The following is a 285,283-nucleotide window of genomic DNA, read 5'->3' on the forward strand; positions in this document are numbered from 1 at the left end:
GCGCAATTCAGCCAATTGATCTGGGTAGTGAACGTTCACACCTCGTTGTCTCTTGTGGTCAAAGCTCCTTGGTCCTTGGAGGAGTCTTCCGGTTCACAAGACGTTGTTGTGGATGAGTCTTCCGGTTCACAAGACGTTGGGGTGGAGGAGTCTTCCGGTTCACAAGACGTTGTTGTGGAGGATTCTTCCGGTTCACAAGATGTTGTTGTGGAGGAGTCTTTCGGTTTACAAGACGTTGTTGTGGAGGAGTCTTCCAGTTCAAAATATGTTGTTGTGGAGAAGTCTTTTGGTTCACAAGACGTTGTTGTGGAGGAGTCTTCCGGTTCACAAGACGTTGTTGTGGGGGAGTCTTCCGGTTCACAAGACGTTGTTGTGGAGGAGTCTTCCGGTTCACAAGACATTGTTGTGGAGGAGTCTTCCTCTTCAAATGACGTTGTTGTGGAGGAGTCTTCCGGTTCACAAGACGTTGTTGTGGAGGAGTCCTCTGGTTCACAAGACATTGTTGTGGAGGAGTCTTCCTGTTCACAAGACGTTGTTGTGGAGGAGTCTTCCGGTTCACAAGACGTTGTTGTGGAGGAGTCCTCTGGTTCACAAGACATTGTTGTGGAGGAGTCTTCTGGTTCACAAGACGTTGTTGTGGATGAGAATTATGGTTCACAAGACGTTGTTTTGGAGGAGTCATTGGGTCAGCAAGACGTTGTTGTGGATGAGACTTATGGTTCACAAGACGTTGTTGTGGAACAGTCTTCCAGTTCACAAGACGTTGTTGTGGAGGAGTCTTCCGGTTCACAAGACGTTGTTGTGGAGGAGTCTTCCAGTTCACAAGACGTTGTTGATCTATGTAATACCGGCACCATCCGCACAATAGAGATTAGTGGTGGTGACTGCAGAAATCTGTTGTCGGATTGGCGCACACTCGCACCCCCTGTTAACCAATAAGAATGGACAGGATTCTAACATTTTCTCTTGTGACTATCCTGATCGATGACGAAACTGTAATCGATAGTAATTGATAGATTAAAAATTTGGAAATGCTCTGCGACCCTCCGCCAGATCTGCAGGTGTGTTCCATTGTCAATAAACTTGTGGAGTGCTCGCCTAATTTTAAACACTCAAGCAAGCACTCCAAAGAAACGGTTGAGAAGGAACGGCTGGCTTGGCAAGCGACAGCAAGCTGATTGATCATGGAAAATACATTGTGTTGCAAAGCCTGATTGTCGTTAAGGACGCGTAGACTGCCTGGAAACCGCGAAGCCACGCCCCTCGGTCAGTTGTATTTTTAATGAGTCGAAATCGATGAACTAGTGCAACTTATAAACGTCTAATTGCTTCACTGTGAGTTGTGTTGTCCTTTAAAAGCCTGATATATCATATGAAAACGAAGGTGGTTTCCTCGAGAAGAAGGAACGAGGTCTGAATACCTTCAAAGTATTAAATTGCTTATTTAAGTTGTGATTTTAACCGATTTTGAGGTTGTTTGAAGATGACTAAAGGAAAGTTATTCGAATATTCCCTTTTGGAGAATTTCTCAAAGAAATCCGCAATGAGGGAAACTCATGTGAGCTCCATCGGACGATGAACGGAGGAAAGGCGACGGTAAAGAGAGGGAAATAAAGCACAAACGTTTGGACGGATCAGGAGGGCGTGTCCTCGACGTAGTCCGACTTTCCGGCATATAAATCGCGCAATTCAGCCAATTGATCTGGGTAGTGAACGTTCACCACCTCGTTGTCTCTTGTGGTCAAAGCTCCTTGGTCCTTGGAGGAGTCTTCCGGTTCACAAGACGTTGTTGTGGATGAGTCTTCCGGTTCACAAGACGTTGGGGTGGAGGAGTCTTCCGGTTCACAAGATGTTGTTGTGGAGGAGTCTTTCGGTTTACAAGACGTTGTTGTGGAGGAGTCTTCCAGTTCAAAATATGTTGTTGTGGAGAAGTCTTTTGGTTCACAAGACGTTGTTGTGGAGGAGTCTTCCGGTTCACAAGACGTTGTTGTGGAGGAGTCTTCCGGTTCACAAGACGTTGTTGTGGAGGAGTCTTCCGGTTCACAAGACATTGTTGTGGAGGAGTCTTCCTGTTCACAAGACGTTGTTGTGGAGGAGTCTTCCGGTTCACAAGACGTTGTTGTGGAGGAGTCCTCTGGTTCACAAGACATTGTTGTGGAGGAGTCTTCTGGTTCACAAGACGTTGTTGTGGATGAGACTTATGATTCACAAGACGTTGTTTTGGAGGAGTCATTGGGTCAACAAGACGTTGTTGTGGATGAGACTTATGGTTCACAAGACATTGTTGTGGAGGAGTCTTCCGGTTCTCAAGACATTGTTGTGGAGGAGTCTTCCGGTTCACAAGACGTTGTTGCGGAGGAGTTTTCCGGTTCAAAAAACGTTGTTGTGGAGGAGTCTTCTGGTACACAAGACGTTGTTGTCGAGGAATCTTCCAGTTCACAAGACGTTGTTGTGGAATAGTCTTCCAGTTCACAAGACGTTGTTGTGGAGGAGTCTTCCGGTTCACAAGACGTTGTTGTGGAGGAGTATTCCGGTTCACAGGACGTTGTTGTGGATGAGTCTTCCGGTTCACAAGACGTTGGGGTGGAGGAGTCTTCCGGTTCACAAGACGTTGTTGTGGAGGATTCTTCCGGTTCACAAGATGTTGTTGTGGAGGAGTCTTTCGGTTTACAAGACGTTGTTGTGGAGGAGTCTTCCAGTTCAAAATATGTTGTTGTGGAGAAGTCTTTTGGTTCACAAGACGTTGTTGTGGAGGAGTCTTCCGGTTCACAAGACGTTGTTGTGGAGGAGTCTTCCGGTTCACAAGACGTTGTTGTGGAGGAGTCTTCCGGTTCACAAGACATTGTTGTGGAGGAGTCTTCCTGTTCACAAGACGTTGTTGTGGAGGAGTCTTCCGGTTCACAAGACGTTGTTGTGGAGGAGTCCTCTGGTTCACAAGACATTGTTGTGGAGGAGTCTTCCTGTTCACAAGACGTTGTTGTGGAGGAGTCTTCCGGTTCACAAGACGTTGTTGTGGAGGAGTCCTCTGGTTCACAAGACATTGTTGTGGAGGAGTCTTCTGGTTCACAAGACGTTGTTGTGGATGAGACTTATGGTTCACAAGACGTTGTTTTGGAGGAGTCATTGGGTCAGCAAGACGTTGTTGTGGATGAGACTTATGGTTCACAAGACGTTGTTGTGGAGGAGACTTATGGTTCATAAGACGTTGTTGTGGAGGAGTCTTCCGGTTCTCAAGACATTGTTGTGGAGGAGTCTTCCGGTTCACAAGACGTTGTTGCGGAGGAGTTTTCCGGTTCAAAAAACGTTGTTGTGGAGGAGTCTTCTGGTTCACAAGACGTTGTTGTAGAGGAGTCTTCCAGTTCACAAGACGTTGTTGTGGAATAGTCTTCCAGTTCACAAGACGTTGTTGTGGAGGAGTCTTCCGGTTCACAAGACGTTGTTGATCTATGTAATACCGGCACCATCCGCACAATAGAGATTAGTGGTGGTGACTGCAGAAATCTGTTGTCGGATTGGCGCACACTCGCACCCCCTGTTAACCAATAAGAATGGACAGGATTCTAACATTTTCTCCAGTGACCATCCTGATCGATGACGAAACTGTAATCGATAGTAATTGATAGATTAAAAATTTGGAAATGCTCTGCGACCCTCCGCTAGGTCTGCAGGTGTGTTCCATTGTCAATAAACTTGTGGAGTGCTCGCCTAATTTTAAACACTCAAGCAAGCACTCCAAAGAAACGGTTGAGAAGGAACGGTTGGCTTGGCAAGCGACAGCAAGCTGATTGCTCATGGAAAATACATTGTGTTGCAAAGCCTGATTGTCGTTAAGGACGCGTCGACTGCCTGGAAACCGCGAAGCCACGCCCCTCGGTCAGTTGTGTTTTTAATGAGTCGAAATCGATGAACTAGTGCAACTTATAAACGTCTAATTGCTTCACTGTGAGTTGTGTTGTCCTTTAAAAGCCTGAAATATCATATGAAAACGAAGGTGGTTTCCTCGAGAAGAAGGAACGAGGTCAGAATACCTTCAAAGTATTAAATTGCTTATTTAAGTTGTGATTTTAACAGATTTTGAGGTTGTTTGAAGATGACTAAAGGAAAGTTATTCGAATATTCCCTTTTGGAGAATTTCTCAAAGAAATCCGCAATGAGGGAAACTACTGTGAGCTCCATCGGACGATGAACGGAGGAAAGGCGACGGTAAAGAGAGGGAAATAAAGCACAAACGTTTGGACGGATCAGGAGGGCGTGTCCTCGACGAAGTCCGACTTTCCGGCATATAAATCGCGCAATTCAGCCAATTGATCTGGGTAGTGAACGTTCACACCTCGTTGTCTCTTGTGGTCAAAGCTCCTTGGTCCTTGGAGGAGTCTTCCGGTTCACAAGACGTTGTTGTGGATGAGTCTTCCGGTTCACAAGACGTTGGGGTGGAGGAGTCTTCCGGTTCACAAGACGTTGTTGTGGAGGATTCTTCCGGTTCACAAGATGTTGTTGTGGAGGAGTCTTTCGGTTTACAAGACGTTGTTGTGGAGGAGTCTTCCAGTTCAAAATATGTTGTTGTGGAGAAGTCTTTTGGTTCACAAGACGTTGTTGTGGAGGAGTCTTCCGGTTCACAAGACGTTGTTGTGGGGGAGTCTTCCGGTTCACAAGACGTTGTTGTGGAGGAGTCTTCCGGTTCACAAGACATTGTTGTGGAGGAGTCTTCCTCTTCAAATGACGTTGTTGTGGAGGAGTCTTCCGGTTCACAAGACGTTGTTGTGGAGGAGTCCTCTGGTTCACAAGACATTGTTGTGGAGGAGTCTTCCTGTTCACAAGACGTTGTTGTGGAGGAGTCTTCCGGTTCACAAGACGTTGTTGTGGAGGAGTCCTCTGGTTCACAAGACATTGTTGTGGAGGAGTCTTCTGGTTCACAAGACGTTGTTGTGGATGAGAATTATGGTTCACAAGACGTTGTTTTGGAGGAGTCATTGGGTCAGCAAGACGTTGTTGTGGATGAGACTTATGGTTCACAAGACGTTGTTGTGGAACAGTCTTCCAGTTCACAAGACGTTGTTGTGGAGGAGTCTTCCGGTTCACAAGACGTTGTTGTGGAGGAGTCTTCCAGTTCACAAGACGTTGTTGATCTATGTAATACCGGCACCATCCGCACAATAGAGATTAGTGGTGGTGACTGCAGAAATCTGTTGTCGGATTGGCGCACACTCGCACCCCCTGTTAACCAATAAGAATGGACAGGATTCTAACATTTTCTCTTGTGACTATCCTGATCGATGACGAAACTGTAATCGATAGTAATTGATAGATTAAAAATTTGGAAATGCTCTGCGACCCTCCGCCAGATCTGCAGGTGTGTTCCATTGTCAATAAACTTGTGGAGTGCTCGCCTAATTTTAAACACTCAAGCAAGCACTCCAAAGAAACGGTTGAGAAGGAACGGCTGGCTTGGCAAGCGACAGCAAGCTGATTGATCATGGAAAATACATTGTGTTGCAAAGCCTGATTGTCGTTAAGGACGCGTAGACTGCCTGGAAACCGCGAAGCCACGCCCCTCGGTCAGTTGTATTTTTAATGAGTCGAAATCGATGAACTAGTGCAACTTATAAACGTCTAATTGCTTCACTGTGAGTTGTGTTGTCCTTTAAAAGCCTGATATATCATATGAAAACGAAGGTGGTTTCCTCGAGAAGAAGGAACGAGGTCTGAATACCTTCAAAGTATTAAATTGCTTATTTAAGTTGTGATTTTAACCGATTTTGAGGTTGTTTGAAGATGACTAAAGGAAAGTTATTCGAATATTCCCTTTTGGAGAATTTCTCAAAGAAATCCGCAATGAGGGAAACTCATGTGAGCTCCATCGGACGATGAACGGAGGAAAGGCGACGGTAAAGAGAGGGAAATAAAGCACAAACGTTTGGACGGATCAGGAGGGCGTGTCCTCGACGTAGTCCGACTTTCCGGCATATAAATCGCGCAATTCAGCCAATTGATCTGGGTAGTGAACGTTCACCACCTCGTTGTCTCTTGTGGTCAAAGCTCCTTGGTCCTTGGAGGAGTCTTCCGGTTCACAAGACGTTGTTGTGGATGAGTCTTCCGGTTCACAAGACGTTGGGGTGGAGGAGTCTTCCGGTTCACAAGATGTTGTTGTGGAGGAGTCTTTCGGTTTACAAGACGTTGTTGTGGAGGAGTCTTCCAGTTCAAAATATGTTGTTGTGGAGAAGTCTTTTGGTTCACAAGACGTTGTTGTGGAGGAGTCTTCCGGTTCACAAGACGTTGTTGTGGAGGAGTCTTCCGGTTCACAAGACGTTGTTGTGGAGGAGTCTTCCGGTTCACAAGACATTGTTGTGGAGGAGTCTTCCTGTTCACAAGACGTTGTTGTGGAGGAGTCTTCCGGTTCACAAGACGTTGTTGTGGAGGAGTCCTCTGGTTCACAAGACATTGTTGTGGAGGAGTCTTCTGGTTCACAAGACGTTGTTGTGGATGAGACTTATGATTCACAAGACGTTGTTTTGGAGGAGTCATTGGGTCAACAAGACGTTGTTGTGGATGAGACTTATGGTTCACAAGACATTGTTGTGGAGGAGTCTTCCGGTTCTCAAGACATTGTTGTGGAGGAGTCTTCCGGTTCACAAGACGTTGTTGCGGAGGAGTTTTCCGGTTCAAAAAACGTTGTTGTGGAGGAGTCTTCTGGTACACAAGACGTTGTTGTCGAGGAATCTTCCAGTTCACAAGACGTTGTTGTGGAATAGTCTTCCAGTTCACAAGACGTTGTTGTGGAGGAGTCTTCCGGTTCACAAGACGTTGTTGTGGAGGAGTATTCCGGTTCACAGGACGTTGTTGTGGATGAGTCTTCCGGTTCACAAGACGTTGGGGTGGAGGAGTCTTCCGGTTCACAAGACGTTGTTGTGGAGGATTCTTCCGGTTCACAAGATGTTGTTGTGGAGGAGTCTTTCGGTTTACAAGACGTTGTTGTGGAGGAGTCTTCCAGTTCAAAATATGTTGTTGTGGAGAAGTCTTTTGGTTCACAAGACGTTGTTGTGGAGGAGTCTTCCGGTTCACAAGACGTTGTTGTGGAGGAGTCTTCCGGTTCACAAGACGTTGTTGTGGAGGAGTCTTCCGGTTCACAAGACATTGTTGTGGAGGAGTCTTCCTGTTCACAAGACGTTGTTGTGGAGGAGTCTTCCGGTTCACAAGACGTTGTTGTGGAGGAGTCCTCTGGTTCACAAGACATTGTTGTGGAGGAGTCTTCCTGTTCACAAGACGTTGTTGTGGAGGAGTCTTCCGGTTCACAAGACGTTGTTGTGGAGGAGTCCTCTGGTTCACAAGACATTGTTGTGGAGGAGTCTTCTGGTTCACAAGACGTTGTTGTGGATGAGACTTATGGTTCACAAGACGTTGTTTTGGAGGAGTCATTGGGTCAGCAAGACGTTGTTGTGGATGAGACTTATGGTTCACAAGACGTTGTTGTGGAGGAGACTTATGGTTCATAAGACGTTGTTGTGGAGGAGTCTTCCGGTTCTCAAGACATTGTTGTGGAGGAGTCTTCCGGTTCACAAGACGTTGTTGCGGAGGAGTTTTCCGGTTCAAAAAACGTTGTTGTGGAGGAGTCTTCTGGTTCACAAGACGTTGTTGTAGAGGAGTCTTCCAGTTCACAAGACGTTGTTGTGGAATAGTCTTCCAGTTCACAAGACGTTGTTGTGGAGGAGTCTTCCGGTTCACAAGACGTTGTTGATCTATGTAATACCGGCACCATCCGCACAATAGAGATTAGTGGTGGTGACTGCAGAAATCTGTTGTCGGATTGGCGCACACTCGCACCCCCTGTTAACCAATAAGAATGGACAGGATTCTAACATTTTCTCCAGTGACCATCCTGATCGATGACGAAACTGTAATCGATAGTAATTGATAGATTAAAAATTTGGAAATGCTCTGCGACCCTCCGCCAGATCTGCAGGTGTGTTCCATTGTCAATAAACTTGTGGAGTGCTCGCCTAATTTTAAACACTCAAGCAAGCACTCCAAAGAAACGGATGAGAAGGAACGGCTGGCTTGGCAAGCGACAGCAAGCTGATTGATCATGGAAAATACATTGTGTTGCAAAGCCTGATTGTCGTTAAGGACGCGTAGACTGCCTGGAAACCGCGAAGCCACGCCCCTCGGTCAGTTGTATTTTTAATGAGTCGAAATCGATGAACTAGTGCAACTTATAAACGTCTAATTGCTTCACTGTGAGTTGTGTTGTCCTTTAAAAGCCTGATATATCATATGAAAACGAAGGTGGTTTCCTCGAGAAGAAGGAACGAGGTCTGAATACCTTCAAAGTATTAAATTGCTTATTTAAGTTGTGATTTTAACCGATTTTGAGGTTGTTTGAAGATGACTAAAGGAAAGTTATTCGAATATTCCCTTTTGGAGAATTTCTCAAAGAAATCCGCAATGAGGGAAACTCATGTGAGCTCCATCGGACGAGGAACGGAGGAAAGGCGACGGTAAAGAGAGGGAAATAAAGCACAAACGTTTGGACGGATCAGGAGGGCGTGTCCTCGACGTAGTCCGACTTTCCGGCATATAAATCGCGCAATTCAGCCAATTGATCTGGGTAGTGAACGTTCACCACCTCGTTGTCTCTTGTGGTCAAAGCTCCTTGGTCCTTGGAGGAGTCTTCCGGTTCACAAGACGTTGTTGTGGATGAGTCTTCCGGTTCACAAGACGTTGGGGTGGAGGAGTCTTCCGGTTCACAAGACGTTGTTGTGGAGGATTCTTCCGGTTCACAAGATGTTGTTGTGGAGGAGTCTTTCGGTTTACAAGACGTTGTTGTGGAGGAGTCTTCCAGTTCAAAATATGTTGTTGTGGAGAAGTCTTTTGGTTCACAAGACGTTGTTGTGGAGGAGTCTTCCGGTTCACAAGACGTTGTTGTGGAGGAGTCTTCCGGTTCACAAGACGTTGTTGTGGAGGAGTCTTCCGGTTCACAAGACATTGTTGTGGAGGAGTCTTCCTGTTCACAAGACGTTGTTGTGGAGGAGTCTTCCGGTTCACAAGACGTTGTTGTGGAGGAGTCCTCTGGTTCACAAGACATTGTTGTGGAGGAGTCTTCTGGTTCACAAGACGTTGTTGTGGATGAGACTTGTGATTCACAAGACGTTGTTTTGGAGGAGTCATTGGGTCAGCAAGACGTTGTTGTGGATGAGACTTATGGTTCACAAGACATTGTTGTGGAGGAGTCTTCCGGTTCTCAAGACATTGTTGTGGAGGAGTCTTCCGGTTCACAAGACGTTGTTGCGGAGGAGTTTTCCGGTTCAAAAAACGTTGTTGTGGAGGAGTCTTCTGGTACACAAGACGTTGTTGTCGAGGAATCTTCCAGTTCACAAGACGTTGTTGTGGAATAGTCTTCCAGTTCACAAGACGTTGTTGTGGAGGAGTCTTCCGGTTCACAAGACGTTGTTGTGGAGGAGTATTCCGGTTCACAGGACGTTGTTGTGGATGAGTCTTCCGGTTCACAAGACGTTGGGATGGAGGAGTCTTCCGGTTCACAAGACGTTGTTGTGGAGGATTCTTCCGGTTCACAAGATGTTGTTGTGGAGGAGTCTTTCGGTTTACAAGACGTTGTTGTGGAGGAGTCTTCCAGTTCAAAATATGTTGTTGTGGAGAAGTCTTTTGGTTCACAAGACGTTGTTGTGGAGGAGTCTTCCGGTTCACAAGACGTTGTTGTGGAGGAGTCTTCCGGTTCACAAGACGTTGTTGTGGAGGAGTCTTCCGGTTCACAAGACATTGTTGTGGAGGAGTCTTCCTGTTCACAAGACGTTGTTGTGGAGGAGTCTTCCGGTTCACAAGACGTTGTTGTGGAGGAGTCCTCTGGTTCACAAGACATTGTTGTGGAGGAGTCTTCCTGTTCACAAGACGTTGTTGTGGAGGAGTCTTCCGGTTCACAAGACGTTGTTGTGGAGGAGTCCTCTGGTTCACAAGACATTGTTGTGGAGGAGTCTTCTGGTTCACAAGACGTTGTTGTGGATGAGACTTATGGTTCACAAGACGTTGTTTTGGAGGAGTCATTGGGTCAGCAAGACGTTGTTGTGGATGAGACTTATGGTTCACAAGACGTTGTTGTGGAGGAGACTTATGGTTCATAAGACGTTGTTGTGGAGGAGTCTTCCGGTTCTCAAGACATTGTTGTGGAGGAGTCTTCCGGTTCACAAGACGTTGTTGCGGAGGAGTTTTCCGGTTCAAAAAACGTTGTTGTGGAGGAGTCTTCTGGTTCACAAGACGTTGTTGTAGAGGAGTCTTCCAGTTCACAAGACGTTGTTGTGGAATAGTCTTCCAGTTCACAAGATGTTGTTGTGGAGGAGTCTTCCGGTTCACAAGACGTTGTTGTTGAGGAGTATTCCGGTTCACAAGACGTTGTTGTGGATGAGTCTTCTGGTTCACAAGACTTTGGGGTGGAGGAGTCTTCCGGTTCACAAGAAGTTGTTGTGGAGAATTCTTCCGGTTCACAAGATGTTGTTGTGGAGGAGTCTTTCGGTTTACAAGACGTTGTTGTGGAGGAGTCTTCCAGTTCAAAATATGTTGTTGTGGAGAAGTCTTTTGGTTCACAAGACGTTGTTGTGGAGGAGTCTTCCAGTTCACAAGACGTTGTTGTGGAGGAGTCTTCCGTTTCACAAGACGTTGTTGTGGAGGAGTCTTCCGGTTCACAAGACATTGTTGTGGAGGAGTCTTCCTGTTCACAAGACGTTGTTGTGGAGGAGTCTTCCGATTCACAAGACGTTGTTGTGGAGGAGTCCTCTGGTTCACAAGACATTGTTGTGGAGGAGTCTTCTGGTTCACAAGACGTTGTTGTGGATGAGACTTATGGTTCACAAGACATTGTTGTGGAGGAGTCATTGGGTCAGCAAGACGTTGTTGTGGATGAGACTTATGGTTCACAAGACGTTGTTGTGGAGGAGACTTATGGTTCATAAGACGTTGTTGTGGAGGAGTCTTCCGGTTCACAAGACGTTGTTGCGGAGGAGTTTTCCGGTTCAAAAAACGTTGTTGTGGAGGAGTCTTCTGGTACACAAGACGTTGTTGTCGAGGAATCTTCCAGTTCACAAGACGTTGTTGTGGAATAGTCTTCCAGTTCACAAGACGTTGTTGTGGAGGAGTCTTCCGGTTCACAAGACGTTGTTGTGGAGGAGTATTCCGGTTCACAGGACGTTGTTGTGGATGAGTCTTCCGGTTCACAAGACGTTGGGGTGGAGGAGTCTTCCGGTTCACAAGACGTTGTTGTGGAGGATTCTTCCGGTTCACAAGATGTTGTTGTGGAGGAGTCTTTCGGTTTACAAGACGTTGTTGTGGAGGAGTCTTCCAGTTCAAAATATGTTGTTGTGGAGAAGTCTTTTGGTTCACAAGACGTTGTTGTGGAGGAGTCTTCCGGTTCACAAGACGTTGTTGTGGAGGAGTCTTCCGGTTCACAAGACGTTGTTGTGGAGGAGTCTTCCGGTTCACAAGACATTGTTGTGGAGGAGTCTTCCTGTTCACAAGACGTTGTTGTGGAGGAGTCTTCCGGTTCACAAGACGTTGTTGTGGAGGAGTCCTCTGGTTCACAAGACATTGTTGTGGAGGAGTCTTCCTGTTCACAAGACGTTGTTGTGGAGGAGTCTTCCGGTTCACAAGACGTTGTTGTGGAGGAGTCCTCTGGTTCACAAGACATTGTTGTGGAGGAGTCTTCTGGTTCACAAGACGTTGTTGTGGATGAGACTTATGGTTCACAAGACGTTGTTTTGGAGGAGTCATTGGGTCAGCAAGACGTTGTTGTGGATGAGACTTATGGTTCACAAGACGTTGTTGTGGAGGAGACTTATGGTTCATAAGACGTTGTTGTGGAGGAGTCTTCCGGTTCTCAAGACATTGTTGTGGAGGAGTCTTCCGGTTCACAAGACGTTGTTGCGGAGGAGTTTTCCGGTTCAAAAAACGTTGTTGTGGAGGAGTCTTCTGGTTCACAAGACGTTGTTGTAGAGGAGTCTTCCAGTTCACAAGACGTTGTTGTGGAATAGTCTTCCAGTTCACAAGACGTTGTTGTGGAGGAGTCTTCCGGTTCACAAGACGTTGTTGATCTATGTAATACCGGCACCATCCGCACAATAGAGATTAGTGGTGGTGACTGCAGAAATCTGTTGTCGGATTGGCGCACACTCGCACCCCCTGTTAACCAATAAGAATGGACAGGATTCTAACATTTTCTCCAGTGACCATCCTGATCGATGACGAAACTGTAATCGATAGTAATTGATAGATTAAAAATTTGGAAATGCTCTGCGACCCTCCGCCAGATCTGCAGGTGTGTTCCATTGTCAATAAACTTGTGGAGTGCTCGCCTAATTTTAAACACTCAAGCAAGCACTCCAAAGAAACGGATGAGAAGGAACGGCTGGCTTGGCAAGCGACAGCAAGCTGATTGATCATGGAAAATACATTGTGTTGCAAAGCCTGATTGTCGTTAAGGACGCGTAGACTGCCTGGAAACCGCGAAGCCACGCCCCTCGGTCAGTTGTATTTTTAATGAGTCGAAATCGATGAACTAGTGCAACTTATAAACGTCTAATTGCTTCACTGTGAGTTGTGTTGTCCTTTAAAAGCCTGATATATCATATGAAAACGAAGGTGGTTTCCTCGAGAAGAAGGAACGAGGTCTGAATACCTTCAAAGTATTAAATTGCTTATTTAAGTTGTGATTTTAACCGATTTTGAGGTTGTTTGAAGATGACTAAAGGAAAGTTATTCGAATATTCCCTTTTGGAGAATTTCTCAAAGAAATCCGCAATGAGGGAAACTCATGTGAGCTCCATCGGACGAGGAACGGAGGAAAGGCGACGGTAAAGAGAGGGAAATAAAGCACAAACGTTTGGACGGATCAGGAGGGCGTGTCCTCGACGTAGTCCGACTTTCCGGCATATAAATCGCGCAATTCAGCCAATTGATCTGGGTAGTGAACGTTCACCACCTCGTTGTCTCTTGTGGTCAAAGCTCCTTGGTCCTTGGAGGAGTCTTCCGGTTCACAAGACGTTGTTGTGGATGAGTCTTCCGGTTCACAAGACGTTGGGGTGGAGGAGTCTTCCGGTTCACAAGACGTTGTTGTGGAGGATTCTTCCGGTTCACAAGATGTTGTTGTGGAGGAGTCTTTCGGTTTACAAGACGTTGTTGTGGAGGAGTCTTCCAGTTCAAAATATGTTGTTGTGGAGAAGTCTTTTGGTTCACAAGACGTTGTTGTGGAGGAGTCTTCCGGTTCACAAGACGTTGTTGTGGAGGAGTCTTCCGGTTCACAAGACGTTGTTGTGGAGGAGTCTTCCGGTTCACAAGACATTGTTGTGGAGGAGTCTTCCTGTTCACAAGACGTTGTTGTGGAGGAGTCTTCCGGTTCACAAGACGTTGTTGTGGAGGAGTCCTCTGGTTCACAAGACATTGTTGTGGAGGAGTCTTCTGGTTCACAAGACGTTGTTGTGGATGAGACTTGTGATTCACAAGACGTTGTTTTGGAGGAGTCATTGGGTCAGCAAGACGTTGTTGTGGATGAGACTTATGGTTCACAAGACATTGTTGTGGAGGAGTCTTCCGGTTCTCAAGACATTGTTGTGGAGGAGTCTTCCGGTTCACAAGACGTTGTTGCGGAGGAGTTTTCCGGTTCAAAAAACGTTGTTGTGGAGGAGTCTTCTGGTACACAAGACGTTGTTGTCGAGGAATCTTCCAGTTCACAAGACGTTGTTGTGGAATAGTCTTCCAGTTCACAAGACGTTGTTGTGGAGGAGTCTTCCGGTTCACAAGACGTTGTTGTGGAGGAGTATTCCGGTTCACAGGACGTTGTTGTGGATGAGTCTTCCGGTTCACAAGACGTTGGGATGGAGGAGTCTTCCGGTTCACAAGACGTTGTTGTGGAGGATTCTTCCGGTTCACAAGATGTTGTTGTGGAGGAGTCTTTCGGTTTACAAGACGTTGTTGTGGAGGAGTCTTCCAGTTCAAAATATGTTGTTGTGGAGAAGTCTTTTGGTTCACAAGACGTTGTTGTGGAGGAGTCTTCCGGTTCACAAGACGTTGTTGTGGAGGAGTCTTCCGGTTCACAAGACGTTGTTGTGGAGGAGTCTTCCGGTTCACAAGACATTGTTGTGGAGGAGTCTTCCTGTTCACAAGACGTTGTTGTGGAGGAGTCTTCCGGTTCACAAGACGTTGTTGTGGAGGAGTCCTCTGGTTCACAAGACATTGTTGTGGAGGAGTCTTCCTGTTCACAAGACGTTGTTGTGGAGGAGTCTTCCGGTTCACAAGACGTTGTTGTGGAGGAGTCCTCTGGTTCACAAGACATTGTTGTGGAGGAGTCTTCTGGTTCACAAGACGTTGTTGTGGATGAGACTTATGGTTCACAAGACGTTGTTTTGGAGGAGTCATTGGGTCAGCAAGACGTTGTTGTGGATGAGACTTATGGTTCACAAGACGTTGTTGTGGAGGAGACTTATGGTTCATAAGACGTTGTTGTGGAGGAGTCTTCCGGTTCTCAAGACATTGTTGTGGAGGAGTCTTCCGGTTCACAAGACGTTGTTGCGGAGGAGTTTTCCGGTTCAAAAAACGTTGTTGTGGAGGAGTCTTCTGGTTCACAAGACGTTGTTGTAGAGGAGTCTTCCAGTTCACAAGACGTTGTTGTGGAATAGTCTTCCAGTTCACAAGATGTTGTTGTGGAGGAGTCTTCCGGTTCACAAGACGTTGTTGTTGAGGAGTATTCCGGTTCACAAGACGTTGTTGTGGATGAGTCTTCTGGTTCACAAGACTTTGGGGTGGAGGAGTCTTCCGGTTCACAAGAAGTTGTTGTGGAGAATTCTTCCGGTTCACAAGATGTTGTTGTGGAGGAGTCTTTCGGTTTACAAGACGTTGTTGTGGAGGAGTCTTCCAGTTCAAAATATGTTGTTGTGGAGAAGTCTTTTGGTTCACAAGACGTTGTTGTGGAGGAGTCTTCCAGTTCACAAGACGTTGTTGTGGAGGAGTCTTCCGTTTCACAAGACGTTGTTGTGGAGGAGTCTTCCGGTTCACAAGACATTGTTGTGGAGGAGTCTTCCTGTTCACAAGACGTTGTTGTGGAGGAGTCTTCCGATTCACAAGACGTTGTTGTGGAGGAGTCCTCTGGTTCACAAGACATTGTTGTGGAGGAGTCTTCTGGTTCACAAGACGTTGTTGTGGATGAGACTTATGGTTCACAAGACATTGTTGTGGAGGAGTCATTGGGTCAGCAAGACGTTGTTGTGGATGAGACTTATGGTTCACAAGACGTTGTTGTGGAGGAGACTTATGGTTCATAAGACGTTGTTGTGGAGGAGTCTTCCGGTTCACAAGACATTGTTGTGGAGGAGTCTTCCGGTTCACAAGACGTTGTTGCGGAGGAGTTTTCCGGTTCAAAAAACGTTGTTGTGGAGGAGTCTTCTGGTTCACAAGACGTTGTTGTGGAACAGTCTTCCAGTTCACAAGACGTTGTTGTGGAGGAGTCTTCCGGTTCACAAGACGTTGTTGTGGAGGAGTCTTCCGGTTCACAAGACGTTGTTGATCTATGTAATACCGGCACCATCCGCACAATAGAGATTAGTGGTGGTGACTGCAGAAATCTGTTGTCGGATTGGCGCACACTCGCACCCCCTGTTAACCAATAAGAATGGACAGGATTCTAACATTTTCTCCAGTGACCATCCTGATCGATGACGAAACTGTAATCGATAGTAATTGATAGATTAAAAATTTGGAAATGCTCTGCGACCCTCCGCTAGGTCTGCAGGTGTGTTCCATTGTCAATAAACTTGTGGAGTGCTCGCCTAATTTTAAACACTCAAGCAAGCACTCCAAAGAAACGGTTGAGAAGGAACGGTTGGCTTGGCAAGCGACAGCAAGCTGATTGCTCATGGAAAATACATTGTGTTGCAAAGCCTAATTGTCGTTAAGGACGCGTCGACTGCCTGGAAACCGCGAAGCCACGCCCCTCGGTCAGTTGTGTTTTTAATGAGTCGAAATCGATGAACTAGTGCAACTTATAAACGTCTAATTGCTTCACTGTGAGTTGTGTTGTCCTTTAAAAGCCTGAAATATCATATGAAAACGAAGGTGGTTTCCTCGAGAAGAAGGAACGAGGTCAGAATACCTTCAAAGTATTAAATTGCTTATTTAAGTTGTGATTTTAACAGATTTTGAGGTTGTTTGAAGATGACTAAAGGAAAGTTATTCGAATATTCCCTTTTGGAGAATTTCTCAAAGAAATCCGCAATGAGGGAAACTACTGTGAGCTCCATCGGACGATGAACGGAGGAAAGGCGACGGTAAAGAGAGGGAAATAAAGCACAAACGTTTGGACGGATCAGGAGGGCGTGTCCTCGACGTAGTCCGACTTTCCGGCATATAAATCGCGCAATTCAGCCAATTGATCTGGGTAGTGAACGTTCACCACCTCGTTGTCTCTTGTGGTCAAAGCTCCTTGGTCCTTGGAGGAGTCTTCCGGTTCACAAGACGTTGTTGTGGATGAGTCTTCCGGTTCACAAGACGTTGGGGTGGAGGAGTCTTCCGGTTCACAAGACGTTGTTGTGGAGGATTCTTCCGGTTCACAAGATGTTGTTGTGGAGGAGTCTTTCGGTTTACAAGACGTTGTTGTGGAGGAGTCTTCCAGTTCAAAATATGTTGTTGTGGAGAAGTCTTTTGGTTCACAAGACGTTGTTGTGGAGGAGTCTTCCGGTTCACAAGACGTTGTTGTGGGGGAGTCTTCCGGTTCACAAGACGTTGTTGTGGAGGAGTCTTCCGGTTCACAAGACATTGTTGTGGAGGAGTCTTCCTCTTCAAATGACGTTGTTGTGGAGGAGTCTTCCGGTTCACAAGACGTTGTTGTGGAGGAGTCCTCTGGTTCACAAGACATTGTTGTGGAGGAGTCTTCCTGTTCACAAGACGTTGTTGTGGAGGAGTCTTCCGGTTCACAAGACGTTGTTGTGGAGGAGTCCTCTGGTTCACAAGACATTGTTGTGGAGGAGTCTTCTGGTTCACAAGACGTTGTTGTGGATGAGAATTATGGTTCACAAGACGTTGTTTTGGAGGAGTCATTGGGTCAGCAAGACGTTGTTGTGGATGAGACTTATGGTTCACAAGACGTTGTTGTGGAGGAGACTTATGGTTCATAAGACGTTGTTGTGGAGGAGTCTTCCGGTTCTCAAGACATTGTTGTGGAGGAGTCTTCCGGTTCACAAGACGTTGTTGCGGAGGAGTTTTCCGGTTCAAAAAACGTTGTTGTGGAGGTGTCTTCTGGTTCACAAGACGTTGTTGTAGAGGAGTCTTCCAGTTCACAAGACGTTGTTGTTGAGGAGTATTCCGGTTCACAAGACGTTGTTGTGGATGAGTCTTCTGGTTCACAAGACGTTGGGGTGGAGGAGTCTTCCGGTTCACAAGAAGTTGTTGTGGAGGATTCTTCCGGTTCACAAGATGTTGTTGTGGAGGAGTCTTTCGGTTTACAAGACGTTGTTGTGGAGGAGTCTTCCAGTTCAAAATATGTTGTTGTGGAGAAGTCTTTTGGTTCACAAGACGTTGTTGTGGAGGAGTCTTCCAGTTCACAAGACGTTGTTGTGGAGGAGTCTTCCGTTTCACAAGACGTTGTTGTGGAGGAGTCTTCCGGTTCACAAGACATTGTTGTGGAGGAGTCTTCCTGTTCACAAGACGTTGTTGTGGAGGAGTCTTCCGATTCACAAGACGTTGTTGTGGAGGAGTCCTCTGGTTCACAAGACATTGTTGTGGAGGAGTCTTCTGGTTCACAAGACGTTGTTGTGGATGAGACTTATGGTTCACAAGACATTGTTGTGGAGGAGTCATTGGGTCAGCAAGACGTTGTTGTGGATGAGACTTATGGTTCACAAGACGTTGTTGTGGAGGAGACTTATGGTTCATAAGACGTTGTTGTGGAGGAGTCTTCCGGTTCACAAGACATTGTTGTGGAGGAGTCTTCCGGTTCACAAGACGTTGTTGCGGAGGAGATTTCCGGTTCAAAAAACGTTGTTGTGGAGGAGTCTTCTGGTTCACAAGACGTTGTTGTGGAACAGTCTTCCAGTTCACAAGACGTTGTTGTGGAGGAGTCTTCCGGTTCACAAGACGTTGTTGTGGAGGAATCTTCCAGTTCACAAGACGTTGTTGATCTATGTAATACCGGCACCATCCGCACAATAGAGATTAGTGGTGGTGACTGCAGAAATCTGTTGTCGGATTGGCGCACACTCGCACCCCCTGTTAACCAATAAGAATGGACAGGATTCTAACATTTTCTCCAGTGACCATCCTGATCGATGACGAAACTGTAATCGATAGTAATTGATAGATTAAAAATTTGGAAATGCTCTGCGACCCTCCGCCAGGTCTGCAGGTGTGTTCCATTGTCAATAAACTTGTGGAGTGCTCGCCTAATTTTAAACACTCAAGCAAGCACTCCAAAGAAACGGTTGAGAAGGAACGGCTGGCTTGGCAAGCGACAGCAAGCTGATTGATCATGGAAAATACATTGTGTTGCAAAGCCTGATTGTCGTTAAGGACGCGTAGACTGCCTGGAAACCGCGAAGCCACGCCCCTCGGTCAGTTGTATTTTTAATGAGTCGAAATCGATGAACTAGTGCAACTTATAAACGTCTAATTGCTTCACTGTGAGTTGTGTTGTCCTTTAAAAGCCTGATATATCATATGAAAACGAAGGTGGTTTCCTCGAGAAGAAGGAACGAGGTCAGAATACCTTCAAAGTATTAAATTGCTTATTTAAGTTGTGATTTTAACAGATTTTGAGGTTGTTTGAAGATGACGAAAGGAAAGTTATTCGAATATTCCCTTTTGGAGAATTTATCAAAGAAATCCGCAATGAGGGAAACTCATGTGAGCTCCATCGGACGATGAACGGAGGAAAGGCGACGGTAAAGAGAGGGAAATAAAGCACAAATGTTTGGACGGATCAGGAGGGCGTGTCCTCGACGAAGTCCGACTTTCCGGCATATAAATCGCGCAATTCAGCCAATTGATCTGGGTAGTGAACGTTCACCACCTCGTTGTCTCTTGTGGTCAAAGCTCCTTGGTCCTTGGAGGAGTCTTCCGGTTCACAAGACGTTGTTGTGGAGGATTCTTCCGGTTCACAAGACATTGTTGTGGAGGAGTCTTCCGGTTCACAAGACGTTGGGGTGGAGGAGTCTTCCGGTTCACAAGACGTTGTTGTGGAGGATTCTTCCGGTTCACAAGATGTTGTTGTGGAGAAGTCTTTCGGTTTACAAGACGTTGTTGTGGAGGAGTCTTCCAGTTCAAAATATGTTGTTGTGGAGAAGTCTTTTGGTTCACAAGACGTTGTTGTGGAGGAGTCTTCCGGTTCACAAGACGTTGTTGTGGAGGAGTCTTCCGGTTCACAAGACGTTGTTGTGGAGGAGTCTTCCGGTTCACAAGACATTGTTGTGGAGGAGTCTTCCTGTTCACAAGACGTTGTTGTGGAGGAGTCTTCCGGTTCACAAGACGTTGTTGTGGAGGAGTCCTCTGGTTCACAAGACATTGTTGTGGAGGAGTCTTCTGGTTCACAAGACGTTGTTGTTGATGAGACTTATGGTTCACAAGACGTTGTTTTGGAGGAGTCATTGGGTCAGCAAGACGTTGTTGTGGATGAGACTTATGGTTCACAAGACGTTGTTGTGGAGGAGACTTATGGTTCATAAGACGTTGTTGTGGAGGAGTCTTCCGGTTCTCAAGACATTGTTGTGGAGGAGTCTTCCGGTTCACAAGACGTTGTTGCGGAGGAGTTTTCCGGTTCAAAAAACGTTGTTGTGGAGGAGTCTTCTGGTTCACAAGACGTTGTTGTAGAGGAGTCTTCCAGTTCACAAGACGTTGTTGTGGAATAGTCTTCCAGTTCACAAGACGTTGTTGTGGAGGAGTCTTCCGGTTCACAAGACGTTGTTGTGGAGGAGTATTCCGGTTCACAAGACGTTGTTGTGGATGAGTCTTCCGGTTCACAAGACGTTGGGGTGGAGTAGTCTTCCGGTTCACAAGACGTTGTTGTGGAGGATTCTTCCGGTTCACAAGATGTTGTTGTGGAGGAGTCTTTCGGTTTACAAGACGTTGTTGTGGAGGAGTCTTCAAGTTCAAAATATGTTGTTGTGGAGAAGTCTTTTGGTTCACAAGACGTTGTTGTGGAGGAGTCTTCCGGTTCACAAGACGTTGTTGTGGAGGAGTCTTCCGGTTCACAAGACGTTGTTGTGGAGGAGTCTTCCGGTTCACAAGACATTGTTGTGGAGGAGTCTTCCTCTTCACAAGACGTTGTTGTGGAGGAGTCTTCCGGTTCACAAGACGTTGTTGTGGAGGAGTCCTCTGGTTCACAAGACATTGTTGTGGAGGAGTCTTCCTGTTCACAAGACGTTGTTGTGGAGGAGTCTTCCGGTTCACAAGACGTTGTTGTGGAGGAGTCCTCTGGTTCACAAGACATTGTTGTGGAGGAGTCTTCTGGTTCACAAGACGTTGTTGTGGATGAGACTTATGGTTCACAAGACGTTGTTTTGGAGGAGTCATTGGGTCAGCAAGACGTTGTTGTGGATGAGACTTATGGTTCACAAGACGTTGTTGTGGAGGAGACTTATGGTTCATAAGACGTTGTTGTGGAGGAGTCTTCCGGTTCTCAAGACATTGTTGTGGAGGAGTCTTCCGGTTCACAAGACGTTGTTGCGGAGGAGTTTTCCGGTTCAAAAAACGTTGTTGTGGAGGAGTCTTCTGGTTCACAAGACGTTGTTGTTGAGGAGTCTTCCAGTTCACAAGACGTTGTTGTGGAGGAGTCTTCCGGTTCACAAGACGTTGTTGTGGAGGAGTATTCCGGTTCACAAGACGTTGTTGTGGATGAGTATTCCGGTTCACAAGACGTTGTTGTGGATGAGTCTTCTGGTTCACAAGAAGTTGTTGTGGAGGATTCTTCCGGTTCACAAGACGTTGTTGTGGATGAGACTTATGGTTCACAAGACGTTGTTTTGGAGGAGTCATTGGGTCAGCAAGACGTTGTTGTGGATGAGACTTATGGTTCACAATACGTTGTTGTGGAGGAGACTTATGGTTCATAAGACGTTGTTGTGGAGGAGTCTTCCGGTCTCAAGACATTGTTGTGGAGGAGTCTTCCGGTTCACAAGACGTTGTTGCGGAGGAGTTTTCCGGTTCAAAAAACGTTGTTGTGGAGGAGTCTTCTGGTTCACAAGACGTTGTTGTAGAGGAGTCTTCCAGTTCACAAGACGTTGTTGTGGAATAGTCTTCCAGTTCACAAGACGTTGTTGTGGAGGAGTCTTCCGGTTCACAAGACGTTGTTGTGGAGGAGTATTCCGGTTCACAAGAAGTTGTTGTGGATGAGTCTTCTGGTTCACAAGACGTTGGGGTGGAGGAGTCTTCCGGTTCACAAGAAGTTGTTGTGGAGGATTCTTCCGGTTCACAAGATGTTGTTGTGGAGGAGTCTTTCGGTTTACAAGACCTTGTTGTGGAGGAGTCTTCCAGTTCAAAATATGTTGTTGTGGAGAAGTCTTTTGGTTCACAAGACGTTGTTGTGGAGGAGTCTTCCAGTTCACAAGACGTTGTTGTGGAGGAGTCTTCCGTTTCACAAGACGTTGTTGTGGAGGAGTCTTCTGGTTCACAAGACATTGTTGTGGAGGAGTCTTCCTGTTCACAAGACGTTGTTGTGGAGGAGTCTTCCGATTCACAAGACGTTGTTGTGGAGGAGTCCTCTGGTTCACAAGACATTGTTGTGGAGGAGTCTTCTGGTTCACAAGACGTTGTTGTGGATGAGACTTATGGTTCACAAGACATTGTTGTGGAGGAGTCATTGGGTCAGCAAGACGTTGTTGTGGATGAGACTTATGGTTCACAAGACGTTGTTGTGGAGGAGACTTATGGTTCATAAGACGTTGTTATGGAGGAGTCTTCCGGTTCACAAGACATTGTGGTGGAGGAGTCTTCCGGTTCACAAGACGTTGTTGCGGAGGAGTTTTCCGGTTCAAAAAACGTTGTTGTGGAGGAGTCTTCTGGTTCACAAGACGTTGTTGTAGAGGAGTCTTCCAGTTCACAAGACGTTGTTGTGGAACAGTCTTCCAGTTCACAAGACGTTGTTGTGGAGGAGTCTTCCGGTTCACAAGACGTTGTTGTGGAGGAGTCTTCCAGTTCACAAGACGTTGTTGATCTATGTAATACCGGCACCATCCGCACAATAGAGATTAGTGGTGGTGACTGCAGAAATCTGTTGTCGGATTGGCGCACACTCGCACCCCCTGTTAACCAATAAGAATGGCCAGGATTCTAACATTTTCTCCAGTGACCATCCTGATCGATGACGAAACTGTAATCGATAGTAATTGATAGATTAAAAATTTGGAAATGCTCTGCGACCCTCCGCCAGGTCTGCAGGTGTGTTCCATTGTCAATAAACTTGTGGAGTGCTCGCCTAATTTTAAACACTCAAGCAAGCACTCCAAAGAAACGGTTGAGAAGGAACGGCTGGCTTGGCAAGCGACAGCAAGCTGATTGATCATGGAAAATACATTGTGTTGCAAAGCCTGATTGTCGTTAAGGACGCGTAGACTGCCTGGAAACCGCGAAGCCACGCCCCTCGGTCAGTTGTGTTTTTAATGAGTCGAAATCGATGAACTAGTGCAACTTATAAACGTCTAATTGCTTCACTGTGAGTTGTGTTGTCCTTTAAAAGCCTGATATATCATATGAAAACGAAGGTGGTTTCCTCGAGAAGAAGGAACGAGGTCAGAATACCTTCAAAGTATTAAATTGCTTATTTAAGTTGTGATTTTAACAGATTTTGAGGTTGTTTGAAGATGACGAAAGGAAAGTTATTCGAATATTCCCTTTTGGAGAATTTCTCAAAGAAATCCGCAATGAGGGAAACTCATGTGAGCTCCATCGGACGATGAACGGAGGAAAGGCGACGGTAAAGAGAGGGAAATAAAGCACAAACGTTTGGACGGATCAGGAGGGCGTGTCCTCGACGAAGTCCGACTTTCCGGCATATAAATCGCGCAATTCAGCCAATTGATCTGGGTAGTGAACGTTCACCACCTCGTTGTCTCTTGTGGTCAAAGCTCCTTGGTCCTTGGAGGAGTCTTCCGGTTCACAAGACGTTGTTGTGGAGGATTCTTCCGGTTCACAAGACATTGTTGTGGAGGAGTCTTCCGGTTCACAAGACGTTGGGGTGGAGGAGTCTTCCGGTTCACAAGACGTTGTTGTGGAGGATTCTTCCGGTTCACAAGATGTTGTTGTGGAGGAGTCTTTCGGCTTACAAGACGTTGTTGTGGAGGAGTCTTCCAGTTCAAAATATGTTGTTGTGGAGAAGTCTTTTGGTTCACAAGACGTTGTTGTGGAGGAGTCTTCCGTTTCACAAGACGTTGTTGTGGAGGAGTCTTCCGGTTCACAAGACGTTGTTGTGGAGGAGTCTTCCGGTTCACAAGACATTGTTGTGGAGGAGTCTTCCTGTTCACAAGACGTTGTTGTGGAGGAGTCTTCCGGTTCACAAGACGTTGTTGTGGAGGAGTCCTCTGGTTCACAAGACATTGTTGTGGAGGAGTCTTCTGGTTCACAAGACGTTGTTGTTGATGAGACTTATGGTTCACAAGACGTTGTTTTGGAGGAGTCATTGGGTCAGCAAGACGTTGTTGTGGATGAGACTTATGGTTCACAAGACGTTGTTGTGGAGGAGACTTATGGTTCATAAGACGTTGTTGTGGAGGAGTATTCCGGTTCACAAGACGTTGTTGTGGATGAGTCTTCCGGTTCACAAGACGTTGGGGTGGAGTAGTCTTCCGGTTCACAAGACGTTGTTGTGGAGGATTCTTACGGTTCACAAGATGTTGTTGTGGAGGAGTCTTTCGGTTTACAAGACGTTGTTGTGGAGGAGTCTTCAAGTTCAAAATATGTTGTTGTGGAGAAGTCTTTTGGTTCACAAGACGTTGTTGTGGAGGAGTCTTCCGGTTCACAAGACGTTGTTGTGGAGGAGTCTTCCGGTTCACAAGACGTTGTTGTGGAGGAGTCTTCCGGTTCACAAGACATTGTTGTGGAGGAGTCTTCCTCTTCACAAGACGTTGTTGTGGAGGAGTCTTCCGGTTCACAAGACGTTGTTGTGGAGGAGTCCTCTGGTTCACAAGACATTGTTGTGGAGGAGTCTTCCTGTTCACAAGACGTTGTTGTGGAGGAGTCTTCCGGTTCACAAGACGTTGTTGTGGAGGAGTCCTCTGGTTCACAAGACATTATTGTGGAGGAGTCTTCTGGTTCACAAGACGTTGTTGTGGATGAGACTTATGGTTCACAAGACGTTGTTTTGGAGGAGTCATTGGGTCAGCAAGACGTTGTTGTGGATGCGACTTATGGTTCACAAGACGTTGTTGTGGAGGAGACTTATGGTTCATAAGACGTTGTTGTGGAGGAGTCTTCCGGTTCACAAGACATTGTTGTGGAGGAGTCTTCCGGTTCACAAGACGTTGTTGCGGAGGAGTTTTCCGGTTCAAAAAACGTTGTTGTGGAGGAGTCTTCTGGTTCACAAGACGTTGTTGTGGAACAGTCTTCCAGTTCACAAGACGTTGTTGTGGAGGAGTCTTCCGGTTCACAAGACGTTGTTGTGGAGGAGTCTTCCGGTTCACAAGACGTTGTTGATCTATGTAATACCGGCACCATCCGCACAATCGAGATTAGTGGTGGTGACTGCAGAAATCTGTTGTCGGATTGGCGCACACTCGCACCCCCTCTTAACCAATAAGAATGGACAGGATTCTAACATTTTCTCCAGTGACCATCCTGATCGATGACGAAACTGTAATCGATAGTAATTGATAGATTAAAAATTTGGAAATGCTCTGCGACCCTCCGCCAGGTCTGCAGGTGTGTTCCATTGTCAATAAACTTGTGGAGTGCTCGCCTAATTTTAAACACTCAAGCAAGCACTCCAAAGAAACGGTTGAGAAGGAACGGCTGGCTTGGCAAGCGACAGCAAGCTGATTGATCATGGAAAATACATTGTGTTGCAAAGCCTGATTGTCGTTAAGGACGCGTAGACTGCCTGGAAACCGCGAAGCCACGCCCCTCGGTCAGTTGTGTTTTTAATGAGTCGAAATCGATGAACTAGTGCAACTTATAAACGTCTAATTGCTTCACTGTGAGTTGTGTTGTCCTTTAAAAGCCTGAAATATCATATGAAAACGAAGGTGGTTTCCTCGAGAAGAAGGAACGAGGTCAGAATACCTTCAAAGTATTAAATTGCTTATTTAAGTTGTGATTTTAACAGATTTTGAGGTTGTTTGAAGATGACGAAAGGAAAGTTATTCGAATATTCCCTTTTGGAGAATTTCTCAAAGAAATCCGCAATGAGGGAAACTCATGTGAGCTCCATCGGACGATGAACGGAGGAAAGGCGACGGTAAAGAGAGGGAAATAAAGCACAAACGTTTGGACGGATCAGGAGGGCGTGTCCTCGACGAAGTCCGACTTTCCGGCATATAAATCGCGCAATTCAGCCAATTGATCTGGGTAGTGAACGTTCACCACCTCGTTGTCTCTTGTGGTCAAAGCTCCTTGGTCCTTGGAGGAGTCTTCCGGTTCACAAGACGTTGTTGTGGATGAGTCTTCCGGTTCACAAGACGTTGGGGTGGAGGAGTCTTCCGGTTCACAAGACGTTGTTGTGGAGGATTCTTCCGGTTCACAAGATGTTGTTGTGGAGGAGTCTTTCGGTTTACAAGACGTTGTTGTGGAGGAGTCTTCCAGTTCAAAATATGTTGTTGTGGAGAAGTCTTTTGGTTCACAAGACGTTGTTGTGGAGGAGTCTTCCGGTTCACAAGACGTTGTTGTGGAGGAGTCTTCCGGTTCACAAGACGTTGTTGTGGAGGAGTCTTCCGGTTCACAAGACATTGTTGTGGAGGAGTCTTCCTGTTCACAAGACGTTGTTGTGGAGGAGTCCTCTGGTTCACAAGACATTGTTGTGGAGGAGTCTTCTGGTTCACAAGACGTTGTTGTGGATGAGACTTATGGTTCACAAGACGTTGTTTTGGAGGAGTCATTGGGTCAGCAAGACGTTGTTGTGGATGAGACTTATGGTTCACAAGACGTTGTTGTGGAGGAGACTTATGGTTCATAAGACGTTGTTGTGGAGGAGTCTTCCGGTTCTCAAGACATTGTTGTGGAGGAGTCTTCCGGTTCACAAGACGTTGTTGCGGAGGAATTTTCCGGTTCAAAAAACGTTGTTGTGGAGGAGTCTTCTGGTTCACAAGACGTTGTTGTAGAGGAGTCTTCCAGTTCACAAGACGTTGTTGTGGAATAGTCTTCCAGTTCACAAGACGTTGTTGTGGAGGAGTCTTCCGGTTCACAAGACGTTGTTGTGGAGGAGTATTCCGGTTCACAAGAAGTTGTTGTGGATGAGTCTTCTGGTTCACAAGACGTTGGGGTGGAGGAGTCTTCCGGTTCACAAGAAGTTGTTGTGGAGGATTCTTCCGGTTCACAAGATGTTGTTGTGGAGGAGTCTTTCGGTTTACAAGACGTTGTTGTGGAGGAGTCTTCCAGTTGAAAATATGTTGTTTTGGAGAAGTCTTTTGGTTCACAAGACGTTGTTGTGGAGGAGTCTTCCAGTTCACAAGACGTTGTTGTGGAGGAGTCTTCCGTTTCACAAGACGTTGTTGTGGAGGAGTCTTCCGGTTCACAAGACATTGTTGTGGAGGAGTCTTTCGGTTTACAAGACCTTGTTGTGGAGGAGTCTTCCAGTTCAAAATATGTTGTTGTGGAGAAGTCTTTTGGTTCACAAGACGTTGTTGTGGAGGAGTCTTCCAGTTCACAAGACGTTGTTGTGGAGGAGTCTTCCGTTTCACAAGACGTTGTTGTGGAGGAGTCTTCTGGTTCACAAGACATTGTTGTGGAGGAGTCTTCCTGTTCACAAGACGTTGTTGTGGAGGAGTCTTCCGATTCACAAGACGTTGTTGTGGAGGAGTCCTCTGGTTCACAAGACATTGTTGTGGAGGAGTCTTCTGGTTCACAAGACGTTGTTGTGGATGAGACTTATGGTTCACAAGACATTGTTGTGGAGGAGTCATTGGGTCAGCAAGACGTTGTTGTGGATGAGACTTATGGTTCACAAGACGTTGTTGTGGAGGAGACTTATGGTTCATAAGACGTTGTTATGGAGGAGTCTTCCGGTTCACAAGACATTGTGGTGGAGGAGTCTTCCGGTTCACAAGACGTTGTTGCGGAGGAGTTTTCCGGTTCAAAAAACGTTGTTGTGGAGGAGTCTTCTGGTTCACAAGACGTTGTTGTAGAGGAGTCTTCCAGTTCACAAGACGTTGTTGTGGAACAGTCTTCCAGTTCACAAGACGTTGTTGTGGAGGAGTCTTCCGGTTCACAAGACGTTGTTGTGGAGGAGTCTTCCAGTTCACAAGACGTTGTTGATCTATGTAATACCGGCACCATCCGCACAATAGAGATTAGTGGTGGTGACTGCAGAAATCTGTTGTCGGATTGGCGCACACTCGCACCCCCTGTTAACCAATAAGAATGGCCAGGATTCTAACATTTTCTCCAGTGACCATCCTGATCGATGACGAAACTGTAATCGATAGTAATTGATAGATTAAAAATTTGGAAATGCTCTGCGACCCTCCGCCAGGTCTGCAGGTGTGTTCCATTGTCAATAAACTTGTGGAGTGCTCGCCTAATTTTAAACACTCAAGCAAGCACTCCAAAGAAACGGTTGAGAAGGAACGGCTGGCTTGGCAAGCGACAGCAAGCTGATTGATCATGGAAAATACATTGTGTTGCAAAGCCTGATTGTCGTTAAGGACGCGTAGACTGCCTGGAAACCGCGAAGCCACGCCCCTCGGTCAGTTGTGTTTTTAATGAGTCGAAATCGATGAACTAGTGCAACTTATAAACGTCTAATTGCTTCACTGTGAGTTGTGTTGTCCTTTAAAAGCCTGATATATCATATGAAAACGAAGGTGGTTTCCTCGAGAAGAAGGAACGAGGTCAGAATACCTTCAAAGTATTAAATTGCTTATTTAAGTTGTGATTTTAACAGATTTTGAGGTTGTTTGAAGATGACGAAAGGAAAGTTATTCGAATATTCCCTTTTGGAGAATTTCTCAAAGAAATCCGCAATGAGGGAAACTCATGTGAGCTCCATCGGACGATGAACGGAGGAAAGGCGACGGTAAAGAGAGGGAAATAAAGCACAAACGTTTGGACGGATCAGGAGGGCGTGTCCTCGACGAAGTCCGACTTTCCGGCATATAAATCGCGCAATTCAGCCAATTGATCTGGGTAGTGAACGTTCACCACCTCGTTGTCTCTTGTGGTCAAAGCTCCTTGGTCCTTGGAGGAGTCTTCCGGTTCACAAGACGTTGTTGTGGAGGATTCTTCCGGTTCACAAGACATTGTTGTGGAGGAGTCTTCCGGTTCACAAGACGTTGGGGTGGAGGAGTCTTCCGGTTCACAAGACGTTGTTGTGGAGGATTCTTCCGGTTCACAAGATGTTGTTGTGGAGGAGTCTTTCGGTTTACAAGACGTTGTTGTGGAGGAGTCTTCCAGTTCAAAATATGTTGTTGTGGAGAAGTCTTTTGGTTCACAAGACGTTGTTGTGGAGGAGTCTTCCGTTTCACAAGACGTTGTTGTGGAGGAGTCTTCCGGTTCACAAGACGTTGTTGTGGAGGAGTCTTCCGGTTCACAAGACATTGTTGTGGAGGAGTCTTCCTGTTCACAAGACGTTGTTGTGGAGGAGTCTTCCGGTTCACAAGACGTTGTTGTGGAGGAGTCCTCTGGTTCACAAGACATTGTTGTGGAGGAGTCTTCTGGTTCACAAGACGTTGTTGTTGATGAGACTTATGGTTCACAAGACGTTGTTTTGGAGGAGTCATTGGGTCAGCAAGACGTTGTTGTGGATGAGACTTATGGTTCACAAGACGTTGTTGTGGAGGAGACTTATGGTTCATAAGACGTTGTTGTGGAGGAGTCTTCCGGTTCTCAAGACATTGTTGTGGAGGAGTCTTCCGGTTCACAAGACGTTGTTGCGGAGGAGTTTTCCGGTTCAAAAAACGTTGTTGTGGAGGAGTCTTCCGGTTCACAAGACGTTGTTGTAGAGGAGTCTTCCAGTTCACAAGACGTTGTTGTGGAATAGTCTTCCAGTTCACAAGACGTTGTTGTGGAGGAGTCTTCCGGTTCACAAGACGTTGTTGTGGAGGAGTATTCCGGTTCACAAGACGTTGTTGTGGATGAGTCTTCCGGTTCACAAGACGTTGGGGTGGAGTAGTCTTCCGGTTCACAAGACGTTGTTGTGGAGGATTCTTACGGTTCACAAGATGTTGTTGTGGAGGAGTCTTTCGGTTTACAAGACGTTGTTGTGGAGGAGTCTTCAAGTTCAAAATATGTTGTTGTGGAGAAGTCTTTTGGTTCACAAGACGTTGTTGTGGAGGAGTCTTCCGGTTCACAAGACGTTGTTGTGGAGGAGTCTTCCGGTTCACAAGACGTTGTTGTGGAGGAGTCTTCCGGTTCACAAGACATTGTTGTGGAGGAGTCTTCCTCTTCACAAGACGTTGTTGTGGAGGAGTCTTCCGGTTCACAAGACGTTGTTGTGGAGGAGTCCTCTGGTTCACAAGACATTGTTGTGGAGGAGTCTTCCTGTTCACAAGACGTTGTTGTGGAGGAGTCTTCCGGTTCACAAGACGTTGTTGTGGAGGAGTCCTCTGGTTCACAAGACATTATTGTGGAGGAGTCTTCTGGTTCACAAGACGTTGTTGTGGATGAGACTTATGGTTCACAAGACGTTGTTTTGGAGGAGTCATTGGGTCAGCAAGACGTTGTTGTGGATGCGACTTATGGTTCACAAGACGTTGTTGTGGAGGAGACTTATGGTTCATAAGACGTTGTTGTGGAGGAGTCTTCCGGTTCACAAGACATTGTTGTGGAGGAGTCTTCCGGTTCACAAGACGTTGTTGCGGAGGAGTTTTCCGGTTCAAAAAACGTTGTTGTGGAGGAGTCTTCTGGTTCACAAGACGTTGTTGTGGAACAGTCTTCCAGTTCACAAGACGTTGTTGTGGAGGAGTCTTCCGGTTCACAAGACGTTGTTGTGGAGGAGTCTTCCGGTTCACAAGACGTTGTTGATCTATGTAATACCGGCACCATCCGCACAATCGAGATTAGTGGTGGTGACTGCAGAAATCTGTTGTCGGATTGGCGCACACTCGCACCCCCTCTTAACCAATAAGAATGGACAGGATTCTAACATTTTCTCCAGTGACCATCCTGATCGATGACGAAACTGTAATCGATAGTAATTGATAGATTAAAAATTTGGAAATGCTCTGCGACCCTCCGCCAGGTCTGCAGGTGTGTTCCATTGTCAATAAACTTGTGGAGTGCTCGCCTAATTTTAAACACTCAAGCAAGCACTCCAAAGAAACGGTTGAGAAGGAACGGCTGGCTTGGCAAGCGACAGCAAGCTGATTGATCATGGAAAATACATTGTGTTGCAAAGCCTGATTGTCGTTAAGGACGCGTAGACTGCCTGGAAACCGCGAAGCCACGCCCCTCGGTCAGTTGTGTTTTTAATGAGTCGAAATCGATGAACTAGTGCAACTTATAAACGTCTAATTGCTTCACTGTGAGTTGTGTTGTCCTTTAAAAGCCTGAAATATCATATGAAAACGAAGGTGGTTTCCTCGAGAAGAAGGAACGAGGTCAGAATACCTTCAAAGTATTAAATTGCTTATTTAAGTTGTGATTTTAACAGATTTTGAGGTTGTTTGAAGATGACGAAAGGAAAGTTATTCGAATATTCCCTTTTGGAGAATTTCTCAAAGAAATCCGCAATGAGGGAAACTCATGTGAGCTCCATCGGACGATGAACGGAGGAAAGGCGACGGTAAAGAGAGGGAAATAAAGCACAAACGTTTGGACGGATCAGGAGGGCGTGTCCTCGACGAAGTCCGACTTTCCGGCATATAAATCGCGCAATTCAGCCAATTGATCTGGGTAGTGAACGTTCACCACCTCGTTGTCTCTTGTGGTCAAAGCTCCTTGGTCCTTGGAGGAGTCTTCCGGTTCACAAGACGTTGTTGTGGATGAGTCTTCCGGTTCACAAGACGTTGGGGTGGAGGAGTCTTCCGGTTCACAAGACGTTGTTGTGGAGGATTCTTCCGGTTCACAAGATGTTGTTGTGGAGGAGTCTTTCGGTTTACAAGACGTTGTTGTGGAGGAGTCTTCCAGTTCAAAATATGTTGTTGTGGAGAAGTCTTTTGGTTCACAAGACGTTGTTGTGGAGGAGTCTTCCGGTTCACAAGACGTTGTTGTGGAGGAGTCTTCCGGTTCACAAGACGTTGTTGTGGAGGAGTCTTCCGGTTCACAAGACATTGTTGTGGAGGAGTCTTCCTGTTCACAAGACGTTGTTGTGGAGGAGTCCTCTGGTTCACAAGACATTGTTGTGGAGGAGTCTTCTGGTTCACAAGACGTTGTTGTGGATGAGACTTATGGTTCACAAGACGTTGTTTTGGAGGAGTCATTGGGTCAGCAAGACGTTGTTGTGGATGAGACTTATGGTTCACAAGACGTTGTTGTGGAGGAGACTTATGGTTCATAAGACGTTGTTGTGGAGGAGTCTTCCGGTTCTCAAGACATTGTTGTGGAGGAGTCTTCCGGTTCACAAGACGTTGTTGCGGAGGAATTTTCCGGTTCAAAAAACGTTGTTGTGGAGGAGTCTTCTGGTTCACAAGACGTTGTTGTAGAGGAGTCTTCCAGTTCACAAGACGTTGTTGTGGAATAGTCTTCCAGTTCACAAGACGTTGTTGTGGAGGAGTCTTCCGGTTCACAAGACGTTGTTGTGGAGGAGTATTCCGGTTCACAAGAAGTTGTTGTGGATGAGTCTTCTGGTTCACAAGACGTTGGGGTGGAGGAGTCTTCCGGTTCACAAGAAGTTGTTGTGGAGGATTCTTCCGGTTCACAAGATGTTGTTGTGGAGGAGTCTTTCGGTTTACAAGACGTTGTTGTGGAGGAGTCTTCCAGTTGAAAATATGTTGTTTTGGAGAAGTCTTTTGGTTCACAAGACGTTGTTGTGGAGGAGTCTTCCAGTTCACAAGACGTTGTTGTGGAGGAGTCTTCCGTTTCACAAGACGTTGTTGTGGAGGAGTCTTCCGGTTCACAAGACATTGTTGTGGAGGAGTCTTCCTGTTCACAAGACGTTGTTGTGGAGGAGTCTTCCGATTCACAAGACGTTGTTGTGGAGGAGTCCTCTGGTTCACAAGACATTGTTGTGGAGGAGTCTTCCTGTTCACAAGACGTTGTTGTGGAGGAGTCTTCCGGTTCACAAGACGTTGTTGTGGAGGAGTCCTCTGGTTCACAAGACATTGTTGTGGAGGAGTCTTCTGGTTCACAAGACGTTGTTGTGGATGAGACTTATGGTTCACAAGACGTTGTTTTGGAGGAGTCATTGGGTCAGCAAGACGTTGTTGTGGATGAGACTTATGGTTCACAAGACGTTGTTGTGGAGGAGACTTATGGTTCATAAGACGTTGTTGTGGAGGAGTCTTCCGGTTCTCAAGACATTGTTGTGGAGGAGTCTTCCGGTTCACAAGACGTTGTTGCGGAGGAGTTTTCCGGTTCAAAAAACGTTGTTGTGGAGGAGTCTTCTGGTTCACAAGACGTTGTTGTTGAGGAGTCTTCCAGTTCACAAGACGTTGTTGTGGAGGAGTCTTCCGGTTCACAAGACGTTGTTGTGGAGGAGTATTCCGGTTCACAAGACGTTGTTGTGGATGAGTATTCCGGTTCACAAGACGTTGTTGTGGATGAGTCTTCTGGTTCACAAGAAGTTGTTGTGGAGGATTCTTCCGGTTCACAAGACGTTGTTGTGGATGAGACTTATGGTTCACAAGACGTTGTTTTGGAGGAGTCATTGGGTCAGCAAGACGTTGTTGTGGATGAGACTTATGGTTCACAATACGTTGTTGTGGAGGAGACTTATGGTTCATAAGACGTTGTTGTGGAGGAGTCTTCCGGTTCTCAAGACATTGTTGTGGAGGAGTCTTCCGGTTCACAAGACGTTGTTGCGGAGGAGTTTTCCGGTTCAAAAAACGTTGTTGTGGAGGAGTCTTCTGGTTCACAAGACGTTGTTGTAGAGGAGTCTTCCAGTTCACAAGACGTTGTTGTGGAATAGTCTTCCAGTTCACAAGACGTTGTTGTGGAGGAGTCTTCCGGTTCACAAGACGTTGTTGTGGAGGAGTATTCCGGTTCACAAGAAGTTGTTGTGGATGAGTCTTCTGGTTCACAAGACGTTGGGGTGGAGGAGTCTTCCGGTTCACAAGAAGTTGTTGTGGAGGATTCTTCCGGTTCACAAGATGTTGTTGTGGAGGAGTCTTTCGGTTTACAAGACCTTGTTGTGGAGGAGTCTTCCAGTTCAAAATATTGTTGCGAATATGGAATTTGGCCTCCATATCCGCTTGTAAATATTCCCCTATTTTCTCCAATACTCCCCAACTTTCCCCAATCCCCCATTCCCTAGTCCCATTGCATGTAAATAACAATCAGTAGAGCCGACCTTCCCCTTATTCCCCCATTAAATGTCGTGCCCAGGTCCACCGCACCGCACGTAGACAACTTTCGGACATCTTCCTAGTTATTCTTATTCTATGTCAGTTAAGGCCTCGTCTCCATTAATTATGACTCTTCGTTGCACCAGAATGTGATTATATGGCATCAGTAGTGAGTTTAGGACCTTTCCCATACCTCCTCCCATCTTCTTCCCCAAACAACAACAATAACAACAACTACAACAACAATTACAACTACAACTACGACTACAACAACAGAGGGGCGGGGAGTGTGCGTCCTCACACCGGCTCGGTTACCCGCCATGACCATACGCTCCACGGCGTTACCCCGAAGGGGCTGGCTGTCAGCTCCTCGTCAGGGGCGGAGCCAGTAACCCCCCCACGCACCCAATGAGAAGCAACGTGCCGATTCCACGAGGCGGAGCTAACGAGCCGAGGGCGTGTCACTCTCCGCCGGATATACGCGGCCCCGCGCCGGATGTGAGGTCAGATGCGCCTCAGCTTGGAGAAGGAAAGCCACCTGCGAGCGCTGAGTCAGATGCGCCCCCAGCTTGAGACGACAAGACGCCACCTCGAGCGCTGTGAAACCTCCTGCATCTACTGGACCGTACAGTACCCTGTCCTTGAGCCAAGAGTGCACCTTGAGCCATCGATTCTGCCTTTCCTAGCCATCAATCCCCGTGTGAGTCAGCCTTGTCCCGTTTATCTGTCGTCTGTTGGGAATAATATAAGATTGTGTCTAAGTGCTTGTCTTTCTATGCTGTCCCTCTTGTAGTTGTAATCTAACCTTCCGCCTTAATATAACCTCCTCCGGAGGTCTTGAGAACTGAACCCCTGGTGTCGTATTGTGTTATTGTGATCCAGCCGGGTGTCTTCTTTTTCTTATTGAGTCAGCATCGCGCGACTTCGTCAACGTCGAGTATAGTCGGGTAATTTGTGCGGACACGACGGCCATTCCGCTCGGCCCACTTTAACATCAAAGTCGTGTCTGTAACAATTGGTGTCGAGGAGTGGAATTCGAACCCGGGACTAAATTAGTTAGGCCCAAATTTTGGGAGGGAAAATCGAGCCGGAGCGCGTACGGCGCTCGACCAAATCGATTCGGAGCGCGTTTCCCGCGCGAAATTATAACGGCGAAATTTGAATTTGTTTTACGAAAATAAAATAAAAAACCGAATTTTGCAAGTCGCGCTATGGCGGATCAAGACGGCTGGGGTCCGGTAGGGGAGAGTGAAGCAGGGTCGGTCCAGGACCAAATTGAGACACGTGAGGAGAGCGAAACAGCGAGGGTAGCAAGCACGCAAAATGGCGCCTCGCTGGTCACCGCGCCGGCGACCGTGGCAGCGCCCCCGATGGATTGGAACTCGTTTTGTATACAAATGACGGCCCTTGTGGTCCAGTATAATGAAGACATGAAAAACAGGATGGAGCGATTGGGAAACCAGATGGGGGTAATGAGGGACGAAGCGAGGGGTACTGGTGAGAAGGTAGACAAAAATTTTGAGGGGTTAGACAATGGGATAAAAGAGGTGAGACATGGGTTAGAGGGGGTAGAAAATAGAATGGCTGCCCAGGAGAATCAGATAGAGGGAGTGAAAAATGGGTTAGAGGGGTTAGAAAACAGGATGGAAGGCAAATTGAGGGACATGAGGGACCAAGCGGAAAGGGAAGTTAACCAAATGGGGCAGCAGATAGAGGGGGTCAGAATGGGGGTAGAAACCAAACTGGATGCTCACAGGGAGGAAATGGAGCAGATGAGGGTGGCATCTGGGCAGGAGATGCAAGTGATGGGAGAGGAGATCAGAAGAGGAGTGAGTGAGGAGGTCGGAGGAGTGCGCGAGGAGGTGAGGCACTGTGAGGAGCACATGGAAAAGGAGGTGAGAAAGGGGACTGTAAAGTTACAAGGGGGCATAGAGGACCTGACGCAGGAGGTGGAGCAGCTGACGGTGGGACAGACGGAGTTAGTGGAGCAGGTTCAAAGGAACACTGCGGTATTAGGAGGTTTAAAGGCGACACAAAAAGAAATTAAAAACGACTTGATAGCGACACAGAGGCAATGTCAGATGGTACGTGAGGGACTGACAACGAGGTTGGACGAGGTGGTAGAGGTAATGGAGACGAAGGACCGGCAGGTGAGGACGCACATGGAAACGGTCAAGGTAGCCTTGGAGGACGAGCTTGAGGAGACGTACCGGGGAATAAAAGAGGTGAAGCACAAATTAGAAGAAGTGGAAGAAGGGATGAGCGAAATTAAGAAGCGACGGAGAGGGGATAACAAAGAGATAAAAGAGGAGATAAAAGAATTGGTCCAAAGTCTGTGTTTGGATCGTGATGTGCTCATTAACCGGATGAGGGATTCGCAGGTGATGGAGGAGAAGCGAAGAGGAAGAGGACCCGGTGTAAGTGGTGACCAATATGGTCGTGCGTATGATGCGCCAGGGGATTTAAGAAGCTTGGGGATTGGTTTGGATCCGGGTGTTCGTGAGAGGCCATTGGTGAAGTGTGCGACAGGTCTGGTGTGCGAAAAAGGAGGTGTGCGAGAAAGTCCGACTCTGGGGTGTGTGAGGAAAAAGTGCGTGCCAAGGAGTGAGGGTGCTGGCGAGAGTGAGTCGGTCGTAGCGCGTGTGCGAGGGGGCACATGGAAGCGCGGTGTGGTGAGTGTTACAGAGGGTGTAACGGGAGAGTGTGCGCGAGAAAGGTGTGTGACGGACAGGTGCATGAGGAAAGAGTGCGCTGTCAGAAGTAAGGAAGAGTGTCCACCTGTGGTGAGTGTTACAGAGGGTGTGACGGGAGAGTGTGCACAGGAGTGTGCGCGAGAAAGGTGTGTGACGGACAGGTGCATGAGGAAAGAGTGCGCTGTCAGAAGTAAGGAAGAGTGTCCACCTGTGGTGAGTGTTACAGAGGGTGTAACGGGAGAGTGTGCGCGAGAAAGGTGTGTGACGGACAGGTGCACGAGGAAAGAGTGCGCTGTCAAGAGTAAGGGTGAGTGCGTTGTCAAGAGTGGTGGTGAGAGTATTGAGAGTGACAAGGAGAGTGAGTTAGTTGTGACAGGTGAGCGAGGATGTACACCTGGGATGGAAGGATGCACACCTGGAATGGTAGAGCGTGAGTGGGAATGCACGCTGGAGTTGGTGGTGAGGCACGTGGTTGGGTGTGCGAATGAGGGCACACCTGTGATTGTCACAGAGGAGGTGACCGAGGAGGGGGTGCGAAGCGGTGTCTTGGTGAGGTGTGCGAGCAACGAATGTGTGCCAAAGTGTTCGGTGGTCAGGTGTGTGACCAAGGCTGTGAGTGGAATGAGGGTACCTGGGTGTGTAAGGAAAGGTACGAGGAGCATGGGCACGGCTGGATGTGTGAGCAAGGAACGGGCTGCGGGATGTAAGCATGCAGGTGAAGCATCGACGTTAGACGGGGTAGAGTTTAGAACGACTTATAGCCGAGTCAGGCCCTCGGTGCGTGCTGGGCCTCGCTTTGAACGGCCGCGTCCGTGCTCCACTAGGCGGAGCTGGCAGCCCGATAGGAAGGGTCGTTATGGCGACCGCGTTGTGTTGAGACGTGCCGGCAGGTCGAGATCGGGACATTGGATGGCTCCACGCCGAAGTGGTGCGTGGGATCTCGGCCCGGGTAAGCCCCCGTCCCTGCCCCGAATGCGGGACGTATCCAGCCGCTGGCACAAAACGACCCGCATTCATTGCTCGGCTGTACGAAGCCGGGCTGTAGATGTGAATTGGCGCACCGAGAGGATGTAATAAGTAGACGGGTAATGGTGATAGTGATAGTAGTGATTTGATACAAAATTTAGAAAAGTGAATAGAATTGGCAGTAAATAGAAAATTTTTGAATTGTTGGATTTGGACGAGCGAAATTGGTAGTGAGAGACCCCCGATGTGGTGGGATGGCAAATCCACCATCCCTCACAGAAAGCGGGGGGCAAAGGAGCAATAGATTATGGGGTGTATGGCAGTGAAAACTAGCCCGGGTGGGTTAGGTTATATTGATAGGGATCTAGCGAAGATGACAGTAGGTAACGTTAAGATTAGTTAGTGACTGATACCTGTAGTGGGGACGCAGGTAGATTAGTGTGGATGATAATGACGAGGGAGCGCAATAGTTTAAAGGGACGACTGGGAAGCGCAAGTTTCAGAAGGGAGTAGTTAGCTGAGATGATGCCGTGTGTGTGTGAGAATTGAACAGGTGTGATTGCACAGGTGTGCAACTGGACAGGTGTGTGGAGCAGTGTATGAGTAGTGAGTGTTGTGGATCAGCGCGAATGCGCTTGGGGAGAGAAGGGTGCAGGTGGCACCAGGTGTGAGAGCACAGGTGTGCAAGTACAGGTGTGTGGAGAGAGTTGGAGTAAGTGGTACGGAGTGGTGTGCATGGTGCGAAGGTGTGGATGGGGGAAGAGTGGACCCCTTTCACGAGTACCCGGGGCGGGTAGTGTAAGTGTTAGGTAGAGGGTATAGGTAAATTGTGGTTAGATATTGGCATCTGTGGTGCGGTTGCAGAATGGTGTTGTGGATGGGTGCATTAGTGTTGTGGAAATGGCTGGGCGTGTAGCCTGTTAGTGTGTGTAGTTGGTTGGGCACTCCACCACTGTGAGGATGTCGGCCAGGTGAGGCCGCAGGTGGGCTCTGGGAGCCGGTAGAGTTGTGGATGGGGCCCGAGGATCCGGAGGACGGACCCGGGTAGCCCAGTGCCAGAGAGGGCACCGAGTGGGGAGAGTGCGAGAGGGCCTTCCCCAGGTAGTTAGGTTAGGGTAAGGAGCAGGTAAGCTCGGAGGCAACTGCAGTGGTGGAGGTGTGCAGGTGGGTAGACCCGCTGGGAGAGGTACACGCCACAGCCCAGAAATTGTGCGAGGGCACCGGGAGATGAATCGGGGGAGTGAGACCCCAAATTGAAAAGCACCACAGTTTGGCCAATGGGAATTGGTTTTTAGAACCCATAGTGTAGAGGGCCAATGGTTTGGCCGGAGAGAGACCCCGGGTAGTGTAAAGTTGTTAAAGTCATTTAGGAAATAGTTAGGATTGATGAACCTGTCGCACCATACGCAGCCACTTACCTGTGGTGATGATGATGACTCCACACCTGTGTTTTCTTTGTTTGTGTTGCAGGAGATGAATCGCTGTGTGGATTTGTGAGACGCATCACGACGTGGATGAGACATTGGGGTGATTCCATCTCTCCCTCCCTAGGAGGGACTGATGATGAATTGGTGATGGCAAATTTTGATGTTGAGTTGGAGATGGCAAATTTTGATGAGAGTTGAAAATGGCAAATTTGATTGGTTAGGAGGGAGAGAAGACGAATTTGGTTTATGGGAGGAACGGGGAAGACAGTAGGGATGTTTGTCGATTTGTAAAGTAGATGTTTATGGGTAGTGTTGTGTTTTGTGGATGCAGTAAGGGGTAAGGGAGGGGCCATGTAGGTTACCTGGTGGGGGGGGGGGGGCGTACGATAGGAACGTACCTGTCTCACCTGGTTCCCATGTGCCCCCAGTGTGCATCACCTTACATTGCGTGCACTTTTGCGCCCTTACCACCTTACTCACTTGTTTCTTCTTTTGTCTCCCACCTCCGAGGATCTGGCTTTGGGGTAGAGAGAGAGGAGAGAGAGGTGCTGGCTGCGCAGTTGTGGGCCTGCACTTTCGCTGTTTGCTGCCGGGATCGATACACCATATGGACCGCAATGTTTGTGGCCACCCACAATGGACCGCAGTTCGTTTGCGGCCAAGCACCACCCGGGGATGGACCTCTGGGTCAACGTGGCACCTATGCCATACAGGTGAACCACTTTTAGTTAACACCAAGTGCACCACAAGAAGAGCAAGAGACACCTGCAGGGTTAGGGGTTGTCGAATTTATTTTTAATCATTGAACAATGGTGACTGCACCGATTGGTGGTGGGGTGGTGCTTTTGATGCTGGGAAAGGGTGCTCTGCACGTTATTAAAGGCCGTCGGCCACAGAGCACTCGTGGGTTGGTGTATCGATGTTGGCAAGCGCGCTCTCTCTCTATGCATAACATCTGCATGTGTTCCTCCAAAAACAGGTCCTGGATCGTAGTGTAAATAGCAGCGTAGTCTTGTAAATAATGCTCCCTACCGGCTGTATGTTTAGTTTGAGAATTCTTTCCGGATTCGGTTATCCTGTGGGTGTGTTTCTGTGAGGAGAAGGGTGCAACGTCGCAGGGGGACATATTTACTCATTTGTGAATATCTGTAAAACTGTCGCACTCAGGGTAGAGTTAATAGTAGAGGGAACTACATTGCGTGCCACACTAAAGTAGGTAAAAATTTATCGGGTCGGGACGCCCCGAGGGTAGAGAAGGGTGCAATGTTGCGAATATGGAATTTGGCCTCCATATCCGCTTGTAAATATTCCCCTATTTTCTCCAATACTCCCCAACTTTCCCCAATCCCCCATTCCCTAGTCCCATTGCATGTAAATAACAATCAGTAGAGCCGACCTTCCCCTTATTCCCCCATTAAATGTCGTGCCCAGGTCCACCGCACCGCACGTAGACAACTTTCGGACATCTTCCTAGTTATTCTTATTCTATGTCAGTTAAGGCCTCGTCTCCATTAATTATGACTCTTCGTTGCACCAGAATGTGATTATATGGCATCAGTAGTGAGTTTAGGACCTTTCCCATACCTCCTCCCATCTTCTTCCCCAAACAACAACAATAACAACAACTACAACAACAATTACAACTACAACTACGACTACAACAACAGAGGGGCGGGGAGTGTGCGTCCTCACACCGGCTCGGTTACCCGCCATGACCATACGCTCCACGGCGTTACCCCGAAGGGGCTGGCTGTCAGCTCCTCGTCAGGGGCGGAGCCAGTAACCCCCCCACGCACCCAATGAGAAGCAACGTGCCGATTCCACGAGGCGGAGCTAACGAGCCGAGGGCGTGTCACTCCCCGCCGGATATACGCGGCCCCGCGCCGGATGTGAGGTCAGATGCGCCTCAGCTTGGAGAAGGAAAGCCACCTGCGAGCGCTGAGTCAGATGCGGCCCCAGCTTGAGACGACAAGACGCCACCTCGAGCGCTGTGAAACCTCCTGCATCTACTGGACCGTACAGTACCCTGTCCTTGAGCCAAGAGTGCACCTTGAGCCATCGATTCTGCCTTTCCTAGCCATCAATCCCCGTGTGAGTCAGCCTTGTCCCGTTTATCTGTCGTCTGTTGGGAATAATATAAGATTGTGTCTAAGTGCTTGTCTTTCTATGCTGTCCCTCTTGTAGTTGTAATCTAACCTTCCGCCTTAATATAACCTCCTCCGGAGGTCTTGAGAACTGAACCCCTGGTGTCGTATTGTGTTATTGTGATCCAGCCGGGTGTCTTCTTTTTCTTATTGAGTCAGCATCGCGCGACTTCGTCAACGTCGAGTATAGTCGGGTAATTTGTGCGGACACGACGGCCATTCCGCTCGGCCCACTTTAACATCAAAGTCGTGTCTGTAACAATATGTTGTTGTGGAGAAGTCTTTTGGTTCACAAGACGTTGTTGTGGAGGAGTCTTCCAGTTCACAAGACGTTGTTGTGGAGGAGTCTTCCGTTTCACAAGACGTTGTTGTGGAGGAGTCTTCTGGTTCACAAGACATTGTTGTGGAGGAGTCTTCCTGTTCACAAGACGTTGTTGTGGAGGAGTCTTCCGATTCACAAGACGTTGTTGTGGAGGAGTCCTCTGGTTCACAAGACATTGTTGTGGAGGAGTCTTCTGGTTCACAAGACGTTGTTGTGGATGAGACTTATGGTTCACAAGACATTGTTGTGGAGGAGTCATTGGGTCAGCAAGACGTTGTTGTGGATGAGACTTATGGTTCACAAGACGTTGTTGTGGAGGAGACTTATGGTTCATAAGACGTTGTTATGGAGGAGTCTTCCGGTTCACAAGACATTGTGGTGGAGGAGTCTTCCGGTTCACAAGACGTTGTTGCGGAGGAGTTTTCCGGTTCAAAAAACGTTGTTGTGGAGGAGTCTTCTGGTTCACAAGACGTTGTTGTAGAGGAGTCTTCCAGTTCACAAGACGTTGTTGTGGAACAGTCTTCCAGTTCACAAGACGTTGTTGTGGAGGAGTCTTCCGGTTCACAAGACGTTGTTGTGGAGGAGTCTTCCAGTTCACAAGACGTTGTTGATCTATGTAATACCGGCACCATCCGCACAATAGAGATTAGTGGTGGTGACTGCAGAAATCTGTTGTCGGATTGGCGCACACTCGCACCCCCTGTTAACCAATAAGAATGGCCAGGATTCTAACATTTTCTCCAGTGACCATCCTGATCGATGACGAAACTGTAATCGATAGTAATTGATAGATTAAAAATTTGGAAATGCTCTGCGACCCTCCGCCAGGTCTGCAGGTGTGTTCCATTGTCAATAAACTTGTGGAGTGCTCGCCTAATTTTAAACACTCAAGCAAGCACTCCAAAGAAACGGTTGAGAAGGAACGGCTGGCTTGGCAAGCGACAGCAAGCTGATTGATCATGGAAAATACATTGTGTTGCAAAGCCTGATTGTCGTTAAGGACGCGTAGACTGCCTGGAAACCGCGAAGCCACGCCCCTCGGTCAGTTGTGTTTTTAATGAGTCGAAATCGATGAACTAGTGCAACTTAAAAACGTCTAATTGCTTCACTGTGAGTTGTGTTGTCCTTTAAAAGCCTGATATATCATATGAAAACGAAGGTGGTTTCCTCGAGAAGAAGGAACGAGGTCAGAATACCTTCAAAGTATTAAATTGCTTATTTAAGTTGTGATTTTAACAGATTTTGAGGTTGTTTGAAGATGACGAAAGGAAAGTTATTCGAATATTCCCTTTTGGAGAATTTATCAAAGAAATCCGCAATGAGGGAAACTCATGTGAGCTCCATCGGACGATGAACGGAGGAAAGGCGACGGTAAAGAGAGGGAAATAAAGCACAAACGTTTGGACGGATCAGGAGGGCGTGTCCTCGACGAAGTCCGACTTTCCGGCATATAAATCGCGCAATTCAGCCAATTGATCTGGGTAGTGAACGTTCACCACCTCGTTGTCTCTTGTGGTCAAAGCTCCTTGGTCCTTGGAGGAGTCTTCCGGTTCACAAGACGTTGTTGTGGAGGATTCTTCCGGTTCACAAGACATTGTTGTGGAGGAGTCTTCCGGTTCACAAGACGTTGGGGTGGAGGAGTCTTCCGGTTCACAAGACGTTGTTGTGGAGGATTCTTCCGGTTCACAAGATGTTGTTGTGGAGGAGTCTTTCGGTTTACAAGACGTTGTTGTGGAGGAGTCTTCCAGTTCAAAATATGTTGTTGTGGAGAAGTCTTTTGGTTCACAAGACGTTGTTGTGGAGGAGTCTTCCGGTTCACAAGACGTTGTTGTGGAGGAGTCTTCCGGTTCACAAGACGTTGTTGTGGAGGAGTCTTCCGGTTCACAAGACATTGTTGTGGAGGAGTCTTCCTGTTCACAAGACGTTGTTGTGGAGGAGTCTTCCGGTTCACAAGACGTTGTTGTGGAGGAGTCCTCTGGTTCACAAGACATTGTTGTGGAGGAGTCTTCTGGTTCACAAGACGTTGTTGTTGATGAGACTTATGGTTCACAAGACGTTGTTTTTGAGGAGTCATTGGGTCAGCAAGACGTTGTTGTGGATGAGACTTATGGTTCAGAAGACGTTGTTGTGGAGGAGACTTATGGTGTATAAGACGTTGTTGTGGAGGAGTCTTCCGGTTCTCAAGACATTGTTGTGGAGGAGTCTTCCGGTTCACAAGACGTTGTTGCGGAGGAGTTTTCCGGTTCAAAAAACGTTGTTGTGGAGGAGTCTTCCGGTTCACAAGACGTTGTTGTAGAGGAGTCTTCCAGTTCACAAGACGTTGTTGTGGAATAGTCTTCCAGTTCACAAGACGTTGTTGTGGAGGAGTCTTCCGGTTCACAAGAAGTTGTTGTGGAGGAGTATTCCGGTTCACAAGACGTTGTTGTGGATGAGTCTTCCGGTTCACAAGACGTTGGGGTGGAGTAGTCTTCCGGTTCACAAGACGTTGTTGTGGAGGATTCTTACGGTTCACAAGACGTTGTTGTGGAGGAGTCTTCAAGTTCAAAATATGTTGTTGTGGAGAAGTCTTTTGGTTCACAAGACGTTGTTGTGGAGGAGTCTTCTGGTTCACAAGACGTTGTTGTGGAGGAGTCTTCCGGTTCACAAGACGTTGTTGTGGAGGAGTCTTCCGGTTCACAAGACATTGTTGTGGAGGAGTCTTCCTCTTCACAAGACGTTGTTGTGGAGGAGTCTTCCGGTTCACAAGACGTTGTTGTGGAGGAGTCCTCTGGTTCACAAGACATTGTTGTGGAGGAGTCTTCCTGTTCACAAGACGTTGTTGTGGAGGAGTCTTCCGGTTCACAAGACGTTGTTGTGGAGGAGTCCTCTGGTTCACAAGACATTATTGTGGAGGAGTCTTCTGGTTCACAAGACGTTGTTGTGGATGAGACTTATGGTTCACAAGACGTTGTTTTGGAGGAGTCATTGGGTCAGCAAGACGTTGTTGTGGATGCGACTTATGGTTCACAAGACGTTGTTGTGGAGGAGACTTATGGTTCATAAGACGTTGTTGTGGAGGAGTCTTCCGGTTCACAAGACATTGTTGTGGAGGAGTCTTCCGGTTCACAAGACGTTGTTGCGGAGGAGTTTTCCGGTTCAAAAAACGTTGTTGTGGAGGAGTCTTCTGGTTCACAAGACGTTGTTGTGGAACAGTCTTCCAGTTCACAAGACGTTGTTGTGGAGGAGTCTTCCGGTTCACAAGACGTTGTTGTGGAGGAGTCTTCCGGTTCACAAGACGTTGTTGATCTATGTAATACCGGCACCATCCGCACAATAGAGATTAGTGGTGGTGACTGCAGAAATCTGTTGTCGGATTGGCGCACACTCGCACCCCCTGTTAACCAATAAGAATGGACAGGATTCTAACATTTTCTCCAGTGACCATCCTGATCGATGACGAAACTGTAATCGATAGTAATTGATAGATTAAAAATTTGGAAATGCTCTGCGACCCTCCGCCAGGTCTGCAGGTGTGTTCCATTGTCAATAAACTTGTGGAGTGCTCGCCTAATTTTAAACACTCAAGCAAGCACTCCAAAGAAACGGTTGAGAAAGAACGGCTGGCTTGGCAAGCGACAGCAAGCTGATTGATCATGGAAAATACATTGTGTTGCAAAGCCTGATTGTCGTTAAGGACGCGTAGACTGCCTGGAAACCGCGAAGCCACGCCCCTCGGTCAGTTGTGTTTTTAATGAGTCGAAATCGATGAACTAGTGCAACTTATAAACGTCTAATTGCTTCACTGTGAGTTGTGTTGTCCTTTAAAAGCCTGAAATATCATATGAAAACGAAGGTGGTTTCCTCGAGAAGAAGGAACGAGGTCAGAATACCTTCAAAGTATTAAATTGCTTATTTAAGTTGTGATTTTAACAGATTTTGAGGTTGTTTGAAGATGACGAAAGGAAAGTTATTCGAATATTCCCTTTTGGAGAATTTCTCAAAGAAATCCGCAATGAGGGAAACTCATGTGAGCTCCATCGGACGATGAACGGAGGAAAGGCGACGGTAAAGAGAGGGAAATAAAGCACAAACGTTTGGACGGATCAGGAGGGCGTGTCCTCGACGAAGTCCGACTTTCCGGCATATAAATCGCGCAATTCAGCCAATTGATCTGGGTAGTGAACGTTCACCACCTCGTTGTCTCTTGTGGTCAAAGCTCCTTGGTCCTTGGAGGAGTCTTCCGGTTCACAAGACGTTGTTGTGGATGAGTCTTCCGGTTCACAAGACGTTGGGGTGGAGGAGTCTTCCGGTTCACAAGACGTTGTTGTGGAGGATTCTTCCGGTTCACAAGATGTTGTTGTGGAGGAGTCTTTCGGTTTACAAGACGTTGTTGTGGAGGAGTCTTCCAGTTCAAAATATGTTGTTGTGGAGAAGTCTTTTGGTTCACAAGACGTTGTTGTGGAGGAGTCTTCCGGTTCACAAGACGTTGTTGTGGAGGAGTCTTCCGGTTCACAAGACGTTGTTGTGGAGGAGTCTTCCGGTTCACAAGACATTGTTGTGGAGGAGTCTTCCTGTTCACAAGACGTTGTTGTGGAGGAGTCTTCCGGTTCACAAGACGTTGTTGTGGAGGAGTCCTCTGGTTCACAAGACATTGTTGTGGAGGAGTCTTCTGGTTCACAAGACGTTGTTGTGGATGAGACTTATGGTTCACAAGACGTTGTTGTGGAGGAGTCTTCCGGTTCACAAGACATTGTTGTGGAGGAGTCTTCCTGTTCACAAGACGTTGTTGTGGAGGAGTCTTCCGGTTCACAAGACGTTGTTGTGGAGGAGTCTTCCGGTTCTCAAGACATTGTTGTGGAGGAGTCTTCCGGTTCACAAGACGTTGTTGCGGAGGAATTTTCCGGTTCAAAAATCGTTGTTGTGGAGGAGTCTTCTGGTTCACAAGACGTTGTTGTAGAGGAGTCTTCCAGTTCACAAGACGTTGTTGTGGAATAGTCTTCCAGTTCACAAGACGTTGTTGTGGAGGAGTCTTCCGGTTCACAAGACGTTGTTGTGGAGGAGTATTCCGGTTCACAAGAAGTTGTTGTGGATGAGTCTTCTGGTTCACAAGACGTTGGGGTGGAGGAGTCTTCCGGTTCACAAGAAGTTGTTGTGGAGGATTCTTCCGGTTCACAAGATGTTGTTGTGGAGGAGTCTTTCGGTTTACAAGACGTTGTTGTGGAGGAGTCTTCCAGTTGAAAATATGTTGTTGTGGAGAAGTCTTTTGGTTCACAAGACGTTGTTGTGGAGGAGTCTTCCAGTTCACAAGACGTTGTTGTGGAGGAGTCTTCCGTTTCACAAGACGTTGTTGTGGAGGAGTCTTCCGGTTCACAAGACATTGTTGTGGAGGAGTCTTCCTGTTCACAAGACGTTGTTGTGGAGGAGTCTTCCGATTCACAAGACGTTGTTGTGGAGGAGTCCTCTGGTTCACAAGACATTGTTGTGGAGGAGTCTTCCTGTTCACAAGACGTTGTTGTGGAGGAGTCTTCCGGTTCACAAGACGTTGTTGTGGAGGAGTCCTCTGGTTCACAAGACATTGTTGTGGAGGAGTCTTCTGGTTCACAAGACGTTGTTGTGGATGAGACTTATGGTTCACAAGACGTTGTTGTGGATGAGACTTATGGTTCACAAGACATTGTTGTGGAGGAGTCATTGGGTCAGCAAGACGTTGTTGTGGATGAGACTTATGGTTCACAAGACGTTGTTGTGGAGGAGTATTCCGGTTCACAAGACGTTGTTGTGGATGAGTATTCTGGTTCACAAGACGTTGGGGTGGAGGAGTCTTCCGGTTCACAATAAGTTGTTGTGGAGGATTCTGCCAGTTCACAAGATGTTGTTGTGGAGGAGTCTTTCGGTTTACAAGACGTTGTTGTGGAGGAGTCTTCCAGTTCAAAATATGTTGTTGTGGAGAAGTCTTTTGGTTCACAAGACGTTGTTGTGGAGGAGTCTTCCAGTTCACAAGACGTTGTTGTGGAGGAGTCTTCCGTTTCACAAGACGTTGTTGTGGAGGAGACTTATGGTTCATAAGACGTTGTTGTGGAGGAGTCTTCCGGTTCTCAAGACATTGTTGTGGAGGAGTCTTCCGGTTCACAAGACGTTGTTGTGGAGGAGTTTTCCGGTTCAAAAAACGTTGTTGTGGAGGAGTCTTCTGGTTCACAAGACGTTGTTGTAGAGGAGTCTTCCAGTTCACAAGACGTTGTTGTGGAGGAGTCTTCCGGTTCACAAGACGTTGTTGTGGAGGAGTATTCCGGTTCACAAGACGTTGTTGTGGATGAGTATTCCGGTTCACAAGACGTTGTTGTGGATGAGTCTTCTGGTTCACAAGAAGTTGTTGTGGAGGATTCTTCCGGTTCACAAGATGTTGTTGTGGAGGAGTCTTCCGGTTCACAAGATGTTGTTGTGGAGGAGTCTTTCGGTTTACAAGACGTTGTTGTGGAGGAGTCTTCCAGTTCACAAGACGTTGTTGTGGAGGAGTCTTCCAGTTCACAAGACGTTGTTGTGGAGGAGTCTTCCAGTTCACAAGACGTTGTTGTGGAGGAGTCTTCCGGTTCACAAGACATTGTTGTGGAGGAGTCTTCCTGTTCACAAGACGTTGTTGTGGAGGAGTCTTCCGATTCACAAGACGTTGTTGTGGAGGAGTCTTCCGATTCACAAGACGTTGTTGTGGAGGAGTCCTCTGGTTCACAAGACATTGTTGTGGATGAGACTTATGGTTCACAAGACATTGTTGTGGATGAGACTTATGGTTCACAAGACATTGTTGTGGAGGAGTCATTGGGTCAGCAAGACGTTGTTGTGGATGAGACTTATGGTTCACAAGACGTTGTTGTGGAGGAGACTTATGGTTCATAAGACGTTGTTGTGGAGGAGTCTTCCGGTTCACAAGACATTGTTGTGGAGGAGTCTTCCGGTTCACAAGACGTTGTTGCGGAGGAGTTTTCTGGTTCACAAGACGTTGTTGTAGAGGAGTCTTCCAGTTCACAAGACGTTGTTGTGGAACAGTCTTCCAGTTCACAAGACGTTGTTGTGGAGGAGTCTTCCGGTTCACAAGACGTTGTTGTGGAGGAGTCTTCCGGTTCACAAGACGTTGTTGATCTATGTAATACCGGCACCATCCGCACAATAGAGATTAGTGGTGGTGACTGCAGAAATCTGTTGTCGGATTGGCGCACACTCGCACCCCCTGTTAACCAATAAGAATGGACAGGATTCTAACATTTTCTCCAGTGACCATCCTGATCGATGACGAAACTGTAATCGATAGTAATTGATAGATTAAAAATTTGGAAATGCTCTGCGACCCTCCGCCAGGTCTGCAGGTGTGTTCCATTGTCAATAAACTTGTGGAGTGCTCGCCTAATTTTAAACACTCAAGCAAGCACTCCAAAGAAACGGTTGAGAAGGAACGGCTGGCTTGGCAAGCGACAGCAAGCTGATTGATCATGGAAAATACATTGTGTTGCAAAGCCTGATTGTCGTTAAGGACGCGTAGACTGCCTGGAAACCGCGAAGCCACGCCCCTCGGTCAGTTGTGTTTTTAATGAGTCGAAATCGATGAACTAGTGCAACTTATAAACGTCTAATTGCTTCACTGTGAGTTGTGTTGTCCTTTAAAAGCCTGAAATATCATATGAAAACGAAGGTGGTTTCCTCGAGAAGAAGGAACGAGGTCAGAATACCTTCAAAGTATTAAATTGCTTATTTAAGTTGTGATTTTAACAGATTTTGAGGTTGTTTGAAGATGACGAAAGGAAAGTTATTCGAATATTCCCTTTTGGAGAATTTCTCAAAGAAATCCGCAATGAGGGAAACTCATGTGAGCTCCATCGGACGATGAACGGAGGAAAGGCGACGGTAAAGAGAGGGATATAAAGCACAAACGTTTGGACGGATCAGGAGGGCGTGTCCTCGACGAAGTCCGACTTTCCGGCATATAAATCGCGCAATTCAGCCAATTGATCTGGGTAGTGAACGTTCACCACCTCGTTGTCTCTTGTGGTCAAAGCTCCTTGGTCCTTGGAGGAGTCTTCCGGTTCACAAGACGTTGTTGTGGATGAGTCTTCCGGTTCACAAGACGTTGGGGTGGAGGAGTCTTCCGGTTCACAAGACGTTGTTGTGGAGGATTCTTCCGGTTCACAAGATGTTGTTGTGGAGGAGTCTTTCGGTTTACAAGACGTTGTTGTGGAGGAGTCTTCCAGTTCAAAATATGTTGTTGTGGAGAAGTCTTTTGGTTCACAAGACGTTGTTGTGGAGGAGTCTTCCGGTTCACAAGACGTTGTTGTGGAGGAGTCTTCCGGTTCACAAGACGTTGTTGTGGAGGAGTCTTCCGGTTCACAAGACATTGTTGTGGAGGAGTCTTCCTGTTCACAAGACGTTGTTGTGGAGTTGTCTTCCGGTTCACAAGACGTTGTTGTGGAGGAGTCCTCTGGTTCACAAGACATTGTTGTGGAGGAGTCTTCTGGTTCACAAGACGTTGTTGTGGATGAGACTTATGGTTCACAAGACGTTGTTTTGGAGGAGTCATTGGGTCAGCAAGACGTTGTTGTGGATGAGACTTATGGTTCACAAGACGTTGTTGTGGAGGAGACTTATGGTTCATAAGACGTTGTTGTGGAGGAGTCTTCCGGTTCTCAAGACATTGTTGTGGAGGAGTCTTCCGGTTCACAAGACGTTGTTGCGGAGGAGTTTTCCGGTTCAAAAAACGTTGTTGTGGAGGAGTCTTCTGGTTCACAAGACGTTGTTGTAGAGGAGTCTTCCAGTTCACAAGACGTTGTTGTGGAATAGTCTTCCAGTTCACAAGACGTTGTTGTGGAGGAGTCTTCCGGTTCACAAGAAGTTGTTGTGGATGAGTCTTCTGGTTCACAAGACGTTGGGGTGGAGGAGTCTTCCGGTTCACAAGAAGTTGTTGTGGAGGATTCTTCCGGTTCACAAGATGTTGTTGTGGAGGAGTCTTTCGGTTTACAAGACCTTGTTGTGGAGGAGTCTTCCAGTTCAAAATATGTTGTTGTGGAGAAGTCTTTTGGTTCACAGGACGTTGTTGTGGAGGAGTCTTCCAGTTCACAAGACGTTGTTGTGGAGGAGTCTTCCGTTTCACAAGACGTTGTTGTGGAGGAGTCTTCCGGTTCACAAGATATTGTTGTGGAGGAGTCTTCCTGTTCACAAGACGTTGTTGTGGAGGAGTCTTCCGATTCACAAGACGTTGTTGTGGAGGAGTCCTCTGGTTCACAAGACATTGTTGTGGAGGAGTCTTCTGGTTCACAAGACGTTGTTGTGGATGAGACTTATGGTTCACAAGACATTGTTGTGGAGGAGTCATTGGGTCAGCAAGACGTTGTTGTGGATGAGACTTATGGTTCACAAGACGTTGTTGTGGAGGAGACTTATGGTTCATAAGACGTTGTTATGGGGGAGTCTTCCGGTTCACAAGACATTGTGGTGGAGGAGTCTTACGGTTCACAAGACGTTGTTGCGGAGGAGTTTTCCGGTTCAAAAAACGTTGTTGTGGAGGAGTCTTCTGGTTCACAAGACGTTGTTGTAGAGGAGTCTTCCAGTTCACAAGACGTTGTTGTGGAACAGTCTTCCAGTTCACAAGACGTTGTTGTGGAGGAGTCTTCCGGTTCACAAGACGTTGTTGTGGAGGAGTCTTCCGGTTCACAAGACGTTGTTGATCTATGTAATACCGGCACCATCCGCACAATAGAGATTAGTGGTGGTGACTGCAGAAATCTGTTGTCGGATTGGCGCACACTCGCACCCCCTGTTAACCAATAAGAATGGACAGGATTCTAACATTTTCTCCAGTGATCATCCTGATCGATGACGAAACTGTAATCGATAGTAATTGATAGATTAAAAATTTGGAAATGCTCTGCGACCCTCCGCCAGGTCTGCAGGTGTGTTCCATTGTCAATAAACTTTTGGAGTGCTCGCCTAATTTTAAACACTCAAGCAAGCACTCCAAAGAAACGGTTGAGAAGGAACGGCTGGCTTGGCAAGCGACAGCAAGCTGATTGCTCATGGAAAATACATTGTGTTGCAAAGCCTGATTGTCGTTAAGGACGCGTAGACTGCCTGGAAACCGCGAAGCCACGCCCCTCGGTCAGTTGTGTTTTTAATGAGTCGAAATCGATGAACTAGTGCAACTTATAAACGTCTAATTGCTTCACTGTGAGTTGTGTTGTCCTTTAAAAGCCTGAAATATCATATGAAAACGAAGGTGGTTTCCTCGAGAAGAAGGAACGAGGTCAGAATACCTTCAAAGTATTAAATTGCTTATTTAAGTTGTGATTTTAACAGATTTTGAGGTTGTTTGAAGATGACTAAAGGAAAGTTATTCGAATATTCCCTTTTGGAGAATTTCTCAAAGAAATCCGCAATGAGGGAAACTCATGTGAGCTCCATCGGACGATGAACGGAGGAAAGGCGACGGTAAAAAGAGGGAAATAAAGCACAAACGTTTGGACGGATCAGGAGGGCGTGTCCTCGACGAAGTCCGACTTTCCGGCATATAAATCGCGCAATTCAGCCAATTGATCTGGGTAGTGAACGTTCACCACCTCGTTGTCTCTTGTGGTCAAAGCTCCTTGGTCCTTGGAGGAGTCTTCCGGTTCACAAGACGTTGTTGTGGATGAGTCTTCCGGTTCACAAGACGTTGGGGTGGAGGAGTCTTCCGGTTCACAAGACGTTGTTGTGGAGGATTCTTCCGGTTCACAAGATGTTGTTGTGGAGGAGTCTTTCGGTTTACAAGACGTTGTTGTGGAGGAGTCTTCCAGTTCAAAATATGTTGTTGTGGAGAAGTCTTTTGGTTCACAAGACGTTGTTGTGGAGGAGTCTTCCGGTTCACAAGACGTTGTTGTGGAGGAGTCTTCCGGTTCACAAGACGTTGTTGTGGAGGAGTCTTCCAGTTCACAAGACATTGTTGTGGAGGAGTCTTCCTGTTCACAAGACGTTGTTGTGGAGGAGTCTTCCGGTTCACAAGACGTTGTTGTGGAGGAGTCCTCTGGTTCACAAGACATTGTTGTGGAGGAGTCTTCTGGTTCACAAGACGTTGTTGTGGATGAGACTTATGGTTCACAAGACGTTGTTTTGGAGGAGTCATTGGGTCAGCAAGACGTTGTTGTGGATGAGACTTATGGTTCACAAGACGTTGTCGTGGAGGAGACTTATGGTTCATAAGACGTTGTTGTGGAGGAGTCTTCCGGTTCTCAAGACATTGTTGTGGAGGAGTCTTCCGGTTCACAAGACGTTGTTGCGGAGGAGTTTTCCAGTTCAAAAAACGTTGTTGTGGAGGAGTCTTCTGGTTCACAAGAGGTTGTTGTAGAGGAGTCTTCCAGTTCACAAGACGTTGTTGTGGAATAGTCTTCCAGTTCACAAGACGTTGTTGTGGAGGAGTCTTCCGGTTCACAAGACGTTGTTGTGGAGGAGTATTCCGGTTCACAAGACGTTGTTGTGGATGAGTATTCTGGTTCACAAGACGTTGGGGTGGAGGAGTCTTCCGGTTCACAAGAAGTTGTTGTGGAGGATTCTTCCAGTTCACAAGATGTTGTTGTGGAGGAGTCTTTCGGTTTACAAGACGTTGTTGTGGAGGAGTCTTCCAGTTCAAAATATGTTGTTGTGGAGAAGTCTTTTGGTTCACAAGACGTTGTTGTGGAGGAGTCTTCCAGTTCACAAGACGTTGTTGTGGAGGAGTCTTCCGTTTCACAAGACGTTGTTGTGGAGGAGACTTATGGTTCATAAGACGTTGTTGTGGAGGAGTCTTCCGGTTCTCAAGACATTGTTGTGGAGGAGTCTTCCGGTTCACAAGACGTTGTTGCGGATGAGTTTTCCGGTTCAAAAAACGTTGTTGTGGAGGAGTCTTCTGGTTCACAAGACGTTGTTGTAGAGGAGTCTTCCAGTCCACAAGACGTTGTTGTGGAGGAGTCTTCCGGTTCACAAGACGTTGTTGTGGGGGAGTATTCCGGTTCACAAGACGTTGTTGTGGATGAGTATTCCGGTTCACAAGACGTTGTTGTGGATGAGTCTTCTGGTTCACAAGAAGTTGTTGTGGAGGATTCTTCCGGTTCACAAGATGTTGTTGTGGAGGAGTCTTCCGGTTCACAAGATGTTGTTGTGGAGGAGTCTTTCGGTTTACAAGACGTTGTTGTGGAGGAGTCTTCCAGTTCACAAGACGTTGTTGTGGAGGAGTCTTCCAGTTCACAAGACGTTGTTGTGGAGGAGTCTTCCAGTTCACAAGACGTTGTTGTGGAGGAGTCTTCCGGTTCACAAGACATTGTTGTGGAGGAGTCTTCCTGTTCACAAGACGTTGTTGTGGAGGAGTCTTCCGATTCACAAGACGTTGTTGTGGAGGAGTCTTCCGATTCACAAGACGTTGTTGTGGAGGAGTCCTCTGGTTCACAAGACATTGTTGTGGATGAGACTTATGGTTCACAAGACATTGTTGTGGATGAGACTTATGGTTCACAAGACATTGTTGTGGAGGAGTCATTGGGTCAGCAAGACGTTGTTGTGGATGAGACTTATGGTTCACAAGACGTTGTTGTGGAGGAGACTTATGGTTCATAAGACGTTGTTGTGGAGGAGTCTTCCGGTTCACAAGACATTGTTGTGGAGGAGTCTTCCGGTTCACAAGACGTTGTTGCGGAGGAGTTTTCCAGTTCAAAAAACGTTGTTGTGGAGGAGTCTTCTGGTTCACAAGACGTTATTGTAGAGGAGTCTTCCGTTTCACAAGACGTTGTTGTGGAGGAGTCTTCCGGTTCACAAGATATTGTTGTGGAGGAGTCTTCCTGTTCACAAGACGTTGTTGTGGAGGAGTCTTCCGATTCACAAGACGTTGTTGTGGAGGAGTCCTCTGGTTCACAAGACATTGTTGTGGAGGAGTCTTCTGGTTCACAAGACGTTGTTGTGGATGAGACTTATGGTTCACAAGACATTGTTGTGGAGGAGTCATTGGGTCAGCAAGACGTTGTTGTGGATGAGACTTATGGTTCACAAGACGTTGTTGTGGAGGAGACTTATGGTTCATAAGACGTTGTTATGGGGGAGTCTTCCGGTTCACAAGACATTGTGGTGGAGGAGTCTTACGGTTCACAAGACGTTGTTGCGGAGGAGTTTTCCGGTTCAAAAAACGTTGTTGTGGAGGAGTCTTCTGGTTCACAAGACGTTGTTGTAGAGGAGTCTTCCAGTTCACAAGACGTTGTTGTGGAACAGTCTTCCAGTTCACAAGACGTTGTTGTGGAGGAGTCTTCCGGTTCACAAGACGTTGTTGTGGAGGAGTCTTCCGGTTCACAAGACGTTGTTGATCTATGTAATACCGGCACCATCCGCACAATAGAGATTAGTGGTGGTGACTGCAGAAATCTGTTGTCGGATTGGCGCACACTCGCACCCCCTGTTAACCAATAAGAATGGACAGGATTCTAACATTTTCTCCAGTGATCATCCTGATCGATGACGAAACTGTAATCGATAGTAATTGATAGATTAAAAATTTGGAAATGCTCTGCGACCCTCCGCCAGGTCTGCAGGTGTGTTCCATTGTCAATAAACTTTTGGAGTGCTCGCCTAATTTTAAACACTCAAGCAAGCACTCCAAAGAAACGGTTGAGAAGGAACGGCTGGCTTGGCAAGCGACAGCAAGCTGATTGCTCATGGAAAATACATTGTGTTGCAAAGCCTGATTGTCGTTAAGGACGCGTAGACTGCCTGGAAACCGCGAAGCCACGCCCCTCGGTCAGTTGTGTTTTTAATGAGTCGAAATCGATGAACTAGTGCAACTTATAAACGTCTAATTGCTTCACTGTGAGTTGTGTTGTCCTTTAAAAGCCTGAAATATCATATGAAAACGAAGGTGGTTTCCTCGAGAAGAAGGAACGAGGTCAGAATACCTTCAAAGTATTAAATTGCTTATTTAAGTTGTGATTTTAACAGATTTTGAGGTTGTTTGAAGATGACTAAAGGAAAGTTATTCGAATATTCCCTTTTGGAGAATTTCTCAAAGAAATCCGCAATGAGGGAAACTCATGTGAGCTCCATCGGACGATGAACGGAGGAAAGGCGACGGTAAAAAGAGGGAAATAAAGCACAAACGTTTGGACGGATCAGGAGGGCGTGTCCTCGACGAAGTCCGACTTTCCGGCATATAAATCGCGCAATTCAGCCAATTGATCTGGGTAGTGAACGTTCACCACCTCGTTGTCTCTTGTGGTCAAAGCTCCTTGGTCCTTGGAGGAGTCTTCCGGTTCACAAGACGTTGTTGTGGATGAGTCTTCCGGTTCACAAGACGTTGGGGTGGAGGAGTCTTCCGGTTCACAAGACGTTGTTGTGGAGGATTCTTCCGGTTCACAAGATGTTGTTGTGGAGGAGTCTTTCGGTTTACAAGACGTTGTTGTGGAGGAGTCTTCCAGTTCAAAATATGTTGTTGTGGAGAAGTCTTTTGGTTCACAAGACGTTGTTGTGGAGGAGTCTTCCGGTTCACAAGACGTTGTTGTGGAGGAGTCTTCCGGTTCACAAGACGTTGTTGTGGAGGAGTCTTCCAGTTCACAAGACATTGTTGTGGAGGAGTCTTCCTGTTCACAAGACGTTGTTGTGGAGGAGTCTTCCGGTTCACAAGACGTTGTTGTGGAGGAGTCCTCTGGTTCACAAGACATTGTTGTGGAGGAGTCTTCTGGTTCACAAGACGTTGTTGTGGATGAGACTTATGGTTCACAAGACGTTGTTTTGGAGGAGTCATTGGGTCAGCAAGACGTTGTTGTGGATGAGACTTATGGTTCACAAGACGTTGTCGTGGAGGAGACTTATGGTTCATAAGACGTTGTTGTGGAGGAGTCTTCCGGTTCTCAAGACATTGTTGTGGAGGAGTCTTCCGGTTCACAAGACGTTGTTGCGGAGGAGTTTTCCAGTTCAAAAAACGTTGTTGTGGAGGAGTCTTCTGGTTCACAAGAGGTTGTTGTAGAGGAGTCTTCCAGTTCACAAGACGTTGTTGTGGAATAGTCTTCCAGTTCACAAGACGTTGTTGTGGAGGAGTCTTCCGGTTCACAAGACGTTGTTGTGGAGGAGTATTCCGGTTCACAAGACGTTGTTGTGGATGAGTATTCTGGTTCACAAGACGTTGGGGTGGAGGAGTCTTCCGGTTCACAAGAAGTTGTTGTGGAGGATTCTTCCAGTTCACAAGATGTTGTTGTGGAGGAGTCTTTCGGTTTACAAGACGTTGTTGTGGAGGAGTCTTCCAGTTCAAAATATGTTGTTGTGGAGAAGTCTTTTGGTTCACAAGACGTTGTTGTGGAGGAGTCTTCCAGTTCACAAGACGTTGTTGTGGAGGAGTCTTCCGTTTCACAAGACGTTGTTGTGGAGGAGACTTATGGTTCATAAGACGTTGTTGTGGAGGAGTCTTCCGGTTCTCAAGACATTGTTGTGGAGGAGTCTTCCGGTTCACAAGACGTTGTTGCGGATGAGTTTTCCGGTTCAAAAAACGTTGTTGTGGAGGAGTCTTCTGGTTCACAAGACGTTGTTGTAGAGGAGTCTTCCAGTCCACAAGACGTTGTTGTGGAGGAGTCTTCCGGTTCACAAGACGTTGTTGTGGGGGAGTATTCCGGTTCACAAGACGTTGTTGTGGATGAGTATTCCGGTTCACAAGACGTTGTTGTGGATGAGTCTTCTGGTTCACAAGAAGTTGTTGTGGAGGATTCTTCCGGTTCACAAGATGTTGTTGTGGAGGAGTCTTCCGGTTCACAAGATGTTGTTGTGGAGGAGTCTTTCGGTTTACAAGACGTTGTTGTGGAGGAGTCTTCCAGTTCACAAGACGTTGTTGTGGAGGAGTCTTCCAGTTCACAAGACGTTGTTGTGGAGGAGTCTTCCAGTTCACAAGACGTTGTTGTGGAGGAGTCTTCCGGTTCACAAGACATTGTTGTGGAGGAGTCTTCCTGTTCACAAGACGTTGTTGTGGAGGAGTCTTCCGATTCACAAGACGTTGTTGTGGAGGAGTCTTCCGATTCACAAGACGTTGTTGTGGAGGAGTCCTCTGGTTCACAAGACATTGTTGTGGATGAGACTTATGGTTCACAAGACATTGTTGTGGATGAGACTTATGGTTCACAAGACATTGTTGTGGAGGAGTCATTGGGTCAGCAAGACGTTGTTGTGGATGAGACTTATGGTTCACAAGACGTTGTTGTGGAGGAGACTTATGGTTCATAAGACGTTGTTGTGGAGGAGTCTTCCGGTTCACAAGACATTGTTGTGGAGGAGTCTTCCGGTTCACAAGACGTTGTTGCGGAGGAGTTTTCCAGTTCAAAAAACGTTGTTGTGGAGGAGTCTTCTGGTTCACAAGACGTTATTGTAGAGGAGTCTTCCGTTTCACAAGACGTTGTTGTGGAGGAGTCTTCCGGTTCACAAGATATTGTTGTGGAGGAGTCTTCCTGTTCACAAGACGTTGTTGTGGAGGAGTCTTCCGATTCACAAGACGTTGTTGTGGAGGAGTCCTCTGGTTCACAAGACATTGTTGTGGAGGAGTCTTCTGGTTCACAAGACGTTGTTGTGGATGAGACTTATGGTTCACAAGACATTGTTGTGGAGGAGTCATTGGGTCAGCAAGACGTTGTTGTGGATGAGACTTATGGTTCACAAGACGTTGTTGTGGAGGAGACTTATGGTTCATAAGACGTTGTTATGGGGGAGTCTTCCGGTTCACAAGACATTGTGGTGGAGGAGTCTTACGGTTCACAAGACGTTGTTGCGGAGGAGTTTTCCGGTTCAAAAAACGTTGTTGTGGAGGAGTCTTCTGGTTCACAAGACGTTGTTGTAGAGGAGTCTTCCAGTTCACAAGACGTTGTTGTGGAACAGTCTTCCAGTTCACAAGACGTTGTTGTGGAGGAGTCTTCCGGTTCACAAGACGTTGTTGTGGAGGAGTCTTCCGGTTCACAAGACGTTGTTGATCTATGTAATACCGGCACCATCCGCACAATAGAGATTAGTGGTGGTGACTGCAGAAATCTGTTGTCGGATTGGCGCACACTCGCACCCCCTGTTAACCAATAAGAATGGACAGGATTCTAACATTTTCTCCAGTGATCATCCTGATCGATGACGAAACTGTAATCGATAGTAATTGATAGATTAAAAATTTGGAAATGCTCTGCGACCCTCCGCCAGGTCTGCAGGTGTGTTCCATTGTCAATAAACTTTTGGAGTGCTCGCCTAATTTTAAACACTCAAGCAAGCACTCCAAAGAAACGGTTGAGAAGGAACGGCTGGCTTGGCAAGCGACAGCAAGCTGATTGCTCATGGAAAATACATTGTGTTGCAAAGCCTGATTGTCGTTAAGGACGCGTAGACTGCCTGGAAACCGCGAAGCCACGCCCCTCGGTCAGTTGTGTTTTTAATGAGTCGAAATCGATGAACTAGTGCAACTTATAAACGTCTAATTGCTTCACTGTGAGTTGTGTTGTCCTTTAAAAGCCTGAAATATCATATGAAAACGAAGGTGGTTTCCTCGAGAAGAAGGAACGAGGTCAGAATACCTTCAAAGTATTAAATTGCTTATTTAAGTTGTGATTTTAACAGATTTTGAGGTTGTTTGAAGATGACTAAAGGAAAGTTATTCGAATATTCCCTTTTGGAGAATTTCTCAAAGAAATCCGCAATGAGGGAAACTCATGTGAGCTCCATCGGACGATGAACGGAGGAAAGGCGACGGTAAAAAGAGGGAAATAAAGCACAAACGTTTGGACGGATCAGGAGGGCGTGTCCTCGACGAAGTCCGACTTTCCGGCATATAAATCGCGCAATTCAGCCAATTGATCTGGGTAGTGAACGTTCACCACCTCGTTGTCTCTTGTGGTCAAAGCTCCTTGGTCCTTGGAGGAGTCTTCCGGTTCACAAGACGTTGTTGTGGATGAGTCTTCCGGTTCACAAGACGTTGGGGTGGAGGAGTCTTCCGGTTCACAAGACGTTGTTGTGGAGGATTCTTCCGGTTCACAAGATGTTGTTGTGGAGGAGTCTTTCGGTTTACAAGACGTTGTTGTGGAGGAGTCTTCCAGTTCAAAATATGTTGTTGTGGAGAAGTCTTTTGGTTCACAAGACGTTGTTGTGGAGGAGTCTTCCGGTTCACAAGACGTTGTTGTGGAGGAGTCTTCCGGTTCACAAGACGTTGTTGTGGAGGAGTCTTCCAGTTCACAAGACATTGTTGTGGAGGAGTCTTCCTGTTCACAAGACGTTGTTGTGGAGGAGTCTTCCGGTTCACAAGACGTTGTTGTGGAGGAGTCCTCTGGTTCACAAGACATTGTTGTGGAGGAGTCTTCTGGTTCACAAGACGTTGTTGTGGATGAGACTTATGGTTCACAAGACGTTGTTTTGGAGGAGTCATTGGGTCAGCAAGACGTTGTTGTGGATGAGACTTATGGTTCACAAGACGTTGTCGTGGAGGAGACTTATGGTTCATAAGACGTTGTTGTGGAGGAGTCTTCCGGTTCTCAAGACATTGTTGTGGAGGAGTCTTCCGGTTCACAAGACGTTGTTGCGGAGGAGTTTTCCAGTTCAAAAAACGTTGTTGTGGAGGAGTCTTCTGGTTCACAAGAGGTTGTTGTAGAGGAGTCTTCCAGTTCACAAGACGTTGTTGTGGAATAGTCTTCCAGTTCACAAGACGTTGTTGTGGAGGAGTCTTCCGGTTCACAAGACGTTGTTGTGGAGGAGTATTCCGGTTCACAAGACGTTGTTGTGGATGAGTATTCTGGTTCACAAGACGTTGGGGTGGAGGAGTCTTCCGGTTCACAAGAAGTTGTTGTGGAGGATTCTTCCAGTTCACAAGATGTTGTTGTGGAGGAGTCTTTCGGTTTACAAGACGTTGTTGTGGAGGAGTCTTCCAGTTCAAAATATGTTGTTGTGGAGAAGTCTTTTGGTTCACAAGACGTTGTTGTGGAGGAGTCTTCCAGTTCACAAGACGTTGTTGTGGAGGAGTCTTCCGTTTCACAAGACGTTGTTGTGGAGGAGACTTATGGTTCATAAGACGTTGTTGTGGAGGAGTCTTCCGGTTCTCAAGACATTGTTGTGGAGGAGTCTTCCGGTTCACAAGACGTTGTTGCGGATGAGTTTTCCGGTTCAAAAAACGTTGTTGTGGAGGAGTCTTCTGGTTCACAAGACGTTGTTGTAGAGGAGTCTTCCAGTCCACAAGACGTTGTTGTGGAGGAGTCTTCCGGTTCACAAGACGTTGTTGTGGGGGAGTATTCCGGTTCACAAGACGTTGTTGTGGATGAGTATTCCGGTTCACAAGACGTTGTTGTGGATGAGTCTTCTGGTTCACAAGAAGTTGTTGTGGAGGATTCTTCCGGTTCACAAGATGTTGTTGTGGAGGAGTCTTCCGGTTCACAAGATGTTGTTGTGGAGGAGTCTTTCGGTTTACAAGACGTTGTTGTGGAGGAGTCTTCCAGTTCACAAGACGTTGTTGTGGAGGAGTCTTCCAGTTCACAAGACGTTGTTGTGGAGGAGTCTTCCAGTTCACAAGACGTTGTTGTGGAGGAGTCTTCCGGTTCACAAGACATTGTTGTGGAGGAGTCTTCCTGTTCACAAGACGTTGTTGTGGAGGAGTCTTCCGATTCACAAGACGTTGTTGTGGAGGAGTCTTCCGATTCACAAGACGTTGTTGTGGAGGAGTCCTCTGGTTCACAAGACATTGTTGTGGATGAGACTTATGGTTCACAAGACATTGTTGTGGATGAGACTTATGGTTCACAAGACATTGTTGTGGAGGAGTCATTGGGTCAGCAAGACGTTGTTGTGGATGAGACTTATGGTTCACAAGACGTTGTTGTGGAGGAGACTTATGGTTCATAAGACGTTGTTGTGGAGGAGTCTTCCGGTTCACAAGACATTGTTGTGGAGGAGTCTTCCGGTTCACAAGACGTTGTTGCGGAGGAGTTTTCCAGTTCAAAAAACGTTGTTGTGGAGGAGTCTTCTGGTTCACAAGACGTTATTGTAGAGGAGTCTTCCAGTTCACAAGACGTTGTTGTGGAACAGTCTTCCAGTTCACAAGACGTTGTTGTGGAGGAGTCTTCCGGTTCACAAGACGTTGTTGTGGAGGAGTCTTCCGGTTCACAAGACGTTGTTGATCTATGTAATACCGGCACCATCCGCACAATAGAGATTAGTGGTGGTGACTGCAGAAATCTGTTGTCGGATTGGCGCACACTCGCACCCCCTGTTAACCAATAAGAATGGACAGGATTCTAACATTTTCTCCAGTGACCATCCTGATCGATGACGAAACTGTAATCGATAGTAATTGATAGATTAAAAATTTGGAAATGCTCTGCGACCCTCCGCCAGGTCTGCAGGTGTGTTCCATTGTCAATAAACTTGTGGAGTGCTCGCCTAATTTTAAACACTCAAGCAAGCACTCCAAAGAAACGGTTGAGAAGGAACGGCTGGCTTGGCAAGCGACAGCAAGCTGATTGATCATGGAAAATACATTGTGTTGCAAAGCCTGATTGTCGTTAAGGACGCGTAGACTGCCTGGAAACCGCGAAGCCACGCCCCTCGGTCAGTTGTGTTTTTAATGAGTCGAAATCGATGAACTAGTGCAACTTATAAACGTCTAATTGCTTCACTGTGAGTTGTGTTGTCCTTTAAAAGCCTGAAATATCTTATGAAAACGAAGGTGGTTTCCTCGAGAAGAAGGAACGAGGTCAGAATACCTTCAAAGTATTAAATTGCTTATTTAAGTTGTGATTTTAACAGATTTTGAGGTTGTTTGAAGATGACGAAAGGAAAGTTATTCGAATATTCCCTTTTGGAGAATTTCTCAAAGAAATCCGCAATGAGGGAAACTCATGTGAGCTCCATCGGACGATGAACGGAGGAAAGGCGACGGTAAAGAGAGGGAAATAAAGCACAAACGTTTGGACGGATCAGGAGGGCGTGTCCTCGACGAAGTCCGACTTTCCGGCATATAAATCGCGCAATTCAGCCAATTGATCTGGGTAGTGAACGTTCACCACCTCGTTGTCTCTTGTGGTCAAAGCTCCTTGGTCCTTGGAGGAGTCTTCCGGTTCACAAGAGGTTGTTGTAGAGGAGTCTTCCAGTTCACAAGACGTTGTTGTGGAATAGTCTTCCAGTTCACAAGACGTTGTTGTGGAGGAGTCTTCCGGTTCACAAGACGTTGTTGTGGAGGAGTATTCCGGTTCACAAGACGTTGTTGTGGATGAGTATTCTGGTTCACAAGACGTTGGGGTGGAGGAGTCTTCCGGTTCACAAGAAGTTGTTGTGGAGGATTCTTCCAGTTCACAAGATGTTGTTGTGGAGGAGTCTTTCGGTTTACAAGACGTTGTTGTGGAGGAGTCTTCCAGTTCAAAATATGTTGTTGTGGAGAAGTCTTTTGGTTCACAAGACGTTGTTGTGGAGGAGTCTTCCAGTTCACAAGACGTTGTTGTGGAGGAGTCTTCCGTTTCACAAGACGTTGTTGTGGAGGAGACTTATGGTTCATAAGACGTTGTTGTGGAGGAGTCTTCCGGTTCTCAAGACATTGTTGTGGAGGAGTCTTCCGGTTCACAAGACGTTGTTGCGGATGAGTTTTCCGGTTCAAAAAACGTTGTTGTGGAGGAGTCTTCTGGTTCACAAGACGTTGTTGTAGAGGAGTCTTCCAGTCCACAAGACGTTGTTGTGGAGGAGTCTTCCGGTTCACAAGACGTTGTTGTGGAGGAGTATTCCGGTTCACAAGACGTTGTTGTGGATGAGTATTCCGGTTCACAAGACGTTGTTGTGGATGAGTCTTCTGGTTCACAAGAAGTTGTTGTGTAGGATTCTTCCGGTTCACAAGATGTTGTTGTGGAGGAGTCTTCCGGTTCACAAGATGTTGTTGTGGAGGAGTCTTTCGGTTTACAAGACGTTGTTGTGGAGGAGTCTTCCAGTTCACAAGACGTTGTTGTGGAGGAGTCTTCCAGTTCACAAGACGTTGTTGTGGAGGAGTCTTCCAGTTCACAAGACGTTGTTGTGGAGGAGTCTTCCGGTTCACAAGACATTGTTGTGGAGGAGTCTTCCTGTTCACAAGACGTTGTTGTGGAGGAGTCTTCCGATTCACAAGACGTTGTTGTGGAGGAGTCTTCCGATTCACAAGACGTTGTTGTGGAGGAGTCCTCTGGTTCACAAGACATTGTTGTGGATGAGACTTATGGTTCACAAGACATTGTTGTGGATGAGACTTATGGTTCACAAGACATTGTTGTGGAGGAGTCATTGGGTCAGCAAGACGTTGTTGTGGATGAGACTTATGGTTCACAAGACGTTGTTGTGGAGGAGACTTATGGTTCATAAGACGTTGTTGTGGAGGAGTCTTCCGGTTCACAAGACATTGTTGTGGAGGAGTCTTCCGGTTCACAAGACGTTGTTGCGGAGGAGTTTTCCGGTTCAAAAACGTTGTTGTGGAGGAGTCTTCTGGTTCACAAGACGTTATTGTAGAGGAGTCTTCCAGTTCACAAGACGTTGTTGTGGAACAGTCTTCCAGTTCACAAGACGTTGTTGTGGAGGAGTCTTCCGGTTCACAAGACGTTGTTGTGGAGGAGTCTTCCAGTTCAAAATATGTTGTTGTGGAGAAGTCTTTTGGTTCACAAGACGTTGTTGTGGAGGAGTCTTCCAGTTCACAAGACGTTGTTGTGGAGGAGTCTTCCGTTTCACAAGACGTTGTTGTGGAGGAGACTTATGGTTCATAAGACGTTGTTGTGGAGGAGTCTTCCGGTTCTCAAGACATTGTTGTGGAGGAGTCTTCCGGTTCACAAGACGTTGTTGCGGATGAGTTTTCCGGTTCAAAAAACGTTGTTGTGGAGGAGTCTTCTGGTTCACAAGACGTTGTTGTAGAGGAGTCTTCCAGTCCACAAGACGTTGTTGTGGAGGAGTCTTCCGGTTCACAAGACGTTGTTGTGGAGGAGTATTCCGGTTCACAAGACGTTGTTGTGGATGAGTATTCCGGTTCACAAGACGTTGTTGTGGATGAGTCTTCTGGTTCACAAGAAGTTGTTGTGGAGGATTCTTCCGGTTCACAAGATGTTGTTGTGGAGGAGTCTTCCGGTTCACAAGATGTTGTTGTGGAGGAGTCTTTCGGTTTACAAGACGTTGTTGTGGAGGAGTCTTCCAGTTCACAAGACGTTGTTGTGGAGGAGTCTTCCAGTTCACAAGACGTTGTTGTGGAGGAGTCTTCCAGTTCACAAGACGTTGTTGTGGAGGAGTCTTCCGGTTCACAAGACATTGTTGTGGAGGAGTCTTCCTGTTCACAAGACGTTGTTGTGGAGGAGTCTTCCGATTCACAAGACGTTGTTGTGGAGGAGTCTTCCGATTCACAAGACGTTGTTGTGGAGGAGTCCTCTGGTTCACAAGACATTGTTGTGGATGAGACTTATGGTTCACAAGACATTGTTGTGGATGAGACTTATGGTTCACAAGACATTGTTGTGGAGGAGTCATTGGGTCAGCAAGACGTTGTTGTGGATGAGACTTATGGTTCACAAGACGTTGTTGTGGAGGAGACTTATGGTTCATAAGACGTTGTTGTGGAGGAGTCTTCCGGTTCACAAGACATTGTTGTGGAGGAGTCTTCCGGTTCACAAGACGTTGTTGCGGAGGAGTTTTCCAGTTCAAAAAACGTTGTTGTGGAGGAGTCTTCTGGTTCACAAGACGTTATTGTAGAGGAGTCTTCCAGTTCACAAGACGTTGTTGTGGAACAGTCTTCCAGTTCACAAGACGTTGTTGTGGAGGAGTCTTCCGGTTCACAAGACGTTGTTGTGGAGGAGTCTTCCGGTTCACAAGACGTTGTTGATCTATGTAATACCGGCACCATCCGCACAATAGAGATTAGTGGTGGTGACTGCAGAAATCTGTTGTCGGATTGGCGCACACTCGCACCCCCTGTTAACCAATAAGAATGGACAGGATTCTAACATTTTCTCCAGTGACCATCCTGATCGATGACGAAACTGTAATCGATAGTAATTGATAGATTAAAAATTTGGAAATGCTCTGCGACCCTCCGCCAGGTCTGCAGGTGTGTTCCATTGTCAATAAACTTGTGGAGTGCTCGCCTAATTTTAAACACTCAAGCAAGCACTCCAAAGAAACGGTTGAGAAGGAACGGCTGGCTTGGCAAGCGACAGCAAGCTGATTGATCATGGAAAATACATTGTGTTGCAAAGCCTGATTGTCGTTAAGGACGCGTAGACTGCCTGGAAACCGCGAAGCCACGCCCCTCGGTCAGTTGTGTTTTTAATGAGTCGAAATCGATGAACTAGTGCAACTTATAAACGTCTAATTGCTTCACTGTGAGTTGTGTTGTCCTTTAAAAGCCTGAAATATCTTATGAAAACGAAGGTGGTTTCCTCGAGAAGAAGGAACGAGGTCAGAATACCTTCAAAGTATTAAATTGCTTATTTAAGTTGTGATTTTAACAGATTTTGAGGTTGTTTGAAGATGACGAAAGGAAAGTTATTCGAATATTCCCTTTTGGAGAATTTCTCAAAGAAATCCGCAATGAGGGAAACTCATGTGAGCTCCATCGGACGATGAACGGAGGAAAGGCGACGGTAAAGAGAGGGAAATAAAGCACAAACGTTTGGACGGATCAGGAGGGCGTGTCCTCGACGAAGTCCGACTTTCCGGCATATAAATCGCGCAATTCAGCCAATTGATCTGGGTAGTGAACGTTCACCACCTCGTTGTCTCTTGTGGTCAAAGCTCCTTGGTCCTTGGAGGAGTCTTCCGGTTCACAAGAGGTTGTTGTAGAGGAGTCTTCCAGTTCACAAGACGTTGTTGTGGAATAGTCTTCCAGTTCACAAGACGTTGTTGTGGAGGAGTCTTCCGGTTCACAAGACGTTGTTGTGGAGGAGTATTCCGGTTCACAAGACGTTGTTGTGGATGAGTATTCTGGTTCACAAGACGTTGGGGTGGAGGAGTCTTCCGGTTCACAAGAAGTTGTTGTGGAGGATTCTTCCAGTTCACAAGATGTTGTTGTGGAGGAGTCTTTCGGTTTACAAGACGTTGTTGTGGAGGAGTCTTCCAGTTCAAAATATGTTGTTGTGGAGAAGTCTTTTGGTTCACAAGACGTTGTTGTGGAGGAGTCTTCCAGTTCACAAGACGTTGTTGTGGAGGAGTCTTCCGTTTCACAAGACGTTGTTGTGGAGGAGACTTATGGTTCATAAGACGTTGTTGTGGAGGAGTCTTCCGGTTCTCAAGACATTGTTGTGGAGGAGTCTTCCGGTTCACAAGACGTTGTTGCGGATGAGTTTTCCGGTTCAAAAAACGTTGTTGTGGAGGAGTCTTCTGGTTCACAAGACGTTGTTGTAGAGGAGTCTTCCAGTCCACAAGACGTTGTTGTGGAGGAGTCTTCCGGTTCACAAGACGTTGTTGTGGAGGAGTATTCCGGTTCACAAGACGTTGTTGTGGATGAGTATTCCGGTTCACAAGACGTTGTTGTGGATGAGTCTTCTGGTTCACAAGAAGTTGTTGTGGAGGATTCTTCCGGTTCACAAGATGTTGTTGTGGAGGAGTCTTCCGGTTCACAAGACGTTGTTGTGGAGGAGTCTTTCGGTTTACAAGACGTTGTTGTGGAGGAGTCTTCCAGTTCACAAGACGTTGTTGTGGAGGAGTCTTCCAGTTCACAAGACGTTGTTGTGGAGGTGTCTTCCAGTTCACAAGACGTTGTTGTGGAGGAGTCTTCCGGTTCACAAGACATTGTTGTGGAGGAGTCTTCCTGTTCACAAGACGTTGTTGTGGAGGAGTCTTCCGATTCACAAGACGTTGTTGTGGAGGAGTCTTCCGATTCACAAGACGTTGTTGTGGAGGAGTCCTCTGGTTCACAAGACATTGTTGTGGATGAGACTTATGGTTCACAAGACATTGTTGTGGATGAGACTTATGGTTCACAAGACATTGTTGTGGAGGAGTCATTGGGTCAGCAAGACGTTGTTGTGGATGAGACTTATGGTTCACAAGACGTTGTTGTGGAGGAGACTTATGGTTCATAAGACGTTGTTGTGGAGGAGTCTTCCGGTTCACAAGACATTGTTGTGGAGGAGTCTTCCGGTTCACAAGACGTTGTTGCGGAGGAGTTTTCCGGTTCAAAAAACGTTGTTGTGGAGGAGTCTTCTGGTTCACAAGACGTTATTGTAGAGGAGTCTTCCAGTTCACAAGACGTTGTTGTGGAACAGTCTTCCAGTTCACAAGACGTTGTTGTGGAGGAGTCTTCCGGTTCACAAGACGTTGTTGTGGAGGAGTCTTCCGGTTCACAAGACGTTGTTGATCTATGTAATACCGGCACCATCCGCACAATAGAGATTAGTGGTGGTGACTGCAGAAATCTGTTGTCGGATTGGCGCACACTCGCACCCCCTGTTAACCAATAAGAATGGACAGGATTCTAACATTTTCTCCAGTGACCATCCTGATCGATGACGAAACTGTAATCGATAGTAATTGATATATTAAAAATTTGGAAATGCTCTGCGACCCTCCGCCAGGTCTGCAGGTGTGTTCCATTGTCAATAAACTTGTGGAGTGCTCGCCTAATTTTAAACACTCAAGCAAGCACTCCAAAGAAACGGTTGAGAAGGAACGGCTGGCTTGGCAAGCGACAGCAAGCTGATTGATCATGGAAAATACATTGTGTTGCAAAGCCTGATTGTCGTTAAGGACGCGTAGACTGCCTGGAAACCGCGAAGCCACGCCCCTCCGTCAGTTGTGTTTTTAATGAGTCGAAATCGATGAACTAGTGCAACTTATAAACGTCTAATTGCTTCACTGTGAGTTGTGTTGTCCTTTAAAAGCCTGAAATATCTTATGAAAACGAAGGTGGTTTCCTCGAGAAGAAGGAACGAGGTCAGAATACCTTCAAAGTATTAAATTGCTTATTTAAGTTGTGATTTTAACAGATTTTGAGGTTGTTTGAAGATGACGAAAGGAAAGTTATTCGAATATTCCCTTTTGGAGAATTTCTCAAAGAAATCCGCAATGAGGGAAACTCATGTGAGCTCCATCGGACGATGAACGGAGGAAAGGCGACGGTAAAGAGAGGGAAATAAAGCACAAACGTTTGGACGGATCAGGAGGGCGTGTCCTCGACGAAGTCCGACTTTCCGGCATATAAATCGCGCAATTCAGCCAATTGATCTGGGTAGTGAACGTTCACCACCTCGTTGTCTCTTGTGGTCAAAACTCCTTGGTCCTTGGAGGAGTCTTCCGGTTCACAAGAGGTTGTTGTAGAGGAGTCTTCCAGTTCACAAGACGTTGTTGTGGAATAGTCTTCCAGTTCACAAGACGTTGTTGTGGAGGAGTCTTCCGGTTCACAAGACGTTGTTGTGGAGGAGTATTCCGGTTCACAAGACGTTGTTGTGGATGAGTATTCTGGTTCACAAGACGTTGGGGTGGAGGAGTCTTCCGGTTCACAAGAAGTTGTTGTGGAGGATTCTTCCAGTTCACAAGATGTTGTTGTGGAGGAGTCTTTCGGTTTACAAGACGTTTTTGTGGAGGAGTATTCCGGTTCACAAGACGTTGTTGTGGATGAGTATTCCGGTTCACAAGACGTTGTTGTGGATGAGTCTTCTGGTTCACAAGAAGTTGTTGTGGAGGATTCTTCCGGTTCACAAGATGTTGTTGTGGAGGAGTCTTCCGGTTCACAAGATGTTGTTGTGGAGGAGTCTTTCGGTTTACAAGACGTTGTTGTGGAGGAGTCTTCCAGTTCACAAGACGTTGTTGTGGAGGAGTCTTCCAGTTCACAAGACGTTGTTGTGGAGGAGTCTTCCAGTTCACAAGACGTTGTTGTGGAGGAGTCTTCCGGTTCACAAGACATTGTTGTGGAGGAGTCTTCCTGTTCACAAGACGTTGTTGTGGAGGAGTCTTCCGATTCACAAGACGTTGTTGTGGAGGAGTCTTCCGATTCACAAGACGTTGTTGTGGAGGAGTCCTCTGGTTCACAAGACATTGTTGTGGATGAGACTTATGGTTCACAAGACATTGTTGTGGATGAGACTTATGGTTCACAAGACATTGTTGTGGAGGAGTCATTGGGTCAGCAAGACGTTGTTGTGGATGAGACTTATGGTTCACAAGACGTTGTTGTGGAGGAGACTTATGGTTCATAAGACGTTGTTGTGGAGGAGTCTTCCGGTTCACAAGACATTGTTGTGGAGGAGTCTTCCGGTTCACAAGACGTTGTTGCGGAGGAGTTTTCCAGTTCAAAAAACGTTGTTGTGGAGGAGTCTTCTGGTTCACAAGACGTTATTGTAGAGGAGTCTTCCAGTTCACAAGACGTTGTTGTGGAACAGTCTTCCAGTTCACAAGACGTTGTTGTGGAGGAGTCTTCCGGTTCACAAGACGTTGTTGTGGAGGAGTCTTCCGGTTCACAAGACGTTGTTGATCTATGTAATACCGGCACCATCCGCACAATAGAGATTAGTGGTGGTGACTGCAGAAATCTGTTGTCGGATTGGCGCACACTCGCACCCCCTGTTAACCAATAAGAATGGACAGGATTCTAACATTTTCTCCAGTGACCATCCTGATCGATGACGAAACTGTAATCGATAGTAATTGATAGATTAAAAATTTGGAAATGCTCTGCGACCCTCCGCCAGGTCTGCAGGTGTGTTCCATTGTCAATAAACTTGTGGAGTGCTCGCCTAATTTTAAACACTCAAGCAAGCACTCCAAAGAAACGGTTGAGAAGGAACGGCTGGCTTGGCAAGCGACAGCAAGCTGATTGATCATGGAAAATACATTGTGTTGCAAAGCCTGATTGTCGTTAAGGACGCGTAGACTGCCTGGAAACCGCGAAGCCACGCCCCTCGGTCAGTTGTGTTTTTAATGAGTCGAAATCGATGAACTAGTGCAACTTATAAACGTCTAATTGCTTCACTGTGAGTTGTGTTGTCCTTTAAAAGCCTGAAATATCTTATGAAAACGAAGGTGGTTTCCTCGAGAAGAAGGAACGAGGTCAGAATACCTTCAAAGTATTAAATTGCTTATTTAAGTTGTGATTTTAACAGATTTTGAGGTTGTTTGAAGATGACGAAAGGAAAGTTATTCGAATATTCCCTTTTGGAGAATTTCTCAAAGAAATCCGCAATGAGGGAAACTCATGTGAGCTCCATCGGACGATGAACGGAGGAAAGGCGACGGTAAAGAGAGGGAAATAAAGCACAAACGTTTGGACGGATCAGGAGGGCGTGTCCTCGACGAAGTCCGACTTTCCGGCATATAAATCGCGCAATTCAGCCAATTGATCTGGGTAGTGAACGTTCACCACCTCGTTGTCTCTTGTGGTCAAAACTCCTTGGTCCTTGGAGGAGTCTTCCGGTTCACAAGAGGTTGTTGTAGAGGAGTCTTCCAGTTCACAAGACGTTGTTGTGGAATAGTCTTCCAGTTCACAAGACGTTGTTGTGGAGGAGTCTTCCGGTTCACAAGACGTTGTTGTGGAGGAGTATTCCGGTTCACAAGACGTTGTTGTGGATGAGTATTCTGGTTCACAAGACGTTGGGGTGGAGGAGTCTTCCGGTTCACAAGAAGTTGTTGTGGAGGATTCTTCCAGTTCACAAGATGTTGTTGTGGAGGAGTCTTTCGGTTTACAAGACGTTTTTGTGGAGGAGTATTCCGGTTCACAAGACGTTGTTGTGGATGAGTATTCCGGTTCACAAGACGTTGTTGTGGATGAGTCTTCTGGTTCACAAGAAGTTGTTGTGGAGGATTCTTCCGGTTCACAAGATGTTGTTGTGGAGGAGTCTTCCGGTTCACAAGATGTTGTTGTGGAGGAGTCTTTCGGTTTACAAGACGTTGTTGTGGAGGAGTCTTCCAGTTCACAAGACGTTGTTGTGGAGGAGTCTTCCAGTTCACAAGACGTTGTTGTGGAGGAGTCTTCCAGTTCACAAGACGTTGTTGTGGAGGAGTCTTCCGGTTCACAAGACATTGTTGTGGAGGAGTCTTCCTGTTCACAAGACGTTGTTGTGGAGGAGTCTTCCGATTCACAAGACGTTGTTGTGGAGGAGTCTTCCGATTCACAAGACGTTGTTGTGGAGGAGTCCTCTGGTTCACAAGACATTGTTGTGGATGAGACTTATGGTTCACAAGACATTGTTGTGGATGAGACTTATGGTTCACAAGACATTGTTGTGGAGGAGTCATTGGGTCAGCAAGACGTTGTTGTGGATGAGACTTATGGTTCACAAGACGTTGTTGTGGAGGAGACTTATGGTTCATAAGACGTTGTTGTGGAGGAGTCTTCCGGTTCACAAGACATTGTTGTGGAGGAGTCTTCCGGTTCACAAGACGTTGTTGCGGAGGAGTTTTCCAGTTCAAAAAACGTTGTTGTGGAGGAGTCTTCTGGTTCACAAGACGTTATTGTAGAGGAGTCTTCCAGTTCACAAGACGTTGTTGTGGAACAGTCTTCCAGTTCACAAGACGTTGTTGTGGAGGAGTCTTCCGGTTCACAAGACGTTGTTGTGGAGGAGTCTTCCGGTTCACAAGACGTTGTTGATCTATGTAATACCGGCACCATCCGCACAATAGAGATTAGTGGTGGTGACTGCAGAAATCTGTTGTCGGATTGGCGCACACTCGCACCCCCTGTTAACCAATAAGAATGGACAGGATTCTAACATTTTCTCCAGTGACCATCCTGATCGATGACGAAACTGTAATCGATAGTAATTGATAGATTAAAAATTTGGAAATGCTCTGCGACCCTCCGCCAGGTCTGCAGGTGTGTTCCATTGTCAATAAACTTGTGGAGTGCTCGCCTAATTTTAAACACTCAAGCAAGCACTCCAAAGAAACGGTTGAGAAGGAACGGCTGGCTTGGCAAGCGACAGCAAGCTGATTGATCATGGAAAATACATTGTGTTGCAAAGCCTGATTGTCGTTAAGGACGCGTAGACTGCCTGGAAACCGCGAAGCCACGCCCCTCGGTCAGTTGTGTTTTTAATGAGTCGAAATCGATGAACTAGTGCAACTTATAAACGTCTAATTGCTTCACTGTGAGTTGTGTTGTCCTTTAAAAGCCTGAAATATCTTATGAAAACGAAGGTGGTTTCCTCGAGAAGAAGGAACGAGGTCAGAATACCTTCAAAGTATTAAATTGCTTATTTAAGTTGTGATTTTAACAGATTTTGAGGTTGTTTGAAGATGACGAAAGGAAAGTTATTCGAATATTCCCTTTTGGAGAATTTCTCAAAGAAATCCGCAATGAGGGAAACTCATGTGAGCTCCATCGGACGATGAACGGAGGAAAGGCGACGGTAAAGAGAGGGAAATAAAGCACAAACGTTTGGACGGATCAGGAGGGCGTGTCCTCGACGAAGTCCGACTTTCCGGCATATAAATCGCGCAATTCAGCCAATTGATCTGGGTAGTGAACGTTCACCACCTCGTTGTCTCTTGTGGTCAAAACTCCTTGGTCCTTGGAGGAGTCTTCCGGTTCACAAGAGGTTGTTGTAGAGGAGTCTTCCAGTTCACAAGACGTTGTTGTGGAATAGTCTTCCAGTTCACAAGACGTTGTTGTGGAGGAGTCTTCCGGTTCACAAGACGTTGTTGTGGAGGAGTATTCCGGTTCACAAGACGTTGTTGTGGATGAGTATTCTGGTTCACAAGACGTTGGGGTGGAGGAGTCTTCCGGTTCACAAGAAGTTGTTGTGGAGGATTCTTCCAGTTCACAAGATGTTGTTGTGGAGGAGTCTTTCGGTTTACAAGACGTTTTTGTGGAGGAGTATTCCGGTTCACAAGACGTTGTTGTGGATGAGTATTCCGGTTCACAAGACGTTGTTGTGGATGAGTCTTCTGGTTCACAAGAAGTTGTTGTGGAGGATTCTTCCGGTTCACAAGATGTTGTTGTGGAGGAGTCTTCCGGTTCACAAGATGTTGTTGTGGAGGAGTCTTTCGGTTTACAAGACGTTGTTGTGGAGGAGTCTTCCAGTTCACAAGACGTTGTTGTGGAGGAGTCTTCCAGTTCACAAGACGTTGTTGTGGAGGAGTCTTCCAGTTCACAAGACGTTGTTGTGGAGGAGTCTTCCGGTTCACAAGACATTGTTGTGGAGGAGTCTTCCTGTTCACAAGACGTTGTTGTGGAGGAGTCTTCCGATTCACAAGACGTTGTTGTGGAGGAGTCTTCCGATTCACAAGACGTTGTTGTGGAGGAGTCCTCTGGTTCACAAGACATTGTTGTGGATGAGACTTATGGTTCACAAGACATTGTTGTGGATGAGACTTATGGTTCACAAGACATTGTTGTGGAGGAGTCATTGGGTCAGCAAGACGTTGTTGTGGATGAGACTTATGGTTCACAAGACGTTGTTGTGGAGGAGACTTATGGTTCATAAGACGTTGTTGTGGAGGAGTCTTCCGGTTCACAAGACATTGTTGTGGAGGAGTCTTCCGGTTCACAAGACGTTGTTGCGGAGGAGTTTTCCAGTTCAAAAAACGTTGTTGTGGAGGAGTCTTCTGGTTCACAAGACGTTATTGTAGAGGAGTCTTCCAGTTCACAAGACGTTGTTGTGGAACAGTCTTCCAGTTCACAAGACGTTGTTGTGGAGGAGTCTTCCGGTTCACAAGACGTTGTTGTGGAGGAGTCTTCCGGTTCACAAGACGTTGTTGATCTATGTAATACCGGCACCATCCGCACAATAGAGATTAGTGGTGGTGACTGCAGAAATCTGTTGTCGGATTGGCGCACACTCGCACCCCCTGTTAACCAATAAGAATGGACAGGATTCTAACATTTTCTCCAGTGACCATCCTGATCGATGACGAAACTGTAATCGATAGTAATTGATAGATTAAAAATTTGGAAATGCTCTGCGACCCTCCGCCAGGTCTGCAGGTGTGTTCCATTGTCAATAAACTTGTGGAGTGCTCGCCTAATTTTAAACACTCAAGCAAGCACTCCAAAGAAACGGTTGAGAAGGAACGGCTGGCTTGGCAAGCGACAGCAAGCTGATTGATCATGGAAAATACATTGTGTTGCAAAGCCTGATTGTCGTTAAGGACGCGTAGACTGCCTGGAAACCGCGAAGCCACGCCCCTCGGTCAGTTGTGTTTTTAATGAGTCGAAATCGATGAACTAGTGCAACTTATAAACGTCTAATTGCTTCACTGTGAGTTGTGTTGTCCTTTAAAAGCCTGAAATATCTTATGAAAACGAAGGTGGTTTCCTCGAGAAGAAGGAACGAGGTCAGAATACCTTCAAAGTATTAAATTGCTTATTTAAGTTGTGATTTTAACAGATTTTGAGGTTGTTTGAAGATGACGAAAGGAAAGTTATTCGAATATTCCCTTTTGGAGAATTTCTCAAAGAAATCCGCAATGAGGGAAACTCATGTGAGCTCCATCGGACGATGAACGGAGGAAAGGCGACGGTAAAGAGAGGGAAATAAAGCACAAACGTTTGGACGGATCAGGAGGGCGTGTCCTCGACGAAGTCCGACTTTCCGGCATATAAATCGCGCAATTCAGCCAATTGATCTGGGTAGTGAACGTTCACCACCTCGTTGTCTCTTGTGGTCAAAGCTCCTTGGTCCTTGGAGGAGTCTTCCGGTTCACAAGAGGTTGTTGTAGAGGAGTCTTCCAGTTCACAAGACGTTGTTGTGGAATAGTCTTCCAGTTCACAAGACGTTGTTGTGGAGGAGTCTTCCGGTTCACAAGACGTTGTTGTGGAGGAGTATTCCGGTTCACAAGACGTTGTTGTGGATGAGTATTCTGGTTCACAAGACGTTGGGGTGGAGGAGTCTTCCGGTTCACAAGAAGTTGTTGTGGAGGATTCTTCCAGTTCACAAGATGTTGTTGTGGAGGAGTCTTTCGGTTTACAAGACGTTGTTGTGGAGGAGTCTTCCAGTTCAAAATATGTTGTTGTGGAGAAGTCTTTTGGTTCACAAGACGTTGTTGTGGAGGAGTCTTCCAGTTCACAAGACGTTGTTGTGGAGGAGTCTTCCGTTTCACAAGACGTTGTTGTGGAGGAGACTTATGGTTCATAAGACGTTGTTGTGGAGGAGTCTTCCGGTTCTCAAGACATTGTTGTGGAGGAGTCTTCCGGTTCACAAGACGTTGTTGCGGATGAGTTTTCCGGTTCAAAAAACGTTGTTGTGGAGGAGTCTTCTGGTTCACAAGACGTTGTTGTAGAGGAGTCTTCCAGTCCACAAGACGTTGTTGTGGAGGAGTCTTCCGGTTCACAAGACGTTGTTGTGGAGGAGTATTCCGGTTCACAAGACGTTGTTGTGGATGAGTATTCCGGTTCACAAGACGTTGTTGTGGATGAGTCTTCTGGTTCACAAGAAGTTGTTGTGGAGGATTCTTCCGGTTCACAAGATGTTGTTGTGGAGGAGTCTTCCGGTTCACAAGATGTTGTTGTGGAGGAGTCTTTCGGTTTACAAGACGTTGTTGTGGAGGAGTCTTCCAGTTCACAAGACGTTGTTGTGGAGGAGTCTTCCAGTTCACAAGACGTTGTTGTGGAGGTGTCTTCCAGTTCACAAGACGTTGTTGTGGAGGAGTCTTCCGGTTCACAAGACATTGTTGTGGAGGAGTCTTCCTGTTCACAAGACGTTGTTGTGGAGGAGTCTTCCGATTCACAAGACGTTGTTGTGGAGGAGTCTTCCGATTCACAAGACGTTGTTGTGGAGGAGTCCTCTGGTTCACAAGACATTGTTGTGGATGAGACTTATGGTTCACAAGACATTGTTGTGGATGAGACTTATGGTTCACAAGACATTGTTGTGGAGGAGTCATTGGGTCAGCAAGACGTTGTTGTGGATGAGACTTAAGGTTCACAAGACGTTGTTGTGGAGGAGACTTATGGTTCATAAGACGTTGTTGTGGAGGAGTCTTCCGGTTCACAAGACATTGTTGTGGAGGAGTCTTCCGGTTCACAAGACGTTGTTGCGGAGGAGTTTTCCGGTTCAAAAAACGTTGTTGTGGAGGAGTCTTCTGGTTCACAAGACGTTATTGTAGAGGAGTCTTCCAGTTCACAAGACGTTGTTGTGGAACAGTCTTCCAGTTCACAAGACGTTGTTGTGGAGGAGTCTTCCGGTTCACAAGACGTTGTTGTGGAGGAGTCTTCCGGTTCACAAGACGTTGTTGATCTATGTAATACCGGCACCATCCGCACAATAGAGATTAGTGGTGGTGACTGCAGAAATCTGTTGTCGGATTGGCGCACACTCGCACCCCCTGTTAACCAATAAGAATGGACAGGATTCTAACATTTTCTCCAGTGACCATCCTGATCGATGACGAAACTGTAATCGATAGTAATTGATAGATTAAAAATTTGGAAATGCTCTGCGACCCTCCGCCAGGTCTGCAGGTGTGTTCCATTGTCAATAAACTTGTGGAGTGCTCGCCTAATTTTAAACACTCAAGCAAGCACTCCAAAGAAACGGTTGAGAAGGAACGGCTGGCTTGGCAAGCGACAGCAAGCTGATTGATCATGGAAAATACATTGTGTTGCAAAGCCTGATTGTCGTTAAGGACGCGTAGACTGCCTGGAAACCGCGAAGCCACGCCCCTCGGTCAGTTGTGTTTTTAATGAGTCGAAATCGATGAACTAGTGCAACTTATAAACGTCTAATTGCTTCACTGTGAGTTGTGTTGTCCTTTAAAAGCCTGAAATATCTTATGAAAACGAAGGTGGTTTCCTCGAGAAGAAGGAACGAGGTCAGAATACCTTCAAAGTATTAAATTGCTTATTTAAGTTGTGATTTTAACAGATTTTGAGGTTGTTTGAAGATGACGAAAGGAAAGTTATTCGAATATTCCCTTTTGGAGAATTTCTCAAAGAAATCCGCAATGAGGGAAACTCATGTGAGCTCCATCGGACGATGAACGGAGGAAAGGCGACGGTAAAGAGAGGGAAATAAAGCACAAACGTTTGGACGGATCAGGAGGGCGTGTCCTCGACGAAGTCCGACTTTCCGGCATATAAATCGCGCAATTCAGCCAATTGATCTGGGTAGTGAACGTTCACCACCTCGTTGTCTCTTGTGGTCAAAACTCCTTGGTCCTTGGAGGAGTCTTCCGGTTCACAAGACGTTGTTGTGGATGAGTCTTCCGGTTCACAAGACGTTGGGGTGGAGGAGTCTTCCGGTTCACAAGACGTTGTTGTGGAGGATTCTTCCGGTTCACAAGATGTTGTTGTGGAGGAGTCTTTCGGTTTACAAGACGTTGTTGTGGAGGAGTCTTCCAGTTCAAAATATGTTGTTGTGGAGAAGTCTTTTGGTTCACAAGACGTTGTTGTGGAGGAGTCTTCCTGTTCACAAGACATTGTTGTGGAGGAGTCTTCCGGTTCACAAGATGTTGTTGTGGAGGAGTCTTCCGGTTCACAAGATGTTGTTGTGGAGGAGTCTTTCGGTTTACAAGACGTTGTTGTGGAGGAGTCTTCCAGTTCACAAGACGTTGTTGTGGAGGAGTCTTCCAGTTCACAAGACGTTGTTGTGGAGGAGTCTTCCAGTTCACAAGACGTTGTTGTGGAGGAGTCTTCCGGTTCACAAGACATTGTTGTGGAGGAGTCTTCCTGTTCACAAGACGTTGTTGTGGAGGAGTCTTCCGATTCACAAGACGTTGTTGTGGAGGAGTCTTCCGATTCACAAGACGTTGTTGTGGAGGAGTCCTCTGGTTCACAAGACATTGTTGTGGATGAGACTTATGGTTCACAAGACATTGTTGTGGATGAGACTTATGGTTCACAAGACATTGTTGTGGAGGAGTCATTGGGTCAGCAAGACGTTGTTGTGGATGAGACTTATGGTTCACAAGACGTTGTTGTGGAGGAGACTTATGGTTCATAAGACGTTGTTGTGGAGGAGTCTTCCGGTTCACAAGACATTGTTGTGGAGGAGTCTTCCGGTTCACAAGACGTTGTTGCGGAGGAGTTTTCCGGTTCAAAAAACGTTGTTGTGGAGGAGTCTTCTGGTTCACAAGACGTTATTGTAGAGGAGTCTTCCAGTTCACAAGACGTTGTTGTGGAACAGTCTTCCAGTTCACAAGACGTTGTTGTGGAGGAGTCTTCCGGTTCACAAGACGTTGTTGTGGAGGAGTCCTCTGGTTCACAAGACATTGTTGTGGAGGAGTCTTCTGGTTCACAAGACGTTGTTGTGGATGAGACTTATGGTTCACAAGACGTTGTTTTGGAGGAGTCATTGGGTCAGCAAGACGTTGTTGTGGATGAGACTTATGGTTCACAAGACGTTGTTGTGGAGGAGACTTATGGTTCATAAGACGTTGTTGTGGAGGAGTCTTCCGGTTCTCAAGACATTGTTGTGGAGGAGTCTTCCGGTTCACAAGACGTTGTTGCGGAGGAGTTTTCCGGTTCAAAAAACGTTGTTGTGGAGGAGTCTTCTGGTTCACAAGACGTTGTTGTAGAGGAGTCTTCCAGTTCACAAGACGTTGTTGTGGAATAGTCTTCCAGTTCACAAGACGTTGTTGTGGAGGAGTCTTCCGGTTCACAAGAAGTTGTTGTGGATGAGTCTTCTGGTTCACAAGACGTTGGGGTGGAGGAGTCTTCCGGTTCACAAGAAGTTGTTGTGGAGGATTCTTCCGGTTCACAAGATGTTGTTGTGGAGGAGTCTTTCGGTTTACAAGACCTTGTTGTGGAGGAGTCTTCCAGTTCAAAATATGTTGTTGTGGAGAAGTCTTTTGGTTCACAGGACGTTGTTGTGGAGGAGTCTTCCAGTTCACAAGACGTTGTTGTGGAGGAGTCTTCCGTTTCACAAGACGTTGTTGTGGAGGAGTCTTCCGGTTCACAAGATATTGTTGTGGAGGAGTCTTCCTGTTCACAAGACGTTGTTGTGGAGGAGTCTTCCGATTCACAAGACGTTGTTGTGGAGGAGTCCTCTGGTTCACAAGACATTGTTGTGGAGGAGTCTTCTGGTTCACAAGACGTTGTTGTGGATGAGACTTATGGTTCACAAGACATTGTTGTGGAGGAGTCATTGGGTCAGCAAGACGTTGTTGTGGATGAGACTTATGGTTCACAAGACGTTGTTGTGGAGGAGACTTATGGTTCATAAGACGTTGTTATGGGGGAGTCTTCCGGTTCACAAGACATTGTGGTGGAGGAGTCTTACGGTTCACAAGACGTTGTTGCGGAGGAGTTTTCCGGTTCAAAAAACGTTGTTGTGGAGGAGTCTTCTGGTTCACAAGACGTTGTTGTAGAGGAGTCTTCCAGTTCACAAGACGTTGTTGTGGAACAGTCTTCCAGTTCACAAGACGTTGTTGTGGAGGAGTCTTCCGGTTCACAAGACGTTGTTGTGGAGGAGTCTTCCGGTTCACAAGACGTTGTTGATCTATGTAATACCGGCACCATCCGCACAATAGAGATTAGTGGTGGTGACTGCAGAAATCTGTTGTCGGATTGGCGCACACTCGCACCCCCTGTTAACCAATAAGAATGGACAGGATTCTAACATTTTCTCCAGTGATCATCCTGATCGATGACGAAACTGTAATCGATAGTAATTGATAGATTAAAAATTTGGAAATGCTCTGCGACCCTCCGCCAGGTCTGCAGGTGTGTTCCATTGTCAATAAACTTTTGGAGTGCTCGCCTAATTTTAAACACTCAAGCAAGCACTCCAAAGAAACGGTTGAGAAGGAACGGCTGGCTTGGCAAGCGACAGCAAGCTGATTGCTCATGGAAAATACATTGTGTTGCAAAGCCTGATTGTCGTTAAGGACGCGTAGACTGCCTGGAAACCGCGAAGCCACGCCCCTCGGTCAGTTGTGTTTTTAATGAGTCGAAATCGATGAACTAGTGCAACTTATAAACGTCTAATTGCTTCACTGTGAGTTGTGTTGTCCTTTAAAAGCCTGAAATATCATATGAAAACGAAGGTGGTTTCCTCGAGAAGAAGGAACGAGGTCAGAATACCTTCAAAGTATTAAATTGCTTATTTAAGTTGTGATTTTAACAGATTTTGAGGTTGTTTGAAGATGACTAAAGGAAAGTTATTCGAATATTCCCTTTTGGAGAATTTCTCAAAGAAATCCGCAATGAGGGAAACTCATGTGAGCTCCATCGGACGATGAACGGAGGAAAGGCGACGGTAAAAAGAGGGAAATAAAGCACAAACGTTTGGACGGATCAGGAGGGCGTGTCCTCGACGAAGTCCGACTTTCCGGCATATAAATCGCGCAATTCAGCCAATTGATCTGGGTAGTGAACGTTCACCACCTCGTTGTCTCTTGTGGTCAAAGCTCCTTGGTCCTTGGAGGAGTCTTCCGGTTCACAAGACGTTGTTGTGGATGAGTCTTCCGGTTCACAAGACGTTGGGGTGGAGGAGTCTTCCGGTTCACAAGACGTTGTTGTGGAGGATTCTTCCGGTTCACAAGATGTTGTTGTGGAGGAGTCTTTCGGTTTACAAGACGTTGTTGTGGAGGAGTCTTCCAGTTCAAAATATGTTGTTGTGGAGAAGTCTTTTGGTTCACAAGACGTTGTTGTGGAGGAGTCTTCCGGTTCACAAGACGTTGTTGTGGAGGAGTCTTCCGGTTCACAAGACGTTGTTGTGGAGGAGTCTTCCAGTTCACAAGACATTGTTGTGGAGGAGTCTTCCTGTTCACAAGACGTTGTTGTGGAGGAGTCTTCCGGTTCACAAGACGTTGTTGTGGAGGAGTCCTCTGGTTCACAAGACATTGTTGTGGAGGAGTCTTCTGGTTCACAAGACGTTGTTGTGGATGAGACTTATGGTTCACAAGACGTTGTTTTGGAGGAGTCATTGGGTCAGCAAGACGTTGTTGTGGATGAGACTTATGGTTCACAAGACGTTGTCGTGGAGGAGACTTATGGTTCATAAGACGTTGTTGTGGAGGAGTCTTCCGGTTCTCAAGACATTGTTGTGGAGGAGTCTTCCGGTTCACAAGACGTTGTTGCGGAGGAGTTTTCCAGTTCAAAAAACGTTGTTGTGGAGGAGTCTTCTGGTTCACAAGAGGTTGTTGTAGAGGAGTCTTCCAGTTCACAAGACGTTGTTGTGGAATAGTCTTCCAGTTCACAAGACGTTGTTGTGGAGGAGTCTTCCGGTTCACAAGACGTTGTTGTGGAGGAGTATTCCGGTTCACAAGACGTTGTTGTGGATGAGTATTCTGGTTCACAAGACGTTGGGGTGGAGGAGTCTTCCGGTTCACAAGAAGTTGTTGTGGAGGATTCTTCCAGTTCACAAGATGTTGTTGTGGAGGAGTCTTTCGGTTTACAAGACGTTGTTGTGGAGGAGTCTTCCAGTTCAAAATATGTTGTTGTGGAGAAGTCTTTTGGTTCACAAGACGTTGTTGTGGAGGAGTCTTCCAGTTCACAAGACGTTGTTGTGGAGGAGTCTTCCGTTTCACAAGACGTTGTTGTGGAGGAGACTTATGGTTCATAAGACGTTGTTGTGGAGGAGTCTTCCGGTTCTCAAGACATTGTTGTGGAGGAGTCTTCCGGTTCACAAGACGTTGTTGCGGATGAGTTTTCCGGTTCAAAAAACGTTGTTGTGGAGGAGTCTTCTGGTTCACAAGACGTTGTTGTAGAGGAGTCTTCCAGTCCACAAGACGTTGTTGTGGAGGAGTCTTCCGGTTCACAAGACGTTGTTGTGGAGGAGTATTCCGGTTCACAAGACGTTGTTGTGGATGAGTATTCCGGTTCACAAGACGTTGTTGTGGATGAGTCTTCTGGTTCACAAGAAGTTGTTGTGGAGGATTCTTCCGGTTCACAAGATGTTGTTGTGGAGGAGTCTTCCGGTTCACAAGATGTTGTTGTGGAGGAGTCTTTCGGTTTACAAGACGTTGTTGTGGAGGAGTCTTCCAGTTCACAAGACGTTGTTGTGGAGGAGTCTTCCAGTTTACAAGACGTTGTTGTGGAGGAGTCTTCCAGTTCACAAGACGTTGTTGTGGAGGAGTCTTCCGGTTCACAAGACATTGTTGTGGAGGAGTCTTCCTGTTCACAAGACGTTGTTGTGGAGGAGTCTTCCGATTCACAAGACGTTGTTGTGGAGGAGTCTTCCGATTCACAAGACGTTGTTGTGGAGGAGTCCTCTGGTTCACAAGACATTGTTGTGGATGAGACTTATGGTTCACAAGACATTGTTGTGGATGAGACTTATGGTTCACAAGACATTGTTGTGGAGGAGTCATTGGGTCAGCAAGACGTTGTTGTGGATGAGACTTATGGTTCACAAGACGTTGTTGTGGAGGAGACTTATGGTTCATAAGACGTTGTTGTGGAGGAGTCTTCCGGTTCACAAGACATTGTTGTGGAGGAGTCTTCCGGTTCACAAGACGTTGTTGCGGAGGAGTTTTCCAGTTCAAAAAACGTTGTTGTGGAGGAGTCTTCTGGTTCACAAGACGTTATTGTAGAGGAGTCTTCCAGTTCACAAGACGTTGTTGTGGAACAGTCTTCCAGTTCACAAGACGTTGTTGTGGAGGAGTCTTCCGGTTCACAAGACGTTGTTGTGGAGGAGTCTTCCGGTTCACAAGACGTTGTTGATCTATGTAATACCGGCACCATCCGCACAATAGAGATTAGTGGTGGTGACTGCAGAAATCTGTTGTCGGATTGGCGCACACTCGCACCCCCTGTTAACCAATAAGAATGGACAGGATTCTAACATTTTCTCCAGTGACCATCCTGATCGATGACGAAACTGTAATCGATAGTAATTGATAGATTAAAAATTTGGAAATGCTCTGCGACCCTCCGCCAGGTCTGCAGGTGTGTTCCATTGTCAATAAACTTGTGGAGTGCTCGCCTAATTTTAAACACTCAAGCAAGCACTCCAAAGAAACGGTTGAGAAGGAACGGCTGGCTTGGCAAGCGACAGCAAGCTGATTGATCATGGAAAATACATTGTGTTGCAAAGCCTGATTGTCGTTAAGGACGCGTAGACTGCCTGGAAACCGCGAAGCCACGCCCCTCGGTCAGTTGTGTTTTTAATGAGTCGAAATCGATGAACTAGTGCAACTTATAAACGTCTAATTGCTTCACTGTGAGTTGTGTTGTCCTTTAAAAGCCTGAAATATCTTATGAAAACGAAGGTGGTTTCCTCGAGAAGAAGGAACGAGGTCAGAATACCTTCAAAGTATTAAATTGCTTATTTAAGTTGTGATTTTAACAGATTTTGAGGTTGTTTGAAGATGACGAAAGGAAAGTTATTCGAATATTCCCTTTTGGAGAATTTCTCAAAGAAATCCGCAATGAGGGAAACTCATGTGAGCTCCATCGGACGATGAACGGAGGAAAGGCGACGGTAAAGAGAGGGAAATAAAGCACAAACGTTTGGACGGATCAGGAGGGCGTGTCCTCGACGAAGTCCGACTTTCCGGCATATAAATCGCGCAATTCAGCCAATTGATCTGGGTAGTGAACGTTCACCACCTCGTTGTCTCTTGTGGTCAAAGCTCCTTGGTCCTTGGAGGAGTCTTCCGGTTCACAAGAGGTTGTTGTAGAGGAGTCTTCCAGTTCACAAGACGTTGTTGTGGAATAGTCTTCCAGTTCACAAGACGTTGTTGTGGAGGAGTCTTCCGGTTCACAAGACGTTGTTGTGGAGGAGTATTCCGGTTCACAAGACGTTGTTGTGGATGAGTATTCTGGTTCACAAGACGTTGGGGTGGAGGAGTCTTCCGGTTCACAAGAAGTTGTTGTGGAGGATTCTTCCAGTTCACAAGATGTTGTTGTGGAGGAGTCTTTCGGTTTACAAGACGTTGTTGTGGAGGAGTCTTCCAGTTCAAAATATGTTGTTGTGGAGAAGTCTTTTGGTTCACAAGACGTTGTTGTGGAGGAGTCTTCCAGTTCACAAGACGTTGTTGTGGAGGAGTCTTCCGTTTCACAAGACGTTGTTGTGGAGGAGACTTATGGTTCATAAGACGTTGTTGTGGAGGAGTCTTCCGGTTCTCAAGACATTGTTGTGGAGGAGTCTTCCGGTTCACAAGACGTTGTTGCGGATGAGTTTTCCGGTTCAAAAAACGTTGTTGTGGAGGAGTCTTCTGGTTCACAAGACGTTGTTGTAGAGGAGTCTTCCAGTCCACAAGACGTTGTTGTGGAGGAGTCTTCCGGTTCACAAGACGTTGTTGTGGAGGAGTATTCCGGTTCACAAGACGTTGTTGTGGATGAGTATTCCGGTTCACAAGACGTTGTTGTGGATGAGTCTTCTGGTTCACAAGAAGTTGTTGTGTAGGATTCTTCCGGTTCACAAGATGTTGTTGTGGAGGAGTCTTCCGGTTCACAAGATGTTGTTGTGGAGGAGTCTTTCGGTTTACAAGACGTTGTTGTGGAGGAGTCTTCCAGTTCACAAGACGTTGTTGTGGAGGAGTCTTCCAGTTCACAAGACGTTGTTGTGGAGGAGTCTTCCAGTTCACAAGACGTTGTTGTGGAGGAGTCTTCCGGTTCACAAGACATTGTTGTGGAGGAGTCTTCCTGTTCACAAGACGTTGTTGTGGAGGAGTCTTCCGATTCACAAGACGTTGTTGTGGAGGAGTCTTCCGATTCACAAGACGTTGTTGTGGAGGAGTCCTCTGGTTCACAAGACATTGTTGTGGATGAGACTTATGGTTCACAAGACATTGTTGTGGATGAGACTTATGGTTCACAAGACATTGTTGTGGAGGAGTCATTGGGTCAGCAAGACGTTGTTGTGGATGAGACTTATGGTTCACAAGACGTTGTTGTGGAGGAGACTTATGGTTCATAAGACGTTGTTGTGGAGGAGTCTTCCGGTTCACAAGACATTGTTGTGGAGGAGTCTTCCGGTTCACAAGACGTTGTTGCGGAGGAGTTTTCCGGTTCAAAAACGTTGTTGTGGAGGAGTCTTCTGGTTCACAAGACGTTATTGTAGAGGAGTCTTCCAGTTCACAAGACGTTGTTGTGGAACAGTCTTCCAGTTCACAAGACGTTGTTGTGGAGGAGTCTTCCGGTTCACAAGACGTTGTTGTGGAGGAGTCTTCCAGTTCAAAATATGTTGTTGTGGAGAAGTCTTTTGGTTCACAAGACGTTGTTGTGGAGGAGTCTTCCAGTTCACAAGACGTTGTTGTGGAGGAGTCTTCCGTTTCACAAGACGTTGTTGTGGAGGAGACTTATGGTTCATAAGACGTTGTTGTGGAGGAGTCTTCCGGTTCTCAAGACATTGTTGTGGAGGAGTCTTCCGGTTCACAAGACGTTGTTGCGGATGAGTTTTCCGGTTCAAAAAACGTTGTTGTGGAGGAGTCTTCTGGTTCACAAGACGTTGTTGTAGAGGAGTCTTCCAGTCCACAAGACGTTGTTGTGGAGGAGTCTTCCGGTTCACAAGACGTTGTTGTGGAGGAGTATTCCGGTTCACAAGACGTTGTTGTGGATGAGTATTCCGGTTCACAAGACGTTGTTGTGGATGAGTCTTCTGGTTCACAAGAAGTTGTTGTGGAGGATTCTTCCGGTTCACAAGATGTTGTTGTGGAGGAGTCTTCCGGTTCACAAGATGTTGTTGTGGAGGAGTCTTTCGGTTTACAAGACGTTGTTGTGGAGGAGTCTTCCAGTTCACAAGACGTTGTTGTGGAGGAGTCTTCCAGTTCACAAGACGTTGTTGTGGAGGAGTCTTCCAGTTCACAAGACGTTGTTGTGGAGGAGTCTTCCGGTTCACAAGACATTGTTGTGGAGGAGTCTTCCTGTTCACAAGACGTTGTTGTGGAGGAGTCTTCCGATTCACAAGACGTTGTTGTGGAGGAGTCTTCCGATTCACAAGACGTTGTTGTGGAGGAGTCCTCTGGTTCACAAGACATTGTTGTGGATGAGACTTATGGTTCACAAGACATTGTTGTGGATGAGACTTATGGTTCACAAGACATTGTTGTGGAGGAGTCATTGGGTCAGCAAGACGTTGTTGTGGATGAGACTTATGGTTCACAAGACGTTGTTGTGGAGGAGACTTATGGTTCATAAGACGTTGTTGTGGAGGAGTCTTCCGGTTCACAAGACATTGTTGTGGAGGAGTCTTCCGGTTCACAAGACGTTGTTGCGGAGGAGTTTTCCAGTTCAAAAAACGTTGTTGTGGAGGAGTCTTCTGGTTCACAAGACGTTATTGTAGAGGAGTCTTCCAGTTCACAAGACGTTGTTGTGGAACAGTCTTCCAGTTCACAAGACGTTGTTGTGGAGGAGTCTTCCGGTTCACAAGACGTTGTTGTGGAGGAGTCTTCCGGTTCACAAGACGTTGTTGATCTATGTAATACCGGCACCATCCGCACAATAGAGATTAGTGGTGGTGACTGCAGAAATCTGTTGTCGGATTGGCGCACACTCGCACCCCCTGTTAACCAATAAGAATGGACAGGATTCTAACATTTTCTCCAGTGACCATCCTGATCGATGACGAAACTGTAATCGATAGTAATTGATAGATTAAAAATTTGGAAATGCTCTGCGACCCTCCGCCAGGTCTGCAGGTGTGTTCCATTGTCAATAAACTTGTGGAGTGCTCGCCTAATTTTAAACACTCAAGCAAGCACTCCAAAGAAACGGTTGAGAAGGAACGGCTGGCTTGGCAAGCGACAGCAAGCTGATTGATCATGGAAAATACATTGTGTTGCAAAGCCTGATTGTCGTTAAGGACGCGTAGACTGCCTGGAAACCGCGAAGCCACGCCCCTCGGTCAGTTGTGTTTTTAATGAGTCGAAATCGATGAACTAGTGCAACTTATAAACGTCTAATTGCTTCACTGTGAGTTGTGTTGTCCTTTAAAAGCCTGAAATATCTTATGAAAACGAAGGTGGTTTCCTCGAGAAGAAGGAACGAGGTCAGAATACCTTCAAAGTATTAAATTGCTTATTTAAGTTGTGATTTTAACAGATTTTGAGGTTGTTTGAAGATGACGAAAGGAAAGTTATTCGAATATTCCCTTTTGGAGAATTTCTCAAAGAAATCCGCAATGAGGGAAACTCATGTGAGCTCCATCGGACGATGAACGGAGGAAAGGCGACGGTAAAGAGAGGGAAATAAAGCACAAACGTTTGGACGGATCAGGAGGGCGTGTCCTCGACGAAGTCCGACTTTCCGGCATATAAATCGCGCAATTCAGCCAATTGATCTGGGTAGTGAACGTTCACCACCTCGTTGTCTCTTGTGGTCAAAGCTCCTTGGTCCTTGGAGGAGTCTTCCGGTTCACAAGAGGTTGTTGTAGAGGAGTCTTCCAGTTCACAAGACGTTGTTGTGGAATAGTCTTCCAGTTCACAAGACGTTGTTGTGGAGGAGTCTTCCGGTTCACAAGACGTTGTTGTGGAGGAGTATTCCGGTTCACAAGACGTTGTTGTGGATGAGTATTCTGGTTCACAAGACGTTGGGGTGGAGGAGTCTTCCGGTTCACAAGAAGTTGTTGTGGAGGATTCTTCCAGTTCACAAGATGTTGTTGTGGAGGAGTCTTTCGGTTTACAAGACGTTGTTGTGGAGGAGTCTTCCAGTTCAAAATATGTTGTTGTGGAGAAGTCTTTTGGTTCACAAGACGTTGTTGTGGAGGAGTCTTCCAGTTCACAAGACGTTGTTGTGGAGGAGTCTTCCGTTTCACAAGACGTTGTTGTGGAGGAGACTTATGGTTCATAAGACGTTGTTGTGGAGGAGTCTTCCGGTTCTCAAGACATTGTTGTGGAGGAGTCTTCCGGTTCACAAGACGTTGTTGCGGATGAGTTTTCCGGTTCAAAAAACGTTGTTGTGGAGGAGTCTTCTGGTTCACAAGACGTTGTTGTAGAGGAGTCTTCCAGTCCACAAGACGTTGTTGTGGAGGAGTCTTCCGGTTCACAAGACGTTGTTGTGGAGGAGTATTCCGGTTCACAAGACGTTGTTGTGGATGAGTATTCCGGTTCACAAGACGTTGTTGTGGATGAGTCTTCTGGTTCACAAGAAGTTGTTGTGGAGGATTCTTCCGGTTCACAAGATGTTGTTGTGGAGGAGTCTTCCGGTTCACAAGATGTTGTTGTGGAGGAGTCTTTCGGTTTACAAGACGTTGTTGTGGAGGAGTCTTCCAGTTCACAAGACGTTGTTGTGGAGGAGTCTTCCAGTTCACAAGACGTTGTTGTGGAGGAGTCTTCCAGTTCACAAGACGTTGTTGTGGAGGAGTCTTCCGGTTCACAAGACATTGTTGTGGAGGAGTCTTCCTGTTCACAAGACGTTGTTGTGGAGGAGTCTTCCGATTCACAAGACGTTGTTGTGGAGGAGTCTTCCGATTCACAAGACGTTGTTGTGGAGGAGTCCTCTGGTTCACAAGACATTGTTGTGGATGAGACTTATGGTTCACAAGACATTGTTGTGGATGAGACTTATGGTTCACAAGACATTGTTGTGGAGGAGTCATTGGGTCAGCAAGACGTTGTTGTGGATGAGACTTATGGTTCACAAGACGTTGTTGTGGAGGAGACTTATGGTTCATAAGACGTTGTTGTGGAGGAGTCTTCCGGTTCACAAGACATTGTTGTGGAGGAGTCTTCCGGTTCACAAGACGTTGTTGCGGAGGAGTTTTCCGGTTCAAAAAACGTTGTTGTGGAGGAGTCTTCTGGTTCACAAGACGTTATTGTAGAGGAGTCTTCCAGTTCACAAGACGTTGTTGTGGAACAGTCTTCCAGTTCACAAGACGTTGTTGTGGAGGAGTCTTCCGGTTCACAAGACGTTGTTGTGGAGGAGTCTTCCGGTTCACAAGACGTTGTTGATCTATGTAATACCGGCACCATCCGCACAATAGAGATTAGTGGTGGTGACTGCAGAAATCTGTTGTCGGATTGGCGCACACTCGCACCCCCTGTTAACCAATAAGAATGGACAGGATTCTAACATTTTCTCCAGTGACCATCCTGATCGATGACGAAACTGTAATCGATAGTAATTGATAGATTAAAAATTTGGAAATGCTCTGCGACCCTCCGCCAGGTCTGCAGGTGTGTTCCATTGTCAATAAACTTGTGGAGTGCTCGCCTAATTTTAAACACTCAAGCAAGCACTCCAAAGAAACGGTTGAGAAGGAACGGCTGGCTTGGCAAGCGACAGCAAGCTGATTGATCATGGAAAATACATTGTGTTGCAAAGCCTGATTGTCGTTAAGGACGCGTAGACTGCCTGGAAACCGCGAAGCCACGCCCCTCGGTCAGTTGTGTTTTTAATGAGTCGAAATCGATGAACTAGTGCAACTTATAAACGTCTAATTGCTTCACTGTGAGTTGTGTTGTCCTTTAAAAGCCTGAAATATCTTATGAAAACGAAGGTGGTTTCCTCGAGAAGAAGGAACGAGGTCAGAATACCTTCAAAGTATTAAATTGCTTATTTAAGTTGTGATTTTAACAGATTTTGAGGTTGTTTGAAGATGACGAAAGGAAAGTTATTCGAATATTCCCTTTTGGAGAATTTCTCAAAGAAATCCGCAATGAGGGAAACTCATGTGAGCTCCATCGGACGATGAACGGAGGAAAGGCGACGGTAAAGAGAGGGAAATAAAGCACAAACGTTTGGACGGATCAGGAGGGCGTGTCCTCGACGAAGTCCGACTTTCCGGCATATAAATCGCGCAATTCAGCCAATTGATCTGGGTAGTGAACGTTCACCACCTCGTTGTCTCTTGTGGTCAAAGCTCCTTGGTCCTTGGAGGAGTCTTCCAGTTCACAAGAGGTTGTTGTAGAGGAGTCTTCCAGTTCACAAGACGTTGTTGTGGAATAGTCTTCCAGTTCACAAGACGTTGTTGTGGAGGAGTCTTCCGGTTCACAAGACGTTGTTGTGGAGGAGTATTCCGGTTCACAAGACGTTGTTGTGGATGAGTATTCTGGTTCACAAGACGTTGGGGTGGAGGAGTCTTCCGGTTCACAAGAAGTTGTTGTGGAGGATTCTTCCAGTTCACAAGATGTTGTTGTGGAGGAGTCTTTCGGTTTACAAGACGTTTTTGTGGAGGAGTCTTCCAGTTCAAAATATGTTGTTGTGGAGAAGTCTTTTGGTTCACAAGACGTTGTTGTGGAGGAGTCTTCCAGTTCACAAGACGTTGTTGTGGAGGAGTCTTCCGTTTCACAAGACGTTGTTGTGGAGGAGACTTATGGTTCATAAGACGTTGTTGTGGAGGAGTCTTCCGGTTCTCAAGACATTGTTGTGGAGGAGTCTTCCGGTTCACAAGACGTTGTTGCGGAGGAGTTTTCCGGTTCAAAAAACGTTGTTGTGGAGGAGTCTTCTGGTTCACAAGACGTTGTTGTAGAGGAGTCTTCCAGTTCACAGACGTTGTTGTGGAGGAGTCTTCCGGTTCACAAGACGTTGTTGTGGAGGAGTATTCCGGTTCACAAGACGTTGTTGTGGATGAGTATTCCGGTTCACAAGACGTTGTTGTGGATGAGTCTTCTGGTTCACAAGAAGTTGTTGTGGAGGATTCTTCCGGTTCACAAGATGTTGTTGTGGAGGAGTCTTCCGGTTCACAAGATGTTGTTGTGGAGGAGTCTTTCGGTTTACAAGACGTTGTTGTGGAGGAGTCTTCCAGTTCACAAGACGTTGTTGTGGAGGAGTCTTCCAGTTCACAAGACGTTGTTGTGGAGGAGTCTTCCAGTTCACAAGACGTTGTTGTGGAGGAGTCTTCCTGTTCACAAGACGTTGTTGTGGAGGAGTCTTCCGATTCACAAGACGTTGTTGTGGAGGAGTCTTCCGATTCACAAGACGTTGTTGTGGAGGAGTCCTCTGGTTCACAAGACATTGTTGTGGATGAGACTTATGGTTCACAAGACATTGTTGTGGATGAGACTTATGGTTCACAAGACATTGTTGTGGAGGAGTCATTGGGTCAGCAAGACGTTGTTGTGGATGAGACTTATGGTTCACAAGACGTTGTTGTGGAGGAGACTTATGGTTCATAAGACGTTGTTGTGGAGGAGTCTTCCGGTTCACAAGACATTGTTGTGGAGGAGTCTTCCGGTTCACAAGACGTTGTTGCGGAGGAGTTTTCCGGTTCAAAAAACGTTGTTGTGGAGGAGTCTTCTGGTTCACAAGACGTTGTTGTAGAGGAGTCTTCCAGTTCACAAGACGTTGTTGTGGAACAGTCTTCCAGTTCACAAGACGTTGTTGTGGAGGAGTCTTCCGGTTCACAAGACGTTGTTGTGGAGGAGTCTTCCGGTTCACAAGACGTTGTTGATCTATGTAATACCGGCACCATCCGCACAATAGAGATTAGTGGTGGTGACTGCAGAAATCTGTTGTCGGATTGGCGCACACTCGCACCCCCTGTTAACCAATAAGAATGGACAGGATTCTAACATTTTCTCCAGTGACCATCCTGATCGATGACGAAACTGTAATCGATAGTAATTGATAGATTAAAAATTTGGAAATGCTCTGCGACCCTCCGCTAGGTCTGCAGGTGTGTTCCATTGTCAATAAACTTGTGGAGTGCTCGCCTAATTTTAAACACTCAAGCAAGCACTCCAAAGAAACGGTTGAGAAGGAACGGCTGGCTTGGCAAGCGACAGCAAGCTGATTGATCATGGAAAATACATTGTGTTGCAAAGCCTGATTGTCGTTAAGGACGCGTAGACTGCCTGGAAACCGCGAAGCCACGCCCCTCGGTCAGTTGTGTTTTTAATGAGTCGAAATCGATGAACTAGTGCAACTTATAAACGTCTAATTGCTTCACTGTGAGTTGTGTTGTCCTTTAAAAGCCTGAAATATCATATGAAAACGAAGGTGGTTTCCTCGAGAAGAAGGAACGAGGTCAGAATACCTTCAAAGTATTAAATTGCTTATTTAAGTTGTGATTTTAACAGATTTTGAGGTTGTTTGAAGATGACGAAAGGAAAGTTATTCGAATATTCCCTTTTGGAGAATTTCTCAAAGAAATCCGCAATGAGGGAAACTCATGTGAGATCCATCGGACGATGAACGGAGGAAAGGCGACGGTAAAGAGAGGGAAATAAAGCACAAACGTTTGGACGGATCAGGAGGGCGTGTCCTCGACGAAGTCCGACTTTCCGGCATATAAATCGCGCAATTCAGCCAATTGATCTGGGTTGTGAACGTTCACCACCTCGTTGTCTCTTGTGGTCAAAGCTCCTTGGTCCTTGGAGGAGTCTTCCGGTTCACAAGACGTTGTTGTGGATGAGTCTTCCGGTTCACAAGACGTTGGGGTGGAGGAGTCTTCCGGTTCACAAGACGTTGTTGTGGAGGATTCTTCCGGTTCACAAGATGTTGTTGTGGAGGAGTCTTTCGGTTTACAAGACGTTGTTGTGGAGGAGTCTTCCAGTTCAAAATATGTTGTTGTGGAGAAGTCTTTTGGTTCACAAGACGTTGTTGTGGAGGAGTCTTCCTGTTCACAAGACATTGTTGTGGAGGAGTCTTCCGGTTCACAAGATGTTGTTGTGGAGGAGTCTTCCGGTTCACAAGATGTTGTTGTGGAGGAGTCTTTCGGTTTACAAGACGTTGTTGTGGAGGAGTCTTCCAGTTCACAAGACGTTGTTGTGGAGGAGTCTTCCAGTTCACAAGACGTTGTTGTGGAGGAGTCTTCCAGTTCACAAGACGTTGTTGTGGAGGAGTCTTCCGGTTCACAAGACATTGTTGTGGAGGAGTCTTCCTGTTCACAAGACGTTGTTGTGGAGGAGTCTTCCGATTCACAAGACGTTGTTGTGGAGGAGTCTTCCGATTCACAAGACGTTGTTGTGGAGGAGACCTCTGGTTCACAAGACATTGTTGTGGATGAGACTTATGGTTCACAAGACATTGTTGTGGATGAGACTTATGGTTCACAAGACATTGTTGTGGAGGAGTCATTGGGTCAGCAAGACGCTGTTGTGGATGAGACTTATGGTTCACAAGACGTTGTTGTGGAGTAGACTTATGGTTCATAAGACGTTGTTGTGGAGGAGTCTTCCGGTTCACAAGACATTGTTGTGGAGGAGTCTTCCGGTTCACAAGACGTTGTTGCGGAGGAGTTTTCCGGTTCAAAAAACGTTGTTGTGGAGGAGTCTTCTGGTTCACAAGACGTTATTGTAGAGGAGTCTTCCAGTTCACAAGACGTTGTTGTGGAACAGTCTTCCAGTTCACAAGACGTTGTTGTGGAGGAGTCTTCCGGTTCACAAGACGTTGTTGTGGAGGAGTCCTCTGGTTCACAAGACATTGTTGTGGAGGAGTCTTCTGGTTCACAAGACGTTGTTGTGGATGAGACTTATGGTTCACAAGACGTTGTTTTGGAGGAGTCATTGGGTCAGCAAGACGTTGTTGTGGATGAGACTTATGGTTCACAAGACGTTGTCGTGGAGGAGACTTATGGTTCATAAGACGTTGTTGTGGAGGAGTCTTCCGGTTCTCAAGACATTGTTGTGGAGGAGTCTTCCGGTTCACAAGACGTTGTTGCGGAGGAGTTTTCCAGTTCAAAAAACGTTGTTGTGGAGGAGTCTTCTGGTTCACAAGAGGTTGTTGTAGAGGAGTCTTCCAGTTCACAAGACGTTGTTGTGGAATAGTCTTCCAGTTCACAAGACGTTGTTGTGGAGGAGTCTTCCGGTTCACAAGACGTTGTTGTGGAGGAGTATTCCGGTTCACAAGACGTTGTTGTGGATGAGTATTCTGGTTCACAAGACGTTGGGGTGGAGGAGTCTTCCGGTTCACAAGAAGTTGTTGTGGAGGATTCTTCCAGTTCACAAGATGTTGTTGTGGAGGAGTCTTTCGGTTTACAAGACGTTGTTGTGGAGGAGTCTTCCAGTTCAAAATATGTTGTTGTGGAGAAGTCTTTTGGTTCACAAGACGTTGTTGTGGAGGAGTCTTCCAGTTCACAAGACGTTGTTGTGGAGGAGTCTTCCGTTTCACAAGACGTTGTTGTGGAGGAGACTTATGGTTCATAAGACGTTGTTGTGGAGGAGTCTTCCGGTTCTCAAGACATTGTTGTGGAGGAGTCTTCCGGTTCACAAGACGTTGTTGCGGAGGAGTTTTCCGGTTCAAAAAACGTTGTTGTGGAGGAGTCTTCTGGTTCACAAGACGTTGTTGTAGAGGAGTCTTCCAGTTCACAGACGTTGTTGTGGAGGAGTCTTCCGGTTCACAGAACGTTGTTGTGGAGGAGTATTCCGGTTCACAAGACGTTGTTGTGGATGAGTATTCCGGTTCACAAGACGTTGTTGTGGATGAGTCTTCTGGTTCACAAGAAGTTGTTGTGGAGGATTCTTCCGGTTCACAAGATGTTGTTGTGGAGGAGTCTTCCGGTTCACAAGATGTTGTTGTGGAGGAGTCTTTCGGTTTACAAGACGTTGTTGTGGAGGAGTCTTCCAGTTCACAAGACGTTGTTGTGGAGGAGTCTTCCAGTTCACAAGACGTTGTTGTGGAGGAGTCTTCCAGTTCACAAGACGTTGTTGTGGAGGAGTCTTCCTGTTCACAAGACATTGTTGTGGAGGAGTCTTCCTGTTCACAAGACGTTGTTGTGGAGGAGTCTTCCGATTCACAAGACGTTGTTGTGGAGGAGTCTTCCGATTCACAAGACGTTGTTGTGGAGGAGTCCTCTGGTTCACAAGACATTGTTGTGGATGAGACTTATGGTTCACAAGACATTGTTGTGGATGAGACTTATGGTTCACAAGACATTGTTGTGGAGGAGTCATTGGGTCAGCAAGACGTTGTTGTGGATGAGACTTATGGTTCACAAGACGTTGTTGTGGAGGAGACTTATGGTTCATAAGACGTTGTTGTGGAGGAGTCTTCCGGTTCACAAGACATTGTTGTGGAGGAGTCTTCCGGTTCACAAGACGTTGTTGCGGAGGAGTTTTCCGGTTCAAAAAACGTTGTTGTGGAGGAGTCTTCTGGTTCACAAGGCGTTGTTGTAGAGGAGTCTTCCAGTTCACAAGACGTTGTTGTGGAACAGTCTTCCAGTTCACAAGACGTTGTTGTGGAGGAGTCTTCCGGTTCACAAGACGTTGTTGTGGAGGAGTCTTCCGGTTCACAAGACGTTGTTGTGGAGGAGTCTTCCGGTTCACAAGACGTTGTTGATCTATGTAATACCGGCACCATCCGCACAATAGAGATTAGTGGTGGTGACTGCAGAAATCTGTTGTCGGATTGGCGCACACTCGCACCCCCTGTTAACCAATAAGAATGGACAGGATTCTAACATTTTCTCCAGTGACCATCCTGATCGATGACGAAACTGTAATCGATAGTAATTGATAGATTAAAAATTTGGAAATGCTCTGCGACCCTCCGCCAGGTCTGCAGGTGTGTTCCATTGTCAATAAACTTGTGGAGTGCTCGCCTAATTTTAAACACTCAAGCAAGCACTCCAAAGAAACGGTTGAGAAGGAACGGCTGGCTTGGCAAGCGACAGCAAGCTGATTGATCATGGAAAATACATTGTGTTGCAAAGCCTGATTGTCGTTAAGGACGCGTAGACTGCCTGGAAACCGCGAAGCCACGCCCCTCGGTCAGTTGTGTTTTTAATGAGTCGAAATCGATGAACTAGTGCAACTTATAAACGTCTAATTGCTTCACTGTGAGTTGTGTTGTCCTTTAAAAGCCTGAAATATCATATGAAAACGAAGGTGGTTTCCTCGAGAAGAAGGAACGAGGTCAGAATACCTTCAAAGTATTAAATTGCTTATTTAAGTTGTGATTTTAACAGATTTTGAGGTTGTTTGAAGATGACGAAAGGAAAGTTATTCGAATATTCCCTTTTGGAGAATTTCTCAAAGAAATCCGCAATGAGGGAAACTCATGTGAGATCCATCGGACGATGAACGGAGGAAAGGCGACGGTAAAGAGAGGGAAATAAAGCACAAACGTTTGGACGGATCAGGAGGGCGTGTCCTCGACGAAGTCCGACTTTCCGGCATATAAATCGCGCAATTCAGCCAATTGATCTGGGTAGTGAACGTTCACCACCTCGTTGTCTCTTGTGGTCAAAGCTCCTTGGTCCTTGGAGGAGTCTTCCGGTTCACAAGACGTTGTTGTGGATGAGTCTTCCGGTTCACAAGACGTTGGGGTGGAGGAGTCTTCCGGTTCACAAGACGTTGTTGTGGAGGATTCTTCCGGTTCACAAGATGTTGTTGTGGAGGAGTCTTTCGGTTTACAAGACGTTGTTGTGGAGGAGTCTTCCAGTTCAAAATATGTTGTTGTGGAGAAGTCTTTTGGTTCACAAGACGTTGTTGTGGAGGAGTCTTCCTGTTCACAAGACGTTGTTGTGGAGGAGTCTTCCGGTTCACAAGACATTGTTGTGGAGGAGTCTTCCTGTTCACAAGACGTTGTTGTGGAGGAGTCTTCCGGTTCACAAGACGTTGTTGTGGAGGAGTCCTCTGGTTCACAAGACATTGTTGTGTAGGAGTCTTCTGGTTCACAAGACGTTGTTGTGGATGAGACTTATGGTTCACAAGACGTTGTTTTGGAGGAGTCATTGGGTCAGCAAGACGTTGTTGTGGATGAGACTTATGGTTCACAAGACGTTGTCGTGGAGGAGACTTATGGTTCATAAGACGTTGTTGTGGAGGAGTCTTCCGGTTCTCAAGACATTGTTGTGGAGGAGTCTTCCGGTTCACAAGACGTTGTTGCGGAGGAGTTTTCCAGTTCAAAAAACGTTGTTGTGGAGGAGTCTTCTGGTTCACAAGAGGTTGTTGTCGAGGAGTCTTCCAGTTCACAAGACGTTGTTGTGGAATAGTCTTCCAGTTCACAAGACGTTGTTGTGGAGGAGTCTTCCGGTTCACAAGACGTTGTTGTGGAGGAGTATTCCGGTTCACAAGACGTTGTTGTGGATGAGTATTCTGGTTCACAAGACGTTGGGGTGGAGGAGTCTTCCGGTTCACAAGAAGTTGTTGTGGAGGATTCTTCCAGTTCACAAGATGTTGTTGTGGAGGAGTCTTTCGGTTTACAAGACGTTGTTGTGGAGGAGTCTTCCAGTTCAAAATATGTTGTTGTGGAGAAGTCTTTTGGTTCACAAGACGTTGTTGTGGAGGAGTCTTCCAGTTCACAAGACGTTGTTGTGGAGGAGTCTTCCGTTTCACAAGACGTTGTTGTGGAGGAGACTTATGGTTCATAAGACGTTGTTGTGGAGGAGTCTTCCGGTTCTCAAGACATTGTTGTGGAGGAGTCTTCCGGTTCACAAGACGTTGTTGCGGAGGAGTTTTCCGGTTCAAAAAACGTTGTTGTGGAGGAGTCTTCTGGTTCACAAGACGTTGTTGTAGAGGAGTCTTCCAGTTCACAGACGTTGTTGTGGAGGAGTCTTCCGGTTCACAGGACGTTGTTGTGGAGGAGTATTCCGGTTCACAAGACGTTGTTGTGGATGAGTATTCCGGTTCACAAGACGTTGTTGTGGATGAGTCTGCTGGTTCACAAGAAGTTGTTGTGGAGGATTCTTCCGGTTCACAAGATGTTGTTGTGGAGGAGTCTTCCGGTTCACAAGATGTTGTTGTGGAGGAGTCTTTCGGTTTACAAGACGTTGTTGTGGAGGAGTCTTCCAGTTCACAAGACGTTGTTGTGGAGGAGTCTTCCAGTTCACAAGACGTTGTTGTGGAGGAGTCTTCCAGTTCACAAGACGTTGTTGTGGAGGAGTCTTCCTGTTCACAAGACATTGTTGTGGAGGAGTCTTCCTGTTCACAAGACGTTGTTGTGGAGGAGTCTTCCGATTCACAAGACGTTGTTGTGGAGGAGTCTTCCGATTCACAAGACGTTGTTGTGGAGGAGTCCTCTGGTTCACAAGACATTGTTGTGGATGAGACTTATGGTTCACAAGACATTGTTGTGGATGAGACTTATGGTTCACAAGACATTGTTGTGGAGGAGTCATTGGGTCAGCAAGACGTTGTTGTGGATGAGACTTATGGTTCACAAGACGTTGTTGTGGAGGAGACTTATGGTTCATAAGACGTTGTTGTGGAGGAGTCTTCCGGTTCACAAGACATTGTTGTGGAGGAGTCTTCCGGTTCACAAGACGTTGTTGCGGAGGAGTTTTCCGGTTCAAAAAACGTTGTTGTGGAGGAGTCTTCTGGTTCACAAGACGTTGTTGTAGAGGAGTCTTCCAGTTCACAAGACGTTGTTGTGGAACAGTCTTCCAGTTCACAAGACGTTGTTGTGGAGGAGTCTTCCTGTTCACAAGACGTTGTTGTGGAGGAGTCTTCCGGTTCACAAGACGTTGTTGTGGAGGAGTCCTCTGGTTCACAAGACATTGTTGTGGAGGAGTCTTCTGGTTCACAAGACGTTGTTGTGGATGAGACTTATGGTTCACAAGACGTTGTTTTGGAGGAGTCATTGGGTCAGCAAGACGTTGTTGTGGATGAGACTTATGGTTCACAAGACGTTGTTGTGGAGGAGACTTATGGTTCATAAGACGTTGTTGTGGAGGAGTCTTCCGGTTCTCAAGACATTGTTGTGGAGGAGTCTTCCGGTTCACAAGACGTTGTTGCGGAGGAGTTTTCCGGTTCAAAAAACGTTGTTGTGGAGGAGTCTTCTGGTTCACAAGACGTTGTTGTAGAGGAGTCTTCCAGTTCACAAGACGTTGTTGTGGAATAGTCTTCCAGTTCACAAGACGTTGTTGTGGAGGAGTCTTCCGGTTCACAAGACGTTGTTGTGGAGGAGTATTCCGGTTCACAAGAAGTTGTTGTGGATGAGTCTTCTGGTTCACAAGACGTTGGGGTGGAGGAGTCTTCCGGTTCACAAGAAGTTGTTGTGGAGGATTCTTCCGGTTCACAAGATGTTGTTGTGGAGGAGTCTTTCGGTTTACAAGACGTTGTTGTGGAGGAGTCTTCCAGTTCAAAATATGTTGTTGTGGAGAAGTCTTTTGGTTCACAAGACGTTGTTGTGGAGGAGTCTTCCAGTTAACAAGACGTTGTTGTGGAGGAGTCTTCCGTTTCACAAGACGTTGTTGTGGAGCAGTCTTCCGGTTCACAAGACATTGTTGTGGAGGAGTCTTCCTGTTCACAAGACGTTGTTGTGGAGGAGTCTTCCGATTCACAAGACGTTGTTGTGGAGGAGTCCTCTGGTTCACAAGACATTGTTGTGGAGGAGTCTTCTGGTTCACAAGACGTTGTTGTAGAGGAGTCTTCCAGTTCACAAGACGTTGTTGTGGAACAGTCTTCCGGTTCACAAGACGTTGTTGATCTATGTAATACCGGCACCATCCGCACAATAGAGATTAGTGGTGGTGACTGCAGAAATCTGTTGTCGGATTGGCGCACACTCGCACCCCCTGTTAACCAATAAGAATGGACAGGATTCTAACATTTTCTCCAGTGACCATCCTGATCGATGACGAAACTGTAATCGATAGTAATTGATAGATTAAAAATTTGGAAATGCTCTGCGACCCTCCGCCAGGTCTGCAGGTGTGTTCCATTGTCAATAAACTTGTGGAGTGCTCGCCTAATTTTAAACACTCAAGCAAGCACTCCAAAGAAACGGTTGAGAAGGAACGGCTGGCTTGGCAAGCGACAGCAAGCTGATTGCTCATGGAAGATACATTGTGTTGCAAAGCCTGATTGTCGTTAAGGACGCGTAGACTGCCTGGAAACCGCGAAGCCACGCCCCTCGGTCAGTTGTGTTTTTAATGAGTCGAAATCGATGAACTAGTGCAACTTATAAACGTCTAATTGCTTCACTGTGAGTTGTGTTGTCCTTTAAAAGCCTGAAATATCATATGAAAACGAAGGTGGTTTCCTCGAGAAGAAGGAACGAGGTCAGAATACCTTCAAAGTATTAAATTGCTTATTTAAGTTGTGATTTTAACAGATTTTGAGGTTGTTTGAAGATGACTAAAGGAAAGTTATTCGAATATTCCCTTTTGGAGAATTTCTCAAAGAAATCCGCAATGAGGGAAACTCATGTGAGCTCCATCGGACGATGAACGGAGGAAAGGCGACGGTAAAGAGAGGGAAATAAAGCACAAACGTTTGGACGGATCAGGAGGGCGTGTCCTCGACGAAGTCCGACTTTCCGGCATATAAATCGCGCAATTCAGCCAATTGATCTGGGTAGTGAACGTTCACCACCTCGTTGTCTCTTGTGGTCAAAGCTCCTTGGTCCTTGGAGGAGTCTTCCGGTTCACAAGACGTTGTTGTGGATGAGTCTTCCGGTTCACAAGACGTTGGGGTGGAGGAGTCTTCCGGTTCACAAGACGTTGTTGTGGAGGATTCTTCCGGTTCACAAGATGTTGTTGTGGAGGAGTCTTTCGGTTTACAAGACGTTGTTGTGGAGGAGTCTTCCAGTTCAAAATATGTTGTTGTGAAGAAGTCTTTTGGTTCACAAGACGTTGTTGTGGAGGAGTCTTCCGGTTCACAAGACGTTGTTGTGGAGGAGTCTTCCGGTTCACAAGACGTTGTTGTGGAGGAGTCTTCCGGTTCACAAGACATTGTTGTGGAGGAGTCTTCCTGTTCACAAGACGTTGTTGTGGAGGAGTCTTCCGGTTCACAAGACGTTGTTGTGGAGGAGTCCTCTGGTTCACAAGACATTGTTGTGGAGGAGTCTTCTGGTTCACAAGACGTTGTTGTAGAGGAGTCTTCCAGTTCACAAGACGTTGTTGTGGAGGAGTCTTCCTGTTCACAAGACGTTGTTGTGGAGGAGTATTCCGGTTCACAAGACGTTGTTGTGGATGAGTATTCCGGTTCACAAGACGTTGTTGTGGATGAGTCTTCTGGTTCACAAGAAGTTGTTGTGGAGGATTCTTCCGGTTCACAAGATGTTGTTGTGGAGGAGTCTTCCGGTTCACAAGATGTTGTTGTGGAGGAGTCTTTCGGTTTACAAGACGTTGTTGTGGAGGAGTCTTCCAGTTCACAAGACGTTGTTGTGGAGGAGTCTTCCAGTTCACAAGACGTTGTTGTGGAGGAGTCTTCCAGTTCACAAGACGTTGTTGTGGAGGAGTCTTCCGGTTCACAAGACATTGTTGTGGAGGAGTCTTCCTTTTCACAAGACGTTGTTGTGGAGGAGTCTTCCGATTCACAAGACGTTGTTGTGGAGGAGTCTTCCGATTCACAAGACGTTGTTGTGGAGGAGTCCTCTGGTTCACAAGACATTGTTGTGGATGAGACTTCTGGTTCACAAGACATTGTTGTGGATGAGACTTATGGTTCACAAGACATTGTTGTGGAGGAGTCATTGGGTCAGCAAGACGTTGTTGTGGATGAGACTTATGGTTCACAAGACGTTGTTGTGGAGGAGACTTATGGTTCATAAGACGTTGTTGTGGAGGAGTCTTCCGGTTCACAAGACATTGTTGTGGAGGAGTCTTCCGGTTCACAAGACGTTGTTGCGGAGGAGTTTTCCGGTTCAAAAAACGTTGTTGTGGAGGAGTCTTCTGGTTCACAAGACGTTGTTGTAGAGGAGTCTTCCAGTTCACAAGACGTTGTTGTGGAACAGTCTTCCAGTTCACAAGACGTTGTTGTGGAGGAGTCTTCCGGTTCAGAAGACGTTGTTGTGGAGGAGTCTTCCGGTTCACAAGACGTTGTTGTGGAGGAGTCTTCCGGTTCACAAGACGTTGTTGATCTATGTAATACCGGCACCATCCGCACAATAGAGATTAGTGGTGGTGACTGCAGAAATCTGTTGTCGGATTGGCGCACACTCGCACCCCCTGTTAACCAATAAGAATGGACAGGATTCTAACATTTTCTCCAGTGACCATCCTGATCGATGACGAAACTGTAATCGATAGTAATTGATAGATTAAAAATTTGGAAATGCTCTGCGACCCTCCGCCAGATCTGCAGGTGTGTTCCATTGTCAATAAACTTGTGGAGTGCTCGCCTAATTTTAAACACTCAAGCAAGCACTCCAAAGAAACGGTTGAGAAGGAACGGCTGGCTTGGCAAGCGACAGCAAGCTGATTGCTCATGGAAGATACATTGTGTTGCAAAGCCTGATTGTCGTTAAGGACGCGTAGACTGCCTGGAAACCGCGAAGCCACGCCCCTCGGTCAGTTGTGTTTTTAATGAGTCGAAATCGATGAACTAGTGCAACTTATAAACGTCTAATTGCTTCACTGTGAGTTGTGTTGTCCTTTAAAAGCCTGAAATATCATATGAAAACGAAGGTGGTTTCCTCGAGAAGAAGGAACGAGGTCAGAATACCTTCAAAGTATTAAATTGCTTATTTAAGTTGTGATTTTAACAGATTTTGAGGTTGTTTGAAGATGACTAAAGGAAAGTTATTCGAATATTCCCTTTTGGAGAATTTCTCAAAGAAATCCGCAATGAGGGAAACTCATGTGAGCTCCATCGGACGATGAACGGAGGAAAGGCGACGGTAAAGAGAGGGAAATAAAGCACAAACGTTTGGACGGATCAGGAGGGCGTGTCCTCGACGAAGTCCGACTTTCCGGCATATAAATCGCGCAATTCAGCCAATTGATCTGGGTAGTGAACGTTCACCACCTCGTTGTCTCTTGTGGTCAAAGCTCCTTGGTCCTTGGAGGAGTCTTCCGGTTCACAAGACGTTGTTGTGGATGAGTCTTCCGGTTCACAAGACGTTGGGGTGGAGGAGTCTTCCGGTTCACAAGACGTTGTTGTGGAGGATTCTTCCGGTTCACAAGATGTTGTTGTGGAGGAGTCTTTCGGTTTACAAGACGTTGTTGTGGAGGAGTCTTCCAGTTCAAAATATGTTGTTGTGGAGAAGTCTTTTGGTTCACAAGACGTTGTTGTGGAGGAGTCTTCCGGTTCACAAGACGTTGTTGTGGAGGAGTCTTCCGGTTCACAAGACGTTGTTGTGGAGGAGTCTTCCGGTTCACAAGACATTGTTGTGGAGGAGTCTTCCTGTTCACAAGACGTTGTTGTGGAGGAGTCTTCCGGTTCACAAGACGTTGTTGTGGAGGAGTCCTCTGGTTCACAAGACATTGTTGTGGAGGAGTCTTCTGGTTCACAAGACGTTGTTGTAGAGGAGTCTTCCAGTTCACAAGACGTTGTTGTGGAGGAGTCTTCCGGTTCACAAGACGTTGTTGTGGAGGAGTATTCCGGTTCACAAGACGTTGTTGTGGATGAGTATTCCGGTTCACAAGACGTTGTTGTGGATGAGTCTTCTGGTTCACAAGAAGTTGTTGTGGAGGATTCTTCCGGTTCACAAGATGTTGTTGTGGAGGAGTCTTCCGGTTCACAAGATGTTGTTGTGGAGGAGTCTTTCAGTTTACAAGACGTTGTTGTGGAGGGGTCTTCCAGTTCACAAGACGTTGTTGTGGAGGAGTCTTCCCGTTCACAAGACGTTGTTGTGGAGGAGTCTTCCAGTTCACAAGACGTTGTTGTGGAGGAGTCTTCCGGTTCACAAGACATTGTTGTGGAGGAGTCTTCCTGTTCACAAGACGTTGTTGTGGAGGAGTCTTCCGATTCACAAGACGTTGTTGTGGAGGAGTCTTCCGATTCACAAGACGTTGTTGTGGAGGAGTCCTCTGGTTCACAAGACATTGTTGTGGATGAGACTTATGGTTCACAAGACATTGTTGTGGATGAGACTTATGGTTCACAAGACATTGTTGTGGAGGAGTCATTGGGTCAGCAAGACGTTGTTGTGGATGAGACTTATGGTTCACAAGACGTTGTTGTGGAGGAGACTTATGGTTCATAAGACGTTGTTGTGGAGGAGTCTTCCGGTTCACAAGACATTGTTGTGGAGGAGTCTTCCGGTTCACAAGACGTTGTTGCGGAGGAGTTTTCCGGTTCAAAAAACGTTGTTGTGGAGGAGTCTTCTGGTTCACAAGACGTTATTGTAGAGGAGTCTTCCAGTTCACAAGACGTTGTTGTGGAACAGTCTTCCAGTTCACAAGACGTTGTTGTGGAGGAGTCTTCCGGTTCACAAGACGTTGTTGTGGAGGAGTCTTCCGGTTCACAAGACGTTGTTGATCTATGTAATACCGGCACCATCCGCACAATAGAGATTAGTGGTGGTGACTGCAGAAATCTGTTGTCGGATTGGCGCACACTCGCACCCCCTGTTAACCAATAAGAATGGACAGGATTCTAACATTTTCTCCAGTGACCATCCTGATCGATGACGAAACTGTAATCGATAGTAATTGATAGATTAAAAATTTGGAAATGCTCTGCGACCCTCCGCCAGATCTGCAGGTGTGTTCCATTGTCAATAAACTTGTGGAGTGCTCGCCTAATTTTAAACACTCAAGCAAGCACTCCAAAGAAACGGTTGAGAAGGAACGGCTGGCTTGGCAAGCGACAGCAAGCTGATTGATCATGGAAAATACATTGTGTTGCAAAGCCTGATTGTCGTTAAGGACGCGTAGACTGCCTGGAAACCGCGAAGCCACGCCCCTCGGTCAGTTGTGTTTTTAATGAGTCGAAATCGATGAACTAGTGCAACTTATAAACGTCTAATTGCTTCACTGTGAGTTGTGTTGTCCTTTAAAAGCCTGAAATATCATATGAAAACGAAGGTGGTTTCCTCGAGAAGAAGGAACGAGGTCAGAATACCTTCAAAGTATTAAATTGCTTATTTAAGTTGTGATTTTAACAGATTTTGAGGTTGTTTGAAGATGACGAAAGGAAAGTTATTCGAATATTCCCTTTTGGAGAATTTCTCAAAGAAATCCGCAATGAGGGAAACTCATGTGAGCTCCATCGGACGATGAACGGAGGAAAGGCGACGGTAAAGAGAGGGAAATAAAGCACAAACGTTTGGACGGATCAGGAGGGCGTGTCCTCGACGAAGTCCGACTTTCCGGCATATAAATCGCGCAATTCAGCCAATTGATCTGGGTAGTGAACGTTCACCACCTCGTTGTCTCTTGTGGTCAAAGCTCCTTGGTCCTTGGAGGAGTCTTCCGGTTCACAAGACGTTGTTTTTTTTTTTTTTTTTTTTTTTTTTTTTTTGTATACAAGATCGAGGCTCGTGAAAGAGCGAACATTAATCACACAGAAAGACAAACAGACACATAAAACAAATAACATCGGGAGCGGTAGACAAGATGGGGAGAGAGGGGGAAGGACACAAACACAACATTTGAGAGCAGGGACCGAGAGACATGGAGACATCGAGAGATCTGTGGGAGGGAGAGGGCTTTGGGGGGGAGGCATGTGAAGGGGGGGAGGCATGTGAAGGGGGGGGGGGGTGGGAGAGGTATAAACATATGGACACTGCCAGGATTTCCAGGAAATAAGTTGGAATTTCAAACAAGGTGGATCTGGGGTGAATTAGTGGGGGTAGAAAAGATCAAGGTTATGGATGGGGGAAGATAAGAGATGGTGGTGAACAGCTGTTTTAAAGACCTGGAGGGAGGAGAGGGATTGAAGGGAGTGTGGGAGTTTGTTCCACAGGCGGGAGAAAAGAGGAATGAAAGAGTGAAGGTGAGCAGAGAGCCGAGATTTCGGCAGTTTAACCATCAGAGGGTTGCTGGCAGATCTTGTGCGACCTGTAGGAATATTTGGGGGACAGAGCACAGAGAGAGCTGGGGGAGCAAGGCCGGAGAGGAGTCGGTAGAAGACAGAAAGACCACCTACCTGCCTGCGGTGAGTGAGTGAAAGGCCCTCAGAGATAGCTTCATCGCGGGAGATTCCAATGATTTTGAAAGCTTTGGATTCAACAGCGTGAAGCCGAGCCAGGTGTGAGGCAGGAGCACCAGCCCATAGGGGAGAACAGTATTCCATAGAGCTGCGGATGAAAGCCTTGTATGTGGTGAGGAGCTCAGGTGTGCCGAGGAAGGACTTCGCACGACGGAGGATGCCCAGTCGGCGACTGGCTTTGGAGGCCAGCTTGGAAATGTGGTTTTCCCAAGAAAGATCATGGCAGATAGTGAGACCCAAAAGCTTGAGTGACAGAACTTCTTGGAGAGGATTGTTGAGAAAGTAGATGGGAGGGTTGTCCAGTCGATCTTTTCGGAGAGACATAGTAAGAGAGTGAGATTTGGCAGGATTGAAAGACATGTTCCACTTGTTTGACCAGTCTGTGATTTTGTCCAGGTCTTCAGAGAGTGAGGAGGCTGCAGACTGCCGATCTGAGGGAAGAGGAATGGAGCGGCAGAGAGTGGAGTCATCAGCAAAGAGATAGAGAGGATTTTCCAGAGAGTCAGAGAGATCATTGATAAAGACCAGAAAAAGCACAGGGCCCAGCACACTTCCTTGGGGAACTCCAGCCTGAACAGGAAGGGGAGATGAGAGAAATCCATTCAGGGCCACACGTTGACTACGACCAGAGAGGAAGTCCGCAAGCCATGCATGGAGATTTCCATGGATACCATAGGAGGAGAGTTTGGTGAGCAGAGCTGGGTGCCAGACTGTATCAAAGGCTCTTGATATGTCAAGGGAGACAGCTCTGATTTCCTGTTTGGCATTGAGGACCTCCATCCATTGTTGAGACAGCAGAAGCAGCATGTCCAGAGTAGAGTGACCTGGTCTGAAACCAAATTGATGATCAGAGATCAAGCCATTGGAGAAGAGGAAAGATTTCATATCCGAAGCAATGATGGATTCCATGACTTTGCTGATAATTGGGAGCAGGCTGATTGGTCTGTAGTTGCAAGGATCTGTTTTTGCACCTTTTTTGTGTAAAGCGGTAATGTTAGCTGATTTCCAGGATGCTGGCAGATGACCTTGAGCAAAAGATAGGGTGAAAAGAACAGAGAGAGGGTGAGATAGAGCGGCAGAGCAGGATTTTAGGACCCGTGGGCTGATGCCGTCTGGTCCAGTTGCAGAATCAGAGTCGAGGTTTGACAAAAACTCCTCCACCTTGTCAGGAGAGAAGGACACAGAGTCCAGGAGTCTTGTTGTTGTTGTGGATGAGTCTTCCGGTTCACAAGACGTTGGGGTGGAGGAGTCTTCCGGTTCACAAGACGTTGTTGTGGAGGATTCTTCCGGTTCACAAGATGTTGTTGTGGAGGAGTCTTTCGGTTTACAAGACGTTGTTGTGGAGGAGTCTTCCAGTTCAAAATATGTTGTTGTGGAGAAGTCTTTTGGTTCACAAGACGTTGTTGTGGAGGAGTCTTCCGGTTCACAAGACGTTGTTGTGGAGGAGTCTTCCGGTTCACAAGACGTTGTTGTGGAGGAGTCTTCCGGTTCACAAGACATTGTTGTGGAGGAGTCTTCCTGTTCACAAGACGTTGTTGTGGAGGAGTCTTCCGGTTCACAAGACGTTGTTGTGGAGGAGTCCTCTGGTTCACAAGACATTGTTGTGGAGGAGTCTTCTGGTTCACAAGACGTTGTTGTGGATGAGACTTATGGTTCACAAGACGTTGTTTTGGAGGAGTCATTGGGTCAGCAAGACGTTGTTGTGGATGAGACTTATGGTTCACAAGACGTTGTTGTGGAGGAGACTTATGGTTCATAAGACGTTGTTGTGGAGGAGTCTTCCGGTTCTCAAGACATTGTTGTGGAGGAGTCTTCCGGTTCACAAGACGTTGTTGCGGAGGAGTTTTCCGGTTCAAAAAACGTTGTTGTGGAGGAGTCTTCTGGTTCACAAGACGTTGTTGTAGAGGAGTCTTCCAGTTCACAAGACGTTGTTGTGGAATAGTCTTCCAGTTCACAAGACGTTGTTGTGGAGGAGTCTTCCGGTTCACAAGACGTTGTTGTGGAGGAGTATTCCGGTTCACAAGAAGTTGTTGTGGATGAGTCTTCTGGTTCACAAGACGTTGGGGTGGAGGAGTCTTCCGGTTCACAAGAAGTTGTTGTGGAGGATTCTTCCGGTTCACAAGATGTTGTTGTGGAGGAGTCTTTCGGTTTACAAGACCTTGTTGTGGAGGAGTCTTCCAGTTCAAAATATGTTGTTGTGGAGAAGTCTTTTGGTTCACAGGACGTTGTTGTGGAGGAGTCTTCCAGTTCACAAGACGTTGTTGTGGAGGAGTCTTCCGTTTCACAAGACGTTGTTGTGGAGGAGTCTTCCGGTTCACAAGACATTGTTGTGGAGGAGTCTTCCTGTTCACAAGACGTTGTTGTGGAGGAGTCTTCCGATTCACAAGACGTTGTTGTGGAGGAGTCCTCTGGTTCACAAGACATTGTTGTGGAGGAGTCTTCTGGTTCACAAGACGTTGTTGTGGATGAGACTTATGGTTCACAAGACATTGTTGTGGAGGAGTCATTGGGTCAGCAAGACGTTGTTGTGGATGAGACTTATGGTTCACAAGACGTTGTTGTGGAGGAGACTTATGGTTCATAAGACGTTGTTATGGAGGAGTCTTCCGGTTCACAAGACATTGTGGTGGAGGAGTCTTCCGGTTCACAAGACGTTGTTGCGGAGGAGTTTTCCGGTTCAAAAAACGTTGTTGTGGAGGAGTCTTCTGGTTCACAAGACGTTGTTGTAGAGGAGTCTTCCAGTTCACAAGACGTTGTTGTGGAACAGTCTTCCAGTTCACAAGACGTTGTTGTGGAGGAGTCTTCCGGTTCACAAGACGTTGTTGTGGAGGAGTCTTCCGGTTCACAAGACGTTGTTGATCTATGTAATACCGGCACCATCCGCACAATAGAGATTAGTGGTGGTGACTGCAGAAATCTGTTGTCGGATTGGCGCACACTCGCACCCCCTGTTAACCAATAAGAATGGACAGGATTCTAACATTTTCTCCAGTGATCATCCTGATCGATGACGAAACTGTAATCGATAGTAATTGATAGATTAAAAATTTGGAAATGCTCTGCGACCCTCCGCCAGGTCTGCAGGTGTGTTCCATTGTCAATAAACTTTTGGAGTGCTCGCCTAATTTTAAACACTCAAGCAAGCACTCCAAAGAAACGGTTGAGAAGGAACGGCTGGCTTGGCAAGCGACAGCAAGCTGATTGCTCATGGAAAATACATTGTGTTGCAAAGCCTGATTGTCGTTAAGGACGCGTAAACTGCCTGGAAACCGCGAAGCCACGCCCCTCGGTCAGTTGTGTTTTTAATGAGTCGAAATCGATGAACTAGTGCAACTTATAAACGTCTAATTGCTTCACTGTGAGTTGTGTTGTCCTTTAAAAGCCTGAAATATCATATGAAAACGAAGGTGGTTTCCTCGAGAAGAAGGAACGAGGTCAGAATACCTTCAAAGTATTAAATTGCTTATTTAAGTTGTGATTTTAACAGATTTTGAGGTTGTTTGAAGATGATTAAAGGAAAGTTATTCGAATATTCCCTTTTGGAGAATTTCTCAAAGAAATCCGCAATGAGGGAAACTCATGTGAGCTCCATCGGACGATGAACGGAGGAAAGGCGACGGTAAAAAGAGGGAAATAAAGCACATACGTTTGGACGGATCAGGAGGGCGTGTCCTCGACGAAGTCCGACTTTCCGGCATATAAATCGCGCAATTCAGCCAATTGATCTGGGTAGTGAACGTTCACCACCTCGTTGTCTCTTGTGGTCAAAGCTCCTTGGTCCTTGGAGGAGTCTTCCGGTTCACAAGACGTTGTTGTGGATGAGTCTTCCGGTTCACAAGACGTTGGGGTGGAGGAGTCTTCCAGTTCACAAGACGTTGTTGTGGAGGAGTCTTCCGGTTCACAAGACGTTGTTGTGGAGGAGTATTCCGGTTCACAAGACGTTGTTGTGGATGAGTATTCTGGTTCACAAGACGTTGGGGTGGAGGAGTCTTCCGGTTCACAAGAAGTTGTTGTGGAGGATTCTTCCAGTTCACAAGATGTTGTTGTGGAGGAGTCTTTCGGTTTACAAGACGTTGTTGTGGAGGAGTCTTCCAGTTCAAAATATGTTGTTGTGGAGAAGTCTTTTGGTTCACAAGACGTTGTTGTGGAGGAGTCTTCCAGTTCACAAGACGTTGTTGTGGAGGAGTCTTCCGTTTCACAAGACGTTGTTGTGGAGGAGACTTATGGTTCATAAGACGTTGTTGTGGAGGAGTCTTCCGGTTCTCAAGACATTGTTGTGGAGGAGTCTTCCGGTTCACAAGACGTTGTTGCGGATGAGTTTTCCGGTTCAAAAAACGTTGTTGTGGAGGAGTCTTCTGGTTCACAAGACGTTGTTGTAGAGGAGTCTTCCAGTCCACAAGACGTTGTTGTGGAGGAGTCTTCCGGTTCACAAGACGTTGTTGTGGAGGAGTATTCCGGTTCACAAGACGTTGTTGTGGATGAGTATTCCGGTTCACAAGACGTTGTTGTGGATGAGTCTTCTGGTTCACAAGAAGTTGTTGTGTAGGATTCTTCCGGTTCACAAGATGTTGTTGTGGAGGAGTCTTCCGGTTCACAAGATGTTGTTGTGGAGGAGTCTTTCGGTTTACAAGACGTTGTTGTGGAGGAGTCTTCCAGTTCACAAGACGTTGTTGTGGAGGAGTCTTCCAGTTCACAAGACGTTGTTGTGGAGGAGTCTTCCAGTTCACAAGACGTTGTTGTGGAGGAGTCTTCCGGTTCACAAGACATTGTTGTGGAGGAGTCTTCCTGTTCACAAGACGTTGTTGTGGAGGAGTCTTCCGATTCACAAGACGTTGTTGTGGAGGAGTCTTCCGATTCACAAGACGTTGTTGTGGAGGAGTCCTCTGGTTCACAAGACATTGTTGTGGATGAGACTTATGGTTCACAAGACATTGTTGTGGATGAGACTTATGGTTCACAAGACATTGTTGTGGAGGAGTCATTGGGTCAGCAAGACGTTGTTGTGGATGAGACTTATGGTTCACAAGACGTTGTTGTGGAGGAGACTTATGGTTCATAAGACGTTGTTGTGGAGGAGTCTTCCGGTTCACAAGACATTGTTGTGGAGGAGTCTTCCGGTTCACAAGACGTTGTTGCGGAGGAGTTTTCCGGTTCAAAAAACGTTGTTGTGGAGGAGTCTTCTGGTTCACAAGACGTTATTGTAGAGGAGTCTTCCAGTTCACAAGACGTTGTTGTGGAACAGTCTTCCAGTTCACAAGACGTTGTTGTGGAGGAGTCTTCCGGTTCACAAGACGTTGTTGTGGAGGAGTCTTCCAGTTCAAAATATGTTGTTGTGGAGAAGTCTTTTGGTTCACAAGACGTTGTTGTGGAGGAGTCTTCCAGTTCACAAGACGTTGTTGTGGAGGAGACTTATGGTTCATAAGACGTTGTTGTGGAGGAGTCTTCCGGTTCTCAAGACATTGTTGTGGAGGAGTCTTCCGGTTCACAAGACGTTGTTGCGGATGAGTTTTCCGGTTCAAAAAACGTTGTTGTGGAGGAGTCTTCTGGTTCACAAGACGTTGTTGTAGAGGAGTCTTCCAGTCCACAAGACGTTGTTGTGGAGGAGTCTTCCGGTTCACAAGACGTTGTTGTGGAGGAGTATTCCGGTTCACAAGACGTTGTTGTGGATGAGTATTCCGGTTCACAAGACGTTGTTGTGGATGAGTCTTCTGGTTCACAAGAAGTTGTTGTGGAGGATTCTTCCGGTTCACAAGATGTTGTTGTGGAGGAGTCTTCCGGTTCACAAGATGTTGTTGTGGAGGAGTCTTTCGGTTTACAAGACGTTGTTGTGGAGGAGTCTTCCAGTTCACAAGACGTTGTTGTGGAGGAGTCTTCCAGTTCACAAGACGTTGTTGTGGAGGAGTCTTCCAGTTCACAAGACGTTGTTGTGGAGGAGTCTTCCGGTTCACAAGACATTGTTGTGGAGGAGTCTTCCTGTTCACAAGACGTTGTTGTGGAGGAGTCTTCCGATTCACAAGACGTTGTTGTGGAGGAGTCTTCCGATTCACAAGACGTTGTTGTGGAGGAGTCCTCTGGTTCACAAGACATTGTTGTGGATGAGACTTATGGTTCACAAGACATTGTTGTGGATGAGACTTATGGTTCACAAGACATTGTTGTGGAGGAGTCATTGGGTCAGCAAGACGTTGTTGTGGATGAGACTTATGGTTCACAAGACGTTGTTGTGGAGGAGACTTATGGTTCATAAGACGTTGTTGTGGAGGAGTCTTCCGGTTCACAAGACATTGTTGTGGAGGAGTCTTCCGGTTCACAAGACGTTGTTGCGGAGGAGTTTTCCAGTTCAAAAAACGTTGTTGTGGAGGAGTCTTCTGGTTCACAAGACGTTATTGTAGAGGAGTCTTCCAGTTCACAAGACGTTGTTGTGGAACAGTCTTCCAGTTCACAAGACGTTGTTGTGGAGGAGTCTTCCGGTTCACAAGACGTTGTTGTGGAGGAGTCTTCCGGTTCACAAGACGTTGTTGATCTATGTAATACCGGCACCATCCGCACAATAGAGATTAGTGGTGGTGACTGCAGAAATCTGTTGTCGGATTGGCGCACACTCGCACCCCCTGTTAACCAATAAGAATGGACAGGATTCTAACATTTTCTCCAGTGACCATCCTGATCGATGACGAAACTGTAATCGATAGTAATTGATAGATTAAAAATTTGGAAATGCTCTGCGACCCTCCGCCAGGTCTGCAGGTGTGTTCCATTGTCAATAAACTTGTGGAGTGCTCGCCTAATTTTAAACACTCAAGCAAGCACTCCAAAGAAACGGTTGAGAAGGAACGGCTGGCTTGGCAAGCGACAGCAAGCTGATTGATCATGGAAAATACATTGTGTTGCAAAGCCTGATTGTCGTTAAGGACGCGTAGACTGCCTGGAAACCGCGAAGCCACGCCCCTCGGTCAGTTGTGTTTTTAATGAGTCGAAATCGATGAACTAGTGCAACTTATAAACGTCTAATTGCTTCACTGTGAGTTGTGTTGTCCTTTAAAAGCCTGAAATATCTTATGAAAACGAAGGTGGTTTCCTCGAGAAGAAGGAACGAGGTCAGAATACCTTCAAAGTATTAAATTGCTTATTTAAGTTGTGATTTTAACAGATTTTGAGGTTGTTTGAAGATGACGAAAGGAAAGTTATTCGAATATTCCCTTTTGGAGAATTTCTCAAAGAAATCCGCAATGAGGGAAACTCATGTGAGCTCCATCGGACGATGAACGGAGGAAAGGCGACGGTAAAGAGAGGGAAATAAAGCACAAACGTTTGGACGGATCAGGAGGGCGTGTCCTCGACGAAGTCCGACTTTCCGGCATATAAATCGCGCAATTCAGCCAATTGATCTGGGTAGTGAACGTTCACCACCTCGTTGTCTCTTGTGGTCAAAGCTCCTTGGTCCTTGGAGGAGTCTTCCGGTTCACAAGAGGTTGTTGTAGAGGAGTCTTCCAGTTCACAAGACGTTGTTGTGGAATAGTCTTCCAGTTCACAAGACGTTGTTGTGGAGGAGTCTTCCGGTTCACAAGACGTTGTTGTGGAGGAGTATTCCGGTTCACAAGACGTTGTTGTGGATGAGTATTCTGGTTCACAAGACGTTGGGGTGGAGGAGTCTTCCGGTTCACAAGAAGTTGTTGTGGAGGATTCTTCCAGTTCACAAGATGTTGTTGTGGAGGAGTCTTTCGGTTTACAAGACGTTGTTGTGGAGGAGTCTTCCAGTTCAAAATATGTTGTTGTGGAGAAGTCTTTTGGTTCACAAGACGTTGTTGTGGAGGAGTCTTCCAGTTCACAAGACGTTGTTGTGGAGGAGTCTTCCGTTTCACAAGACGTTGTTGTGGAGGAGACTTATGGTTCATAAGACGTTGTTGTGGAGGAGTCTTCCGGTTCTCAAGACATTGTTGTGGAGGAGTCTTCCGGTTCACAAGACGTTGTTGCGGATGAGTTTTCCGGTTCAAAAAACGTTGTTGTGGAGGAGTCTTCTGGTTCACAAGACGTTGTTGTAGAGGAGTCTTCCAGTCCACAAGACGTTGTTGTGGAGGAGTCTTCCGGTTCACAAGACGTTGTTGTGGAGGAGTATTCCGGTTCACAAGACGTTGTTGTGGATGAGTATTCCGGTTCACAAGACGTTGTTGTGGATGAGTCTTCTGGTTCACAAGAAGTTGTTGTGGAGGATTCTTCCGGTTCACAAGATGTTGTTGTGGAGGAGTCTTCCGGTTCACAAGATGTTGTTGTGGAGGAGTCTTTCGGTTTACAAGACGTTGTTGTGGAGGAGTCTTCCAGTTCACAAGACGTTGTTGTGGAGGAGTCTTCCAGTTCACAAGACGTTGTTGTGGAGGAGTCTTCCAGTTCACAAGACGTTGTTGTGGAGGAGTCTTCCGGTTCACAAGACATTGTTGTGGAGGAGTCTTCCTGTTCACAAGACGTTGTTGTGGAGGAGTCTTCCGATTCACAAGACGTTGTTGTGGAGGAGTCTTCCGATTCACAAGACGTTGTTGTGGAGGAGTCCTCTGGTTCACAAGACATTGTTGTGGATGAGACTTATGGTTCACAAGACATTGTTGTGGATGAGACTTATGGTTCACAAGACATTGTTGTGGAGGAGTCATTGGGTCAGCAAGACGTTGTTGTGGATGAGACTTATGGTTCACAAGACGTTGTTGTGGAGGAGACTTATGGTTCATAAGACGTTGTTGTGGAGGAGTCTTCCGGTTCACAAGACATTGTTGTGGAGGAGTCTTCCGGTTCACAAGACGTTGTTGCGGAGGAGTTTTCCGGTTCAAAAAACGTTGTTGTGGAGGAGTCTTCTGGTTCACAAGACGTTATTGTAGAGGAGTCTTCCAGTTCACAAGACGTTGTTGTGGAACAGTCTTCCAGTTCACAAGACGTTGTTGTGGAGGAGTCTTCCGGTTCACAAGACGTTGTTGTGGAGGAGTCTTCCGGTTCACAAGACGTTGTTGATCTATGTAATACCGGCACCATCCGCACAATAGAGATTAGTGGTGGTGACTGCAGAAATCTGTTGTCGGATTGGCGCACACTCGCACCCCTTGTTAACCAATAAGAATGGACAGGATTCTAACATTTTCTCCAGTGACCATCCTGATCGATGACGAAACTGTAATCGAAAGTAATTGATAGATTAAAAATTTGGAAATGCTCTGCGACCCTCCGCCAGGTCTGCAGGTGTGTTCCATTGTCAATAAACTTGTGGAGTGCTCGCCTAATTTTAAACACTCAAGCAAGCACTCCAAAGAAACGGTTGAGAAGGAACGGCTGGCTTGGCAAGCGACAGCAAGCTGATTGATCATGGAAAATACATTGTGTTGCAAAGCCTGATTGTCGTTAAGGACGCGTAGACTGCCTGGAAACCGCGAAGCCACGCCCCTCGGTCAGTTGTGTTTTTAATGAGTCGAAATCGATGAACTAGTGCAACTTATAAACGTCTAATTGCTTCACTGTGAGTTGTGTTGTCCTTTAAAAGCCTGAAATATCTTATGAAAACGAAGGTGGTTTCCTCGAGAAGAAGGAACGAGGTCAGAATACCTTCAAAGTATTAAATTGCTTATTTAAGTTGTGATTTTAACAGATTTTGAGGTTGTTTGAAGATGACGAAAGGAAAGTTATTCGAATATTCCCTTTTGGAGAATTTCTCAAAGAAATCCGCAATGAGGGAAACTCATGTGAGCTCCATCGGACGATGAACGGAGGAAAGGCGACGGTAAAGAGAGGGAAATAAAGCACAAACGTTTGGACGGATCAGGAGGGCGTGTCCTCGACGAAGTCCGACTTTCCGGCATATAAATCGCGCAATTCAGCCAATTGATCTGGGTAGTGAACGTTCACCACCTCGTTGTCTCTTGTGGTCAAAGCTCCTTGGTCCTTGGAGGAGTCTTCCGGTTCACAAGAGGTTGTTGTAGAGGAGTCTTCCAGTTCACAAGACGTTGTTGTGGAATAGTCTTCCAGTTCACAAGACGTTGTTGTGGAGGAGTCTTCCGGTTCACAAGACGTTGTTGTGGAGGAGTATTCCGGTTCACAAGACGTTGTTGTGGATGAGTATTCTGGTTCACAAGACGTTGGGGTGGAGGAGTCTTCCGGTTCACAAGAAGTTGTTGTGGAGGATTCTTCCAGTTCACAAGATGTTGTTGTGGAGGAGTCTTTCGGTTTACAAGACGTTTTTGTGGAGGAGTCTTCCAGTTCAAAATATGTTGTTGTGGAGAAGTCTTTTGGTTCACAAGACGTTGTTGTGGAGGAGTCTTCCAGTTCACAAGACGTTGTTGTGGAGGAGTCTTCCGTTTCACAAGACGTTGTTGTGGAGGAGACTTATGGTTCATAAGACGTTGTTGTGGAGGAGTCTTCCGGTTCTCAAGACATTGTTGTGGAGGAGTCTTCCGGTTCACAAGACGTTGTTGCGGAGGAGTTTTCCGGTTCAAAAAACGTTGTTGTGGAGGAGTCTTCTGGTTCACAAGACGTTGTTGTAGAGGAGTCTTCCAGTTCACAGACGTTGTTGTGGAGGAGTCTTCCGGTTCACAAGACGTTGTTGTGGAGGAGTATTCCGGTTCACAAGACGTTGTTGTGGATGAGTATTCCGGTTCACAAGACGTTGTTGTGGATGAGTCTTCTGGTTCACAAGAAGTTGTTGTGGAGGATTCTTCCGGTTCACAAGATGTTGTTGTGGAGGAGTCTTCCGGTTCACAAGATGTTGTTGTGGAGGAGTCTTTCGGTTTACAAGACGTTGTTGTGGAGGAGTCTTCCAGTTCACAAGACGTTGTTGTGGAGGAGTCTTCCAGTTCACAAGACGTTGTTGTGGAGGAGTCTTCCAGTTCACAAGACGTTGTTGTGGAGGAGTCTTCCTGTTCACAAGACATTGTTGTGGAGGAGTCTTCCTGTTCACAAGACGTTGTTGTGGAGGAGTCTTCCGATTCACAAGACGTTGTTGTGGAGGAGTCTTCCGATTCACAAGACGTTGTTGTGGAGGAGTCCTCTGGTTCACAAGACATTGTTGTGGATGAGACTTATGGTTCACAAGACATTGTTGTGGATGAGACTTATGGTTCACAAGACATTGTTGTGGAGGAGTCATTGGGTCAGCAAGACGTTGTTGTGGATGAGACTTATGGTTCACAAGACGTTGTTGTGGAGGAGACTTATGGTTCATAAGACGTTGTTGTGGAGGAGTCTTCCGGTTCACAAGACATTGTTGTGGAGGAGTCTTCCGGTTCACAAGACGTTGTTGCGGAGGAGTTTTCCGGTTCAAAAAACGTTGTTGTGGAGGAGTCTTCTGGTTCACAAGACGTTGTTGTAGAGGAGTCTTCCAGTTCACAAGACGTTGTTGTGGAACAGTCTTCCAGTTCACAAGACGTTGTTGTGGAGGAGTCTTCCGGTTCACAAGACGTTGTTGTGGAGGAGTCTTCCGGTTCACAAGACGTTGTTGATCTATGTAATACCGGCACCATCCGCACAATAGAGATTAGTGGTGGTGACTGCAGAAATCTGTTGTCGGATTGGCGCACACTCGCACCCCCTGTTAACCAATAAGAATGGACAGGATTCTAACATTTTCTCCAGTGACCATCCTGATCGATGACGAAACTGTAATCGATAGTAATTGATAGATTAAAAATTTGGAAATGCTCTGCGACCCTCCGCCAGGTCTGCAGGTGTGTTCCATTGTCAATAAACTTGTGGAGTGCTCGCCTAATTTTAAACACTCAAGCAAGCACTCCAAAGAAACGGTTGAGAAGGAACGGCTGGCTTGGCAAGCGACAGCAAGCTGATTGATCATGGAAAATACATTGTGTTGCAAAGCCTGATTGTCGTTAAGGACGCGTAGACTGCCTGGAAACCGCGAAGCCACGCCCCTCGGTCAGTTGTGTTTTTAATGAGTCGAAATCGATGAACTAGTGCAACTTATAAACGTCTAATTGCTTCACTGTGAGTTGTGTTGTCCTTTAAAAGCCTGAAATATCATATGAAAACGAAGGTGGTTTCCTCGAGAAGAAGGAACGAGGTCAGAATACCTTCAAAGTATTAAATTGCTTATTTAAGTTGTGATTTTAACAGATTTTGAGGTTGTTTGAAGATGACGAAAGGAAAGTTATTCGAATATTCCCTTTTGGAGAATTTCTCAAAGAAATCCGCAATGAGGGAAACTCATGTGAGATCCATCGGACGATGAACGGAGGAAAGGCGACGGTAAAGAGAGGGAAATAAAGCACAAACGTTTGGACGGATCAGGAGGGCGTGTCCTCGACGAAGTCCGACTTTCCGGCATATAAATCGCGCAATTCAGCCAATTGATCTGGGTAGTGAACGTTCACCACCTCGTTGTCTCTTGTGGTCAAAGCTCCTTGGTCCTTGGAGGAGTCTTCCGGTTCACAAGACGTTGTTGTGGATGAGTCTTCCGGTTCACAAGACGTTGGGGTGGAGGAGTCTTCCGGTTCACAAGACGTTGTTGTGGAGGATTCTTCCGGTTCACAAGATGTTGTTGTGGAGGAGTCTTTCGGTTTACAAGACGTTGTTGTGGAGGAGTCTTCCAGTTCAAAATATGTTGTTGTGGAGAAGTCTTTTGGTTCACAAGACGTTGTTGTGGAGGAGTCTTCCTGTTCACAAGACATTGTTGTGGAGGAGTCTTCCGGTTCACAAGATGTTGTTGTGGAGGAGTCTTCCGGTTCACAAGATGTTGTTGTGGAGGAGTCTTTCGGTTTACAAGACGTTGTTGTGGAGGAGTCTTCCAGTTCACAAGACGTTGTTGTGGAGGAGTCTTCCAGTTCACAAGACGTTGTTGTGGAGGAGTCTTCCAGTTCACAAGACGTTGTTGTGGAGGAGTCTTCCGGTTCACAAGACATTGTTGTGGAGGAGTCTTCCTGTTCACAAGACGTTGTTGTGGAGGAGTCTTCCGATTCACAAGACGTTGTTGTGGAGGAGTCTTCCGATTCACAAGACGTTGTTGTGGAGGAGTCCTCTGGTTCACAAGACATTGTTGTGGATGAGACTTATGGTTCACAAGACATTGTTGTGGATGAGACTTATGGTTCACAAGACATTGTTGTGGAGGAGTCATTGGGTCAGCAAGACGTTGTTGTGGATGAGACTTATGGTTCACAAGACGTTGTTGTGGAGGAGACTTATGGTTCATAAGACGTTGTTGTGGAGGAGTCTTCCGGTTCACAAGACATTGTTGTGGAGGAGTCTTCCGGTTCACAAGACGTTGTTGCGGAGGAGTTTTCCGGTTCAAAAAACGTTGTTGTGGAGGAGTCTTCTGGTTCACAAGACGTTATTGTAGAGGAGTCTTCCAGTTCACAAGACGTTGTTGTGGAACAGTCTTCCAGTTCACAAGACGTTGTTGTGGAGGAGTCTTCCGGTTCACAAGACGTTGTTGTGGAGGAGTCCTCTGGTTCACAAGACATTGTTGTGGAGGAGTCTTCTGGTTCACAAGACGTTGTTGTGGATGAGACTTATGGTTCACAAGACGTTGTTTTGGAGGAGTCATTGGGTCAGCAAGACGTTGTTGTGGATGAGACTTATGGTTCACAAGACGTTGTCGTGGAGGAGACTTATGGTTCATAAGACGTTGTTGTGGAGGAGTCTTCCGGTTCTCAAGACATTGTTGTGGAGGAGTCTTCCGGTTCACAAGACGTTGTTGCGGAGGAGTTTTCCAGTTCAAAAAACGTTGTTGTGGAGGAGTCTTCTGGTTCACAAGAGGTTGTTGTAGAGGAGTCTTCCAGTTCACAAGACGTTGTTGTGGAATAGTCTTCCAGTTCACAAGACGTTGTTGTGGAGGAGTCTTCCGGTTCACAAGACGTTGTTGTGGAGGAGTATTCCGGTTCACAAGACGTTGTTGTGGATGAGTATTCTGGTTCACAAGACGTTGGGGTGGAGGAGTCTTCCGGTTCACAAGAAGTTGTTGTGGAGGATTCTTCCAGTTCACAAGATGTTGTTGTGGAGGAGTCTTTCGGTTTACAAGACGTTGTTGTGGAGGAGTCTTCCAGTTCAAAATATGTTGTTGTGGAGAAGTCTTTTGGTTCACAAGACGTTGTTGTGGAGGAGTCTTCCAGTTCACAAGACGTTGTTGTGGAGGAGTCTTCCGTTTCACAAGACGTTGTTGTGGAGGAGACTTATGGTTCATAAGACGTTGTTGTGGAGGAGTCTTCCGGTTCTCAAGACATTGTTGTGGAGGAGTCTTCCGGTTCACAAGACGTTGTTGCGGAGGAGTTTTCCGGTTCAAAAAACGTTGTTGTGGAGGAGTCTTCTGGTTCACAAGACGTTGTTGTAGAGGAGTCTTCCAGTTCACAGACGTTGTTGTGGAGGAGTCTTCCGGTTCACAGAACGTTGTTGTGGAGGAGTATTCCGGTTCACAAGACGTTGTTGTGGATGAGTATTCCGGTTCACAAGACGTTGTTGTGGATGAGTCTTCTGGTTCACAAGAAGTTGTTGTGGAGGATTCTTCCGGTTCACAAGATGTTGTTGTGGAGGAGTCTTCCGGTTCACAAGATGTTGTTGTGGAGGAGTCTTTCGGTTTACAAGACGTTGTTGTGGAGGAGTCTTCCAGTTCACAAGACGTTGTTGTGGAGGAGTCTTCCAGTTCACAAGACGTTGTTGTGGAGGAGTCTTCCAGTTCACAAGACGTTGTTGTGGAGGAGTCTTCCTGTTCACAAGACATTGTTGTGGAGGAGTCTTCCTGTTCACAAGACGTTGTTGTGGAGGAGTCTTCCGATTCACAAGACGTTGTTGTGGAGGAGTCTTCCGATTCACAAGACGTTGTTGTGGAGGAGTCCTCTGGTTCACAAGACATTGTTGTGGATGAGACTTATGGTTCACAAGACATTGTTGTGGATGAGACTTATGGTTCACAAGACATTGTTGTGGAGGAGTCATTGGGTCAGCAAGACGTTGTTGTGGATGAGACTTATGGTTCACAAGACGTTGTTGTGGAGGAGACTTATGGTTCATAAGACGTTGTTGTGGAGGAGTCTTCCGGTTCACAAGACATTGTTGTGGAGGAGTCTTCCGGTTCACAAGACGTTGTTGCGGAGGAGTTTTCCGGTTCAAAAAACGTTGTTGTGGAGGAGTCTTCTGGTTCACAAGGCGTTGTTGTAGAGGAGTCTTCCAGTTCACAAGACGTTGTTGTGGAGGAGTCTTCCGGTTCACAAGACGTTGTTGTGGAGGAGTCTTCCGGTTCACAAGACGTTGTTGATCTATGTAATACCGGCACCATCCGCACAATAGAGATTAGTGGTGGTGACTGCAGAAATCTGTTGTCGGATTGGCGCACACTCGCACCCCCTGTTAACCAATAAGAATGGACAGGATTCTAACATTTTCTCCAGTGACCATCCTGATCGATGACGAAACTGTAATCGATAGTAATTGATAGATTAAAAATTTGGAAATGCTCTGCGACCCTCCGCCAGGTCTGCAGGTGTGTTCCATTGTCAATAAACTTGTGGAGTGCTCGCCTAATTTTAAACACTCAAGCAAGCACTCCAAAGAAACGGTTGAGAAGGAACGGCTGGCTTGGCAAGCGACAGCAAGCTGATTGATCATGGAAAATACATTGTGTTGCAAAGCCTGATTGTCGTTAAGGACGCGTAGACTGCCTGGAAACCGCGAAGCCACGCCCCTCGGTCAGTTGTGTTTTTAATGAGTCGAAATCGATGAACTAGTGCAACTTATAAACGTCTAATTGCTTCACTGTGAGTTGTGTTGTCCTTTAAAAGCCTGAAATATCATATGAAAACGAAGGTGGTTTCCTCGAGAAGAAGGAACGAGGTCAGAATACCTTCAAAGTATTAAATTGCTTATTTAAGTTGTGATTTTAACAGATTTTGAGGTTGTTTGAAGATGACGAAAGGAAAGTTATTCGAATATTCCCTTTTGGAGAATTTCTCAAAGAAATCCGCAATGAGGGAAACTCATGTGAGATCCATCGGACGATGAACGGAGGAAAGGCGACGGTAAAGAGAGGGAAATAAAGCACAAACGTTTGGACGGATCAGGAGGGCGTGTCCTCGACGAAGTCCGACTTTCCGGCATATAAATCGCGCAATTCAGCCAATTGATCTGGGTAGTGAACGTTCACCACCTCGTTGTCTCTTGTGGTCAAAGCTCCTTGGTCCTTGGAGGAGTCTTCCGGTTCACAAGACGTTGTTGTGGATGAGTCTTCCGGTTCACAAGACGTTGGGGTGGAGGAGTCTTCCGGTTCACAAGACGTTGTTGTGGAGGATTCTTCCGGTTCACAAGATGTTGTTGTGGAGGAGTCTTTCGGTTTACAAGACGTTGTTGTGGAGGAGTCTTCCAGTTCAAAATATGTTGTTGTGGAGAAGTCTTTTGGTTCACAAGACGTTGTTGTGGAGGAGTCTTCCTGTTCACAAGACGTTGTTGTGGAGGAGTCTTCCGGTTCACAAGACATTGTTGTGGAGGAGTCTTCCTGTTCACAAGACGTTGTTGTGGAGGAGTCTTCCGGTTCACAAGACGTTGTTGTGGAGGAGTCCTCTGGTTCACAAGACATTGTTGTGTAGGAGTCTTCTGGTTCACAAGACGTTGTTGTGGATGAGACTTATGGTTCACAAGACGTTGTTTTGGAGGAGTCATTGGGTCAGCAAGACGTTGTTGTGGATGAGACTTATGGTTCACAAGACGTTGTCGTGGAGGAGACTTATGGTTCATAAGACGTTGTTGTGGAGGAGTCTTCCGGTTCTCAAGACATTGTTGTGGAGGAGTCTTCCGGTTCACAAGACGTTGTTGCGGAGGAGTTTTCCAGTTCAAAAAACGTTGTTGTGGAGGAGTCTTCTGGTTCACAAGAGGTTGTTGTCGAGGAGTCTTCCAGTTCACAAGACGTTGTTGTGGAATAGTCTTCCAGTTCACAACACGTTGTTGTGGAGGAGTCTTCCGGTTCACAAGACGTTGTTGTGGAGGAGTATTCTGGTTCACAAGACGTTGTTGTGGATGAGTATTCTGGTTCACAAGACGTTGGGGTGGAGGAGTCTTCCGGTTCACAAGAAGTTGTTGTGGAGGATTCTTCCAGTTCACAAGATGTTGTTGTGGAGGAGTCTTTCGGTTTACAAGACGTTGTTGTGGAGGAGTCTTCCAGTTCAAAATATGTTGTTGTGGAGAAGTCTTTTGGTTCACAAGACGTTGTTGTGGAGGAGTCTTCCAGTTCACAAGACGTTGTTGTGGAGGAGTCTTCCGTTTCACAAGACGTTGTTGTGGAGGAGACTTATGGTTCATAAGACGTTGTTGTGGAGGAGTCTTCCGGTTCTCAAGACATTGTTGTGGAGGAGTCTTCCGGTTCACAAGACGTTGTTGCGGAGGAGTTTTCCGGTTCAAAAAACGTTGTTGTGGAGGAGTCTTCTGGTTCACAAGACGTTGTTGTAGAGGAGTCTTCCAGTTCACAGACGTTGTTGTGGAGGAGTCTTCCGGTTCACAGGACGTTGTTGTGGAGGAGTATTCCGGTTCACAAGACGTTGTTGTGGATGAGTATTCCGGTTCACAAGACGTTGTTGTGGATGAGTCTGCTGGTTCACAAGAAGTTGTTGTGGAGGATTCTTCCGGTTCACAAGATGTTGATGTGGAGGAGTCTTCCGGTTCACAAGATGTTGTTGTGGAGGAGTCTTTCGGTTTACAAGACGTTGTTGTGGAGGAGTCTTCCAGTTCACAAGACGTTGTTGTGGAGGAGTCTTCCAGTTCACAAGACGTTGTTGTGGAGGAGTCTTCCAGTTCACAAGACGTTGTTGTGGAGGAGTCTTCCTGTTCACAAGACGTTGTTGTGGAGGAGTCTTCCGATTCACAAGACGTTGTTGTGGAGGAGTCTTCCGATTCACAAGACGTTGTTGTGGAGGAGTCCTCTGGTTCACAAGACATTGTTGTGGATGAGACTTATGGTTCACAAGACATTGTTGTGGATGAGACTTATGGTTCACAAGACATTGTTGTGGAGGAGTCATTGGGTCAGCAAGACGTTGTTGTGGATGAGACTTATGGTTCACAAGACGTTGTTGTGGAGGAGACTTATGGTTCATAAGACGTTGTTGTGGAGGAGTCTTCCGGTTCACAAGACATTGTTGTGGAGGAGTCTTCCGGTTCACAAGACGTTGTTGCGGAGGAGTTTTCCGGTTCAAAAAACGTTGTTGTGGAGGAGTCTTCTGGTTCACAAGACGTTGTTGTAGAGGAGTCTTCCAGTTCACAAGACGTTGTTGTGGAACAGTCTTCCAGTTCACAAGACGTTGTTGTGGAGGAGTCTTCCTGTTCACAAGACGTTGTTGTGGAGGAGTCTTCCGGTTCACAAGACGTTGTTGTGGAGGAGTCCTCTGGTTCACAAGACATTGTTGTGGAGGAGTCTTCTGGTTCACAAGACGTTGTTGTGGATGAGACTTATGGTTCACAAGACGTTGTTTTGGAGGAGTCATTGGGTCAGCAAGACGTTGTTGTGGATGAGACTTATGGTTCACAAGACGTTGTTGTGGAGGAGACTTATGGTTCATAAGACGTTGTTGTGGAGGAGTCTTCCGGTTCTCAAGACATTGTTGTGGAGGAGTCTTCCGGTTCACAAGACGTTGTTGCGGAGGAGTTTTCCGGTTCAAAAAACGTTGTTGTGGAGGAGTCTTCTGGTTCACAAGACGTTGTTGTAGAGGAGTCTTCCAGTTCACAAGACGATGTTGTGGAATAGTCTTCCAGTTCACAAGACGTTGTTGTGGAGGAGTCTTCCGGTTCACAAGACGTTGTTGTGGAGGAGTATTCCGGTTCACAAGAAGTTGTTGTGGATGAGTCTTCTGGTTCACAAGACGTTGGGGTGGAGGAGTCTTCCGGTTCACAAGAAGTTGTTGTGGAGGATTCTTCCGGTTCACAAGATGTTGTTGTGGAGGAGTCTTTCGGTTTACAAGACGTTGTTGTGGAGGAGTCTTCCAGTTCAAAATATGTTGTTGTGGAGAAGTCTTTTGGTTCACAAGACGTTGTTGTGGAGGAGTCTTCCAGTTAACAAGACGTTATTGTGGAGGAGTCTTCCGTTTCACAAGACGTTGTTGTGGAGCAGTCTTCCGGTTCACAAGACATTGTTGTGGAGGAGTCTTCCTGTTCACAAGACGTTGTTGTGGAGGAGTCTTCCGATTCACAAGACGTTGTTGTGGAGGAGTCCTCTGGTTCACAAGACATTGTTGTGGAGGAGTCTTCTGGTTCACAAGACGTTGTTGTAGAGGAGTCTTCCAGTTCACAAGACGTTGTTGTGGAACAGTCTTCCAGTTCACAAGACGTTGTTGTGGAGGAGTCTTCCGGTTCACAAGACGTTGTTGATCTATGTAATACCGGCACCATCCGCACAATAGAGATTAGTGGTGGTGACTGCAGAAATCTGTTGTCGGATTGGCGCACACTCGCACCCCCTGTTAACCAATAAGAATGGACAGGATTCTAACATTTTCTCCAGTGACCATCCTGATCGATGACGAAACTGTAATCGATAGTAATTGATAGATTAAAAATTTGGAAATGCTCTGCGACCCTCCGCCAGGTCTGCAGGTGTGTTCCATTGTCAATAAACTTGTGGAGTGCTCGCCTAATTTTAAACACTCAAGCAAGCACTCCAAAGAAACGGTTGAGAAGGAACGGCTGGCTTGGCAAGCGACAGCAAGCTGATTGCTCATGGAAGATACATTGTGTTGCAAAGCCTGATTGTCGTTAAGGACGCGTAGACTGCCTGGAAACCGCGAAGCCACGCCCCTCGGTCAGTTGTGTTTTTAATGAGTCGAAATCGATGAACTAGTGCAACTTATAAACGTCTAATTGCTTCACTGTGAGTTGTGTTGTCCTTTAAAAGCCTGAAATATCATATGAAAACGAAGGTGGTTTCCTCGAGAAGAAGGAACGAGGTCAGAATACCTTCAAAGTATTAAATTGCTTATTTAAGTTGTGATTTTAACAGATTTTGAGGTTGTTTGAAGATGACTAAAGGAAAGTTATTCGAATATTCCCTTTTGGAGAATTTCTCAAAGAAATCCGCAATGAGGGAAACTCATGTGAGCTCCATCGGACGATGAACGGAGGAAAGGCGACGGTAAAGAGAGGGAAATAAAGCACAAACGTTTGGACGGATCAGGAGGGCGTGTCCTCGACGAAGTCCGACTTTCCGGCATATAAATCGCGCAATTCAGCCAATTGATCTGGGTAGTGAACGTTCACCACCTCGTTGTCTCTTGTGGTCAAAGCTCCTTGGTCCTTGGAGGAGTCTTCCGGTTCACAAGACGTTGTTGTGGATGAGTCTTCCGGTTCACAAGACGTTGGGGTGGAGGAGTCTTCCGGTTCACAAGACGTTGTTGTGGAGGATTCTTCTGGTTCACAAGATGTTGTTGTGGAGGAGTCTTTCGGTTTACAAGACGTTGTTGTGGAGGAGTCTTCCAGTTCAAAATATGTTGTTGTGGAGAAGTCTTTTGGTTCACAAGACGTTGTTGTGGAGGAGTCTTCCGGTTCACAAGACGTTGTTGTGGAGGAGTCTTCCGGTTCACAAGACGTTGTTGTGGAGGAGTCTTCCGGTTCACAAGACATTGTTGTGGAGGAGTCTTCCTGTTCACAAGACGTTGTTGTGGAGGAGTCTTCCGGTTCACAAGACGTTGTTGTGGAGGAGTCCTCTGGTTCACAAGACATTGTTGTGGAGGAGTCTTCTGGTTCACAAGACGTTGTTGTAGAGGAGTCTTCCAGTTCACAAGACGTTGTTGTGGAGGAGTCTTCCTGTTCACAAGACGTTGTTGTGGAGGAGTATTCCGGTTCACAAGACGTTGTTGTGGATGAGTATTCCGGTTCACAAGACGTTGTTGTGGATGAGTCTTCTGGTTCACAAGAAGTTGTTGTGGAGGATTCTTCCGGTTCACAAGATGTTGTTGTGGAGGAGTCTTCCGGTTCACAAGATGTTGTTGTGGAGGAGTCTTTCGGTTTACAAGACGTTGTTGTGGAGGAGTCTTCCAGTTCACAAGACGTTGTTGTGGAGGAGTCTTCCAGTTCACAAGACGTTGTTGTGGAGGAGTCTTCCAGTTCACAAGACGTTGTTGTGGAGGAGTCTTCCGGTTCACAAGACATTGTTGTGGAGGAGTCTTCCTTTTCACAAGACGTTGTTGTGGAGGAGTCTTCCGATTCACAAGACGTTGTTGTGGAGGAGTCTTCCGATTCACAAGACGTTGTTGTGGAGGAGTCCTCTGGTTCACAAGACATTGTTGTGGATGAGACTTCTGGTTCACAAGACATTGTTGTGGATGAGACTTATGGTTCACAAGACATTGTTGTGGAGGAGTCATTGGGTCAGCAAGACGTTGTTGTGGATGAGACTTATGGTTCACAAGACGTTGTTGTGGAGGAGACTTATGGTTCATAAGACGTTGTTGTGGAGGAGTCTTCCGGTTCACAAGACATTGTTGTGGAGGAGTCTTCCGGTTCACAAGACGTTGTTGCGGAGGAGTTTTCCGGTTCAAAAAACGTTGTTGTGGAGGAGTCTTCTGGTTCACAAGACGTTGTTGTAGAGGAGTCTTCCAGTTCACAAGACGTTGTTGTGGAACAGTCTTCCAGTTCACAAGACGTTGTTGTGGAGGAGTCTTCCGGTTCAGAAGACGTTGTTGTGGAGGAGTCTTCCGGTTCACAAGACGTTGTTGATCTATGTAATACCGGCACCATCCGCACAATAGAGATTAGTGGTGGTGACTGCAGAAATCTGTTGTCGGATTGGCGCACACTCGCACCCCCTGTTAACCAATAAGAATGGACAGGATTCTAACATTTTCTCCAGTGACCATCCTGATCGATGACGAAACTGTAATCGATAGTAATTGATAGATTAAAAATTTGGAAATGCTCTGCGACCCTCCGCCAGATCTGCAGGTGTGTTCCATTGTCAATAAACTTGTGGAGTGCTCGCCTAATTTTAAACACTCAAGCAAGCACTCCAAAGAAACGGTTGAGAAGGAACGGCTGGCTTGGCAAGCGACAGCAAGCTGATTGCTCATGGAAGATACATTGTGTTGCAAAGCCTGATTGTCGTTAAGGACGCGTAGACTGCCTGGAAACCGCGAAGCCACGCCCCTCGGTCAGTTGTGTTTTTAATGAGTCGAAATCGATGAACTAGTGCAACTTATAAACGTCTAATTGCTTCACTGTGAGTTGTGTTGTCCTTTAAAAGCCTGAAATATCATATGAAAACGAAGGTGGTTTCCTCGAGAAGAAGGAACGAGGTCAGAATACCTTCAAAGTATTAAATTGCTTATTTAAGTTGTGATTTTAACAGATTTTGAGGTTGTTTGAAGATGACTAAAGGAAAGTTATTCGAATATTCCCTTTTGGAGAATTTCTCAAAGAAATCCGCAATGAGGGAAACTCATGTGAGCTCCATCGGACGATGAACGGAGGAAAGGCGACGGTAAAGAGAGGGAAATAAAGCACAAACGTTTGGACGGATCAGGAGGGCGTGTCCTCGACGAAGTCCGACTTTCCGGCATATAAATCGCGCAATTCAGCCAATTGATCTGGGTAGTGAACGTTCACCACCTCGTTGTCTCTTGTGGTCAAAGCTCCTTGGTCCTTGGAGGAGTCTTCCGGTTCACAAGACGTTGTTGTGGATGAGTCTTCCGGTTCACAAGACGTTGGGGTGGAGGAGTCTTCCGGTTCACAAGACGTTGTTGTGGAGGATTCTTCCGGTTCACAAGATGTTGTTGTGGAGGAGTCTTTCGGTTTACAAGACGTTGTTGTGGAGGAGTCTTCCAGTTCAAAATATGTTGTTGTGGAGAAGTCTTTTGGTTCACAAGACGTTGTTGTGGAGGAGTCTTCCGGTTCACAAGACGTTGTTGTGGAGGAGTCTTCCGGTTCACAAGACGTTGTTGTGGAGGAGTCTTCCGGTTCACAAGACATTGTTGTGGAGGAGTCTTCCTGTTCACAAGACGTTGTTGTGGAGGAGTCTTCCGGTTCACAAGACGTTGTTGTGGAGGAGTCCTCTGGTTCACAAGACATTGTTGTGGAGGAGTCTTCTGGTTCACAAGACGTTGTTGTAGAGGAGTCTTCCAGTTCACAAGACGTTGTTGTGGAGGAGTCTTCCGGTTCACAAGACGTTGTTGTGGAGGAGTATTCCGGTTCACAAGACGTTGTTGTGGATGAGTATTCCGGTTCACAAGACGTTGTTGTGGATGAGTCTTCTGGTTCACAAGAAGTTGTTGTGGAGGATTCTTCCGGTTCACAAGATGTTGTTGTGGAGGAGTCTTCCGGTTCACAAGATGTTGTTGTGGAGGAGTCTTTCAGTTTACAAGACGTTGTTGTGGAGGGGTCTTCCAGTTCACAAGACGTTGTTGTGGAGGAGTCTTCCCGTTCACAAGACGTTGTTGTGGAGGAGTCTTCCAGTTCACAAGACGTTGTTGTGGAGGAGTCTTCCGGTTCACAAGACATTGTTGTGGAGGAGTCTTCCTGTTCACAAGACGTTGTTGTGGAGGAGTCTTCCGATTCACAAGACGTTGTTGTGGAGGAGTCTTCCGATTCACAAGACGTTGTTGTGGAGGAGTCCTCTGGTTCACAAGACATTGTTGTGGATGAGATTTATGGTTCACAAGACATTGTTGTGGATGAGACTTATGGTTCACAAGACATTGTTGTGGAGGAGTCATTGGGTCAGCAAGACGTTGTTGTGGATGAGACTTATGGTTCACAAGACGTTGTTGTGGAGGAGACTTATGGTTCATAAGACGTTGTTGTGGAGGAGTCTTCCGGTTCACAAGACATTGTTGTGGAGGAGTCTTCCGGTTCACAAGACGTTGTTGCGGAGGAGTTTTCCGGTTCAAAAAACGTTGTTGTGGAGGAGTCTTCTGGTTCACAAGACGTTGTTGTAGAGGAGTCTTCCAGTTCACAAGACGTTGTTGTGGAACAGTCTTCCAGTTCACAAGACGTTGTTGTGGAGGAGTCTTCCGGTTCACAAGACGTTGTTGTGGAGGAGTCTTCCGGTTCACAAGACGTTGTTGATCTATGTAATACCGGCACCATCCGCACAATAGAGATTAGTGGTGGTGACTGCAGAAATCTGTTGTCGGATTGGCGCACACTCGCACCCCCTGTTAACCAATAAGAATGGACAGGATTCTAACATTTTCTCCAGTGACCATCCTGATCGATGACGAAACTGTAATCGATAGTAATTGATAGATTAAAAATTTGGAAATGCTCTGCGACCCTCCGCCAGATCTGCAGGTGTGTTCCATTGTCAATAAACTTGTGGAGTGCTCGCCTAATTTTAAACACTCAAGCAAGCACTCCAAAGAAACGGTTGAGAAGGAACGGCTGGCTTGGCAAGCGACAGCAAGCTGATTGATCATGGAAAATACATTGTGTTGCAAAGCCTGATTGTCGTTAAGGACGCGTAGACTGCCTGGAAACCGCGAAGCCACGCCCCTCGGTCAGTTGTGTTTTTAATGAGTCGAAATCGATGAACTAGTGCAACTTATAAACGTCTAATTGCTTCACTGTGAGTTGTGTTGTCCTTTAAAAGCCTGAAATATCATATGAAAACGAAGGTGGTTTCCTCGAGAAGAAGGAACGAGGTCAGAATACCTTCAAAGTATTAAATTGCTTATTTAAGTTGTGATTTTAACAGATTTTGAGGTTGTTTGAAGATGACGAAAGGAAAGTTATTCGAATATTCCCTTTTGGAGAATTTCTCAAAGAAATCCGCAATGAGGGAAACTCATGTGAGCTCCATCGGACGATGAACGGAGGAAAGGCGACGGTAAAGAGAGGGAAATAAAGCACAAACGTTTGGACGGATCAGGAGGGCGTGTCCTCGACGAAGTCCGACTTTCCGGCATATAAATCGCGCAATTCAGCCAATTGATCTGGGTAGTGAACGTTCACCACCTCGTTGTCTCTTGTGGTCAAAGCTCCTTGGTCCTTGGAGGAGTCTTCCGGTTCACAAGACGTTGTTTTTTTTTTTTTGTTTTTTTTTTTTTTTTGTATACAAGATCGAGGCTCGTGAAAGAGCGAACATTAATCACACAGAAAGACAAACAGACACATAAAACAAATAACATCGGGAGCGGTAGACAAGATGGGGAGAGAGGGGGAAGGACACAAACACAACATTTGAGAGCAGGGACCGAGAGACATGGAGACATCGAGAGATCTGTGGGAGGGAGAGGGCTTTGGGGGGGAGGCATGTGAAGGGGGGGAGGCATGTGAAGGGGGGGGGGGGGTGGGAGAGGTATAAACATATGGACACTGCCAGGATTTCCAGGAAATAAGTTGGAATTTCAAACAAGGTGGATCTGGGGTGAATTAGTGGGGGTAGAAAAGATCAAGGTTATGGATGGGGGAAGATAAGAGATGGTGGTGAACAGCTGTTTTAAAGACCTGGAGGGAGGAGAGGGATTGAAGGGAGTGTGGGAGTTTGTTCCACAGGCGGGAGAAAAGAGGAATGAAAGAGTGAAGGTGAGCAGAGAGCCGAGATTTCGGCAGTTTAACCATCAGAGGGTTGCTGGCAGATCTTGTGCGACCTGTAGGAATATTTGGGGGACAGAGCACAGAGAGAGCTGGGGGAGCAAGGCCGGAGAGGAGTCGGTAGAAGACAGAAAGACCACCTACCTGCCTGCGGTGAGTGAGTGAAAGGCCCTCAGAGATAGCTTCATCGCGGGAGATTCCAATGATTTTGAAAGCTTTGGATTCAACAGCGTGAAGCCGAGCCAGGTGTGAGGCAGGAGCACCAGCCCATAGGGGAGAACAGTATTCCATAGAGCTGCGGATGAAAGCCTTGTATGTGGTGAGGAGCTCAGGTGTGCCGAGGAAGGACTTCGCACGACGGAGGATGCCCAGTCGGCGACTGGCTTTGGAGGCCAGCTTGGAAATGTGGTTTTCCCAAGAAAGATCATGGCAGATAGTGAGACCCAAAAGCTTGAGTGACAGAACTTCTTGGAGAGGATTGTTGAGAAAGTAGATGGGAGGGTTGTCCAGTCGATCTTTTCGGAGAGACATAGTAAGAGAGTGAGATTTGGCAGGATTGAAAGACATGTTCCACTTGTTTGACCAGTCTGTGATTTTGTCCAGGTCTTCAGAGAGTGAGGAGGCTGCAGACTGCCGATCTGAGGGAAGAGGAATGGAGCGGCAGAGAGTGGAGTCATCAGCAAAGAGATAGAGAGGATTTTCCAGAGAGTCAGAGAGATCATTGATAAAGACCAGAAAAAGCACAGGGCCCAGCACACTTCCTTGGGGAACTCCAGCCTGAACAGGAAGGGGAGATGAGAGAAATCCATTCAGGGCCACACGTTGACTACGACCAGAGAGGAAGTCCGCAAGCCATGCATGGAGATTTCCATGGATACCATAGGAGGAGAGTTTGGTGAGCAGAGCTGGGTGCCAGACTGTATCAAAGGCTCTTGATATGTCAAGGGAGACAGCTCTGATTTCCTGTTTGGCATTGAGGACCTCCATCCATTGTTGAGACAGCAGAAGCAGCATGTCCAGAGTAGAGTGACCTGGTCTGAAACCAAATTGATGATCAGAGATCAAGCCATTGGAGAAGAGGAAAGATTTCATATCCGAAGCAATGATGGATTCCATGACTTTGCTGATAATTGGGAGCAGGCTGATTGGTCTGCAGTTGCAAGGATCTGTTTTTGCACCTTTTTTGTGTAAAGCGGTAATGTTAGCTGATTTCCAGGATGCTGGCAGATGACCTTGAGCAAAAGATAGGGTGAAAAGAACAGAGAGAGGGTGAGATAGAGCGGCAGAGCAGGATTTTAGGACCCGTGGGCTGATGCCGTCTGGTCCAGTTGCAGAATCAGAGTCGAGGTTTGACAAAAACTCCTCCACCTTGTCAGGAGAGAAGGACACAGAGTCCAGGAGTCTTGTTGTTGTTGTGGATGAGTCTTCCGGTTCACAAGACGTTGGGGTGGAGGAGTCTTCCGGTTCACAAGACGTTGTTGTGGAGGATTCTTCCGGTTCACAAGATGTTGTTGTGGAGGAGTCTTTCGGTTTACAAGACGTTGTTGTGGAGGAGTCTTCCAGTTCAAAATATGTTGTTGTGGAGAAGTCTTTTGGTTCACAAGACGTTGTTGTGGAGGAGTCTTCCGGTTCACAAGACGTTGTTGTGGAGGAGTCTTCCGGTTCACAAGACGTTGTTGTAGAGGAGTCTTCCGGTTCACAAGACATTGTTGTGGAGGAGTCTTCCTGTTCACAAGACGTTGTTGTGGAGGAGTCTTCCGGTTCACAAGACGTTGTTGTGGAGGAGTCCTCTGGTTCACAAGACATTGTTGTGGAGGAGTCTTCTGGTTCACAAGACGTTGTTGTGGATGAGACTTATGGTTCACAAGACGTTGTTTTGGAGGAGTCATTGGGTCAGCAAGACGTTGTTGTGGATGAGACTTATGGTTCACAAGACGTTGTTGTGGAGGAGACTTATGGTTCATAAGACGTTGTTGTGGAGGAGTCTTCCGGTTCTCAAGACATTGTTGTGGAGGAGTCTTCCGGTTCACAAGACGTTGTTGCGGAGGAGTTTTCCGGTTCAAAAAACGTTGTTGTGGAGGAGTCTTCTGGTTCACAAGACGTTGTTGTAGAGGAGTCTTCCAGTTCACAAGAGGTTGTTGTGGAATAGTCTTCCAGTTCACAAGACGTTGTTGTGGAGGAGTCTTCCGGTTCACAAGACGTTGTTGTGGAGGAGTATTCCGGTTCACAAGAAGTTGTTGTGGATGAGTCTTCTGGTTCACAAGACGTTGGGGTGGAGGAGTCTTCCGGTTCACAAGAAGTTGTTGTGGAGGATTCTTCCGGTTCACAAGATGTTGTTGTGGAGGAGTCTTTCGGTTTACAAGACCTTGTTGTGGAGGAGTCTTCCAGTTCAAAATATGTTGTTGTGGAGAAGTCTTTTGGTTCACAGGACGTTGTTGTGGAGGAGTCTTCCAGTTCACAAGACGTTGTTGTGGAGGAGTCTTCCGTTTCACAAGACGTTGTTGTGGAGGAGTCTTCCGGTTCACAAGACATTGTTGTGGAGGAGTCTTCCTGTTCACAAGACGTTGTTGTGGAGGAGTCTTCCGATTCACAAGACGTTGTTGTGGAGGAGTCCTCTGGTTCACAAGACATTGTTGTGGAGGAGTCTTCTGGTTCACAAGACGTTGTTGTGGATGAGACTTATGGTTCACAAGACATTGTTGTGGAGGAGTCATTGGGTCAGCAAGACGTTGTTGTGGATGAGACTTATGGTTCACAAGACGTTGTTGTGGAGGAGACTTATGGTTCATAAGACGTTGTTATGGAGGAGTCTTCCGGTTCACAAGACATTGTGGTGGAGGAGTCTTCCGGTTCACAAGACGTTGTTGCGGAGGAGTTTTCCGGTTCAAAAAACGTTGTTGTGGAGGAGTCTTCTGGTTCACAAGACGTTGTTGTAGAGGAGTCTTCCAGTTCACAAGACGTTGTTGTGGAACAGTCTTCCAGTTCACAAGACGTTGTTGTGGAGGAGTCTTCCGGTTCACAAGACGTTGTTGTGGAGGAGTCTTCCGGTTCACAAGACGTTGTTGATCTATGTAATACCGGCACCATCCGCACAATAGAGATTAGTGGTGGTGACTGCAGAAATCTGTTGTCGGATTGGCGCACACTCGCACCCCCTGTTAACCAATAAGAATGGACAGGATTCTAACATTTTCTCCAGTGATCATCCTGATCGATGACGAAACTGTAATCGATAGTAATTGATAGATTAAAAATTTGGAAATGCTCTGCGACCCTCCGCCAGGTCTGCAGGTGTGTTCCATTGTCAATAAACTTTTGGAGTGCTCGCCTAATTTTAAACACTCAAGCAAGCACTCCAAAGAAACGGTTGAGAAGGAACGGCTGGCTTGGCAAGCGACAGCAAGCTGATTGCTCATGGAAAATACATTGTGTTGCAAAGCCTGATTGTCGTTAAGGACGCGTAAACTGCCTGGAAACCGCGAAGCCACGCCCCTCGGTCAGTTGTGTTTTTAATGAGTCGAAATCGATGAACTAGTGCAACTTATAAACGTCTAATTGCTTCACTGTGAGTTGTGTTGTCCTTTAAAAGCCTGAAATATCATATGAAAACGAAGGTGGTTTCCTCGAGAAGAAGGAACGAGGTCAGAATACCTTCAAAGTATTAAATTGCTTATTTAAGTTGTGATTTTAACAGATTTTGAGGTTGTTTGAAGATGACTAAAGGAAAGTTATTCGAATATTCCCTTTTGGAGAATTTCTCAAAGAAATCCGCAATGAGGGAAACTCATGTGAGCTCCATCGGACGATGAACGGAGGAAAGGCGACGGTAAAAAGAGGGAAATAAAGCACATACGTTTGGACGGATCAGGAGGGCGTGTCCTCGACGAAGTCCGACTTTCCGGCATATAAATCGCGCAATTCAGCCAATTGATCTGGGTAGTGAACGTTCACCACCTCGTTGTCTCTTGTGGTCAAAGCTCCTTGGTCCTTGGAGGAGTCTTCCGGTTCACAAGACGTTGTTGTGGATGAGTCTTCCGGTTCACAAGACGTTGGGGTGGAGGAGTCTTCCGGTTCACAAGACGTTGTTGTGGAGGATTCTTCCGGTTCACAAGATGTTGTTGTGGAGGAGTCTTTCGGTTTACAAGACGTTGTTGTGGAGGAGTCTTCCAGTTCAAAATATGTTGTTGTGGAGAAGTCTTTTGGTTCACAAGACGTTGTTGTGGAGGAGTCTTCCGGTTCACAAGACGTTGTTGTGGAGGAGTCTTCCGGTTCACAAGACGTTGTTGTGGAGGAGTCTTCCAGTTCACAAGACATTGTTGTGGAGGAGTCTTCCTGTTCACAAGACGTTGTTGTGGAGGAGTCTTCCGGTTCACAAGACGTTGTTGTGGAGGAGTCCTCTGGTTCACAAGACATTGTTGTGGAGGAGTCTTCTGGTTCACAAGACGTTGTTGTGGATGAGACTTATGGTTCACAAGACGTTGTTTTGGAGGAGTCATTGGGTCAGCAAGACGTTGTTGTGGATGAGACTTATGGTTCACAAGACGTTGTCGTGGAGGAGACTTATGGTTCATAAGACGTTGTTGTGGAGGAGTCTTCCGGTTCTCAAGACATTGTTGTGGAGGAGTCTTCCGGTTCACAAGACGTTGTTGCGGAGGAGTTTTCCAGTTCAAAAAACGTTGTTGTGGAGGAGTCTTCTGGTTCACAAGAGGTTGTTGTAGAGGAGTCTTCCAGTTCACAAGACGTTGTTGTGGAATAGTCTTCCAGTTCACAAGACGTTGTTGTGGAGGAGTCTTCCGGTTCACAAGACGTTGTTGTGGAGGAGTATTCCGGTTCACAAGACGTTGTTGTGGATGAGTATTCTGGTTCACAAGACGTTGGGGTGGAGGAGTCTTCCGGTTCACAAGAAGTTGTTGTGGAGGATTCTTCCAGTTCACAAGATGTTGTTGTGGAGGAGTCTTTCGGTTTACAAGACGTTGTTGTGGAGGAGTCTTCCAGTTCAAAATATGTTGTTGTGGAGAAGTCTTTTGGTTCACAAGACGTTGTTGTGGAGGAGTCTTCCAGTTCACAAGACGTTGTTGTGGAGGAGTCTTCCGTTTCACAAGACGTTGTTGTGGAGGAGACTTATGGTTCATAAGACGTTGTTGTGGAGGAGTCTTCCGGTTCTCAAGACATTGTTGTGGAGGAGTCTTCCGGTTCACAAGACGTTGTTGCGGAGGAGTTTTCCGGTTCAAAAAACGTTGTTGTGGAGGAGTCTTCTGGTTCACAAGACGTTGTTGTAGAGGAGTCTTCCAGTTCACAGACGTTGTTGTGGAGGAGTCTTCCGGTTCACAAGACGTTGTTGTGGAGGAGTATTCCGGTTCACAAGACGTTGTTGTGGATGAGTATTCCGGTTCACAAGACGTTGTTGTGGATGAGTCTTCTGGTTCACAAGAAGTTGTTGTGGAGGATTCTTCCGGTTCACAAGATGTTGTTGTGGAGGAGTCTTCCGGTTCACAAGATGTTGTTGTGGAGGAGTCTTTCGGTTTACAAGACGTTGTTGTGGAGGAGTCTTCCAGTTCACAAGACGTTGTTGTGGAGGAGTCTTCCAGTTCACAAGACGTTGTTGTGGAGGAGTCTTCCAGTTCACAAGACGTTGTTGTGGAGGAGTCTTCCTGTTTACAAGACATTGTTGTGGAGGAGTCTTCCTGTTCACAAGACGTTGTTGTGGAGGAGTCTTCCGATTCACAAGACGTTGTTGTGGAGGAGTCTTCCGATTCACAAGACGTTGTTGTGGAGGAGTCCTCTGGTTCACAAGACATTGTTGTGGATGAGACTTATGGTTCACAAGACATTGTTGTGGATGAGACTTATGGTTCACAAGACATTGTTGTGGAGGAGTCATTGGGTCAGCAAGACGTTGTTGTGGATGAGACTTATGGTTCACAAGACGTTGTTGTGGAGGAGACTTATGGTTCATAAGACGTTGTTGTGGAGGAGTCTTCCGGTTCACAAGACATTGTTGTGCAGGAGTCTTCCGGTTCACAAGACGTTGTTGCGGAGGAGTTTTCCGGTTCAAAAAACGTTGTTGTGGAGGAGTCTTCTGGTTCACAAGACGTTGTTGTAGAGGAGTCTTCCAGTTCACAAGACGTTGTTGTGGAACAGTCTTCCAGTTCACAAGACGTTGTTGTGGAGGAGTCTTCCGGTTCACAAGACGTTGTTGTGGAGGAGTCTTCCGGTTCACAAGACGTTGTTGATCTATGTAATACCGGCACCATCCGCACAATAGAGATTAGTGGTGGTGACTGCAGAAATCTGTTGTCGGATTGGCGCACACTCGCACCCCCTGTTAACCAATAAGAATGGACAGGATTCTAACATTTTCTCCAGTGACCATCCTGATCGATGACGAAACTGCAATCGATAGTAATTGATAGATTAAAAATTTGGAAATGCTCTGCGACCCTCCGCCAGGTCTGCAGGTGTGTTCCATTGTCAATAAACTTGTGGAGTGCTCGCCTAATTTTAAACACTCAAGCAAGTACTCCAAAGAAACGGTTGAGAAGGAACGGCTGGCTTGGCAAGCGACAGCAAGCTGATTGATCATGGAAAATACATTGTGTTGTAAAGCCTGATTGTCGTTAAGGACGCGTAGACTGCCTGGAAACCGCGAAGCCACGCCCCTCGGTCAGTTGTGTTTTTAATGAGTCGAAATCGATGAACTAGTGCAACTTATAAACGTCTAATTGCTTCACTGTGAGTTGTGTTGTCCTTTAAAAGCCTGAAATATCATATGAAAACGAAGGTGGTTTCCTCGAGAAGAAGGAACGAGGTCAGAATACCTTCAAAGTATTAAATTGCTTATTTAAGTTGTGATTTTAACAGATTTTGAGGTTGTTTGAAGATGACTAAAGGAAAGTTATTCGAATATTCCCTTTTGGAGAATTTCTCAAAGAAATCCGCAATGAGGGAAACTCATGTGAGATCCATCGGACGATGAACGGAGGAAAGGCGACGGTAAAGAGAGGGAAATAAAGCACAAACGTTTGGACGGATCAGGAGGGCGTGTCCTCGACGAAGTCCGACTTTCCGGCATATAAATCGCGCAATTCAGCCAATTGATCTGGGTAGTGAACGTTCACCACCTCGTTGTCTCTTGTGGTCAAAGCTCCTTGGTCCTTGGAGGAGTCTTCCGGTTCACAAGACGTTGTTGTGGATGAGTCTTCCGGTTCACAAGACGTTGGGGTGGAGGAGTCTTCCGGTTCACAAGACGTTGTTGTGGAGGATTCTTCCGGTTCACAAGATGTTGTTGTGGAGGAGTCTTTCGGTTTACAAGACGTTGTTGTGGAGGAGTCTTCCAGTTCAAAATATGTTGTTGTGGAGAAGTCTTTTGGTTCACAAGACGTTGTTGTGGAGGAGTCTTCCTGTTCACAAGACGTTGTTGTGGAGGAGTCTTCCGGTTCACAAGACATTGTTGTGGAGGAGTCTTCCTGTTCACAAGACGTTGTTGTGGAGGTGTCTTCCGGTTCACAAGACGTTGTTGTGGAAGAGTCCTCTGGTTCACAAGACATTGTTGTGGAGGAGTCTTCTGGTTCACAAGACGTTGTTGTGGATGAGACTTATGGTTCACAAGACGTTGTTTTGGAGGAGTCATTGGGTCAGCAAGACGTTGTTGTGGATGAGACTTATGGTTCACAAGACGTTGTCGTGGAGGAGACTTATGGTTCATAAGACGTTGTTGTGGAGGAGTCTTCCGGTTCTCAAGACATTGTTGTGGAGGAGTCTTCCGGTTCACAAGACGTTGTTGCGGAGGAGTTTTCCAGTTCAAAAAACGTTGTTGTGGAGGAGTCTTCTGGTTCACAAGAGGTTGTTGTAGAGGAGTCTTCCAGTTCACAAGACGTTGTTGTGGAATAGTCTTCCAGTTCACAAGACGTTGTTGTGGAGGAGTATTCCGGTTCACAAGACGTTGTTGTGGATGAGTATTCTGGTTCACAAGACGTTGGGGTGGAGGAGTCTTCCGGTTCACAAGAAGTTGTTGTGGAGGATTCTTCCAGTTCACAAGATGTTGTTGTGGAGGAGTCTTTCGGTTTACAAGACGTTGTTGTGGAGGAGTCTTCCAGTTCAAAATATGTTGTTGTGGAGAAGTCTTTTGGTTCACAAGACGTTGTTGTGGAGGAGTCTTCCAGTTCACAAGACGTTGTTGTGGAGGAGTCTTCCGTTTCACAAGACGTTGTTGTGGAGGAGACTTATGGTTCATAAGACGTTGTTGTGGAGGAGTCTTCCGGTTCTCAAGACATTGTTGTGGAGGAGTCTTCCGGTTCACAAGACGTTGTTGCGGAGGAGTTTTCCGGTTCAAAAAACGTTGTTGTGGAGGAGTCTTCTGGTTCACAAGACGTTGTTGTAGAGGAGTCTTCCAGTTCACAGACGTTGTTGTGGAGGAGTCTTCCGGTTCACAGGACGTTGTTGTGGAGGAGTATTCCGGTTCACAAGACGTTGTTGTGGATGAGTATTCCGGTTCACAAGACGTTGTTGTGGATGAGTCTTCTGGTTCACAAGAAGTTGTTGTGGAGGATTCTTCCGGTTCACAAGATGTTGTTGTGGAGGAGTCTTCCGGTTCACAAGATGTTGTTGTGGAGGAGTCTTTCGGTTTACAAGACGTTGTTGTGGAGGAGTCTTCCAGTTCACAAGACGTTGTTGTGGAGGAGTCTTCCAGTTCACAAGACGTTGTTGTGGAGGAGTCTTCCAGTTCACAAGACGTTGTTGTGGAGGAGTCTTCCTGTTCACAAGACATTGTTGTGGAGGAGTCTTCCTGTTCACAAGACGTTGTTGTGGAGGAGTCTTCCGATTCACAAGACGTTGTTGTGGAGGAGTCTTCCGATTCACAAGACGTTGTTGTGGAGGAGTCCTCTGGTTCACAAGACATTGTTGTGGATGAGACTTATGGTTCACAAGACATTGTTGTGGATGAGACTTATGGTTCACAAGACATTGTTGTGGAGGAGTCATTGGGTCAGCAAGACGTTGTTGTGGATGAGACTTATGGTTCACAAGACGTTGTTGTGGAGGAGACTTATGGTTCATAAGACGTTGTTGTGGAGGAGTCTTCCGGTTCACAAGACATTGTTGTGGAGGAGTCTTCCGGTTCACAAGACGTTGTTGCGGAGGAGTTTTCCGGTTCAAAAAACGTTGTTGTGGAGGAGTCTTCTGGTTCACAAGACGTTGTTGTAGAGGAGTCTTCCAGTTCACAAGACATTGTTGTGGAACAGTCTTCCAGTTCACAAGACGTTGTTGTGGAGGAGTCTTCCGGTTCACAAGACGTTGTTGTGGAGGAGTCTTCCGGTTCACAAGACGTTGTTGATCTATGTAATACCGGCACCATCCGCACAATAGAGATTAGTGGTGGTGACTGCAGAAATCTGTTGTCGGATTGGCGCACACTCGCACCCCCTGTTAACCAATAAGAATGGACAGGATTCTAACATTTTCTCCAGTGACCATCCTGATCGATGACGAAACTGTAATCGATAGTAATTGATAGATTAAAAATTTGGAAATGCTCTGCGACCCTCCGCCAGGTCTGCAGGTGTGTTCCATTGTCAATAAACTTGTGGAGTGCTCGCCTAATTTTAAACACTCAAGCAAGCACTCCAAAGAAACGGTTGAGAAGGAACGGCTGGCTTGGCAAGCGACAGCAAGCTGATTGATCATGGAAAATACATTGTGTTGCAAAGCCTGATTGTCGTTAAGGACGCGTAGACTGCCTGGAAACCGCGAAGCCACGCCCCTCGGTCAGTTGTGTTTTTAATGAGTCGAAATCGATGAACTAGTGCAACTTATAAACGTCTAATTGCTTCACTGTGAGTTGTGTTGTCCTTTAAAAGCCTGAAATATCATATGAAAACGAAGGTGGTTTCCTCGAGAAGAAGGAACGAGGTCAGAATACCTTCAAAGTATTAAATTGCTTATTTAAGTTGTGATTTTAACAGATTTTGAGGTTGTTTGAAGATGACGAAAGGAAAGTTATTCGAATATTCCCTTTTGGAGAATTTCTCAAAGAAATCCGCAATGAGGGAAACTCATGTGAGCTCCATCGGACGATGAACGGAGGAAAGGCGACGGTAAAGAGAGGGAAATAAAGCACAAACGTTTGGACGGATCAGGAGGGCGTGTCCTCGACGAAGTCCGACTTTCCGGCATATAAATCGCGCAATTCAGCCAATTGATCTGGGTATTGAACGTTCACCACCTCGTTGTCTCTTGTGGTCAAAGCTCCTTGGTCCTTGGAGGAGTCTTCCGGTTCACAAGACGTTGTTGTGGATGAGTCTTCCGGTTCACAAGACGTTGGGGTGGAGGAGTCTTCCGGTTCACAAGACGTTGTTGTGGAGGATTCTTCCGGTTCACAAGATGTTGTTGTGGAGGAGTCTTTCGGTTTACAAGACGTTGTTGTGGAGGAGTCTTCCAGTTCAAAATATGTTGTTGTGGAGAAGTCTTTTGGTTCACAAGACGTTGTTGTGGAGGAGTCTTCCGGTTCACAAGACGTTGTTGTGGAGGAGTCTTCCGGTTCACAAGACGTTGTTGTGGAGGAGTCTTCCGGTTCACAAGACATTGTTGTGGAGGAGTCTTCCTGTTCACAAGACGTTGTTGTGGAGGAGTCTTCCGGTTCACAAGACGTTGTTGTGGAGGAGTCCTCTGGTTCACAAGACATTGTTGTGGAGGAGTCTTCTGGTTCACAAGACGTTGTTGTGGATGAGACTTATGGTTCACAAGACGTTGTTTTGGAGGAGTCATTGGGTCAGCAAGACGTTGTTGTGGATGAGACTTATGGTTCACAAGACGTTGTTGTGGAGGAGACTTATGGTTCATAAGACGTTGTTGTGGAGGAGTCTTCCGGTTCTCAAGACATTGTTGTGGAGGAGTCTTCCGGTTCACAAGACGTTGTTGCGGAGGAGTTTTCCGGTTCAAAAAACGTTGTTGTGGAGGAGTCTTCTGGTTCACAAGACGTTGTTGTAGAGGAGTCTTCCAGTTCACAAGACGTTGTTGTGGAATAGTCTTCCAGTTCACAAGACGTTGTTGTGGAGGAGTCTTCCGGTTCACAAGACGTTGTTGTGGAGGAGTATTCCGGTTCACAAGAAGTTGTTGTGGATGAGTCTTCTGGTTCACAAGACGTTGGGGTGGAGGAGTCTTCCGGTTCACAAGAAGTTGTTGTGGAGGATTCTTCCGGTTCACAAGATGTTGTTGTGGAGGAGTCTTTCGGTTTACAAGACGTTGTTGTGGAGGAGTCTTCCAGTTCAAAATATGTTGTTGTGGAGAAGTCTTTTGGTTCACAAGACGTTGTTGTGGAGGAGTCTTCCAGTTAACAAGACGTTGTTGTGGAGGAGTCTTCCGTTTCACAAGACGTTGTTGTGGAGCAGTCTTCCGGTTCACAAGACATTGTTGTGGAGGAGTCTTCCTGTTCACAAGACGTTGTTGTGGAGGAGTCTTCCGATTCACAAGACGTTGTTGTGGAGGAGTCCTCTGGTTCACAAGACATTGTTGTGGAGGAGTCTTCTGGTTCACAAGAGGTTGTTGTAGAGGAGTCTTCCAGTTCACAAGACGTTGTTGTGGAATAGTCTTCCAGTTCACAAGACGTTGTTGTGGAGGAGTCTTCCGGTTCACAAGACGTTGTTGTGGAGGAGTATTCCGGTTCACAAGACGTTGTTGTGGATGAGTATTCTGGTTCACAAGACGTTGGGGTGGAGGAGTCTTCCGGTTCACAAGAAGTTGTTGTGGAGGATTCTTCCAGTTCACAAGATGTTGTTGTGGAGGAGTCTTTCGGTTTACAAGACGTTGTTGTGGAGGAGTCTTCCAGTTCAAAATATGTTGTTGTGGAGAAGTCTTTTGGTTCACAAGACGTTGTTGTGGAGGAGTCTTCCAGTTCACAAGACGTTGTTGTGGAGGAGTCTTCCGTTTCACAAGACGTTGTTGTGGAGGAGACTTATGGTTCATAAGACGTTGTTGTGGAGGAGTCTTCCGGTTCTCAAGACATTGTTGTGGAGGAGTCTTCCGGTTCACAAGACGTTGTTGCGGAGGAGTTTTCCGGTTCAAAAAACGTTGTTGTGGAGGAGTCTTCTGGTTCACAAGACGTTGTTGTAGAGGAGTCTTCCAGTTCACAGACGTTGTTGTGGAGGAGTCTTCCGGTTCACAAGACGTTGTTGTGGAGGAGTATTCCGGTTCACAAGACGTTGTTGTGGATGAGTATTCCGGTTCACAAGACGTTGTTGTGGATGAGTCTTCTGGTTCACAAGAAGTTGTTGTGGAGGATTCTTCCGGTTCACAAGATGTTGTTGTGGAGGAGTCTTCCGGTTCACAAGATGTTGTTGTGGAGGAGTCTTTCGGTTTACAAGACGTTGTTGTGGAGGAGTCTTCCAGTTCAGAAGACGTTGTTGTGGAGGAGTCTTCCAGTTCACAAGACGTTGTTGTGGAGGAGTCTTCCAGTTCACAAGACGTTGTTGTGGAGGAGTCTTCCTGTTCACAAGACATTGTTGTGGAGGAGTCTTCCTGTTCACAAGACGTTGTTGTGGAGGAGTCTTCCGATTCACAAGACGTTGTTGTGGAGGAGTCTTCCGATTCACAAGACGTTGTTGTGGAGGAGTCCTCTGGTTCACAAGACATTGTTGTGGATGAGACTTATGGTTCACAAGACATTGTTGTGGATTAGACTTATGGTTCACAAGACATTGTTGTGGAGGAGTCATTGGGTCAGCAAGACGTTGTTGTGGATGAGACTTATGGTTCACAAGACGTTGTTGTGGAGGAGACTTATGGTTCATAAGACGTTGTTGTGGAGGAGTCTTCCGGTTCACAAGACATTGTTGTGGAGGAGTCTTCCGGTTCACAAGACGTTGTTGCGGAGGAGTTTTCCGGTTCAAAAAACGTTGTTGTGGAGGAGTCTTCTGGTTCACAAGACGTTGTTGTAGAGGAGTCTTCCAGTTCACAAGACGTTGTTGTGGAACAGTCTTCCAGTTCACAAGACGTTGTTGTGGAGGAGTCTTCCGGTTCACAAGACGTTGTTGTGGAGGAGTCTTCCGGTTCACAAGACGTTGTTGATCTATGTAATACCGGCACCATCCGCACAATAGAGATTAGTGGTGGTGACTGCAGAAATCTGTTGTCGGATTGGCGCACACTCGCACCCCCTGTTAACCAATAAGAATGGACAGGATTCTAACATTTTCTCCAGTGACCATCCTGATCGATGACGAAACTGTAATCGATAGTAATTGATAGATTAAAAATTTGGAAATGCTCTGCGACCCTCCGCCAGGTCTGCAGGTGTGTTCCATTGTCAATAAACTTGTGGAGTGCTCGCCTAATTTTAAACACTCAAGCAAGTACTCCAAAGAAACGGTTGAGAAGGAACGGCTGGCTTGGCAAGCGACAGCAAGCTGATTGATCATGGAAAATACATTGTGTTGCAAAGCCTGATTGTCGTTAAGGACGCGTAGACTGCCTGGAAACCGCGAAGCCACGCCCCTCGGTCAGTTGTGTTTTTAATGAGTCGAAATCGATGAACTAGTGCAACTTATAAACGTCTAATTGCTTCACTGTGAGTTGTGTTGTCCTTTAAAAGCCTGAAATATCATATGAAAACGAAGGTGGTTTCCTCGAGAAGAAGGAACGAGGTCAGAATACCTTCAAAGTATTAAATTGCTTATTTAAGTTGTGATTTTAACAGATTTTGAGGTTGTTTGAAGATGACTAAAGGAAAGTTATTCGAATATTCCCTTTTGGAGAATTTCTCAAAGAAATCCGCAATGAGGGAAACTCATGTGAGATCCATCGGACGATGAACGGAGGAAAGGCGACGGTAAAGAGAGGGAAATAAAGCACAAACGTTTGGACGGATCAGGAGGGCGTGTCCTCGACGAAGTCCGACTTTCCGGCATATAAATCGCGCAATTCAGCCAATTGATCTGGGTAGTGAACGTTCACCACCTCGTTGTCTCTTGTGGTCAAAGCTCCTTGGTCCTTGGAGGAGTCTTCCGGTTCACAAGACGTTGTTGTGGATGAGTCTTCCGGTTCACAAGACGTTGGGGTGGAGGAGTCTTCCGGTTCACAAGACGTTGTTGTGGAGGATTCTTCCGGTTCACAAGATGTTGTTGTGGAGGAGTCTTTCGGTTTACAAGACGTTGTTGTGGAGGAGTCTTCCAGTTCAAAATATGTTGTTGTGGAGAAGTCTTTTGGTTCACAAGACGTTGTTGTGGAGGAGTCTTCCTGTTCACAAGACGTTGTTGTGGAGGAGTCTTCCGGTTCACAAGACATTGTTGTGGAGGAGTCTTCCTGTTCACAAGACGTTGTTGTGGAGGTGTCTTCCGGTTCACAAGACGTTGTTGTGGAGGAGTCCTCTGGTTCACAAGACATTGTTGTGGAGGAGTCTTCTGGTTCACAAGACGTTGTTGTGGATGAGACTTATGGTTCACAAGACGTTGTTTTGGAGGAGTCATTGGGTCAGCAAGACGTTGTTGTGGATGAGACTTATGGTTCACAAGACGTTGTCGTGGAGGAGACTTATGGTTCATAAGACGTTGTTGTGGAGGAGTCTTCCGGTTCTCAAGACATTGTTGTGGAGGAGTCTTCCGGTTCACAAGACGTTGTTGCGGAGGAGTTTTCCAGTTCAAAAAACGTTGTTGTGGAGGAGTCTTCTGGTTCACAAGAGGTTGTTGTAGAGGAGTCTTCCAGTTCACAAGACGTTGTTGTGGAATAGTCTTCCAGTTCACAAGACGTTGTTGTGGAGGAGTCTTCCGGTTCACAAGACGTTGTTGTGGAGGAGTATTCCGGTTCACAAGACGTTGTTGTGGATGAGTATTCTGGTTCACAAGACGTTGGGGTGGAGGAGTCTTCCGGTTCACAAGAAGTTGTTGTGGAGGATTCTTCCAGTTCACAAGATGTTGTTGTGGAGGAGTCTTTCGGTTTACAAGACGTTGTTGTGGAGGAGTCTTCCAGTTCAAAATATGTTGTTGTGGAGAAGTCTTTTGGTTCACAAGACGTTGTTGTGGAGGAGTCTTCCAGTTCACAAGACGTTGTTGTGGAGGAGTCTTCCGTTTCACAAGACGTTGTTGTGGAGGAGACTTATGGTTCATAAGACGTTGTTGTGGAGGAGTCTTCCGGTTCTCAAGACATTGTTGTGGAGGAGTCTTCCGGTTCACAAGACGTTGTTGCGGAGGAGTTTTCCGGTTCAAAAAACGTTGTTGTGGAGGAGTCTTCTGGTTCACAAGACGTTGTTGTAGAGGAGTCTTCCAGTTCACAGACGTTGTTGTGGAGGAGTCTTCCGGTTCACAGGACGTTGTTGTGGAGGAGTATTCCGGTTCACAAGACGTTGTTGTGGATGAGTATTCCGGTTCACAAGACGTTGTTGTGGATGAGTCTTCTGGTTCACAAGAAGTTGTTGTGGAGGATTCTTCCGGTTCACAAGATGTTGTTGTGGAGGAGTCTTCCGGTTCACAAGATGTTGTTGTGGAGGAGTCTTTCGGTTTACAAGACGTTGTTGTGGAGGAGTCTTCCAGTTCACAAGACGTTGTTGTGGAGGAGTCTTCCAGTTCACAAGACGTTGTTGTGGAGGAGTCTTCCAGTTCACAAGACGTTGTTGTGGAGGAGTCTTCCTGTTCACAAGACATTGTTGTGGAGGAGTCTTTCGGTTTACAAGACGTTGTTGTGGAGGAGTCTTCCAGTTCAAAATATGTTGTTGTGGAGAAGTCTTTTGGTTCACAAGACGTTGTTGTGGAGGAGTCTTCCTGTTCACAAGACGTTGTTGTGGAGGAGTCTTCCGGTTCACAAGACATTGTTGTGGAGGAGTCTTCCTGTTCACAAGACGTTGTTGTGGAGGTGTCTTCCGGTTCACAAGACGTTGTTGTGGAGGAGTCCTCTGGTTCACAAGACATTGTTGTGGAGGAGTCTTCTGGTTCACAAGACGTTGTTGTGGATGAGACTTATGGTTCACAAGACGTTGTTTTGGAGGAGTCATTGGGTCAGCAAGACGTTGTTGTGGATGAGACTTATGGTTCACAAGACGTTGTCGTGGAGGAGACTTATGGTTCATAAGACGTTGTTGTGGAGGAGTCTTCCGGTTCTCAAGACATTGTTGTGGAGGAGTCTTCCGGTTCACAAGACGTTGTTGCGGAGGAGTTTTCCAGTTCAAAAAACGTTGTTGTGGAGGAGTCTTCTGGTTCACAAGAGGTTGTTGTAGAGGAGTCTTCCAGTTCACAAGACGTTGTTGTGGAATAGTCTTCCAGTTCACAAGACGTTGTTGTGGAGGAGTCTTCCGGTTCACAAGACGTTGTTGTGGAGGAGTATTCCGGTTCACAAGACGTTGTTGTGGATGAGTATTCTGGTTCACAAGACGTTGGGGTGGAGGAGTCTTCCGGTTCACAAGAAGTTATTGTGGAGGATTCTTCCAGTTCACAAGATGTTGTTGTGGAGGAGTCTTTCGGTTTACAAGACGTTGTTGTGGAGGAGTCTTCCAGTTCAAAATATGTTGTTGTGGAGAAGTCTTTTGGTTCACAAGACGTTGTTGTGGAGGAGTCTTCCAGTTAACAAGACGTTGTTGTGGAGGAGTCTTCCGTTTCACAAGACGTTGTTGTGGAGCAGTCTTCCGGTTCACAAGACATTGTTGTGGAGGAGTCTTCCTGTTCACAAGACGTTGTTGTGGAGGAGTCTTCCGATTCACAAGACGTTGTTGTGGAGGAGTCCTCTGGTTCACAAGACATTGTTGTGGAGGAGTCTTCTGGTTCACAAGAGGTTGTTGTAGAGGAGTCTTCCAGTTCACAAGACGTTGTTGTGGAATAGTCTTCCAGTTCACAAGACGTTGTTGTGGAGGAGTCTTCCGGTTCACAAGACGTTGTTGTGGAGGAGTATTCCGGTTCACAAGACGTTGTTGTGGATGAGTATTCTGGTTCACAAGACGTTGGGGTGGAGGAGTCTTCCGGTTCACAAGAAGTTGTTGTGGAGGATTCTTCCAGTTCACAAGATGTTGTTGTGGAGGAGTCTTTCGGTTTACAAGACGTTGTTGTGGAGGAGTCTTCCAGTTCAAAATATGTTGTTGTGGAGAAGTCTTTTGGTTCACAAGACGTTGTTGTGGAGGAGTCTTCCAGTTCACAAGACGTTGTTGTGGAGGAGTCTTCCGTTTCACAAGACGTTGTTGTGGAGGAGACTTATGGTTCATAAGACGTTGTTGTGGAGGAGTCTTCCGGTTCTCAAGACATTGTTGTGGAGGAGTCTTCCGGTTCACAAGACGTTGTTGCGGAGGAGTTTTCCGGTTCAAAAAACGTTGTTGTGGAGGAGTCTTCTGGTTCACAAGACGTTGTTGTAGAGGAGTCTTCCAGTTCACAGACGTTGTTGTGGAGGAGTCTTCCGGTTCACAAGACGTTGTTGTGGAGGAGTATTCCGGTTCACAAGACGTTGTTGTGGATGAGTATTCCGGTTCACAAGACGTTGTTGTGGATGAGTCTTCTGGTTCACAAGAAGTTGTTGTGGAGGATTCTTCCGGTTCACAAGATGTTGTTGTGGAGGAGTCTTCCGGTTCACAAGATGTTGTTGTGGAGGAGTCTTTCGGTTTACAAGACGTTGTTGTGGAGGAGTCTTCCAGTTCACAAGACGTTGTTGTGGAGGAGTCTTCCAGTTCACAAGACGTTGTTGTGGAGGAGTCTTCCAGTTCACAAGACGTTGTTGTGGAGGAGTCTTCCTGTTCACAAGACATTGTTGTGGAGGAGTCTTCCTGTTCACAAGACGTTGTTGTGGAGGAGTCTTCCGATTCACAAGACGTTGTTGTGGAGGAGTCTTCCGATTCACAAGACGTTGTTGTGGAGGAGTCCTCTGGTTCACAAGACATTGTTGTGGATGAGACTTATGGTTCACAAGACATTGTTGTGGATTAGACTTATGGTTCACAAGACATTGTTGTGGAGGAGTCATTGGGTCAGCAAGACGTTGTTGTGGATGAGACTTATGGTTCACAAGACGTTGTTGTGGAGGAGACTTATGGTTCATAAGACGTTGTTGTGGAGGAGTCTTCCGGTTCACAAGACATTGTTGTGGAGGAGTCTTCCGGTTCACAAGACGTTGTTGCGGAGGAGTTTTCCGGTTCAAAAAACGTTGTTGTGGAGGAGTCTTCTGGTTCACAAGACGTTGTTGTAGAGGAGTCTTCCAGTTCACAAGACGTTGTTGTGGAACAGTCTTCCAGTTCACAAGACGTTGTTGTGGAGGAGTCTTCCGGTTCACAAGACGTTGTTGTGGAGGAGTCTTCCGGTTCACAAGACGTTGTTGATCTATGTAATACCGGCACCATCCGCACAATAGAGATTAGTGGTGGTGACTGCAGAAATCTGTTGTCGGATTGGCGCACACTCGCACCCCCTGTTAACCAATAAGAATGGACAGGATTCTAACATTTTCTCCAGTGACCATCCTGATCGATGACGAAACTGTAATCGATAGTAATTGATAGATTAAAAATTTGGAAATGCTCTGCGACCCTCCGCCAGGTCTGCAGGTGTGTTCCATTGTCAATAAACTTGTGGAGTGCTCGCCTAATTTTAAACACTCAAGCAAGTACTCCAAAGAAACGGTTGAGAAGGAACGGCTGGCTTGGCAAGCGACAGCAAGCTGATTGATCATGGAAAATACATTGTGTTGCAAAGCCTGATTGTCGTTAAGGACGCGTAGACTGCCTGGAAACCGCGAAGCCACGCCCCTCGGTCAGTTGTGTTTTTAATGAGTCGAAATCGATGAACTAGTGCAACTTATAAACGTCTAATTGCTTCACTGTGAGTTGTGTTGTCCTTTAAAAGCCTGAAATATCATATGAAAACGAAGGTGGTTTCCTCGAGAAGAAGGAACGAGGTCAGAATACCTTCAAAGTATTAAATTGCTTATTTAAGTTGTGATTTTAACAGATTTTGAGGTTGTTTGAAGATGACTAAAGGAAAGTTATTCGAATATTCCCTTTTGGAGAATTTCTCAAAGAAATCCGCAATGAGGGAAACTCATGTGAGATCCATCGGACGATGAACGGAGGAAAGGCGACGGTAAAGAGAGGGAAATAAAGCACAAACGTTTGGACGGATCAGGAGGGCGTGTCCTCGACGAAGTCCGACTTTCCGGCATATAAATCGCGCAATTCAGCCAATTGATCTGGGTAGTGAACGTTCACCACCTCGTTGTCTCTTGTGGTCAAAGCTCCTTGGTCCTTGGAGGAGTCTTCCGGTTCACAAGACGTTGTTGTGGATGAGTCTTCCGGTTCACAAGACGTTGGGGTGGAGGAGTCTTCCGGTTCACAAGACGTTGTTGTGGAGGATTCTTCCGGTTCACAAGATGTTGTTGTGGAGGAGTCTTTCGGTTTACAAGACGTTGTTGTGGAGGAGTCTTCCAGTTCAAAATATGTTGTTGTGGAGAAGTCTTTTGGTTCACAAGACGTTGTTGTGGAGGAGTCTTCCTGTTCACAAGACGTTGTTGTGGAGGAGTCTTCCGGTTCACAAGACATTGTTGTGGAGGAGTCTTCCTGTTCACAAGACGTTGTTGTGGAGGTGTCTTCCGGTTCACAAGACGTTGTTGTGGAGGAGTCCTCTGGTTCACAAGACATTGTTGTGGAGGAGTCTTCTGGTTCACAAGACGTTGTTGTGGATGAGACTTATGGTTCACAAGACGTTGTTTTGGAGGAGTCATTGGGTCAGCAAGACGTTGTTGTGGATGAGACTTATGGTTCACAAGACGTTGTCGTGGAGGAGACTTATGGTTCATAAGACGTTGTTGTGGAGGAGTCTTCCGGTTCTCAAGACATTGTTGTGGAGGAGTCTTCCGGTTCACAAGACGTTGTTGCGGAGGAGTTTTCCAGTTCAAAAAACGTTGTTGTGGAGGAGTCTTCCAGTTCACAAGACGTTGTTGTGGAATAGTCTTCCAGTTCACAAGACGTTGTTGTGGAGGAGTCTTCCGGTTCACAAGACGTTGTTGTGGAGGAGTATTCCGGTTCACAAGACGTTGTTGTGGATGAGTATTCTGGTTCACAAGACGTTGGGGTGGAGGAGTCTTCCGGTTCACAAGAAGTTGTTGTGGAGGATTCTTCCAGTTCACAAGATGTTGTTGTGGAGGAGTCTTTCGGTTTACAAGACGTTGTTGTGGAGGAGTCTTCCAGTTCAAAATATGTTGTTGTGGAGAAGTCTTTTGGTTCACAAGACGTTGTTGTGGAGGAGTCTTCCAGTTCACAAGACGTTGTTGTGGAGGAGTCTTCCGTTTCACAAGACGTTGTTGTGGAGGAGACTTATGGTTCATAAGACGTTGTTGTGGAGGAGTCTTCCGGTTCTCAAGACATTGTTGTGGAGGAGTCTTCCGGTTCACAAGACGTTGTTGCGGAGGAGTTTTCCGGTTCAAAAAACGTTGTTGTGGAGGAGTCTTCTGGTTCACAAGACGTTGTTGTAGAGGAGTCTTCCAGTTCACAGACGTTGTTGTGGAGGAGTCTTCCGGTTCACAGGACGTTGTTGTGGAGGAGTATTCCGGTTCACAAGACGTTGTTGTGGATGAGTATTCCGGTTCACAAGACGTTGTTGTGGATGAGTCTTCTGGTTCACAAGAAGTTGTTGTGGAGGATTCTTCCGGTTCACAAGATGTTGTTGTGGAGGAGTCTTCCGGTTCACAAGATGTTGTTGTGGAGGAGTCTTTCGGTTTACAAGACGTTGTTGTGGAGGAGTCTTCCAGTTCACAAGACGTTGTTGTGGAGGAGTCTTCCAGTTCACAAGACGTTGTTGTGGAGGAGTCTTCCAGTTCACAAGACGTTGTTGTGGAGGAGTCTTCCTGTTCACAAGACATTGTTGTGGAGGAGTCTTCCTGTTCACAAGACGTTGTTGTGGAGGAGTCTTCCGATTCACAAGACGTTGTTGTGGAGGAGTCTTCCGATTCACAAGACGTTGTTGTGGAGGAGTCCTCTGGTTCACAAGACATTGTTGTGGATGAGACTTATGGTTCACAAGACATTGTTGTGGATGAGACTTATGGTTCACAAGACATTGTTGTGGAGGAGTCATTGGGTCAGCAAGACGTTGTTGTGGATGAGACTTATGGTTCACAAGACGTTGTTGTGGAGGAGACTTATGGTTCATAAGACGTTGTTGTGGAGGAGTCTTCCGGTTCACAAGACATTGTTGTGGAGGAGTCTTCCGGTTCACAAGACGTTGTTGCGGAGGAGTTTTCCGGTTCAAAAAACGTTGTTGTGGAGGAGTCTTCTGGTTCACAAGACGTTGTTGTAGAGGAGTCTTCCAGTTCACAAGACGTTGTTGTGGAACAGTCTTCCAGTTCACAAGACGTTGTTGTGGAGGAGTTTTCCGGTTCACAAGACGTTGTTGTGGAGGAGTCTTCCGGTTCACAAGACGTTGTTGATCTATGTAATACCGGCACCATCCGCACAATAGAGATTAGTGGTGGTGACTGCAGAAATCTGTTGTCGGATTGGCGCACACTCGCACCCCCTGTTAACCAATAAGAATGGACAGGATTCTAACATTTTCTCCAGTGACCATCCTGATCGATGACGAAACTGTAATCGATAGTAATTGATAGATTAAAAATTTGGAAATGCTCTGCGACCCTCCGCCAGGTCTGCAGGTGTGTTCCATTGTCAATAAACTTGTGGAGTGCTCGCCTAATTTTAAACACTCAAGCAAGCACTCCAAAGAAACGGTTGAGAAGGAACGGCTGGCTTGGCAAGCGACAGCAAGCTGATTGATCATGGAAAATACATTGTGTTGCAAAGCCTGGTTGTCGTTAAGGACGCGTAGACTGCCTGGAAACCGCGAAGCCACGCCCCTCGGTCAGTTGTGTTTTTAATGAGTCGAAATCGATGAACTAGTGCAACTTATAAACGTCTAATTGCTTCACTGTGAGTTGTGTTGTCCTTTAAAAGCCTGAAATATCATATGAAAACGAAGGTGGTTTCCTCGAGAAGAAGGAACGAGGTCAGAATACCTTCAAAGTATTAAATTGCTTATTTAAGTTGTGATTTTAACAGATTTTGAGGTTGTTTGAAGATGACGAAAAGAAAGTTATTCGAATATTCCCTTTTGGAGAATTTCTCAAAGAAATCCGCAATGAGGGAAACTCATGTGAGCTCCATCGGACGATGAACGGAGGAAAGGCGACGGTAAAGAGAGGGAAATAAAGCACAAACGTTTGGACGGATCAGGAGGGCGTGTCCTCGACGAAGTCCGACTTTCCGGCATATAAATCGCGCAATTCAGCCAATTGATCTGAGTATTGAACGTTCACCACCTCGTTGTCTCTTGTGGTCAAAGCTCCTTGGTCCTTGGAGGAGTCTTCCGGTTCACAAGACGTTGTTGTGGATGAGTCTTCCGGTTCACAAGACGTTGGGGTGGAGGAGTCTTCCGGTTCACAAGACGTTGTTGTGGAGGATTCTTCCGGTTCACAAGATGTTGTTGTGGAGGAGTCTTTCGGTTTACAAGACGTTGTTGTGGAGGAGTCTTCCAGTTCAAAATATGTTGTTGTGGAGAAGTCTTTTGGTTCACAAGACGTTGTTGTGGAGGAGTCTTCCGGTTCACAAGACGTTGTTGTGGAGGAGTCTTCCGGTTCACAAGACGTTGTTGTGGAGGAGTCTTCCGGTTCACAAGACATTGTTGTGGAGGAGTCTTCCTGTTCACAAGACGTTGTTGTGGAGGAGTCTTCCGGTTCACAAGACGTTGTTGTGGAGGAGTCCTCTGGTTCACAAGACATTGTTGTGGAGGAGTCTTCTGGTTCACAAGACGTTGTTGTGGATGAGACTTATGGTTCACAAGACGTTGTTTTGGAGGAGTCATTGGGTCAGCAAGACGTTGTTGTGGATGAGACTTATGGTTCACAAGACGTTGTTGTGGAGGAGACTTATGGTTCATAAGACGTTGTTGTGGAGGAGTCTTCCGGTTCTCAAGACATTGTTGTGGAGGAGTCTTCCGGTTCACAAGACGTTGTTGCGGAGGAGTTTTCCGGTTCAAAAAACGTTGTTGTGGAGGAGTCTTCTGGTTCACAAGACGTTGTTGTAGAGGAGTCTTCCAGTTCACAAGACGTTGTTGTTGAATAGTCTTCCAGTTCACAAGACGTTGTTGTGGAGGAGTCTTCCGGTTCACAAGACGTTGTTGTGGAGGAGTATTCCGGTTCACAAGAAGTTGTTGTGGATGAGTCTTCTGGTTCACAAGACGTTGGGGTGGAGGAGTCTTCCGGTTCACAAGAAGTTGTTGTGGAGGATTCTTCCGGTTCACAAGATGTTGTTGTGGAGGAGTCTTTCGGTTTACAAGACGTTGTTGTGGAGGAGTCTTCCAGTTCAAAATATGTTGTTGTGGAGAAGTCTTTTGGTTCACAAGACGTTGTTGTGGAGGAGTCTTCCAGTTAACAAGACGTTGTTGTGGAGGAGTCTTCCGTTTCACAAGACGTTGTTGTGGAGCAGTCTTCCGGTTCACAAGACATTGTTGTGGAGGAGTCTTCCTGTTCACAAGACGTTGTTGTGGAGGAGTCTTCCGATTCACAAGACGTTGTTGTGGAGGAGTCCTCTGGTTCACAAGACATTGTTGTGGAGGAGTCTTCTGGTTCACAAGACGTTGTTGTAGAGGAGTCTTCCAGTTCACAAGACGTTGTTGTGGAACAGTCTTCCAGTTCACAAGACGTTGTTGTGGAGGAGTCTTCCGGTTCACAAGACGTTGTTGATCTATGTAATACCGGCACCATCCGCACAATAGAGATTAGTGGTGGTGACTGCAGAAATCTGTTGTCGGATTGGCGCACACTCGCACCCCCTGTTAACCAATAAGAATGGACAGGATTCTAACATTTTCTCCAGTGACCATCCTGATCGATGACGAAACTGTAATCGATAGTAATTGATAGATTAAAAATTTGGAAATGCTCTGCGACCCTCCGCCAGGTCTGCAGGTGTGTTCCATTGTCAATAAACTTGTGGAGTGCTCGCCTAATTTTAAACACTCAAGCAAGCACTCCAAAGAAACGGTTGAGAAGGAACGGCTGGCTTGGCAAGCGACAGCAAGCTGATTGCTCATGGAAGATACATTGTGTTGCAAAGCCTGATTGTCGTTAAGGACGCGTAGACTGCCTGGAAACCGCGAAGCCACGCCCCTCGGTCAGTTGTGTTTTTAATGAGTCGAAATCGATGAACTAGTGCAACTTATAAACGTCTAATTGCTTCACTGTGAGTTGTGTTGTCCTTTAAAAGCCTGAAATATCATATGAAAACGAAGGTGGTTTCCTCGAGAAGAAGGAACGAGGTCAGAATACCTTCAAAGTATTAAATTGCTTATTTAAGTTGTGATTTTAACAGATTTTGAGGTTGTTTGAAGATGACTAAAGGAAAGTTATTCGAATATTCCCTTTTGGAGAATTTCTCAAAGAAATCCGCAATGAGGGAAACTCATGTGAGCTCCATCGGACGATGAACGGAGGAAAGGCGACGGTAAAGAGAGGGAAATAAAGCACAAACGTTTGGACGGATCAGGAGGGCGTGTCCTCGACGAAGTCCGACTTTCCGGCATATAAATCGCGCAATTCAGCCAATTGATCTGGGTAGTGAACGTTCACCACCTCGTTGTCTCTTGTGGTCAAAGCTCCTTGGTCCTTGGAGGAGTCGTCCGGTTCACAAGACGTTGTTGTGGATGAGTCTTCCGGTTCACAAGACGTTGGGGTGGAGGAGTCTTCCGGTTCACAAGACGTTGTTGTGGAGGATTCTTCCGGTTCACAAGATGTTGTTGTGGAGGAGTCTTTCGGTTTACAAGACGTTGTTGTGGAGGAGTCTTCCAGTTCAAAATATGTTGTTGTGGAGAAGTCTTTTGGTTCACAAGACGTTGTTGTGGAGGAGTCTTACGGTTCACAAGACGTTGTTGTGGAGGAGTCTTCCGGTTCACAAGACGTTGTTGTGGAGGAGTCTTCCGGTTCACAAGACATTGTTGTGGAGGAGTCTTCCTGTTCACAAGACGTTGTTGTGGAGGAGTCTTCCGGTTCACAAGACGTTGTTGTGGAGGAGTCCTCTGGTTCACAAGACATTGTTGTGGAGGAGTCTTCTGGTTCACAAGACGTTGTTGTAGAGGAGTCTTCCAGTTCACAAGACGTTGTTGTGGAGGAGTCTTCCTGTTCACAAGACGTTGTTGTGGAGGAGTATTCCGGTTCACAAGACGTTGTTGTGGATGAGTATTCCGGTTCACAAGACATTGTTGTGGATGAGTCTTCTGGTTCACAAGAAGTTGTTGTGGAGGATTCTTCCGGTTCACAAGATGTTGTTGTGGAGGAGTCTTCCGGTTCACAAGATGTTGTTGTGGAGGAGTCTTTCGGTTTACAAGACGTTGTTGTGGAGGAGTCTTCCAGTTCACAAGACGTTGTTGTGGAGGAGTCTTCCAGTTCACAAGACGTTGTTGTGGAGGAGTCTTCCAGTTCACAAGACGTTGTTGTGGAGGAGTCTTCCGGTTCACAAGACATTGTTGTGGAGGAGTCTTCCTGTTCACAAGACGTTGTTGTGGAGGAGTCTTCCGATTCACAAGACGTTGTTGTGGAGGAGTCTTCCGATTCACAAGACGTTGTTGTGGAGGAGTCCTCTGGTTCACAAGACATTGTTGTGGATGAGACTTATGGTTCACAAGACATTGTTGTGGATGAGACTTATGGTTCACAAGACATTGTTGTGGAGGAGTCATTGGGTCAGCAAGACGTTGTTGTGGATGAGACTTATGGTTCACAAGACGTTGTTGTGGAGGAGACTTATGGTTCATAAGACGTTGTTGTGGAGGAGTCTTCCGGTTCACAAGACATTGTTGTGGAGGAGTCTTCCGGTTCACAAGACGTTGTTGCGGAGGAGTTTTCCGGTTCAAAAAACGTTGTTGTGGAGGAGTCTTCTGGTTCACAAGACGTTGTTGTAGAGGAGTCTTCCAGTTCACAAGACGTTGTTGTGGAACAGTCTTCCAGTTCACAAGACGTTGTTGTGGAGGAGTCTTCCGGTTCAGAAGACGTTGTTGTGGAGGAGTCTTCCGGTTCACAAGACGTTGTTGATCTATGTAATACCGGCACCATCCGCACAATAGAGATTAGTGGTGGTGACTGCAGAAATCTGTTGTCCGATTGGCGCACACTCGCACCCCCTGTTAACCAATAAGAATGGACAGGATTCTAACATTTTCTCCAGTGACCATCCTGATCGATGACGAAACTGTAATCGATAGTAATTGATAGATTAAAAATTTGGAAATGCTCTGCGACCCTCCGCCAGGTCTGCAGGTGTGTTCCATTGTCAATAAACTTGTGGAGTGCTCGCCTAATTTTAAACACTCAAGCAAGCACTCCAAAGAAACGGTTGAGAAGGAACGGCTGGCTTGCCAAGCGACAGCAAGCTGATTGCTCATGGAAGATACATTGTGTTGCAAAGCCTGATTGTCGTTAAGGACGCGTAGACTACCTGGAAACCGCGAAGCCACGCCCCTCGGTCAGTTGTGTTTTTAATGAGTCGAAATCGATGAACTAGTGCAACTTATAAACGTCTAATTGCTTCACTGTGAGTTGTGTTGTCCTTTAAAAGCCTGAAATATCATATGAAAACGAAGGTGGTTTCCTCGAGAAGAAGGAACGAGGTCAGAATACCTTCAAAGTATTAAATTGCTTATTTAAGTTGTGATTTTAACAGATTTTGAGGTTGTTTGAAGATGACTAAAGGAAAGTTATTCGAATATTCCCTTTTGGAGAATTTCTCAAAGAAATCCGCAATGAGGGAAACTCATGTGAGCTCCATCGGACGATGAACGGAGGAAATGCGACGGTAAAGAGAGGGAAATAAAGCACAAACGTTAGGACGGATCAGGAGGGCGTGTCCTCGACGAAGTCCGACTTTCCGGCATATAAATCGCGCAATTCAGCCAATTGATCTGGGTAGTGAACGTTCACCACCTCGTTGTCTCTTGTGGTCAAAGCTCCTTGGTCCTTGGAGGAGTCTTCCGGTTCACAAGACGTTGTTGTGGATGAGTCTTCCGGTTCACAAGACGTTGGGGTGGAGGAGTCTTCCGGTTCACAAGACGTTGTTGTGGAGGATTCTTCCGGTTCACAAGATGTTGTTGTGGAGGAGTCTTTCGGTTCACAAGACGTTGTTGTGGATGAGTATTCTGGTTCACAAGACGTTGGGGTGGAGGAGTCTTCCGGTTCACAAGAAGTTGTTGTGGAGGATTCTTCCAGTTCACAAGATGTTGTTGTGGAGGAGTCTTTCGGTTTACAAGACGTTGTTGTGGAGGAGTCTTCCAGTTCAAAATATGTTGTTGTGGAGAAGTCTTTTGGTTCACAAGACGTTGTTGTGGAGGAGTCTTCCAGTTCACAAGACGTTGTTGTGGAGGAGTCTTCCGTTTCACAAGACGTTGTTGTGGAGGAGACTTATGGTTCATAAGACGTTGTTGTGGAGGAGTCTTCCGGTTCTCAAGACATTGTTGTGGAGGAGTCTTCCGGTTCACAAGACGTTGTTGCGGAGGAGTTTTCCGGTTCAAAAAACGTTGTTGTGGAGGAGTCTTCTGGTTCACAAGACGTTGTTGTAGAGGAGTCTTCCAGTTCACAGACGTTGTTGTGGAGGAGTCTTCCGGTTCACAAGACGTTGTTGTGGAGGAGTATTCCGGTTCACAAGACGTTGTTGTGGATGAGTATTCCGGTTCACAAGAAGTTGTTGTGGAGGATTCTTCCGGTTCACAAGATGTTGTTGTGGAGGAGTCTTCCGGTTCACAAGATGTTGTTGTGGAGGAGTCTTTCGGTTTACAAGACGTTGTTGTGGAGGAGTCTTCCAGTTCACAAGACGTTGTTGTGGAGGAGTCTTCCAGTTCACAAGACGTTGTTGTGGAGGAGTCTTCCAGTTCACAAGACGTTGTTGTGGATGAGTCTTCCTGTTCACAAGACATTGTTGTGGAGGAGTCTTCCTGTTCACAAGACGTTGTTGTGGAGGAGTCTTCCGATTCACAAGACGTTGTTGTGGAGGAGTCTTCCGATTCACAAGACGTTGTTGTGGAGGAGTCCTCTGGTTCACAAGACATTGTTGTGGATGAGACTTATGGTTCACAAGACATTGTTGTGGATGAGACTTATGGTTCACAAGACATTGTTGTGGAGGAGTCATTGGGTCAGCAAGACGTTGTTGTGGATGAGACTTATGGTTCACAAGACGTTGTTGTGGAGGAGACTTATGGTTCATAAGACGTTGTTGTGGAGGAGTCTTCCGGTTCACAAGACATTGTTGTGGAGGAGTCTTCCGGTTCACAAGACGTTGTTGCGGAGGAGTTTTCCGGTTCAAAAAACGTTGTTGTGGAGGAGTCTTCTGGTTCACAAGACGTTGTTGTAGAGGAGTCTTCCAGTTCACAAGACGTTGTTGTGGAACAGTCTTCCAGTTCACAAGACGTTGTTGTGGAGGAGTTTTCCGGTTCACAAGACGTTGTTGTGGAGGAGTCTTCCGGTTCACAAGACGTTGTTGATCTATGTAATACCGGCACCATCCGCACAATAGAGATTAGTGGTGGTGACTGCAGAAATCTGTTGTCGGATTGGCGCACACTCGCACCCCCTGTTAACCAATAAGAATGGACAGGATTCTAACATTTTCTCCAGTGACCATCCTGATCGATGACGAAACTGTAATCGATAGTAATTGATAGATTAAAAATTTGGAAATGCTCTGCGACCCTCCGCCAGGTCTGCAGGTGTGTTCCATTGTCAATAAACTTGTGGAGTGCTCGCCTAATTTTAAACACTCAAGCAAGCACTCCAAAGAAACGGTTGAGAAGGAACGGCTGGCTTGGCAAGCGACAGCAAGCTGATTGATCATGGAAAATACATTGTGTTGCAAAGCCTGATTGTCGTTAAGGACGCGTAGACTGCCTGGAAACCGCGAAGCCACGCCCCTCGGTCAGTTGTGTTTTTAATGAGTCGAAATCGATGAACTAGTGCAACTTATAAACGTCTAATTGCTTCACTGTGAGTTGTGTTGTCCTTTAAAAGCCTGAAATATCATATGAAAACGAAGGTGGTTTCCTCGAGAAGAAGGAACGAGGTCAGAATACCTTCAAAGTATTAAATTGCTTATTTAAGTTGTGATTTTAACAGATTTTGAGGTTGTTTGAAGATGACTAAAGGAAAGTTATTCGAATATTCCCTTTTGGAGAATTTCTCAAAGAAATCCGCAATGAGGGAAACTCATGTGAGATCCATCGGACGATGAACGGAGGAAAGGCGACGGTAAAGAGAGGGAAATAAAGCACAAACGTTTGGACGGATCAGGAGGGCGTGTCCTCGACGAAGTCCGACTTTCCGGCATATAAATCGCGCAATTCAGCCAATTGATCTGGGTAGTGAACGTTCACCACCTCGTTGTCTCTTGTGGTCAAAGCTCCTTGGTCCTTGGAGGAGTCTTCCGGTTCACAAGACGTTGTTGTGGATGAGTCTTCCGGTTCACAAGACGTTGGGGTGGAGGAGTCTTCCGGTTCACAAGACGTTGTTGTGGAGGATTCTTCCGGTTCACAAGATGTTGTTGTGGAGGAGTCTTTCGGTTTACAAGACGTTGTTGTGGAGGAGTCTTCCAGTTCAAAATATGTTGTTGTGGAGAAGTCTTTTGGTTCACAAGACGTTGTTGTGGAGGAGTCTTCCGGTTCACAAGACGTTGTTGTGGAGGAGTCTTCCGGTTCACAAGACGTTGTTGTGGAGGAGTCTTCCGGTTCACAAGACATTGTTGTGGAGGAGTCTTCCTGTTCACAAGACGTTGTTGTGGAGGAGTCTTCCGGTTCACAAGACGTTGTTGTGGAGGAGTCCTCTGGTTCACAAGACATTGTTGTGGAGGAGTCTTCTGGTTCACAAGACGTTGTTGTGGATGAGACTTATGGTTCACAAGACGTTGTTTTGGAGGAGTCATTGGGTCAGCAAGACGTTGTTGTGGATGAGACTTATGGTTCACAAGACGTTGTTGTGGAGGAGACTTATGGTTCATAAGACGTTGTTGTGGAGGAGTCTTCCGGTTCTCAAGACATTGTTGTGGAGGAGTCTTCCGGTTCACAAGACGTTGTTGCGGAGGAATTTTCCGGTTCAAAAAACGTTGTTGTGGAGGAGTCTTCTGGTTCACAAGACGTTGTTGTAGAGGAGTCTTCCAGTTCACAAGACGTTGTTGTGGAATAGTCTTCCAGTTCACAAGACGTTGTTGTGGAGGAGTCTTCCGGTTCACAAGACGTTGTTGTGGAGGAGTATTCCGGTTCACAAGAAGTTGTTGTGGATGAGTCTTCTGGTTCACAAGACGTTGGGGTGGAGGAGTCTTCCGGTTCACAAGAAGTTGTTGTGGAGGATTCTTCCGGTTCACAAGATGTTGTTGTGGAGGAGTCTTTCGGTTTACAAGACGTTGTTGTGGAGGAGTCTTCCAGTTGAAAATATGTTGTTGTGGAGAAGTCTTTTGGTTCACAAGACGTTGTTGTGGAGGAGTCTTCCAGTTCACAAGACGTTGTTGTGGAGGAGTCTTCCGTTTCACAAGACGTTGTTGTGGAGGAGTCTTCCGGTTCACAAGACATTGTTGTGGAGGAGTCTTCCTGTTCACAAGACGTTGTTGTGGAGGAGTCTTCCGATTCACAAGACGTTGTTGTGGAGGAGTCCTCTGGTTCACAAGACATTGTTGTGGAGGAGTCTTCCTGTTCACAAGACGTTGTTGTGGAGGAGTCTTCCGGTTCACAAGACGTTGTTGTGGAGGAGTCCTCTGGTTCACAAGACATTGTTGTGGAGGAGTCTTCTGGTTCACAAGACGTTGTTGTGGATGAGACTTATGGTTCACAAGACGTTGTTTTGGAGGAGTCATTGGGTCAGCAAGACGTTGTTGTGGATGAGACTTATGGTTCACAAGACGTTGTTGTGGAGGAGACTTATGGTTCATAAGACGTTGTTGTGGAGGAGTCTTCCGGTTCTCAAGACATTGTTGTGGAGGAGTCTTCCGGTTCACAAGACGTTGTTGCGGAGGAGTTTTCCGGTTCAAAAAACGTTGTTGTGGAGGAGTCTTCTGGTTCACAAGACGTTGTTGTTGAGGAGTCTTCCAGTTCACAAGACGTTGTTGTGGAGGAGTCTTCCGGTTCACAAGACGTTGTTGTGGAGGAGTATTCCGGTTCACAAGACGTTGTTGTGGATGAGTATTCCGGTTCACAAGACGTTGTTGTGGATGAGTCTTCTGGTTCACAAGAAGTTGTTGTGGAGGATTCTTCCGGTTCACAAGACGTTGTTGTGGATGAGACTTATGGTTCACAAGACGTTGTTTTGGAGGAGTCATTGGGTCAGCAAGACGTTGTTGTGGATGAGACTTATGGTTCACAATACGTTGTTGTGGAGGAGACTTATGGTTCATAAGACGTTGTTGTGGAGGAGTCTTCCGGTTCTCAAGACATTGTTGTGGAGGAGTCTTCCGGTTCACAAGACGTTGTTGCGGAGGAGTTTTCCGGTTCAAAAAACGTTGTTGTGGAGGAGTCTTCTGGTTCACAAGACGTTGTTGTAGAGGAGTCTTCCAGTTCACAAGACGTTGTTGTGGAATAGTCTTCCAGTTCACAAGACGTTGTTGTGGAGGAGTCTTCCGGTTCACAAGACGTTGTTGTGGAGGAGTATTCCGGTTCACAAGAAGTTGTTGTGGATGAGTCTTCTGGTTCACAAGACGTTGGGGTGGAGGAGTCTTCCGGTTCACAAGAAGTTGTTGTGGAGGATTCTTCCGGTTCACAAGATGTTGTTGTGGAGGAGTCTTTCGGTTTACAAGACCTTGTTGTGGAGGAGTCTTCCAGTTCAAAATATGTTGTTGTGGAGAAGTCTTTTGGTTCACAAGACGTTGTTGTGGAGGAGTCTTCCAGTTCACAAGACGTTGTTGTGGAGGAGTCTTCCGTTTCACAAGACGTTGTTGTGGAGGAGTCTTCTGGTTCACAAGACATTGTTGTGGAGGAGTCTTCCTGTTCACAAGACGTTGTTGTGGAGGAGTCTTCCGATTCACAAGACGTTGTTGTGGAGGAGTCCTCTGGTTCACAAGACATTGTTGTGGAGGAGTCTTCTGGTTCACAAGACGTTGTTGTGGATGAGACTTATGGTTCACAAGACATTGTTGTGGAGGAGTCATTGGGTCAGCAAGACGTTGTTGTGGATGAGACTTATGGTTCACAAGACGTTGTTGTGGAGGAGACTTATGGTTCATAAGACGTTGTTATGGAGGAGTCTTCCGGTTCACAAGACATTGTGGTGGAGGAGTCTTCCGGTTCACAAGACGTTGTTGCGGAGGAGTTTTCCGGTTCAAAAAACGTTGTTGTGGAGGAGTCTTCTGGTTCACAAGACGTTGTTGTAGAGGAGTCTTCCGGTTCACAAGATGTTGTTGTGGAGGAGTCTTCCGGTTCACAAGATGTTGTTGTGGAGGAGTCTTTCGGTTTACAAGACGTTGTTGTGGAGGAGTCTTCCAGTTCACAAGACGTTGTTGTGGAGGAGTCTTCCAGTTCACAAGACGTTGTTGTGGAGGAGTCTTCCAGTTCACAAGACGTTGTTGTGGATGAGTCTTCCTGTTCACAAGACATTGTTGTGGAGGAGTCTTCCTGTTCACAAGACGTTGTTGTGGAGGAGTCTTCCGATTCACAAGACGTTGTTGTGGAGGAGTCTTCCGATTCACAAGACGTTGTTGTGGAGGAGTCCTCTGGTTCACAAGACATTGTTGTGGATGAGACTTATGGTTCACAAGACATTGTTGTGGATGAGACTTATGGTTCACAAGACATTGTTGTGGAGGAGTCATTGGGTCAGCAAGACGTTGTTGTGGATGAGACTTATGGTTCACAAGACGTTGTTGTGGAGGAGACTTATGGTTCATAAGACGTTGTTGTGGAGGAGTCTTCCGGTTCACAAGACATTGTTGTGGAGGAGTCTTCCGGTTCACAAGACGTTGTTGCGGAGGAGTTTTCCGGTTCAAAAAACGTTGTTGTGGAGGAGTCTTCTGGTTCACAAGACGTTGTTGTAGAGGAGTCTTCCAGTTCACAAGACGTTGTTGTGGAACAGTCTTCCAGTTCACAAGACGTTGTTGTGGAGGAGTTTTCCGGTTCACAAGACGTTGTTGTGGAGGAGTCTTCCGGTTCACAAGACGTTGTTGATCTATGTAATACCGGCACCATCCGCACAATAGAGATTAGTGGTGGTGACTGCAGAAATCTGTTGTCGGATTGGCGCACACTCGCACCCCCTGTTAACCAATAAGAATGGACAGGATTCTAACATTTTCTCCAGTGACCATCCTGATCGATGACGAAACTGTAATCGATAGTAATTGATAGATTAAAAATTTGGAAATGCTCTGCGACCCTCCGCCAGGTCTGCAGGTGTGTTCCATTGTCAATAAACTTGTGGAGTGCTCGCCTAATTTTAAACACTCAAGCAAGCACTCCAAAGAAACGGTTGAGAAGGAACGGCTGGCTTGGCAAGCGACAGCAAGCTGATTGATCATGGAAAATACATTGTGTTGCAAAGCCTGATTGTCGTTAAGGACGCGTAGACTGCCTGGAAACCGCGAAGCCACGCCCCTCGGTCAGTTGTGTTTTTAATGAGTCGAAATCGATGAACTAGTGCAACTTATAAACGTCTAATTGCTTCACTGTGAGTTGTGTTGTCCTTTAAAAGCCTGAAATATCATATGAAAACGAAGGTGGTTTCCTCGAGAAGAAGGAACGAGGTCAGAATACCTTCAAAGTATTAAATTGCTTATTTAAGTTGTGATTTTAACAGATTTTGAGGTTGTTTGAAGATGACTAAAGGAAAGTTATTCGAATATTCCCTTTTGGAGAATTTCTCAAAGAAATCCGCAATGAGGGAAACTCATGTGAGATCCATCGGACGATGAACGGAGGAAAGGCGACGGTAAAGAGAGGGAAATAAAGCACAAACGTTTGGACGGATCAGGAGGGCGTGTCCTCGACGAAGTCCGACTTTCCGGCATATAAATCGCGCAATTCAGCCAATTGATCTGGGTAGTGAACGTTCACCACCTCGTTGTCTCTTGTGGTCAAAGCTCCTTGGTCCTTGGAGGAGTCTTCCGGTTCACAAGACGTTGTTGTGGATGAGTCTTCCGGTTCACAAGACGTTGGGGTGGAGGAGTCTTCCGGTTCACAAGACGTTGTTGTGGAGGATTCTTCCGGTTCACAAGATGTTGTTGTGGAGGAGTCTTTCGGTTTACAAGACGTTGTTGTGGAGGAGTCTTCCAGTTCAAAATATGTTGTTGTGGAGAAGTCTTTTGGTTCACAAGACGTTGTTGTGGAGGAGTCTTCCGGTTCACAAGACGTTGTTGTGGAGGAGTCTTCCGGTTCACAAGACGTTGTTGTGGAGGAGTCTTCCGGTTCACAAGACATTGTTGTGGAGGAGTCTTCCTGTTCACAAGACGTTGTTGTGGAGGAGTCTTCCGGTTCACAAGACGTTGTTGTGGAGGAGTCCTCTGGTTCACAAGACATTGTTGTGGAGGAGTCTTCTGGTTCACAAGACGTTGTTGTGGATGAGACTTATGGTTCACAAGACGTTGTTTTGGAGGAGTCATTGGGTCAGCAAGACGTTGTTGTGGATGAGACTTATGGTTCACAAGACGTTGTTGTGGAGGAGACTTATGGTTCATAAGACGTTGTTGTGGAGGAGTCTTCCGGTTCTCAAGACATTGTTGTGGAGGAGTCTTCCGGTTCACAAGACGTTGTTGCGGAGGAATTTTCCGGTTCAAAAAACGTTGTTGTGGAGGAGTCTTCTGGTTCACAAGACGTTGTTGTAGAGGAGTCTTCCAGTTCACAAGACGTTGTTGTGGAATAGTCTTCCAGTTCACAAGACGTTGTTGTGGAGGAGTCTTCCGGTTCACAAGACGTTGTTGTGGAGGAGTATTCCGGTTCACAAGAAGTTGTTGTGGATGAGTCTTCTGGTTCACAAGACGTTGGGGTGGAGGAGTCTTCCGGTTCACAAGAAGTTGTTGTGGAGGATTCTTCCGGTTCACAAGATGTTGTTGTGGAGGAGTCTTTCGGTTTACAAGACGTTGTTGTGGAGGAGTCTTCCAGTTGAAAATATGTTGTTGTGGAGAAGTCTTTTGGTTCACAAGACGTTGTTGTGGAGGAGTCTTCCAGTTCACAAGACGTTGTTGTGGAGGAGTCTTCCGTTTCACAAGACGTTGTTGTGGAGGAGTCTTCCGGTTCACAAGACATTGTTGTGGAGGAGTCTTCCTGTTCACAAGACGTTGTTGTGGAGGAGTCTTCCGATTCACAAGACGTTGTTGTGGAGGAGTCCTCTGGTTCACAAGACATTGTTGTGGAGGAGTCTTCCTGTTCACAAGACGTTGTTGTGGAGGAGTCTTCCGGTTCACAAGACGTTGTTGTGGAGGAGTCCTCTGGTTCACAAGACATTGTTGTGGAGGAGTCTTCTGGTTCACAAGACGTTGTTGTGGATGAGACTTATGGTTCACAAGACGTTGTTTTGGAGGAGTCATTGGGTCAGCAAGACGTTGTTGTGGATGAGACTTATGGTTCACAAGACGTTGTTGTGGAGGAGACTTATGGTTCATAAGACGTTGTTGTGGAGGAGTCTTCCGGTTCTCAAGACATTGTTGTGGAGGAGTCTTCCGGTTCACAAGACGTTGTTGCGGAGGAGTTTTCCGGTTCAAAAAACGTTGTTGTGGAGGAGTCTTCTGGTTCACAAGACGTTGTTGTTGAGGAGTCTTCCAGTTCACAAGACGTTGTTGTGGAGGAGTCTTCCGGTTCACAAGACGTTGTTGTGGAGGAGTATTCCGGTTCACAAGACGTTGTTGTGGATGAGTATTCCGGTTCACAAGACGTTGTTGTGGATGAGTCTTCTGGTTCACAAGAAGTTGTTGTGGAGGATTCTTCCGGTTCACAAGACGTTGTTGTGGATGAGACTTATGGTTCACAAGACGTTGTTTTGGAGGAGTCATTGGGTCAGCAAGACGTTGTTGTGGATGAGACTTATGGTTCACAATACGTTGTTGTGGAGGAGACTTATGGTTCATAAGACGTTGTTGTGGAGGAGTCTTCCGGTTCTCAAGACATTGTTGTGGAGGAGTCTTCCGGTTCACAAGACGTTGTTGCGGAGGAGTTTTCCGGTTCAAAAAACGTTGTTGTGGAGGAGTCTTCTGGTTCACAAGACGTTGTTGTAGAGGAGTCTTCCAGTTCACAAGACGTTGTTGTGGAATAGTCTTCCAGTTCACAAGACGTTGTTGTGGAGGAGTCTTCCGGTTCACAAGACGTTGTTGTGGAGGAGTATTCCGGTTCACAAGAAGTTGTTGTGGATGAGTCTTCTGGTTCACAAGACGTTGGGGTGGAGGAGTCTTCCGGTTCACAAGAAGTTGTTGTGGAGGATTCTTCCGGTTCACAAGATGTTGTTGTGGAGGAGTCTTTCGGTTTACAAGACCTTGTTGTGGAGGAGTCTTCCAGTTCAAAATATGTTGTTGTGGAGAAGTCTTTTGGTTCACAAGACGTTGTTGTGGAGGAGTCTTCCAGTTCACAAGACGTTGTTGTGGAGGAGTCTTCCGTTTCACAAGACGTTGTTGTGGAGGAGTCTTCTGGTTCACAAGACATTGTTGTGGAGGAGTCTTCCTGTTCACAAGACGTTGTTGTGGAGGAGTCTTCCGATTCACAAGACGTTGTTGTGGAGGAGTCCTCTGGTTCACAAGACATTGTTGTGGAGGAGTCTTCTGGTTCACAAGACGTTGTTGTGGATGAGACTTATGGTTCACAAGACATTGTTGTGGAGGAGTCATTGGGTCAGCAAGACGTTGTTGTGGATGAGACTTATGGTTCACAAGACGTTGTTGTGGAGGAGACTTATGGTTCATAAGACGTTGTTATGGAGGAGTCTTCCGGTTCACAAGACATTGTGGTGGAGGAGTCTTCCGGTTCACAAGACGTTGTTGCGGAGGAGTTTTCCGGTTCAAAAAACGTTGTTGTGGAGGAGTCTTCTGGTTCACAAGACGTTGTTGTAGAGGAGTCTTCCAGTTCACAAGACGTTGTTGTGGAACAGTCTTCCAGTTCACAAGACGTTGTTGTGGAGGAGTCTTCCGGTTCACAAGACGTTGTTGTGGAGGAGTCTTCCAGTTCACAAGACGTTGTTGATCTATGTAATACCGGCACCATCCGCACAATAGAGATTAGTGGTGGTGACTGCAGAAATCTGTTGTCGGATTGGCGCACACTCGCACCCCCTGTTAACCAATAAGAATGGCCAGGATTCTAACATTTTCTCCAGTGACCATCCTGATCGATGACGAAACTGTAATCGATAGTAATTGATAGATTAAAAATTTGGAAATGCTCTGCGACCCTCCGCCAGGTCTGCAGGTGTGTTCCATTGTCAATAAACTTGTGGAGTGCTCGCCTAATTTTAAACACTCAAGCAAGCACTCCAAAGAAACGGTTGAGAAGGAACGGCTGGCTTGGCAAGCGACAGCAAGCTGATTGATCATGGAAAATACATTGTGTTGCAAAGCCTGATTGTCGTTAAGGACGCGTAGACTGCCTGGAATCCGCGAAGCCACGCCCCTCGGTCAGTTGTGTTTTTAATGAGTCGAAATCGATGAACTAGTGCAACTTATAAACGTCTAATTGCTTCACTGTGAGTTGTGTTGTCCTTTAAAAGCCTGATATATCATATGAAAACGAAGGTGGTTTCCTCGAGAAGAAGGAACGAGGTCAGAATACCTTCAAAGTATTAAATTGCTTTTTTAAGTTGTGATTTTAACAGATTTTGAGGTTGTTTGAAGATGACGAAAGGAAAGTTATTCGAATATTCCCTTTTGGAGAATTTATCAAAGAAATCCGCAATGAGGGAAACTCATGTGAGCTCCATCGGACGATGAACGGAGGAAAGGCGACGGTAAAGAGAGGGAAATAAAGCACAAACGTTTGGACGGATCAGGAGGGCGTGTCCTCGACGAAGTCCGACTTTCCGGCATATAAACCGCGCAATTCAGCCAATTGATCTGGGTAGTGAACGTTCACCACCTCGTTGTCTCTTGTGGTCAAAGCTCCTTGGTCCTTGGAGGAGTCTTCCGGTTCACAAGACGTTGTTGTGGAGGATTCTTCCGGTTCACAAGACATTGTTGTGGAGGAGTCTTCCGGTTCACAAGACGTTGGGGTGGAGGAGTCTTCCGGTTCACAAGACGTTGTTGTGGAGGATTCTTCCGGTTCACAAGATGTTGTTGTGGAGGAGTCTTTCGGTTTACAAGACGTTGTTGTGGAGGAGTCTTCCAGTTCAAAATATGTTGTTGTGGAGAAGTCTTTTGGTTCACAAGACGTTGTTGTGGAGGAGTCTTCCGGTTCACAAGACGTTGTTGTGGAGGAGTCTTCCGGTTCACAAGACGTTGTTGTGGAGGAGTCTTCCGGTTCACAAGACATTGTTGTGGAGGAGTCTTCCTGTTCACAAGACGTTGTTGTGGAGGAGTCTTCCGGTTCACAAGACGTTGTTGTGGAGGAGTCCTCTGGTTCACAAGACATTGTTGTGGAGGAGTCTTCTGGTTCACAAGACGTTGTTGTTGATGAGACTTATGGTTCACAAGACGTTGTTTTGGAGGAGTCATTGGGTCAGCAAGACGTTGTTGTGGATGAGACTTATGGTTCACAAGACGTTGTTGTGGAGGAGACTTATGGTTCATAAGACGTTGTTGTGGAGGAGTCTTCCGGTTCTCAAGACATTGTTGTGGAGGAGTCTTCCGGTTCACAAGACGTTGTTGCGGAGGAGTTTTCCGGTTCAAAAAACGTTGTTGTGGAGGAGTCTTCCGGTTCACAAGACGTTGTTGTAGAGGAGTCTTCCAGTTCACAAGACGTTGTTGTGGAATAGTCTTCCAGTTCACAAGACGTTGTTGTGGAGGAGTCTTCCGGTTCACAAGACGTTGTTGTGGAGGAGTATTCCGGTTCACAAGACGTTGTTGTGGATGAGTCTTCCGGTTCACAAGACGTTGGGGTGGAGTAGTCTTCCGGTTCACAAGACGTTGTTGTGGAGGATTCTTACGGTTCACAAGATGTTGTTGTGGAGGAGTCTTTCGGTTTACAAGACGTTGTTGTGGAGGAGTCTTCAAGTTCAAAATATGTTGTTGTGGAGAAGTCTTTTGGTTCACAAGACGTTGTTGTGGAGGAGTCTTCCGGTTCACAAGACGTTGTTGTGGAGGAGTCTTCCGGTTCACAAGACGTTGTTGTGGAGGAGTCTTCCGGTTCACAAGACATTGTTGTGGAGGAGTCTTCCTCTTCACAAGACGTTGTTGTGGAGGAGTCTTCCGGTTCACAAGACGTTGTTGTGGAGGAGTCCTCTGGTTCACAAGACATTGTTGTGGAGGAGTCTTCCTGTTCACAAGACGTTGTTGTGGAGGAGTCTTCCGGTTCACAAGACGTTGTTGTGGAGGAGTCCTCTGGTTCACAAGACATTATTGTGGAGGAGTCTTCTGGTTCACAAGACGTTGTTGTGGATGAGACTTATGGTTCACAAGACGTTGTTTTGGAGGAGTCATTGGGTCAGCAAGACGTTGTTGTGGATGCGACTTATGGTTCACAAGACGTTGTTGTGGAGGAGACTTATGGTTCATAAGACGTTGTTGTGGAGGAGTCTTCCGGTTCACAAGACATTGTTGTGGAGGAGTCTTCCGGTTCACAAGACGTTGTTGCGGAGGAGTTTTCCGGTTCAAAAAACGTTGTTGTGGAGGAGTCTTCTGGTTCACAAGACGTTGTTGTGGAACAGTCTTCCAGTTCACAAGACGTTGTTGTGGAGGAGTCTTCCGGTTCACAAGACGTTGTTGTGGAGGAGTCTTCCGGTTCACAAGACGTTGTTGATCTATGTAATACCGGCACCATCCGCACAATAGAGATTAGTGGTGGTGACTGCAGAAATCTGTTGTCGGATTGGCGCACACTCGCACCCCCTGTTAACCAATAAGAATGGACAGGATTCTAACATTTTCTCCAGTGACCATCCTGATCGATGACGAAACTGTAATCGATAGTAATTGATAGATTAAAAATTTGGAAATGCTCTGCGACCCTCCGCCAGGTCTGCAGGTGTGTTCCATTGTCAATAAACTTGTGGAGTGCTCGCCTAATTTTAAACACTCAAGCAAGCACTCCAAAGAAACGGTTGAGAAGGAACGGCTGGCTTGGCAAGCGACAGCAAGCTGATTGATCATGGAAAATACATTGTGTTGCAAAGCCTGATTGTCGTTAAGGACGCGTAGATTGCCTGGAAACCGCGAAGCCACGCCCCTCGGTCAGTTGTGTTTTTAATGAGTCGAAATCGATGAACTAGTGCAACTTATAAACGTCTAATTGCTTCACTGTGAGTTGTGTTGTCCTTTAAAAGCCTGAAATATCATATGAAAACGAAGGTGGTTTCCTCGAGAAGAAGGAACGAGGTCAGAATACCTTCAAAGTATTAAATTGCTTATTTAAGTTGTGATTTTAACAGATTTTGAGGTTGTTTGAAGATGACGAAAGGAAAGTTATTCGAATATTCCCTTTTGGAGAATTTCTCAAAGAAATCCGCAAGACGTTGTTCGCAACAGGGAAACTCATGTGAGCTCCATCGGACGATGAACGGAGGAAAGGCGACGGTAAAGAGAGGGAAATAAAGCACAAACGTTTGGACGGATCAGGAGGGCGTGTCCTCGACGAAGTCCGACTTTCCGGCATATAAATCGCGCAATTCAGCCAATTGATCTGGGTAGTGAACGTTCACCACCTCGTTGTCTCTTGTGGTCAAAGCTCCTTGGTCCTTGGAGGAGTCTTCCGGTTCACAAGACGTTGTTGTGGATGAGTCTTCCGGTTCACAAGACGTTGGGGTGGAGGAGTCTTCCGGTTCACAAGACGTTGTTGTGGAGGATTCTTCCGGTTCACAAGATGTTGTTGTGGAGGAGTCTTTCGGTTTACAAGACGTTGTTGTGGAGGAGTCTTCCAGTTCAAAATATGTTGTTGTGGAGAAGTCTTTTGGTTCACAAGACGTTGTTGTGGAGGAGTCTTCCGGTTCACAAGACGTTGTTGTGGAGGAGTCTTCCGGTTCACAAGACGTTGTTGTGGAGGAGTCTTCCGGTTCTCAAGACGTTGTTGTGGAGGAGTCTTCCGGTTCACAAGACGTTGTTGTGGAGGAGTATTCCGGTTCAAAAAACGTTGTTGTGGAGGAGTCTTCTGGTTCACAAGACGTTGTTGTTGAGGAGTCTTCCAGTTCACAAGACGTTGTTGTGGAGGAGTCTTCCGGTTCACAAGACGTTGTTGTGGAGGAGTATTCCGGTTCACAAGACGTTGTTGTGGATGAGTATTCCGGTTCACAAGACGTTGTTGTGGATGAGTCTTCTGGTTCACAAGAAGTTGTTGTGGAGGATTCTTCCGGTTCACAAGACGTTGTTGTGGATGAGACTTATGGTTCACAAGACGTTGTTTTGGAGGAGTCATTGGGTCAGCAAGACGTTGTTGTGGATGAGACTTATGGTTCACAATACGTTGTTGTGGAGGAGACTTATGGTTCATAAGACGTTGTTGTGGAGGAGTCTTCCGGTTCTCAAGACATTGTTGTGGAGGAGTCTTCCGGTTCACAAGACGTTGTTGCGGAGGAGTTTTCCGGTTCAAAAAACGTTGTTGTGGAGGAGTCTTCTGGTTCACAAGACGTTGTTGTAGAGGAGTCTTCCAGTTCACAAGACGTTGTTGTGGAATAGTCTTCCAGTTCACAAGACGTTGTTGTGGAGGAGTCTTCCGGTTCACAAGACGTTGTTGTGGAGGAGTATTCCGGTTCACAAGAAGTTGTTGTGGATGAGTCTTCTGGTTCACAAGACGTTGGGGTGGAGGAGTCTTCCGGTTCACAAGAAGTTGTTGTGGAGGATTCTTCCGGTTCACAAGATGTTGTTGTGGAGGAGTCTTTCGGTTTACAAGACCTTGTTGTGGAGGAGTCTTCCAGTTCAAAATATGTTGTTGTGGAGAAGTCTTTTGGTTCACAAGACGTTGTTGTGGAGGAGTCTTCCAGTTCACAAGACGTTGTTGTGGAGGAGTCTTCCGTTTCACAAGACGTTGTTGTGGAGGAGTCTTCTGGTTCACAAGACATTGTTGTGGAGGAGTCTTCCTGTTCACAAGACGTTGTTGTGGAGGAGTCTTCCGATTCACAAGACGTTGTTGTGGAGGAGTCCTCTGGTTCACAAGACATTGTTGTGGAGGAGTCTTCTGGTTCACAAGACGTTGTTGTGGATGAGACTTATGGTTCACAAGACATTGTTGTGGAGGAGTCATTGGGTCAGCAAGACGTTGTTGTGGATGAGACTTATGGTTCACAAGACGTTGTTGTGGAGGAGACTTATGGTTCATAAGACGTTGTTATGGAGGAGTCTTCCGGTTCACAAGACATTGTGGTGGAGGAGTCTTCCGGTTCACAAGACGTTGTTGCGGAGGAGTTTTCCGGTTCAAAAAACGTTGTTGTGGAGGAGTCTTCTGGTTCACAAGACGTTGTTGTAGAGGAGTCTTCCAGTTCACAAGACGTTGTTGTGGAACAGTCTTCCAGTTCACAAGACGTTGTTGTGGAGGAGTCTTCCGGTTCACAAGACGTTGTTGTGGAGGAGTCTTCCAGTTCACAAGACGTTGTTGATCTATGTAATACCGGCACCATCCGCACAATAGAGATTAGTGGTGGTGACTGCAGAAATCTGTTGTCGGATTGGCGCACACTCGCACCCCCTGTTAACCAATAAGAATGGCCAGGATTCTAACATTTTCTCCAGTGACCATCCTGATCGATGACGAAACTGTAATCGATAGTAATTGATAGATTAAAAATTTGGAAATGCTCTGCGACCCTCCGCCAGGTCTGCAGGTGTGTTCCATTGTCAATAAACTTGTGGAGTGCTCGCCTAATTTTAAACACTCAAGCAAGCACTCCAAAGAAACGGTTGAGAAGGAACGGCTGGCTTGGCAAGCGACAGCAAGCTGATTGATCATGGAAAATACATTGTGTTGCAAAGCCTGATTGTCGTTAAGGACGCGTAGACTGCCTGGAATCCGCGAAGCCACGCCCCTCGGTCAGTTGTGTTTTTAATGAGTCGAAATCGATGAACTAGTGCAACTTATAAACGTCTAATTGCTTCACTGTGAGTTGTGTTGTCCTTTAAAAGCCTGATATATCATATGAAAACGAAGGTGGTTTCCTCGAGAAGAAGGAACGAGGTCAGAATACCTTCAAAGTATTAAATTGCTTTTTTAAGTTGTGATTTTAACAGATTTTGAGGTTGTTTGAAGATGACGAAAGGAAAGTTATTCGAATATTCCCTTTTGGAGAATTTATCAAAGAAATCCGCAATGAGGGAAACTCATGTGAGCTCCATCGGACGATGAACGGAGGAAAGGCGACGGTAAAGAGAGGGAAATAAAGCACAAACGTTTGGACGGATCAGGAGGGCGTGTCCTCGACGAAGTCCGACTTTCCGGCATATAAACCGCGCAATTCAGCCAATTGATCTGGGTAGTGAACGTTCACCACCTCGTTGTCTCTTGTGGTCAAAGCTCCTTGGTCCTTGGAGGAGTCTTCCGGTTCACAAGACGTTGTTGTGGAGGATTCTTCCGGTTCACAAGACATTGTTGTGGAGGAGTCTTCCGGTTCACAAGACGTTGGGGTGGAGGAGTCTTCCGGTTCACAAGACGTTGTTGTGGAGGATTCTTCCGGTTCACAAGATGTTGTTGTGGAGGAGTCTTTCGGTTTACAAGACGTTGTTGTGGAGGAGTCTTCCAGTTCAAAATATGTTGTTGTGGAGAAGTCTTTTGGTTCACAAGACGTTGTTGTGGAGGAGTCTTCCGGTTCACAAGACGTTGTTGTGGAGGAGTCTTCCGGTTCACAAGACGTTGTTGTGGAGGAGTCTTCCGGTTCACAAGACATTGTTGTGGAGGAGTCTTCCTGTTCACAAGACGTTGTTGTGGAGGAGTCTTCCGGTTCACAAGACGTTGTTGTGGAGGAGTCCTCTGGTTCACAAGACATTGTTGTGGAGGAGTCTTCTGGTTCACAAGACGTTGTTGTTGATGAGACTTATGGTTCACAAGACGTTGTTTTGGAGGAGTCATTGGGTCAGCAAGACGTTGTTGTGGATGAGACTTATGGTTCACAAGACGTTGTTGTGGAGGAGACTTATGGTTCATAAGACGTTGTTGTGGAGGAGTCTTCCGGTTCTCAAGACATTGTTGTGGAGGAGTCTTCCGGTTCACAAGACGTTGTTGCGGAGGAGTTTTCCGGTTCAAAAAACGTTGTTGTGGAGGAGTCTTCCGGTTCACAAGACGTTGTTGTAGAGGAGTCTTCCAGTTCACAAGACGTTGTTGTGGAATAGTCTTCCAGTTCACAAGACGTTGTTGTGGAGGAGTCTTCCGGTTCACAAGACGTTGTTGTGGAGGAGTATTCCGGTTCACAAGACGTTGTTGTGGATGAGTCTTCCGGTTCACAAGACGTTGGGGTGGAGTAGTCTTCCGGTTCACAAGACGTTGTTGTGGAGGATTCTTACGGTTCACAAGATGTTGTTGTGGAGGAGTCTTTCGGTTTACAAGACGTTGTTGTGGAGGAGTCTTCAAGTTCAAAATATGTTGTTGTGGAGAAGTCTTTTGGTTCACAAGACGTTGTTGTGGAGGAGTCTTCCGGTTCACAAGACGTTGTTGTGGAGGAGTCTTCCGGTTCACAAGACGTTGTTGTGGAGGAGTCTTCCGGTTCACAAGACATTGTTGTGGAGGAGTCTTCCTCTTCACAAGACGTTGTTGTGGAGGAGTCTTCCGGTTCACAAGACGTTGTTGTGGAGGAGTCCTCTGGTTCACAAGACATTGTTGTGGAGGAGTCTTCCTGTTCACAAGACGTTGTTGTGGAGGAGTCTTCCGGTTCACAAGACGTTGTTGTGGAGGAGTCCTCTGGTTCACAAGACATTATTGTGGAGGAGTCTTCTGGTTCACAAGACGTTGTTGTGGATGAGACTTATGGTTCACAAGACGTTGTTTTGGAGGAGTCATTGGGTCAGCAAGACGTTGTTGTGGATGCGACTTATGGTTCACAAGACGTTGTTGTGGAGGAGACTTATGGTTCATAAGACGTTGTTGTGGAGGAGTCTTCCGGTTCACAAGACATTGTTGTGGAGGAGTCTTCCGGTTCACAAGACGTTGTTGCGGAGGAGTTTTCCGGTTCAAAAAACGTTGTTGTGGAGGAGTCTTCTGGTTCACAAGACGTTGTTGTGGAACAGTCTTCCAGTTCACAAGACGTTGTTGTGGAGGAGTCTTCCGGTTCACAAGACGTTGTTGTGGAGGAGTCTTCCGGTTCACAAGACGTTGTTGATCTATGTAATACCGGCACCATCCGCACAATAGAGATTAGTGGTGGTGACTGCAGAAATCTGTTGTCGGATTGGCGCACACTCGCACCCCCTGTTAACCAATAAGAATGGACAGGATTCTAACATTTTCTCCAGTGACCATCCTGATCGATGACGAAACTGTAATCGATAGTAATTGATAGATTAAAAATTTGGAAATGCTCTGCGACCCTCCGCCAGGTCTGCAGGTGTGTTCCATTGTCAATAAACTTGTGGAGTGCTCGCCTAATTTTAAACACTCAAGCAAGCACTCCAAAGAAACGGTTGAGAAGGAACGGCTGGCTTGGCAAGCGACAGCAAGCTGATTGATCATGGAAAATACATTGTGTTGCAAAGCCTGATTGTCGTTAAGGACGCGTAGATTGCCTGGAAACCGCGAAGCCACGCCCCTCGGTCAGTTGTGTTTTTAATGAGTCGAAATCGATGAACTAGTGCAACTTATAAACGTCTAATTGCTTCACTGTGAGTTGTGTTGTCCTTTAAAAGCCTGAAATATCATATGAAAACGAAGGTGGTTTCCTCGAGAAGAAGGAACGAGGTCAGAATACCTTCAAAGTATTAAATTGCTTATTTAAGTTGTGATTTTAACAGATTTTGAGGTTGTTTGAAGATGACGAAAGGAAAGTTATTCGAATATTCCCTTTTGGAGAATTTCTCAAAGAAATCCGCAAGACGTTGTTCGCAACAGGGAAACTCATGTGAGCTCCATCGGACGATGAACGGAGGAAAGGCGACGGTAAAGAGAGGGAAATAAAGCACAAACGTTTGGACGGATCAGGAGGGCGTGTCCTCGACGAAGTCCGACTTTCCGGCATATAAATCGCGCAATTCAGCCAATTGATCTGGGTAGTGAACGTTCACCACCTCGTTGTCTCTTGTGGTCAAAGCTCCTTGGTCCTTGGAGGAGTCTTCCGGTTCACAAGACGTTGTTGTGGATGAGTCTTCCGGTTCACAAGACGTTGGGGTGGAGGAGTCTTCCGGTTCACAAGACGTTGTTGTGGAGGATTCTTCCGGTTCACAAGATGTTGTTGTGGAGGAGTCTTTCGGTTTACAAGACGTTGTTGTGGAGGAGTCTTCCAGTTCAAAATATGTTGTTGTGGAGAAGTCTTTTGGTTCACAAGACGTTGTTGTGGAGGAGTCTTCCGGTTCACAAGACGTTGTTGTGGAGGAGTCTTCCGGTTCACAAGACGTTGTTGTGGAGGAGTCTTCCGGTTCACAAGACATTGTTGTGGAGGAGTCTTCCTGTTCACAAGACGTTGTTGTGGAGGAGTCTTCCGGTTCACAAGACGTTGTTGTGGAGGAGTCCTCTGGTTCACAAGACATTGTTGTGGAGGAGTCTTCTGGTTCACAAGACGTTGTTGTGGATGAGACTTATGGTTCACAAGACGTTGTTTTGGAGGAGTCATTGGGTCAGCAAGACGTTGTTGTGGATGAGACTTATGGTTCACAAGACGTTGTTGTGGAGGAGACTTATGGTTCATAAGACGTTGTTGTGGAGGAGTCTTCCGGTTCTCAAGACATTGTTGTGGAGGAGTCTTCCGGTTCACAAGACGTTGTTGCGGAGGAATTTTCCGGTTCAAAAAACGTTGTTGTGGAGGAGTCTTCTGGTTCACAAGACGTTGTTGTAGAGGAGTCTTCCAGTTCACAAGACGTTGTTGTGGAATAGTCTTCCAGTTCACAAGACGTTGTTGTGGAGGAGTCTTCCGGTTCACAAGACGTTGTTGTGGAGGAGTATTCCGGTTCACAAGAAGTTGTTGTGGATGAGTCTTCTGGTTCACAAGACGTTGGGGTGGAGGAGTCTTCCGGTTCACAAGAAGTTGTTGTGGAGGATTCTTCCGGTTCACAAGATGTTGTTGTGGAGGAGTCTTTCGGTTTACAAGACGTTGTTGTGGAGGAGTCTTCCAATTGAAAATATGTTGTTGTGGAGAAGTCTTTTGGTTCACAAGACGTTGTTGTGGAGGAGTCTTCCAGTTCACAAGACGTTGTTGTGGAGGAGTCTTCCGTTTCACAAGACGTTGTTGTGGAGGAGTCTTCCGGTTCACAAGACATTGTTGTGGAGGAGTCTTCCTGTTCACAAGACGTTGTTGTGGAGGAGTCTTCCGATTCACAAGACGTTGTTGTGGAGGAGTCCTCTGGTTCACAAGACATTGTTGTGGAGGAGTCTTCCTGTTCACAAGACGTTGTTGTGGAGGAGTCTTCCGGTTCACAAGACGTTGTTGTGGAGGAGTCCTCTGGTTCACAAGACATTGTTGTGGAGGAGTCTTCTGGTTCACAAGACGTTGTTGTGGATGAGACTTATGGTTCACAAGACGTTGTTTTGGAGGAGTCATTGGGTCAGCAAGACGTTGTTGTGGATGAGACTTATGGTTCACAAGACGTTGTTGTGGAGGAGACTTATGGTTCATAAGACGTTGTTGTGGAGGAGTCTTCCGGTTCTCAAGACATTGTTGTGGAGGAGTCTTACGGTTCACAAGACGTTGTTGCGGAGGAGTTTTCCGATTCAAAAAACGTTGTTGTGGAGGAGTCTTCTGGTTCACAAGACGTTGTTGTTGAGGAGTCTTCCAGTTCACAAGACGTTGTTGTGGAGGAGTCTTCCGGTTCACAAGACGTTGTTGTGGAGGAGTATTCCGGTTCACAAGACGTTGTTGTGGATGAGTATTCCGGTTCACAAGACGTTGTTGTGGATGAGTCTTCTGGTTCACAAGAAGTTGTTGTGGAGGATTCTTCCGGTTCACAAGACGTTGTTGTGGATGAGACTTATGGTTCACAAGACGTTGTTTTGGAGGAGTCATTGGGTCAGCAAGACGTTGTTGTGGATGAGACTTATGGTTCACAATACGTTGTTGTGGAGGAGACTTATGGTTCATAAGACGTTGTTGTGGAGGAGTCTTCCGGTTCTCAAGACATTGTTGTGGAGGAGTCTTCCGGTTCACAAGACGTTGTTGCGGAGGAGTTTTCCGGTTCAAAAAACGTTGTTGTGGAGGAGTCTTCTGGTTCACAAGACGTTGTTGTAGAGGAGTCTTCCAGTTCACAAGACGTTGTTGTGGAATAGTCTTCCAGTTCACAAGACGTTGTTGTGGAGGAGTCTTCCGGTTCACAAGACGTTGTTGTGGAGGAGTATTCCGGTTCACAAGAAGTTGTTGTGGATGAGACTTATGGTTCACAAGACGTTGTTGTGGAGGAGACTTATGGTTCATAAGACGTTGTTATGGAGGAGTCTTCCGGTTCACAAGACATTGTGGTGGAGGAGTCTTCCGGTTCACAAGACGTTGTTGCGGAGGAGTTTTCCGGTTCAAAAAACGTTGTTGTGGAGGAGTCTTCTGGTTCACAAGACGTTGTTGTAGAGGAGTCTTCCAGTTCACAAGACGTTGTTGTGGAACAGTCTTCCAGTTCACAAGACGTTGTTGTGGAGGAGTCTTCCGGTTCACAAGACGTTGTTGTGGAGGAGTCTTCCGGTTCACAAGACGTTGTTGATCTATGTAATACCGGCACCATCCGCACAATAGAGATTAGTGATGGTGACTGCAGAAATCTGTTGTCGGATTGGCGCACACTCGCACCCCCTGTTAACCAATAAGAATGGACAGGATTCTAACATTTTCTCCAGTGATCATCCTGATCGATGACGAAACTGTAATCGATAGTAATTGATAGATTAAAAATTTGGAAATGCTCTGCGACCCTCCGCCAGGTCTGCAGGTGTGTTCCATTGTCAATAAACTTGTGGAGTGCTCGCCTAATTTTAAACACTCAAGCAAGCACTCCAAAGAAACGGTTGAGAAGGAACGGCTGGCTTGGCAAGCGACAGCAAGCTGATTGCTCATGGAAAATACATTGTGTTGCAAAGCCTGATTGTCGTTAAGGACGCGTAGACTGCCTGGAAACCGCGAAGCCACGCCCCTCGGTCAGTTGTGTTTTTAATGAGTCGAAATCGATGAACTAGTGCAACTTATAAACGTCTAATTGCTTCACTGTGAGTTGTGTTGTCCTTTAAAAGCCTGAAATATCATATGAAAACGAAGGTGGTTTCCTCGAGAAGAAGGAACGAGGTCAGAATACCTTCAAAGTATTAAATTGCTTATTTAAGTTGTGATTTTAACAGATTTTGAGGTTGTTTGAAGATGACTAAAGGAAAGTTATTCGAATATTCCCTTTTGGAGAATTTCTCAAAGAAATCCGCAATGAGGGAAACTCATGTGAGCTCCATCGGACGATGAACGGAGGAAAGGCGACGGTAAAGAGAGGAAAATAAAGCACAAACGTTTGGACGGATCAGGAGGGCGTGTCCTCAACGAAGTCCGACTTTCCGGCATATAAATCGCGCAATTCAGCCAATTGATCTGGGTAGTGAACGTTCACCACCTCGTGTCTCTTGTGGTCAAAGCTCCTTGGAGGAGTCTTCCGGTTCACAAGACGTTGTTGTGGATGAGTCTTCCGGTTCACAAGACGTTGGGGTGGAGGAGTCTTCCGGTTCACAAGACGTTGTTGTGGAGGATTCTTCCGGTTCACAAGATGTTGTTGTGGAGGAGTCTTTCGGTTTACAAGACGTTGTTGTGGAGGAGTCTTCCAGTTCAAAATATGTTGTTGTGGAGAAGTCTTTTGGTTCACAAGACGTTGTTGTGGAGGAGTCTTCCGGTTCACAAGACATTGTTGTGGATGAGACTTATGGTTCACAAGACGTTGTTTTGGAGGAGTCATTGGGTCAGCAAGACGTTGTTGTGGATGAGACTTATGGTTCACAAGACGTTGTCGTGGAGGAGACTTATGGTTCATAAGACGTTGTTGTGGAGGAGTCTTCCGGTTCTCAAGACATTGTTGTGGAGGAGTCTTCCGGTTCACAAGACGTTGTTGCAGAGGAGTTTTCCGGTTCAAAAAACGTTGTTGTGGAGGAGTCTTCTGGTTCACAAGAGGTTGTTGTAGAGGAGTCTTCCAGTTCACAAGACGTTGTTGTGGAATAGTCTTCCAGTTCACAAGACGTTGTTGTGGAGGAGTCTTCCGGTTCACAAGACGTTGTTGTGGAGGAGTATTCCGGTTCACAAGACGTTGTTGTGGATGAGTATTCTGGTTCACAAGACGTTGGGGTGGAGGAGTCTTCCGCTTCACAAGAAGTTGTTGTGGAGGATTCTTCCGGTTCACAAGATGTTGTTGTGGAGGAGTCTTTCGGTTTACAAGACGTTGTTGTGGAGGAGTCTTCCAGTTCAAAATATGTTGTTGTGGAGAAGTCTTTTGGTTCACAAGACGTTGTTGTGGAGGAGTCTTCCAGTTCACAAGACGTTGTTGTGGAGGAGTCTTCCGTTTCACAAGACGTTGTTGTGGAGGAGACTTATGGTTCATAAGACGTTGTTGTGGAGGAGTCTTCCGGTTCTCAAGACATTGTTGTGGAGGAGTCTTCCGGTTCACAAGACGTTGTTGCGGAGGAGTTTTCCAGTTCAAAAAACGTTGTTGTGGAGGAGTCTTCTGGTTCACAAGACGTTGTTGTAGAGGAGTCTTCCAGTTCACAAGACGTTGTTGTGGAGGAGTCTTCCGGTTCACAAGACGTTGTTGTGGAGGAGTATTCCGGTTCAGAAGACGTTGTTGTGGATGAGTATTCCGGTTCACAAGACGTTGTTGTGGATGAGTCTTCTGGTTCACAAGAAGTTGTTGTGGAGGATTCTTCCGGTTCACAAGATGTTGTTGTGGAGGAGTCTTCCGGTTCACAAGATGTTGTTGTGGAGGAGTCTTTCGGTTTACAAGACGTTGTTGTGGAGGAGTCTTCCAGTTCACAAGACGTTGTTGTGGAGGAGTCTTCCAGTTCACAAGACGTTGTTGTGGAGGAGTCTTCCAGTTCACAAGACGTTGTTGTGGAGGAGTCTTCCGGTTCACAAGACATTGTTGTGGAGGAGTCTTCCTGTTCACAAGACGTTGTTGTGGAGGAGTCTTCCGATTCACAAGACGTTGTTGTGGAGGAGTCTTCCGATTCACAAGACGTTGTTGTGGAGGAGTCCTCTGGTTCACAAGACATTGTTGTGGATGAGACTTATGGTTCACAAGACATTGTTGTGGATGAGACTTATGGTTCACAAGACATTGTTGTGGAGGAGTCATTGGGTCAGCAAGACGTTGTTGTGGATGAGACTTATGGTTCACAAGACGTTGTTGTGGAGGAGACTTATGGTTCACAAGAAGTTGTTGTGGAGGATTCTTCCGGTTAACAAGATGTTGTTGTGGAGGAGTCTTCCGGTTCACAAGATGTTGTTGTGGAGGAGTCTTCCTGTTCACAAGACGTTGTTGTGGAGGAGTATTCCGGTTCACAAGACGTTGTTGTGGATGAGTATTCCGGTTCACAAGACGTTGTTGTGGATGAGTCTTCTGGTTCACAAGAAGTTGTTGTGGAGGATTCTTCCGGTTCACAAGATGTTGTTGTGGAGGAGTTTTCCGGTTCAAAAAACGTTGTTGTGGAGGAGTCTTCTGGTTCACAAGACGTTGTTGTAGAGGAGTCTTCCAGTTCACAAGACGTTGTTGTGGAACAGTCTTCCAGTTCACAAGACGTTGTTGTGGAGGAGTCTTCCGGTTCACAAGACGTTGTTGTGGAGGTGTCTTCCGGTTCACAAGACGTTGTTGATCTATGTAATACCGGCACCATCCGCACAATAGAGATTAGTGGTGGTGACTGCAGAAATCTGTTGTCGGATTGGCGCACACTCGCACCCCCTGTTAACCAATAAGAATGGACAGGATTCTAACATTTTCTCCAGTGACCATCCTGATCGATGACGAAACTGTTATCGATAGTAATTGATAGATTAAAAATTTGGAAATGCTCTGCGACCCTCCGCCAGGTCTGCAGGTGTGTTCCATTGTCAATAAACTTGTGGAGTGCTCGCCTAATTTTAAACACTCAAGCAAGCACTCCAAAGAAACGGTTGAGAAGGAACGGCTGGCTTGGCAAGCGACAGCAAGCTGATTGATCATGGAAAATACATTGTGTTGCAAAGCCTGATTGTCGTTAAGGACGCGTAGACTGCCTGGAAACCGCGAAGCCACGCCCCTCGGTCAGTTGTGTTTTTAATGAGTCGAAATCGATGAACTAGTGCAACTTATAAACGTCTAATTGCTTCACTGTGAGTTGTGTTGTCCTTTAAAAGCCTGAAATATCATATGAAAACGAAGGTGGTTTCCTCGAGAAGAAGGAACGAGGTCAGAATACCTTCAAAGTATTAAATTGCTTATTTAAGTTGTGATTTTAACAGATTTTGAGGTTGTTTGAAGATGACGAAAGGAAAGTTATTCGAATATTCCCTTTTGGAGAATTTCTCAAAGAAATCCGCAATGAGGGAAACTCATGTGAGCTCCATCGGACGATGAACGGAGGAAAGGCGACGGTAAAGAGAGGGAAATAAAGCACAAACGTTTGGACGGATCAGGAGGGCGTGTCCTCGACGAAGTCCGACTTTCCGGCATATAAATCGCGCAATTCAGCCAATTGATCTGGGTAGTGAACGTTCACCACATCGTTGTCTCTTGTGGTCAAAGCTCCTTTGTCCTTGGAGGAGTCTTCCGGTTCACAAGACGTTGTTGTGGATGAGTCTTCCGGTTCACAAGACGTTGGGGTGGAGGAGTCTTCCGGTTCACAAGACGTTGTTGTGGAGGATTCTTCCGGTTCACAAGATGTTGTTGTGGAGGAGTCTTTCGGTTTACAAGACGTTGTTGTGGAGGAGTCTTCCAGTTCAAAATATGTTGTTGTGGAGAAGTCTTTTGGTTCACAAGACGTTGTTGTGGAGGAGTCTTCCGGTTCACAAGACGTTGTTGTGGAGGAGTCTTCCGGTTCACAAGACGTTGTTGTGGAGGAGTCTTCCGGTTCACAAGACATTGTTGTGGAGGAGTCTTCCTGTTCACAAGACGTTGTTGTGGAGGAGTCTTCCGGTTCACAAGACATTGTTGTGGAGGAGTCCTCTGGTTCACAAGACATTGTTGTGGAGGAGTCTTCTGGTTCACAAGACGTTGTTGTGGATGAGACTTATGGTTCACAAGACGTTGTTTTGGAGGAGTCATTGGGTCAGCAAGACGTTGTTGTGGATGAGACTTATGGTTCACAAGACGTTTTTGTGGAGGAGACTTATGGTTCATAAGACGTTGTTGTGGAGGAGTCTTCCGGTTCTCAAGACATTGTTGTGGAGGAGTCTTCCGGTTCACAAGACGTTGTTGCGGAGGAGTTTTCCGGTTCAAAAAACGTTGTTGTGGAGGAGTCTTCTGGTTCACAAGACGTTGTTGTAGAGGAGTCTTCCAGTTCACAAGACGTTGTTGTGGAATAGTCTTCCAGTTCACAAGACGTTGTTGTGGAGGAGTCTTCCGGTTCACAAGACGTTGTTGTGGAGGAGTATTCCGGTTCACAAGAAGTTGTTGTGGATGAGTCTTCTGGTTCACAAGACGTTGGGGTGGAGGAGTCTTCCGGTTCACAAGAAGTTGTTGTGGAGGATTCTTCCGGTTCACAAGATGTTGTTGTGGAGGAGTCTTTCGGTTTACAAGACGTTGTTGTGGAGGAGTCTTCCAGTTCAAAATATGTTGTTGTGGAGAAGTCTTTTGGTTCACAAGACGTTGTTGTGGAGGAGTCTTCCAGTTAACAAGACGTTGTTGTGGAGGAGTCTTCCGTTTCACAAGACGTTGTTGTGGAGCAGTCTTCCGGTTCACAAGACATTGTTGTGGAGGAGTCTTCCTGTTCACAAGACGTTGTTGTGGAGGAGTCTTCCGATTCACAAGACGTTGTTGTGGAGGAGTCCTCTGGTTCACAAGACATTGTTGTGGAGGAGTCTTCTGGTTCACAAGACGTTGTTGTGGAGGAGTCTTCCAGTTAACAAGACGTTGTTGTGGAGGAGTCTTCCGTTTCACAAGACGTTGTTGTGGAGCAGTCTTCCGGTTCACAAGACGTTGTTGTGGAGGATTCTTCCGGTTCACAAGATGTTGTTGTGGAGGAGTCTTTCGGTTTACAAGACGTTGTTGTGGAGGAGTCTTCCAGTTCAAAATATGTTGTTGTGGAGAAGTCTTTTGGTTCACAAGACGTTGTTGTGGAGGAGTCTTCCGGTTCACAAGACATTGTTGTGGATGAGACTTATGGTTCACAAGACGTTGTTTTGGAGGAGTCATTGGGTCAGCAAGACGTTGTTGTGGATGAGACTTATGGTTCACAAGACGTTGTCGTGGAGGAGACTTATGGTTCATAAGACGTTGTTGTGGAGGAGTCTTCCGGTTCTCAAGACATTGTTGTGGAGGAGTCTTCCGGTTCACAAGACGTTGTTGCAGAGGAGTTTTCCGGTTCAAAAAACGTTGTTGTGGAGGAGTCTTCTGGTTCACAAGAGGTTGTTGTAGAGGAGTCTTCCAGTTCACAAGACGTTGTTGTGGAATAGTCTTCCAGTTCACAAGACGTTGTTGTGGAGGAGTCTTCCGGTTCACAAGACGTTGTTGTGGAGGAGTATTCCGGTTCACAAGACGTTGTTGTGGATGAGTATTCTGGTTCACAAGACGTTGGGGTGGAGGAGTCTTCCGCTTCACAAGAAGTTGTTGTGGAGGATTCTTCCGGTTCACAAGATGTTGTTGTGGAGGAGTCTTTCGGTTTACAAGACGTTGTTGTGGAGGAGTCTTCCAGTTCAAAATATGTTGTTGTGGAGAAGTCTTTTGGTTCACAAGACGTTGTTGTGGAGGAGTCTTCCAGTTCACAAGACGTTGTTGTGGAGGAGTCTTCCGTTTCACAAGACGTTGTTGTGGAGGAGACTTATGGTTCATAAGACGTTGTTGTGGAGGAGTCTTCCGGTTCTCAAGACATTGTTGTGGAGGAGTCTTCCGGTTCACAAGACGTTGTTGCGGAGGAGTTTTCCAGTTCAAAAAACGTTGTTGTGGAGGAGTCTTCTGGTTCACAAGACGTTGTTGTAGAGGAGTCTTCCAGTTCACAAGACGTTGTTGTGGAGGAGTCTTCCGGTTCACAAGACGTTGTTGTGGAGGAGTATTCCGGTTCAGAAGACGTTGCTGTGGATGAGTATTCCGGTTCACAAGACGTTGTTGTGGATGAGTCTTCTGGTTCACAAGAAGTTGTTGTGGAGGATTCTTCCGGTTCACAAGATGTTGTTGTGGAGGAGTCTTCCGGTTCACAAGATGTTGTTGTGGAGGAGTCTTTCGGTTTACAAGACGTTGTTGTGGAGGAGTCTTCCAGTTCACAAGACGTTGTTGTGGAGGAGTCTTCCAGTTCACAAGACGTTGTTGTGGAGGAGTCTTCCAGTTCAAAAGACGTTGTTGTGGAGGAGTCTTCCGGTTCACAAGACATTGTTGTGGAGGAGTCTTCCTGTTCACAAGACGTTGTTGTGGAGGAGTCTTCCGATTCACAAGACGTTGTTGTGGAGGAGTCTTCCGATTCACAAGACGTTGTTGTGGAGGAGTCCTCTGGTTCACAAGACATTGTTGTGGATGAGACTTATGGTTCACAAGACATTGTTGTGGATGAGACTTATGGTTCACAAGACATTGTTGTGGAGGAGTCATTGGGTCAGCAAGACGTTGTTGTGGATGAGACTTATGGTTCACAAGACGTTGTTGTGGAGGAGACTTATGGTTCACAAGAAGTTGTTGTGGAGGATTCTTCCGGTTAACAAGATGTTGTTGTGGAGGAGTCTTCCGGTTCACAAGATGTTGTTGTGGAGGAGTCTTCCTGTTCACAAGACGTTGTTGTGGAGGAGTATTCCGGTTCACAAGACGTTGTTGTGGATGAGTATTCCGGTTCACAAGACGTTGTTGTGGATGAGTCTTCTGGTTCACAAGAAGTTGTTGTGGAGGATTCTTCCGGTTCACAAGATGTTGTTGTGGAGGAGTTTTCCGGTTCAAAAAACGTTGTTGTGGAGGAGTCTTCTGGTTCACAAGACGTTGTTGTAGAGGAGTCTTCCAGTTCACAAGACGTTGTTGTGGAACAGTCTTCCAGTTCACAAGACGTTGTTGTGGAGGAGTCTTCCGGTTCACAAGACGTTGTTGTGGAGGTGTCTTCCGGTTCACAAGACGTTGTTGATCTATGTAATACCGGCACCATCCGCACAATAGAGATTAGTGGTGGTGACTGCAGAAATCTGTTGTCGGATTGGCGCACACTCGCACCCCCTGTTAACCAATAAGAATGGACAGGATTCTAACATTTTCTCCAGTGACCATCCTGATCGATGATGAAACTGTTATCGATAGCTAGTAATTGATAGATTAAAAATTTGGAAATGCTCTGCGACCCTCCGCCAGGTCTGCAGGTGTGTTCCATTGTCAATAAACTTGTGGAGTGCTCGCCTAATTTTAAACACTCAAGCAAGCACTCCAAAGAAACGGTTGAGAAGGAACGGCTGGCTTGGCAAGCGACAGCAAGCTGATTGATCATGGAAAATACATTGTGTTGCAAAGCCTGATTGTCGTTAAGGACGCGTAGACTGCCTGGAAACCGCGAAGCCACGCCCCTCGGTCAGTTGTGTTTTTAATGAGTCGAAATCGATGAACTAGTGCAACTTATAAACGTCTAATTGCTTCACTGTGAGTTGTGTTGTCCTTTAAAAGCCTGAAATATCATATGAAAACGAAGGTGGTTTCCTCGAGAAGAAGGAACGAGGTCAGAATACCTTCAAAGTATTAAATTGCTTATTTAAGTTGTGATTTTAACAGATTTTGAGGTTGTTTGAAGATGACGAAAGGAAAGTTATTCGAATATTCCCTTTTGGAGAATTTCTCAAAGAAATCCGCAATGAGGGAAACTCATGTGAGCTCCATCGGACGATGAACGGAGGAAAGGCGACGGTAAAGAGAGGGAAATAAAGCACAAACGTTTGGACGGATCAGGAGGGCGTGTCCTCGACGAAGTCCGACTTTCCGGCATATAAATCGCGCAATTCAGCCAATTGATCTGGGTAGTGAACGTTCACCACATCGTTGTCTCTTGTGGTCAAAGCTCCTTTGTCCTTGGAGGAGTCTTCCGGTTCACAAGACGTTGTTGTGGATGAGTCTTCCGGTTCACAAGACGTTGGGGTGGAGGAGTCTTCCGGTTCACAAGACGTTGTTGTGGAGGATTCTTCCGGTTCACAAGATGTTGTTGTGGAGGAGTCTTTCGGTTTACAAGACGTTGTTGTGGAGGAGTCTTCCAGTTCAAAATATGTTGTTGTGGAGAAGTCTTTTGGTTCACAAGACGTTGTTGTGGAGGAGTCTTCCGGTTCACAAGACGTTGTTGTGGAGGAGTCTTCCGGTTCACAAGACGTTGTTGTGGAGGAGTCTTCCGGTTCACAAGACATTGTTGTGGAGGAGTCTTCCTGTTCACAAGACGTTGTTGTGGAGGAGTCTTCCGGTTCACAAGACATTGTTGTGGAGGAGTCCTCTGGTTCACAAGACATTGTTGTGGAGGAGTCTTCTGGTTCACAAGACGTTGTTGTGGATGAGACTTATGGTTCACAAGACGTTGTTTTGGAGGAGTCATTGGGTCAGCAAGACGTTGTTGTGGATGAGACTTATGGTTCACAAGACGTTTTTGTGGAGGAGACTTATGGTTCATAAGACGTTGTTGTGGAGGAGTCTTCCGGTTCTCAAGACATTGTTGTGGAGGAGTCTTCCGGTTCACAAGACGTTGTTGCGGAGGAGTTTTCCGGTTCAAAAAACGTTGTTGTGGAGGAGTCTTCTGGTTCACAAGACGTTGTTGTAGAGGAGTCTTCCAGTTCACAAGACGTTGTTGTGGAATAGTCTTCCAGTTCACAAGACGTTGTTGTGGAGGAGTCTTCCGGTTCACAAGACGTTGTTGTGGAGGAGTATTCCGGTTCACAAGAAGTTGTTGTGGATGAGTCTTCTGGTTCACAAGACGTTGGGGTGGAGGAGTCTTCCGGTTCACAAGAAGTTGTTGTGGAGGATTCTTCCGGTTCACAAGATGTTGTTGTGGAGGAGTCTTTCGGTTTACAAGACGTTGTTGTGGAGGAGTCTTCCAGTTCAAAATATGTTGTTGTGGAGAAGTCTTTTGGTTCACAAGACGTTGTTGTGGAGGAGTCTTCCAGTTAACAAGACGTTGTTGTGGAGGAGTCTTCCGTTTCACAAGACGTTGTTGTGGAGCAGTCTTCCGGTTCACAAGACATTGTTGTGGAGGAGTCTTCCTGTTCACAAGACGTTGTTGTGGAGGAGTCTTCCGATTCACAAGACGTTGTTGTGGAGGAGTCCTCTGGTTCACAAGACATTGTTGTGGAGGAGTCTTCTGGTTCACAAGACGTTGTTGTAGAGGAGTCTTCCAGTTCACAAGACGTTGTTGTGGAACAGTCTTCCAGTTCACAAGACGTTGTTGTGGAGGAGTCTTCCGGTTCACAGGACGTTGTTGATCTATGTAATACCGGCACCATCCGCACAATAGAGATTAGTGGTGGTGATTGCAGAAATCTGTTGTCGGATTGGCGCACACTCGCACCCCCTGTTAACCAATAAGAATGGACAGGATTCTAACATTTTCTCCAGTGACCATCCTGATCGATGACGAAACTGTAATCGATAGTAATTGATAGATTAAAAATTTGGAAATGCTCTGCGACCCTCCGCCAGGTCTGCAGGTGTGTTCCATTGTCAATAAACTTGTGGAGTGCTCGCCTAATTTTAAACACTCAAGCAAGCACTCCAAAGAAACGGTTGAGAAGGAACGGCTGGCTTGGCAAGCGACAGCAAGCTGATTGCTCATGGAAGATACATTGTGTTGCAAAGCCTGATTGTCGTTAAGGACGCGTAGACTGCCTGGAAACCGCGAAGCCACGCCCCTCGGTCAGTTGTGTTTTTAATGAGTCGAAATCGATGAACTAGTGCAACTTATAAACGTCTAATTGCTTCACTGTGAGTTGTGTTGTCCTTTAAAAGCCTGAAATATCATATGAAAACGAAGGTGGTTTCCTCGAGAAGAAGGAACGAGGTCAGAATAACTTCAAAGTATTAAATTGCTTATTTAAGTTGTGATTTTAACAGATTTTGAGGTTGTTTGAAGATGACTAAAGGAAAGTTATTCGAATATTCCCTTTTGGAGAATTTCTCAAAGAAATCCGCAATGAGGGAAACTCATGTGAGCTCCATCGGACGATGAACGGAGGAAAGGCGACGGTAAAGAGAGGGAAATAAAGCACAAACGTTTGGACGGATCAGGAGGGCGTGTCCTCGACGAAGTCCGACTTTCCGGCATATAAATCGCGCAATTCAGCCAATTGATCTGGGTAGTGAACGTTCACCACCTCGTTGTCTCTTGTGGTCAAAGCTCCTTGGTCCTTGGAGGAGTCGTCCGGTTCACAAGACGTTGTTGTGGATGAGTCTTCCGGTTCACAAGACGTTGGGGTGGAGGAGTCTTCCGGTTCACAAGACGTTGTTGTGGAGGATTCTTCCGGTTCACAAGATGTTGTTGTGGAGGAGTCTTTCGGTTTACAAGACGTTGTTGTGGAGGAGTCTTCCAGTTCAAAATATGTTGTTGTGGAGAAGTCTTTTGGTTCACAAGACGTTGTTGTGGAGGAGTCTTCCGGTTCACAAGACGTTGTTGTGGAGGAGTCTTCCGGTTCACAAGACGTTGTTGTGGAGGAGTCTTCCGGTTCACAAGACATTGTTGTGGAGGAGTCTTCCTGTTCACAAGACGTTGTTGTGGAGGAGTCTTCCGGTTCACAAGACGTTGTTGTGGAGGAGTCCTCTGGTTCACAAGACATTGTTGTGGAGGAGTCTTCTGGTTCACAAGACGTTGTTGTAGAGGAGTCTTACAGTTCACAAGACGTTGTTGTGGAGGAGTCTTCCTGTTCACAAGACGTTGTTGTGGAGGAGTATTCCGGTTCACAAGACGTTGTTGTGGATGAGTATTCCGGTTCACAAGACGTTGTTGTGGATGAGTCTTCTGGTTCACAAGAAGTTGTTGTGGAGGATTCTTCCGGTTCACAAGATGTTGTTGTGGAGGAGTCTTCCGGTTCACAAGATGTTGTTGTGGAGGAGTCTTTCGGTTTACAAGACGTTGTTGTGGAGGAGTCTTCCAGTTCACAAGACGTTGTTGTGGAGGAGTCTTCCAGTTCACAAGACGTTGTTGTGGAGGAGTCTTCCAGTTCACAAGACGTTGTTGTGGAGGAGTCTTCCGGTTCACAAGACATTGTTGTGGAGGAGTCTTCCTGTTCACAAGACGTTGTTGTGGAGGAGTCTTCCGATTCACAAGACGTTGTTGTGGAGGAGTCTTCCGATTCACAAGACGTTGTTGTGGAGGAGTCCTCTGGTTCACAAGACATTGTTGTGGATGAGACTTATGGTTCACAAGACATTGTTGTGGATGAGACTTATGGTTCACAAGACATTGTTGTGGAGGAGTCATTGGGTCAGCAAGACGTTGTTGTGGATGAGACTTATGGTTCACAAGACGTTGTTGTGGAGGAGACTTATGGTTCATAAGACGTTGTTGTGGAGGAGTCTTCCGGTTCACAAGACATTGTTGTGGAGGAGTCTTCCGGTTCACAAGACGTTGTTGCGGAGGAGTTTTCCGGTTCAAAAAACGTTGTTGTGGAGGAGTCTTCTGGTTCACAAGACGTTGTTGTAGAGGAGTCTTCCAGTTCACAAGACGTTGTTGTGGAACAGTCTTCCAGTTCACAAGACGTTGTTGTGGAGGAGTCTTCCGGTTCAGAAGACGTTGTTGTGGAGGAGTCTTCCGGTTCACAAGACGTTGTTGATCTATGTAATACCGGCACCATCCGCACAATAGAGATTAGTGGTGGTGACTGCAGAAATCTGTTGTCGGATTGGCGCACACTCGCACCCCCTGTTAACCAATAAGAATGGACAGGATTCTAACATTTTCTCCAGTGACCATCCTGATCGATGACGAAACTGTAATCGATAGTAATTGATAGATTAAAAATTTGGAAATGCTCTGCGACCCTCCGCCAGGTCTGCAGGTGTGTTCCATTGTCAATAAACTTGTGGAGTGCTCGCCTAATTTTAAACACTCAAGCAAGCACTCCAAAGAAACGGTTGAGAAGGAACGGCTGGCTTGGCAAGCGACAGCAAGCTGATTGCTCATGGAAGATACATTGTGTTGCAAAGCCTGATTGTCGTTAAGGACGCGTAGACTGCCTGGAAACCGCGAAGCCACGCCCCTCGGTCAGTTGTGTTTTTAATGAGTCGAAATCGATGAACTAGTGCAACTTATAAACGTCTAATTGCTTCACTGTGAGTTGTGTTGTCCTTTAAAAGCCTGAAATATCATATGAAAACGAAGGTGGTTTCCTCGAGAAGAAGGAACGAGGTCAGAATACCTTCAAAGTATTAAATTGCTAATTTAAGTTGTGATTTTAACAGATTTTGAGGTTGTTTGAAGATGACTAAAGGAAAGTTATTCGAATATTCCCTTTTGGAGAATTTCTCAAAGAAATCCGCAATGAGGGAAACTCATGTGAGCTCCATCGGACGATGAACGGAGGTAAGGCGACGGTAAAGAGAGGGAAATAAAGCACAAACGTTTGGACGGATCAGGAGGGCGTGTCCTCGACGAAGTCCGACTTTCCGGCATATAAATCGCGCAATTCAGCCAATTGATCTGGGTAGTGAACGTTCACCACCTCGTTGTCTCTTGTGGTCAAAGCTCCTTGGTCCTTGGAGGAGTCTTCCGGTTCACAAGACGTTGTTGTGGATGAGTCTTCCGGTTCACAAGACGTTGGGGTGGAGGAGTCTTCCGGTTCACAAGACGTTGTTGTGGAGAAGTCTTTTGGTTCACAAGACGTTGTTGTGGAGGAGTCTTCCGGTTCACAAGACGTTGTAGTGGAGGAGTCTTCCGGTTCACAAGACGTTGTTGTGGAGGAGTCTTCCGGTTCACAAGACATTGTTGTGGAGGAGTCTTCCTGTTCACAAGACGTTGTTGTGGAGGAGTCTTCCGGTTCACAAGACGTTGTTGTGGAGGAGTCCTCTGGTTCACAAGACATTGTTGTGGAGGAGTCTTCTGGTTCACAAGACGTTGTTGTAGAGGAGTCTTCCAGTTCACAAGACGTTGTTGTGGAGGAGTCTTCCGGTTCACAAGACGTTGTTGTGGAGGAGTATTCCGGTTCACAAGACGTTGTTGTGGATGAGTATTCCGGTTCACAAGACGTTGTTGTGGATGAGTCTTCTGGTTCACAAGAAGTTGTTGTGGAGGATTCTTCCGGTTCACAAGATGTTGTTGTGGAGGAGTCTTCCGGTTCACAAGATGTTGTTGTGGAGGAGTCTTTCGGTTTACAAGACGTTGTTGTGGAGGAGTCTTCCAGTTCACAAGACGTTGTTGTGGAGGAGTCTTCCAGTTCACAAGACGTTGTTGTGGAGGAGTCTTCCAGTTCACAAGACGTTGTTGTGGAGGAGTCTTCCGGTTCACAAGACATTGTTGTGGAGGAGTCTTCCTGTTCACAAGACGTTGTTGTGGAGGAGTCTTCCGATTCACAAGACGTTGTTGTGGAGGAGTCTTCCGATTCACAAGAGGTTGTTGTGGAGGAGTCCTCTGGTTCACAAGACATTGTTGTGGATGAGACTTATGGTTCACAAGACATTGTTGTGGATGAGACTTATGGTTCACAAGACATTGTTGTGGAGGAGTCATTGGGTCAGCAAGACGTTGTTGTGGATGAGACTTATGGTTCACAAGACGTTGTTGTGGAGGAGACTTATGGTTCATAAGACGTTGTTGTGGAGGAGTCTTCCGGTTCACAAGACATTGTTGTGGAGGAGTCTTCCGGTTCACAAGACGTTGTTGCGGAGGAGTTTTCCGGTTCAAAAAACGTTGTTGTGGAGGAGTCTTCTGGTTCACAAGACGTTGTTGTAGAGGAGTCTTCCAGTTCACAAGACGTTGTTGTGGAACAGTCTTCCAGTTCACAAGACGTTGTTGTGGAGGAGTCTTCCGGTTCACAAGACGTTGTTGTGGAGGAGTCTTCCGGTTCACAAGACGTTGTTGATCTATGTAATACCGGCACCATCCGCACAATAGAGATTAGTGGTGGTGACTACAGAAATCTGTTGTCGGATTGGCGCACACTCGCACCCCCTGTTAACCAATAAGAATGGACAGGATTCTAACATTTTCTCCAGTGACCATCCTGATCGATGACGAAACTGTAATCGATAGTAATTGATAGATTAAAAATTTGGAAATGCTCTGCGACCCTCCGCCAGATCTGCAGGTGTGTTCCATTGTCAATAAACTTGTGGAGTGCTCGCCTAATTTTAAACACTCAAGCAAGCACTCCAAAGAAACGGTTGAGAAGGAACGGCTGGCTTGGCAAGCGACAGCAAGCTGATTGATCATGGAAAATACATTGTGTTGCAAAGCCTGATTGTCGTTAAGGACGCGTAGACTGCCTGGAAACCGCGAAGCCACGCCCCTCGGTCAGTTGTGTTTTTAATGAGTCGAAATCGATGAACTAGTGCAACTTATAAACGTCTAATTGCTTCACTGTGAGTTGTGTTGTCCTTTAAAAGCCTGAAATATCTTATGAAAACGAAGGTGGTTTCCTCGAGAAGAAGGAACGAGGTCAGAATACCTTCAAAGTATTAAATTGCTTATTTAAGTTGTGATTTTAACAGATTTTGAGGTTGTTTGAAGATGACGAAAGGAAAGTTATTCGAATATTCCCTTTTGGAGAATTTCTCAAAGAAATCCGCAATGAGGGAAACTCATGTGAGCTCCATCGGACGATGAACGGAGGAAAGGCGACGGTAAAGAGAGGGAAATAAAGCACAAACGTTTGGACGGATCAGGAGGGCGTGTCCTCGACGAAGTCCGACTTTCCGGCATATAAATCGCGCAATTCAGCCAATTGATCTGGGTAGTGAACGTTCACCACCTCGTTGTCTCTTGTGGTCAAAGCTCCTTGGTCCTTGGAGGAGTCTTCCGGTTCACAAGAGGTTGTTGTAGAGGAGTCTTCCAGTTCACAAGACGTTGTTGTGGAATAGTCTTCCAGTTCACAAGACGTTGTTGTGGAGGAGTCTTCCGGTTCACAAGACGTTGTTGTGGAGGAGTATTCCGGTTCACAAGACGTTGTTGTGGATGAGTATTCTGGTTCACAAGACGTTGGGGTGGAGGAGTCTTCCGGTTCACAAGAAGTTGTTGTGGAGGATTCTTCCAGTTCACAAGATGTTGTTGTGGAGGAGTCTTTCGGTTTACAAGACGTTGTTGTGGAGGAGTCTTCCAGTTCAAAATATGTTGTTGTGGAGAAGTCTTTTGGTTCACAAGACGTTGTTGTGGAGGAGTCTTCCAGTTCACAAGACGTTGTTGTGGAGGAGTCTTCCGTTTCACAAGACGTTGTTGTGGAGGAGACTTATGGTTCATAAGACGTTGTTGTGGAGGAGTCTTCCGGTTCACAAGACATTGTTGTGGAGGAGTCTTCCGGTTCACAAGACGTTGTTGCGGAGGAGTTTTCCGGTTCAAAAAACGTTGTTGTGGAGGAGTCTTCTGGTTCACAAGACGTTGTTGTAGAGGAGTCTTCCAGTTCACAGACGTTGTTGTGGAGGAGTCTTCCGGTTCACAAGACGTTGTTGTGGAGGAGTATTCCGGTTCACAAGACGTTGTTGTGGATGAGTATTCCGGTTCACAAGAAGTTGTTGTGGAGGATTCTTCCGGTTCACAAGATGTTGTTGTGGAGGAGTCTTCCGGTTCACAAGATGTTGTTGTGGAGGAGTCTTTCGGTTTACAAGACGTTGTTGTGGAGGAGTCTTCCAGTTCACAAGACGTTGTTGTGGAGGAGTCTTCCAGTTCACAAGACGTTGTTGTGGAGGAGTCTTCCAGTTCACAAGACGTTGTTGTGGAGGAGTCTTCCTGTTCACAAGACATTGTTGTGGAGGAGTCTTCCTGTTCACAAGACGTTGTTGTGGAGGAGTCTTCCGATTCACAAGACGTTGTTGTGGAGGAGTCTTCCGATTCACAAGACGTTGTTGTGGAGGAGTCCTCTGGTTCACAAGACATTGTTGTGGATGAGACTTATGGTTCACAAGACATTGTTGTGGATGAGACTTATGGTTCACAAGACATTGTTGTGGAGGAGTCATTGGGTCAGCAAGACGTTGTTGTGGATGAGACTTATGGTTCACAAGACGTTGTTGTGGAGGAGACTTATGGTTCATAAGACGTTGTTGTGGAGGAGTCTTCCGGTTCACAAGACATTGTTGTGGAGGAGTCTTCCGGTTCACAAGACGTTGTTGCGGAGGAGTTTTCCGGTTCAAAAAACGTTGTTGTGGAGGAGTCTTCTGGTTCACAAGACGTTGTTGTAGAGGAGTCTTCCAGTTCACAAGACGTTGTTGTGGAACAGTCTTCCAGTTCACAAGACGTTGTTGTGGAGGAGTCTTCCGGTTCACAAGACGTTGTTGTGGAGGAGTCTTCCGGTTCACAAGACGTTGTTGATCTATGTAATACCGGCACCATCCGCACAATAGAGATTAGTGGTGGTGACTGCAGAAATCTGTTGTCGGATTGGCGCACACTCGCACCCCCTGTTAACCAATAAGAATGGACAGGATTCTAACATTTTCTCCAGTGACCATCCTGATCGATGACGAAACTGTAATCGATAGTAATTGATAGATTAAAAATTTGGAAATGCTCTGCGACCCTCCGCCAGGTCTGCAGGTGTGTTCCATTGTCAATAAACTTGTGGAGTGCTCGCCTAATTTTAAACACTCAAGCAAGCACTCCAAAGAAACGGTTGAGAAGGAACGGCTGGCTTGGCAAGCGACAGCAAGCTGATTGATCATGGAAAATACATTGTGTTGCAAAGCCTGATTGTCGTTAAGGACGCGTAGACTGCCTGGAAACCGCGAAGCCACGCCCCTCGGTCAGTTGTGTTTTTAATGAGTCGAAATCGATGAACTAGTGCAACTTATAAACGTCTAATTGCTTCACTGTGAGTTGTGTTGTCCTTTAAAAGCCTGAAATATCATATGAAAACGAAGGTGGTTTCCTCGAGAAGAAGGAACGAGGTCAGAATACTTTCAAAGTATTAAATTGCTTATTTAAGTTGTGATTTTAACAGATTTTGAGGTTGTTTGAAGATGACTAAAGGAAAGTTATTCGAATATTCCCTTTTGGAGAATTTCTCAAAGAAATCCGCAATGAGGGAAACTCATGTGAGATCCATCGGACGATGAACGGAGGAAAGGCGACGGTAAAGAGAGGGAAATAAAGCACAAACGTTTGGACGGATCAGGAGGGCGTGTCCTCGACGAAGTCCGACTTTCCGGCATATAAATCGCGCAATTCAGCCAATTGATCTGGGTAGTGAACGTTCACCACCTCGTTGTCTCTTGTGGTCAAAGCTCCTTGGTCCTTGGAGGAGTCTTCCGGTTCACAAGACGTTGTTGTGGATGAGTCTTCCGGTTCACAAGACGTTGGGGTGGAGGAGTCTTCCGGTTCACAAGACGTTGTTGTGGAGGATTCTTCCGGTTCACAAGATGTTGTTGTGGAGGAGTCTTTCGGTTTACAAGACGTTGTTGTGGAGGAGTCTTCCAGTTCAAAATATGTTGTTGTGGAGAAGTCTTTTGGTTCACAAGACGTTGTTGTGGAGGAGTCTTCCGGTTCACAAGACGTTGTTGTGGAGGAGTCTTCCTGTTCACAAGACGTTGTTGTGGAGGAGTCTTCCGGTTCACAAGACATTGTTGTGGAGGAGTCTTCCTGTTCACAAGACGTTGTTGTGGAGGAGTCTTCCGGTTCACAAGACGTTGTTGTGGAGGAGTCCTCTGGTTCACAAGACATTGTTGTGGAGGAGTCTTCTGGTTCACAAGACGTTGTTGTGGATGAGACTTATGGTTCACAAGACGTTGTTTTGGAGGAGTCATTGGGTCAGCAAGACGTTGTTGTGGATGAGACTTATGGTTCACAAGACGTTGTCGTGGAGGAGACTTATGGTTCATAAGACGTTGTTGTGGAGGAGTCTTCCGGTTCTCAAGACATTGTTGTGGAGGAGTCTTCCGGTTCACAAGACGTTGTTGCGGAGGAGTTTTCCAGGTCAAAAAACGTTGTTGTGGAGGAGTCTTCTGGTTCACAAGAGGTTGTTGTAGAGGAGTCTTCCAGTTCACAAGACGTTGTTGTGGAATAGTCTTCCAGTTCACAAGACGTTGTTGTGGAGGAGTCTTCCGGTTCACAAGACGTTGTTGTGGAGGAGTAATCCGGTTCACAAGACGTTGTTGTGGATGAGTATTCTGGTTCACAAGACGTTGGGGTGGAGGAGTCTTCCGGTTCACAAGAAGTTGTTGTGGAGGATTCTTCCAGTTCACAAGATGTTGTTGTGGAGGAGTCTTTCGGTTTACAAGACGTTGTTGTGGATGAGTCTTCCAGTTCAAAATATGTTGTTGTGGAGAAGTCTTTTGGTTCACAAGACGTTGTTGTGGAGGAGTCTTCCAGTTCACAAGACGTTGTTGTGGAGGAGTCTTCCGTTTCACAAGACGTTGTTGTGGAGGAGACTTATGGTTCATAAGACGTTGTTGTGGAGGAGTCTTCCGGTTCTCAAGACATTGTTGTGGAGGAGTCTTCCGGTTCACAAGACGTTGTTGCGGAGGAGTTTTCCGGTTCAAAAAACGTTGTTGTGGAGGAGTCTTCTGGTTCACAAGACGTTGTTGTAGAGGAGTCTTCCAGTTCACAGACGTTGTTGTGGAGGAGTCTTCCGGTTCACAAGACGTTGTTGTGGAGGAGTATTCCGGTTCACAAGACGTTGTTGTGGATGAGTATTCCGGTTCACAAGACGTTGTTGTGGATGAGTCTTCTGGTTCACAAGAAGTTGTTGTGGAGGATTCTTCCGGTTCACAAGATGTTGTTGTGGAGGACTCTTCCGGTTCACAAGATGTTGTTGTGGAGGAGTCTTTCGGTTTACAAGACGTTGTTGTGGAGGAGTCTTCCAGTTCACAAGACGTTGTTGTGGAGGAGTCTTCCAGTTCACAAGACGTTGTTGTGGAGGAGTCTTCCAGTTCACAAGACGTTGTTGTGGAGGAGTCTTCCTGTTCACAAGACATTGTTGTGGAGGAGTCTTCCTGTTCACAAGACGTTGTTGTGGAGGAGTCTTCCGATTCACAAGACGTTGTTGTGGAGGAGTCTTCCGATTCACAAGACGTTGTTGTGGAGGAGTCCTCTGGTTCACAAGACATTGTTGTGGATGAGACTTATGGTTCACAAGACATTGTTGTGGATGAGACTTATGGTTCACAAGACATTGTTGTGGAGGAGTCATTGGGTCAGCAAGACGTTGTTGTGGATGAGACTTATGGTTCACAAGACGTTGTTGTGGAGGAGACTTATGGTTCATAAGACGTTGTTGTGGAGGAGTCTTCCGGTTCACAAGACATTGTTGTGGAGGAGTCTTCCGGTTCACAAGACGTTGTTGCGGAGGAGTTTTCCGGTTCAAAAAACGTTGTTGTGGAGGAGTCTTCTGGTTCACAAGACGTTGTTGTAGAGGAGTCTTCCAGTTCACAAGACGTTGTTGTGGAACAGTCTTCCAGTTCACAAGACGTTGTTGTGGAGGAGTCTTCCGGTTCACAAGACGTTGTTGTGGAGGAGTCTTCCGGTTCACAAGACGTTGTTGATCTATGTAATACCGGCACCATCCGCACAATAGAGATTAGTGGTGGTGACTGCAGAAATCTGTTGTCGGATTGGCGCACACTCGCACCCCCTGTTAACCAATAAGAATGGACAGGATTCTAACATTTTCTCCAGTGACCATCCTGATCGATGACGAAACTGTAATCGATAGTAATTGATAGATTAAAAATTTGGAAATGCTCTGCGACCCTCCGCCAGGTCTGCAGGTGTGTTCCATTGTCAATAAACTTGTGGAGTGCTCGCCTAATTTTAAACACTCAAGCAAGCACTCCAAAGAAACGGTTGAGAAGGAACGGCTGGCTTGGCAAGCGACAGCAAGCTGATTGATCATGGAAAATACATTGTGTTGCAAAGCCTGATTGTCGTTAAGGACGCGTAGACTGCCTGGAAACCGCGAAGCCACGCCCCTCGGTCAGTTGTGTTTTTAATGAGTCGAAATCGATGAACTAGTGCAACTTATAAACGTCTAATTGCTTCACTGTGAGTTGTGTTGTCCTTTAAAAGCCTGAAATATCATATGAAAACGAAGGTGGTTTCCTCGAGAAGAAGGAACGAGGTCAGAATACCTTCAAAGTATTAAATTGCTTATTTAAGTTGTGATTTTAACAGATTTTGAGGTTGTTTGAAGATGACGAAAGGAAAGTTATTCGAATATTCCCTTTTGGAGAATTTCTCAAAGAAATCCGCAATGAGGGAAACTCATGTGAGCTCCATCGGACGATGAACGGAGGAAAGGCGACGGTAAAGAGAGGGAAATAAAGCACAAACGTTTGGACGGATCAGGAGGGCGTGTCCTCGACGAAGTCCGACTTTCCGGCATATAAATCGCGCAATTCAGCCAATTGATCTGGGTAGTGAACGTTCACCACCTCGTTGTCTCTTGTGGTCAAAGCTCCTTGGTCCTTGGAGGAGTCTTCCGGTTCACAAGACGTTGTTGTGGATGAGTCTTCCGGTTCACAAGACGTTGGGGTGGAGGAGTCTTCCGGTTCACAAGACGTTGTTGTGGAGGATTCTTCCGGTTCACAAGATGTTGTTGTGGAGGAGTCTTTCGGTTTACAAGACGTTGTTGTGGAGGAGTCTTCCAGTTCAAAATATGTTGTTGTGGAGAAGTCTTTTGGTTCACAAGACGTTGTTGTGGAGGAGTCTTCCGGTTCACAAGACGTTGTTGTGGAGGAGTCTTCCGGTTCACAAGACGTTGTTGTGGAGGAGTCTTCCGGTTCACAAGACATTGTTGTGGAGGAGTCTTCCTGTTCACAAGACGTTGTTGTGGAGGAGTCTTCCGGTTCACAAGACGTTGTTGTGGAGGAGTCCTCTGGTTCACAAGACATTGTTGTGGAGGAGTCTTTTGGTTCACAAGACGTTGTTGTGGATGAGACTTATGGTTCACAAGACGTTGTTTTGGAGGAGTCATTGGGTCAGCAAGACGTTGTTGTGGATGAGACTTATGGTTCACAAGACGTTGTTGTGGAGGAGACTTATGGTTCATAAGACGTTGTTGTGGAGGAGTCTTCCGGTTCTCAAGACATTGTTGTGGAGGAGTCTTCCGGTTCACAAGACGTTGTTGCGGAGGAGTTTTCCGGTTCAAAAAACGTTGTTGTGGAGGAGTCTTCTGGTTCACAAGACGTTGTTGTAGAGGAGTCTTCCAGTTCACAAGACGTTGTTGTGGAATAGTCTTCCAGTTCACAAGACGTTGTTGTGGAGGAGTCTTCCGGTTCACAAGACGTTGTTGTGGAGGAGTATTCCGGTTCACAAGAAGTTGTTGTGGATGAGTCTTCTGGTTCACAAGACGTTGGGGTGGAGGAGTCTTCCGGTTCACAAGAAGTTGTTGTGGAGGATTCTTCCGGTTCACAAGATGTTGTTGTGGAGGAGTCTTTCGGTTTACAAGACGTTGTTGTGGAGGAGTCTTCCAGTTCAAAATATGTTGTTGTGGAGAAGTCTTTTGGTTCACAAGACGTTGTTGTGGAGGAGTCTTCCAGTTAACAAGACGTTGTTGTGGAGGAGTCTTCCGTTTCACAAGACGTTGTTGTGGAGCAGTCTTCCGGTTCACAAGACATTGTTGTGGAGGAGTCTTCCTGTTCACAAGACGTTGTTGTGGAGGAGTCTTCCGATTCACAAGACGTTGTTGTGGAGGAGTCCTCTGGTTCACAAGACATTGTTGTGGAGGAGTCTTCTGGTTCACAAGACGTTGTTGTAGTGGAGTCTTCCAGTTCACAAGACGTTGTTGTGGAACAGTCTTCCAGTTCACAAGACGTTGTTGTGGAGGAGTCTTTCGGTTTACAAGACGTTGTTGTGGAGGAGTCTTTCGGTTTACAAGACGTTGTTGTGGAGGAGTCTTCCAGTTCAAAATATGTTGTTGTGGAGAAGTCTTCCGGTTCACAAGACGTTGTTGTGGAGGAGTCATTGGGTTAGCAAGACGTTGTTGTGGATGAGACTTATCGTTTACAATACGTTGTTGTGGAGGAGTCTTCCGGTTCACAAGACGTTGTTGTGGAGAAGTCTTTTGGTTCACAAGACGTTGTTGTGGAGGAGTCTTCCGGTTCACAAGACGTTGTTGTGGAGGAGTCTTCCGGTTCACAAGACGTTGTTGTGGAGGATTCTTCCGGTTCACAAGATGTTGTTGTGGAGGAGTCTTTCGGTTTACAAGACGTTGTTGTGGAGGAGTCTTCCAGTTCAAAATATGTTGTTGTGGAGAAGTCTTTTGGTTCACAAGACGTTGTTGTGGAGGAGTCTTCCGGTTCACAAGACGTTGTTGTGGAGGAGTCTTCCGGTTCACAAGACGTTGTTGTGGAGGAGTCTTCCGGTTCACAAGACATTGTTGTGGAGGAGTCTTCCTGTTCACAAGACGTTGTTGTGGAGGAGTCTTCCGGTTCACAAGACGTTGTTGTGGAGGAGTCCTCTGGTTCACAAGACATTGTTGTGGAGGAGTCTTCTGGTTCACAAGACGTTGTTGTGGATGAGACTTATGGTTCACAAGACGTTGTTTTGGAGGAGTCATTGGGTCAGCAAGACGTTGTTGTGGATGAGACTTATGGTTCACAAGACGTTGTTGTGGAGGAGACTTATGGTTCATAAGACGTTGTTGTGGAGGAGTCTTCCGGTTCTCAAGACATTGTTGTGGAGGAGTCTTCCGGTTCACAAGACGTTGTTGCGGAGGAGTTTTCCGGTTCAAAAAACGTTGTTGTGGAGGAGTCTTCTGGTTCACAAGACGTTGTTGTAGAGGAGTCTTCCAGTTCACAAGACGTTGTTGTGGAATAGTCTTCCAGTTCACAAGACGTTGTTGTGGAGGAGTCTTCCGGTTCACAAGACGTTGTTGTGGAGGAGTATTCCGGTTCACAAGACGTTGTTGTGGATGAGTCTTCAGGTTCACAAGACGTTGGGGTGGAGGAGTCTTCCGGTTCACAAGACGTTGTTGTGGAGGATTCTTCCGGTTCACAAGATGTTGTTGTGGAGGAGTCTTTCGGTTTACAAGACGTTGTTGTGGAGGAGTCTTCCAGTTCAAAATATGTTGTTGTGGAGAAGTCTTTTGGTTCACAAGACGTTGTTGTGGAGGAGTCTTCCGGTTCACAAGACGTTGTTGTGGAGGAGTCTTCCGGTTCACAAGACGTTGTTGTGGAGGAGTCTTCCGGTTCACAAGACATTGTTGTGGAGGAGTCTTCCTGTTCACAAGACGTTGTTGTGGAGGAGTCTTCCGGTTCACAAGACGTTGTTGTGGAGGAGTCCTCTGGTTCACAAGACATTGTTGTGGAGGAGTCTTCCTGTTCACAAGACGTTGTTGTGGAGGAGTCTTCCGGTTCACAAGACGTTGTTGTGGAGGAGTCCTCTGGTTCACAAGACATTGTTGTGGAGGAGTCTTCTGGTTCACAAGACGTTGTTGTGGATGAGACTTATGGTTCACAAGACGTTGTTTTGGAGGAGTCATTGCTTCAGCAAGACGTTGTTGTGGATGAGACTTATGGTTCACAACACGTTGTTGTGGAGGAGACTTATGGTTCATAAGACGTTGTTGTGGAGGAGTCTTCCGGTTCTCAAGACATTGTTGTGGAGGAGTCTTCCGGTTCACAAGACGTTGTTGCGGAGGAGTTTTCCGGTTCAAAAAACGTTGTTGTGGAGGAGTCTTCTGGTTCACAAGACGTTGTTGTGGAGGAGTCATTGGGTCAGCAAGACGTTGTTGTGGATGAGACTTATGGTTCACAAGACGTTGTTGTGGAGGAGACTTATGGTTCATAAGACGTTGTTGTGGAGGAGTCTTCCGGTTCACAAGACATTGTTGTGGACGAGTCTTCCGGTTCACAAGACGTTGTTGCGGAGGAGTTTTCCGGTTCAAAAAACGTTGTCGTGGAGGAGTCTTCTGGTTCACAAGACGTTGTTGTGGAACAGTCTTCCAGTTCACAAGACGTTGTTGTGGAGGAGTCTTCCGGTTCACAAGACGTTGTTGTGGAGGAGTCTTCCGATTCACAAGACGTTGTTGATCTATGTAATACCGGCACCATCCGCACAATAGAGATTAGTGGTGGTGACTGCAGAAATCTGTTGTCGGATTGGCGCACACTCGCACCCCCTGTTAACCAATAAGAATGGACAGGATTCTAACATTTTCTCCAGTGACCATCCTGATCGATGACGAAACTGTAATCGATAGTAATTGATAGATTAAAAATTTGGAAATGCTCTGCGACCCTCCGCCAGGTCTGCAGGTGTGTTCCAATGTCAATAAACTTGTGGAGTGCTCGCCTAATTTTAAACACTCAAGCAAGCACTCCAAAGAAACGGTTGAGAAGGAACGGCTGGCTTGGCAAGCGACAGCAAGCTGATTGCTCATGGAAAATACATTGTGTTGCAAAGCCTGATTGTCGTTAAGGACGCGTAGACTGCCTGGAAACCGCGAAGCCACGCCCCTCGGTCAGTTGTGTTTTTAATGAGTCGAAATCGATGAACTAGTGCAACTTATAAACGTCTAATTGCTTCACTGTGAGTTGTGTTGTCCTTTAAAAGCCTGAAATATCATATGAAAACGAAGGTGGTTTCCTCGAGAAGAAGGAACGAGGTCAGAATACCTTCAAAGTATTAAATTGCTTATTTAAGTTGTGATTTTAACAGATTTTGAGGTTGTTTGAAGATGACTAAAGGAAAGTTATTCGAATATTCCCTTTTGGAGAATTTCTCAAAGAAATCCGTAATGAGGGAAACTACTGTGAGCTCCATCGGACGATGAACGGAGGAAAGGCGACGGTAAAGAGAGGGAAATAAAGCACAAACGTTTGGACGGATCAGGAGGGCGTGTCCTCGACGAAGTCCGACTTTCCGGCATATAAATCGCGCAATTCAGCCAATTGATCTGGGTAGTGAACGTTCACCACCTCGTTGTCTCTTGTGGTCAAAGCTCCTTGGTCCTTGGAGGAGTCTTCCGGTTCACAAGACGTTGTTGTGGATGAGTCTTCCGGTTCACAAGACGTTGGGGTGGAGGAGTCTTCCAGTTCACAAGACGTTGTTGTGGAGGATTCTTCCGGTTCACAAGATGTTGTTGTGGAGGACTCTTTCGGTTTACAAGACGTTGTTGTGGAGGAGTCTTCCAGTTCAAAATATGTTGTTGTGGAGAAGTCTTTTGGTTCACAAGACGTTGTTGTGGAGGAGTCTTCCGGTTCACAAGACGTTGTTGTGGAGGAGTCTTCCGGTTCACAAGACGTTGTTGTGGAGGAGTCTTCCGGTTCACAAGACATTGTTGTGGAGGAGTCTTCCAGTTCAAATGACGTTGTTGTGGAGGAGTCTTCTGGTTCACAAGACGTTGTTGTGGATGAGAATTATGGTTCACAAGACGTTGTTTTGGAGGAGTCATTGGGTCAGCAAGACGTTGTTGTGGATGAGACTTATGGTTCACAAGACGTTGTTGTGGAGGAGACTTATGGTTCATAAGACGTTGTTGTGGAGGAGTCTTCCGGTTCTCAAGACATTGTTGTGGAGGAGTCTTCCGGTTCACAAGACGTTGTTGTGGATGAGTCTTCCGGTTCACAAGACGTTGGGGTGGAGGAGTCTTCCGGTTCACAAGACGTTGTTGTGGAGGATTCTTCCGGTTCACAAGATGTTGTTGTGGAGGAGTCTTTCGGTTTACAAGACGTTGTTGTGGAGGAGTCTTCCAGTTCAAAATATGTTGTTGTGGAGAAGTCTTTTGGTTCACAAGACGTTGTTGTGGAGGAGTCTTCCGGTTCACAAGACGTTGTTGTGGAGGAGTCTTCCGGTTCACAAGACGTTGTTGTGGAGGAGTCTTCTGGTTCACAAGACATTGTTGTGGAGGAGTCTTCCTGTTCACAAGACGTTGTTGTGGAGGAGTCTTCCGGTTCACAAGACGTTGTTGTGGAGGAGTCCTCTGGTTCACAAGACATTGTTGTGGAGGAGTCTTCTGGTTCACAAGACGTTGTTGTGGATGAGACTTATGGTTCACAAGACGTTGTTTTGGAGGAGTCATTGGGTCAGCAAGACGTTGTTGTGGATGAGACTTATGGTTCACAAGACGTTGTTGTGGAGGAGACTTATGGTTCATAAGACGTTGTTGTGGAGGAGTCTTCCGGTTCTCAAGACATTGTTGTGGAGGAGTCTTCCGGTTCACAAGACGTTGTTGCGGAGGAGTTTTCCGGTTCAAAAAACGTTGTTGTGGAGGAGTCTTCTGGTTCACAAGACGTTGTTGTAGAGGAGTCTTCCAGTTCACAAGACGTTGTTGTGGAATAGTCTTCCAGTTCACAAGACGTTGTTGTGGAGGAGTCTTCCGGTTCACAAGACGTTGTTGTGGAGGAGTATTCCGGTTCACAAGAAGTTGTTGTGGATGAGTCTTCTGGTTCACAAGACGTTGGGGTGGAGGAGTCTTCCGGTTCACAAGAAGTTGTTGTGGAGGATTCTTCCGGTTCACAAGATGTTGTTGTGGAGGAGTCTTTCGGTTTACAAGACGTTGTTGTGGAGGAGTCTTCCAGTTCAAAATATGTTGTTGTGGAGAAGTCTTTTGGTTCACAAGACGTTGTTGTGGAGGAGTCTTCCAGTTAACAAGACGTTGTTGTGGAGGAGTCTTCCGTTTCACAAGACGTTGTTGTGGAGCAGTCTTCCGGTTCACAAGACATTGTTGTGGAGGAGTCTTCCTGTTCACAAGACGTTGTTGTGGAGGAGTCTTCCGATTCACAAGACGTTGTTGTGGAGGAGTCCTCTGGTTCACAAGACATTGTTGTGGAGGAGTCTTCTGGTTCACAAGACGTTGTTGTAGTGGAGTCTTCCAGTTCACAAGACGTTGTTGTGGAACAGTCTTCCAGTTCACAAGACGTTGTTGTGGAGGAGTCTTCCGGTTCACAAGACGTTGTTGATCTATGTAATACCGGCACCATCCGCACAATAGAGATTAGTGGTGGTGACTGCAGAAATCTGTTGTCGGATTGGCGCACACTCGCACCCCCTGTTAACCAATAAGAATGGACAGGATTCTAACATTTTCTCCAGTGACCATCCTGATCGATGACGAAACTGTAATCGATAGTAATTGATAGATTAAAAATTTGGAAATGCTCTGCGACCCTCCGCCAGGTCTGCAGGTGTGTTCCATTGTCAATAAACTTGTGGAGTGCTCGCCTAATTTTAAACACTCAAGCAAGCACTCCAAAGAAACGGTTGAGAAGGAACGGCTGGCTTGGCAAGCGACAGCAAGCTGATTGCTCATGGAAGATACATTGTGTTGCAAAGCCTGATTGTCGTTAAGGACGCGTAGACTGCCTGGAAACCGCGAAGCCACGCCCCTCGGTCAGTTGTGTTTTTAATGAGTCGAAATCGATGAACTAGTGCAACTTATAAACGTCTAATTGCTTCACTGTGAGTTGTGTTGTCCTTTAAAAGCCTGAAATATCATATGAAAACGAAGGTGGTTTCCTCGAGAAGAAGGAACGAGGTCAGAATACCTTCAAAGTATTAAATTGCTTATTTAAGTTGTGATTTTAACAGATTTTGAGGTTGTTTGAAGATGACGAAAGGAAAGTTATTCGAATATTCCCTTTTGGAGAATTTCTCAAAGAAATCCGCAATGAGGGAAACTCATGTGAGCTCCATCGGACGATGAACGGAGGAAAGGCGACGGTAAAGAGAGGGAAATAAAGCACAAACGTTTGGACGGATCAGGAGGGCGTGTCCTCGACGAAGTCCGACTTTCCGGCATATAAATCGCGCAATTCAGCCAATTGATCTGGGTAGTGAACGTTCACCACCTCGTTGTCTCTTGTGGTCAAAGCTCCTTGGTCCTTGGAGGAGTCTTCCGGTTCACAAGACGTTGTTGTGGATGAGTCTTCCGGTTCACAAGACGTTGGGGTGGAGGAGTCTTCCGGTTCACAAGACGTTGTTGTGGAGGATTCTTCCGGTTCACAAGATGTTGTTGTGGAGGAGTCTTTCGGTTTACAAGACGTTGTTGTGGAGGAGTCTTCCAGTTCAAAATATGTTGTTGTGGAGAAGTCTTTTGGTTCACAAGACGTTGTTGTGGAGGAGTCTTCCGGTTCACAAGACGTTGTTGTGGAGGAGTCTTCCGGTTCACAAGACGTTGTTGTGGAGGAGTCTTCCGGTTCACAAGACATTGTTGTGGAGGAGTCTTCCTGTTCACAAGACGTTGTTGTGGAGGAGTCTTCCGGTTCACAAGACGTTGTTGTGGAGGAGTCCTCTGGTTCACAAGACATTGTTGTGGAGGAGTCTTCTGGTTCACAAGACGTTGTTGTGGATGAGACTTATGGTTCACAAGACGTTGTTTTGGAGGAGTCATTGGGTCAGCAAGACGTTGTGTGGATGAGACTTATGGTTCACAAGACGTTGTTGTGGAGGAGACTTATGGTTCATAAGACGTTGTTGTGGAGGAGTCGTCCGGTTCTCAAGACATTGTTGTGGAGGAGTCTTCCGGTTCACAAGACGTTGTTGCGGAGGAGTTTTCCGGTTCAAAAAACGTTGTTGTGGAGGAGTCTTCTGGTTCACAAGACGTTGTTGTAGAGGAGTCTTCCAGTTCACAAGACGTTGTTGTGGAATAGTCTTCCAGTTCACAAGACGTTGTTGTGGAGGAGTCTTCCGGTTCACAAGACGTTGTTGTGGAGGAGTATTCCGGTTCACAAGAAGTTGTTGTGGATGAGTCTTCTGGTTCACAAGACGTTGGGGTGGAGGAGTCTTCCGGTTCACAAGAAGTTGTTGTGGAGGATTCTTCCGGTTCACAAGATGTTGTTGTGGAGGAGTCTTTCGGTTTACAAGACGTTGTTGTGGAGCAGTCTTCCAGTTCAAAATATGTTGTTGTGGAGAAGTCTTTTGGTTCACAAGACGTTGTTGTGGAGGAGTCTTCCAGTTAACAAGACGTTGTTGTGGAGGAGTCTTCCGTTTCACAAGACGTTGTTGTGGAGCAGTCTTCCGGTTCACAAGACATTGTTGTGGAGGAGTCTTCCTGTTCACAAGACGTTGTTGTGGAGGAGTCTTCCGATTCACAAGACGTTGTTGTGGAGGAGTCCTCTGGTTCACAAGACATTGTTGTGGAGGAGTCTTCTGGTTCACAAGACGTTGTTGTAGTGGAGTCTTCCAGTTCACAAGACGTTGTTGTGGAACAGTCTTCCAGTTCACAAGACGTTGTTGTGGAGGAGTCTTCCGGTTCACAAGACGTTGTTGATCTATGTAATACCGGCACCATCCGCACAATAGAGATTAGTGGTGGTGACTGCAGAAATCTGTTGTCGGATTGGCGCACACTCGCACCCCCTGTTAACCAATAAGAATGGACAGGATTCTAACATTTTCTCCAGTGACCATCCTGATCGATGACGAAACTGTAATCGATAGTAATTGATAGATTAAAAATTTGGAAATGCTCTGCGACCCTCCGCCAGGTCTGCAGGTGTGTTCCATTGTCAATAAACTTGTGGAGTGCTCGCCTAATTTTAAACACTCAAGCAAGCACTCCAAAGAAACGGTTGAGAAGGAACGGCTGGCTTGGCAAGCGACAGCAAGCTGATTGCTCATGGAAGATACATTGTGTTGCAAAGCCTGATTGTCGTTAAGGACGCGTAGACTGCCTGGAAACCGCGAAGCCACGCCCCTCGGTCAGTTGTGTTTTTAATGAGTCGAAATCGATGAACTAGTGCAACTTATAAACGTCTAATTGCTTCACTGTGAGTTGTGTTGTCCTTTAAAAGCCTGAAATATCATATGAAAACGAAGGTGGTTTCCTCGAGAAGAAGGAACGAGGTCAGAATACCTTCAAAGTATTAAATTGCTTATTTAAGTTGTGATTTTAACAGATTTTGAGGTTGTTTGAAGATGACTAAAGGAAAGTTATTCGAATATTCCCTTTTGGAGAATTTCTCAAAGAAATCCGCAATGAGGGAAACTCATGTGAGCTCCATCGGACGATGAACGGAGGAAAGGCGACGGTAAAGAGAGGGAAATAAAGCACAAACGTTTGGACGGATCAGGAGGGCGTGTCCTCGACGAAGTCCGACTTTCCGGCATATAAATCGCGCAATTCAGCCAATTGATCTGGGTAGTGAACGTTCACCACCTCGTTGTCTCTTGTGGTCAAAGCTCCTTGGTCCTTGGAGGAGTCTTCCGGTTCACAAGGCGTTGTTGTGGATGAGTCTTCCGGTTCACAAGACGTTGGGGTGGAGGAGTCTTCCGGTTCACAAGACGTTGTTGTGGAGGATTCTTCCGGTTCACAAGATGTTGTTGTGGAGGAGTCTTTCGGTTTACAAGACGTTGTTGTGGAGGAGTCTTCCAGTTCAAAATATGTTGTTGTGGAGAAGTCTTTTGGTTCACAAGACGGTGTTGTGTAGGAGTCTTCCGGTTCACAAGACGTTGTTGTGGAGGAGTCTTCCGGTTCACAAGACGTTGTTGTGGAGGAGTCTTCCGGTTCACAAGACATTGTTGTGGAGGAGTCTTCCTGTTCACAAGACGTTGTTGTGGAGGAGTCTTCCGGTTCACAAGACGTTGTTGTGGAGGAGTCCTCTGGTTCACAAGACATTGTTGTGGAGGAGTCTTCTGGTTCACAAGACGTTGTTGTGGATGAGACTTATGGTTCACAAGACGTTGTTTTGGAGGAGTCATTGGGTCAGCAAGACGTTGTTGTGGATGAGACTTATGGTTCACAAGACGTTGTTGTGGAGGAGACTTATGGTTCATAAGACGTTGTTGTGGAGGAGTCTTCCGGTTCTCAAGACATTGTTGTGGAGGAGTCTTCCGGTTCACAAGACGTTGTTGCGGAGGAGTTTTCCGGTTCAAAAAACGTTGTTGTGGAGGAGTCTTCTGGTTCACAAGACGTTGTTGTAGAGGAGTCTTCCAGTTCACAAGACGTTGTTGTGGAATAGTCTTCCAGTTCACAAGACGTTGTTGTGGAGGAGTCTTCCGGTTCACAAGACGTTGTTGTGGAGGAGTATTCCGGTTCACAAGACGTTGTTGTGGATGAGTCTTCAGGTTCACAAGACGTTGGGGTGGAGGAGTCTTCCGGTTCACAAGACGTTGTTGTGGAGGATTCTTCCGGTTCACAAGATGTTGTTGTGGAGGAGTCTTTCGGTTTACAAGACGTTGTTGTGGAGGAGTCTTCCAGTTCAAAATATGTTGTTGTGGAGAAGTCTTTTGGTTCACAAGACGTTGTTGTGGAGGAGTCTTCCGGTTCACAAGACGTTGTTGTGGAGGAGTCTTCCGGTTCACAAGACGTTGTTGTGGAGGAGTCTTCCGGTTCACAAGACATTGTTGTGGAGGAGTCTTCCTGTTCACAAGACGTTGTTGTGGAGGAGTCTTCCGGTTCACAAGACGTTGTTGTGGAGGAGTCCTCTGGTTCACAAGACATTGTTGTGGAGGAGTCTTCCTGTTCACAAGACGTTGTTGTGGAGGAGTCTTCCGGTTCACAAGACGTTGTTGTGGAGGAGTCCTCTGGTTCACAAGACATTGTTGTGGAGGAGTCTTCTGGTTCACAAGACGTTGTTGTGGATGAGACTTATGGTTCACAAGACGTTGTTTTGGAGGAGTCATTGGGTCAGCAAGACGTTGTTGTGGAGGAGACTTATGGTTCATAAGACGTTGTTGTGGAGGAGTCTTCCGGTTCTCAAGACATTGTTGTGGAGGAGTCTTCCGGTTCACAAGACGTTGTTGCGGAGGAGTTTTCCGGTTCAAAAAACGTTGTTGTGGAGGAGTCTTCTGGTTCACAAGACGTTGTTGTAGAGGAGTCTTCCAGTTCACAAGACGTTGTTGTGGAATAGTCTTCCAGTTCACAAGACGTTGTTGTGGAGGAGTCTTCCGGTTCACAAGACGTTGTTGTTGAGGAGTATTCTGGTTCACAAGACGTTGTTGTGGATGAGTCTTCTGGTTCACAAGACGTTGGGGTGGAGGAGTCTTCCGGTTCACAAGAAGTTGTTGTGGAGGATTCTTCCGGTTCACAAGATGTTGTTGTGGAGGAGTCTTTCGGTTTACAAGACGTTGTTGTGGAGGAGTCTTCCAGTTCAAAATATGTTGTTGTGGAGAAGTCTTTTGGTTCACAAGACGTTGTTGTGGAGGAGTCTTCCAGTTAACAAGACGTTGTTGTGGAGGAGTCTTCCGTTTCACAAGACGTTGTTGTGGAGCAGTCTTCCGGTTCACAAGACATTGTTGTGGAGGAGTCTTCCTGTTCACAAGACGTTGTTGTGGAGGAGTCTTCCGATTCACAAGACGTTGTTGTGGAGGAGTCCTCTGGTTCACAAGACATTGTTGTGGAGGAGTCTTCTGGTTCACAAGACGTTGTTGTAGAGGAGTCTTCCAGTTCACAAGACGTTGTTGTGGAACAGTCTTCCATTTCACAAGACGTTGTTGTGGAGGAGTTTTCCGGTTCAAAAAACGTTGTTGTGGAGGAGTCTTCTGGTTCACAAGACGTTGTTGTGGAGGAGTCATTGGGTCAGCAAGACGTTGTTGTGGATGAGACTTATGGTTCACAAGACGTTGTTGTGGAGGAGACTTATGGTTCATAAGACGTTGTTGTGGAGGAGTCTTCCGGTTCTCAAGACATTGTTGTGGAGGAGTCTTCCGGTTCACAAGACGTTGTTGCGGAGGAGTTTTCCGGTTCAAAAAACGTTGTTGTGGAGGAGTCTTCTGGTTCACAAGACGTTGTTGTAGAGGAGTCTTCCAGTTCACAAGACGTTGTTGTGGAATAGTCTTCCAGTTCACAAGACGTTGTTGTGGAGGAGTCTTCCGGTTCACAAGACGTTGTTGTGGAGGAGTATTCCGGTTCACAAGACGTTGTTGTGGATGAGTCTTCAGGTTCACAAGACGTTGGGGTGGAGGAGTCTTCCGGTTCACAAGACGTTGTTGTGGAGGATTCTTCCGGTTCACAAGATGTTGTTGTGGAGGAGTCTTTCGGTTTACAAGACGTTGTTGTGGAGGAGTCTTCCAGTTCAAAATATGTTGTTGTGGAGAAGTCTTTTGGTTCACAAGACGTTGTTGTGGAGGAGTCTTCCGGTTCACAAGACGTTGTTGTGGAGGAGTCTTCCGGTTCACAAGACGTTGTTGTGGAGGAGTCTTCCGGTTCACAAGACATTGTTGTGGAGGAGTCTTCCTGTTCACAAGACGTTGTTGTGGAGGAGTCTTCCGGTTCACAAGACGTTGTTGTGGAGGAGTCCTCTGGTTCACAAGACATTGTTGTGGAGGAGTCTTCCTGTTCACAAGACGTTGTTGTGGAGGAGTCTTCCGGTTCACAAGACGTTGTTGTGGAGGAGTCCTCTGGTTCACAAGACATTGTTGTGGAGGAGTCTTCTGGTTCACAAGACGTTGTTGTGGATGAGACTTATGGTTCACAAGACGTTGTTTTGGAGGAGTCATTGGGTCAGCAAGACGTTGTTGTGGAGGAGACTTATGGTTCATAAGACGTTGTTGTGGAGGAGTCTTCCGGTTCTCAAGACGTTGTTGTGGAGGAGTCTTCCGGTTCACAAGACGTTGTTGCGGAGGAGTTTTCCGGTTCAAAAAACGTTGTTGTGGAGGAGTCTTCTGGTTCACAAGACGTTGTTGTAGAGGAGTCTTCCAGTTCACAAGACGTTGTTGTGGAATAGTCTTCCAGTTCACAAGACGTTGTTGTGGAGGAGTCTTCCGGTTCACAAGACGTTGTTGTTGAGGAGTATTCTGGTTCACAAGACGTTGTTGTGGATGAGTCTTCTGGTTCACAAGACGTTGGGGTGGAGGAGTCTTCCGGTTCACAAGAAGTTGTTGTGGAGGATTCTTCCGGTTCACAAGATGTTGTTGTGGAGGAGTCTTTCGGTTTACAAGACGTTGTTGTGGAGGAGTCTTCCAGTTCAAAATATGTTGTTGTGGAGAAGTCTTTTGGTTCACAAGACGTTGTTGTGGAGGAGTCTTCCAGTTAACAAGACGTTGTTGTGGAGGAGTCTTCCGTTTCACAAGACGTTGTTGTGGAGCAGTCTTCCGGTTCACAAGACATTGTTGTGGAGGAGTCTTCCTGTTCACAAGACGTTGTTGTGGAGGAGTCTTCCGATTCACAAGACGTTGTTGTGGAGGACTCCTCTGGTTCACAAGACATTGTTGTGGAGGAGTCTTCTGGTTCACAAGACGTTGTTGTAGAGGAGTCTTCCAGTTCACAAGACGTTGTTGTGGAACAGTCTTCCATTTCACAAGACGTTGTTGTGGAGGAGTTTTCCGGTTCAAAAAACGTTGTTGTGGAGGAGTCTTCTGGTTCACAAGACGTTGTTGTGGAGGAGTCATTGGGTCAGCAAGACGTTGTTGTGGATGAGACTTATGGTTCACAAGACGTTGTTGTGGAGGAGACTTATGGTTCATAAGACGTTGTTGTGGAGGAGTCTTCCGGTTCACAAGACATTGTTGTGGAGGAGTCTTGCGGTTCACAAGACGTTGTTGCGGAGGAGTTTTCCGGTTCAAAAAACGTTGTTGTGGAGGAGTCTTCTGGTTCACAAGACGTTGTTGTGGAACAGTCTTCCAGTTCACAAGACGTTGTTGTGGAGGAGTCTTCCGGTTCACAAGACGTTGTTGTGGAGGAGTCTTCCGATTCACAAGACGTTGTTGATCTATGTAATACCGGCACCATCCGCACAATAGAGATTAGTGGTGGTGACTGCAGAAATCTGTTGTCGGATTGGCGCACACTCGCACCCCCTGTTAACCAATAAGAATGGACAGGATTCTAACATTTTCTCCAGTGACCATCCTGATCGATGACGAAACTGTAATCGATAGTAATTGATAGATTAAAAATTTGGAAATGCTCTGCGACCCTCCGCCAGATCTGCAGGTGTGTTCCAATGTCAATAAACTTGTGGAGTGCTCGCCTAATTTTAAACACTCAAGCAAGCACTCCAAAGAAACGGTTGAGAAGGAACGGCTGGCTTGGCAAGCGACAGCAAGCTGATTGCTCATGGAAAATACATTGTGTTGCAAAGCCTGATTGTCGTTAAGGACGCGTAGACTGCCTGGAAACCGCGAAGCCACGCCCCTCGGTCAGTTGTGTTTTTAATGAGTCGAAATCGATGAACTAGTGCAACTTATAAACGTCTAATTGCTTCACTGTGAGTTGTGTTGTCCTTTAAAAGCCTGAAATATCATATGAAAACGAAGGTGGTTTCCTCGAGAAGAAGGAACGAGGTCAGAATACCTTCAAAGTATTAAATTGCTAATTTAAGTTGTGATTTTAACAGATTTTGAGGTTGTTTGAAGATGACTAAAGGAAAGTTATTCGAATATTCCCTTTTGGAGAATTTCTCAAAGAAATCCGCAATGAGGGAAACTACTGTGAGCTCCATCGGACGATGAACGGAGGAAAGGCGACGGTAAAGAGAGGGAAATAAAGCACAAACGTTTGGACGGATCAGGAGGGCGTGTCCTCGACGAAGTCCGACTTTCCGGCATATAAATCGCGCAATTCAGCCAATTGATCTGGGTAGTGAACGTTCACCACCTCGTTGTCTCTTGTGGTCAAAGCTCCTTGGTCCTTGGAGGAGTCTTCCGGTTCACAAGACGTTGTTGTGGATGAGTCTTCCGGTTCACAAGACGTTGGGGTGGAGGAGTCTTCCAGTTCACAAGACGTTGTTGTGGAGGATTCTTCCGGTTCACAAGATGTTGTTGTGGAGGAGTCTTTCGGTTTACAAGACGTTGTTGTGGAGGAGTCTTCCAGTTCAAAATATGTTGTTGTGGAGAAGTCTTTTGGTTCACAAGACGTTGTTGTGGAGGAGTCTTCCGGTTCACAAGACGTTGTTGTGGAGGAGTCTTCCGGTTCACAAGACGTTGTTGTGGAGGAGTCTTCCGGTTCACAAGACATTGTTGTGGAGGAGTCTTCCAGTTCAAATGACGTTGTTGTGGAGGAGTCTTCCGGTTCACAAGACGTTGTTGTGGAGGAGTCCTCTGGTTCACAAGACATTGTTGTGGAGGAGTCTTGCTGTTCACAAGACGTTGTTGTGGAGGAGTCTTCCGGTTCACAAGACGTTGTTGTGGAGGAGTCCTCTGGTTCACAAGACATTGTTGTGGAGGAGTCTTCTGGTTCACAAGACGTTGTTGTGGATGAGAATTATGGTTCACAAGACGTTGTTTTGGAGGAGTCATTGGGTCAGCAAGACGTTGTTGTGGATGAGACTTATGGTTCACAAGACGTTGTTGTGGAGGAGACTTATGGTTCATAAGACGTTGTTGTGGAGGAGTCTTCCGGTTCTCAAGACATTGTTGTGGAGGAGTCTTCCGGTTCACAAGACGTTGTTGCGGAGGAGTTTTCCGGTTCAAAAAACGTTGTTGTGGAGGAGTCTTCTGGTTCACAAGACGTTGTTGTAGAGGAGTCTTCCAGTTCACACGACGTTGTTGTGGAGGAGTCTTCCGGTTCACAAGACGTTGTTGTGGAGGAGTATTCCGGTTCACAAGACGTTGTTGTGGATGAGTATTCCGGTTCACAAGACGTTATTGTGGATGAGTCTTCTGGTTCACAAGAAGTTGTTGTGGAGGATTCTTCCGGTTCACAAGATGTTGTTGTGGAGGAGTCTTCCGGTTCACAAGATGTTGTTGTGGAGGAGTCTTTCGGTTTACAAGACATTGTTGTGGAGGAGTCTTCCAGTTCACAAGACGTTGTTGTGGAGGAGTCTTCCAGTTCACAAGACGTTGTTGTGGAGGAGTCTTCCAGTTCACAAGACGTTGTTGTGGAGGAGTCTTCCGGTTCACAAGATATTGTTGTGGAGGAGTCTTCCTGTTCACAAGACGTTGTTGTGGAGGAGTCTTCCGATTCACAAGACGTTGTTGTGGAGGAGTCTTCCGATTCACAAGACGTTGTTGTGGAGGAGTCCTCTGGTTCACAAGACATTGTTGTGGATGAGACTTATGGTTCACAAGACATTGTTGTGGATGAGACTTATGGTTCACAAGACATTGTTGTGGAGGAGTCATTGGGTCAGCAAGACGTTGTTGTGGATGAGACTTATGGTTCACAAGACGTTGTTGTGGAGGAGACTTATGGTTCATAAGACGTTGTTGTGGAGGAGTCTTCCGGTTCACAAGACGTTGTTGTGGAGGAGTCTTCCGGTTCACAAGACGTTGTTGTGGAGGAGTCTTCCGGTTCACAGGACATTGTTGTGGAGGAGTCTTCCTGTTCACAAGACGTTGTTGTGGAGGAGTCTTCCGGTTCACAAGACGTTGTTGTGGAGGAGTCCTCTGGTTCACAAGACATTGTTGTGGAGGAGTCTTCTGGTTCACAAGACGTTGTTGTAGAGGAGTCTTCCAGTTCACAAGACGTTGTTGTGGAACAGTCTTCCAGTTCACAAGACGTTGTTGTGGAGGAGTCTTCCGGTTCACAAGACGTTGTTGATCTATGTAATACCGGCACCATCCGCACAATAGAGATTAGTGGTGGTGACTGCAGAAATCTGTTGTCGGATTGGCGCACACTCGCACCCCCTGTTAACCAATAAGAATGGACAGGAATCTAACATTTTCTCCAGTGACCATCCTGATCGATGACGAAACTGTAATCGATAGTAATTGATAGATTAAAAATTTGGAAATGCTCTGCGACCCTCCGCCAGGTCTGCAGGTGTGTTCCATTGTCAATAAACTTGTGGAGTGCTCGCCTAATTTTAAACACTCAAGCAAGCACTCCAAAGAAACGGTTGAGAAGGAACGGCTGGCTTGGCAAGCGACAGCAAGCTGATTGCTCATGGAAAATACATTGTGTTGCAAAGCCTGATTGTCGTTAAGGACGCGTAGACTGCCTGGAAACCGCGAAGCCACGCCCCTCGGTCAGTTGTGTTTTTAATGAGTCGAAATCGATGAACTAGTGCAACTTATAAACGTCTAATTGCTTCACTGTGAGTTGTGTTGTCCTTTAAAAGCCTGAAATATCATATGAAAACGAAGGTGGTTTCCTCGAGAAGAAGGAACGAGGTCAGAATACCTTCAAAGTATTAAATTGCTAATTTAAGTTGTGATTTTAACAGATTTTGAGGTTGTTTGAAGATGACTAAAGGAAAGTTATTCGAATATTCCCTTTTGGAGAATTTCTCAAAGAAATCCGCAATGAGGGAAACTACTGTGAGCTCCATCGGACGATGAACGGAGGAAAGGCGACGGTAAAGAGAGGGAAATAAAGCACAAACGTTTGGACGGATCAGGAGGGCGTGTCCTCGACGAAGTCCGACTTTCCGGCATATAAATCGCGCAATTCAGCCAATTGATCTGGGTAGTGAACGTTCACCACCTCGTTGTCTCTTGTGGTCAAAGCTCCTTGGTCCTTGGAGGAGTCTTCCGGTTCACAAGACGTTGTTGTGGATGAGTCTTCCGGTTCACAAGACGTTGGGGTGGAGGAGTCTTCCAGTTCACAAGACGTTGTTGTGGAGGATTCTTCCGGTTCACAAGATGTTGTTGTGGAGGAGTCTTTCGGTTTACAAGACGTTGTTGTGGAGGAGTCTTCCAGTTCAAAATATGTTGTTGTGGAGAAGTCTTTTGGTTCACAAGACGTTGTTGTGGAGGAGTCTTCCGGTTCACAAGACGTTGTTGTGGAGGAGTCTTCCGGTTCACAAGACGTTGTTGTGGAGGAGTCTTCCGGTTCACAAGACATTGTTGTGGAGGAGTCTTCCAGTTCAAATGACGTTGTTGTGGAGGAGTCTTCCGGTTCACAAGACGTTGTTGTGGAGGAGTCCTCTGGTTCACAAGACATTGTTGTGGAGGAGTCTTGCTGTTCACAAGACGTTGTTGTGGAGGAGTCTTCCGGTTCACAAGACGTTGTTGTGGAGGAGTCCTCTGGTTCACAAGACATTGTTGTGGAGGAGTCTTCTGGTTCACAAGACGTTGTTGTGGATGAGAATTATGGTTCACAAGACGTTGTTTTGGAGGAGTCATTGGGTCAGCAAGACGTTGTTGTGGATGAGACTTATGGTTCACAAGACGTTGTTGTGGAGGAGACTTATGGTTCATAAGACGTTGTTGTGGAGGAGTCTTCCGGTTCTCAAGACATTGTTGTGGAGGAGTCTTCCGGTTCACAAGACGTTGTTGCGGAGGAGTTTTCCGGTTCAAAAAACGTTGTTGTGGAGGAGTCTTCTGGTTCACAAGACGTTGTTGTAGAGGAGTCTTCCAGTTCACACGACGTTGTTGTGGAGGAGTCTTCCGGCTCACAAGACGTTGTTGTGGAGGAGTATTCCGGTTCACAAGACGTTGTTGTGGATGAGTCTTCTGGTTCACAAGAAGTTGTTGTGGAGGATTCTTCCGGTTCACAAGATGTTGTTGTGGAGGAGTCTTCCGGTTCACAAGATGTTGTTGTGGAGGAGTCTTTCGGTTTACAAGACATTGTTGTGGAGGAGTCTTCCAGTTCACAAGACGTTGTTGTGGAGGAGTCTTCCAGTTCACAAGACGTTGTTGTGGAGGAGTCTTCCAGTTCACAAGACGTTGTTGTGGAGGAGTCTTCCGGTTCACAAGATATTGTTGTGGAGTCTTCCTGTTCACAAGACGTTGTTGTGGAGGAGTCTTCCGATTCACAAGACGTTGTTGTGGAGGAGTCTTCCGATTCACAAGACGTTGTTGTGGAGGAGTCCTCTGGTTCACAAGACATTGTTGTGGATGAGACTTATGGTTCACAAGACATTGTTGTGGATGAGACTTATGGTTCACAAGACATTGTTGTGGAGGAGTCATTGGGTCAGCAAGACGTTGTTGTGGATGAGACTTATGGTTCACAAGACGTTGTTGTGGAGGAGACTTATGGTTCATAAGACGTTGTTGTGGAGGAGTCTTCCGGTTCACAAGACGTTGTTGTGGAGGAGTCTTCCGGTTCACAAGACGTTGTTGTGGAGGAGTCTTCCGGTTCACAGGACATTGTTGTGGAGGAGTCTTCCTGTTCACAAGACGTTGTTGTGGAGGAGTCTTCCGGTTCACAAGACGTTGTTGTGGAGGAGTCCTCTGGTTCACAAGACATTGTTGTGGAGGAGTCTTCTGGTTCACAAGACGTTGGGGTGGAGGAGTCTTCCGGTTCACAAGACGTTGTTGTGGAGGATTCTTCCGGTTCACAAGATGTTGTTGTGGAGGAGTCTTTCGGTTTACAAGACGTTGTTGTGGAGGAGTCTTCCAGTTCAAAATATGTTGTTGTGGAGAAGTCTTTTGGTTCACAAGACGTTGTTGTGGAGGAGTCTTCCGGTTCACAAGACGTTGTTGTAGAGGAGTCTTCCGGTTCACAAGACGTTGTTGTGGAGGAGTCTTCCGGTTCACAAGACATTGTTGTGGAGGAGTCTTCCTGTTCACAAGACGTTGTTGTGGAGGAGTCTTCCGGTTCACAAGACGTTGTTGTGGAGGAGTCCTCTGGTTCACAAGACATTGTTGTGGAGGAGTCTTCTGGTTCACAAGACGTTGTTGTGGATGAGACTTATGGTTCACAAGACGTTGTTTTGGATGAGTCATTGGGTCAGCAAGACGTTGTTGTGGATGAGACTTATGGTTCACAAGACGTTGTTGTGGAGGAGACTTATGGTTCATAAGACGTTGTTGTGGAGGAGTCTTCCGGTTCTCAAGACATTGTTGTGGAGGAGTCTTCCGGTTCACAAGACATTGTTGCGGAGGAGTTTTCCGGTTCAAAAAACGTTGTTGTGGAGGAGTCTTCCTGTTCACAAGACGTTGTTGTGGAGGAGTCTTCCGGTTCACAAGACGTTGTTGTGGAGGAGTCTTCCGGTTCACAGGACATTGTTGTGGAGGAGTCTTCCTGTTCACAAGACGTTGTTGTGGAGGAGTCTTCCGGTTCACAAGACGTTGTTGTGGAGGAGTCCTCTGGTTCACAAGACATTGTTGTGGAGGAGTCTTCTGGTTCACAAGACGTTGTTGTAGAGGAGTCTTCCAGTTCACAAGACGTTGTTGTGGAACAGTCTTCCAGTTCACAAGACGTTGTTGTGGAGGAGTCTTCCGGTTCACAAGACGTTGTTGATCTATGTAATACCGGCACCATCCGCACAATAGAGATTAGTGGTGGTGACTGCAGAAATCTGTTGTCGGATTGGCGCACACTCGCACCCCCTGTTAACCAATAAGAATGGACAGGAATCTAACATTTTCTCCAGTGACCATCCTGATCGATGACGAAACTGTAATCGATAGTAATTGATAGATTAAAAATTTGGAAATGCTCTGCGACCCTCCGCCAGGTCTGCAGGTGTGTTCCATTGTCAATAAACTTGTGGAGTGCTCGCCTAATTTTAAACACTCAAGCAAGCACTCCAAAGAAACGGTTGAGAAGGAACGGCTGGCTTGGCAAGCGACAGCAAGCTGATTGCTCATGGAAAATACATTGTGTTGCAAAGCCTGATTGTCGTTAAGGACGCGTAGACTGCCTGGAAACCGCGAAGCCACGCCCCTCGGTTAGTTGTGTTTTTAATGAGTCGAAATCGATGAACTAGTGCAACTTATAAACGTCTAATTGCTTCACTGTGAGTTGTGTTGTCTTTTAAAAGCCTGAAATATCATATGAAAACGAAGGTGGTTTCCTCGAGAAGAAGGAACGAGGTCAGAATACCTTCAAAGTATTAAATTGCTTATTTAAGTTGTGATTTTAACAGATTTTGAGGTTGTTTGAAGATGACTAAAGGAAAGTTATTCGAATATTCCCTTTTGGAGAATTTCTCAAAGAAATCCGCAATGAGGGAAACTAATGTGAGCTCCATCGGACGATGAACGGAGGAAAGGCGACGGTAAAGAGAGGGAAATAAAGCACAAACGTTTGGACGGATCAGGAGGGCGTGTCCTCGACGAAGTCCGACTTTCCGGCATATAAATCGCGCAATTCAGCCAATTGATCTGGGTAGTGAACGTTCACCACCTCGTTGTCTCTTGTGGTCAAAGCTCCTTGGTCCTTGGAGGAGTCTTCTGGTTCACAAGACGTTGTTGTGGATGAGTCTTCCGGTTCACAAGACGTTGGGGTGGAGGAGTCTTCCGGTTCACAAGACGTTGTTGTGGAGGATTCTTCCGGTTCACAAGATGTTGTTGTGGAGGAGTCTTTCGGTTTACAAGACGTTGTTGTGGAGGAGTCTTCCAGTTCAAAATATGTTGTTGTGGAGAAGTCTTTTGGTTCACAAGACGTTGTTGTGGAGGAGTCTTCCGGTTCACAAGACGTTGTTGTAGAGGAGTCTTCCGGTTCACAAGACGTTGTTGTGGAGGAGTCTTCCGGTTCACAAGACATTGTTGTGGAGGAGTCTTCCTGTTCACAAGACGTTGTTGTGGAGGGGTCTTCCGGTTCACAAGACGTTGTTGTGGAGGAGTCCTCTGGTTCACAAGACATTGTTGTGGAGGAGTCTTCTGGTTCACAAGACGTTGTTGTGGATGAGACTTATGGTTCACAAGACGTTGTTTTGGATGAGTCATTGGGTCAGCAAGACGTTGTTGTGGATGAGACTTATGGTTCACAAGACGTTGTTGTGGAGGAGACTTATGGTTCATAAGACGTTGTTGTGGAGGAGTCTTCCGGTTCTCAAGACATTGTTGTGGAGGAGTCTTCCGGTTCACAAGACGTTGTTGCGGAGGAGTTTTCCGGTTCAAAAAACGTTGTTGTGGAGGAGTCTTCTGGTTCACAAGAGGTTGTTGTAGAGGAGTCTTCCAGTTCACAAGACGTTGTTGTGGAATAGTCTTCCAGTTCACAAGACGTTGTTGTGGAGGAGTCTTCCGGTTCACAAGACGTTGTTGTGGAGGAGTATTCCGGTTCACAAGACGTTGTTGTGGATGAGTCTTCTGGTTCACAAGACGTTGGGGTGGAGGAGTCTTCCGGTTCACAAGAAGTTGTTGTGGATGAGTCTTCTGGTTCACAAGACGTTGGGGTGGAGGAGTCTTCCGGTTCACAAGAAGTTGTTGTGGAGGATTCTTCCGGTTCACAAGACGTTGTTGTGGAGGAGTCTTCCAGTTCAAAATATGTTGTTGTGGAGAAGTCTTTTGGTTCACAAGACGTTGTTGTGGAGGAGTCTTCCAGTTCACAAGACGTTGTTGTGGAGGAGTCTTCCGTTTCACAAGACGTTGTTGTGGAGGAGACTTATGGTTCATAAGACGTTGTTGTGGAGGAGTCTTCCGGTTCACAAGACATTGTTGTGGAGGAGTCTTCCTGTTCACAAGACGTTGTTGCGGAGGAGTCTTCCGGTTCACAAGACGTTGTTGTGGAGGAGTCCTCTGGTTCACAAGACATTGTTGTGGAGGAGTCTTCTGGTTCACAAGACGTTGTTGTGGATGAGACTTATGGTTCACAAGACGTTGTTTTGGAGGAGTCATTGGGTCAGCAAGACGTTGTTGTGGATGAGACTTATGGTTCACAAGACGTTGTTGTGGAGGAGACTTATGGTTCATAAGACGTTGTTGTGGAGGAGTCTTCCGGTTCTCAAGACATTGTTGTGGAGGAGTCTTCCGGTTCACAAGACGTTGTTGCGGAGGAGTTTTCCGGTTCAAAAAACGTTGTTGTGGAGGAGTCTTCTGGTTCACAAGAGGTTGTTGTAGAGGAGTCTTCCAGTTCACAAGACGTTGTTGTGGAATAGTCTTCCAGTACACAAGACGTTGTTGTGGAGGAGTCTTCCGGTTCACAAGACGTTGTTGTGGAGGAGTATTCCGGTTCACAAGACGTTGTTGTGGATGAGTCTTCTGGTTCACAAGACGTTGGGGTGGAGGAGTCTTCCGGTTCACAAGAAGTTGTTGTGGAGGATTCTTCCGGTTCACAAGATGTTGTTGTGGAGGAGTCTTTCGGTTTACAAGACGTTGTTGTGGAGGAGTCTTCCAGTTCAAAATATGTTGTTGTGGAGAAGTCTTTTGGTTCACAAGACGTTGTTGTGGAGGAGTCTTCCAGTTCACAAGACGTTGTTGTGGAGGAGTCTTCCGTTTCACAAGACGTTGTTGTGGAGGAGACTTATGGTTCATAAGACGTTGTTGTGGAGGAGTCTACCGGTTCTCAAGACATTGTTGTGGAGGAGTCTTCCGGTTCACAAGACGTTGTTGCGGAGGAGTTTTCCGGTTCAAAAAACGTTGTTGTGGAGGAGTCTTCTGGTTCACAAGACGTTGTTGTAGAGGAGTCTTCCAGTTCACAAGACGTTGTTGTGGAGGAGTCTTCCGGTTCACAAGACGTTGTTGTGGAGGAGTATTCCGGTTCACAAGACGTTGTTGTGGATGAGTATTCCGGTTCACAAGACGTTGTTGTGGATGAGTCTTCTGGTTCACAAGAAGTTGTTGTGGAGGATTCTTCCGGTTCACAAGATGTTGTTGTGGAGGAGTCTTCCGGTTCACAAGATGTTGTTGTGGAGGAGTCTTTCGGTTTACAAGACATTGTTGTGGAGGAGTCTTCCAGTTCACAAGACGTTGGGGTGGAGGAGTCTTCCGGTTCACAAGACGTTGTTGTGGAGGATTCTTCCGGTTCACAAGATGTTGTTGTGGAGGAGTCTTTCGGTTTACAAGACGTTGTTGTGGAGGAGTCTTCCAGTTCAAAATATGTTGTTGTGGAGAAGTCTTTTGGTTCACAAGACGTTGTTGTGGAGGAGTCTTCCGGTTCACAAGACGTTGTTGTGGAGGAGTCTTCCGGTTCACAAGACGTTGTTGTGGAGGAGTCTTCTGGTTCACAAGACATTGTTGTGGAGGAGTCTTCCTGTTCACAAGACGTTGTTGTGGAGGAGTCTTCCGGTTCACAAGACGTTGTTGTGGAGGAGTCCTCTGGTTCACAAGACATTGTTGTGGAGGAGTCTTCTGGTTCACAAGACGTTGTTGTGGATGAGACTTATGGTTCACAAGACGTTGTTTTGGAGGAGTCATTGGGTCAGCAAGACGTTGTTGTGGATGAGACTTATGGTTCACAAGACGTTGTTGTGGAGGAGACTTATGGTTCATAAGACGTTGTTGTGGAGGAGTCTTCCGGTTCTCAAGACATTGTTGTGGAGGAGTCTTCCGGTTCACAAGACGTTGTTGCGGAGGAGTTTTCCGGTTCAAAAAACGTTGTTGTGGAGGAGTCTTCTGGTTCACAAGACGTTGTTGTAGAGGAGTCTTCCAGTTCACAAGACGTTGTTGTGGAATAGTCTTCCAGTTCACAAGACGTTGTTGTGGAGGAGTCTTCCGGTTCACAAGACGTTGTTGTGGAGGAGTATTCCGGTTCACAAGAAGTTGTTGTGGATGAGTCTTCTGGTTCACAAGACGTTGGGGTGGAGGAGTCTTCCGGTTCACAAGAAGTTGTTGTGGAGGATTCTTCCGGTTCACAAGATGTTGTTGTGGAGGAGTCTTTCGGTTTACAAGACGTTGTTGTGGAGGAGTCTTCCAGTTCAAAATATGTTGTTGTGGAGAAGTCTTTTGGTTCACAAGACGTTGTTGTGGAGGAGTCTTCCAGTTAACAAGACGTTGTTGTGGAGGAGTCTTCCGTTTCACAAGACGTTGTTGTGGAGCAGTCTTCCGGTTCACAAGACATTGTTGTGGAGGAGTCTTCCTGTTCACAAGACGTTGTTGTGGAGGAGTCTTCCGATTCACAAGACGTTGTTGTGGAGGAGTCCTCTGGTTCACAAGACATTGTTGTGGAGGAGTCTTCTGGTTCACAAGACGTTGTTGTAGTGGAGTCTTCCAGTTCACAAGACGTTGTTGTGGAACAGTCTTCCAGTTCACAAGACGTTGTTGTGGAGGAGTCTTCCGGTTCACAAGACGTTGTTGATCTATGTAATACCGGCACCATCCGCACAATAGAGATTAGTGGTGGTGATTGCAGAAATCTGTTGTCGGATTGGCGCACACTCGCACCCCCTGTTAACCAATAAGAATGGACAGGATTCTAACATTTTCTCCAGTGACCATCCTGATCGATGACGAAACTGTAATCGATAGTAATTGATAGATTAAAAATTTGGAAATGCTCTGCGACCCTCCGCCAGGTCTGCAGGTGTGTTCCATTGTCAATAAACTTGTGGAGTGCTCGCCTAATTTTAAACACTCAAGCAAGCACTCCAAAGAAACGGTTGAGAAGGAACGGATGGCTTGGCAAGCGACAGCAAGCTGATTGCTCATGGAAGATACATTGTGTTGCAAAGCCTGATTGTCGTTAAGGACGCGTAGACTGCCTGGAAACCGCGAAGCCACGCCCCTCGGTCAGTTGTGTTTTTAATGAGTCGAAATCGATGAACTAGTGCAACTTATAAACGTCTAATTGCTTCACTGTGAGTTGTGTTGTCCTTTAAAAGCCTGAAATATCATATGAAAACGAAGGTGGTTTCCTCGAGAAGAAGGAACGAGGTCAGAATACCTTCAAAGTATTAAATTGCTTATTTAAGTTGTGATTTTAACAGATTTTGAGGTTGTTTGAAGATGACGAAAGGAAAGTTATTCGAATATTCCCTTTTGGAGAATTTCTCAAAGAAATCCGCAATGAGGGAAACTCATGTGAGCTCCATCGGACGATGAACGGAGGAAAGGCGACGGTAAAGAGAGGGAAATAAAGCACAAACGTTTGGACGGATCAGGAGGGCGTGTCCTCGACGAAGTCCGACTTTCCGGCATATAAATCGCGCAATTCAGCCAATTGATCTGGGTAGTGAACGTTCACCACCTCGTTGTCTCTTGTGGTCAAAGCTCCTTGGTCCTTGGAGGAGTCTTCCGGTTCACCAGACGTTGTTGTGGATGAGTCTTCCGGTTCACAAGACGTTGGGGTGGAGGAGTCTTCCGGTTCACAAGACGTTGTTGTGGAGGATTCTTCCGGTTCACAAGATGTTGTTGTGGAGGAGTCTTTCGGTTTACAAGACGTTGTTGTGGAGGAGTCTTCCAGTTCAAAATATGTTGTTGTGGAGAAGTCTTTTGGTTCACAAGACGTTGTTGTGGAGGAGTCTTCCGGTTCACAAGACGTTGTTGTGGAGGAGTCTTCCGGTTCACAAGACGTTGTTGTGGAGGAGTCTTCCGGTTCACAAGACATTGTTGTGGAGGAGTCTTCCTGTTCACAAGACGTTGTTGTGGAGGAGTCTTCCGGTTCACAAGACGTTGTTGTGGAGGAGTCCTCTGGTTCACAAGACATTGTTGTGGAGGAGTCTTCTGGTTCACAAGACGTTGTTGTGGATGAGACTTATGGTTCACAAGACGTTGTTTTGGAGGAGTCATTGGGTCAGCAAGACGTTGTTGTGGATGAGACTTATGGTTCACAAGACGTTGTTGTGGAGGAGACTTATGGTTCATAAGACGTTGTTGTGGAGGAGTCTTCCGGTTCTCAAGACATTGTTGTGGAGGAGTCTTCCGGTTCACAAGACGTTGTTGCGGAGGAGTTTTCCGGTTCAAAAAACGTTGTTGTGGAGGAGTCTTCTGGTTCACAAGACGTTGTTGTAGAGGAGTCTTCCAGTTCACAAGACGTTGTTGTGGAATAGTCTTCCAGTTCACAAGACGTTGTTGTGGAGGAGTCTTCCGGTTCACAAGACGTTGTTGTGGAGGAGTATTCCGGTTCACAAGAAGTTGTTGTGGATGAGTCTTCTGGTTCACAAGACGTTGGGGTGGAGGAGTCTTCCGGTTCACAAGAAGTTGTTGTGGAGGATTCTTTCGGTTCACAAGATGTTGTTGTGGAGGAGTCTTTCGGTTTACAAGACGTTGTTGTGGAGGAGTCTTCCAGTTCAAAATATGTTGTTGTGGAGAAGTCTTTTGGTTCACAAGACGTTGTTGTGGAGGAGTCTTCCAGTTAACAAGACGTTGTTGTGGAGGAGTCTTCCGTTTCACAAGACGTTGTTGTGGAGCAGTCTTCCGGTTCACAAGACATTGTTGTGGAGGAGTCTTCCTGTTCACAAGACGTTGTTGTGGAGGAGTCTTCCGATTCACAAGACGTTGTTGTGGAGGAGTCCTCTGGTTCACAAGACATTGTTGTGGAGGAGTCTTCTGGTTCACAAGACGTTGTTGTAGTGGAGTCTTCCAGTTCACAAGACGTTGTTGTGGAACAGTCTTCCAGTTCACAAGACGTTGTTGTGGAGGAGTCTTCCGGTTCACAAGACGTTGTTGATCTATGTAATACCGGCACCATCCGCACAATTGAGATTAGTGGTGGTGACTGCAGAAATCTGTTGTCGGATTGGCGCACACTCGCACCCCCTGTTAACCAATAAGAATGGACAGGATTCTAACATTTTCTCCAGTGACCATCCTGATCGATGACGAAACTGTAATCGATAGTACTTGATAGATTAAAAATTTGGAAATGCTCTGCGACCCTCCGCCAGGTCTGCAGGTGTGTTCCATTGTCAATAAACTTGTGGAGTGCTCGCCTAATTTTAAACACTCAAGCAAGCACTCCAAAGAAACGGTTGAGAAGGAACGGCTGGCTTGGCAAGCGACAGCAATCTGATTGCTCATGGAAGATACATTGTGTTGCAAAGCCTGATTGTCGTTAAGGACGCGTAGACTGCCTGGAAACAGCGAAGCCACGCCCCTCGGTCAGTTGTGTTTTTAATGAGTCGAAATCGATGAACTAGTGCAACTTATAAACGTCTAATTGCTTCACTGTGAGTTGTGTTGTCCTTTAAAAGCCTGAAATATCATATGAAAACGAAGGTGGTTTCCTCGAGAAGAAGGAACGAGGTCAGAATACCTTCAAAGTATTAAATTGCTTATTTAAGTTGTGATTTTAACAGATTTTGAGGTTGTTTGAAGATGACTAAAGGAAAGTTATTCGAATATTCCCTTTTGGAGAATTTCTCAAAGAAATCCGCAATGAGGGAAACTCATGTGAGCTCCATCGGACGATGAACGGAGGAAAGGCGACGGTAAAGAGAGGGAAATAAAGCACAAACGTTTGGACGGATCAGGAGGGCGTGTCCTCGACGAAGTCCGACTTTCCGGCATATAAATCGCGCAATTCAGCCAATTGATCTGGGTAGTGAACGTTCACCACCTCGTTGTCTCTTGTGGTCAAAGCTCCTTGGTCCTTGGAGGAGTCTTCCGGTTCACAAGACGTTGTTGTGGATGAGTCTTCCGGTTCACAAGACGTTGGGGTGGAGGAGTCTTCCGGTTCACAAGACGTTGTTGTGGAGGATTCTTCCGGTTCACAAGATGTTGTTGTGGAGGAGTCTTTCGGTTTACAAGACGTCGTTGTGGAGGAGTCTTCCAGTTCAAAATATGTTGTTGTGGAGAAGTCTTTTGGTTCACAAGACGTTGTTGTGGAGGAGTCTTCCGGTTCACAAGACGTTGTTGTGGAGGAGTCTTCCGGTTCACAAGACGTTGTTGTGGAGGAGTCTTCCGGTTCACAAGACATTGTTGTGGAGGAGTCTTCCAGTTCAAATGACGTTGTTGTGGAGGAGTCTTCCGGTTCACAAGACGTTGTTGTGGAGGAGTCCTCTGGTTCACAAGACATTGTTGTGGAGGAGTCTTGCTGTTCACAAGACGTTGTTGTGGAGGAGTCTTCCGGTTCACAAGACGTTGTTGTGGAGGAGTCCTCTGGTTCACAAGACATTGTTGTGGAGGAGTCTTCTGGTTCACAAGACGTTGTTGTGGATGAGAATTATGGTTCACAAGACGTTGTTTTGGAGGAGTCATTGGGTCAGCAAGACGTTGTTGTGGATGAGACTTATGGTTCACAAGACGTTGTTGTGGAGGAGACTTATGGTTCATAAGACGTTGTTGTGGAGGAGTCTTCCGGTTCTCAAGACATTGTTGTGGAGGAGTCTTCCGGTTCACAAGACGTTGTTGCGGAGGAGTTTTCCGGTTCAAAAAACGTTGTTGTGGAGGAGTCTTCTGGTTCACAAGACGTTGTTGTAGAGGAGTCTTCCAGTTCACACGACGTTGTTGTGGAGGAGTCTTCCGGTTCACAAGACGTTGTTGTGGAGGAGTATTCCGGTTCACAAGACGTTGTTGTGGATGAGTATTCCGGTTCACAAGACGTTATTGTGGATGAGTCTTCTGGTTCACAAGAAGTTGTTGTGGAGGATTCTTCCGGTTCACAAGATGTTGTTGTGGAGGAGTCTTCCGGTTCACAAGATGTTGTTGTGGAGGAGTCTTTCGGTTTACAAGACATTGTTGTGGAGGAGTCTTCCAGTTCACAAGACGTTGTTGTGGAGGAGTCTTCCAGTTCACAAGACGTTGTTGTGGAGGAGTCTTCCAGTTCACAAGACGTTGTTGTGGAGGAGTCTTCCGGTTCACAAGATATTGTTGTGGAGGAGTCTTCCTGTTCACAAGACGTTGTTGTGGAGGAGTCTTCCGATTCACAAGACGTTGTTGTGGAGGAGTCTTCCGATTCACAAGACGTTGTTGTGGAGGAGTCCTCTGGTTCACAAGACATTGTTGTGGATGAGACTTATGGTTCACAAGACATTGTTGTGGATGAGACTTATGGTTCACAAGACATTGTTGTGGAGGAGTCATTGGGTCAGCAAGACGTTGTTGTGGATGAGACTTATGGTTCACAAGACGTTGTTGTGGAGGAGACTTATGGTTCATTAGACGTTGTTGTGGAGGAGTCTTCCGGTTCACAAGACGTTGTTGTGGAGGAGTCTTCCGGTTCACAAGACGTTGTTGTGGAGGAGTCTTCCGGTTCACAGGACATTGTTGTGGAGGAGTCTTCCTGTTCACAAGACGTTGTTGTGGAGGAGTCTTCCGGTTCACAAGACGTTGTTGTGGAGGAGTCCTCTGGTTCACAAGACATTGTTGTGGAGGAGTCTTCTGGTTCACAAGACGTTGTTGTAGAGGAGTCTTCCAGTTCACAAGACGTTGTTGTGGAACAGTCTTCCGGTTCACAAGACGTTGTTGATCTATGTAATACCGGCACCATCCGCACAATAGAGATTAGTGGTGGTGACTGCAGAAATCTGTTGTCGGATTGGCGCACACTCGCACCCCCTGTTAACCAATAAGAATGGACAGGAATCTAACATTTTCTCCAGTGACCATCCTGATCGATGACGAAACTGTAATCGATAGTAATTGATAGATTAAAAATTTGGAAATGCTCTGCGACCCTCCGCCAGGTCTGCAGGTGTGTTCCATTGTCAATAAACTTGTGGAGTGCTCGCCTAATTTTAAACACTCAAGCAAGCACTCCAAAGAAACGGTTGAGAAGGAACGGCTGGCTTGGCAAGCGACAGCAAGCTGATTGCTCATGGAAAATACATTGTGTTGCAAAGCCTGATTGTCGTTAAGGACGCGTAGACTGCCTGGAAACCGCGAAGCCACGCCCCTCGGTCAGTTGTGTTTTTAATGAGTCGAAATCGATGAACTAGTGCAACTTATAAACGTCTAATTGCTTCACTGTGAGTTGTGTTGTCTTTTAAAAGCCTGAAATATCATATCAAAACGAAGGTGGTTTCCTCGAGAAGAAGGAACGAGGTCAGAATACCTTCAAAGTATGAAATTGCTTATTTAAGTTGTGATTTTAACAGATTTTGAGGTTGTTTGAAGATGACTAAAGGAAAGTTATTCGAATATTCCCTTTTGGAGAATTTCTCAAAGAAATCCGCAATGAGGGAAACTCATGTGAGCTCCATCGGACGATGAACGGAGGAAAGGCGACGGTAAAGAGAGGGAAATAAAGCACAAACGTTTGGACGGATCAGGAGGGCGTGTCCTCGACGAAGTCCGACTTTCCGGCATATAAATCGCGCAATTCAGCCAATTGATCTGGGTAGTGAACGTTCACCACCTCGTTGTCTCTTGTGGTCAAAGCTCCTTGGTCCTTGGAGGAGTCTTCCGGTTCACAAGACGTTGTTGTGGATGAGTCTTCCGGTTCACAAGACGTTGGGGTGGAGGAGTCTTCCGGTTCACAAGACGTTGTTGTGGAGGATTCTTCCGGTTCACAAGATGTTGTTGTGGAGGAGTCTTTCGGTTTACAAGACGTTGTTGTGGAGGAGTCTTCCAGTTCAAAATATGTTGTTGTGGAGAAGTCTTTTGGTTCACAAGACGTTGTTGTGGAGGAGTCTTCCGGTTCACAAGACGTTGTTGTAGAGGAGTCTTCCGGTTCACAAGACGTTGTTGTGGAGGAGTCTTCCGGTTCACAAGACATTGTTGTGGAGGAGTCTTCCTGTTCACAAGACGTTGTTGTGGAGGAGTCTTCCGGTTCACAAGACGTTGTTGTGGAGGAGTCCTCTGGTTCACAAGACATTGTTGTGGAGGAGTCTTCTGGTTCACAAGACGTTGTTGTGGATGAGACTTATGGTTCACAAGACGTTTTTTGGATGAGTCATTGGGTCAGCAAGACGTTGTTGTGGATGAGACTTATGGTTCACAAGACGTTGTTGTGGAGGAGACTTATGGTTCATAAGACGTTGTTGTGGAGGAGTCTTCCGGTTCTCAAGACATTGTTGTGGAGGAGTCTTCCGGTTCACAAGACGTTGTTGCGGAGGAGTTTTCCGGTTCAAAAAACGTTGTTGTGGAGGAGTCTTCTGGTTCACAAGAGGTTGTTGTAGAGGAGTCTTCCAGTTCACAAGACGTTGTTGTGGAATAGTCTTCCAGTTCACAAGACGTTGTTGTGGAGGAGTCTTCCGGTTCACAAGACGTTGTTGTGGAGGAGTATTCCGGTTCACAAGACGTTGTTGTGGATGAGTCTTCTGGTTCACAAGACGTTGGGGTGGAGGAGTCTTCCGGTTCACAAGAAGTTGTTGTGGAGGATTCTTCCGGTTCACAAGATGTTGTTGTGGAGGAGTCTTTCGGTTTACAAGACGTTGTTGTGGAGGAGTCTTCCAGTTCAAAATATGTTGTTGTGGAGAAGTCTTTTGGTTCACAAGACATTGTTGTGGAGGAGTCTTCCAGTTCACAAGACGTTGTTGTGGAGGAGTCTTCCGTTTCACAAGACGTTGTTGTGGAGGAGACTTATGGTTCATAAGACGTTGTTGTGGAGGAGTCTTCCGGTTCACAAGACATTGTTGTGGAGGAGTCTTCCTGTTCACAAGACGTTGTTGCGGAGGAGTCTTCCGGTTCACAAGACGTTGTTGTGGAGGAGTCCTCTGGTTCACAAGACATTGTTGTGGAGGAGTCTTCTGGTTCACAAGACGTTGTTGTGGATGAGACTTATGGTTCACAAGACGTTGTTTTGGAGGAGTCATTGGGTCAGCAAGACGTTGTTGTGGATGAGACTTATGGTTCACAAGACGTTGTTGTGGAGGAGACTTATGGTTCATAAGACGTTGTTGTGGAGGAGTCTTCCGGTTCTCAAGACATTGTTGTGGAGGAGTCTTCCGGTTCACAAGACGTTGTTGCGGAGGAGTTTTCCGGTTCAAAAAACGTTGTTGTGGAGGAGTCTTCTGGTTCACAAGAGGTTGTTGTAGAGGAGTCTTCCAGTTCACAAGACGTTGTTGTGGAATAGTCTTCCAGTTCACAAGACGTTGTTGTGGAGGAGTCTCCCGGTTCACAAGACGTTGTTGTGGAGGAGTATTCCGGTTCACAAGACGTTGTTGTGGATGAGTCTTCTGGTTCACAAGACGTTGGGGTGGAGGAGTCTTCCGGTTCACAAGAAGTTGTTGTGGAGGATTCTTCCGGTTCACAAGATGTTGTTGTGGAGGAGTCTTTCGGTTTACAAGACGTTGTTGTGGAGGAGTCTTCCAGTTCAAAATATGTTGTTGTGGAGAAGTCTTTTGGTTCACAAGACGTTGTTGTGGAGGAGTCTTCCAGTTCACAAGACGTTGTTGTGGAGGAGTCTTCCGTTTCACAAGACGTTGTTGTGGAGGAGACTTATGGTTCATAAGACGTTGTTGTGGAGGAGTCTTCCGGTTCTCAAGACATTGTTGTGGAGGAGTCTTCCGGTTCACAAGACGTTGTTGCGGAGGAGTTTTCCGGTTCAAAAAACGTTGTTGTGGAGGAGTCTTCTGGTTCACAAGACGTTGTTGTAGAGGAGTCTTCCAGTTCACAAGACGTTGTTGTGGAGGAGTCTTCCGGTTCACAAGACGTTGTTGTGGAGGAGTATTCCGGTTCACAAGACGTTGTTGTGGATGAGTATTCCGGTTCACAAGACGTTGTTGTGGATGAGTCTTCTGGTTCACAAGAAGTTGTTGTGGAGGATTCTTCCGGTTCACAAGATGTTGTTGTGGAGGAGTCTTCCGGTTCACAAGATGTTGTTGTGGAGGAGTCTTTCGGTTTACAAGACATTGTTGTGGAGGAGTCTTCCAGTTCACAAGACGTTGTTGTGGAGGAGTCTTCCAGTTCACAAGACGTTGTTGTGGAGGAGTCTTCCAGTTCACAAGACGTTGTTGTGGAGGAGTCTTCCGGTTCACAAGACATTGTTGTGGAGGAGTCTTCCTGTTCACAAGACGTTGTTGTGGAGGAGTCTTCCGATTCACAAGACGTTGTTGTGGAGGAGTCTTCCGATTCACAAGACGTTGTTGTGGGGGAGTCCTCTGGTTCACAAGACATTGTTGTGGATGAGACCAATGGTTCACAAGACATTGTTGTGGATGAGACTTATGGTTCACAAGACATTGTTGTGGAGGAGTCATTGGGTCAGCAAGACGTTGTTGTGGATGAGACTTATGGTTCACAAGACGTTGTTGTGGAGGAGACTTATGGTTCATAAGACGTTGTTGTGGAGGAGTCTTCCGGTTCACAAGACGTTGTTGTGGAGGAGTCTTCCGGTTCACAAGACGTTGTTGTGGAGGAGTCTTCCGGTTCACAAGACATTGTTGTGGAGGAGTCTTCCTGTTCACAAGACGTTGTTGTGGAGGAGTCTTCCAGTTCACAAGACGTTGTTGTGGAGGAGTCCTCTGGTTCACAAGACATTGTTGTGGAGGAGTCTTCTGGTTCACAAGACGTTGTTGTAGAGGAGTCTTCCAGTTCACAAGACGTTGTTGTGGAACAGTCTTCCAGTTCACAAGACGTTGTTGTGGAGGAGTCTTCCGGTTCACAAGACGTTGTTGTGGAGGAGTCTTCCGGTTCACAAGACGTTGTTGATCTATGTAATACCGGCACCATCCGCACAATAGAGATTAGTGGTGGTGACTGCAGAAATCTGTTGTCGGATTGGCACACACTCGCACCCCCTGTTAACCAATAAGAATGGACAGGAATCTAACATTTTCTCCAGTGACCATCCTGATCGATGACGAAACTGTAATCGATAGTAATTGATAGATTAAAAATTTGGAAATGCTCTGCGACCCTCCGCCAGGTCTGCAGGTGTGTTCCATTGTCAATAAACTTGTGGAGTGCTCGCCTAATTTTAAACACTCAAGCAAGCACTCCAAAGAAACGGTTGAGAAGGAACGGCTGGCTTGGCAAGCGACAGCAAGCTGATTGCTCATGGAAAATACATTGTGTTGCAAAGCCTGATTGTCGTTAAGGACGCGTAGACTGCCTGGAAACCGCGAAGCCACGCCCCTCGGTCAGTTGTGTTTTTAATGAGTCGAAATCGATGAACTAGTGCAACTTATAAACGTCTAATTGCTTCACTGTGAGTTGTGTTGTCTTTTAAAAGCCTGAAATATCATATGAAAACGAAGGTGGTTTCCTCGAAAAGAAGGAACGAGGTCAGAATACCTTCAAAGTATTAAATTGCTTATTTAAGTTGTGATTTTAACAGATTTTGAGGTTGTTTGAAGATGACTAAAGGAAAGTTATTCGAATATTCCCTTTTGGAGAATTTCTCAAAGAAATCCGCAATGAGGGAAACTCATGTGAGCTCCATCGGACGATGAACGGAGGAAAGGCGACGGTAAAGAGAGGGAAATAAAGCACAAACGTTTGGACGGATCAGGAGGGCGTGTCCTCGGCGAAGTCCGACTTTCCGGCATATAAATCGCGCAATTCAGCCAATTGATCTGGGTAGTGAACGTTCACCACCTCGTTGTCTCTTGTGGTCAAAGCTCCTTGGTCCTTGGAGGAGTCTTCCGGTTCACAAGACGTTGTTGTGGATGAGTCTTCCGGTTCACAAGACGTTGGGGTTGTGGAAGTGTAACTCAGTGTAACTTATTAATTGGCACTGGTAACTTATTAATTAACCTGGTAACAAAGCAGATACATTTTACATGCAAACTCTGTGAAAGACGAGTTTGTAAATGAGTGTCAGGAATGCGCCCGAACATGATAATCTCTTGTCCACCTGGTCACAGCCCCTGGCTGAAGCACCCCCCTATCGTTTGGTAAACGGAACTCACAACAGGAGGGGAGCGAGCTGATACCAGGACTTGGTACATGCATGACCTCGGGGCATTAGCGGAGAGGGGATTAAGTCCAGTTTGTCCATATAAACGAGAGCAAACGTGGAGTCGACAGAACTTGCTACCAGAAGCTCTGACCAACGGGAGTGGCAGAGGAACATCAGCCGAACGAGAAGGACCATGCGAAAAGAGTTAACCTGATCCATTATATTATGCGGTATTATTTGGTAAATGGAATGAAGTGAATAACCAGTTAATAAACCAGACCTATGGTAAACCTGTGTCCGGTCATTGGAGTCTTGAGTCTCTCAGCTACAAATTCCCCTACAATTTGGAGGCACCGCTGACATCAATTGTACGAACAAGTCTTTTAAAAAAAGGTGAGTGTGTCTTGTTTTGTCCAATATGATGACGAACTTGGAAATAGTTTTGTACATACATGGGGAAGGAAGTGGTTCTGGGGGTTCCGTGCGCACCGATGCCGCGATAGGTGGCGTGAGCCATCACGAATGGTACTTCGATAAACGACTGTAGCAATTTATTCGTGTTTTTTTTTTCTAAATGATTTCTGTAAATACGTATTTTTGCGCTGGTCATTAAGGGTCTTACTGTGACCTGGGAGCAAACGGAGCAAGCGTGCACCTTGCGACCATTTGCTTCCAGGACGTGTAAGGCCGGTACACTCGTTTACCCACCCGTACACGTATAAAGTACTTCTTTTTTTGCACTTGTTCAAAGCACTCGACTTGCTCGGCGAGCGAGCGACTTGCTCGGCGCTCGGCGAGCGACAGGGAACCGGGAAAGGGAATTATATTTATATATATATATTTTTACCTCATTCCAATTTATGGTATTGCGACAAAAAGGCTTATATCTTTGGAACGACTGGTCGGATTTAGACAAATTAAAACTCGTTCGATCAACAAATAAATTCATGACAGACAATCCCACCTCATGCCGGTCCAGAATTACTGTGAAAGATGGCGATTGGATAAAAATTGCATACCAACACTCCCTCACTGTCCCTCATTGTCCCTCATGTCCATTCCGGCACCCTGTCTCTTCCTCCCGCTCCTTTTCCCTCCCGTTACTTCCCATTGGCGGACGTTTTGCGAGAAGCAAAGCGTTTTGCGAGTATTGTGCTTTTGTGCAAAGTGCAATTGTGCAAATTGTGCATTGTGCAATTGTGCAAAGTGCTTTTGAAAAATAATAATAATAATAATAATAATTCTGTATTATTTGGTTAACCAGTTTGTGTGAAACCTCAACCTAAATATAAAAATTGATCTGCTTGGTGTTAGTTTAAGGGCTGTTCCAAATTTATCCTGATTATGAGAGATAATTACAGGAAATGTGTACTGTTCTTGTTTGGTGATTATGAGACAAAAACAGCAGAGTGGGAATCGGCAGACAATGGAACAGATAGCGACGAGTGTTTGTGAGTAACAACCACCCTCTGGTCGAGGCTCATAGAAGGGGTGATGCTTACTGATTCGGCACGCTTACAATAGGTGTTAATGGTGGGATGTCAGAGGTTTTGGTGTGGTTTAATGTTCACACTGTTTTGGAAAATAATGCTCGATGCAACATGATCCTAAAAAAAGAACCCAGCCCTACATCGAAAGATCAGGAAGGGAAGGAATGGAAAATTTGTCAAGGTTTGAAATTAATCGGACAAGTGGGTCCCAAGGTATGGTCACCGTACTCGCAAGCCGTTCGCTTTGGCTCTGCGAATGGACCAAACCATTTCATGTAAATAGAGGGGGGGTTCTGTGGTCGTTCGCTTTGGCTTTGCGAATGGACCAAACCATTGCATGTAAATAGAAGGGGGGTTCTGTGGTCGTTACTGCCACGTGGTTTCAAAGTTTTTTGTTGTTGTTGTTTGCACGCATGTTTTTTTTTTGCAAGCACGTACGGGCAAGCACGTACGTGCGGGCACGCCCTAGTATATATAAATTGAGGTAATATTAAGTTATGGAATTAATTGCTTTCAACAATGCAAAGGGTGACAAGATATGGGATTTTAATGGGATTTTAATGGGATATTGATTTATTGATTAATCACAACGTTTAACTTTCGTTGTTGCAACGTTTTGCTCCAACGTTTTGGGAACATTCAAATGTTGGGTTGTGCTAACGTTTCCACAACGTCGCCACAACGTTTCACTTTCGTTGTTGCAACGTTTTGCTCCAACGTTTTGGGAACATTCAAATGTTGGGTTGTGCTAACGTTTCCACAACGTCGCCACAACGTTTCACTTTCGTTGTTGCAACGTTTTGCTCCAACGTTTTGGGAACATTCAAATGTTGGGTTGTGCTAACGTTTCCACAACGTCGCCACAACGTTTCACTTTCGTTGTTGCAACGTTTTGCTCCAACGTTTTGGGAACATTCAAATGTTGGGTTGTGCTAACGTTTCCACAACGTCGCCACAACGTTTCACTTTCGTTGTTGCAACGTTTTGCTCCAACGTTTTGGGAACATTCAAATGTTGGGTTTTGCTGACGTTTCCACAACGTCGCTACAACGTTTTACTTTCGTTGTTGCAACGTTTTGCTCCAACGTTTTGGGAACATTCAAATGTTGGGTTGTGCTAACGTTTCCACAACGTCACCACAACGTTTCACTTTCGTTGTTGCAACGTTTTGCTCCAACGTTTTGGGAACATTCAAATGTTGGGTTTTGCTGACGTTTCCACAACGTTGCTACAACGTTTTACTTTCGTTGTTGCAACGTTTTGCTCCAACGTTTTGGGAACATTCAAATGTTGGGTTTTGCTGACGTTTCCACAACGTCGCTACAACGTTTTACTTTCGTTGTTGCAACGTTTTGCTCCAACGTTTTGGGGACACTCAAATGTTAAATAAACCGGATAAGAATTCACGAGTTATTTAATTATGAGCGATTATAGAAGTACTTATTTAATTAATTACATTTCTTATTAAATTACAGTAATTACATTACAGTAATTACCTGAGGTAATTACAGTAATTACAGTTCCGGTAATTACAGTAATTACAGTAATCATTACAGTAATTGCAGTAATCTTATTACAGTAATTACATTACATTAACTCAGGCACCTTTTGAGTAAGGAAGCTGATATTTGGACATGACACTGACCAAGTGATGTGGCTGTCAAGGAAAATATTGATTTATTGATTAATCATTTAATAAATTAACTCGTTGATTTATAAATGACTTATTTAATTAAAAGTCCTCAGAAATACATCTTTGGATGAAATACTTACAGATTGGTTATGCTATGAGCCAATTGATTAAGGAAAATATTTTGTGATGGCCATATTGGCAATTTCGTGGCCATATTCGTGGCAACTCAGTTAGTGCCACTGCACCTTTAAAATGCATCCCTGCGTTCATTTTTCGATTGATTGAGTTGAAATTTGAACAATCGGATCTGGACTGTCGTTGTTAACGACTCTAGCACGCACTCGTCCAATCAGGATGGAGCGGTATGGTCCCCGGATCATCACTGCCTGCAGTTTTTAATCAATTTTACTTTTTCTCTTGGTCATATAATTTTGAAGACATGCATGTCATGATAGAGGAAATGTTTGTTCTGTTGAACGGAATAAATGTTGTTTATTTGTGTGGGGGTGTATTTTTGTGTATTTTGGATATATTTTTCACGACTAATTCCAGTTAACATCCTGCAAAAATTTGCTCATTTGCTGGCCGAGTCGAAATTGCGTTGAGTTTCTATGGCATGCGCCATTAAAAGCGCTGTGTAATGGTTGAGCTCCCTTTATTTCGTTTTGGTCATGCGGATGAGCAAACAAAGTGACAAATGCTGCGGCTGGAGCAGTAGAAGCGATGTTTTTTTAAATGGAAACGATGTAATGAGTAATTAAAAGTGGGAGGGGGCAACACCACGCATACCTCTTTTAAGGTGTGTATAAACCCTGGAATAAACGTGGGAGGGGGCAACACCACGCATACCTCTTTTAAGGTGTGTATAAACCCTGGAATATTTCAGCAAACAATACAATGCTGAAACTATGTAAGTTAAGTTAATGAGTAATTTAATGAGTAACTTAATGAGTAATTTAATAAGTAATTTAATGAGCAATTTAATAAGTAATTTAATGAGTAATTTAATGAGTAATTTACTGAGTAATTTAATGAGTAATTTAATAAGTAATTTAATGAGTAATTTAATGAGTAATTTAATAAGGAATTTAATGAGGAATTTAATGAGGAATAAACGTGGGAGGGGGCAACACCACGTATACCTCTTTTAAGGTGTGTATAAACCCTGGAATATTTCAGCAATCAATGCGATGCTGAAATGATGTAATTTATTGTGTAAGAAGGTCAACCTTGGGTTTGTTTGGGTTTGTTGTTTATTTTTGTGGGTGTGTATTTTTTTGTGTATTTTGGATATATTTTCACGACTAATTCCAGTTAACATCCTGCAAAAATTTGCTCGTTTGCTGGCCGAGTCGAAATTGCGTTGAGTTTCTATGGCATGCGCCATTAAAAGCGCTGTGTAATGGTTGAGCTCCCTTTATTTCGTTTTTGTCATGCGGACGAGCAGACAAAATGACGAATGCTGCGGCTGGAGCAGTGAAAGCGATTTTTTGAATTGTTCAATGATTATTCGATATTGTTATGACTTATTGTCAATAGGTATACTAAGTGGCCATGAGGTAGCCTGTTGCTATGTACAGTTTTATTCTATTGTTGATTATACCACATAGCTGTGGTGATAAAGGAAATGTTCGTTTGAAATAGATGATTATGATAGGACCATGACTATAAAATCATGATGATTATTATGAATGATATCATAGGGTTCAAATGCAGAATGCTGCATGAACTTGGGAAAGAACTTTCAAGCCCTATGGGATAAATTGGGTATTACAAGCGATGGAGTTTCAAAATTTAGCATGATTGAAGGAATTTGACAGTCCCATTTCAGGAGTTTTACGAAATTTATATTGCCAAGAGATTTTGGGTACTATTAAAAGAAAAAATGATGAGATATTTTTCCCAAAGAACTTTAATATCTGCCATCCATTTTGGCTGTCTCACGAATGAAGGATGAGTTGCCTTTAGTGGTTGCAAAGAAAATTTGTGGAGACCAGGCAAAATGGGGAAATATGTCAGATTTGACCCTAGGACAGGACGGTGATTCATCAATTAACATGAGGTACGAACCAGAGGTGACGGTCAATGGATGGACCTGTCCTGACATCATTGGGGAAAGGGCTTATGCAAGGAGTCATCCAAAATGATTAATTTGATTTATTGATGAATAGTGATGAATTAATTGAAATTGAATAATTGATTGAATTATTAATTGATTGAATCTAATTGATTGAATTTAATTGAATAAATTTAACTGAATAAATTGAGCTGAATAAATTGAATTGAATATATTGATTGTTTGATTGATGAAAATGCAGTCTCAAGAAAGAAGCTTTGATATCTTTGCAAGATATTAACAAAGTGGAGACAACCTGGGAAAATTGAGCGAGGTGGTGAGTTTATATACAGATATATATGTGCGGTTACCATTGTGTGATTTCCCCGTCAACAGAGCGGACACCTGAGGATTCACCCATTTCATACTGACCCTCCGGCTCATCTGCAAATACTGATCTGTGAGATTGGATTGTGCAAAAGCCACGGCTGAGGGAGATTCTCTGAAAATCACCGTGTGAACAGGTGGAGAGACCCTTCCTGGAGGTACGAGTGAAGCTTTAGAGGAACAAACTACAACACATCCAACGCTACTTTGATAAAAGGCAGAATGGGAAATGGAGCCTGCAAGAATACACAAGGACAACCAGAGATTCCACAAAAAGGTACTTGTACACATCATATGTACGACCGTTATGGTGCAGAAGCTATAAGGCAGGTCGAGAATTGGTATTTGTGGACAAAGGGACATGATGAGGAGTTTCCAAGAGATGGTACATTTGAGCGAAGTCGATTGGAAAGATTAGAACAAAGATTGAAAGCCAGGAAGAGACAGAATCTAACGGTAGACTGGCTTGCATTCCATCTTTGGGATGGTGAATCCAGACAACGGGAACAGCAAGAACGGATAACGGATCTAGAACTTAAAATAAAAAGGATACAGGATACAGTGGAGGAGACAAATGCACAACTGCCCTCGAAATTAGGAATGAAAGTGACGGTTGTCCCATCTGATTTCCAGTTGTCTCCCCAGAAAGGACGGTACAGAGAATTTTTTCGTGTTTCAGGAGACAACGAGAGATTGCAGTGGCAACTCAGGGATGTAGAGATGCAACCCAGCAATACAAGTGCACAGGTGCACAGACCAGGCAACGACAGAAACCGGTGTTTCAAGTGTGGACGGATGGGACATTGGAAAAGAGGATGTCCGTATACCAAAAGGAAGACAAGTTCATAGGGTAAACCAAGATCAAGGGTACCAGTGCTGACCGATACCTCAGACAATGATTAGGCCTTCATTGCGACAAATCCCAAATGACGATTGGCCTCAACAAATTAGATTACTGGACAAACATGAATAACTGTCGATGATTCTTGGGTCTGAAAAGTTTTCGGAGCAAGAATTATTCATTTTTTTCTTTTGCTTGTAAGCAAATTGATAATTAATTGATCAAATGCCGAAATTGGATCTTTTATGTTGGGCACACAATTTTAAATTTACAAAGTTGGAACAATTGCTTTGCAAATTTTAAACCAAGGGACAAGGGTCACATGATGATCAGGTGGGAATTTCGGACTATTGTTCCACACGATTGATAAGTCAGTGGTCGACTGACATGTAAATGGGTGTGTAGTCAAATTTGGATAAATTATTGTGGGAACTGAAAGGGGAATTTCAATGTGACATCATAGGGGTTTTCTAAGAATAAACTTTTTGGTCCATTTGTGTATTAGCATTTATAAAAAATTGAAGGACAAATTTTATGAAATTGAAATAAAATTGACACCCATCTTGATCTGTAAATAATAGTTCCAACGCAAACAAATACGCATAATGCATGTGTGTGTGTATTTTTTGTGTGTCAATGTTAGTGTTTTTTTATTGTTTTGTGTATCAATCTTACAAGATTGTTGACACCGACAGTGTGCCTGTCTGGAAATGGATAGTTTTATGTGGATGGGATTGAATATGCAGAGAATCCGTAAAATAAAATAGAAATAAAATTTGATTATGAACATTATCTCTTTTGTCAGGGGAGATGGAATATAAAGATTTGATGTGCTGGGTTATGAGCAGCCATTAATTAAATAGTAAAATTGTGAGTAATTTGGGGATTCCATTTTTGATAGAATTTATATGAGAATAACAGCTATTTATGGATATGAGCTTCATAAAAGGAAATGAGGGAGTACAAAATTATCCAAATTTGGGAGAGGTCTTACACTGACTTCCCAGAATACTCTGCTCATGGATTTATATATATATATATAAACTTGAATTTTATCAGCATATAAATTGTGCTGCATGTATGGATGTGTATTAGGCATAGATGATATGGGAAAATAGTAAAGAAAATCTTGCTGATTTGAACTATTGTGAGTTTTAAAACGGAATGCATTGTGCATCTTAAACCAAGGGGCAGACATGAACGCGCTGTTACGTTATTTATACTCAGAACGCGCTGTTACGTGTACCTGCAACATATTTGTTAATCTCGCACACCTATATTGGCATACTGGTGTCAGTAGTACTCACTGGGTGCATAGAAATGGATGAGCAACAGTTAAGGGGGTGTAAAAAAAACACTTACTTGGATATTTTCTACAAAAGTAGGGGTTTCAATAAGTGGTACCATACACATGGGATTCATCAACTTAAGTTTTGGAGTTCAAACAAAGTCACTGGTTAACAGATGGGAATGGATAGTAAATAAATTCTTCGATGCTGGGTAAATGAAGTGAGATATTACAAAGACTTATTAGAGCTATTGTTCTTCCTTGCAGCAGTGGGAGAAAATTTAGATCCAACATAATGAATCTATAAATGAATGTGATAGGGATAATATCCTCAATTTGTACTAATTATTTGATTGTGGGTAAAGGAATTAATTAATCGTAGTGGATTGTTAACAAGCAGCCTGAAATGTCCTGAGAGTGTGCATCCATGTAATCAGAAATCCCAGATTTGTTTTTTTTACAAACAACATTTTGGTAGAGATCTTATGTGGACGAATACTTGCTTGGTAGATAAAAACGGTACTGCATGTTGGCAGCCACTTCATTGGCCATTTAGGCCGAACAAATAGAAAAAAAAACTGTAATTGAATATGTAATTTACAGATGAGTATTTGGGAAGTAAAAAGGGAATTTATTGATTTGGGAGACATTTTTCGAAGGTTTATTAAAGTGTTGCAATATGACATTTGGCAAGGAAAATTATTGGATGGGAAAATTAGATCTGTTTATAAAATGAGTTTTGTTGACCCATTGAAATTAATTCTTTGAATTGTTGTTTAATTAGCATGTTGAGTTCAAATTGGAAATAGTTTGGTAGAGCTTTGGTTAAAACCTTTGGTTGCAGTGTTTTGGAACAAATTGATAAACCGTAGGAGGTTGATAAGAATAGAAACAAATATGGACCTAAAATAGAAAGATTGTTATGATGATATGAATAAATACTGAGATTAAAAGATTAAATCAAGTGATGTTGCAAATGAAACAGTAGAATTAAGATAATGGCATAACGACAATGTTATGAGTTGTGTCAATTACAATATCAGTGAACTCATATCACCACGAGTGACACACTGTTAGGAAAAAGAGGGAAAAGAAAAAGTGGAGAGGAATTATGGTAATAATACATTATGTTTAATTTGTTGGTTTGAAAAAATTGTTGTTGGGAATTAGGTATTCCCGTCTGTGATTGTAATCATATACAATGCTATTCTTAGTTTAGTAATAAAATACATACCTGATTGAATATTATTTGTGTGACGCATATAAATGAATATAACTTTTGTGTTAAGGAAAAACAACAAATTGTTGAATGTGAAACTGTCGGAAGATATACATGATTATGCTGATTTCATGGTAAGATGTACCCTATCTGATTCAGTGTGTGCGGAAAGCAGATTCAGATGTGACTGAGCATAAGGATAAGACGAGATCACATTTTGGAGGGATTGTTAACGGAATTGGGAAGAAGTTCGAGAAAGAAAATTTGTGGCTAAAAAATGAAGTTAATCGTGGCATACACCCTCTTTCTCAAAGAATGATGAAGACATTCTCCCGTGTAACTTGGAGATGAATGCTTACCTTCACCAAGGAAATTTATGTGACCATTTGCCTGGATCACACTGCAACATATGAAAGAAAGGCGATCACTTACTCTTGTTCGAAGGCTTCGAACATTCACCACATCAGAAGTTGCAGGACAACGACATTTTACCTGCAACCTCTGTGAAATGCGGGGACATATGTTATTACTTCACCAACGTCCGGGGAACCAGCATGGAGCTGCAAAAAAAACGGCTGTGCCCTTGTCACAACAGCTGTGCACGATTCTGCTGGTTGCTCCTGGTAAGGACCATGAATGACCTGAACACCATGGTCCCAACATCATTGTGGATGCATCCGGCATCCCTGTTCCACATCTTGCTGGCCAATCAACGTCACACCAATACTTGCTGCCCACTCACAATGAGGGAGGAGGCAAGTCGACTACAACTGGGTGAAGGCCTTGTTCAGGAATTACTATGGTTTACAGCAAAAAAAAGTGGCAAGAATGCTACAAGGAGAGCAGGGTCAGTCTATGACTCCGAAATGTTACCACAACAGCGAAATCCTACACAAAGTAGTGCAGGAGCTATGAAGACATTAGAAGAAAATGTTTCATACCAGGATTCAAACACAAGTGATCAGCTCTTCCTTTCAAACAAAGTCAACATTTGTGTGGAGGCAAACGTTTTTGCCAGATGGTGCAGATGCTTTATAAAACTTGAAAATGAAGTGAAATTGTTGTATCTTGGTGATGGTGAAGTGTTGTTTTGAAAATATATTTGTGATGCAAATGCAATACATTGAACGATATGGAAGGAGTCAATGACCAACGAAATGTTTTGTGATTCTTGCAGGATGACGGTGTATGCCCAAGGGAATTTGATTACCAAAGTGATTGATTATTTACTTATACTTGTAATGATGTTTACTTGTAGTGATTGATTGTTTACTTATATTGATGTTTAGATTAATGGTTAATATAAACAAAAAACAAAAAGATGAGGGAATTGTGGAAGTGTAACTCAGTGTAACTTATTAATTGGCACTGGTAACTTATTAATTAACCTGGTAACAAAGCAGATACATTTTACATGCAAACTCTGTGAAAGACGAGTTTGTAAATGAGTGTCAGGAATGCGCCCGAACATGATAATCTCTTGTCCACCTGGTCACAGCCCCTGGCTGAAGCACCCCCCTATCGTTTGGTAAACGGAACTCACAACAGGAGGGGAGCGAGCTGATACCAGGACTTGGTACATGCATGACCTCGGGGCATTAGCGGAGAGGGGATTAAGTCCAGTTTGTCCATATAAACGAGAGCAAACGTGGAGTCGACAGAACTTGCTACCAGAAGCTCTGACCAACGGGAGTGGCAGAGGAACATCAGCCGAACGAGAAGGACCATGCGAAAAGAGTTAACCTGATCTATTATATTATGCGGTATTATTTGGTAAATGGAATGAAGTGAATAACCAGTTAATAAACCAGACCTATGGTAAACCTGTGTCCGGTCATTGGAGTCTTGAGTCTCTCAGCTACAAATTCCCCTACAAGGTGGAGGAGTCTTCCGGTTCACAAGACGTTGTTGTGGAGGATTCTTCCGGTTCACAAGATGTTGTTGTGGAGGAGTCTTTCGGTTTACAAGACGTTGTTGTGGAGGAGTCTTCCAGTTCAAAATATGTTGTTGTGGAGAAGTCTTTTGGTTCACAAGACGTTGTTGTGGAGGAGTCTTCCGGTTCACAAGACGTTGTTGTGGAGGAGTCTTCCGGTTCACAAGACGTTGTTGTGGAGGAGTCTTCCGGTTCACAAGACATTGTTGTGGAGGAGTCTTCCTGTTCACAAGACGTTGTTGTGGAGGAGTCTTCCGGTTCACAAGACGTTGTTGTGGAGGAGTCCTCTGGTTCACAAGACATTGTTGTGGAGGAGTCTTCTGGTTCACAAGACGTTGTTGTGGATGAGACTTATGGTTCACAAGACGTTGTTTTGGAGGAGTCATTGGGTCAGCAAGACGTTGTTGTGGATGAGACTTATGGTTCACAAGACGTTGTTGTGGAGGAGACTTATGGTTCATAAGACGTTGTTGTGGAGGAGTCTTCCGGTTCTCAAGACATTGTTGTGGAGGAGTCTTCCGGTTCACAAGACGTTGTTGCGGAGGAGTTTTCCGGTTCAAAAAACGTTGTTGTGGAGGAGTCTTCTGGTTCACAAGAGGTTGTTGTAGAGGAGTCTTCCAGTTCACAAGACGTTGTTGTGGAATAGTCTTCCAGTTCACAAGACGTTGTTGTGGAGGAGTCTTCCGGTTCACAAGACGTTGTTGTGGAGGAGTATTCCGGTTCACAAGACGTTGTTGTGGATGAGTCTTCTGGTTCACAAGACGTTGGGGTGGAGGAGTCTTCCGGTTCACAAGAAGTTGTTGTGGAGGATTCTTCCGGTTCACAAGATGTTGTTGTGGAGGAGTCTTTCGGTTTACAAGACGTTGTTGTGGAGGAGTCTTCCAGTTCAAAATATGTTGTTGTGGAGAAGTCTTTTGGTTCACAAGACGTTTTTGTGGAGGAGTCTTCCAGTTCACAAGACGTTGTTGTGGAGGAGTCTTCCGTTTCACAAGACGTTGTTGTGGAGGAGACTTATGGTTCATAAGATGTTGTTGTGGAGGAGTCTTCCGGTTCTCAAGACATTGTTGTGGAGGAGTCTTCCGGTTCACAAGACGTTGTTGCGGAGGAGTTTTCCGGTTCAAAAAACGTTGTTGTGGAGGAGTCTTCTGGTTCACAAGACGTTGTTGTAGAGGAGTCTTCCAGTTCACAAGACGCTGTTGTGGAGGAGTCTTCCGGTTCACAAGACGTTGTTGTGGAGGAGTATTCCGGTTCACAAGACGTTGTTGTAGATGAGTATTCCGGTTCACAAGACGTTGTTGTGGATGAGTCTTCTGGTTCACAAGAAGTTGTTGTGGAGGATTCTTCCGGTTCACAAGATGTTGTTGTGGAGGAGTCTTCCGGTTCACAAGATGTTGTTGTGGAGGAGTCTTTCGGTTTACAAGACGTTGTTGTGGAGGAGTCTTCCAGTTCACAAGACGTTGTTGTGGAGGAGTCTTCCAGTTCACAAGACGTTGTTGTGGAGGAGTCTTCCAGTTCACAAGACGTTGTTGTGGAGGAGTCTTCCGGTTCACAAGACATTGTTGTGGAGGAGTCTTCCTGTTCACAAGACGTTGTTGTGGAGGAGTCTTCCGATTCACAAGACGTTGTTGTGGAGGAGTCTTCCGATTCACAAGACGTTGTTGTGGAGGAGTCCTCTGGTTCACAAGACATTGTTGTGGATGAGACTTATGGTTCACAAGACATTGTTGTGGAGGAGTCTTCCGGTTCACAAGACATTGTTGTGGAGGAGTCTTCCGGTTCACAAGACGTTGTTGCGGAGGAGTTTTCCGGTTCAAAAACGTTGTTGTGGAGGAGTCTTCTGGTTCACAAGACGTTGTTGTAGAGGAGTCTTCCAGTTCACAAGACGTTGTTGTGGAACAGTCTTCCAGTTCACAAGACGTTGTTGTGGAGGAGTCTTCCGGTTCACAAGACGTTGTTGTGGAGGAGTCTTCCGGTTCACAAGACGTTGTTGATCTATGTAATACCGGCACCATCCGCACAATAGAGATTAGTGGTGGTGACTGCAGAAATCTGTTGTCGGATTGGCGCACACTCGCACCCCCTGTTAACCAATAAGAATGGACAGGATTCTAACATTTTCTCCAGTGACCATCCTGATCGATGACGAAACTGTAATCGATAGTAATTGATAGATTAAAAATTTGGAAATGCTCTGCGACCCTCCGCCAGGTCTGCAGGTGTGTTCCATTGTCAATAAACTTGTGGAGTGCTCGCCTAATTTTAAACACTCAAGCAAGCACTCCAAAGAAACGGTTGAGAAGGAACGGCTGGCTTGGCAAGCGACAGCAAGCTGATTGATCATGGAAAATACATTATGTTGCAAAGCCTGATTGTCGTTAAGGACGCGTAGACTGCCTGGAAACCGCGAAGCCACGCCCCTCGGTCAGTTGTGTTTTTAATGAGTCGAAATCGATGAACTAGTGCAACTTATAAACGTCTAATTGCTTCACTGTGAGTTGTGTTGTCCTTTAAAAGCCTGAAATATCATATGAAAACGAAGGTGGTTTCCTCGAGAAGAAGGAACGAGGTCAGAATACCTTCAAAGTATTAAATTGCTTATTTAAGTTGTGATTTTAACAGATTTTGAGGTTGTTTGAAGATGACGAAAGGAAAGTTATTCGAATATTCCCTTTTGGAGAATTTCTCAAAGAAATCCGCAATGAGGGAAACTCATGTGAGCTCCATCGGACGATGAACGGAGGAAAGGCGACGGTAAAGAGAGGGAAATAAAGCACAAACGTTTGGACGGATCAGGAGGGCGTGTCCTCGACGAAGTCCGACTTTCCGGCATATAAATCGCGCAATTCAGCCAATTGATCTGGGTAGTGAACGTTCACCACCTCGTTGTCTCTTGTGGTCAAAGCTCCTTGGTCCTTGGAGGAGTCTTCCGGTTCACAAGACGTTGTTGTGGATGAGTCTTCCGGTTCACAAGACGTTGGGGTGGAGGAGTCTTCCGGTTCACAAGACGTTGTTGTGGAGGATTCTTCCGGTTCACAAGATGTTGTTGTGGAGGAGTCTTTCGGTTTACAAGACGTTGTTGTGGAGGAGTCTTCCAGTTCAAAATATGTTGTTGTGGAGAAGTCTTTTGGTTCACAAGACGTTGTTGTGGAGGAGTCTTCCGGTTCACAAGACGTTGTTGTGGAGGAGTCTTCCGGTTCACAAGACGTTGTTGTGGAGGAGTCTTCCGGTTCACAAGACATTGTTGTGGAGGAGTCTTCCTGTTCACAAGACGTTGTTGTGGAGGAGTCTTCCGGTTCACAAGACGTTGTTGTGGAGGAGTCCTCTGGTTCACAAGACATTGTTGTGGAGGAGTCTTCTGGTTCACAAGACGTTGTTGTGGATGAGACTTATGGTTCACAAGACGTTGTTTTGGAGGAGTCATTGGGTCAGCAAGACGTTGTTGTGGATGAGACTTATGGTTCACAAGACGTTGTTGTGGAGGAGACTTATGGTTCATAAGACGTTGTTGTGGATGAGTCTTCCGGTTCTCAAGACATTGTTGTGGAGGAGTCTTCCGGTTCACAAGACGTTGTTGCGGAGGAGTTTTCCGGTTCAAAAAACGTTGTTGTGGAGGAGTCTTCTGGTTCACAAGACGTTGTTGTAGAGGAGTCTTCCAGTTCACAAGACGTTGTTGTGGAATAGTCTTCCAGTTCACAAGACGTTGTTGTGGAGGAGTCTTCCGGTTCACAAGACGTTGTTGTGGAGGAGTATTCCGGTTCACAAGAAGTTGTTGTGGATGAGTCTTCTGGTTCACAAGACGTTGGGGTGGAGGAGTCTTCCGGTTCACAAGAAGTTGTTGTGGAGGATTCTTCCGGTTCACAAGATGTTGTTGTGGAGGAGTCTTTCGGTTTACAAGACGTTGTTGTGGAGGAGTCTTCCAGTTCAAAATATGTTGTTGTGGAGAAGTCTTTTGGTTCACAAGACGTTGTTGTGGAGGAGTCTTCCAGTTCACAAGACGTTGTTGTGGAGGAGTCTTCCGTTTCACAAGACATTGTTGTGGAGGAGTCTTCCTGTTCACAAGACGTTGTTGTGGAGGAGTCTTCCGATTCACAAGACGTTGTTGTGGAGGAGTCCTCTGGTTCACAAGACATTGTTGTGGAGGAGTCTTCTGGTTCACAAGACGTTGTTGTAGAGGAGTCTTCCAGTTCACAAGACGTTGTTGTGGAACAGTCTTCCAGTTCACAAGACGTTGTTGTGGAGGAGTCTTCCGGTTCACAAGACGTTGTTGATCTATGTAATACCGGCACCATCCGCACAATAGAGATTAGTGGTGGTGACTGCAGAAATCTGTTGTCGGATTGGCGCACACTCGCACCCCCTGTTAACCAATAAGAATGGACAGGATTCTAACATTTTCTCCAGTGACCATCCTGATCGATGACGAAACTGTAATCGATAGTAATTGATAGATTAAAAATTTGGAAATGCTCTGCGACCCTCCGCCAGGTCTGCAGGTGTGTTCCATTGTCAATAAACTTGTGGAGTGCTGGCCTAATTTTAAACACTCAAGCAAGCACTCCAAAGAAACGGTTGAGAAGGAACGGCTGGCTTGGCAAGCGACAGCAAGCTGATTGCTCATGGAAAATACATTGTGTTGCAAAGCCTGATTGTCGTTAAGGACGCGTAGACTGCCTGGAAACCGCGAAGCCACGCCCCTCGGTCAGTTGTGTTTTTAATGAGTCGAAATCGATGAACTGGTGCAACTTATAAACGTCTAATTGCTTCACTGTGAGTTGTGTTGTCCTTTAAAAGCCTGAAATATCATATGAAAACGAAGGTGGTTTCCTCGAGAAAAAGGAACGAGGTCAGAATACCTTCAAAGTATTAAATTGCTTATTTAAGTTGTGATTTTAACAGATTTTGAGGTTGTTTGAAGATGACTAAAGGAAAGTTATTCGAATATTCCCTTTTGGAGAATTTCTCAAAGAAATCCGCAATGAGGGAAACTCATGTGAGCTCCATCGGACGATGAACGGAGGAAAGGCGACGGTAAAGAGAGGGAAATAAAGCACAAACGTTTGGACGGATCAGGAGGGCGTGTCCTCGACGAAGTCCGACTTTCCGGCATATAAATCGCGCAATTCAGCCAATTGATCTGGGTAGTGAACGTTCACCACCTCGTTGTCTCTTGTGGCCAAAGCTCCTTGGTCCTTGGAGGAGTCTTCCGGTTCACAAGACGTTGTTGTGGATGAGTCTTCCGGTTCACAAGACGTTGGGGTGGGGGAGTCTTCCGGTTCACAAGACGTTGTTGTGGAGGATTCTTCCGGTTCACAAGATGTTGTTGTGGAGGAGTCTTTCGGTTTACAAGACGTTGTTGTGGAGGAGTCTTCCAGTTCAAAATATGTTGTTGTGGAGAAGTCTTTTGGTTCACAAGACGTTGTTGTGGAGGAGTCTTCCGGTTCACAAGACGTTGTTGTGGAGGAGTCTTCCGGTTCACAAGACGTTGTTGTGGAGGAGTCTTCTGGTTCACAAGACATTGTTGTAGAGGAGTCTTCCTGTTCACAAGACGTTGTTGTGGAGGAGTCTTCCGGTTCACAAGACGTTGTTGTGGAGGAGTCCTCTGGTTCACAAGACATTGTTGTGGAGGAGTCTTCTGGTTCACAAGACGTTGTTGTGGATGAGACTTATGGTTCACAAGACGTTGTTTTGGAGGAGTCATTGGGTCAGCAAGACGTTGTTGTGGATGAGACTTATGGTTCACAAGACGTTGTTGTGGAGGAGACTTATGGTTCATAAGACGTTGTTGTGGAGGAGTCTTCCGGTTCTCAAGACATTGTTGTGGAGGAGTCTTCCGGTTCACAAGACGTTGTTGCAGAGGAGTTTTCCGGTTCAAAAAACGTTGTTGTGGAGGAGTCTTCTGGTTCACAAGACGTTGTTGTAGAGGAGTCTTCCAGTTCACAAGACGTTGTTGTGGAATAGTCTTCCAGTTCACAAGACGTTGTTGTGGATGAGTCTTCTGGTTCACAAGACGTTGGGGTGGAGGAGTCTTCCGGTTCACAAGAAGTTGTTGTGGAGGATTCTTCCGGTTCACAAGATGTTGTTGTGGAGGAGTCTTTCGGTTTACAAGACGTTGTTGTGGAGGAGTCTTCCAGTTCAAAATATGTTGTTGTGGAGAAGTCTTTTGGTTCACAAGACGTTGTTGTGGAGGAGTCTTCCAGTTCACAAGACGTTGTTGTGGAGGAGTCTTCCGTTTCACAAGACGTTGTTGTGGAGGAGTCTTCCGGTTCACAAGACATTGTTGTGGAGGAGTCTTCCTGTTCACAAGACGTTGTTGTGGAGGAGTCTTCCGATTCACAAGACGTTGTTGTGGAGGAGTCCTCTGGTTCACAAGACATTGTTGTGGAGGAGTCTTCTGGTTCACAAGACGTTGTTGTGGATGAGACTTATGGTTCACAAGACATTGTTGTGGAGGAGTCATTGGGTCAGCAAGACGTTGTTGTGGATGAGACTTATGGTTCACAAGACGTTGTTGTGGAGGAGACTTATGGTTCATAAGACGTTGTTGTGGAGGAGTCTTCCGGTTCACAAGACATTGTTGTGGAGGAGTCTTCCGGTTCACAAGACGTTGTTGCGGAGGAGTTTTCCGGTTTGAAAAAACGTTGTTGTGGATGAGTCTTCTGGTTCACAAGAAGTTGTTGTGGAGGATTCTTCCGGTTCACAAGATGTTGTTGTGGAGGAGTCTTCCGGTTCACAAGATGTTGTTGTGGAGGAGTCTTTCGGTTTACAAGACGTTGTTGTGGAGGAGTCTTCCAGTTCACAAGACGTTGTTGTGGAGGAGTCTTCCAGTTCACAAGACGTTGTTGTGGAGGAGTCTTCCAGTTCACAAGACGTTGTTGTGGAGGAGTCTTCCGGTTCACAAGACATTGTTGTGGAGGAGTCTTCCTGTTCACAAGACATTGTTGTGGAGGAGTCTTCCTGTTCACAAGACGTTGTTGTGGAGGAGTCTTCCGATTCACAAGACGTTGTTGTGGAGGAGTCTTCCGATTCACAAGACGTTGTTGTGGAGGAGTCCTCTGGTTCACAAGACATTGTTGTGGATGAGACTTATGGTTCACAAGACATTGTTGTGGATGAGACTTATGGTTCACAAGACATTGTTGTGGAGGAGTCATTGGGTCAGCAAGACGTTGTTGTGGATGAGACTTATGGTTCACAAGACGTTGTTGTGGAGGAGACTTATGGTTCATAAGACGTTGTTGTGGAGGAGTCTTCCGGTTCACAAGACATTGTTGTGGAGGAGTCTTCCGGTTCACAAGACGTTGTTGCGGAGGAGTTTTCCGGTTCAAAAAACGTTGTTGTGGAGGAGTCTTCTGGTTCACAAGACGTTGTTGTAGAGGAGTCTTCCAGTTCACAAGACGTTGTTGTGGAACAGTCTTCCAGTTCACAAGACGTTGTTGTGGAGGAGTCTTCCGGTTCACAAGACGTTGTTGTGGAGGAGTCTTCCGGTTCACAAGACGTTGTTGATCTATGTAATACCGGCACCATCCGCACAATAGAGATTAGTGGTGGTGACTGCAGAAATCTGTTGTCGGATTGGCGCACACTCGCACCACCTGTTAACCAATAAGAATGGACAGGATTCTAACATTTTCTCCAGTGACCATCCTGATCGATGACGAAACTGTAATCGATAGTAATTGATAGATTAAAAATTTGGAAATGCTCTGCGACCCTCCGCCAGGTCTGCAGGTGTGTTCCATTGTCAATAAACTTGTGGAGTGCTCGCCTAATTTTAAACACTCAAGCAAGCACTCCAAAGAAACGGTTGAGAAGGAACGGCTGGCTTGGCAAGCGACAGCAAGCTGATTGATCATGGAAAATACATTGTGTTGCAAAGCCTGATTGTCGTTAAGGACGCGTAGACTGCCTGGAAACCGCGAAGCCACGCCCCTCGGTCAGTTGTGTTTTTAATGAGTCGAAATCGATGAACTAGTGCAACTTATAAACGTCTAATTGCTTCACTGTGAGTTGTGTTGTCCTTTAAAAGCCTGAAATATTATATGAAAACGAAGGTGGTTTCCTCGAGAAGAAGGAACGAGGTCAGAATACCTTCAAAGTATTAAATTGCTTATTTAAGTTGTGATTTTAACAGATTTTGAGGTTGTTTGAAGATGACGAAAGGAAAGTTATTCGAATATTCCCTTTTGGAGAATTTCTCAAAGAAATCCGCAATGAGGGAAACTCATGTGAGCTCCATCGGACGATGAACGGAGGAAAGGCGACGGTAAAGAGAGGGAAATAAAGCACAAACGTTTGGACGGATCAGGAGGGCGTGTCCTCGACGAAGTCCGACTTTCCGGCATATAAATCGCGCAATTCAGCCAATTGATCTGGGTAGTGAACGTTCACCACCTCGTTGTCTCTTGTGGTCAAAGCTCCTTGGTCCTTGGAGGAGTCTTCCGGTTCACAAGACGTTGTTGTGGATGAGTCTTCCGGTTCACAAGACGTTGGGGTGGAGGAGTCTTCCGGTTCACAAGACGTTGTTGTGGAGGATTCTTCCGGTTCACAAGATGTTGTTGTGGAGGAGTCTTTCGGTTTACAAGACGTTGTTGTGGAGGAGTCTTCCAGTTCAAAATATGTTGTTGTGGAGAAGTCTTTTGGTTCACAAGACGTTGTTGTGGAGGAGTCTTCCGGTTCACAAGACGTTGTTGTGGAGGAGTCTTCCGATTCACAAGACGTTGTTGTGGAGGAGTCTTCCGGTTCACAAGACATTATTGTGGAGGAGTCTTCCTGTTCACAAGACGTTGTTGTGGAGGAGTCTTCCGGTTCACAAGACGTTGTTGTGGAGGAGTCCTCTGGTTCACAAGACATTGTTGTGGAGGAGTCTTCTGGTTCACAAGACGTTGTTGTGGATGAGACTTATGGTTCACAAGACGTTGTTTTGGAGGAGTCATTGGGTCAGCAAGACGTTGTTATGGATGAGACTTATGGTTCACAAGACGTTGTTGTGGAGGAGACTTATGGTTCATAAGACGTTGTTGTGGAGGAGTCTTCCGGTTCTCAAGACATTGTTGTGGAGGAGTCTTCCGGTTCACAAGACGTTGTTGCGGAGGAGTTTTCCGGTTCAAAAAACGTTGTTGTGGAGGAGTCTTCTGGTTCACAAGACGTTGTTGTAGAGGAATCTTCCAGTTCACAAGACGTTGTTGTGGAATAGTCTTCCAGTTCACAAGACGTTGTTGTGGAGGAGTCTTCCGGTTCACAAGACGTTGTTGTGGAGGAGTATTCCGGTTCACAAGACGTTGTTGTGGATGAGTCTTCTGGTTCACAAGACGTTGGGGTGGAGGAGTCTTCCGGTTCACAAGAAGTTGTTGTGGAGGATTCTTCCGGTTCACAAGATGTTATTGTGGAGGAGTCTTTCGGTTTACAAGACGTTGTTGTGGAGGAGTCTTCCAGTTCAAAATATGTTGTTGTGGAGAAGTCTTTTGGTTCACAAGACGTTGTTGTGGAGGAGTCTTCCAGTTCACAAGACGTTGTTGTGGAGGAGTCTTCCGTTTCACAAGACGTTGTTGTGGAGGAGACTTATGGTTCATAAGACGTTGTTGTGGAGGAGTCTTCCGGTTCTCAAGACATTGTTGTGGAGGAGTCTTCCGGTTCACAAGACGTTGTTGCGGAGGAGTTTTCCGGTTCAAAAAACGTTGTTGTGGAGGAGTCTTCTGGTTCACAAGACGTTGTGTAGAGGAGTCTTCCAGTTCACAAGACGTTGTTGTGGAGGAGTCTTCCGGTTCACAAGACGTTGTTGTGGAGGAGTATTCCGGTTCACAAGACGTTGTTGTGGATGAGTATTCCGGTTCACAAGACGTTGTTGTGGATGAGTCTTCTGGTTCACAAGAAGTTGTTGTGGAGGATTCTTCCGGTTCACAAGATGTTGTTGTGGAGGAGTCTTCCGGTTCACAAGATGTTGTTGTGGAGGAGTCTTTCGGTTTACAAGACGTTGTTGTGGAGGAGTCTTCCAGTTCACAAGACGTTGTTGTGGAGGAGTCTTCCAGTTCACAAGACGTTGTTGTGGAGGAGTCTTCCAGTTCACAAGACGTTGTTGTGGAGGAGTCTTCCGGTTCACAAGACATTGTTGTGGAGGAGTCTTCCTGTTCACAAGACATTGTTGTGGAGGAGTCTTCCTGTTCACAAGACGTTGTTGTGGAGGAGTCTTCCGATTCACAAGACGTTGTTGTGGAGGAGTCTTCCGATTTACAAGACGTTGTTGTGGAGGAGTCCTCTGGTTCACAAGACATTGTTGTGGATGAGACTTATGGTTCACAAGACATTGTTGTGGATGAGACTTATGGTTCACAAGACATTGTTGTGGAGGAGTCATTGGGTCAGCAAGACGTTGTTGTGGATGAGACTTATGGTTCACAAGACGTTGTTGTGGAGGAGACTTATGGTTCATAAGACGTTGTTGTGGAGGAGTCTTCCGGTTCACAAGACATTGTTGTGGAGGAGTCTTCCGGTTCACAAGACGTTGTTGCGGAGGAGTTTTCCGGTTCAAAAAACGTTGTTGTGGAGGAGTCTTCTGGTTCACAAGACGTTGTTGTAGAGGAGTCTTCCAGTTCACAAGACGTTGTTGTGGAACAGTCTTCCAGTTCACAAGACGTTGTTGTGGAGGAGTCTTCCGGTTCACAAGACGTTGTTGTGGAGGAGTCTTCCGGTTCACAAGACGTTGTTGATCTATGTAATACCGGCACCATCCGCACAATAGAGATTAGTGGTGGTGACTGCAGAAATCTGTTGTCGGATTGGCGCACACTCGCACCCCCTGTTAACCAATAAGAATGGACAGGATTCTAACATTTTCTCCAGTGACCATCCTGATCGATGACGAAACTGTAATCGATAGTAATTGATAGATTAAAAATTTGGAAATGCTCTGCGACCCTCCGCCAGGTCTGCAGGTGTGTTCCATTGTCAATAAACTTGTGGAGTGCTCGCCTAATTTTAAACACTCAAGCAAGCACTCCAAAGAAACGGTTGAGAAGGAACGGCTGGCTTGGCAAGCGACAGCAAGCTGATTGATCATGGAAAATACATTGTGTTGCAAAGCCTGATTGTCGTTAAGGACGCGTAGACTGCCTGGAAACCGCGAAGCCACGCCCCTCGGTCAGTTGTGTTTTTAATGAGTCGAAATCGATGAACTAGTGCAACTTATAAACGTCTAATTGCTTCACTGTGAGTTGTGTTGTCCTTTAAAAGCCTGAAATATTATATGAAAACGAAGGTGGTTTCCTCGAGAAGAAGGAACGAGGTCAGAATACCTTCAAAGTATTAAATTGCTTATTTAAGTTGTGATTTTAACAGATTTTGAGGTTGTTTGAAGATGACGAAAGGAAAGTTATTCGAATATTCCCTTTTGGAGAATTTCTCAAAGAAATCCGCAATGAGGGAAACTCATGTGAGCTCCATCGGACGATGAACGGAGGAAAGGCGACGGTAAAGAGAGGGAAATAAAGCACAAACGTTTGGACGGATCAGGAGGGCGTGTCCTCGACGAAGTCCGACTTTCCGGCATATAAATCGCGCAATTCAGCCAATTGATCTGGGTAGTGAACGTTCACCACCTCGTTGTCTCTTGTGGTCAAAGCTCCTTGGTCCTTGGAGGAGTCTTCCGGTTCACAAGACGTTGTTGTGGATGAGTCTTCCGGTTCACAAGACGTTGGGGTGGAGGAGTCTTCCGGTTCACAAGACGTTGTTGTGGAGGATTCTTCCGGTTCACAAGATGTTGTTGTGGAGGAGTCTTTCGGTTTACAAGACGTTGTTGTGGAGGAGTCTTCCAGATCAAAATATGTTGTTGTGGAGAAGTCTTTTGGTTCACAAGACGTTGTTGTGGAGGAGTCTTCCGGTTCACAAGACGTTGTTGTGGAGGAGTCTTCCGGTTCACAAGACGTTGTTGTGGAGGAGTCTTCCGGTTCACAAGACATTATTGTGGAGGAGTCTTCCTGTTCACAAGACGTTGTTGTGGAGGAGTCTTCCGGTTCACAAGACGTTGTTGTGGAGGAGTCCTCTGGTTCACAAGACATTGTTGTGGAGGAGTCTTCTGGTTCACAAGACGTTGTTGTGGATGAGACTTATGGTTCACAAGACGTTGTTTTGGAGGAGTCATTGGGTCAGCAAGACGTTGTTGTGGATGAGACTTATGGTTCACAAGACGTTGTTGTGGAGGAGACTTATGGTTCATAAGACGTTGTTGTGGAGGAGTCTTCCGGTTCTCAAGACATTGTTGTGGAGGAGTCTTCCGGTTCACAAGACATTGTTGTGGAGGAGTCTTCCTGTTCACAAGACGTTGTTGTGGAGGAGTCTTCCGGTTCACAAGACGTTGTTGTGGAGGAGTCTTCCGGTTCACAAGACGTTGTTGTGGAGGATTCTTCCGGTTCACAAGATGATGTTGTGGAGGAGTCTTTCGGTTTACAAGACGTTGTTGTGGAGGAGTCTTCCAGTTCAAAATATGTTGTTGTGGAGAAGTCTTTTGGTTCACAAGACGTTGTTGTGGAGGAGTCTTCCGGTTCACAAGACGTTGTTGTGGAGGAGTCTTCCGGTTCACAAGACGTTGTTGTGGAGGAGTCTTCCGGTTCACAAGACATTGTTGTGGAGGAGTCTTCCTGTTCACAAGACGTTGTTGTGGAGGAGTCTACCGGTTCACAAGACGTTGTTGTGGAGGAGTCCTCTTGTTCACAAGACATTGTTGTGGAGGAGTCTTCTGGTTCACAAGACGTTGTTGTGGATGAGACTTATGGTTCACAAGACGTTGTTTTGGAGGAGTCATTGGGTCAGCAAGACGTTGTTGTGGATGAGACTTATGGTTCACAAGACGTTGTTGTGGAGGAGACTTATGGTTCATAAGACGTTGTTGTGGAGGAGTCTTCCGGTTCTCAAGACATTGTTGTGGAGGAGTCTTCCGGTTCACAAGACGTTGTTGCGGAGGAGTTTTCCGGTTCAAAAAACGTTGTTGTGGAGGAGTCTTCTGGTTCACAAGACGTTGTTGTAGAGGAGTCTTACAGTTCACAAGACGTTGTTGTGGAATAGTCTTCCAGTTCACAAGAAGTTGTTGTGGAGGAGTCTTCCGATTCACAAGACGTTGTTGTCGAGGAGTATTCCGGTTCACAAGACGTTGTTGTGGATGAGTCTTCCGGTTCACAAGACGTTGTTGTGGAGGAGTCTTCCTGTTCACAAGACGTTGTTGTGGAGGAGTCTTCCGGTTCACAAGACGTTGTTGTGGAGGAGTCCTCTGGTTCACAAGACATTGTTGTGGAGGAGTCTTCTGGTTCACAAGACGTTGTTGTGGATGAGACTTATGGTTCACAAGACGTTGTTTTGGAGGAGTCATTGGGTCAGCAAGACGTTGTTGTGGATGAGACTTATGGTTCACAAGACGTTGTTGTGGAGGAGACTTATGGTTCATAAGACGTTGTTGTGGAGGAGTCTTCCGGTTCTCAAGACATTGTTGTGGAGGAGTCTTCCGGTTCACAAGACATTGTTGTGGAGGAGTCTTCCTGTTCACAAGACGTTGTTGTGGAGGAGTGTTCCGGTTCACAAGACGTTGTTGTGGAGGAGTCTTCCGGTTCACAAGACGTTGTTGTGGAGGATTCTTCCGGTTCACAAGATGATGTTGTGGAGGAGTCTTTCGGTTTACAAGACGTTGTTGTGGAGGAGTCTTCCAGTTCAAAATATGTTGTTGTGGAGAAGTCTTTTGGTTCACAAGACGTTGTTGTGGAGGAGTCTTCCGGTTCACAAGACGTTGTTGTGGAGGAGTCTTCCGGTTCACAAGACGTTGTTGTGGAGGAGTCTTCCGGTTCACAAGACATTGTTGTCGGGGAGTCTTCCTGTTCACAAGACGTTGTTGTGGAGGAGTCTTCCGGTTCACAAGACGTTGTTGTGGAGGAGTCCTCTGGTTCACAAGACATTGTTGTGGAGGAGTCTTCTGGTTCACAAGACGTTGTTGTGGATGAGACTTATGGTTCACAAGACGTTGTTTTGGAGGAGTCATTGGGTCAGCAAGACGTTGTTGTGGATGAGACTTATGGTTCACAAGACGTTGTTGTGGAGGAGACTTATGGTTCATAAGACGTTGTTGTGGAGGAGTCTTCCGGTTCTCAAGACATTGTTGTGGAGGAGTCTTCCGGTTCACAAGACGTTGTTGCGGAGGAGTTTTCCGGTTCAAAAAACGTTGTTGTGGAGGAGTCTTCTGGTTCACAAGACGTTGTTGTAGAGGAGTCTTACAGTTCACAAGACGTTGTTGTGGAATAGTCTTCCAGTTCACAAGACGTTGTTGTGGAGGAGTCTTCCGGTTCACAAGACGTTGTTGTCGAGGAGTATTCCGGTTCACAAGACGTTGTTGTGGATGAGTCTTCTGGTTCACAAGACGTTGGGGTGGAGGAGTCTTCCGGTTCACAAGAAGTTGTTGTGGAGGATTCTTCCGGTTCACAAGATGTTGTTGTGGAGGAGTCTTTCGGTTTACAAGACGTTGTTGTGGAGCAGTCTTCCAGTTCAAAATATGTTGTTGTGGAGAAGTCTTTTGGTTCACAAGACGTTGTTGTGGAGGAGTCTTCCAGTTCACAAGACGTTGTTGTGGATGAGACTTATGGTTCACAAGACGTTGTTGTGGAGGAGTCTTCCGGTTCACAAGACGTTGTTGTGGAGGAGTATTCCGGTTCACAAGACGTTGTTGTGGATGAGTCTTCTGGTTCACAAGACGTTGGGGTGGAGGAGTTTTCCGGTTCACAAGAAGTTGTTGTGGAGGATTCTTCCGGTTCACAAGATGTTATTGTGGAGGAGTCTTTCGGTTTACAAGACGTTGTTGTGGAGGAGTCTTCCAGTTCAAAATATGTTGTTGTGGAGAAGTCTTTTGGTTCACAAGACGTTGTTGTGGAGGAGTCTTCCAGTTCACAAGACGTTGTTGTGGAGGAGTCTTCCGTTTCACAAGACGTTGTTGTGGAGGAGACTTATGGTTCATAAGACGTTGTTGTGGAGGAGTCTTCCGGTTCTCAAGACATTGTTGTGGAGGAGTCTTCCGGTTCACAAGACGTTGTTGCGGAGGAGTTTTCCGGTTCAAAAAACGTTGTTGTGGAGGAGTCTTCTGGTTCACAAGACGTTGTTGTAGAGGAGTCTTTCAGTTCACAAGACGTTGTTGTGGAGGAGTCTTCCGGTTCACAAGACGTTGTTGTGGAGGAGTATTCCGGTTCACAAGACGTTGTTGTGGATGAGTATTCCGGTTCACAAGACGTTGTTGTGGATGAGTCTTCTGGTTCACAAGAAGTTGTTGTGGAGGATTCTTCCGGTTCACAAGATGTTGTTGTGGAGGAGTCTTCCGGTTCACAAGATGTTGTTGTGGAGGAGTCTTTCGGTTTACAAGACGTTGTTGTGGAGGAGTCTTCCAGTTCACAAGACGTTGTTGTGGAGGAGTCTTCCAGTTCACAAGACGTTGTTGTGGAGGAGTCTTCCAGTTCACAAGACGTTGTTGTGGAGGAGTCTTCCGGTTCACAAGACATTGTTGTGGAGGAGTCTTCCTGTTCACAAGACATTGTTGTGGAGGAGTCTTCCTGTTCACAAGACGTTGTTGTGGAGGAGTCTTCCGATTCACAAGACGTTGTTGTGGAGGAGTCTTCCGATTCACAAGACGTTGTTGTGGAGGAGTCCACTGGTTCACAAGACATTGTTGTGGATGAGACTTATGGTTCACAAGACATTGTTGTGGATGAGACTTATGGTTCACAAGACATTGTTGTGGAGGAGTCATTGGGTCAGCAAGACGTTGTTGTGGATGAGACTTATGGTTCACAAGACGTTGTTGTGGAGGAGACTTATGGTTCATAAGACGTTGTTGTGGAGGAGTCTTCCGGTTCACAAGACATTGTTGTGGAGGAGTCTTCCGGTTCACAAGACGTTGTTGCGGAGGAGTTTTCCGGTTCAAAAAACGTTGTTGTGGAGGAGTCTTCTGGTTCACAAGACGTTGTTGTAGAGGAGTCTTCCAGTTCACAAGACGTTGTTGTGGAACAGTCTTCCAGTTCACAAGACGTTGTTGTGGAGGAGTCTTCCGGTTCACAAGACGTTGTTGTGGAGGAGTCTTCCGGTTCACAAGACGTTGTTGATCTATGTAATACCGGCACCATCCGCACAATAGAGATTAGTGGTGGTGACTGCAGAAATCTGTTGTCGGATTGGCGCACACTCGCACCCCCTGTTAACCAATAAGAATGGACAGGATTCTAACATTTTCTCCAGTGACCATCCTGATCGATGACGAAACTGTAATCGATAGTAATTGATAGATTAAAAATTTGGAAATGCTCTGCGACCCTCCGCCAGGTCTGCAGGTGTGTTCCATTGTCAATAAACTTGTGGAGTGCTCGCCTAATTTTAAACACTCAAGCAAGCACTCCAAAGAAACGGTTGAGAAGGAACGGCTGGCTTGGCAAGCGACAGCAAGCTGATTGATCATGGAAAATACATTGTGTTGCAAAGCCTGATTGTCGTTAAGGACGCGTAGACTGCCTGGAAACCGCGAAGCCACGCCCCTCGGTCAGTTGTGTTTTTAATGAGTCGAAATCGATGAACTAGTGCAACTTATAAACGTCTAATTGCTTCACTGTGAGTTGTGTTGTCCTTTAAAAGCCTGAAATATTATATGAAAACGAAGGTGGTTTCCTCGAGAAGAAGGAACGAGGTCAGAATACCTTCAAAGTATTAAATTGCTTATTTAAGTTGTGATTTTAACAGATTTTGAGGTTGTTTGAAGATGACGAAAGGAAAGTTATTCGAATATTCCCTTTTGGAGAATTTCTCAAAGAAATCCGCAATGAGGGAAACTCATGTGAGCTCCATCGGACGATGAACGGAGGAAAGGCGACGGTAAAGAGAGGGAAATAAAGCACAAACGTTTGGACGGATCAGGAGGGCGTGTCCTCGACGAAGTCCGACTTTCCGGCATATAAATCGCGCAATTCAGCCAATTGATCTGGGTAGTGAACGTTCACCACCTCGTTGTCTCTTGTGGTCAAAGCTCCTTGGTCCTTGGAGGAGTCTTCCGGTTCACAAGACGTTGTTGTGGATGAGTCTTCCGGTTCACAAGACGTTGGGGTGGAGGAGTCTTCCGGTTCACAAGACGTTGTTGTGGAGGATTCTTCCGGTTCACAAGATGTTGTTGTGGAGGAGTCTTTCGGTTTACAAGACGTTGTTGTGGAGGAGTCTTCCAGTTCAAAATATGTTGTTGTGGAGAAGTCTTTTGGTTCACAAGACGTTGTTGTGGAGGAGTCTTCCGGTTCACAAGACGTTGTTGTGGAGGAGTCATTGGGTCAGCAAGACGTTGTTATGGATGAGACTTATGGTTCACAAGACGTTGTTGTGGAGGAGACTTATGGTTCATAAGACGTTGTTGTGGAGGAGTCTTCCGGTTCTCAAGACATTGTTGTGGAGGAGTCTTCCGGTTCACAAGACGTTGTTGCGGAGGAGTTTTCCGGTTCAAAAAACGTTGTTGTGGAGGAGTCTTCTGGTTCACAAGACGTTGTTGTAGAGGAATCTTCCAGTTCACAAGACGTTGTTGTGGAATAGTCTTCCAGTTCACAAGACGTTGTTGTGGAGGAGTCTTCCGGTTCACAAGACGTTGTTGTGGAGGAGTATTCCGGTTCACAAGACGTTGTTGTGGATGAGTCTTCTGGTTCACAAGACGTTGGGGTGGAGGAGTCTTCCGGTTCACAAGAAGTTGTTGTGGAGGATTCTTCCGGTTCACAAGATGTTATTGTGGAGGAGTCTTTCGGTTTACAAGACGTTGTTGTGGAGGAGTCTTCCAGTTCAAAATATGTTGTTGTGGAGAAGTCTTTTGGTTCACAAGACGTTGTTGTGGAGGAGTCTTCCAGTTCACAAGACGTTGTTGTGGAGGAGTCTTCCGTTTCACAAGACGTTGTTGTGGAGGAGACTTATGGTTCATAAGACGTTGTTGTGGAGGAGTCTTCCGGTTCTCAAGACATTGTTGTGGAGGAGTCTTCCGGTTCACAAGACGTTGTTGCGGAGGAGTTTTCCGGTTCAAAAAACGTTGTTGTGGAGGAGTCTTCTGGTTCACAAGACGTTGTGTAGAGGAGTCTTCCAGTTCACAAGACGTTGTTGTGGAGGAGTCTTCCGGTTCACAAGACGTTGTTGTGGAGGAGTATTCCGGTTCACAAGACGTTGTTGTGGATGAGTATTCCGGTTCACAAGACGTTGTTGTGGATGAGTCTTCTGGTTCACAAGAAGTTGTTGTGGAGGATTCTTCCGGTTCACAAGATGTTGTTGTGGAGGAGTCTTCCGGTTCACAAGATGTTGTTGTGGAGGAGTCTTTCGGTTTACAAGACGTTGTTGTGGAGGAGTCTTCCAGTTCACAAGACGTTGTTGTGGAGGAGTCTTCCAGTTCACAAGACGTTGTTGTGGAGGAGTCTTCCAGTTCACAAGACGTTGTTGTGGAGGAGTCTTCCGGTTCACAAGACATTGTTGTGGAGGAGTCTTCCTGTTCACAAGACATTGTTGTGGAGGAGTCTTCCTGTTCACAAGACGTTGTTGTGGAGGAGTCTTCCGATTCACAAGACGTTGTTGTGGAGGAGTCTTCCGATTTACAAGACGTTGTTGTGGAGGAGTCCTCTGGTTCACAAGACATTGTTGTGGATGAGACTTATGGTTCACAAGACATTGTTGTGGATGAGACTTATGGTTCACAAGACATTGTTGTGGAGGAGTCATTGGGTCAGCAAGACGTTGTTGTGGATGAGACTTATGGTTCACAAGACGTTGTTGTGGAGGAGACTTATGGTTCATAAGACGTTGTTGTGGAGGAGTCTTCCGGTTCACAAGACATTGTTGTGGAGGAGTCTTCCGGTTCACAAGACGTTGTTGCGGAGGAGTTTTCCGGTTCAAAAAACGTTGTTGTGGAGGAGTCTTCTGGTTCACAAGACGTTGTTGTAGAGGAGTCTTCCAGTTCACAAGACGTTGTTGTGGAACAGTCTTCCAGTTCACAAGACGTTGTTGTGGAGGAGTCTTCCGGTTCACAAGACGTTGTTGTGGAGGAGTCTTCCGGTTCACAAGACGTTGTTGATCTATGTAATACCGGCACCATCCGCACAATAGAGATTAGTGGTGGTGACTGCAGAAATCTGTTGTCGGATTGGCGCACACTCGCACCCCCTGTTAACCAATAAGAATGGACAGGATTCTAACATTTTCTCCAGTGACCATCCTGATCGATGACGAAACTGTAATCGATAGTAATTGATAGATTAAAAATTTGGAAATGCTCTGCGACCCTCCGCCAGGTCTGCAGGTGTGTTCCATTGTCAATAAACTTGTGGAGTGCTCGCCTAATTTTAAACACTCAAGCAAGCACTCCAAAGAAACGGTTGAGAAGGAACGGCTGGCTTGGCAAGCGACAGCAAGCTGATTGATCATGGAAAATACATTGTGTTGCAAAGCCTGATTGTCGTTAAGGACGCGTAGACTGCCTGGAAACCGCGAAGCCACGCCCCTCGGTCAGTTGTGTTTTTAATGAGTCGAAATCGATGAACTAGTGCAACTTATAAACGTCTAATTGCTTCACTGTGAGTTGTGTTGTCCTTTAAAAGCCTGAAATATTATATGAAAACGAAGGTGGTTTCCTCGAGAAGAAGGAACGAGGTCAGAATACCTTCAAAGTATTAAATTGCTTATTTAAGTTGTGATTTTAACAGATTTTGAGGTTGTTTGAAGATGACGAAAGGAAAGTTATTCGAATATTCCCTTTTGGAGAATTTCTCAAAGAAATCCGCAATGAGGGAAACTCATGTGAGCTCCATCGGACGATGAACGGAGGAAAGGCGACGGTAAAGAGAGGGAAATAAAGCACAAACGTTTGGACGGATCAGGAGGGCGTGTCCTCGACGAAGTCCGACTTTCCGGCATATAAATCGCGCAATTCAGCCAATTGATCTGGGTAGTGAACGTTCACCACCTCGTTGTCTCTTGTGGTCAAAGCTCCTTGGTCCTTGGAGGAGTCTTCCGGTTCACAAGACGTTGTTGTGGATGAGTCTTCCGGTTCACAAGACGTTGGGGTGGAGGAGTCTTCCGGTTCACAAGACGTTGTTGTGGAGGATTCTTCCGGTTCACAAGATGTTGTTGTGGAGGAGTCTTTCGGTTTACAAGACGTTGTTGTGGAGGAGTCTTCCAGTTCAAAATATGTTGTTGTGGAGAAGTCTTTTGGTTCACAAGACGTTGTTGTGGAGGAGTCTTCCGGTTCACAAGACGTTGTTGTGGAGGAGTCTTCCGGTTCACAAGACGTTGTTGTGGAGGAGTCTTCCGGTTCACAAGACATTATTGTGGAGGAGTCTTCCTGTTCACAAGACGTTGTTGTGGAGGAGTCTTCCGGTTCACAAGACGTTGTTGTGGAGGAGTCCTCTGGTTCACAAGACATTGTTGTGGAGGAGTCTTCTGGTTCACAAGACGTTGTTGTGGATGAGACTTATGGTTCACAAGACGTTGTTTTGGAGGAGTCATTGGGTCAGCAAGACGTTGTTGTGGATGAGACTTATGGTTCACAAGACGTTGTTGTGGAGGAGACTTATGGTTCATAAGACGTTGTTGTGGAGGAGTCTTCCGGTTCTCAAGACATTGTTGTGGAGGAGTCTTCCGGTTCACAAGACATTGTTGTGGAGGAGTCTTCCTGTTCACAAGACGTTGTTGTGGAGGAGTCTTCCGGTTCACAAGACGTTGTTGTGGAGGAGTCTTCCGGTTCACAAGACGTTGTTGTGGAGGATTCTTCCGGTTCACAAGATGATGTTGTGGAGGAGTCTTTCGGTTTACAAGACGTTGTTGTGGAGGAGTCTTCCAGTTCAAAATATGTTGTTGTGGAGAAGTCTTTTGGTTCACAAGACGTTGTTGTGGAGGAGTCTTCCGGTTCACAAGACGTTGTTGTGGAGGAGTCTTCCGGTTCACAAGACGTTGTTGTGGAGGAGTCTTCCGGTTCACAAGACATTGTTGTGGAGGAGTCTTCCTGTTCACAAGACGTTGTTGTGGAGGAGTCTACCGGTTCACAAGACGTTGTTGTGGAGGAGTCCTCTTGTTCACAAGACATTGTTGTGGAGGAGTCTTCTGGTTCACAAGACGTTGTTGTGGATGAGACTTATGGTTCACAAGACGTTGTTTTGGAGGAGTCATTGGGTCAGCAAGACGTTGTTGTGGATGAGACTTATGGTTCACAAGACGTTGTTGTGGAGGAGACTTATGGTTCATAAGACGTTGTTGTGGAGGAGTCTTCCGGTTCTCAAGACATTGTTGTGGAGGAGTCTTCCGGTTCACAAGACGTTGTTGCGGAGGAGTTTTCCGGTTCAAAAAACGTTGTTGTGGAGGAGTCTTCTGGTTCACAAGACGTTGTTGTAGAGGAGTCTTACAGTTCACAAGACGTTGTTGTGGAATAGTCTTCCAGTTCACAAGAAGTTGTTGTGGAGGAGTCTTCCGATTCACAAGACGTTGTTGTCGAGGAGTATTCCGGTTCACAAGACGTTGTTGTGGATGAGTCTTCCGGTTCACAAGACGTTGTTGTGGAGGAGTCTTCCTGTTCACAAGACGTTGTTGTGGAGGAGTCTTCCGGTTCACAAGACGTTGTTGTGGAGGAGTCCTCTGGTTCACAAGACATTGTTGTGGAGGAGTCTTCTGGTTCACAAGACGTTGTTGTGGATGAGACTTATGGTTCACAAGACGTTGTTTTGGAGGAGTCATTGGGTCAGCAAGACGTTGTTGTGGATGAGACTTATGGTTCACAAGACGTTGTTGTGGAGGAGACTTATGGTTCATAAGACGTTGTTGTGGAGGAGTCTTCCGGTTCTCAAGACATTGTTGTGGAGGAGTCTTCCGGTTCACAAGACATTGTTGTGGAGGAGTCTTCCTGTTCACAAGACGTTGTTGTGGAGGAGTGTTCCGGTTCACAAGACGTTGTTGTGGAGGAGTCTTCCGGTTCACAAGACGTTGTTGTGGAGGATTCTTCCGGTTCACAAGATGATGTTGTGGAGGAGTCTTTCGGTTTACAAGACGTTGTTGTGGAGGAGTCTTCCAGTTCAAAATATGTTGTTGTGGAGAAGTCTTTTGGTTCACAAGACGTTGTTGTGGAGGAGTCTTCCGGTTCACAAGACGTTGTTGTGGAGGAGTCTTCCGGTTCACAAGACGTTGTTGTGGAGGAGTCTTCCGGTTCACAAGACATTGTTGTCGGGGAGTCTTCCTGTTCACAAGACGTTGTTGTGGAGGAGTCTTCCGGTTCACAAGACGTTGTTGTGGAGGAGTCCTCTGGTTCACAAGACATTGTTGTGGAGGAGTCTTCTGGTTCACAAGACGTTGTTGTGGATGAGACTTATGGTTCACAAGACGTTGTTTTGGAGGAGTCATTGGGTCAGCAAGACGTTGTTGTGGATGAGACTTATGGTTCACAAGACGTTGTTGTGGAGGAGACTTATGGTTCATAAGACGTTGTTGTGGAGGAGTCTTCCGGTTCTCAAGACATTGTTGTGGAGGAGTCTTCCGGTTCACAAGACGTTGTTGCGGAGGAGTTTTCCGGTTCAAAAAACGTTGTTGTGGAGGAGTCTTCTGGTTCACAAGACGTTGTTGTAGAGGAGTCTTACAGTTCACAAGACGTTGTTGTGGAATAGTCTTCCAGTTCACAAGACGTTGTTGTGGAGGAGTCTTCCGGTTCACAAGACGTTGTTGTCGAGGAGTATTCCGGTTCACAAGACGTTGTTGTGGATGAGTCTTCTGGTTCACAAGACGTTGGGGTGGAGGAGTCTTCCGGTTCACAAGAAGTTGTTGTGGAGGATTCTTCCGGTTCACAAGATGTTGTTGTGGAGGAGTCTTTCGGTTTACAAGACGTTGTTGTGGAGCAGTCTTCCAGTTCAAAATATGTTGTTGTGGAGAAGTCTTTTGGTTCACAAGACGTTGTTGTGGAGGAGTCTTCCAGTTCACAAGACGTTGTTGTGGATGAGACTTATGGTTCACAAGACGTTGTTGTGGAGGAGTCTTCCGGTTCACAAGACGTTGTTGTGGAGGAGTATTCCGGTTCACAAGACGTTGTTGTGGATGAGTCTTCTGGTTCACAAGACGTTGGGGTGGAGGAGTTTTCCGGTTCACAAGAAGTTGTTGTGGAGGATTCTTCCGGTTCACAAGATGTTATTGTGGAGGAGTCTTTCGGTTTACAAGACGTTGTTGTGGAGGAGTCTTCCAGTTCAAAATATGTTGTTGTGGAGAAGTCTTTTGGTTCACAAGACGTTGTTGTGGAGGAGTCTTCCAGTTCACAAGACGTTGTTGTGGAGGAGTCTTCCGTTTCACAAGACGTTGTTGTGGAGGAGACTTATGGTTCATAAGACGTTGTTGTGGAGGAGTCTTCCGGTTCTCAAGACATTGTTGTGGAGGAGTCTTCCGGTTCACAAGACGTTGTTGCGGAGGAGTTTTCCGGTTCAAAAAACGTTGTTGTGGAGGAGTCTTCTGGTTCACAAGACGTTGTTGTAGAGGAGTCTTTCAGTTCACAAGACGTTGTTGTGGAGGAGTCTTCCGGTTCACAAGACGTTGTTGTGGAGGAGTATTCCGGTTCACAAGACGTTGTTGTGGATGAGTATTCCGGTTCACAAGACGTTGTTGTGGATGAGTCTTCTGGTTCACAAGAAGTTGTTGTGGAGGATTCTTCCGGTTCACAAGATGTTGTTGTGGAGGAGTCTTCCGGTTCACAAGATGTTGTTGTGGAGGAGTCTTTCGGTTTACAAGACGTTGTTGTGGAGGAGTCTTCCAGTTCACAAGACGTTGTTGTGGAGGAGTCTTCCAGTTCACAAGACGTTGTTGTGGAGGAGTCTTCCAGTTCACAAGACGTTGTTGTGGAGGAGTCTTCCGGTTCACAAGACATTGTTGTGGAGGAGTCTTCCTGTTCACAAGACATTGTTGTGGAGGAGTCTTCCTGTTCACAAGACGTTGTTGTGGAGGAGTCTTCCGATTCACAAGACGTTGTTGTGGAGGAGTCTTCCGATTCACAAGACGTTGTTGTGGAGGAGTCCACTGGTTCACAAGACATTGTTGTGGATGAGACTTATGGTTCACAAGACATTGTTGTGGATGAGACTTATGGTTCACAAGACATTGTTGTGGAGGAGTCATTGGGTCAGCAAGACGTTGTTGTGGATGAGACTTATGGTTCACAAGACGTTGTTGTGGAGGAGACTTATGGTTCATAAGACGTTGTTGTGGAGGAGTCTTCCGGTTCACAAGACATTGTTGTGGAGGAGTCTTCCGGTTCACAAGACGTTGTTGCGGAGGAGTTTTCCGGTTCAAAAAACGTTGTTGTGGAGGAGTCTTCTGGTTCACAAGACGTTGTTGTAGAGGAGTCTTCCAGTTCACAAGACGTTGTTGTGGAACAGTCTTCCAGTTCACAAGACGTTGTTGTGGAGGAGTCTTCCGGTTCACAAGACGTTGTTGTGGAGGAGTCTTCCGGTTCACAAGACGTTGTTGATCTATGTAATACCGGCACCATCCGCACAATAGAGATTAGTGGTGGTGACTGCAGAAATCTGTTGTCGGATTGGCGCACACTCGCACCCCCTGTTAACCAATAAGAATGGACAGGATTCTAACATTTTCTCCAGTGACCATCCTGATCGATGACGAAACTGTAATCGATAGTAATTGATAGATTAAAAATTTGGAAATGCTCTGCGACCCTCCGCCAGGTCTGCAGGTGTGTTCCATTGTCAATAAACTTGTGGAGTGCTCGCCTAATTTTAAACACTCAAGCAAGCACTCCAAAGAAACGGTTGAGAAGGAACGGCTGGCTTGGCAAGCGACAGCAAGCTGATTGATCATGGAAAATACATTGTGTTGCAAAGCCTGATTGTCGTTAAGGACGCGTAGACTGCCTGGAAACCGCGAAGCCACGCCCCTCGGTCAGTTGTGTTTTTAATGAGTCGAAATCGATGAACTAGTGCAACTTATAAACGTCTAATTGCTTCACTGTGAGTTGTGTTGTCCTTTAAAAGCCTGAAATATTATATGAAAACGAAGGTGGTTTCCTCGAGAAGAAGGAACGAGGTCAGAATACCTTCAAAGTATTAAATTGCTTATTTAAGTTGTGATTTTAACAGATTTTGAGGTTGTTTGAAGATGACGAAAGGAAAGTTATTCGAATATTCCCTTTTGGAGAATTTCTCAAAGAAATCCGCAATGAGGGAAACTCATGTGAGCTCCATCGGACGATGAACGGAGGAAAGGCGACGGTAAAGAGAGGGAAATAAAGCACAAACGTTTGGACGGATCAGGAGGGCGTGTCCTCGACGAAGTCCGACTTTCCGGCATATAAATCGCGCAATTCAGCCAATTGATCTGGGTAGTGAACGTTCACCACCTCGTTGTCTCTTGTGGTCAAAGCTCCTTGGTCCTTGGAGGAGTCTTCCGGTTCACAAGACGTTGTTGTGGATGAGTCTTCCGGTTCACAAGACGTTGGGGTGGAGGAGTCTACCGGTTCACAAGACGTTGTTGTGGAGGATTCTTCCGGTTCACAAGATGTTGTTGTGGAGGAGTCTTTCGGTTTACAAGACGTTGTTGTGGAGGAGTCTTCCAGTTCAAAATATGTTGTTGTGGAGAAGTCTTTTGGTTCACAAGACGTTGTTGTGGAGGAGTCTACCGGTTCACAAGACGTTGTTGTGGAGGAGTCTTCCTGTTCACAAGACGTTGTTGTGGAGGAGTCTTCCGGTTCACAAGACGTTGTTGTGGAGGAGTCCTCTGGTTCACAAGACATTGTTGTGGAGGAGTCTTCTGGTTCACAAGACGTTGTTGTGGATGAGACTTATGGTTCACAAGACGTTGTTTTGGAGGAGTCATTGGGTCAGCAAGACGTTGTTGTGGATGAGACTTATGGTTCACAAGACGTTGTTGTGGAGGAGACTTATGGTTCATAAGACGTTGTTGTGGAGGAGTCTTCCGGTTCTCAAGACATTGTTGTGGAGGAGTCTTCCGGTTCACAAGACATTGTTGTGGAGGAGTCTTCCTGTTCACAAGACGTTGTTGTGGAGGAGTGTTCCGGTTCACAAGACGTTGTTGTGGAGGAGTCTTCCGGTTCACAAGACGTTGTTGTGGAGGATTCTTCCGGTTCACAAGATGATGTTGTGGAGGAGTCTTTCGGTTTACAAGACGTTGTTGTGGAGGAGTCTTCCAGTTCAAAATATGTTGTTGTGGAGAAGTCTTTTGGTTCACAAGACGTTGTTGTGGAGGAGTCTTCCGGTTCACAAGACGTTGTTGTGGAGGAGTCTTCCGGTTCACAAGACGTTGTTGTGGAGGAGTCTTCCGGTTCACAAGACATTGTTGTGGGGGAGTCTTCCTGTTCACAAGACGTTGTTGTGGAGGAGTCTTCCGGTTCACAAGACGTTGTAGTGGAGGAGTCCTCTGGTTCACAAGACATTGTTGTGGAGGAGTCTTCTGGTTCACAAGACGTTGTTGTGGATAAGACTAATGGTTCACAAGACGTTGTTTTGGAGGAGTCATTGGGTCAGCAAGACGTTGTTGTGGATGAGACTTATGGTTCACAAGACGTTGTTGTGGAGGAGACTTATGGTTCATAAGACGTTGTTGTGGAGGAGTCTTCCGGTTCTCAAGACATTGTTGTGGAGGAGTCTTCCGGTTCACAAGACGTTGTTGCGGAGGAGTTTTCCGGTTCAAAAAACGTTGTTGTGGAGGAGTCTTCTGGTTCACAAGACGTTGTTGTAGAGGAGTCTTACAGTTCACAAGACGTTGTTGTGGAATAGTCTTCCAGTTCACAAGACGTTGTTGTGGAGGAGTCTTCCGGTTCACAAGACGTTGTTGTCGAGGAGTATTCCGGTTCACAAGACGTTGTTGTGGATGAGTCTTCTGGTTCACAAGACGTTGGGGTGGAGGAGTCTTCCGGTTCACAACAAGTTGTTGTGGAGGATTCTTCCGGTTCACAAGATGTTGTTGTGGAGGAGTCTTTCGGTTTACAAGACGTTGTTGTGGAGCAGTCTTCCAGTTCAAAATATGTTGTTGTGGAGAAGTCTTTTGGTTCACAAGACGTTGTTGTGGAGGAGTCTTCCAGTTCACAAGACGTTGTTGTGGAGGAGTCTTCCGTTTCACAAGACGTTGTTGTGGAGGAGTCTTCCGGTTCACAAGACATTGTTGTGGAGGAGTCTTCCTGTTCACAAGACGTTGTTGTGGAGGGAGTCTTCCGATTCACAAGACGTTGTTGTGGAGGAGTCCTCTGGTTCACAAGACATTGTTGTGGAGGAGTCTTCTGGTTCACAAGACGTTGTTGTGGATGAGACTTATGGTTCACAAGACATTGTTGTGGAGGAGTCATTGGGTCAGCAAGACGTTGTTGTGGATGACACTTATGGTTCACAAGACGTTGTTGTGGAGGAGACTTATGGTTCATAAGACGTTGTTGTGGAGGAGTCTTCCGGTTCACAAGACATTGTTGTGGAGGAGTCTTCCGGTTCACAAGACGTTGTTGCGGAGGAGTTTTCCGGTTCAAAAAACGTTGTTGTGGAGGAGTCTTCTGGTTCACAAGACGTTGTTGTAGAGGAGTCTTCCAGTTCACAAGACGTTGTTGTGGAACAGTCTTCCAGTTCACAAGACGTTGTTGTGGAGGAGTCTTCCGGTTCACAAGACGTTGTTGTGGAGGAGTCTTCCGGTTCACAAGACGTTGTTGATCTATGTAATACCGGCACCATCCGCACAATAGAGATTAGTGGTGGTGACTGCAGAAATCTGTTGTCGGATTGGCGCACACTCGCACCCCCTGTTAACCAATAAGAATGGACAGGATTCTAACATTTTCTCCAGTGACCATCATGATCGATGACGAAACTGTAATCGATAGTAATTGATAGATTAAAAATTTGGAAATGCTCTGCGACCCTCCGCCAGGTCTGCAGGTGTGTTCCATTGTCAATAAACTTGTGGAGTGCTCGCCTAATTTTAAACACTCAAGCAAGCACTCCAAAGAAACGGTTGAGAAGGAACGGCTGGCTTGGCAAGCGACAGCAAGCTGGTTGCTCATGGAAAATACATTGTGTTGCATAGCCTGATTGTCGTTAAGGACGCGTAGACTGCCTGGAAACCGCGAAGCCACGCCCCTCGGCCAGTTGTGTTTTTAATGAGTCGAAATCGATGAACTAGTGCAACTTATAAACGTCTAATTGCTTCACTGTGAGTTGTGTTGTCCTTTAAAAGCCTGAAATATCATATGAAAACGAAGGTGGTTTCCTCGAGAAGAAGGAACGAGGTCAGAATACCTTCAAAGTATTAAATTGCTTATTTAAGTTGTGATTTTAACAGATTTTGAGGTTGTTTGAAGATGACTAAAGGAAAGTTATTCGAATATTCCCTTTTGGAGAATTTCTCAAAGAAATCCGCAATGAGGGAAACTCATGTGAGCTCCATCGGACGATGAACGGAGGAAAGGCGACGGTAAAGAGAGGGAAATAAAGCACAAACGTTTGGACGGATCAGGAGGGCGTGTCCTCGACGGAGTCCGACTTTCCGGCATATAAATCGCGCAATTCAGCCAATTGATCTGGGTAGTGAACGTTCACCACCTCGTTGTCTCTTGTGGTCAAAGCTCCTTGGTCCTTGGAGGAGTCTTCCGGTTCACAAGACGTTGTTGTGGATGAGTCTTCCGGTTCACAAGACGTTGGGGTGGAGGAGTCTACCGGTTCACAAGACGTTGTTGTGGAGGATTCTTCCGGTTCACAAGATGTTGTTGTGGAGGAGTCTTTCGGTTTACAAGACGTTGTTGTGGAGGAGTCTTCCAGTTCAAAATATGTTGTTGTGGAGAAGTCTTTTGGTTCACAAGACGTTGTTGTGGAGGAGTCTTCCGGTTCACAAGACGTTGTTGTGGAGGAGTCTTCCGGTTCACAAGACGTTGTTGTGGAGAAGTCTTCCGGTTCACAAGACATTGTTGTGGAGGAGTCTTCCTGTTCACAAGACGTTGTTGTGGAGGAGTCTTCCGGTTCACAAGACGTTGTTGTGGAGGAGTCCTCTGGTTCACAAGACATTGTTGTGGAGGAGTCTTCTGGTTCACAAGACGTTGTTGTGGATGAGACTTATGGTTCGCAAGACGTTGTTTTGGGGGAGTCATTGGGTCAGCAAGACGTTGTTGTGGATGAGACTTATGGTTCACAAGACGTTGTTGTGGAGGAGACTTATGGTTCATAAGACGTTGTTGTGGAGGAGTCTTCCGATTCTCAAGACATTGTTGTGGATGAGTCTTCCGGTTCACAAGACGTTGTTGCGGAGGAGTTTTCCGGTTCAAAAAACGTTGTTGTGGAGGAGTCTTCTGGTTCACAAGACGTTGTTGTAGAGGAGTCTTCCAGTTCACAAGACGTTGTTGTGGAATAGTCTTCCAGTTCACAAGACGTTGTTGTGGAGGAGTCTTCCGGTTCACAAGACGTTGTTGTGGAGGAGTATTCCGGTTCACAAGACGTTGTTGTGGATGAGTCTTCTGGTTCACAAGACGTTGGGGTGGAGGAGTCTTCCGGTTCACAAGATGTTGTTGTGGAGGAGTCTTCCGGTTCACAAGATGTTGTTGTGGAGGAGTCTTTCGGTTTACAAGACGTTGTTGTGGAGGAGTCTTCCAGTTCACAAGACGTTGTTGTGGAGGAGTCTTCCAGTTCACAAGACGTTGTTGTGGAGGAGTCTTCCAGTTCACAAGACGTTGTTGTGGAGGAGTCTTCCGGTTCACAAGACATTGTTGTGGAGGAGTCTTCCTGTTCACAAGACGTTGTTGTGGAGGAGACTTATGGTTCATAAGACGTTGTTGTGGAGGAGTCTTCCGGTTCTCAAGACATTGTTGTGGAGGAGTCTTCCGGTTCACAAGACATTGTTGTGGAGGAGTCTTCCTGTTCACAAGACGTTGTTGTGGAGGAGTCTTCCGGTTCACAAGACGTTGTTGTGGAGGAGTCTTCCGGTTTACAAGACGTTGTTGTGGAGGAGTCTTCCAGTTCACAAGACATTGTTGTGGAGGAGTCTTCTGGTTCACAAGACGTTGTTGTGGATGAGACTTATGGTTCGCAAGACGTTGTTTTGGAGGAGTCATTGGGTCAGCAAGACGTTGTTGTGGATGAGACTTATGGTTCACAAGACGTTGTTGTGGAGGAGACTTATGGTTCATAAGACGTTGTTGTGGAGGAGTCTTCCGATTCTCAAGACATTGTTGTGGATGAGTCTTCCGGTTCACAAGACGTTGTTGCGGAGGAGTTTTCCGGTTCAAAAAACGTTGTTGTGGAGGAGTCTTCTGGTTCACAAGACGTTGTTGTAGAGGAGTCTTCCAGTTCACAAGACGTTGTTGTGGAATAGTCTTCCAGTTCACAAGACGTTGTTGTGGAGGAGTCTTCCGGTTCACAAGACGTTGTTGTGGAGGAGTATTCCGGTTCACAAGACGTTGTTGTGGATGAGTCTTCTGGTTCACAAGACGTTGGGGTGGAAGAGTCTTCCGGTTCACAAGATGTTGTTGTGGAGGAGTCTTCCGGTTCACAAGATGTTGTTGTGGAGGAGTCTTTCGGTTTACAAGACGTTGTTGTGGAGGAGTCTTCCAGTTCACAAGACGTTGTTGTGGAGGAGTCTTCCAGTTCACAAGAAGTTGTTGTGGAGGAGTCTTCCAGTTCACAAGACGTTGTTGTGGAGGAGTCTTCCGGTTCACAAGACATTGTTGTGGAGGAGTCTTCCTGTTCACAAGACGTTGTTGTGGAGGAGTCTTCCGATTCACAAGACGTTGTTGTGAAGGAGTCTTCCGATTCACAAGACGTTGTTGTGGAGGAGTCCTCTGGTTCACAAGACATTGTTGTGGATGAGACTTATGGTTCACAAGACATTGTTGTGGATGAGACTTATGGTTCACAAGACATTGTTGTGGAGGAGTCATTGGGTCAGCAAGACGTTGTTGTGGATGAGACTTATGGTTCACAAGACGTTGTTGTGGAGGAGACTTATGGTTCATAAGACGTTGTTGTGGAGGAGTCTTCCGGTTCACAAGACATTGTTGTGGAGGAGTCTTCCGGTTCACAAGACGTTGTTGCGGAGGAGTTTTCCGGTTCAAAAAACGTTGTTGTGGAGGAGTCTTCTGGTTCACAAGACGTTATTGTAGAGGAGTCTTCCAGTTCACAAGACGTTGTTGTGGAACAGTCTTCCAGTTCACAAGACGTTGTTGTGGAGGAGTCTTCCGGTTCACAAGACGTTGTTGTGGAGGAGTCTTCCGGTTCACAAGACGTTGTTGATCTATGTAATACCGGCACCATCCGCACAATAGAGATTAGTGGTGGTGACTGCAGAAATCTGTTGTCGGATTGGCGCACACTCGCACCCCCTGTTAACCAATAAGAATGGACAGGATTCTAACATTTTCTCCAGTGACCATCCTGATCGATGACGAAACTGTAATCGATAGTAATTGATAGATTAAAAATTTGGAAATGCTCTGCGACCCTCCGCCAGGTCTGCAGGTGTGTTCCATTGTCAATAAACTTGTGGAGTGCTCGCCTAATTTTAAACACTCAAGCAAGCACTCCAAAGAAAAGGTTGAGAAGGAACGGCTGGCTTGGCAAGCTACAGCAAGCTGATTGATCATGGAAAATACATTGTGTTGCAAAGCCTGATTGTCGTTAAGGACGCGTAGACTGCCTGGAATCCGCGAAGCCACGCCCCTCGGTCAGTTGTGTTTTTAATGAGTCGAAATCGATGAACTAGTGCAACTTATAAACGTCTAATTGCTTCACTGTGAGTTGTGTTGTCCTTTAAAAGCCTGAAATATCATATGAAAACGAAGGTGGTTTCCTCGAGAAGAAGGAACGAGGTCAGAATACCTTCAAAGTATTAAATTGCTTATTTAAGTTGTGATTTTAACAGATTTTGAGGTTGTTTGAAGATGACGAAAGGAAAGTTATTCGAATATTCCCTTTTGGAGAATTTCTCAAAGAAATCCGCAATGAGGGAAACTCATGTGAGCTCCATCGGACGATGAACGGAGGAAAGGCGACGGTAAAGAGAGGGAAATAAAGCACAAACGTTTGGACGGATCAGGAGGGCGTGTCCTCGACGAAGTCCGACTTTCCGGCATATAAATCGCGCAATTCAGCCAATTGATCTGGGTAGTGAACGTTCACCACCTCGTTGTCTCTTGTGGTCAAAGCTCCTTGGTCCTTGGAGGAGTCTTCCGGTTCACAAGACGTTGTTGTGGATGAGTCTTCCGGTTCACAAGACGTTGGGGTGGAGGAGTCTTCCGGTTCACAAGACGTTGTTGTGGAGGATTCTTCCGGTTCACAAGATGTTGTTGTGGAGGAGTCTTTCGGTTTACAAGACGTTGTTGTGGAGGAGTCTTCCAGTTCAAAATATGTTGTTGTGGAGAAGTCTTTTGGTTCACAAGACGTTGTTGTGGAGGAGTCTTCCGGTTCACAAGACGTTGTTGTGGAGGAGTCTTCCGGTTCACAAGACGTTGTTGTGGAGGAATCTTCCGGTTCACAAGACATTATTGTGGAGGAGTCTTCCTGTTCACAAGACGTTGTTGTGGAGGAGTCTTCCGGTTCACAAGACGTTGTTGTGGAGGAGTCTTCCGGTTCACAAGACGTTGTTGTGGAGGAGTCTTCCGGTTCACAAGACATTGTTGTGGAGGAGTCTTCCTGTTCACAAGACGTTGTTGTGGAGGAGTCTTCCGGTTCACAAGACGTTGTTGTGGAGGAGTCCTCTGGTTCACAAGACATTGTTGTGGAGGAGTCTTCTGGTTCACAAGACGTTGTTGTGGATGAGACTTATGGTTCACAAGACGTTGTTGTGGAGGAGACTTATGGTTCATAAGACGTTGTTGTGGAGGAGTCTTCCGGTTCTCAAGACATTGTTGTGGAGGAGTCTTCCGGTTCACAAGACGTTGTTGCGGAGGAGTTTTCCGGTTCAAAAAACGTTGTTGTGGAGGAGTCTTCTGGTTCACAAGACGTTGTTGTAGAGGAGTCTTACAGTTCACAAGACGTTGTTGTGGAATAGTCTTCCAGTTCACAAGACGTTGTTGTGGAGGAGTCTTCCGGTTCACAAGACGTTGTTGTCGAGGAGTATTCCAGTTCACAAGACGTTGTTGTGGAGGAGTCTTCCGGTTCACAAGACATTGTTGTGGAGGAGTCTTCCTGTTCACAAGACGTTGTTGTGGAGGAGTCTTCCGATTCACAAGACGTTGTTGTGGAGGAGTCTTCCGATTCACAAGACGTTGTTGTGGAGGAGTCCTCTGGTTCACAAGACATTGTTGTGGATGAGACTTATGGTTCACAAGACATTGTTGTGGATGAGACTTATGGTTCACAAGACATTGTTGTGGAGGAGTCATTGGGTCAGCAAGACGTTGTTGTGGATGAGACTTATGGTTCACAAGACGTTGTTGTGGAGGAGACTTATGGTTCATAAGACGTTGTTGTGGAGGAGTCTTCCGGTTCACAAGACATTGTTGTGGAGGAGTCTTCCGGTTCACAAGACGTTGTTGCGGAGGAGTTTTCCGGTTCAAAAAACGTTGTTGTGGAGGAGTCTTCTGGTTCACAAGACGTTGTTGTAGAGGAGTCTTCCAGTTCACAAGACGTTGTTGTGGAACAGTCTTCCAGTTCACAAGACGTTGTTGTGGAGGAGTCTTCCGGTTCACAAGACGTTGTTGTGGAGGAGTCTTCCGGTTCACAAGACGTTGTTGATCTATGTAATACCGGCACCATCCGCACAATAGAGATTAGTGGTGGTGACTGCAGAAATCTGTTGTCGGATTGGCGCACACTCGCACCCCCTGTTAACCAATAAGAATGGACAGGATTCTAACATTTTCTCCAGTGACCATCCTGATCGATGACGAAACTGTAATCGATAGTAATTGATAGATTAAAAATTTGGAAATGCTCTGCGACCCTCCGCCAGGTCTGCAGGTGTGTTCCATTGTCAATAAACTTGTGGAGTGCTCGCCTAATTTTAAACACTCAAGCAAGCACTCCAAAGAAACGGTTGAGAAGGAACGGCTGGCTTGGCAAGCTACAGCAAGCTGATTGATCATGGAAAATACATTGTGTTGCAAAGCCTGATTGTCGTTAAGGACGCGTAGACTGCCTGGAATCACCGAAGCCACGCCCCTCGGTCAGTTGTGTTTTTAATGAGTCGAAATCGATGAACTAGTGCAACTTATAAACGTCTAATTGCTTCACTGTGAGTTGTGTTGTCCTTTAAAAGCCTGAAATATCATATGAAAACGAAGGTGGTTTCCTCGAGAAGAAGGAACGAGGTCAGAATACCTTCAAAGTATTAAATTGCTTATTTAAGTTGTGATTTTAACAGATTTTGAGGTTGTTTGAAGATGACGAAAGGAAAGTTATTCGAATATTCCCTTTTGGAGAATTTATCAAAGAAATCCGCAATGAGGGAAACTCATGTGAGCTCCATCGGACGATGAACGGAGGAAAGGCGACGGTAAAGAGAGGGAAATAAAGCACAAACGTTTGGACGGATCAGGAGGGCGTGTCCTCGACGAAGTCCGACTTTCCGGCATATAAATCGCGCAATTCAGCCAATTGATCTGGGTAGTGAACGTTCACCACCTCGTTGTCTCTTGTGGTCAAAGCTCCTTGGTCCTTGGAGGAGTCTTCCGGTTCACAAGACGTTGTTGTGGATGAGTCTTCCGGTTCACAAGACGTTGGGGTGGAGGAGTCTTCCGGTTCACAAGACGTTGTTGTGGAGGATTCTTCCGGTTCACAAGATGTTGTTGTGGAGGAGTCTTTCGGTTTACAAGACGTTGTTGTGGAGGAGTCTTCCAGTTCAAAATATGTTGTTGTGGAGAAGTCTTTTGGTTCACAAGACGTTGTTGTGGAGGAGTCTTCCGGTTCACAAGACGTTGTTGTGGAGGAGTCTTCCGGTTCACAAGACGTTGTTGTGGAGGAGTCTTCCGGTTCACAAGACATTATTGTGGAGGAGTCTTCCTGTTCACAAGACGTTGTTGTGGAGGAGTCTTCCGGTTCACAAGACGTTGTTGTGGAGGAGTCCTCTGGTTCACAAGACATTGTTGTGGAGGAGTCTTCTGGTTCACAAGACGTTGTTGTGGATGAGACTTATGGTTCACAAGACGTTGTTTTGGAGGAGTCATTGGGTCAGCAAGACTTTGTTGTGGATGAGACTTATGGTTCACAAGACGTTGTTGTGGAGGAGACTTATGGTTCATAAGACGTTGTTGTGGAGGAGTCTTCCGGTTCTCAAGACATTGTTGTGGAGGAGTCTTCCGGTTCACAAGACATTGTTGTGGGGGAGTCTTCCTGTTCACAAGACGTTGTTGTGGAGGAGTCTTCCGGTTCACAAGACGTTGTTGTGGAGGAGTCTTCCGGTTCACAAGACGTTGTTGTGGAGGATTCTTCCGGTTCACAAGATGATGTTGTGGAGGAGTCTTTCGGTTTACAAGACGTTGTTGTGGAGGAGTCTTCCAGTTCAAAATATGTTGTTGTGGAGAAGTCTTTTGGTTCACAAGACGTTGTTGTGGAGGAGTCCTCTGGTTCACAAGACATTGTTGTGGAGGAGTCTTCCTGTTCACAAGACGTTGTTGTGGAGGAGTCTTCCGGTTCACAAGACGTTGTTGTGGAGGAGTCCTCTGGTTCACAAGACATTGTTGTGGAGGAGTCTTCTGGTTCACAAGACGTTGTTGTGGATGAGACTTATGGTTCACAAGACGTTGTTTTGGAGGAGTCATTGGGTCAGCAAGACGTTGTTGTGGATGAGACTTATGGTTCACAAGACGTTGTTGTGGAGGAGACTTATGGTTCATAAGACGTTGTTGTGGAGGAGTCTTCCGGTTCTCAAGACATTGTTGTGGAGGAGTCTTCCGGTTCATAAGACGTTGTTGCGGAGGAGTTTTCCGGTTCAAAAAACGTTGTTGTGGAGGAGTCTTCTGGTTCACAAGACGTTGTTGTAGAGGAGTCTTCCAGTTCACAAGACGTTGTTGTGGAATAGTCTTCCAGTTCACAAGACGTTGTTGTGGAGGAGTCTTCCGGTTCACAAGACGTTGTTGTGGAGGAGTATTCCGGTTCACAAGACGTTGTTGTGGATGAGTCTTCTGGTTCACAAGACTTTGGGGTGGAGGAGTCTTCCGGTTCACAAGAAGTTGTTGTGGAGGATTCTTCCGGTTCACAAGATGTTGTTGTGGAGGAGTCTTTCGGTTTACAAGACGTTGTTGTGGAGGAATCTTCCAGTTCAAAATATGTTGTTGTGGAGAAGTCTTTTGGTTCACAAGACGTTGTTGTGGAGGAGTCTTCCAGTTCACAAGACGTTGTTGTGGAGGAGTCTTCTGTTTCACAAGACGTTGTTGTGGAGGAGTCTTCCGGTTCACAAGACATTGTTGTGGAGGAGTCTTCCTGTTCACAAGACGTTGTTGTGGAGGAGTCTTCCGATTCACAAGACGTTGTTGTGGAGGAGTCCTCTGGTTCACAAGACATTGTTGTGGAGGAGTCTTCTGGTTCACAAGACGTTGTTGTGGATGAGACTTATGGTTCACAAGACATTGTTGTGGAGGAGTCATTGGGTCAGCAAGACGTTGTTGTGGATGAGACTTATGGTTCACAAGACGTTGTTGTGGAGGAGACTTATGGTTCATAAGACGTTGTTGTGGAGGAGTCTTCCGGTTCACAAGACATTGTTGTGTAGGAGTCTTCCGGTTCACAAGACGTTGTTGCGGAGGAGTTTTCCGGTTCAAAAAACGTTGTTGTGGAGGAGTCTTCTGGTTCACAAGACGTTGTTGTGGAATAGTCTTCCAGTTCACAAGACGTTGTTGTGGAGGAGTCTTCCGGTTCACAAGACATTGTTGTGGATGAGACTTATGGTTCACAAGACATTGTTGTGGAGGAGTCATTGGGTCAGCAAGACGTTGTTGTGGATGAGACTTATGGTTCACAAGACGTTGTTGTGGAGGAGACTTATGGTTCATAAGACGTTGTTGTGGAGGAGTCTTCCGGTTCACAAGACATTGTTGTGGAGGAGTCTTCCGGTTCACAAGACGTTGTTGCGGAGGAGTTTTCCGGTTCAAAAAACGTTGTTGTGGAGGAGTCTTCTGGTTCACAAGACGTTGTTGTAGAGGAGTCTTCCAGTTCACAAGACGTTGTTGTGGAACAGTCTTCCAGTTCACAAGACGTTGTTGTGGAGGAGTCTTCCGGTTCACAAGACGTTGTTGTGGAGGAGTCTTCCGGTTCACAAGACGTTGTTGATCTATGTAATACCGGCACCATCCGCACAATAGAGATTAGTGGTGGTGACTGCAGAAATCTGTTGTCGGATTGGCGCACACTCGCACCCCCTGTTAACCAATAAGAATGGACAGGATTCTAACATTTTCTCCAGTGACCATCCTGATCGATGACGAAACTGTAATCGATAGTAATTGATAGATTAAAAATTTGGAAATGCTCTGCGACCCTCCGCCAGGTCTGCAGGTGTGTTCCATTGTCAATAAACTTGTGGAGTGCTCGCCTAATTTTAAACACTCAAGCAAGCACTCCAAAGAAACGGTTGAGAAGGAACGGCTGGCTTGGCAAGCGACAGCAAGCTGATTGATCATGGAAAATACATTGTGTTGCAAAGCCTGATTGTCGTTAAGGACGCGTAGACTGCCTGGAAACCGCGAAGCCACGCCCCTCGGTCAGTTGTGTTTTTAATGAGTCGAAATCGATGAACTAGTGCAACTTATAAACGTCTAATTGCTTCACTGTGAGTTGTGTTGTCCTTTAAAAGCCTGAAATATCATATGAAAACGAAGGTGGTTTCCTCGAGAAGAAGGAACGAGGTCAGAATACCTTCAAAGTATTAAATTGCTTATTTAAGTTGTGATTTTAACAGATTTTGAGGTTGTTTGAAGATGACGAAAGGAAAGTTATTCGAATATTCCCTTTTGGAGAATTTCTCAAAGAAATCCGCAATGAGGGAAACTCATGTGAGCTCCATCGGACGATGAACGGAGGAAAGGCGACGGTAAAGAGAGGGAAATAAAGCACAAACGTTTGGACGGATCAGGAGGGCGTGTCCTCGACGAAGTCCGACTTTCCGGCATATAAATCGCGCAA

This window comes from Myxine glutinosa, chromosome 1, assembly GCF_964187855.1.
Source record: "Myxine glutinosa chromosome 1, kmMyxGlut1.1, whole genome shotgun sequence".
In the NCBI taxonomy this organism is placed as follows: domain Eukaryota; kingdom Metazoa; phylum Chordata; class Myxini; order Myxiniformes; family Myxinidae; genus Myxine; species Myxine glutinosa.